At 40.0% G+C, this 203,568-nt stretch overlaps 1 protein-coding gene and 1 pseudogene across 1 annotated transcript; one reads left to right on the top strand and one right to left on the bottom strand.

The window, feature by feature from the left end:
* Positions 1 to 7,681: 7,681 nt before the first annotated feature.
* On the top strand, positions 7,682 to 10,116 carry LOC148098447 (uncharacterized; annotated as a pseudogene).
* A 5,469-nt stretch (positions 10,117 to 15,585) lies between these two features.
* man1a1 (mannosidase, alpha, class 1A, member 1) lies at positions 15,586 to 178,925 on the bottom strand. The gene is made up of 12 exons (XM_006805649.3): positions 178,200 to 178,925; positions 138,363 to 138,459; positions 113,948 to 114,063; positions 104,868 to 104,948; positions 57,187 to 57,281; positions 40,726 to 40,849; positions 40,302 to 40,395; positions 33,163 to 33,278; positions 29,714 to 29,933; positions 28,815 to 28,987; positions 28,439 to 28,554; positions 15,586 to 22,859 (listed from the first exon to the last, which is right to left on the bottom strand). The coding sequence occupies exons 1-12, from the start codon at positions 178,707 to 178,709 to the stop codon at positions 22,733 to 22,735; spliced, it is 1,869 nt and encodes a 622-aa protein (XP_006805712.2). The 5' UTR covers positions 178,710 to 178,925; the 3' UTR covers positions 15,586 to 22,732.
* Positions 178,926 to 203,568: the final 24,643 nt, after the last annotated feature.

The following is a 203,568-nucleotide window of genomic DNA, read 5'->3' as shown; positions in this document are numbered from 1 at the left end:
TTAGCTTAGCACAACAACAACAAAAAGGCCTCTCTCACCCAGGAAACACGCAGAGAGAGCGTCACCCTGTAACCATGGCAACTGTAACGCTGCCACCTGGAACAACAGAACGTAGCTGTCAAACAAAACCCAAACAGGCCTGACCCGCGACAATATGAAACAGGGAAGTACCACCGTGTAATCCATTCATTTCAACAAAGTAACTGTATTCTAAATACCACCTTTTTAAACGGTAACTGTAACGGAATACAGTTACTCATATTTTGTATTTTAAATACGTAACGGCGGTACATGTATTCCGTTACTCCCCAACACTGCCGGTAGGGCACAAGCATCGAAGGCGTTTGGAAAGGGAGGGGGGATCAGTGTGTACATATCAGTGTATGTGTGTGTCCAGAGTTCAGCTGAGACAGTGTCCTTCGCCCCGCCAGGCTAAGTAAACAGTCCTCCAGCCAACCCAGGTGGCCTTGCATGGAATGGGAAGGAACAGACTAAACACAGTCGTTATCAGGGTGTTTTTGTTCGGCTCCAGCCTCGAGACCGCCGCTGGCGCCAAGGGGTATCCGCATGAAGTGATGGTGCTTTTTACTTTAGTGCGAACAACTCATATGAATTTCAAAGCAGTTGTAACAGTCCAACACTGGTCTCTCAATCCGCGAGCTTCGCCATACTTGCGTTCTGTGATGTTGTCATTTCTTGTGCTCAAGGAGCCGATTTCTGAGAACTCACGGCAGTGTGCCTCCCCGAGATGTCATCCAATTTGCGCTCAGAGATGTTATTCCGAGCTAGCCCTTCTGAGATGTATCCAGTCTGCAGTCAGAGATCTTATTCTGAGTATTCACAGCAGCCGTAGCCTCTCCAAGATCTTACCCGTGGTGACTCAATGAGTCCATTTTGAGAAACTCACGCCTCTCCCATCATTCCAATTCCAGCGGGCAGCTTGTGGGGGTTTGAACAGCCGGTTCCGCTTTCTTAATTCTTCGATAAGTCAGGGCCAAGCCAGCTCCGATCAGCCAGAACCCTGTTACCATGGTTCTGAATAGGTAGATATCTTCAGCACTCAGGCTCACCCAAGCCCAGACTTCTCGTTGAGAAAGGGTTGTCAATTGCATTTAGGGACCAGTTGATCCAATCCATAATTCCTCTTTTAGGTTTTAGAGAACAGACTGTGAGAGAGTGTTCCAGGGAAAAGTAATACAAAACACGAGACAAGACAAGGACATGAGGAGCTAAGCAGGGAAGATAAGGGAGAGGAGAAAAAGTGCGACCGCCTTCGCTGAGAGCCAAGGATGAATGAAAGCATTCACCTTTACCTACTAAAACGCTGTCAAACCTAAAATGAGGATGTGGGCCCAGCTAGTGAATTGGGTTTAGGGGGCAGTCAGTTATTCACAGGGCCAGGTAGATTTTTACCTCAGTCAAAAACTGCACTTTGTAAAACTCAGGTCAGTTTTCCACAGATTGCATCAAGGTTCACTGTGATTTCATGAATATTAAAGTTAAAAAATTTCATTTTAATCCCAGTCAGAAAGGGTCAGTCTATATCCTTGGAAAATATTCACATCTGTTTAATGCATTTTATTGTAAAAACCTTTATTAACACACTTCACAAAGTAACATTAATGAGGGAAAAAACTAAGTGACTATAGATACAGCACACATGGAATGAAGAGCTCTTAGTCCGGCCTGCAAAGCTCCTAAAAGGAAAACAAAATAATTCCCAAATTATCAGTGAGATGCAGCTATATGGGAGCAATGTGAATGACTGTTTTTCATCATTCACTTATGCAATGGAGCTCATCAAAAATCTGTCACTGCTGATAAAGTATTTAAATTGATTTTTTTTTTAATGTTAGCAATATTTTTGTTTCAGTTCACTGATTCATTGTGTTCCATAAAACATGTAGTGGATGGTGTGAGGATGGCACATTATGTGGGGTGATCAGAGATAGATACATCTGCATGATTTAAAGAAATACATAGGCTATTTATCAATAACATTAGTTAAGCTAAGAAAGAATAATCTGCTAAGCAGTGGCGGTCCTAGCCTGTTTGGCACCCCGGGCGAACACTCTCTCTGCCATTATCCAATCGCACGTCTGCTTACCTGTATCTTTTGCTCGTTTCTCCTCCTCTACTTTTCTATTTTTTCTAAACTGCACCTGATGGCTTTGAACTTTTCTTGTCCATCTTCCATTGGTTTTAATTTTGCACTCCAGTATGAACACCCATTCCCCAACCCGAGGATCACCACAACATAACCTAATAGACCTACACCCTAGTTCACAGATTCACTTTGTCTAAGGTGTATTTCTGGGATTTCACACAACCCAGGATTCAAATCCTGAATACATAATTTACAAGATTATGAATGAAATGTGCTCTATTTGGAAGCAGCCAGCCCCCTCCCCTTTCGATGGGTTGTGTGTGAGACTTTAAATCATCAAACTGTATATTATAAATTTTAAATTGTTATTGATCCTTTACCACTAGTCCTAAAGTGTATATTTATTTTCTTACTCTTCTTATATTTATTGTTTGTTTACTTGCACTGCTGTAACTGGAGCCTCGTCGTCTCGTCTCTCTATATACTGGACTGTATGTAGCGGAGATGAGAATAAATTTTACTTGATTTGACTTCAGCAGCGAGCAGGCGCACCGAGGGCTCTCGCGCTCACTTTTCGTGTATAGAATTTCGATTTCGGTGCAAATTATAAGTCTGTATCATGATGTCTGGTGTTTTCGTGTTTGTTGTTTTGTTTTCATTTTGTTTTATTTTGCGAGTTGGTTATTAGATGCTGCTCCCCCGCCCTCTCCTCCCTGTGCCGGAAGCAGCAGGCGCACCTTGCAAACGGAGGGCGGCCTTACTCCCAGCAAATGGGCGATAGAAAACCGATCGGTGCCTATGCCATTCCCAATATGCGCTGGCTGATGTCGGGGCAGCATGAGTACGAGCAATTAATTTTTTTTTTTTGCCGATGCCCATGATGCCGCCCCCCACAACGATGCCACCCCGGACAACCGCCCGTGTCGCCCGTATCAAAAACCGCAAAGTAAATCCATTGGGTCTCCTTGTTGGTATTCAGACAACAATTCTGATGGCTAAAGAACCAAATGGGACAGGTAAAAAAAAAAAAAAAAAGTGAAGTTGACTAAAAGATCTCAGAAAGCAACATCGTGGACATCTAAAGACACAGCTAAGGAACACTGAACTCTATCAGTCTGGAAAGGGTTACAAAGGCATTTGAAGCACTTTGGGAATCGAACCACGATAAGGGCCTTAATCCAGAAAATGTGGAAAACCTGAAGGCCTCACATGTGTCATTTAATGTGCCCTGAAGCTCAAGTGCACCAGGACAATAATGCAAAACACAGCAGCAAGATCATCTCTGAATAGCTCAAAAAACAACATGGAGGTTTTGACCTGGTCAAAGTGCAGACTGGAATCAGATTGAGATGGTTTAGCATGACCTTAAAAACTCAGCCTAAGATATCAGGAAGGGGCATGTATAGGAATTTCTTTTACTTATGTATTAATCACATTATTTTATTGTATGATACCTTGGTGCCACTGGATTTTAACATGTCTCACACAGACAAATGGTGGGGGTCTAGTAAGGAAGTTGGGGGAAGTAGACAGCTCCACAGGAAGAATCTTTAGTCTCTTTGAGGACTCTGGTAGGTAGCAAGGGAGTGAACCTTAAGGTGTGAAACAGCTGTGTACTGCCTTTTGTTCCTGGAGAAGATATTTAACTGAGAGCCATGCTAGGCTCAGGGAAACTCTGCTGACTTTCTGTCCCGCGGTCATGCAGGGACTTCATCAAGCTTGGTTGTCTGTTCTTTGTGTGTTTTGATTAAAGAATGTTAGGTACCGCTTACCGCTCGTCTGCAGGCTTTATTTAAATGGAAAACTTCCACAACAGGCAGAAAAAAAGCTTTTTGCTAAAAAAAAAAAAAAAAAGCTTTAGAGCAGATGTTTTTTGCACTGCATTTTAAAATGAAAACATATTTTACAGTTAAAGACACACAGAGCAGAAAGTGTGTTACTGTTTTACATCCACAGACACACAAGAAAAGAAGCAGGCAACATGAGGTCAAGTTATGGCAATTTTATTTGTGTATTTCAGTACATGTATTTAGATTAGATTTAGATTCTATGACTCTGTGGTGGCATCTGTCATTTTTTACAGTGTGGTATGTTGGAGCAGCAGTTTATCGGCAGCTGAGAGGAAGAGGCTGGATAAACTCATCAGGAAGGCCAGCTCTGTTCTGGGATGCACCCTGGACCCAGTGCAGGTGGTGGGAGACAGAAGGACTCTGGCCAAAATAACATCTCTGATGGACCGAGTCTCCCACCCCATGCATGTAGATGTTGCTGAACTGCAGAGCTCCTTCAGTGACAGACTGCTGCATCCTCGATGCATGAAGGAGCGTTTCCGCAGGTCCTTCCTCCCTGCAGCTGTCAGACTGTACAATCAGAACTGCTCCCAACAAACATAGATGTTTACATCTGTGCTGTAACTGCAATAAGTTAATTAACCGATTCGCACTACAACCTGGTTTGCCTCTTACCTGTAATTATTTTTATTTAATTTAATAACTGTACAGTTCTCTCTGTTTATAGTAACCGTTGTCCTTAATGTAAATATGTAAGAAAATTGTGTATGTTTCTGTTCTGTGTCCTGTGTACTGTTTGTTTGTATATTTGTCTTTTTGGCTGCTTTTACAACCAAATTTCCCCTTGTGGGACAATTAAAGGATTATTCTATTCTATTCTATTCTATTCTATTCTATTCTATTCTAGAGTTTTTAAAAAACAAACAAACGTCCCAAGAAGAAGGATGGGGTGAAAGAAAGGTGGAGAGAGGGGGAAGGAGGAAGAAACTATTGATCTCCTCAAACTTGATGCTGCTGGGTCAGTTCTTTCTCAGCAGTCTGCTCCAGAATCCCCTCCTGTCCTTGGCTTTCTTTTCTTTTTCTTTTGCCTTCAGTTCTTTTAAGGTTTTGTTGAGCTGCTCCTCGGCATCTTTAAATTTTTCTTTCAGCTGCTGTTTGGCCAGTTTCACCTTCTGTTTGAGGAGCTCTTTAGCTTCCTTTTTGTGCTTTCGTATTTCTTTGCAGTCTTTCTTGGTCACCGCAGAGCCGGTCATTTCTTTCTTGGATACCTTCACCTCAATTTGCTCTTCTGCAAGTTCTTCTTGCACTTTCATCAGTTCCTTCTTCATGTTTTGAGTGTAACTCTTTGTATCTTCCATTTCTTTCTTTGCTTCCTGTATTTTAATTTTCTCTTCCTCCAACACTTTTTGAGCTTCCAACAATTCTTTCTTCATATTTTCAATCTCATTTTCTGCCTCATGTTTACGTTTTTTCTCCTCTTCAAGTTGTTGCTTTACATGCAGTAATTCCTTCCTTAGTATTTCAGCTTCAGCCATCACATTTGCAGCTTCTTGTGTTGCCAACTGCATTTTCCTTTTTTCCTCTTCAAAAGCTTCCTGCACCTCCTGTAATTCCTGTATCACATTTCCTGCCTCCTTCTTTGCAGTTTGATATTTATTTTTGGCTTCTTGTGCTGTGGTTCTCTTTCATAGCATTCGTTTCGTGTCTCACTATGGGAACGCCTCCTGCGTGACCTCATCAGAAGCTCAAATACCATTACGCCAGCCTTTACAGGCTGGCTAGGTGACGCCCATGTCAGAAGGGGCCAGTGCCTCCCTATATAATAGGCTGACATAGCGTCAGATGTCATTCAAAAACCTCTTCTCGCTTCTCGCAGAAGCCTGTAGACAACTGTGCTATTGGGTGCTAAAGCTAAACTGTCCACAGATTCGAGTGAACAACTCGGTCGCCGGGCGCTTTGTTCCCAGCTTTTCAGTTGTCCACTAGCATACAAGCAGTAGCAATACTGTTCTGTAGCTAGTGCGGGTGCCAAGTAGCAATACTTTCACCCAGGGAAGTAGCAATACTTTCACCCAGGCAAGTAGCAATACTTTGCTAATAAAGGTACCCCTAGCTTCACCATCAGGTAGCAATACCCTTTGACGCTAGCGGTTTTTACACATTAGGTAGCAATACCTGTAGAAAAGTAGCAACACTTTTCACCCCACGTTAGCGAGGAATAGCAATATTCTCCGCGCTCAGTGTCAGTCTCGCTAACGTGCGCAACCCTCTAGCTAACCATGGCTGAGATGCTCGATGATTTGGCCGCAACGCCAGGGCCGAGTTGGGCAGAGGCAGACCCTCAGCCCATTGCGACCGCTTTCCCGTCGCTGGAGGCACACGGAGATCGTGTGTTTTTCCCCGATGCTGGAGTCACCTGGGGAGGAGATGCTAACGAGGACAGAGATGAGTCTGCTGACTCGGAGCTCCTGCTGTCTGACGACGGCGAGGAGGAAGATTTCACCTCCTTGGCTAGCATCAGCTGGGCTGCAAAGCCCTCGACTACCGGCAAGGTTGAAAAACCGACACCGCCGTCTCCCCTGGATCTCGACATGCAGGACATGTGCAAGCGCGCAGCCGCTAGGCTCAACATCCCGTGGCCCGCCATACAAACAGAGGTTGTAAAGTCTCGTTTTGACGGTAAGAAATTGCCGAAGGTGAAAAATACGGGGAAGCTTGTGTTGCCTGTTTTCCCTGAGCTACTCGATGAGATAGCGGTGACGTGAAAAGCAAAACCTTACAGCGAGAAACACCCCATCGTGGGGAGCTCTCTGCTGGATTGTGAGGGGATGGAGTCTATCGGCCTCCGCCAGATGCCACAAGTGGAGCCGTTGGTGGCGAGCCATCTTCACCCGAAAACGTCTCTGTCCTCATCGGCTCCATCTCTCCCCTCCAAAACAGACCGCTTCCAGTCTAGCCTTACAGATAAGTGCTACAAGGCAGCGGCTCTGTCAGTAAGAGCCCACAACGCCTCTTCTATGCTAATGGCTTACCAAGCTGAGCTAGAAGAGAGCATGACAGCTAACCCAGATACCACAGTGTGGGAAGAAATCTGCGTTATAACTGACCACGTCCTCCGCCCCCACAAGGTAGCCATACAGGCTACTGGAAGAGCCATGGGCCTCATGGTTCTTCAGGAGCGAGCACGCTGGCTCGGGCTCACCAACCTGACGACCAAGGAAAAAGAGGACACCCCTGTAGGTGGCTGTAGCTCAGGTGGTAGAGCAGGTCATCTACTGATCGGAAGGTTGGTGGTTCGATCCCTGGCTTCCCCAGTCTGCATGCCAAATATCCTTGGGCAAGATACTAACCCCAAATTGCTCTCCGATGCATCCATCGGAGTATGAATGTGTGTGTGAATATTACTTAGAAAGCACTTAGAAAAATGTGCTTGTGCGAATGGGTGTGAATGGGTGAATGTACAAGTTGTGTACAGCGCTTTGAGTGCTCAGAAAGAGTAGAAAAGCGCTATATAAGAACCAGTCCATTTACCATTACCATTCCCTGTCGTCCCTCAAGGTCTCTTCGGTGCGGCTGTTACATCCATGCAGAAGAGATGTGAGGAGAAAAAGAGAGATGATGAGGCTCTGAAACTCTGCCTGCCGAGGAGGGCCCAGCACGCCACCCCAGCAGCACCGCGCCAGTCATTCACGCAGGCAGCGTCTCGCCCGGTCCCCGCTTTCAGGATTCCCAAAGTGCCTAAGACGCAGGCAGCCCCCTAGGCTGCCAGGGCCCGTAAGAATCCATGGACTCGGAAGCAGTCTCCCCAGGCCAGACCTCAAGCGGCCCCTCCTCCTCCCCCCGCTGCCGCGATCGTGAGGAGGAAGAAGCGGCCGGCCTGACAGCTTCTCCTCTAGGTGGGAGCGAACCCAGTTTCCCCCCTTCATGGGCCGCCCTGCCGCCTCCCAGCTCCGTTCTAGAGCGAGTTCAACACACAGAGTGCTTAATTCGGGCCGGCGTTCCTGTCACCGGACCCGCCAGAGGGAAAGAGAGCCAAAGTTCGCAGTGTTGTTTCACAGGCACTTCTCTCATGCATTCTGTATTAAAAAAGCCCCGACACGCGCATCCAGGCAGTTTGCCGAGGGTGCTGTCGAGGGTTGCAAAACGCATGAAAAACTCAAACATGCTGAAAAACAGAGCACCGTCTGCCATAACGCAGCCCGTGGAGACTCGCGTTTCCACGGCTGTGATGATGCAGATGTGCCCGTCACCTCGCTCGCCTGTGACAGAGGTGACGGGACACCGAAATGGCGTATGTTTAGCGCTGCGACCACAAGGGGGCGCCAAAACGCCATATTCGGTGGAGTGGCCAGTGAGCGCTCTGTCTCTCCACATGAAGAGCTGGGCCACCTGCACTCAGTCAGCATGGGTGCTGAGGACATTGGAAAAGGGCTACAGGCTGCAATTCAGTGTCGCTCCACCACATTTCAAAGAAATCGTTTACTCTCGTGCTCTGGGCGAGTCAGCCAGTTTTCTCCTGGAGGAAATTTCCACCTTGAGAGACAAAGGAGCTATAAGAGTTGTCCCTCCCGAGGAAATGCACAGCGGATTTTATTCAAGGTATTTCCTTGTGCCAAAGAAAGGGGGGAGGGGGATGAGAGCCATTCTGGATCTCCGTGCCCTGAACCGGCATTTGAGGACATACAAGTTCAGGATGTTGACACACGGTTTGTACGAGCGGGCGACTGGTTCACATCAATCGACCTGAGGGATGCTTATTTCCACATCCCCATATATCCCCCACACCGAAAGTATCTGAGATTTGCTTTCCAGGGGAGAGCATATGAGTTTGTAGTCCTGCCTTTTGGTCTCTCACTGAGCCCAAGGGTGTTTGTGAAATGCACCGAGGCAGCAGTTGCCCCGCTCAGGAAAAAGGGCATTCGGGTGGCCACATACATCGACGATTGGCTGGTGGCAGCCCCAACCCGCCAGGGAGCGACTTGTCACACAAATGCTCTCATACACCATCTGGAGAGTTTGGGTTTCCAGATAAACGTGGAAAAGAGCACATTGACGCCAACTCAATGCATTACTTTCATAGGGCTCAGCCTAGACTCCCTTCGGGTGAGGGCTTTTCTGTCCCCGGAGAGAACAGCGGCCATACAGTCATCCCTAGCACTGTTTCGCAGAGGCAACACAGTGACCCTCAAACAGTGCCAGAGGCTGCTCGGTCTGATGGCTTCTTCTCTAGTGGCGATAACACTGGGACGCCTGCACATGAGAGGCTTTCAGCGCTGGGTGGGCTCGCGGGGACTGGACCCTCACCGAGACGGCCACCGTCGCGTGAGAGTCTCTGCAGACTGTTCACTCGCTCTCTGCGAGTGGAAGAGGCCAGGTTTCTTGTCTCAGGGTGTTGCCTTGGGGGCAGTTTCAGCCAGGAAGGTGATTTCCACAGATGCCTCTCTTTCGGGCTGGGGGGCCACCCACGAGGGCAGAACAGTGAATGGGGAATGGGGCCCTCACATGCGCTCCATCCACATAAACTGTCTGGAACTGCTGGCGGTTCACCTGTCGCTAAAACACTTTCTCCCTTGGCTGAGAGGTCATCATGTTTTAGTGAGGTCGGACAATTCCACCGTTGTGGCCTACATCAACAGACAGGGGGGTCTGGGGTCCCCCAAGTTACACACACTGGCACACAGACTGATAGTCTGGAGCAGTGTCCACCTGCTGTCACTGAGAGCAGGTCACGTGCCGGGAATCTTGAACTTTGGAGCAGATCTTCTCTCCAGGGGCAACCCGCTGTGTGGGGACTGGAAGCTTCACCCAGAGGTGGTGAAGCAGATCTGGCTGCGATTCGGTCAGGCGACCGTGGACGTTTATGCATCCAGGGAGAATGCTCAGTGTCCCCTGTTTTACTCGCTGCACGATCAGAGAGCTCCACTCGGGGTGGATGCTCTAGCTCACGAGTGGCCGAGAACCCTCCTCTATGCTTTTCCCCCAGTGGCCCTCATCTCTCCAACTCTGGCCAGAGTGAGGGAGAGAAGTCACTATTTGATTCTGATAGCCCCGCACTGGCCAGGGAAGCACTGGCTGGCGGAGATTTTTCAGCAGCTGTGCGGCCCACCTTGGCCGTTACCACTACGCAGAGACCTCCTGTCTCAGGCACAGGGGCAAATATTCCACCCCCACCCAGAGAGGCTAGCTCTATGGGCTTGGCCCGTGAGTGGTTTAACCTGAACACGGTGGGGCTCCCTCATAGTGTTATCGACACTATTCAGTGTTCTAGAGCATCGTCTACTAGGACGCTATATGAGCACAAGTGGCATGTGTTTGAAAGCTGGTGCTTAGAATCACAGGCCATCCCTTTTCAGTGCTCTGTGGCTGTGATTCTGTCGTTTCTTCAGGCCCTGATTGATAAGGGTAAAGCCTTCTCCACCATCAAGGTGTATGTTGGCACATGTTCCCCTATAGAACTGCCGGCCTTTTTCCCACCGCCTTTCTCCTCAGAGGAGCAACAGCGGCTGCATACCTTGTGTCCAGTCCGTGCTCTGCGCATTTACATGGACCGAACCCAGAGTGTCAGACAAAGTGACCAGCTGTTCGTGTCCTGGGCTAAACCACATATGGGAAAGCCTGTGTCTAAACAGCGCCTCTCCCATTGGATAGTAGGAGCAATTGCCCTGGCCTATACTAGCAGGGGCCTTCAGCCCCCTGCTGGCTTACGTGCGCATTCCACTAGAGGTCTGGCAACCTCATGGGCTCTCTTTAGGGGAGTTTCTATTCAGGAGGTGTGTGCAGCTGCATGCTGGACCTCACCTCATACATTTGCTAGGTTTTACAGGTTAGATGTGACAGCGCCTAACCTAGCACATTCAGTCCTCAGTGCAGGTTCTTCCCGGGTGGGGGCCTCTCCCCTGTGAAGTGCTGTTGGGGACAGTTGTCTTCTTAACAGGCATGTCTGGCAATCCGGGAGTCAGTATTTCTCCCATAGTGAGACACGAAACGAATGCTATGAAAGAGAACTTAAGGTTATGTATATAACCCCGGTTCTCTGAGTAGCATGAGTGAGTGTCTCACCAGACCGCCCTCCTTGCTATGGAAGCGAGGAAGAGGTGGGCTTGTTTTGAATGACATCTGACGCTATGTCAGCCTATTATATAGGGAGGCACTGGCCCCTCCTGACATGGGCGTCACCTAGCCAGCCTGTAAAGGCTGGCGTAATGGTATTTGAGCTTCTGATGAGGTCACGCAGGAGGCGTTCCCATAGTGAGACACTCACTCATGCTACTCAGAGAACCGGGGTTATATACATAACCTTAAGTTTTCTCTTCCTCCAATGCTTTTTGAGCTTCCAACAGTTCTTTCTTCATGTTTTCGTTCTCATTTTCTGCCTGTTGTTTTCCCATTTTCTCTCCTTTAAGTTTTAGACCCACATGCAGTAATTCCTGCAATACTACTTCAGTTTCAAACTTTGAATTTTTAGCGTCTCCTCTTGATTTTTCTGTCTCTTCTTTTAATTTGACATTTTCAGCCTGTATCATTTGGAATTCTTCTTGCAGGTTAATCAGCTGTACTGTATTGTATGGTGAAGCACTTGCCGATCCTCTTCTCGTTCTCCCTTGATTGATTTTGGCCTTTTAAACAAAGGAACCAACGTATTGTAGAGGAGTGAAGTGAAGTTTTCGATGTTTTTTTGTCAACTGTCGTCTGTCCTGCACAGAGATGCTGCTGTAGATGTGTCTCTAGCTGCGTCTGGATACAATGAAAAATGCTGTAACTAAGTGCTTGTGTTGCACAGTTCTACTAAACATTCCATTTCATGCATGCTCCGCCCACATGGTCAGGAATGTCAGGTGCTGCATCACCAAATGCTGCTCCCGTTGCCTAGCAATAACAGCTGTTTACTTTTTGGGGTCTGGTTCATTATTTAATAAAGAAAACATGTCCAGGTATTGGGTGCTGAGGCTCAGTGCATATTCTAGCCTGCTGTGTGGGTGGGCAGCTAGAAATCACTGGTGGGCAACATGAGTGAGGAGAAAACTGGAGCAGCCAAGCAGGGACCTGCAGGTTGCTGGTTTGAGTCTCTGTTCAGATGCTGGTGTCTCCTCTCTCTGAGATGTCTGCAATCAGTCCCAGATAAAACAATACGGAAAATAAACAAACACGTGACTAAATAACAATTATGACTCTGATGTGTTTCATGTGTAGCAGGATGGCCTCTATACAGCAGTCGCTGCAAGCATCCACATCGGCACACTTACTTTTCTTTAAGCAGGCGTGCTGGGGTCCTCCTAAGGAAAGTTTGAAACTTCATTTCCTTCATGCTGGTGAACTTTTTACCAAATATTTTCATCAAAGCTTCTCCATCACTGACAGGGATTGTTTGGATCTTCACACTCATCTTCACGAACCCTAAAAAATGAGTCTCACTTTGCTCATATAATGCAGGAGTGCCTCCATATTCCTCAAAAGTCTATGCAAACATGTAACAGTATCCCATATTCATAGAAATATTATTGATATTATAACAAAAGCTGTCACCAACACAATTGTCCCAAGTGCTTTTTTTAAACAGGATTTTCAACTAGAGGATTTCCCTATAGCTTAATTTTTTTAAAAATATTTTGTACACAATAACAGAATAATTTCAGAAAAACACAAAATGACTGGTGTCAATATTATTTGCCCCACAAAAAAGGTCGAATATAAAAAAAAAAAAAAAAGCACTACAGCTCAGTTGTTCCCGCCCTCCTTTGTCCTCCTGTTTCTCCTCCCTCTCCCCTCCAACGAGGAGTTTGATGGCGTGTGAGACAAAGGAGTTTTTAAGCCTGTTGGTTCTTGTCTTTGGGAGAAGCAACCTGTCGCTGAACAGGCTCCTCTGATTATTTACCACCGTGTGCAGAGGATGCCCAGCATTGTCCATAATGTCCAGCAGTTTCTTTAATGTCCTTTTCTCTGCCACTGTCACCAAAGTGTCCAGCTTCATGCCGACCACAGAGCCAGCCTTCCTCATTCGTTTTTCCAGCCTGGATGAGTCCTTCTGTGCTTATATTACCTCACGTCATGCGTCTTCAGTCAGACAATGATTTGGATAGTCAAATGAGAGCCATCTTGCGTAAATGTACGTTGAGCACAATATTAATAGTGCAGCGCGTATCGTGAGTTACAAAGAAAGAAAGGCAGTGGAGATCTAAGCAATCTAAGCTTCCCCTTTGAACAGGGGAAGTTTAAGTCCATTTTGAAGAAGTGAGAGAAAAGCTCATTAAGTCAGTGTCACTACTTTTAATATCACTGTCATAGTGATCTTTTATTACATACGATTTGCATGTTTGTCCTCACTTGTGTGTGCTCGACATCAGTTGGTTTTGCATCTTTACTTGTTTGCATCATATCTGTTGTCACTTCCGATGCCCTCTTGCCCAGGACTCTGTTGGAAAATAGATTTTAATCTCAAGTAGCCTTTCACCTGATTAAATAAAGGATAACAACATAATAGCAAGATGGTCTTAAACATCTCACAGTCTGAACTCAAACACTCGGGCCTTTTCCTCCATGACACACATTAATAGCTAACACGAAAGAACCATTGTGCTAAGAACTACTTTTTTTTTTTTGTCCAGAAAGTGCAACATTACTGGCAAAAACACGCAGTCGTGGATGCTGAGCAGGCATAGGTACATACAGTACTCCCATTTATACACAGAGTGCTTAGGCTTGCAGTGAGGTAGGGTGAGCTTTAACACCCCCCATCATTGGGACTCTAAGCATCTACAAAATATCTTTCCTCCAAAGTCTCACCGTCATCCTACAGACAACTCCCTCGTAGCATACTTGAACATGTACCTCTTTCTTCTGTTAATTCCTTAAGGCTCCAAGGACCACTCATCCTGAAGAGATTAGATGAGTGATGGGTACAGCAGAGAAACATCACATTCCTCCTTGGAGCATTAACAACAGGTGTCACACTAATAGTGGAAGGCATCGTGCTGAGGTTTAGGCTTCAGTTTTCCTTGTGATTGTGTTCGGTCGCTCTCTCACACATTGTGATGAAAGTTTTGTTTCTTGTCCTTTTCACACTTGTTTGATTGCTTGTTGTCTGTGGCCTCGTCAGTTGCTCAATAGGTGGAATTCAAGGTTGGATACAGTTCAGTAATCAGCAGGTGAGATGGACTTCAGCACCTTTTTTTTAAAGTTTACTTTTATAAATCCACAAAAAGCTTCTTATACCCCGATTAAACACACACACACACACACACACACACACACACACACACAGGTCTAAACTCAACAATCTCACTGACCTCATAATTACATTAAGAAGAAGACACCCTAAAGCCTAAACTGAGCCCAGGCTTGTTAATATGACGCCCTTGGTTTTTCTAGTCTTAATGACCATTTACAAAAGGAACTTATTGGTGTAGGAAGCATGTTGTCTAACAAAGCATATTTTTGTAGTGCACATCAAGCTTCAAGACACTTATAGGCAGAACCTTTTTCTGTAAGAGGTTACCCTGATGAGTGTTGAGGCATAAGTCGAGTGTTGTGGGGGGTGGAAATGATACAGTGGCCCCTCTGCTGTGGTAGTGATGAGCAGTCTCATTCCTCTGTGAAAGCATGCAGAAAGAAGCAGCTACAGCAGCCCAAGTTGCATCTGTGTGGCCCAGTTTTGAGTGAACTGTTAGTATCCACCTGTCCTGCTGATTCAACTTTGCAACACCTCTCTGCATCTCTCCGCTTCACCAGCTACAGGCCGGGCTAAAGCACGACACTAAGCCTTTGTCATAAGTTTCCAGTTAGGAGCCACTAATGTGCTGTGAAAGCTTTTTAATGTTTGTCCAGCTGTGTAGTGTCTGGCCTCCAAGATGTATGTGCTTCGGTTTTATTCATTGAGTGAAATTCCAGCATTTTATTAGTCTAATAATTAGCAGATGTGTGTAACCACAGTAGATAGCAGTAACTTAAATTTCTTCCACCCAAGTCCAAAGCCCACGATCCTTCAGACAAACACCTAGTCAGCCAACCATATGTCTGCAACTCAAAGCATTTAGACATGTAGACACCTCAAATGGAGCATGAGGAAGAAAGTTGGTTTAAATGATTGGACGCGGGACGGTTGTTGGTGGTGTTGGGTTGATCTGAGTATTTCAGAAACTGCTGAACTGCTGCGACTTTCCCACACAACTATGTCTACAGTTTAGAGAAGTATGGTCTGAAAAAGGGGAAACAGAGTGGATGATAATGTTTTGTTGACATTAGAGAATGGCCAGACTGCTTCAAGATGAAGGCAACAAATAACCACTTGTTACACTCAAGGTACAGCGAGGAACATGAACGAATGCACAAAACCTTGAAGCAGATGGGCTACAATTTACACAGTTCACAGGCTCACGAAAATTGGACAGAAGCCTAAAAAAATGTTGCCTGTTCTAGTGAGATTCAATTTCTGCTGCAACTGATTGTAGGGCCATAATTTGATGTAAAAAGTTTGAAAGAGGGGATCCATCTACTTAAGTATCCCAATGAACGCATTAATACCATGCTCTTATTCTGAAAAGACAAGTTTAGAGCTCTAAATCTGAAAGTATTTTTGTGTTCGCAGCCCAGACACATTTTTAGCACAGGTTTTAAATTCATATCACAAATCCAATAAATTCCATAACAGGTCTGTTGATTAAAATAACACAGTACAAATCCAAAGAAACCACATATTAAAAGATTTTTTTATTCACAATAGAAGTGTAACAAATATAGTTTATTAAAAAGTCTGCTGCTCATTAATATCATCTTAATCCATAAGCTCAGGAGATTTTTATATAAATGTCGAGCAGCCAGTTTGCCGGAATGGAATATTTACATTTTTACTCAATAATTATAATATTAACACAATAAAACAGATTTCCCCACAAAATTAAAATATTGCATATAAATGCAAAGTAAACTATGTGCAATGGAAAGATTATCAGCAATATTTTGTACAGATACATTTCTGAGGTTCACACGTTTAAACCCTTTAAAGGAGATTTATGACCATTTTCAGGAATTCAGATTGAGTTCCAGTCATTTCTAGTGGTCGTGTACCACCACGAAAAACAAATGTCTGTGTGGTCTGTGTGAGACGTTTAAGGAAAGGTGGTGTATATTCAAAGAGGACTGACTGATTTTGGTTTGAACTCCTGAAACTGGTGTAATTCTCCTTTAATATTCACTAATAGAAAGGCATTGGAAAGCAACAGACCGTCAACACAATAATCATAAAATCACCAAAGACATTTCAGCTTAATCATGAAAACAACAAATAAAAAAAATATCAAGTCTGCATGTGAGAATGAACAAAAGCCTGATGTCACACAACGTGAAGCTAAAGCAAACATCAGAAACCAAATACATTCTCCAGATCTCCTTTTGCAGGTAGTGAAACGACCAGTTCAGTGTCAAATAAGAGACAGAGAAAAAATGTTAAAATGATAGAAATCCAGGTGGACACGAGCACAAGAGAAACTAAATTCTTTTGAAGAAAAAGCTGGGACTGAGCCCTTTAAGTCTAAACAGGTCAAATGTTTCTAAGAATACAAACCTTCAAAATAAAAGTCTGCACACAGGGCTTAAAAATCGACAACAACAACAACATTTATAATCATATGTATACTGCGTCCAACTAATGCCTGGAAAGCAAATTTCCCTGTTGGGAGATTACTCCTCAAAATGCTGCAAATGACTGCTGAAAATATCACGAAATCTCACCCATTCAAATCTCTATTAACGATCATATTTACCTGAGGCTTAAAAAAAAGAAAGAAAAGAAAGTACATCCCACACACCATTAAATGTTTTGATCTGTAACCGGACAGAAATCATCAGAAATTTTAAATAATTTAAATCACATCAGAGAGATATCAGTACCTTAATGCTGAGATGTAGCCTTAACTCTTTTCTCTCTTTTATCTAACTGCACACTGGACATTTTTGTGGGTTCAGGACTGTCACAGGGTATTCTTGACCTCAAGAAGATATTTACATGTTAGACTGTAACTTGACCATCTCAGGGAATGACGTGATAGAGAAAATACTCGGGCTGTTAGCTGCAGGTCTTAAATGCCAAGTACATAAAGTATCTAAAACCATCAGGATCAATGTGAACGACCAATGCCAGGTTCAGACTACACGACGTCAGCGAGAAGTTGAACTCGGGAACAAGAACTGGCGTTATGGACGAAAGAATGCCTCACCACGTCCTGACTGCAGAAAGTGTAAAAATAATAAATAAAAAATAACACCAAGACCTTAAAAGTGAGGCTAATCCTGCCTTCTTTCTAATGGCCATCAGGGGGCGACCTGTCTGGTTTCAAAAAGAAGTATTTGTGTCCACAGACCTCTTCTCACTATGTTTTTAGATACCACTGCTACACATCGTTAACTTTTATCTTCTTTCTCCCAAAGTCTGCATCACTAAAGAGCCTGGCTCTACCGGAGGTTTCTTCCTGTTAAAATGCAGTTTTTCCTTTCCACTGTCACCTAGTGCTTGCTCATAAGAGACTCTTTGATTGTTGGAGTTTTCGCTCTAATATTTTAGAGTCTTTTGATAGTATAAAGTGCCTTAAGGTGACTGTTGTTATCATTTAGTGTGACAACTAATACAGAGAAAACCCAGCACTTGGAAACAGTGGGAAGGAAAAACTCCCTTTTAACAGGAAGAAAACCCGGCTGAACCGGGCTCAGGGAAGGGCAGCCATCTGCCGTAACGGACTTGGGGTGAAACAAAACATCCTTGTGATTTCTTTGGTCACAATGTTGTAGTTCCTCATAGTTTGCACGGCAGATACTGACCTGTCTGCAAACACTTGCTAGCAAAAAAAAAAAAGTTACTCAACCCAAAAACTGAGAACATTTTCTTTCAAAATAAAAGTCGAGCTTGACAGTTGGAGCCATCATGTTTCAAAACTTCTACTACTTTGAAGGGAAATTACGGTCTATGTTTCTGGTTTGTGCTGCTCTTTTTCACTGTTTCACTAGAGCGCAGAAAGTAGTCTAAGAGTGTTTGCAGACACGCCAGTGTCTTCCATAAAAACTACAGGCAACCATGGCGATCAGTTTCACCTCATCACTGTCTACAATCTCCACCAACTACTCAGGGAATACAAAGCTTCTCGGTTTCTAGGTGGTAGCTGACAAATTTCTAGGCCTCCGTGCCTGTGGGTGAAGCCTGTCACAGCAGTCGGCAGAGATCAAAGTAATCGATTACAAATTAAACCCAGCCAGCTGATAACTGTCACTGTTCAGTATCTTAACATTTACTACCAGTAAAGTACACATTTCCTGTAGTTTGCATTTTTTTTTCATACAGCAACATAAAAAGGAATAAAAACAAAAACAAGAAATCAGAAGAAAATAATCACACGTTCCCTCATTAGAGGCTTTCTGTTTCAATTAAGTGACGTCTCTATTGTCAAACTTGTCGGATGAAGATTCGCGAGCCCGTCCCACTGAACCCAAAACATGGATGAAGCAGAATTTTGTTACTTTGATCAGCAGCCATCAGACAGCGATGTTTACATATTTTAACCGTGCTGTTATCAGCTCTCACTGGTTTCTGTGATTTCATACAAAGCTGCACAGTGTGCTAACACTCTACTGTACAATGAACACTTTATGTCTTTAACTCTTCTTATGTTTTTTTGTCACATCCAGAGAAAAACAAAAATGTCCCTACAGTGTAGAAATAAACCTCATGTGATAGATTTGGTCATTTCCCACATAAACAGCTACATTAAGCAGCTCTCCATCTGTTTTGCTCTCAAACCTTTTCCTGTCTGCACGCCTGGCTTCCACTTTCTGTGGCGTCACAAGATACCAGAAAGCCCCCCAAAAAACAAACCCCCGAAACAAAGCGACCCCCCAAATAACCCAAAAAACAAACATAACAAAGCACACAGAAGCGAACAAAGACAAAAATACAAACAAAATATTCTTCGCTTCACATTGGATGGTACATTCATGCGGCTCCCTACAGGTTTTCCCATCGACTCCCAGGTGTTTCCTTCGCCCCTTTTTTCTGTTGTTCTGTAAAGGTGCCAGCTCTTTAAAACCCAACAGACCAGCACACAGCTGTGAAGCTTTCTCTCTGCCAGTCTTTGTCTCTAATCCAATTAAAACCCCACAGCGCCACCTAGGGGTCGGCTCCCAATGTTTCCTACGTTCTCTAGCACAGAATAAATTAACACAATCAGCAGAATTACAATAATACACCATCACATGGGTAATAAATGCCACTCTAACTAAACCAAACGGTAAGCTCTGCCGTCTGTACAGTGACAGAAAGAACATGAAGAGATTGGTCACAGCTCAGAGAATAAGAAACGATATATCAGTGTTGGTAAAACGGGGGCTTCAGCATTTTGGGCTTTACTTTTCCAAACAAAATAAAAAAAATCTGGGAGTTTACCATCGTGCAAACACAGGACTGTGGTATGGTTTATCAAAGCTTCCTGTTTTGTGAATAGTGGCGATTTTGAGGTGGCAGGAAGTAAAAAATTCTGAATGCTTGGGGACTGAATCAGGAAAAATTGACTCTTCTAAAGGGAGAGAAGTAGTGCTGTAGTGCTATTCATCCATCTAGATTATTTTGTTGTTAGCCGACTGTTTTTGTAGATATTGGCTGTAGAGATTTCTGCCGTTTCTTGAATATTGAGTTTTTTATGTCTTGATGCATGCTCAATCATCCAAGTAAGTAAATCCCCAAAAGTTGATTCTGTTCATCTGGACGTAGCGTTTTCAGTGGGGGAAACGTTTCGTCACTCATCCAAGTGACTTCCTCAGTCTCAGCTAACTGTGGTTTCCCCAATCTTATGTACTGTTTATAACATTGGAGAAACCTGCAGTCAGCTGAGACTGAAGAAGCCACTTGGGTGAGTGACGAAACGTTTCCCCCACTGAAAACGCTACGTCCAGATGAACAGAATCAACTTTTGGGGATAAACCTTTTACGAATCCACAAAACTCTACAAACATTCTTCTGAGCGGTTTCATGTATTTCCTTTCCATCAATCTGTGCCCATTAAACGTGCTGGAAGAAGTGCACATAAACCCATGATGTTTTCCTCTTGACTGTATGTTCTACAAAACTGGAGGACTCGCACCAAAAAAATCTAGATGGATAAAACAACACTGCAGGTAAGGTGGAAGATGCAGAGCTGATGATGAAACAAGAAAAAAACAAAAACAGGAAGCACTGATTCTGAAACCCTTACAGACTGATTTACCTGCTCTGAGACACCTGGGGTAAATGTTCTTTAACCTGCTGAGAAAAATAACCTTCACCAGCGTCGCTCAGCCAGCACAAATAAATCAGCTCAGCAGTGATCCTGTTGTTGACTGAACTTTCTAAAGACTCACCATCTGTCAGTTTAAAGCTCATTTGGAGGATAAGCAGAACTGAATGTGCAGTTGTATGAGCTACGCCCTCGCTCCATCGAATATTCAATCTAAAGGCTCAAAGTACAACAGTGCATGTTTTCCCTTTCTTTGTTTGTTGAGCTGAAAATACTTTTACAGACATAGAAGTAGCTGTTGACTTATCAGACTGCGGTTATTCAGACTGTAATATGAAGCTCTTACCACTAGATGTCAGTATAGCCAAACAAATATGTGTTGACTGAGCCCTGCACAGGTCTCAAATGATTAGACAGCGATTCCCAACAGAGACGCAGACTCTGGAGATGGAAAAAGTAAAGCGCATAGGACTTATTTTCAATTTCAATTCTTAACTCAGGACTTTGGTGTTCTGATCTCCCTCTTAGCACAACAAAGCCCAAGTTCCTACCAACTCTTGAGCCATTTATCAAGCCCAACTTAGTCCAAACGTCAAATTAAAAAGCAGTTATCATCCTTTAATCCGTGTCTAGTTTTATTATAATCCTCATCAGAGCAATGGGAGCTCTTAGTTAAAGCTGCAATACTGCTTTGAAACTGCTTTTTGTGTTTGCGTGAGCTGCTTTCTCCCTCCTTCTCTACAGTGAAGGCACTAGATCGAAGACTAAACTGGATTAAATCTGGTTCCTGTGTGGCATCGGGAGAAGTCTTCACCGTGAAATTAAACTAAAATGACCAGGCGAGCGCGACTCTGAAGATACAAAAGCAGCAAACACGGTCACAAACTCTACGTATGAGTGGAGGATGAAAAAAAACAAAACAAAAAAACCCGTTAACGACAGCACGGTGAAGCTGTGTTGCAGTAGTATGGCTTCTTGTGTGTGTGTGAAGGTGGATAGTTATAGAAGAGTCGAGCGACGGCGTCTCCTCACAGAGGAGGGAAGATCCTACAGGCTGCCCTACGCGGACCTGGAGGACGGAAACAAGAAGAAGCAACACCGCGGTGAAGAAGAGGACGAGGGCTCGACTGATGCACAAGGATTACAGAGGACTGTAATAAATCAGTTTCCTCTTGTAGAGAGCCTGGAAGCTAAATTTTTAATGCATACACATGGTCAATTGTGAGGATATTAGCATTTTCAGAAGATTTCTGTTGAATGTCAGGACCTAATCAGTACCTAATTCTTTCTACAGCTTTCATCCGCACTCCAACTAATCTCCATGCTCCATTACAGCTGTGCAGACATCATCTTTGGAGTAAGACTGTGAAAAGTGGTTGAACGCTCCATCAGACTGAGGCAAATGTTCCTTTTTTTCTTTTGGTTCATGCTCTTTTCAGTGTTTAAAAGCCTGTAATCATAGGCTGTGAATTTTGTTCCTTTCCAAAAAGGAAGAAAGAAAAAAATTTTTCTTTTATTTTTCAGTAAATGGAGAAAAACTGTCGAACGAATTCTGATTCCGTTTTTAAAACCCCTGTGCCGGTCGAACCCCCAGAGCACATATGAGAAGGAGAAAGAGATCTAAAAGCGGGTCAAAGATGCAGATGAAAAGCAGAAGAAGAATACGGAGGAGGAGGAGGATGGCTTTGTGTAAACATCGTGGGGAGAAAGTGGAGTTACTGGCAGGTAATGAGCTGGTGCGGCTGGTCGTCATTTGTCACATCCAACTCAAGAGAATGGAAGGAGGAAGCAGAGTCGGTTAGGTTTATAAAAAGAGGCTCGGGTTGTGCTGCGTCTTTCCTTTTTTTCTATTTTCTTTTAAGAAAACCAGCGGTTCTCTGACGACACTATGAAACACTCAAGTCGGTGCAGGAAAGACCGGTTCCTAGTTTCTATTCAGATGTTGTTGTGGTAGAGCAGCAGGTAAAAGACGACACATGTGAAGGGAATTGAGCGTCCGTTCACGCGGCCAGCCAGCCTTGTGATCCTCAGTGGGGAGCTTTTCCTTGGTGTGGTGCCCAAACACTCGGGCTCCATGGTAGTTCATATCAGTGGTGAATGACTGTCAGCGTCCTCCTCCTCATCAAAAATGGCTACTAGCAACAATTACACTGATGAATAAAGTGATAGCTGGTCACACTGTCCCTCCAAATGAACAGAAAAGTGAAGGAAGTCAAACAGAGTTGTGAAATAAACAGCCTTTTTTTTTCTTTAGATCTTGATTCAAATTATTATGTCTACATTTTGATGAGCTATCATGTTATTCAGCAGTACATATGTTGCTTTGGGTCAGCCTTTGGACTCAACCAGAGAAGAAGAAAAAAAAATCAAGTGAAGGAAAACAAAACAAAAAAAAACCCTGGAGTCCCCACCGAGAACCCGGCTCCAGCACAAGTGGGTTCAGTTTTGAGCCCATCAACAATATCAGGTGAAGTCTGATCTGTAACCACTCAGGGCTCCAAGCGGCTCAACAGTTTCAGACAGCTGGAGGCTCAGTATACAGGATCGAGGTTCTCACACGTTTCTGGGCATCGGTGCAGGCAGGTCCGTTACTCCACTTCGTTGGGTCTGTCCGTTTTATCCTTCCTTATGACGGGCAGGGGGTGAGCCTCGGTATTGAAGACCCAGTGTTCGAATGGTAGGTGGTCATCCTCAGAGAAGAGGAGGTAGAGATACCTGTGAGAGAGAAGAAGGGGTCAGATCAAGTTGCCAAACTACGAAATGTTGCAGCAAACTTAGCATAAATGATCCAAAATAAAGTAATGTTTGTGACTGTGCTGTGGTTCCACCCAAATTCATTATTCATAAACTGTTTAAATGCGCTTCAATTCCCTCCTTCATTTCTTTATGAGAGTTGTGGAAATCAAAATAAAATAAAATAAAAACAGTTTACTCCTGAGCATTTCAGCTTTTGCAATATTTATTCGACGGTTTCGCCAAAGCCGTGATGAGACCGATGTGGAACTGAAAGCGAAGAATGGGTGCGACTCTATTTCAGACTGGTTTATGAAACTTGAAGTCATGCAATTTTTGTGCTTCGCTGTCATCAAACCGCCCTGTTATGAAACGGCCCTGAAATATTAGTATTATTATCCATCAAAGGAGTGATAAGCAAAGTGAAAGAGTTTCAGGACAGCTGGCGGTCCTGTGGCGTCTTATCAGATTTCATCATGTTGAGTGAAAAACAAACGATTTGTTTTCAACGGGTCGAAAATGAAAATTTAAACAATGGAGCTGAAGAAAAGGGACCAGCTTAAAAAGAAAGCGTGAGCTAAGGATGAAATAATGACTCAGTCGAGAAGCTGGTCGTCCACGAAGCCTTCAAACTCCAGGACGAGTCCCCATCCTCCTCTGCTTGCCTGCCAGCCAAACAAGCAGACAGCAGCGAGTGATTGAAGGCAGACAGGAGTGTGAAGTACGACGGCGTCCTTGGCAGCATCGGCAAGATGAATGCTGGAAGATGCCAGAGTCCCCGAGTCACATTAGGAGGATTAGACTTGTGGGTTCGCAGCTAAATGGGATTGATATTTTCTGTGTCTGCCGAGGTCTGTTTCAGTTGCCTGACCGATGGGGTAATTATTATGTTAGTGTCCAGGCTCGTGGTCAGTTACGCAGTTATTCTGCCTTCCAGTTGTCTGTGGGGGGCCTTTAATGTGAGAAAATGCTAATAACACATTAGCATTCGGAGACACTTTTTTCTTTTTTGTTCCACTTGCCTAGACAAATAGCCAGCTCTCCCTTTTATGTCGATGAAGAGGAAAAATAAATCTCTACAAACTGATCTGAGAATGAAGTCGGACACTTTGGCTGTGTTGGTTTCTGTGTCCGTGAGTGTTTTAATCAGGAGTAGAGGTGACGCTTGTTAAAATATACTGCCTATAAAATAAAAGCTGGATTGGATGGCACTTCGCCCCCATAAGGCTCTGTTAGGATAACCTTGAGTTCCTGTCAACAGCTGTCTGGTATGTGGGGAGGAAAAAAATGATAGAAGACGGAGAGGTGGAGGAGGAGGGGGAGATGGAGGAGTGGCTGATATAATTTCTAAGGCAGCAATGGAAACGGAGAGGATGATAAATCTGCATGAGGCTCGGGAGAAAGAGGCGAATAGAAACTTTGGTCTTTAATCAGTCCATCCATGAAGTCCACTGCTTCATGCATGCACACAGGTTTTGATTTTATGTTATTATATTTGTCTCACATGATCAAATACTAAACAGCTGTGGAAACCTGTAATGTATATTTTAAACTCTTTCTTGTCAATTAAGGATGTTATTTGAACAATAATCAGCAGATGAACACAGAAATGAAGACATTCATGCTAACTGTGAGAAACGCTGATATCAGATGTGGGAAATCAGTGTATTGATTTGGTATCTTGTGCCTTTAATAAATGCATTCCATTCAACAAATATTTGACTGTAAAATAAACAAAACAAAACAAAAAACATAACTCTAAACAGCTTTAATGCTCTTTAGAGAACAACCAAAGGGTCCTTCTCTCTGTACTCATTGAATCTTAAAGCCTTTGAAGAGTCATCATTACATTTCCACAAAACTTAAAAACAGTTCTAAGCAGCATTTAAAACACGTGACATAATAGGACAGATTCAGAATCTGTTTGTGGCAGGCGGGGGTTCATTTGCACACTCTTATATGTCGTGTGGGCATAGAAACTGTTGGCTCTTCCTCTGAAATCTGTGACTTAACCTCAAACTGTGGTCACCATGAGCTGATACTAGCAGAAAAGCTCAGACGATGAAGCTTTGGCCTCTCTCCCTCTATCGCTCATTCATTATGTTTTGTTGTAACAGTTGCTGGGAAGCTTTTGTTGCACTTAACCTAAGCTGTATTCATCATATCATCTTATTTTTTGTTTTCGTGAGCTGTTGGCGTGTAAGAGACGGGCAGTAAAGACGTGCCCTCAGACAGAGCAGTAAAAGAGGACCCAGCGTGATTGGTAATCAGTAGAAAAAACTCGCACAAAGGACCATTTTGGATGTTTAATGTTAAGATGAACAAGTGCTTTATGCAACAGTCACACTAAAAAAAGTGTTTGGATACGTGTGCTGTGTGAATTGGTTGCTTTGTAGACGGGGATCAGGGCTGAGACGGTGATAAAAGTGGGAATAAGACAGATTCAGTCTGCTATCAGTCTGTGACGAAGTTGGAAATTACATGCAGTCTGTTTGTGATCATCATATGTGTGTAAAACACAGCTGGTTGCCATAGCTACTTGCAATCGGTCGCCAACAGCAAAAACATTCAATGCAAACCACCGAATTTTCCTCATCACGAGGAGATTGTTGTCCTGTTTCTATTCTAGTGTGACCCTTGGCATAATTTGACACTCCTGTCAGATTGTCACTCGGCATCAGCAGAGACCTGAAGCCAAAGTATTGATATCTGATCACCAGTCGGATCAGCTCAAAAGCTGAACTGCACTAAGCTATTTTACAACCTGTGTGCGCTTTCTCAATGCTGCTGAGTCTCTGACAGCTGATTTTAAATTCGCCTTGAACATTTTTCTTTATTTGCTTCAGGCAACTTAAAAATATTCATGTAAAAATGGATAACTGGTCAGAAAACCGTGCCCTACAACCATGTTCGATTGACAGGAGCAATGAATGCAGAATTTTCAGCCTTGATTCCCCGGCTCTTTTAAGCGTTAATTTTAGCATAGTTCTACGCTGTGAATGGTTGATTGTGTTACATGCATAAAAAAATACATTAACTAGAAGCTGCAACTTTGAGCAAAATAGTATAAAAGTACCTGAAAAGAACATGTAATGAATAACTCTTGTGTAGCTGCTACTACTACTTACCTGACTCTGGCACTACTGACCAAATTTTTCATAATGACACTAACACTGAATGCTCTCCTTGTTCCTCCTTTGCGTAGTCAGACACACAAAGTAAACACAAACACACACAGCAGAGTGCATGACCACACGCTTCCACCCACGTTAAGCTGTAGCCGAGACTTTTCCTCGTGCTTTAAACAGACTTGTCTTCTTGAGCACAGCTGGAGAGGCGAGAGAAAGCCCTATTAGCCACCAGACATCATACTGCGTGGCTGACAACACGTTTAAAGAGCCATTTTTTGGCTGCACACTCAAACGCTCACACCCTCACGCACACATTAACACATTCAAACTGAGACGTGCACATAAGGGCAGTTAAGTAAAAATATCAGCCAAGTATTAAGAAAAAAGTGAGACGGCGTGCTGCCTGTGGTGTGTAAGGACATGTGGTGTTTTTCACAGTTTCTGCCTTTCTCTACTAGATTTCTGCTATTTCAGATCTAATGTATCAAGGCACCGTTTTTCAGTCGTGAAGAGGAAGTTTATTTATAATGCTGCAAAATATTATTTTATTCAGAACAAGTTCTGCACATTTGTATCCAATTCTTTTCATGTTATTATACGACCCCGAGGAGAAATCATCCTAGTTTAGCTTTGGACTGTTTCGGGAATGCAAAACAGATGTTGAAATGAAAAAAGATGAATATATTCTGGTTTACCAGTAACTCTAAAAGCCTCTTTGTCATCTACAGGATAGAAAGTCCCAGCTGCATTTGAGTTGTTTTTACTCCAGAAGAACAAAAACAGGAGGGCACAAATATGACATTCACACCGGGAATGTCAACTCTAACCAAGACAAGACACGGAATTGAGCCACATAACAGTAAACCATCCACATTAAGCCTTTGGCGTTGACCGCATCCCACTTTCTGTACTTCTGACAAAGAAAACTAACCAAAAGGAAGCTTTTTTGAGTCCTGAAATTACAAGCTACTAAATATTTAGGGCTAAATGAGAGATGACAGATGTCTTACAGCTTTTCTCTAGACACAATATTTCTTGTTTGTTTTGGCTTTTTAAAAAATGTAAATTCATCCCACGTAACCAGCTCTACTGTTTAACTCCAAATTCATCAATTTAGCTCCGCTTTGACAAATATTTCAGGCAGAATGAAAACTATGAATCCACCAACTATGCATGTGCATGAGGGAGTGGACTTCAACTGGACTTTAAAAAGAATAACAGAAATGAGACCTTGAGGCCGTTTATATCTTCAGCTGTCTGTCCACAACAGCGTATCAATGAGGCTTAAGCTTGTAGATGCTTCTGGTGTTACAGCAGTGCAGCAAGATCTTTGCCACTGGTAAGTCACTTTGGTTCTCCTTCATGTCATTTTTATGCCAAAAAATGCACTTTTTTTGATTAAACATAACCAGTCTATAAGAAATCATCTGGTTTAATTGTTATAGGAATGACAGTGCATTTTACTGAGTTGCACAGTCTGGGACAATAGAAGAAGAAAGCTCTTTTTTATAGCCTACTGCTGAAATAATTAAGGTTTGTACTGTGTTGCATTTTATTTTTAACCCTGTACTGCAGTCTTCCTTTGTACATATTTCTTAGTAATTCTTTGTAGTTATTTATTAATAAATAAGTAAAATCCTTACAGCTGATATCCCTCTACTTCATATTCATTAAATACAGAAGGCTAAATCTTTGGTTTATACTATAACTAGGTTAACTGTGATTCACAGCTTTTCTCTCTGCCTCTGACCTCTGAATTTCACTGTGAATTGGATTCTGGCCTATTCTGAAAACAGCACATTTATAACAATGCATGAGCTACAGTATGCACAGTCACATTTTGACTAAAATCTGTCAAAACATAAACAGTGAAACAAACATTAGGACAATTTGATACTAAATGTGTTTTAAGGACCTGTAGATACTCTGGTTACAACGTTGGGCTGTCCAGGTATAACAGCAACAGCTATGTAATCCCACTGTTCACAGTTTGAGTCCAACTTTTTTTTTTAACACTTCAAGTTGTCCCTCTTTCCCTCTGTCCCACATTCTTCCTCCTAAGAAATCCACATTAAACTATCTGCTAAAAGCAAAAAGACCTAAAGATTCTGCTTTTGAAGGTTTAAACACTTTTCCCTCTATTTCTGCCTCATTTGTGAACCTAATATTTTTTCCGTCTGGCAGTAGCTTGTAATTTTGGGCCTAAAATGTACTTTGCTTATTTTGTACAGCTACAGCTCCCTCAATTTCAGTAAGTGTGTGACACTCTTCCCTGCAGCTTAGTGTGACTGAATGACAACCTGTGTGTGTCTGTGTGAGGCTTGACATCTCTGTCAGTTCGGGGCTGCAGGGTCCCAGTCGCACCATAAAATGCAATGACAGCACAATCATAAGAGGACAGAAGTGAAGGGTGTTCAGTTTGTGTCTTACTTGAGCGTCTCGGCCAAGTAGAAGCTCTGCTGCACGTCGTCGTAGTTTGGAGATGAAGCGTAGACATCTCTGACGCCGCTGTAGCCTCCTTCAACTCTACAGTGCTGCTCCAAGGCCTGAATGAGAGACAGTGATGGAGACGGACAGCACGAAGGGAGAGGGAGACAAAGAAGGCCATCGGTGACTGGCGACATAAATCACTGAACCTTAGGGAGGATTATTTACTAAATCATGAGTGACCTTGTGTGAGGTTTTTTTGTTTTTACAGGCAATTTATGGATTTTTAAATAGAAAAACTTTACTTTTCCTTTCATAATTTTGTCTCCAGTTTTTCTCAAATTAACGCAATCTTCGTTTTCATAGATAGATATTTTACCTGTACAGCCTCCCAGCCCCACTCTCTGTATTTGGGGTCATGGGTAAACCTCCACATGTACATGTAGGTCTCAATGACCTCAGGACGGAGGATGAAATACTTCTCGTTCTGGCGGGTGGCGATGGCTTCAACGCCGCCATCGAAACGGAATGCCTCTGGTCCGAGTTTCAAAGCTGCAAAAGACAAGAACAAGACAAGAAAATGTTCAGAGATAAAGAACAGAACTGTGTTTTTCAGCATATTTATATATTTTGCATGTTTGCACATATATGGAAAACCACATGCTGTAAGGCTTACAGAATAGTGAACATGCCTGATTTTCTTCCCTTTCGCTTTGTTTTTATTATTTATCCATATATTTACATAAAGTAAACTAATATGTAAGTAAGTAAATAAGTAATATATGTAGATGCTGTGCAGAGCAACACCACTAACTTAGAGGTCAGTGGTCACTGAAAAGAATAATGCTATTCAACTGCTAGCGTTGAGGTTTCTCCAGAACTGCATTCAAATCATGATGACTCAGAACACGACCTAAGGATGCATTTAAATGAGGGAGATAAATACAATTATCTGAATTAAGAGGAAAAAGGGAAAAAAACTGCATCCTCGTAAAATATGGCATTGATTAAAAATGAGAATTTTAAATGAGTCTAAAAGCACTTTCTCCTTAGTAAGCACTAATTTGAGTGTCTTGATTAAAAAACATGAACAGTGCATGGACAGCATTCAAAAACCTGACATGAAAGATCATTTGGAGAGTAGCAACCGTTTAGATTGAGCCATATTCAGAAATCTACACGTTATGTCAACAGATTCACTTCTACAATGAAATGCATCTACGCTTAACAAACCAAATCAGAAGTGGGGCAAAAAGATGAAGTGGAGTGTCTGTTTACTTGTCCTGGCATAAGACTCGTGACAGGTGCGAGCGATCTCTGCTGCCTGCTCCATCTGGTGGCCCGTCTTGTCACCGGGCGCCCCATCAGCACCCAGAGCGATCATGCCGCCTGCAAAACAGGTCAGGTGACCCATCTTATGCTCCAGAAGCCCCCCCTTCCACTCCGCTATGTAGGTCAGCCCATTGGTGGACTTCCTCATCAGGTTGGTTTCTATTGCCTGAAAGAAAAGCAGATTACAAACGTGTTAGCTTTGGTTAAAATATATGACTGTTGTCACACCTTAAAGATGAGGAAGAGAACATTAACAATCAACACAGATGTGCCTAAACTGCAGGATCACCTAAGACTCTAGAAAGTGACCATGGTAATATGCTTAAATAATATCATGGGTTGAATTTATTCATTATTAATGGCTTATTTGACTGACAGGTGGATGCCAGTGCGGCAAATCGGAGTCTGCTTTAATTTGAATCACTGAACAACAAAAATCCACTTTGAGCTTTTAGATCAGAGGTGGGCAATTAATTTTCCCAAGAGGCCACATGAGAAACTGGGACTGTTGTGGAGGCCCGCATAAATTAGCTAACTTCAGGTATGCCCAATAACTATCTGATTTCTTTATACCGATTTATCTCTATAGACCGATAAGCTTCTAAAGGGATAAAATTCACACAGAGCATAAGAGAGTTCATCTTATTCGTGTCGCCCTCAACAACAGTCCCAGTCTCTCACGTGGCCCCTTGGGAAAATCAATTGTATTAGACTGAAACTGTTATAACAAGGCTACAATTGATACCGCCAGAGATCTGGGATGACCCCTGAGCACATGAGAAAACATATGCTTGAAGCTGTGCACAAACATTTCTTTCTAGTCATAATATGTCATTATAATTTCCTCCTTATACTCAGTCTCAGCAGATATCTGCAGATAAGAAAACATGTCAATCCCATTGGGAAATATAGAAATGCTTATGGCTGTGATTTACCTTCATCACCAAAGACTAGATTGCTAGATATGATTGAAAAACTATAACTAAATCATCTTAAGAGTTACTGATTTGTGTTGGTTCCAGTTGTTATCTCTAATGGATAAGTAGTGCTCCAAAATGAAAAACCTTGTATTTTTCTATTTACAGACCCTTTAAGGAGCACAAATTGTACAAAAAGTAAAAGTTATTCCTTTTTCTGTTTTGTTGTGACTTTGATAGACCTCCTGCTGCTTCTCTCCTCCCGAGCCTCTCCTTGACAAATAAAACAAGAATGCCTATAATCCTCAAAGATCAAGAGGGATTATGGGTAAACTATCCCAGCGTGTTTAAGTCTGTATTTTAGTCGCTGTGTAATATATTCGATCCCAGTGTGCCAGAGAAAGACAGACGGACAATCAGCTTTCTCCAGCTGAGACCCGTCGCTTGTCACCTCAACTTAAGTTGACAATTTGTTCTAACAGAGAAAAGCTGTCTCTGTGTGTCTGTCTGTGCGTGTGTGCCATCTATCCTTTGGGTTTACGAGTGCTGTTGTTACTGTAGATGTGTCTTTTGTTATTCAGCAGTAGTCCTGTCAGCTGTGTCATCCTTCCATCTGCTCAAACTCTGTATCAAGCTCCTGAAGATTATATTACTTGAGATAAAAATCACAAAACTCTCCACTTTAGACTAAAATTAAATCTGTGAAATAGCATATTTTAGCATAAAACTACAGAGGCAACACCCAACACTTGCAAAGCTTCAAAGCTAGACAGAAATAAATACAACAAAAAGGCCACTTTTCAATATCAAAAGATGGCCTCATGCTTGTTTTCCGCTATTACCCAACAACCATTTATTATGACTCAGAGGGTGCACGGAGGATGCAAAACCCCAGAGTAAATCCACACAGTTCACCATCTGTAAACAGACCCTTATGCTGTCAGTTCAGCAAGAACAGCCTCAAATTAGAGGTCACTGGCTGTATATGTAATACACTCACAGCCTTCCAGAGGTTACCTCGGGATTCCCCATATATTAGCAATAAAATACAAAGCAGTTACACAATACTGTCTGCATTACTCTCTAAGTACTAACACATGATAAAGACTGGAAAATAGAATCACGACTAATACTTTCTAAAATTTATTTAGTACTACACAGACTTATTTATACTTTTGGACACTACTAGAGCAGCTTCACTATTCAAAATAATCCTTATTTACTTATACTGGGCCCTGGTGCAGGCCCTCAGTTCATTCCATGCTTTAAACAAGCAGTTTAGCTCCTCCCCCTTTAAGACAACTGTCTTCTGATTGGCTGCCCTCACAAACAGATGTTTGTAACTGAGCGTATTGAACAGCATTACCTGTATACACCAACCTCATTATCCTAAGCTTTTGTATGAACATGCACTATTGTAACACAAAATCTTACAATTGTATAGTTAATTGTAAAAAAAAATGTTCAAATATCTTCATCAGCAGTTAAAACCCCAAATATTCAGAAAAAGGCAGCAAATCCCACTAAGTTAAAGGATGAACCTGGACAGTATTTTTGACATTTTGCCTGAAAAATGATTGAGTGATTATCAAAATCACTCGGTCCGGAAACCCACAGGCTTGTTTGCTGACTTGGCCTCTGGCCGCAATGGCAGTTTTTTTCCACAAATAAGCGATATCTGGGCCAAACCTTCCTATTACATCTGCTGCTCATTCTTTACAAATACAGAAGGTTGACGATGTGTCCCAGTTTATGTGAGACTGCACCTCGTTTTCATCCCCTCGTACCACATAATGAGACAATGTTCCACATTTTGATTGGCTCGAGTTTACAAAAGTTACCAAAGCAGGACAGACACTTTTAGAGCAACAACTGAACAACAAGGACGAAACTTTGAAAGGTAATTCTCAGAGGTTTTATTTAGAGGTTACAGATATTTATTTTGCCTTTGTTACTATTATTATAATAAAGAGACAAAAACACAGTTGATTTAACAGGTAACTCTTTTAACAGTTATTTGGATAGAAAAAAAAGGAATATGATTGTAAGGAGACTTGGAAATTTAGTTGGATAAACTATTGTATATTTGTTATTTATGTGACAAATATATGTATTTTAAAAAAAAAGATCACCTCTCAGCATTAGTGGTGTTACACACACAAACACACAGTTTGTGTCACGTTTGGTTTGCTGCGATGTGGTCACCTAAATCGCAAATACACAAAAAACGCCAAACTAGAACGTTTCTGGTGCAAAAATAAAACGTTCCTGCAGATATCTGTTTATAAAGAGATCCACTATCACTTGACTGATAGCTCATTTTACTACCTGCTGCAGTTCCAGTGAAGTCTGTGATTGAAACTCTGAATACTTCTTTTTGTTTTTCCCCCTCAATCACAAACAGTCAAAGTCGCCTCAGCTCATTTTGAAAAGTCATTGTGTGTCAAAGTGTCATTGTGTGTGTGTGAGTGTGTGCACCTGCAGGGCATCGTAGTACATCTTCTTGCCTTCCTCATCAGTCTTGTCAGACATCAGCCAGGCCTTGAGCAGGTACTCATAGAAACTGTCACCCAGGCCACCCACGGACACGTGATCTGCAACACACAGATAAAGAAAGGAGTGAAACTCACTTAGACACACAGAAACAAACAGGCCTCCCCATCTGTCTTCTGGGTTAGATCACACTGCCATCCAAAGATCATCCTCACATGACACAGTGTATGTGGCATACCGGTGATCCAAGATAAACAACAGCACTCTGGATGTGTGTGCGTGCTATTTTTTATTGGTGAGCCTTCACAGAGCTGAGCAAGCCGAGCAGCATTTTTGCATTCGTCCTGCTGATGGTCAGCAAAGCCTCATCCATATGCATGCATCATTAACAGAGTCTAAGGTTGTTTGTGGTGTGCAGAGATTAAATGTCAGCTGTGATAATGTTAAAGTGAGGCAAAAAGGAGGACGGAGCTGAACACAGTTTGTTTGAGCTGATAACGGTACCTGGCCTTCCTCAAGTTCAATAACAAAAACCAGGAACAGCAGCACCAGCCAATCAGGAGAGATGACACACGCTTCAAACAGACCATCAGCAGTCTGCCAAACGGCATTACAGCTGTGCAATTGAAATAAATTTGTGCAAACATTTTTTTAATATATTATAAACAGAGAAAGGATGGAAACTATGACTTAATCGTCACAAGTCACTGCCACAGCTGTTTGGATAAAATATAAACACTTCAAATCACAATATGTAAAAGAGAGAGCCTTTCTGGAGAGCTGCGGTGTGGAGATATTTTTTCAGACAGCGTTAAGCAGCAGAGATCCCCGAGTTATAATTTATTCAACAAATGCCTTCCCCATCACTGTTGCATAATTTCTGTCTAGATGAAAAAATCTAAGACGAGCATAAAAGCGACGATTTTCCTTCTTTTGTTTGAACTTCCAGTTTCTATTCTAATTGAGTATGTCATTATTTGCATAAAATACTTGGATAAAATCATAGTAGCTGGCTCTGGTTAAGAGTGTCAGCTAAATGCCAACCATTATAATCGTGGATGTGCTCTCAGTGGTTTTTCAGCCCATCACATAATAAAAGCAAGTAAACCACAGGTGCAGATTCAGATTTAGGATACTACAGATACTAACACCCCTTTAATAAAATAGTAGGTGGTAAAAAACAATACCAGACAGAACTCTAATAAAGGCTGAACGAATATCAGTGAAAAAAAGAAAGGAAAAAAAAAACAGTAATAAAAGTCGATTAAAGGATTTCTAATTTGTTTTGCTGTGGAAATCAAAAGACCTGTATCAGATTTTATGTGGAAAGGTGTTGCAAACATGGCACTATCATAATGTAAAATTGAATAATAGTTTATTTTAAATGTAAAATACTCAAAGAATTAAAAGTGGAAAAAAGAAAAGCCAGTTTTTAAAGTAATTTCAGTCTTCTTTCCCTTCTCTGTGTGCGCCTGCTACCTATCAACTCACACTCCACAGTCTAACTGCAATAAATTACAAAGCGCATGATCCTTCTTGTATTGTGTATGCAAAACAATGTTTCAAGCAAAGTCACTTTCTAATCCTTTATTACGCTAATTTGCCTAATCTTTGCAGTTCTTGGCAGGCAGCTGAAATGAAAACGCAGCAGGCTAAAGGGCAATTTTGGTGCCGCTCCCGATGTTGTGTTTAACTCCTGGGGCTCCACAGTTGTGACTAAATTTGGTCAAAATGCAGCATGATGACTAAGAATTTTCTAGATATGCAACATATCAGGAGAAACTGTTTGGCAGTAACCTGACAATTTTTTTGATTTGTTTGAAGCCATAGATATTTAAGATAAATGCTCAAAAAAGGGCACCTGATCAAAACTTTTCTCCAGTCTCATACTGGTTTAATCTGTCTCTGCTGACTGTTTGAGCTGCTGTGACGAAGCATGTGTTTGCACACAGTCCAATACTACATGCAATCCAATTATCCCTTTTCTTTTGGCTAAACAAACCTGGTAAAAATAATCTGGAAGGTAGTACAGTAAATTCAACTGTTGCCTTAAGATGCTTTATGCTGTAAGGTTAAGATCCTGCAATATTAGCCAGACAGTCCCCTATGATCACAAAGGTGACGTTTGGAAAAGATGACGTTTCAATAGGAAGAGACCTCCAGCAGAACCAGAGTCGTAGTGGCATGTAAACACATCGGGAGTGAAAAGGTTATTGAAGTGCATCATGGGAACCTCCCAGCAGTCTGAGCCTCTAGCACTATAACTAAAGGATTGTTCAGGCTTACCTAACCCAGCCCTAACTACAAACTTTATAAAAACAAGCAAAGTTTTAAGCCTAATCTTATAAAACCAGAAGGAATGTCTCCAGAAACTAAAGAAGGAGCTGGTTGCCTGAAAGCTGAAGGCTCCCATTCTACTTTTAGAAACTCTAGGAACAAGTCAGCCTGTAGCTTGACAGCAAAGTCCTCTGCTGGGATAACATGATGCTATGAGGTCTTTAAGGCATGATGGGGCCTGATGATTCATGCTGATACATGTGAGGACTTAACAAATTCAGGATTTAACAGAGAGCAAGTGAGAAGATTTGAATCTGGGAGAATAACAATCTCCCCTTGCAACTCCTGTTTGCCCTCCATGAGGTCATTTTTGTAATAAGGTGACTAAATGTTGTTTGGACATGTGTCTGTCTCTGTAGCTTCAAGAACCTGGCATCCACCTTCTCATTTAAATCGCTATAATACATTTATTAAGCCACTGGTTTCTGCTCTCTAGTGGTCAACCCCACTTAAACCAGCTTTAAGAACAGGCTGAAAAACTGATTTTGATATGCAGGCCCACTCTTTCCGCTTGTCAGTGTCACTTTAATTATATGTACCCAGCTGGCAGTTTCCTCCAACGTATGACAAGTGCTGTTAGAAAGGAGAGGCTTTTAGTGCTGGGTTCCTCTCTCAAACTATAAGTTACATCACCTCCACATTATACACCTTTCTTTATGTTCTTGTCCTTTCTCTTCTCTCTTTGTGATCAAGACTTCCATTATTTCCTCTTCGTCCAGCTCCACGTCTCTATCATTATTATCATTACTTGTTCAGTCGCACGGTGTGACGAGTCTGATAATGGCTTTAAAATTACACCCTGTTACCTGCGCCTTGTCAGAAGCACGAGCGTGCGGACCTGTGCGGCACCGGAGATGTTAAAGACGTGGCTTGGAGTGAGTATGAAAATACCTGACAGTGACACGGGTAAATAGTGGGTTTCAATGATTTAAAGAAAGTCAAGGTTCAAATGGAAAGTGTGATGACACAGTGAGGAGAAAGAAAGAGAACAGGAAGAGGATATTCCACTTTAGGCTCATCTGCAGAAACACTTCCTGTGCTGCTAGTGTAAAGGATTTTCTCTTTAGAGTGGGCCTCTCCATTTCGGCATGACCTTAGAAGTGTCCAAGTCATTCAAAGGCCTTGGAGATTAGTCTCTTAATCTGAGACCCAACTGACATCTTTCCTATCTGGACTTAGGAAAATGTGTCATGGAGTGGTGTCAGGGTTATCTAATAGACTAAGGGAGAGGCATGGCAAATTAGTTTAAAGATACCCCGCTCTGGAACAAACTTCGGGACTGGGGGACAATGCGTCAACATGTATTAATCCTCTATATCAAGATTACTGCATAGGTAATTCTGCATGACTTATTCCATCTTCCTGAGTGTCCCTGGCCTAACAAAAGCTCCACAACAGCTACAAGCAGTACAACTTAACACATTTTTATTAAGCTAATTTAAACTAATATTGGATCATTCTGTCAGCCTGTTTACCTACTGAAACAGCATATATCAACTTTGTTTAACGGACAAATATTAGCACTCTTTATCTTCAGTCACTGTTAACAGAGCTCCATAATATTTATACAGAACTTTCATTCGGTAAACTTTAATTAAATCTCATTTGCATAGCGATCATTTAAGATAAACACAACTGGGTAAGACATAAGTAGACAGATAAAACAAAAAACAAAGAAAGTGAAATAATCTGAATGAAAGTTATGAAAGTGATAATCGTTAGTGCAGATCCTTAAGATAACAAAAAGCCCAAGTTTCTCAATACTCCGAAGTTTAAAATAGTTACAAAGTAAAAGCGCTACCAGCAGCAGTTATTTTCATCACTGTTTATCGTGATGCTTCTTTTCCTGGGTTTGCTTTCGTTGCTTTCATGTGAATAATTCAAGCCAAACCTTCGTGTTTGTGACTTTGGCGTCAATGCACCGTAAAATCCACGTTGCTGATGAACTCAAGGTTTCAATTGTGAGTTTCAAGCCTCACTGAAACCAACACCATGTCCATTTAGTAAATTATGGTGCCCATTGGAACCAAAAATGACAATAAAGCAGAGCATGCTTCAAGTTAAGAGTCATATTAATAGTCTTCTGTATACCCAACCTAAGCACAAAACACTAATGAATGCAGTAATTAATAAGCAGATCTATAAGCCAACGTTTAAGAGGAAAGATTGTCAGTTCTGTCAAAAAGAGCCTCAATTAAACAGCAAAGTGCATGAAAGAAAGAGAGGGGGGCATGTTAAGTATACTCAGGCCCAGATCAGGAGGGGAGGGGACATTCGTGCTCTGGGACGGTTTAAAGAGAAGTTATCTAAAATTATGGTAAAGGTTCATTAATGCACAATAAATGGTGGTAAGTTCACAGAAAATTAGAAAAAATAATTGCCACCCTTTCAAAGTGTCAATCTGAGCTGAAGACAGAGTAATGACTACAATAAGATGGTATCTCTTGGTTTTAGTCAGTCCAAATTGCAGGTGTAGATCTCTTTTCTTTAAAAGATCGACACAAAGTACACTGCAGTAATCTAGACGAGCTGTAATTTGCATGCATTAGTGTGTCATTGTCATCGTGGATAAAAACGATCTAACCTTGCTGACATTCTTCAAGTGATAAATGCAAATTTTATTAATATTTCTGATACCAGACTCAAAGTCTTGCTAATTATTAACCCAAAGATTTCAACCCACGATTTTCATTTTAATTACACACTGATCCATTTCACCTTTATTCTTTGGAGGAAGTTATGACTCAGTCTTGCATTTGTGCCCGAGATAAATCTTAAAATGTGCAAACACAACAGGAACGCTTGATTAGCGTACTTTAGTATTACGCATAAAAATTATTGTCCAAAGCAAAGGCATAAACTAGCAAGAAAACGACAAGTTCAAGGGTCGAGCATTACAGCACACAGAGGAGATGTTTACTTTCTCGTTAATCAGTGAACAAACCCGAGAAGATTAACACATTTTTTATCCGCCACATGTTAAGGATGGCCCAGAGTACTCAAAGCAGCCTTCTAAACACTCATATCTCAAATAAGCTTTAATGGAAGAACTGGGGGCAGCTAAATCCCCAAATGAGAAAGAAAGAAAGAGTTCAACATGTGAAGGGTGTTGGCTGTGATTGGTGATGCTTAGCCAGCGGAAACCTGGGACTGAAACGTTACTGCCTTTTTATTGTATCAAGACAAACAAACGCAAACAGTTCATGCGAGTGGTAACTTTGATTTGGATGCAGTTATGCCATCTGTGAAACATCTGGCACACTCTGAAATCAGCTTCAGCTTTCTGACTGTAGCATCTGGTGAGTAGGCAGGAACTTTAAAGTGGACATAAAACATTACATATATCGAGGATATTTGAAACCATGGATGCCTACTCTCAAAAACTCTCACAGATCTAACACTGTTTGTGAAACAGGGTTTAAGAAGCATCTAATATTCAAGTTTAGAGCATGTTTAGCATCATCTTGTGCCTATAAAGAACGTGACAGGACTGTGGTGCTGCTAATGGACCTACAATAGTGTATGTTAGCTAATTAGTGACCAATAAGTCTAAAATACACTAAACCTATAAATCAGTCTAAGGCAGTCACTTTTGTACTAGCCCTGGCTGCAGCAATGAATTCTACATAAAAAAACAAAGGATATGCTTGTGCACTTTCACTCTCTTAAGTAGGTACTTCAAACAAACAAAATAAAAAGATCTAACGACGGCCAAAAATATGGAGTAAGAATCCTGGATGTGCACAAAACAGCTTCTCAATGATTCAATCACAAACAACCTGGATTCCCAAAGTTTGTTATCTTATGTTGACTTTATATAAAGCTCTCTCATAACTATATCCAAAAAATGCAGTTTATTGCACAGCTTCTGATATGTAAACTGCAAATAAACAGTGCACCATTTTGCCTCAGATCCTCGTACAGCACACCTCTCGGCTCAGTGAACCACAAGTCAGCACTGCCAGTTTGGTCAGTCAAACTGGCAGTGTTGACTTTTCCATCTTTTTAACCTGTGGCAACAACGATGTGTGGACTGTAATCAGTCGATAGTTTTAGTATAAACTTGGTGGCGATTTAAATAGAAGTTAAATAATTTAGAAATGTGCTACATGTGAGTATTCATCTTTTTGCATTGCTAACAAACCACAATAATTCAACAAACCCACAGTTTAACAAGTTCAAAATTGATCGAAAATAATCATATCTATTTTTTGCAGGTAATCTATAAGTTCTCAAATTTTAGGAAAATGCATTTAAAATTTGCATCATTTGTTGCATGTAGTGTCACATATGTTTTTAAAAGTACCCAATGTAGATGTCTACCACATCATTTTTGAACTTTTACCTGATTTTAGCCAGTGCCATTTAGACATTCATTAGATATCCAACCTAGTGAGAGTATTCAGCGATTAAAAGTTAATTGGTGAATAGCAGGAATTAGCTGGATTTTAAGCCTTTGTGAAAAGACAACTTTTCCCCTTTACTTTTCAAATGTAGACGTTAAATAGTCCTCTGAATGGCTGACTGGATTTATCCCAGAAAATAACGTCCACAGAAGTTTAATAGGTGCTTGAGCCCCCCCCCTCATAAATATTTATTATTTTTTCCCTGCTGTATAACTATATTTTATTGTGTGGATTATTTCTTTTTGTAAAGCATTTTGTAACACTGTTTTTGAAAAGTACTATACAAACGTTTAAAGCAGTATTAGGATACATGTAAGCAATACAAATAAAAAGGGAAGAAAGAACAAAATACAGGTTGTGAAACTGGGAATCAGGACTTACGTTGGCCCCACTGTCCACTGTTGGGATTCAGGTAGTTGGGGTACAGTCCTTGAGGTTTTTCCAGGCGATTGAGTACTTTACGGATGTTCATTACCTAATATTAAAAGAAAGAAAAAAGAACATAAATATTTCTTAAAATTCTCAAAAGTTGCAAAATATGCACATTATATTTTATTATACAAGGGACTAGCTAGTTAGCAGACTAATTTTACTAAATATCTATACACAACAATACTAAGATGTAATTGATATAAATTAATGTGAACTGTTTATCTCCGGTTTAGGATTTTTGTTTTTCTTTATGTAATAAAGAACTAATACTCTTACATACTCATCTTTATCTGGACTCTGGACTGGTATATTTCATTGCTTAGATATTTTTTTATTACAAAAAACATCTTTTGAAAGTCTCGGTGTCTGTTACCTTCTGAGCAAACTCTGGATTTCCTGAGAGTCTGCTGAGGTGCATAAACTCCAGATGCAGGGTGCCATACTCTGCCAGGATGCTGCTACCACCCGATGCCCATGGCCAGTTCCTACCGATACCACTGCACAAACACAGAAGCAGAAGGAGACAGAAATGTATGTTAAACACAAAAACAATAATAAGTGTGACATTTTTCGATTTTCACTGTATGGAATATTTTTTTTAGGACATGGCAGAAACACCTCACCTCAGAGGTGCCCTGGGAGGCTTCCTAGCCAGATGTCCAAACCACCTCAATTGGGTGTTTTTGATATGGAGGAGTAGCGCCTCTCCCAAATAACTAAGCTCCTCATACTCTAAGATAGAGCCCAGACACCCTACAGAAGAAGCTCATTTCCACCGCTTGCATTCATATCCACAGACTCATTCTTCTGGTCACTGCCCAGAGCTCATGGCCATAGGTGAGCGTAAGAACATAGACTGACAGCTTAGTTTTCATGCTTGGTTCTGCTGCACCCCACCAGACTGGTATAGCGTGCAAATCCCTGCTGATGCTGAACTAATCCATATGTCAATCTCCCGCTCCCTCACTCTTGAACAACTACAACGATTACATTTCCTGGCTGGCTTGGGAACGCCTTGGTATCCACTCCCAAAAGAGCTGGATGAGGTCACTAAGGAGTGGGAGGTATGGGCTTAGACTGCTGCCCCTGTGATCCGGACTCAGATAAGTGACAGAAAATGGATGGATGAATGACGAACAAATGCATGTCAAAAATAACGCAAATCAGAACAAATGAGTTACATAATAAAACTTTTAACTTGGGCACATACCCACAAACTTACAACACCCATTCCCATTACTAAACAAGCAGAAAGTCTTTAAAAAGCCATCTTAAAACTCTTACTTAGAAACCAAACGCCTTAAAAATCTGAAGACTGCTAAACAGTTCCTGAAAGTTTGATCTTATTTTTAAAAGTAATTACTATTCAACCGATTTTCCCTCTGAAGGCATTTACAAATAGATTCCTTAAATAGATAAAGAGCAGGGTATGTTAATGACACTAAAATTAAACCAAACTTTACACTCCGTTTGTTATATTTATGCACATGTCTGTTTTTCCCACAGTCTTCACCTGGCAGCACATCATTCTTTGAGTTTACCCGTCAGTCAAAAGGAAACTTGTTGGAGCCTGTTCTCTGCCAGGAAACAAAAAAAAGGTGCGTCTGCTCTCGGGCCATATGTGAGAGTTACCAACCTTGGCGTGCTTGACAAGGACAGAAGACCTTGCAACTGGGAGTGTGTGCATGTAAGTGTGTGTGCTGGATCATTACAGCCACTGACAGATCACTTTCAGACCAAGGACTGATGACTCTGGTGGCGGTGCCTGAAGTAACTACTCATGAATACATATGAACTATTCACTACACTGTCAAGCACACACCGGGATGTCGGCCCTACAGCAACTACATATGGACACATGTACTACACAAAAACACTCACACACTGAAGCCGAGGAGACATCGCACAAATGAGAAGAAGGGGGAGGAGAAGGAGTGTGGATTGGGAGATGTGCTGCACAAACACACACACACACATAGAGACAAACCCACACATCTCTTTAAAGAGGTGGATGAACATACTAATTATGCCCCCCTTCTTCAACTCATCATGTTGCATAAGCCATAATTTGTTTCCCATTACACCACAGATTTAATCAAGTCAACCAAACACAGGGACGACCACTGCCGCATCAGGCAGCGAACACTGGCAAGTCTGGCAAGTGTCAGAAAGCAGGAATGGTGAGAAAGCATCCCATCACTGCACACCCTGATTAATTTGGGGGTCAGCTCCCAGCAAAAATTTAATTGGCACTGTCACACGGCTGAGATTGTGCATAAACACACATACATATATTTTGGACTAAGTTTTTAAGCTACATTTTAGTCAAACACTATTCCTTCGTCTCCGCCGCCTCTCATTCAACCGTAGTTTTGATCTGTCTATCCATATTTTTTAGTCCCTTTATAAACCCTGTGATGAACAGTAAATCCTTTCCCTTGTGTGGGTGAGATTGATAGACAACGCACACCTTTCCAGCTCGCCCCTGTCCACCTCAATCCCCCTAAAGCCCCGCTGCAAGAAGCACCAAATCCATGTTAGGGAGTCTAAAACAAAAGAGAGCCAGACAAAACCTAAAACCCCCAACAGTGCCTCTCAACTTTCTTTGTTAAGAAGGGCTGCTTCTGCTTCAGGCTCTGGGTGTGCCCACATAAAAAGGGGCATTTCAGAAAGATCCCTGTGAGCGCCACCGTTCCCAATCAAATAAGTTATCAATTTATGATGTAAAAATAACCTGGTGATTGAGTGCTCAGAGTGGTAAAACCAACATTTTTGTTAAAGTTAATTATTTTATCGCTGAACTCTGTGCAGCTGTTTAGTTCTAAGGTGACAGCTGGAGATTAAAGCTCTGAAACTTCAAACTGGAAATGTTTTTGTCCCCTAATATAAAGAAGACATGGAAATCACTTCAATTTGTTACAGATCAAAGTGAAATTAATCTGATTGCTGATTTGATTAATCACACATTTCAGTACTTACGGCCTTTTTTTGTGCAGTAAGGTTAACAAATGTCATGAATATAACACTATGCTTAAATTACTAAATCAGTTCTGTGCTTGGATGAATAATCTCACTTCTTTCATTCTTAGCAAAGCATGCGATGCATGTTAGAAACAAAGCTTCAGAGCTAAAAAATAAAGCTAACATGTGGTCACTTGACGTTGACTCCAAGAAATCCTCAGACTCTCGTGTTAAAATGTCCAACTTTAGAGCACTAAAAAGCGTTTTTACTGCCAGTTTCAAAGAAACAGTTTTAGACTCTGTGTTCAGTTTTAAAAACAGCTACTGAAACAAATTTGCACCGGGTGAAATGATGGTGAAAAATCTGCTTCGTAGACGTTCACAACGATTCTTGTGGGCACCCAGAGCAATGTGATTGCTCTGGGTGCTCTTGGCTTGAAGAAAAGACAATAAAACTGTAGGACTGTTTTGGTAAGTTCTACAAATCTGTTCCTGTTGGTTTTTGTGAGCAAATCTTCGTGGGTTTCCAAAAACAATCCAGAAATTGTATTTGTGTGATTAAACACTGTAAGAGATCAGGTAGTCTTTACCTGGGGAATTCAAATAATTTGTAATAACTGTGAAGGTAATCTGTGCCATAATTAAAAAATGATCATAATTCCACTGAAAATTACCCTCCACATTTAGCCAGATACTAATAGTCTGGTGCAAATTAACATGAGGCTGTTTTGGATGACCTTTTCCCTTTTGCAAACTTTCTTTTTAAATGTTTGTCTCCTGGCTTTTTCTTGCACAAAAGAGGCTGCTCTGGTAATTACAAAAGAAAGTTTGGACAGCATTTTGTGCTGTTGTAGCCAAACAACATGGAGACGTATCAACAGCGAGATCCAGGTCACATCCATTAGAAGAGTGAAATCTTGAAGGGTGGTGAGATAGATGAGATGCTTCACAGTCTATTAATATTAATGCTAGCTCTGTAGCTAGGGACCAAAGATGTTGCCGTCAAGTAAAACACAGAGCTGCTTGTCCTATGTGAGCATAAACATGTGATTTATTTCCTAAAGCACATGCGTTCTCCTGGTGAGACTAATTTTGTGTGAATGGGGCTAAAGGCTGACTCTTTGCTGTTGGCTGCTTGCAGAAACAGTTCAGTGTGAACAAATGCGTGGATGAAATTATGTATTAATGCTCATAAACTCAATAATTTGGGGTCAGAGATCTGGCTCTGCTCCATTTTGGACTAAATTAACCTGTGGAGGAACACTTTGTTATCGCTATTCTGATGGAAACCAGTCCCCTCCTGTACTGGGACTGGAAACTGGCCTCCATCCATCCATTGGCATACAGAACAATGCATCTGTCTTAGACTATTTGAGTCTACTGTTGTATTTGACTACTGATGCAAATGTCCTAGTGGGTCAGTTTCCAGGGCCCTGTTGACAACAGCGTGTTCTACATCACATTTCTCACATGGCATGTAATAGGACTTATTAGCTCTAATCTTTGAAACACATTATTTAGTTTATGCAGTCTTTGCACTACAGAATACATAAAGTGAAATATTATAAAAACATTGTACAACTGGTCAAAGTTTTGCCTCAGCTGGCTTTCGTCCTAATTTGCAGAAAATTTTCACCCATGATGTCTAATCCAAAATTAATAACCGAGTTCTCCCTGTTGCCTGTTTTTCATTTTTTTGTGCTCTCAGTGGGCTTCATTTCCACAACAGCGAGGGGTACGAAGGTTCATATTAAACTCTGGATGAATATAAAGTCTCGGTTTATTGAATTCAGTTCTCGAACAGTCACAGCGGTGCTTCTCACTTCTCATCGACATGCTGGCTTTTGATAAAATGTTGTGCCGATGAGCCACGCTTTATACCAAACAGTAATATTAGAGTGCAGCACACTGCAAAAACGTTTGGTTATTCTCTTTAAAAACCAAGCTGTAAATGTTAATCAATTTGCTACTGTGACCTAGAACTAGAGGACTTTCAGAGATTATATGAGGCTTACGTCAGCGTATTAATGCCGGTATTGAACTTTCATTATAAGTTAAGAAGATGAGCCAACATGATCCACCTCTGATAGGAGTGATAGGATGCAGTTTGTTTGTTTAACAGGAACTCTTTTTAAAATTAATTTCCTTGCCTCACATTTCCCCTTTTATATTCATGAAGGGGCAGATATTATGCCATGCAGAATTTAATCCCGGTAATATCTCTCTGTTAAACAGAACAGATTATATCACACTACTTAGATTTGACTATTAATCATTCAGTCCAAACGGTAACTTATCACTGTTTCACTTTTGACTTAAGTTTCAAAAACCTATGATTCCAGGTCACTTGGGTAAAGTTTGACAAGGTCCTGCTTATTAAAACACTATGGATACATTTGAAAGCCTTCTTAGAAACAAAGTAATGCCATTCTTCCTAATTTTTGTACTCCTATGAAAAATTATGTACACTCCTACTGCTTCCATAGCAATTAAAAGGGTAAAAAGCAGTCAGGGGCTACTAATCAGACATACAGTGGTCCCTCGTTTATCGCGGGAGTTACGTTCCAAAAATAACCCGCGATAGGTGAAATCCGCGCAGTAGCTAGCTTTATTTTTTACAATTATTATAGATGTTTTAAGGCTATAAAACCCCTGACTACATGCTTTATACACTTTTCTCAGACACACATGAACATTTTCACACTTTTCTCTTTTGTTTAAACACTCTCAAAGTTCGATTTATCAAAGATTTAGGTAAATTTGACAAGCTGAACGCATTCTGTACAGGAAACATCGCATGAGATTGATTGACAATGGTCTACAGCCAATCAGGACGCAGAACACAATGCACAGTAAAAAACTAACAAACAAACAAAAAAAACAGCATGCAAAATTGCACACACAAAAAATCGTTATAGCAAGGGACCACTGTACTTGATTATCTGATTATCGGCAAATGTGAGCACATTTTTGCTGTTTGCTGGTCTGCAGCATTTGGGTGTGTGTTAACACAATGCAAATTCAACCCATGCAAAAAAAATCTTTTTTACAAAAAACCTACACAGACTCTACAGGCCTCAGTTAGCTCATGATGATACCATTAGAAAGGCAAAAAACAAGTACGGGTTGTTTGGAAAGACTGACAGGAGAAAGAGTCCGCTCTGAAAAGGTTTATGATGTTTGTGGTTCCAGTTCTGATTATATCCAGAAGTGAAAGAATGTCAATTAAATGTGGCCAGACTGTTGTTATTTTTCTCAGGTAAGAAAAAAAACTCCACTTTTGTCCACTTTCCAACTCAATCTAAAGTCTAAACTCAATCTAAAGCTAACCATAACCTCAAAGGTGCACTCTGCAGTTTTTCAACAAACAAATTCTTACCTTCAAAAATACACAATATGTGTCTTGAAAGTTTAGTTCTGGTTTTGACCATTTTGCTACCTTTGGTGCTAATCATGCTAACGTGCTTAGCCTCCCTACCCCGAAGACTCCAGAGCATTGTCGTGCATTACATTATATATGCTTCAAGAACACCAAGACCAACTTAGTTCACAACATTTAAGTTCACTATGGGGTAGGGCTGGGCCATATCATACCGTTCACGGTAATACCAGTATAATTTTGGGCAACGATAGAAAAATGAAATATCGCGATAGAATATGGGTAAAACGCGCATGCGCAGTGCCTTTGTTTTCATACGCACACGTCGGAAAAAGCATGGCGGCAAAAGCAAATCGTTGAATGAAAGAGATGAACCAGAATTGGTTTGTAAAAATGCTGCAACTTCAGTGGTGTAGAACTGATTTACCTTTCGTCCGTCAGACACACAACAAAGCACTATTTTTGGTAGAGCATGCTAGCGGGCCGTCGTTATTACCGTGTTTTTTGGAAAATACGGCACTTAAAATCAATCCTTTGATTTTTCTGAAACTCGACAGTGCCCCTTATAATCCCGTGTGCCTTATGTATGAATTCTGGTTGTGTTTACTGACCTCGAAACGATTTTATGTCGTACACGGCGCTCGAAAATCTGTCAAATGTTTTAGTACGACTTTGCTAAGCTATGAACCCGGACTGGTTGATCGATTGTCGGAGCATTATGGCTATTGTAGTCAGGAGCCTCGCGGAGTGATACGTACTGTGCTTCAACATAATATTACCATATTGTGTGTGTGTATAACCTCTTTTTAAGTTTTGTGGATATTATACATGGTTATGCTGAGGATTTGTCGGTCAATTTCCACTGGAGATGCCTTTTGGTTAAACTGTCAGCAAGGAATTTGCATTTGCACTGTTAAATTTTTATATAACTTCAATTCACATAAAACAGCTGCTTGTTTAAGTGAAAATACCATCCATCCATCCATCCATCTTCATCTGCTTTATCCGAGACCTCCCTCTCCCCAGCCACCTCCTCCAGCTTATCCGGGGGAACACCAAGGCGTTCCCAGGCCAGCCGAGAGACATAATCTCTCCAGCGTGTCCTGGGTCTGCCCCGGGGCCTCCTCCCGGTGGGACATGCCTGGAACACCTCACCTAGGAGGCGCCTAGGAGGCATCCTTGTCAGATGCCCGAACCACCTCAGCTGGCTCCTTTCAATGTGGAGAAGCAGCGGCTCTACTCTGAGCCCCTCCCGGATGGCTGAACTTCTCACCCTATCTGGGAGAGGCCAGCCACCCTTTGGAGGAAGCTCATTTCTGCCGCTTGTATCCGCGATCTCGTTCTTTCGGTCACTACCCACAGCTCGTGGCCATAGGTGAGGGTAGGGACGTAGATCGACCGGTAAATTGAGAGCTTCGCTTTTACACTCAGCTCCCTCTTCACCACGACGGACCGGTGCAGCGTCCGCATTACTACAGCTGCAGCCCCAATCCGTCTGTCGATCTCTAAGTGAAAATACATTGATGGGGTTTTTTTTTGCACTAATAAAGTTGTGGAGTTGTAAAGTATTTTGTCTAGTGTCAATTATATCATCAGCTATATCGTTATCGCAAATTTTCAAATGTATATCGTGATAAATATTTTTGGTCATATTGCCCTGCTCTACTATGGGGATAGCTAGGGGCTCAAGGGTTGCATGCAACAAATAAAGATCCAAAGCCTCAGCCCAGAAAACAAGTCATTACAAAACGATGCCACTGTGAATTAAAATAGTCTGCATTGGAGGACATGTTCCCATCCTCTTGGTGTCTTGTCCAATGTTCTTATCATTCAACCTCTAACGCCCACAGCTATTTCCTGGCCAGCTGCAAAACAACAAATCATAGCCTGCTAGTTTTCTAACCCTCCAGTGAATTCTGCAGAGCCAAAAAACAGAGGTTCTAATTCTGTGGTGCCAAGCTATAACCTGGAAAAACAGAAAAAGCAATACATCTCCATAAATTAGCATGTCACACCAGGCAGTGCCCTCTCGCGCTCCTCTAAAATTATGTCAGGAAGCACTCCAATTCATTTGTACTCTGTAGCTGGGTGAGGCCAGTACTTTGGCCCAGTTCTCTTTGTTGTTTTCTCTGGAAAGCCTTTCACTGTCCCCCATCTCATCTTTGCCACGACCTCTCTTACCTCTCCTTTTCCTCTCGATTTCCTTTGCTGTACATCTCTTCCTCTGCGTCTTAAAATCTATCGTACTTTCCCTACGGCTAAAGAGAAAATGTGAATTGCGATAGATTCACAGTTAGCAACTTAATTAGAGCCCTTAAATCATGGCTGCCTTCCACCGCCTCAGGTTACAACTGAGGAGAGCTACACTGAGAATGGATGTCTGGCTTTGTGTAGTTTGTTCTTTAAAGAAATCTCTGTACATCCCGAACGCTAGCCTTTTCTTTGCTTTAAAAACGTGCTTTAGGGCAGTGAGAGTGCATTGCTGCTACATATATCTGTGTGTATTAATAACTGAGGCCAAAACAGAGGTGTTGTCATTTGCTCATCCAGATACATACAACCTTAAAATTTGAGATGACAGCTGCAGGAATGAAACTACACTAAAAGAGCTCATTGCACTACACTTATTAATTTAGTCACATAGCAATGCCAATACTGAAACTTAAACTGTTCTTCTACCTGCTGCCTTTAGGGGTCACCACAGCTGCCTTCATCTCTCCCCGTCCCTGGCATTACCATCACCAACCATCTTGCTGTGAGGCGACAACTCCCTGCACTGCAGTGCCACCCTACAGCCTATTGCCATATGCTGAGATTTATCCAGCATTCTCATCGACACTGTTTGATATTAACTGAACACACTGCTGTTTGTATTGTCTCAAAACGATCAGTACTGATTGGCCTCTTTCTCATAGATCATTTCTAATTCACTCCAATTAGCCAGCTTTTTCTGCATTTAATGTTGCACTCAGTTAAAGTAGTGCTATTAAACTGCTATAATGTTAATTGTGAGGCACAGCAGGAACAGCTGTGTTGGTCTAAGTACATCTCTGTGCACACAGTGGGTGACATGACACAGAGAGATGGACACGGTGAGTTTATTTTCCTCTTTATAGCAGGGAGAGACCATGAGTCAGGGTGACTGCTGTTCACACGCGGCACAGAGCTAAGTAGCCGACCATAATCCGTAATTACTCGACGTAAATGGACGGGTATCAGCTGAACAGTTAAACCAGCAAGTTTCGACGTTTGCCTGGTTCTTTATTGTCTTTTTAAATCTTTATTTAATCTGCTTTTATATGTGGAAAACTGCTAACGGCAAGACTTGTACCTGCAGTTAGCCTTTGTGTAGTAAAAAGGGCAGAGCAGCCCAAAGTGCTTCAAATACACTGCATTTGAATCCAGTGAATATGTGACACAGCAGGGAATTTGGGCATGAGAGAATTTGTATTTTCTTACACTTATTTTTCTTGCTTCTTATTACCCTCAACCTCTTGATCTTGGTTGTTTACTGGTTTCTCTGCTGCTGCTATGCTGATGACATTCAGCACTTAGCACTCTTCCAGCACTCTTGTAGCTCTAAATTAAAATATGAGCTAGCTGCTTTAGATATTATTCATCAGTCTCTGCTAAGCAAAGAATTTCCAGACATGCTCTGGATTAACAAGTTAATTTTCCTATCGCATCGAGAAGAAAGGGCTCCATGACAGAGTGGCACTACAGGGTCACCCAGTGTGGCACCCTCACTAGGCTGCACTAATAGAGCCGTTCTCATATGTAGACCTATTAATCAAACTCCAAGACTCAAAGAGCTCAGGATTGATAGCTTCAGTCGCAGAGCCAAGAGCTGAAGGAGCAAATTTGCCTCAAGCTGACAGTTTTTTCTAAAATACTTTCCTCTCTGAGATAAGGAAATGGAACGAGGGTTAGTTTTAACTTTGCAACGTCATGAAGATGATGACATTGCTTTTAGGAGCAGTTCGCCTGGAAAGCAAACACTTCCCCACAAGTTGCTGCGTTTTGTAATGCAGAAGGCCATGGTGGGGGAGCCACTTCAGAGATGTATACAGCTCTTTGATTCAGTCTGAAAAAGGCAAAAAGATTCACATTTTCCCATAAATTCATCCCACGGTGTCAGACCTCACATATAAATACCTGTTCAGAGGTACCACTTAACATTTCAACATGATTTCTTTGCCACTTGTCATTTTAACCAAGTCTTTTGTTGGAATGGTGATGCAGATTCGAGCACTTTTTAAATGCCTTACTGCCAATCAGAGGTGTGCGTGTGTGTGGGAAGCAATCATCACCATGATGCCTGTAGACAGGAATGAGCAGCTAATTTCAGGGTGGAGCACAGATCCAGATACCTCAGCAAAACCCATACACACACACACTTGCGCACTGACACACATTTACACAATGCCTCATCCCATTAAGGCCAGTCAGTATGCAGTGCAGTGGGAGTGATTTGCAAGGGCTTTATCAGTCTGAATGTTAATAGAAGAGCTATGGGACTCACTGGCCAAAGCAGATAACGACTGGGAAACTAGTGTGTGTGTGTGCATGTGTGTGTTTGTGTGTGTGTGCCTGTGTGTAAAAAAGTTAGGGAAAGTGTCAGAGGAAAAGGGAAATTAGTTTAGTTGGTACAGCGCAGTTATATGTATATGCTAAAGCACAGCAACTAAATACTACACACTGTATTCTGCACTATACACAGAGACATGCACATGCAAACAAAAGTCATTGCATTAGGTTAAAGTATTTTGGCTTGCACACGTGCCAGTGTGAACACAGTACATTTCTATGTACTCTATATTTGGATTAAAACCCAATCGATGTAGTGGTTTTAAGACCGATGCAGATATCTGGGCCAGATTTAATAAGATATGCGACAGGGTCATCTGCAAAAAGTGTGTTTGTGAGTTCCTACCACTTACATCAATCTTGTAAATAAAATCCAGTTAAACATAATGATATTTTCTAGTTACTTATAGGAAAACTGCAGAGTGCCCTCTGGTGGACAAACTGTTTAAAGTCAATAAACGTAACACATTTGAAGGGCGTTTTTTTTCTCCTTACATTTAAACTTTTCACTTATGAGCCGATATTAATGGAGATACAAAGTGATTGACAAATAGCTAACACAAGCCAACAATGAGTTTTTTCCAATAAATTGGTTGGGCTCTAGCTGGGATATACGATAGCAAATGCTTTAAGGATATTAAAGTTAAGAAATAAATTTTTTTCAGCATTTATAACCAACTTAAGCACAGCAAAAATATTTTAAATGGGTTAATACCGAGAACGTTTTATAGCTCAATAACATGTAATATGAAGAACTTTTTCCCCAAACTATAAATCACGTTGCAACCATGTGCAGCACAAATAAAGTTATTCTTTTCCAAAACCCTTTCATCACTACCCACCTTATAATATCTCAATTCAGTAACTCAGTGTTAATTAAGGGGCACGCTGCAAAGGTAGACGATGAATCATGCTATTCTAAGAAATGAAAATATGAGTAATCTATTTCTTAAAGACTGTTATGTGCTTAGTGTATTCCCTTTCCCTTCGTCTCAAATATAAAAATAACATTAACTACAAAAAATTGAAATAAGCATGCAGAACAAATCAGAAGCACCAAAAAAGGAAAAAATAATCATGTCAAATGCAAAAACTAGTTTAGAGGAGCACTACCCCAGCCTTCTCAGTGATGCACCTCTTCACCTTCTTAAATATTTAAAGCTCATTTCAGGGACAATTGTGTCTCTGTCCATCTGGCTGCAGTCCTGCCCTAACACGCCCCAATCTGCAGCAGATCAACCGGAAAAAAAAATCATTTGGACCTAAGCAGCATTTTCCACTCGGTTAGCAGCAATCAATGGGTTTATGTACAAACTAAAGGTCACGGGGGGTCGGAGAGGAAGGCCGGGCCAGCCTTTGACTCTGTATGAGGAACTGTTGATTTATTGGATATTGCAAGCAAGCTGGTCCACCTTCAAGTGCCTTTTGAAGATAAATCAGCTGGACATCAAGACAAAATTTCTCACGTTGATGAATTATTCCTTTACATTCTCTGACGGCCTTCAAAACCTTCCATCGTCCTTTGTTCCTGGTGGCTTGTCATTCAAAGGATGAGACATGTGATCAGCTCTTATGACCTTTCATAAATTAGATTTTTCTGTAATGAATTTGCAACATCTCTATTTAAACTTTGGTCTATACACACCATAATGATCCACGACAAGCAAATACGCAGATTTTAGTTTCAGGTTTTAAATGTTAAAGTGAAAAAAGAAAAGCTTTTTTTTTTTTACTTTACTTACAGCTATGAAACTAATGGTACAGCTACTGAATGCATCATTGGTATTTCAACTGTTTCCCTCTAGGGTTTACTTTCAATTTGCAGTTCTGTCTGCCACTGGGTACAAATTCTCAAGGGGAAAAGGATAACACTTTTTCCCCAGTAGGTACTAGTATTGTTCCCTAGCTGAAATGGTAGACGGGGGAGTAACTATGGAAACTCTACATGCTGGCAAAAGAAGAAAAAAGTCCAGCATAAAAGGAAAGGTGACGCGAGGGTGTGACAGAAACCAAAAGCAAACAAAGAGTGGAAAGAAGAAAACAAATAAAGAGCTACTCAACAGTGTATTCAGATGTGTTCCTATTTTATGATTACCATGTTAACACGTACTGAACATACCCAACCAGACAGTGAGTGATTTCAACCTGATGTTCAGATTCTTTTGAGATTTAGTAAGATAAAAATTATCTCAAACATTTCATTTCCAAAATACTCCCAATAGAACCCAGTAAAACACCCTGATTCTTTAACACGTGCTGTGTTCAGGCCAAAGATTTTATCTTTAGAAATTAACTAAATGCAGCTCCGCAGGTTTATCTTAAGCCTTTATTAATTTGTCTGAACACACTCGTAATTCCCAAAGGAAACGCAGCAAAGACCTTTCCAAAGTGAGGACATCGCATTTATCTTGTTTTCTGAAATTAACACAGGGCCATTGAGCAAACAAGGTTCACTTGGTATAGAAGCAATAAGATGTTTTAAACTGTGGCCTTATTTCTTATGATCTCTCTTGGGCTCTGCAGATAGCTGCAGGGTAGAGCGATGAAAGGCTACCGACAGGGAATACAAAGAACAAGGCCATGGAGTGGAGTGGACTTGGAGTACACATCCTGAAACAGAAGGAGATACTGGGTCACTGTAGATAAGATGGATGGCCTGAACAAGGACAAAAATACAAAGGACTGGGATGTGAGAAAAACTTTAAAGAAAAAAAATGGAGGAGGATAAATAAATGGAGTGTAAAACAGAGAAGGGAGGACGGGGGGGGGGGGGGGGGGGGGAAGGGGAGATAAAGGGAGAGATGATTCATTAATTGGGCCTCGTTTGCAAGCGTGTTTTACAGATTTATTTTACCTCAATCTGGGTCAAGGTTGCATGGGCAGTATTCTAACTCAAAACCATCCTACTTCAAAAGCACGTTCAATTTTTCTTCTCAACTTCTCATTTCTAAAATCTTTTGATCTCTTCTTGCTTTGTTTCTCTCTGACCTGCACATAGTGAATTAAACATAATCTAACTTTGACTGAGTGCTGTTTATCCCACAGATCATTCAGAGCCGTCACTCTGAGTTTAGGATTTCTGCAACTGACCTCTACCTCTCTCTCTGTATAATGTCTACATGGTCTAATTTCCTCAATAGACTGTTTTAATGATGTTTTAACAACAAAAGAAATGAAACAGCTAAAATTTTCAAAGCACAGATGAGTTTTTATCACAAGAGAGACATATTGATAACACTTGTCTGATATGTATCAGTGGATATGGAAGTTTAGATTTATAGTTTTATAGATCTTCTGGGTCTTTACATAAGTCAGGATGGGATTAAAAGCTACCATAAACCCCATTGTCTGTTGGATTACATTATGCTTGCCACTGATGTCCATGGGCATGGTTCTGCTGATCTTTTATGATATATCAATACAGTAGCATAGGGATTCCCAAATAGTGCATATCTGCAACAGTAGGAAGGGGAGGAAACAGATATATTGAAATGATCTTGAAATCTTTTATAAAAAGATTATAAAGAATAACTTGCATTCTTGTACTCAGTTTATTTTAAGGATTCACAACCTCACAGATGGCCGCAATTATCAGTGTCTCTAGCTGATCCCACTGGAGGAGTTGAACAAATACCACTCTAATTCACATTACAGTTAACAAATACTATAGTCACACTTGGGAAAACAGGAGTTGCCAGGACCAGAACCACTTGCAGTCAGTTTCTGTCTTCAAGTCCCTTCAAGTGGAGTCCCTTACTGGAAAGAGAAGTGTTGCAGTCAGGTTGCCCTCATCATCTGAGAATAACTGCAGTCAGCCCAAGTCAGACTTGTTACAATACAAAAAAACAAGGACATACACCTATCAGCCGAAACCACGATAAATGTCAACTTGCGTCTGTGTGTCAGTGAAACAACACAACTGGCTGATAGGTTTTGCAGTTCAGATGGTGGTTGGATATTTGGGGCCAGAGTTCAGCCCACTACCATCGCTGTGCTTACCGAATTTGCTGTAACCCAAAGAATTTCTGTTCAGGGTTCACTGAGTACCATGGCCCTGTCCCTATATCTCTTGTACAATCATGGAATACAAAGAAACCTAACACCTTTTACAAAGTCTGGCTCTGTAAGGAGTTCTTCCTTTGGCTCATTCTTCTGTTAACCCTTAAGAGCCCAGACCTATTTCTACTTTCATGAAAATTACGGGGGTCTTATATCAAATGAATCATATATAACCAAGTCTCTAAGTGTAAAGGGGCAGTGACACCAGTGTCACTGTGGGTCCTTAAGGGTTAAGGTAAGAACCAAGGTGTCTGTTAGCAAGTATACAAAAACTAAAAGACAAAGTTTATGAAATCTGGTGGCGAGGAATTGGATAGGGAAAGGAAGAACCCATTGAATTTTCTGGCAAATCTGGATCATTTGAAAAATTTAAAACTTAATTAAAATTGTTCTTCTCAAAAAAGAATCCATTAGTGTTGCAAAGAAACCAACTTTCCAACATCTTTATAATGCTAATCTGTCAATTTCATAGACAAGAAAAGAATTAGCTTAAAAATAGCAGTTTAATAGCCTACACTCTCTGTTGCTCTGTATATTTGTTCCTGTAATTTGTTTCCAGAGTTATTTGAGTATGTGTGTGTGTGTAGGAATATGGGGTTGTGCTTGTGTGGTTCTAAGCTATCATAACTCAGTCATGCAGGTAAAGTCATCATCAACAGCAATCTGCTCAGGCCTCTGGGGATCATGTATGTGTGCAGAGCCACATACATGTGCACAGACATGAACACACACACTCACTCACTCACTCTCCCTGGGGTATTTCTCCCTTCAGGGAAGAGGACAAGGCGGGCAGAGTCCATTCACCCATACAGACAGAGAGAAAATTAATTTGTTACAGCGCGCTTATCGTCATGACAACCTGCCTTTTAATTAACGGGCTGACAAACAGCCTGGATGTCATGTCTCTCTTTGGGGAACGACTGATAGAAAGAAAATAGTGCTCTCCTCATCATGTGTGACTGACAGAAGGACTGTAGCAAAAAATAGTTGCAGACCTCTAATTGTTTTTATACAGAGATACTCATATTTTCATATTAAAGACCCCAAAATGTTATGTGCTTATTGGTTGGAATTTATTTTAATTGCTTTATAGTTCTAATTTTGGCATTGTGCACATTTTTTTTTATATATACATAAATAAAACTGTTCTTAGCACATTTCTTTTCTTGGACTCTGCTTGAGTAGCTTTGCATGACTGAGAGTCCAAAATAATCCCTACTTATTTTAACCCTCTAATTGCTCGGTTCATCCATCATCTGAAATGCAGCATTTTAGCTCCTCACCTTAAACAAAGGTTTGAACAGCAGGTTCAACCCACAGGTGAGACACCCGTGATTTTTATATGACCTTATTAATAAAGTCAAATTAAAGCAATTTCTTAAAGCAAACCAGTAATGACTGTTACTTGGAAATTAGATGAGTGAAAAAAATTAAAATTAAAATCAGTTTATATCTCTGCAAATGGAAAAATGTTAAAATAGCAGTATGAGGGTTGTTTTTCTTTTATATGGAGGTGGTTTTGGTGGAGCACAAAGAGGGTTTCAGCCAGAGGAAAGGAAACATCACCAGCACTGCCATGTAACCCCAACCTCTTTGGGTTTGTCTTTTCCAATGCAGTTTAGTTTCAAGGTTGAAGCCCTGAATGCAAAAAAAATCTAACTGTTTCCGTCTGACAAGTTTGCTCTGTCATGTAAGACTAAAGCATTTGAGCTCAGTGTGTGCGAGTGGAACAGAGAGGGGTAGACCATGGCGCTCCTTAAAGCATCAGGCCATCAAAACAGACCTGCTGCCTGAAAGTGGACTGCTGGGAGACAAAGAGCAAGTGTGTGTGCTGTCTGTTTGTTTTACCTCTTGAGGTTAAGCAGAGCCCAGGGGATGCCGGTGGGCGTTTTGAATGCAGGCAGCAGCTTCTCGCCCAACTCCACTGCCTTTCTGCGAAACACCTGAGAAAGAAAAAGAACAAAAATAAATAAGTCATTACAAGATGGTTCGAGCAGCTGATGTATGCCTCTACATTTCCTTGAATTTTCAGCAGAAAATATAATTCAACATTTGCAAATCTCCATCTCTGCTCAAAATCCAAGGCTTACACCTGTAGCTCAGTGCTTCCCCCATCCTTCCACTCTTTATCCCTTTATTCCAGGCTTTTCCTCTTTCCTGTCTGCTTCCTTTTATCCCTGTAATGTTTTTGCCAGTATCTTTCCTAGCCTGCTTTACTGTTGCTTGGAGCTATACTGATGTTTTCCATGTGTAATGTGAGGAAACTTTAGCCCATTTAGTTGTTTAAAACGTCGCTGACTCAACATAGATATCTTAAAAACAGTTTCTCACTACAAAAAACTGATTTATGGCTCTCCAGCTTACGTCTAATTCACCATTTTACCATTATATAGCCAGCAATGTTTCGTTTCCCCTCTATTTAATGTGTTCCTGCTGCTTTCACCAAACTGATTGCCCAAAGAAAGTAAGATTTGCAACTCTATCACAATCTGTGAGGCTACAAGGAGAAAACCGCCTGAAAAAAACAAATCAAATTTTGATGTCTTAAAGATTTTCCGCTCACTAGAGTTAACAAAACTTTAGCTTAAACGTGAAAGCAAAACACATCTTAAAAAAAAACAACCAAAAAAACAGCAGTGAGTCAGCTTTCCATCCAGAGAAAGCCAGACTCGCGGATCTTTGATCTTCTCTCATCCCTTCGGTATCTTTCAGGGTGAGACATCACAGCCTGTGCTGGTAAACACAAGCCTGTGGTGTGTATTTAAGTGTACTAACATCAATTTACACAGTTACGGACTGCTAGAGTTGAATTTTCAATGCATGTAACCTTCAGATCCATTTGGACCCACCACAGAGGCCCAGTGTGGCTTTAAATAGTGTCATGAATATTCAACCTGAAAACAAGAGCAAATACACCTGGAGCTCAGACCTGCAGGAAACTGGGAAATGATGCCCTATAAAAGTGGATTTGTGCACTTTTAACTCTTTCCATTTCCACAGGAATGAATAATGCTCATTCTTCTTAGATTAATATGGTAATATCTGGTGTTTTTCCTGGATGTCTACTACTCCTTGGTTGTTTGCAGTACTGTGTAACAGCCTAAAAGCGTGACGTAAGACTTGATTTGTTTTTTAACCTTTATAAAACTTGTGCTAATCACGTTCTTGGTTCCACTTTTTTTTCTTTTTTTTTAAGCACAGTTCAGGTGTTTTCTGCTGCAACACAACAGCAAATTTCCTCCTTGAGTGGTGATCTCTTATCAAGTGCATTTAAATTCCCAGTCTAATCTTTTGTGTTAGCAAATCTGACAAGACAGCTTTGTAGCAGTTCTAGCCGAGGGCTTTGGTTGTCTCCGAGGTGTCTGATTTTGTTGGCTGTAAAAGTGAAGTGTACTTCCATATTTGGCTCCTGGTGTGAGTGTACTAAAGCAGTAAAGATGAAATGGGATTTGGCCTAAGACGTAGTGGACAGTTTGACACTGCTACCAGGGTTTCAGTGGCTTGACTCAAACTGGTGCTGCTGCCCACTGACACGAATGAGAATGGCTTCATGTCTGTTAATGCAGCCCACATGGATTTGGACTTTTTTCTTATAACTTGACTCTAGGTGTAGAATTAAGTGACACCTGTCCCATAGATTCAAGTCAATCAGATCCTGCCACACCTCTCATGAAAAGCACCTCTGAATCCTCTTGTTTTTGTGCTGTTAGGAGAGTTTTTATTGAGACCACAAAATGTTAAAAATCAGAAAGCTTCAAAGGGTTATTGCTAAAAAAAAATAATATATATATATATATATATCTTTTGAACATTCATGACCAGTGCAAGACAGAAAATGTGAAATCTGGGATAGATCATCAGAATTTTATAGGACTTGACTTGCTTGGTTTCCCCACAGTAACATGGGATTTGAAGGTTAAGACTTTAGACTTGTTTGTGACTCGCACATGTGAGACTTATTCCCACTTCTGGGAGCTGCCTTAGTTCATAAGGGGAGAAAAAAAACAACAACACCAGAGATGTTTCTTGTTGAACTGCATAGCGCTATTTCTTTCAACCAGAGGCTGCTATGTAGCTCGCAGTCTTGCAACAAGGTAGAAAATATATGTAAAGTTTTGCCATTCAAAGCCAGTTCAAGCTTATTTTAATTTAATAGCACATGCAGATTTTCATGTTCACAGTATTAAGATGGAGTTGCTGTCTCCATCTTGATGTTTTTGAAACCAGATGTCACCAGCAGTGTACAGTTAGCCACACATATCTAAAGGAGATGAATTCGCCAGCTTTCCTCCAATATTTTGTGACTGACGCTGTGAAATAATTGGCTGATGATGATCACCCCAAATTGGTATTTAATCACCTCGAATAAAGGACCGACTAACTATCCAACTACTGATAATGAGCTCTGTTGTTATTATTCATGCATTATTCTACTATATGTGGAAATGTGCCTTTTTACACACACACTGAGTCAGAGACAGTGCAGTATCACACTGCGTCATGAGCTGGCAGCTCTGTACTCGAGGGATCAGCCACTCAGCGGGGTCTGAGAGACGGGGGCAGGAGGGAGAAAAAGATTTGCGAAGAAGAAAAGCTCAAGAGGCCACTCGTCAAAACAATGTGGCAACTCTATGACTTTCTCCTCAAAATTCAGAGGCAGGAAAGGTTACTGAGAGTTAAACTAGTGCGAGAGGTAACAGAAATGTGGCCAAAATTAACTGCCGGCATTCTGGGAATAAATGTCAGATATCTGCGTGTGAGACGGAGCAACATGTCGATGTGTTTGACACCGTCAAGATGAGCCATGTTTCTCCTATTACATTTTTGTCCGCCTGACATGCAGACAGAGACTGATGATAGGCTACACCTGAGTATTTCCAATATGTCAGACTTTATGAGGTCTACCAAATATTGACACATATTTCTTTATATTTCATATATTTTTAATTTGACTAAATTGAAGGAACTGAGTCTTTAGCCAGAGCTAAAAGAAATGTAACATGTTTTGCTAAGTGAAGATTAAATTAATCATTTTTATTTATACATTACCAGAAAAAACACAAAAGTTAATAGATTTTTTAAAATATAAAGTAACAGAGATTCGTAAAAAGACCAATTATTAGCGATGAAAAAAGCCAGGAGATATTTCTTACCAGGCTGAACAAACATGTTTACTCTTTATTACACGTGCACACCTAAATCTGAGTTATTACCTAACAGTGCATGCTAAATTCAGTAGACTTTGAGTCTCGAGTTTCAAATCTTGTTTTTGCCAAGATAATGGGTTGGTTTCAAATCACCAGTGTTGTACATTCCTAAAAATGAAGGAAATGCAGAGTAGTAGCTCGGTAAAAATAGAGAGGATGTATGAGATGAGGAAAACTGGCTTTTTAACACTTCGAGAACCTCTTGAGGCGTATCAACTTGAAAATCTACAGTTACCAACCCAATATCATAACAAAACGTATAATAGATGTAACGTGTAATCTGCAAAACATGAAATGGACACGCATGCAGAGGCTGCATTACCAGCAGGGGGAGATAAAATACTTAAAGCCACAAAGTTGGCAATGAGCAAAAAACATACAGAGTACATTCGTTCCAGGTTACTTAATGGATAGAAACCATTAAGCTAGGCGGCTAATGTGTATTTAAGTGTAAATGTGTTAATATCTGTTTAAACACTTTCCCGAAATTATTTTATGCTGGCTTGAAATTAAATATCTAAAATATCTCCCTCTACTGGAAGAAAAAAATATGGATAACTTAAATTATTTTTCTGCTCCTGTGACTTCCTCTCATGGATCGGAAAATCAGTTAAGAAAGTGGATGGATGGAGTTTGGATGGTGGAGGACTTAAAAATGATTTCAAGAACATGCAACTTGCCGAGAGGGATATTAATAAGAATTTGAGAAACAGCAAAGCAGCCAGATCTGAAAGTCGATGTTTTCTCTTTTAAAAAATGCCCTTAAAGATTACGGATTCTTGTGCAGGATTCATGGCATGAGCAAAAAATAATTTAACAGATGAAAACATTGATATATCCGCTCATACGGGTTCCTTCTGTATCCCAAGGAGACTTTCACAATGCAGTACTTTCAAGCCAAGATGTTTGATGGCACTGTGGACACCGAAATGCGTGTGTGTTTAGCTGGCTGCGCAGTGGGAGCCGAGTCGTGTCGTAACAAGGCATCAGATCGCAGTGATTAATGCCTTTAATAATGCTAGAAGCACACTGAGGGGAAGAATAAAAACACTCCCAGGGATGCGCCCAAGAATGAATTAAACACACTCCGCGTCCAAGGCCATCAAGCAAGCTGCCAACAAGCTTTAATAAGTACTACAGAAAGCGAAAAGCACACGCGAAACCTGTGGCTGATGTCAGTAGTAAAAGCTGACGTTGATAATCACATTTCACACCTCGATGCTTCTGACAGCAAAGGCTTCAGGAAAACACACCAGTGTGTTTGTTTGCATATGTTAACCCTAGAAAATGGATGAAACACATATCAGCATCCAATAACTCATGATGCATCTGCTTTAGAGATGTGAAAATAGACCAATCTGCACACCAAACAGCTCAAGTACCAGGATTTTTCTGTGCCCTTTACGGCGAGACAACCTGGTCATCTGAACAAGCACATAGCTGTGTTAAATACAGAATATTATGCTGTATCACTATATCAAACAGTTAAAAAAAAGAGTATTCATCTTTTCATATTTAATAAACAGTCAGTCATTACGATAGGTTTTCAAAAAGCGGTATTATTTTCACATTTGAAAATGGCTCCTGTCATGGCCACTCGAGGCCTGCTCGAAAAGCGAGTCAATCTCCATTAAACACAATGTTAAAAGGTCCAATTTTTTAATAACTCATCTGTTTAATTTGTATTAAGGTTTAAAGTGTGCATTAATTGAGTTGCTAGTTCAACTCACAGGCAGCTTATACCTGCTGTCTGCTAGGCTTCATCTCTGAATGGGGTTTAAAGAGGTCAACGCTCCATCAACACTTGCAATATAAAGTGTAATATATTTGACCACATGTTTCAGCCTGTGGCCTTCATCAGGGTCATCAACAACCAATCCCAAAACACGCTGGTCAAGTAATAAAGCTGCTTTTTATACTCCGAGTGTTGCTGGAGCTTTAGAGCCTCTTTAGAGCCTTGTTCTTCTCCATGAACCTTGGAAGTAGGTGAAGCTGTGTCAGAAACCTCTATTCTGAATGTGACACACTCCCATGGTTTTCATGCAATTAAACCATTAACAAAGGAGGTAGAAAGAAGGAAAATTTACTCTACTTTCCTCCCCTTAGATGTGTTAGGCTTTGGTCTTTAGTCTACGAATGAGTTATTCAAAGATCTCGTCAGAGTGAATACAAGGGAGTAGAAACGATGGTTAAACATTGATTTCTTGAGCTCAGTGTGAAAAGCTAGTGGTTGAAATCGTGACATTGTCCTATACTTAAACGCATGCTGAGACATTCACTGAACATCAGCCACTGAATCAGGTTTAACTAAATGAGGCAGGGAATGTGAGAGCATCAGACCCGTCAATACAGCTTTTACACAAAGAAGACTGATTTATTTCCACAGAGTAAAGACTGGCTATCACCACTGTCAACAAATGAGGAGGCCACCTGTCAATGAGGTGTAAAACACAGGCATTAACACTGATGTGCGTGTTTTGCTCTCTGGAACGATCGAGATTTAGATCTCAGGAACACTAAAGAAACAAAAACGAGAAAGATGACGTCACTGAGTCCTGCAGTGAAATACGAAACATTATTAAAAATAGCCTGTTAACATTACAGACAACAGCCTCAATTAATTTGGAGTTTACCAACCGATCTGCTAAGCAACATAAATAAAAAGGACAGGAACAATAAATGAGAACTACTAATTAGGCTGACTGCAAGCAAATGTTCAGCATATCCAAATTATTTAAACCAATTAAAGTGAAAGATGGCAAAAGTGCTTATTGTAAATCCACGCGTTTAAAAGTCTTTCCAAGATTACCTAAAGCTATCAACCATAAGTGAAGAATCAATGGCTGTGACAGCATGTCCAGAACATCAGTGTGTTGTGTTGAAGATTGTTGAAGATGATTACTTACATTTAAACAGTTAAGCAACTGGAACATCAAAGAAATATAAAATATAAAAATATATATAAAATACATATATTAGTTTTTGATTTGCTCTCAAGTTATTTCACAATGTTTATTTCTCTAAGGTAACAAACTTTATCCTTGGAAAACTTAATATTTATAGTATTTCTGGCATTTCTTTAGGCCAAATAATTAATAATTTAAGGAAGAAAAAATTGCTTCTTTATCAATAATTAAATAGTTATTTATTTTTTTGCAGCTCCGTATTGGATAAAGTTGAGCTCAAGAATGAAGTTTTAAGCTAAGTTCTTAAACCGTATGTTGCTGTAGCGTTTCAAAAATGAGGGAGTGATGGTAGATGATAGAACATGCAGAATTTAAGCAGACATCAGCCATGCTTGTGTAAAAGCTGCCTTAACTGTGTGGAAAAGATAATGGCCCTCCCGACAACCTTAAGCGTCACCTGGTTCAGTAATCTCTAAGTAGAGACTAACTAACATAGTGTTAGTGTGTTTTCCAGTTGTGAGTATAGCTGACAGGTGTGCGCACTCATATGAATGAGATAAATTCGATTTATTACTTTTTCGGTCAGAGTTAAAGTCATTTATAAGATTCAGGTTATGTTTAGAGTGAGGAGATCACAGTGGAAGGTGGAACCAAGAACCTTAAATTTTAAGTATGGGTGTTCAGCCAATCAAACCTCCGCCTCTTCTCTAACCACATATGTTTGCAGTGTGTGTGTTTTGCGTGTACGATTATGTGTTGCAGTCCGCGGGGAGTCGCTTGGACAGCTCCCTAACTAAGATGAATCACCCAGCCAAGTCTCTGGGTGACCAGCAGGCATTTTGGGACACGTGGCCCAGATTACAGCGGCGTCTGTGGGGACGGCGCGAGCCGACACCTCCCTCCCTCCCAGATCCTGACACGCTACTCTCTTCTCCTCCCCTCTGTCCTTCTTCACCACCTCTGTCTTTCTTCCTCATTTCACTGACAGTGCCCATCATTGCTAAACACCTGATGAAAATTGATTTATTCCTTTGTCTCCCCCCTTTTCCCCCCTTTCCCATCTTCAATTCAAATTTCTACTCATGCATATATAACACTCGCATTTTATCTCATTCTTTTTCTTTCATTTCCTGCCCTGTATCTGCTCTGTTATCTTGGCAATAAACAAAACTGAAAAGCATCCTCACCCAGATGTATTTACAGGCACATGACTAGTTCATGATTAATTTAAAGACTGTTTTTTGTTTTTATTCAGCCATCTGTCACTGATTATTAAGTAGCTTAAAACACAGGTTCCCCAAGCTGTGGATTTGGGGTTTGATGTGGTTCTTTTCTATTGTTGTTTCTTCCTGCCTTACTGTCTGTCTTTGTCTGTAAAAACAAACTCAATGCAGCAGGCCAACACAGTTTGACTGATTGGCGAGATCAATTTCCAGCACTGCATCGCACCCCGTGTCATGAATACGAGTTAATAGCATCAGAATGGAGCTATAAGAAACCACCTTTACAAACTTCTTTTTACACCGTCCAGTCCGACTTTAAACAAATGGTTTAAATGGTGATGATGTGGGATGTCTATAGAACTCGATTGGCATGTGGCGTTAACATGTGATCTGTACCTGGCAAAACATAAGTTTTTATTGTTATCAAGCACATGGTTTCACATCACTACAAGCAGACTCCATATCAACTTGGCAACCCACCACTGTGCCGGGACCTTTAGCTTTCTGTGAGGCCGCTGGTTTTAAACAGTCCACCCTCACCTCCCTGTATATCTCTTCAATTTTGCCTCCGAAATATAAAGATTTTCTCTTTCCAAACTGACAATTAAACACCCAATTTTTAATTCTTCCTGTACCACACAGCATTCCCTACCCTGTATGTGGGGCTGCACATCTAGCGAGGAGTTAAAAGGACACAGAAGTGTGATGTTTGTTCACTTCATGAATTAATTAATCCATACAGCGATGAGTGCAGACTGAATATGGAAAACATAAGCGAGTGTACGACTGAGTGTCAGCTGAAGGAGGCCCGTTTGGAGACTGCTGCCCTGACAGCTGTATTGGAGAGGCTTGCACACAAACCACTCTGAGGAGGTGACAGCTTTCGGTAGTTAAGAAGCCTGCTGTTGTGTGAATGGTTGCTCTTGTCCTCCTCGCTCTCTCTCTCTCTCTCTCTCTGTCTGTGTCCGTCTCACTCGCTCGCTCACTCTGGGTTTAATAACTTGCTTCGGGGAAGGAAAACGTAGGATGAATGAGGGAAGAAAAACAAAGACAGATTTGAGATGGGAGATGGAATTGTAATCGTTTAAGGAAAGCAAATGGGAAGGAGCGAAACTAAGAACTGAAAAAAATGCCAGTATTGATTTACATGTTGTCTGATATGCAAATAAAAGTAAAACCATACAAAGTTCAGCAAAAAGCCTGGACTATAACTTACTGAGGCATCTGTGTGGGTCAGAGCAGAGTCTGAACTCATAACCTTGAATTACAACAGGAGGAAGCAACGCTGGCAATGCAAATACCTGCAAGGTATAAAAACATTTCCGGGCAGGATGCCTCAGGGTGGAATATTAACCAGCGTAACTGATGGTTTTTACAGGGAACTCTCCTCCAAGTCTATCTAAATGATATTGAAATACTGAGAAAAAGGAACTTCAGCATTACAGTTCACTGATATATGCTGGCACCTTCCTGACCCCATGAATGCATTTGCTCTTACAGCATGTTTTCTTCCCCCCTCCAGGGTCACTTTGGTGTTAAAAGGTGGATCTGTCCAGACTACACCTCGGAAAAAAAAAAATCCTTTTACTGTCCAAAATAATTAAACTCTGACTCACCCTCAACTACTAAAGAGCCCTGCAGGTGAAGCAGTTTGAATGCTAATGAGACTGGATGGAGAAAATGGAGAGAGAGCAACTCCAGAGTTATTGTGCTGTTTCGGCAGGGGCCACCTGTCAGCCATGATAACACACAAAAGGGTATACAAACCTCTCGTTTAGAGGGTCGGCTGTTAGCGTAAAAAGGTGACGGAGAATGAAACATGTTGACAGAGAGATTGTTGATATGAGCTATAATGTGTGCAAGTTGTCCTTTGTGGTCTGTGTCCCAAATGTCACCAATTGACAGTGAACATTTCACTGTTATTGTGAGAATAAATAGTGTAATATGAAGGAACAACAACCAATAATGCAATAATCTACAAGTATTTAAAGCCTGCATTTAACTGGAAAAAGTGAAAAGATGAGAGAGTCGAGCGCTGCAAAGGTCTGAAAGGTCTTTTTGGAGCCCTTACACATTGCTTATGTAGGGTAAGGGCAAAAAGAATGAAAAAAAAGGTCAAATTTCTCATAATTAATGAGGTTGTAACACTGACGTATGTATGTATGTATGTATTCAGAAGAAAGAAGGAAAGAAGACTGCAGGAGAAAACTGTTCAGTCATTTCAGGAAAACTTTTCTCAACCAAAGATTGCAAGAATCTTGGGACATTATTTATGAGACATAATATAATTAAAAATTTACAGGATCAAGAGAAAGGGACAAGGCTCAAAGAGAAACTGTGCTCCATTGGGACCGGATACTGATGGCCCCTGCATTGTTTGCTTTAGCATGAACATTGAAACAAAGTTGTGTTAGATTTGTTTCGAATGAATACCATGTGTCACAACTCAGAAGAAAAAAAAAAAGAATAGAAGTTAAAAAAGGAAACAAAGCAATCGCTGAGGGGTTTGTCCTCAAGGTTTTCGAGGAACTTTTGTGCCCCTGCTGTGATATATAATGGAAATGGCAGTGAAGACAGAGTAAAACTGTCTCCAAGTTTAAACTTGTGTCTAGGCCAAGTTAAAAAGAGAAAACAAGAAATGCATGGCAAGCCTAAACAACATCAAAGCAGGCCGTGCGCCAGCTTTTGGCACCTGCCACCGTTCGTGATGGTGACAACAGTAAGCATACACTGATTGCAAGGCAATAAATTGCACTTAAAAGGACACGATGAGTTACGGATATCACAGCATCGGAACACTTCTAAGAACCACTGCCAGAAGCTCACTGCTGCATTTACAACAATTTAAAACTCCCATCTTCTTTGGGTCCAAGCTCATTTAAAATGGATCAATCAAAAATCAAAAATTTGGACACTTTATTAGACATAAGAAATTTGAAGACTTTTAACCATAGACTGACCTAAATATGTACATTAAATACAAATCAGTAGTAGACACAAAACAGAACTTTTGGCCTCTGAAACTTGAGATCTTGTTTTCAAACCACTCCTTTTAGATTGTCATCTACTGTGTGCAGTTTTGAATCCAGCAGAATAATGTATGGATGTTTTATTGACCGTACTCTGTACTAATGACTGGCTAAATCCAACAAGTGCGCTGACAGAGTCGAATGCAGCTCTAAGTTATAAAAAACAAAAGCAAAACAGATGCCGCTCACTGTTGGCTAATCTATTGGCCCTAATTCAATACAACTTGGGCCAGACGTCAAGCCTGGAGGTTCTGTATAGCAGCTGAGAGCAGACTGGTCTTCACTTAGTAATTAGCCTTCCGTGCTGGAGCTCCTTTAAAGGCTCCCATCTTCTTTCATCTCGCTATGTTCAGTATAATTAAAGCCACTACATGCTTCTTGAGTTTATTCTAAAAGCGTACTATGACAGAACATATAATGAATGTGGCCTTTTTGTGTTTCTCATGCGTCCGTTTTCCACGGTGTATGAATGCGGTGCACAAAGTTAGCACAATGCTCCACTCATTGTATCCACCCTGCAAGAAGGGCCTCCGCTGTCATGTCTCCACCACTGCTTTTAATTTTTACTACATTAAACAAATCGGGATCATAATGTCACGTCTCTGGTTGGCAGCAGTAACAGCGATGCCATTCATGAGAACTTTTAAAGGGCGCGCAGTTTTTGTTTATGCAAACCTATTTTTTTTTCTTCTGCTGTTATTTCAAACATTACTCATCTATTAGCGAATCTAGTGTAATTCATAGAAGTAAAACAAAAGTTTCAAATACACTCTGTTAACAGGTATTAAGGCAATAAAAAAAAAGAAGAAAAAACAAGGAAATGCTGAGCTCATGTCAGTCAAACAAAGATGACAGAAAACTTCTGGATCACCTCTGGCTTCACAGCTGGAAGCCTTTCTCGAGTCTGACACATGATAGGAGAAGCAGAATCTCTTTCTAAGACGGGTAAAAGCTTTGGCTTTATCTTCCATCTCAAAAGTAGCAATCCTCGCCTTGTGTATTAAAAAACCACACACACGCACATACACACATGTGCGTGCACAGGTGCAAAGAGGATCAACTGACGTTATTATTACCTCTGCTCTCTCGTGGCACAGTCGGTGCTGACTAGGCACACTTTTGACAGTCAGCTCTTTTGACGACGCTGGTATGGAAATGAAGACGATCGGGAGAAAGCGAATTTACATAGAAAATTGCCGTCTCTGTAGGAAAGTTACAGGGGAGGAGTGCACAATTTGATGGGCTGGAGGGATAAAAACTGCAATGTGAGCATCAAGCAGCAATTTTAAGTTAATGCTCTGCTGCAATGAGCGTTTACTTTTGTCATGCAAAAAGCCTTTTGTATCGATTTCCTGTATCACTATAGTATTTTTTTTTAAGGATAGATGTCTAAAACTAATCAATTCATTTTGAAACGGAAGAAAAAAGTCAGAGGACACTGCGTGTTTTTTGTCAGCAGAAGAGTTTTATATCACTCAGGGAGAGTAATGAAGTGTCTAGTCTGGTGGGAGGATGGGAATCAGTTCAGACAGGAGATCTCATATCCAGCTCGCGTCTGGATTCAGCTGAGACACACTGCGGTTCACACCTGATATTCTGATTTTAAATGCACAAGTGGCTACTTGTGATTGGATTTTTGCTTCCCAGCTCACATTTGATTTTACCTGTCGAAGGGGGAAAAAAACAACAACATTCAACTGCTGACAAACAGAAAACAGTTCTGAGCCCAGCAGCAGGGGAAGAGGGCTGTGTTGGAAATATGCATATTAAAACATGGCGGCTTCATCATGTTGTGGTTTGCATGACCAGTGAAAGATGTTTTTGTAGTCTACGATAGTAAGATTGACCCGGATTTTCATAAATAGAATTTTTAATTATCAAAGTTGTAGTCACCCACCCTCTCGAGGGCCTAGTTTGAGTCAGGAAAAATGCTGATTATCATCTTAATCAGAATTTTTTAAATAACCCAACACTCCCAGCTTCACGAAACATCTCCCATCTAATCTTTTTGCCCTTAACTTGTGATTAAGGTCCATTCACCAGCCTCAGCAGCCACTTTCTGAATAACCAGGAAGCATACGAACTCAAACGAGTTAATTCAAACAATGCTCAATAATTCAAATGGAAATATTCTCAAACATAAAACAAAAAGTAGAGATGAAAAAGACAGAGTCAGATTGAATAAGCGTTCAATGTAGTGAGGTATCATTTAAATGTCGCTGTGGAAAGTCTGTATTGTCAGAAAACAAGACTGAGCTAAAACACTGGAAGGCTTGCATGTGATAGAAAATGTCAAATATTCACACGCACACTTCCGCAAGGCCAAAAATCATAAACAAGCTGACTCACCCCAGGAAAAGCAAAACTAACTCATTTCACAGCTCAAACACCTGAAATTGGTCTTCCACATTCTGTTGTGCGATATTTGTCACACATATTTATTTAAGATCATTTCTGGAGGTGATATTTGGCTAAATAGGGAATAAAATGCAGGGGCAGAGCAGGAGCAACGTCATGCACAAAAGGCCTGACCACTGATGGGATTTACGCCCACATGGTAACCCAACCTCGTGGGCATCTGGGCGCCTCTAATATGAGAAAATGGAGCTTGTAAAGTGCTACGAACCACAAGAGAACCGATGACCTGGTTTGTTCAGCGTGGTGACAAATAAGCTACAGACCTGACTTTCAAAAGGTATAATAAATCGAAAGTATTAAAATGGATCACACGTGGGACTAAATGTCACAGAGTCTCTGGCAAATGTCAGTCAATGCAAACGTCTGTGGCGAGACCTTCTTGTTAAAGGTCTGCGATAAGAAAAATTAGGCTTTCAAGCAAAAAGACCTGCCCTAGTGGTTTGATTGATTAAAAAAAAGAAAAGATATTTCCATATTTTGAAACAACACCCCAAAAAAAGTTTAAAAAGTTTAATTCTCTTGTAAAATCACTCAGTTCTTGGTGTCTTTTTGCCTACCAAAAAAACACCCTAAACCAAAACAAAACATAGCAAGCTTATAGCGGTTTCTTGCAAGTGACAGACTGAAAGTCAACAGAGAACAGTTTGTGTTTAGACGACTGGTAAATTTAGACACAGACAACAAACATCAAAATCAATGCCTTACTCCAGGCTTTTTGTAAAGACACAACAGCTCCGAGGAATTTACTTTAAATCCGGCCAACAGGATTCTGTCTCCGCCTTTGATAACTGTCATTTTGACACAACCACAAAACTTCTTCTTTTTTTTTTAACTTTGATGCACCAACATCTTAGTCAAATGTAACAGCAACAGCCGAAACATAACATCTTCAATAAAAACCATCAGTGGAAATAATGTTTAATGGAGTGCAGCTAAATGAACAGTGAGTGGGAAACAAGGTACGAAACAAGGTGCGTCCTTGTCAGTTTTGTTGGCTAACACAAAAAAAGGGAGGGCGCACACTGTGGTTAAATGCATTAACAATGAGGTAAAAAAAACCCAAAAAAACAACAGAACAAATTTATTAAAAAGGCGCTAACTTGAAAAACAAAGCATTTAATGAGGCTAATGGATAATGACAATAAAACCGGAGGCATGTTGTGATCTGGACATTCAGTGTGCGGTGAGCACCAAAAGTCAAATATCCAAATGTTAGTTTTAGATTATTATATGACTCTAACTTGAGCTATAGCACTTTGACAGTGTGCAACTTTTGTTGTGTTGGAAAGAGGATTAATCCAGTAAGTTATGAGTGATGTAATGTCAGCAGGAACCCACAGACAGCGTGAAAGCACCTGAAACGCAAATCCTTAAACCTGTATTGTTTCTAATAGCCAGCAGGGGGGAAAACTTCTCTGCTGTCTAGAAGTCGACTGAAACTCAGAAAACACTTTACCGATGACTTTATAGGCCCAATCTGTGTGAATACATTAAGAAGCTCATAATATAATTAAGGATCATTATTAGAGTCAGAAAGGATAATTATCCAGAGTATGCTCAGTGGCAATCAATCACAAGTCTTTAGCCAATGAGTGTGCAGTGTCATTTGTTTCATATCATCGGTTTCAGATCCGTCCTTCGCATATAAAACGCTCAGCTCCTGGTTTCATAATGGGACATCACTAACCAGTGGGTAGAGTCACAGTGGTTACTTAAATCTTTTATACACCAACAAATCTGTGACAAGGGAAACATTTTTCAGCCAAGTTAGGACATTTTATTGAAGCTCTGGGCTTGCAGGCAAGCTTTTTTAGAATATAATGTTCTGAATGTATGTTTTATACTTAAATTAGCTGGTATTGGAGTGCATCCACCAGGGATGGACTTCCCGCTGGATGAATAAGCAGCCAAAAACATTATTATCTGTCATTTAAAAAATAAATAAATAACGAGCTCAGCGATTCAGAGGACAGTGAAAGACTACAAAGAAAGATCGGAACATTAAAGACAGGCAGTACAATCACTCTGAATTTGTGAACACTAATATCAGCTTGTGGTCTTTTTGGATGTTTTGAGTTGTTATTGGCGCACCCCATACAGCTAGTTTACTGCGGCTTTATCAGAGTTTTATTGATAAGAGTGCTGAAAACAAAAACAAAACAATTAGTGGAAAGATGTTTAAATTCTCTCTGGAGCTAAGAGGGATGCATGTCTGTTATCCAATACAAACAGTCCCCGGAAACACCACAAATTTAGAAATATTGATTAGGGTGGCTTTAACGTCAAGTCGGCACAGCTTGTTAGCATCCAAAGTAAGTGGGAGGCAATTTTTATATTAATAAACGCATCCTTAACAGTGAAACAAGCTGACAGAGGGGCAATCAATCAGGTACGTTTGGTTAAAATAACAAAGAAGCGTTGTTGCTGTTGTGAAAAATAAAAAAATAGAGAAGCTGTTAGGAGGAGAGGAAGGCAGACAGACAGGCTGAGCAGAGAACAAAGATCTTTTAGGCATTGTGTAGCACAAGTGTTAGACAAAGCTACCTGTCAAAGTGCTGTCTGCAAGAGGAAAAAAAGTCTTCAGATCTCCACAGTGAGACGGCACACACATACCGAGACACATACGCGCACTAACTTTTTTTCAAAGCCAGGTTAGACACGATAGAAAGACAGGCATACTGTATTAGCCCTTAAAAGCACCGGTATAACATCAAAAAGGCATCAGAGGGGACTTCAGCTGCTGCACATGCATAGATGTACAGATTTACACATACACGCAAAGAGGCCTGCTAACAAAGCCTGGGAGATAGCTGATGTAATTGGACTGTAAGTCCCACAGAGCAGCAAGTTGCCTGGTGAAGAGTTAAGAGCCACGCAGCTGGCACTGGGCATTAATATTGAGCACAGAGCCGCGGGGCAAGGCGCACTTTCGCCCACTGAAATTTGGGCTTTTTTTTTTTTTTTCCCCCTCGCTGCAAAGATGAGACAATATGGACACAGTCGTGTTTGCCTCAAGTGCTGACCTCAAGAGCTTTGTGCCTGGAGCAACATGAACTGTAGATTTCATGAAAGCAGTCCAACTTTCTACAAATAGCCTTAAACTATCTTTATTAATTCTGCTCAACAATTTCAACAAGCTATTTCTTGACTGTGTGACAATGGCTTACACTACGTACCTAATATTACCCAATATCCTTCTTTGAATATATTGAATCTTATCTCTGGTTAGTTTATGATTTTCTGTTAATTGGTTTCAGCCTCATTTCCAGTAGCAAATTATTATCATGCTTATTTGCTTAGTTACTTTGAAAAAGTAATTAATTATAATTACTAGTTATTTCTTCAAAAAAGTAACTGAGTTAGTAACTGAGTTACAAGATTCTAAAAGTAATTAACTACTTGAAAAGTAACTATTGCGTTACTTAAAAAAAATGTTTAACCCTCTGGGGTCCAGGGTATAATTGGCCATTTTTAACTACTTTTGATGTTTCCTCGACATTTCACCTTTAAAAACTATTTACTTTGCCTTGTTTGGTCTCATCCTTTTCAGCGCAACCCCACGTGTCTGAATTTACAGTTATGTTTTCATTTTGACATACTGTATTAACACAATTGATCTAAAATCAGACAAAAAAACATAAGTCCGAGTAGAAAAAGTTATATTTTTTACTGTAACAACCAAAAACATGTTTAATGAATCATATTTCATAACTTTAAATGCAAATATAAATGGTCAATTTTAAAATCATATGCACAAGTTTTGTAAACAACAAAGTTATTTGCACCCATTTACCTTTTACCCTTTTTTTTAATAACCATTTCAAACTATTTACATAACAATCGGGTGTTCTGCATTCAATAAGATGCCACACAAATTATTTGTGCCACTCCAAAAAATAATTTCTGTCCACTATAAAGGAGAACATCACAGCCTGATACCTGCAGGTCTGACAGCAGCAGGTGTATCACTCCTTTTTCTACCTGGAGACATCAGTCGCCTCAGTCGCCACAACACAAAAATATCCACAACACTACACACTAATTACACAAGTCGACACATTAACTACACACTCAAAACACGCTAAACGTCACAAATCTCTCACATCTCAAAACTTGCTCTCTCTCTTTTTTACGCTCTCTCTTTCACCATCACTCCTAAAACTTCCCCCTCTTCCTAAACAACCAAATGTCCTGTTGCCATATCATTTTTGATTGGTCGACATGGTGCATTTTTCCACCAACAAGAAAGGGCAGGGTTTTTTTGTTTGTTTGCGAGATCTCGCAAAAGTTTCATACATCTCCGAAAACGTCGGATCACTTTTGCAAATATGTGATGTCTTGTAAACCGAGCAGATATTTGACATTTACACAACTACATTCACACCTCAAAATATCTTAAAAGTGTATTTTGTGACCCAGAAAGAGTAATATTACAACTAAGTAGCTGCCGCCATTGTTGGAATTCAACTTTTGCGATATCTCGAGATCTCGTTGCGAGATCCCGAGTTTGTTTTGCGAGATCTCGCAAAAAGTTTTGTGAGATCCCGAGTTTGTTTTGCAAGATCTCGCAAAAGTCCGTCTTAATTTTTTTTTCTCCCATGTCCCCTGCGGGGCTCCGTAGGTATCTGTATGTATGTGACTCATTTTTAAACCAAACTTGCTCATATTAGCTGATAAGTCTGCTGTCCTTTATAAATATGATCATGTCTGGTTACAGAAAACCAACATTGGAAGAGCCAATGAACCAAAGTAGAGGCTTTAAAAATAGGCGATCAGAAACCGCTGGCTGACAGCCCTATGGTGACGTCCATCTTTTATATAGTTTTTAAACAACAACGAAACTCTTTGAGACAGAGGAATAAGATGGCAGACAATCAATATTTTATTAGCCAGGTCTTTGCTGGTTTCGGCTAAGAAAAACACAGAATATCACCATGCTCGTCCTTTACATGTATCTTGGGCTCGACCCAGAGATGCATCTTGACGGATGAGCCCGCAGGCCCGCGGCCTCGCCAGAGGAAACTCTTGGTCTTTTCACGCTGCTGAGCAGAGCAAAGGCCGGCTGCATTCTAATGCCACATTTAGGTACAGCATGCTCACTAGAGCTGTAATTAAATAAAAATGAGTACACTAAGCCGAAATGCTTGGTATTTCACAGTGTGTGCTGGGGAAAAGTGAAACTGCTTGGGTCAATAGCTTTTTAATCAGAGCATTTGCTGGAACTGTTTCGAAATGAGTGCAAAAGCCTTGAGGCTGGACCTGAAATATTGTGCTACAGTGAGCTGGTGCACGCTCTGGCAATACATGTTAGTTAATTACATTGGTTTAAAATGTTGTTGTGTCAACAGAAAGGTGGCCATTCAGCTTCAGAGCACTACAGGGGCCACCTTCTTTAATACAAACCTGTAAAGTTCACGGGTTTTCATAAAGTGCTTCTAACGAAAATGCTATATGTAATTAATTACCCAGAGGTGTGGTGGACAAAACAGAGATTACACAGATTTTGAAGGCTAAATTAAGCCAGCTGGCTCTAAACTCAACATTTCCCGATATATTCATGTATATTCAAAGGAAAGATAAAAGAGGGAGAAAAATTAGAGACAAAGCGGTGTTTAAAAAAAGACAGAAAAAAAGAATGAATGACAGGCGAACAAGGCAGCGATAAGAGTGGCGAGAGAAAGCTGAACAATAGGCATGCCAGAGTCAACTGCTAATCTGTGATTAGATAGCGCCTCGGTTTGATAATACTCAAATGTGAGAGCAAAGGGAGAGACTCTTTTTCTGCGTCCTCTGTCACTCAAAGATGTGTGTGTCTGAGTATATTAACAAGCCAAATAGCTTCCACGCTTTATCTTCCTTGCAGGGTAAGAGATAAGGTCCAATGAGAGCAGGTCTGGGAAGCTCCCTCCAGGCCAACTGACAGGAATAAGAAACCAGGCAGCAGACAGAAACTCTGGGGATATTTCAGGGTTTCTAACAATAACCTCCTGCAGATCTGCCAGTCAGTGACCTCAGGGACATATCAACATACTTTTACATGCACACATGTATAATTTTAATATTATTACACTAAGGATGCAGTGATATGTTAATTGAAAATCCTGCTTTTGAGCTATCAGCAAAAATGATAATATTTAATATTTACCGATGGCAATGGCAGACGTTCATCTGTTGTGTCACATCAGCCCCGCACTGTCTAAATTTTCAAAGTTCGTTTGTCTGACAGAAAAAAACGGGGATTAAATAACAACAACAAAAGCAAACAAAACGTATTGGCCAAGAACTTCACAATCAGCACATTCCAAAATGTTCTACAAATGCTAAAAGCAAGCATGATTATGTGGGAGTCTTTCATCAAAAACTAGATATCTAATCACCTCCTGGCACCTCCTGTATGAACGTTGTGATAAACGTATATACTCAGTAAAAACTGTTCTGGTTGTTTGTTGTTGGATTTGATCAAATTACTCAAATTCAAAGATGGCAGAAGACGATTAAGTATATCTGGTATCGTGGTCTGACTCGGACCGACTGCAATCACTTTCAGACAGATTGTTGAAGGTTTGCAAATAACTGCCGTCTAATTTATAAAACCAGACAAATTGGCAACATCGAGCGGGTCTGCACCAATGAGTGCAGCTGATTTAAGGCGTGTCATTTTGCAGTAGAGGAATGCAAAAGCAAGCAGCAATTTCACTCTTATTTTGCTTTAAAATCACCGCGCTCAAGCAACTATGTGTCCATTTGTGGAAGACGTTCGGATTTTCTCTAGGTTAAGGTAATTTTCTGCGACAGATTTGTGATTTTCACCAATTTTATCACAGCTAACGCCGTATTATCACAAACAAATTGCACGTAGATTTAAATGCTAACTTGATGCCCTTTGAACTCAAATTTATTGTAAACTGACTCTTATTTCCTTTTTAATCGCAGTCTTGACGTATCAAAGTCACTTTTGAAGGTGAGTGGTTGCAGATCTTTTCCCAATCTTTGAAGCAACACAGTCACAATAGTTTTGACTGTGCAGTGGTCCAAAACCACCGTTTTCTGTTGTGGAACTGTAGCATTGGCATTTAAACCGGTGTTGGATTATTAAAGAATGTGATTAGCGATTTCAAATAGCTCATAACTACACAAGATATATTTGCATGGACCATTTTTAATCCGTTTGTCAGATTCAGGTCAATTTTCACAGTTTTCCTTCTTTTAAATAAGTTGCCAGGAACTTCTCTGAATTTAATAATGAATAGTTTTTATCTCCTTAAAGAACTGGGTTCAGTTTGCCTTAAATAAAGGGCCAAGGAATAGTCAAGTATATACTGGTGTTTTTCTTCATGGGTCATTTGCACACTAACTGATGTAGTTTCAGAAATATTGAAGTAATCTACTCAATCCCCAAGCAAACGAAATCTCCTGCATATGATCTTCCCTTTCAAGGAAAGTGAAATGTTACGGTCCTGGGTAGATAATAAAAATTTAAACTTCCTGCTACCATGAGACAGGAAACAGGAGTCTTTTCTCCATTAGGTTTGAATCTTGCATCATCGTTTATATGCATCTCACCCTGTAAGCAGGAATCCTAATGCTAAGCTTATTCAATGTTTATCATCTTCACCCCAGACTGCAGCAGCATTAATGTTGAACAGTATTTTGTTCACTCCATTTTAATCCTTTAGAGCACAGATTTTATTTTTGAGCTGGAAAATAGTTTCTCCTTGCTTTTAAGCCTGGGACTCCCTGGTAATACTTTAAGTATAGACACATTTTTGCCCTCCTGTGCTTGCTCTATGGTTTTGTTTCTTTCATCATATTTTTGATTTTAGAGCTCTCACCTGTACAGCAGCAGTGCCTTTATTTATTACTGTTTTGATGTCTAAATAGGCTAACCCAAGACTCAAGAGATACATCTGAGGAAACTTAAAAGGAGAAAAAAATAGTGAGACAAGTTCAGGTGAATTTACAAACTTGTGCGTTAATCCATGTGCGAATATGCTCCTAAAACTCATTTTTGGCAGGAATGTCTTGCTATTTAATGCAGGTGGAAAGTTTAATCTCAGAAATGAGGCTGTGTGACAAATGTTTATTTAGGGCAGGCAGGGAGAGTAACTTACTCTTTAAACCTTGTGGAGAAAACCCATCAAAATATCTTAGTGTCCATTTTCCAACACAATTTGCCTCTGCAGTGTCAGCCTGCAGCCATGCAGCTGCTCTTCTCCAACCCAGCAGAATGTTTCTCTTATTCCTGTAATAAATATTGATTTTTAAAAATGTTTCCAGTGCTCACCGAGAAAGATTATAATAACTGTTTCAAGGTGCTACATAAATAAAGTTACTAAGAGTAAAATCCAAAAATAGAGTTATGAGGTAAGATTAAAGTGTACTTCCTTATTCTTTGTCGTATATGTTCTGCGACAGTAGTGCACATTCATATTAACCAGGGCCAAACACGGGCTTTAGACTGCTCTAAAAGATCTGCTTGACATTTTTTCTAACATTGGGTCTGTGTGATGTCAGTGGGATTGAATATTCACAACAAAATACTCCAGCAATGACATTTTTTAAAAGCAACCCCTGAAATTAGGGTTGTTTTGGCTCCCTTGACCAAAAAACCCCCAATGACAGTCTCCCATTAAGCTTTGGAGTGTTGAAGAAAACAGTTTATAACACTCCAAGTTTTGTTGAGAAAACTAATCTCCAAAAATTGATGCTACTTCTATGATTTCCAAGGTGTTAATTCAGTCACAAGAAGACAAAAACCCAATATTACACCATAGATAAAGTGCACTACAGTCAGATAACTTCGTTTGGCATAGTGATGCTAAACCCTCCAGACAGGTGCTCCTGTAGCAACCCATGTACTGAAGACTGAAGTCGTTACCAAGCTGCCTGTTCAAGCTGCCCCAGGCTACCACCCCCCCTTGCCATCTCCTTACTTTGCTTTCTATCCTATACTGGCATTATTTTAAAAATCCTAAAACAGACAAAATTTCCAAAAGCAAATCAGCTGTGTCATTTTGCCACTTTCTTATAAAATGTCTTCTTTTGGGTATGAAAAGTCACCAAATTTCCCAATGGGAAAATTTAGTTGTGCAATTTATTGAAAATGTCTAAAGCTTGTATAAACAGACATTCAGATTTTAGCATTTAAGTAAGAACCCACTCACTACATAAAGGAACTATAAAGTTGTAGGACTGTTTCCTGCTTTACCTCATGCACAAAAGCCCCACCTACCTACAGTCCAAACCTTTTGTTTGCGAGCAGCGTTCAATCAAAAGAAAGCCACTTGATAGAGGGCAGAAGCTGAGAGTTACCAACACCCAGTATAACACAAGAAAGCATCAAGTTCAACTGTGAATTATGTAAATCTACTCCAGCAGGGTCCAAGAATAAAAGCATGGACTTAGAAATTGAGAGTTAGCACAAAAAAGAACAAAACAGAGGTGCAAAAACTAGAGATGGACCGATCCGATATTACGTATCGGTATCGGTCCGATACTGACCCAAATTACTGGATCGGATATCGGTGAGAAATAAAAAAATGTAATCCGATCCATTAAATATCAAAAAAGCACCTCACAAAACTTGCTACACGGCGTAACTCGGCTCATAACCATAGCACGTTGCAGCAATATGCATCACGTGATAGAGAGGCTGTGTGTATTTGTAGCCTTGCTAGCAAACCAGCATTTCATCTCCGAGGAAGTTATCCCAGAGAGAAGTAAAGCAAGTGTGTAAGTTCATCTCTGAATGTCTGTAAAGCATTCCCATGTTAAGCTTAACAACAGATATTAGGAGCGACTGCCTCTCTCGCTCTCTCTCTCTCTCTCTCCTGCTGCTACTTCAATCGTGAAACTGCTTAATGATAATGCTAATGCTTAGCTGATCGGCTTTTCTGTCGCGAGTCCGTCTCTCTTCTTAGTTTTTGGCCCACTTCTCACCAGAAAGAGGAAACCAGCGGCTGAACAACAGCAGCACTATTAAGCTTGATAAGCTGTTGTTAGAATTTATTTAATATTACTTTGTACACCAGGATCGTTTTCTACGCAGCTGACGGCTGGTAACTATGCAGGGGCGGATCTAGCAAAGTTTAGCCAGGGGGGCCGATAGGGCATGAACAGGGAAAAGGGGGCACAAAGACATACTTTTCTTTCTTATTCTCATTTAAAATGTCTAGCTTTTAATAAATAATTATCTGACTCTTACACCCAAAGTTTTAATCTGATGTAAAATCTATAGAAGTCCATTACTGTATATAGTAACTGTTAAGTCTAATATACCCTAGTAAGCTATAGTACTTTTTCCTTTGGGAAGATACCATCTGTGCATCTGCAATTCTGTTGAAGAAAGATGTTGAATCTATTTAATTATTCTTGAAAAAATAAAAATATTATTTCTGTGCATTTTTCCCCCTGCATCAAATTAAATTTGATTACATCGATTAAGCATCATGAGGTGGAGGGTGGTTTGTTTGTTTTTTGCTGGGAGTTTGCAACCCTATTAGTTAGGTTGATTAATATTTCTGCTAAGTACTATTTAAAATACCAGACTAGGAAGGATTGAGTAGGTTTAAGTTTATTAGATTGATCAGTGTTGCTGAACTATGAAATATTTTGGGCGCAGTGTATTTTTTACATACAGGTATAACAGAATAGGTTTAGTGTTGTTATTTATTTAAACTTGAGTATGAACTTATACAAAATGCAGCAAGATATTAAAAAAACGTTTTATTGATTAAAAAACACACTATATCGGATTCATATAGGTATCGGCAGATATCCAAATTTATGATATCGGTATCGGTATCGGACATAAAAAAGTGGTATCGTGCCATCTCTAGCAAAAACATAATTAACCAAATAATAAAACTGAAAAATATAAGCAGCAAAATAAAAGCATGAAAATATAACAAAGACAAAAAATACAGGACAGAAAGGGAATAAAAAAAAATGACAGCATGATAACAGGTACCAGCACAGCCTGTGTGTTTGTTCCTCCTTGCAGCCTGTTAGGAGGCTGTAGAGCAGCGTGTTTGTACTGCACATGTAAGCAAATCCCCTCATTTGGTTGAGCTAAACACAGCTGCACATCTTACTTTTCTCTTCTCTCTCTCTCTCTCTCTCTATATATATATATATATATATATATTTATATGTGTGTGTGTGTGTGTGTGTGTAGGGATGCACCGATACCACTTTTTTGGAAACGAATACGAGTACGAGTACTTGCATTTCAGTACTCGCCGATACCGATACGGAGTACTTAATAAAAACACGATTTAAATTTGCAGGTAACAGCTTTAGTCCTATAATTTAACAAAAAACAAACAGACAAACAAACAAGGGACTAGTTTGGAATTAAGAACATTTATTTAAAATGAAAAGCATGTTGTATGCAACATATTACAGAATACATAATTATAAAAAAACTAAATTTAATTTTAAATTTGTTCGTCTGTTTCTCTGTTTAGAAGTCTCACTAGCACAGTCACAGCTGGGATAACATCAGAGGCTAGTGCGTCGTAGCTGCTCACTTTTTTAGTTAGTTACTCAAAGGGGGCGAGGATGGCAACAGTCGCCTCCATAAGAGCCCATTGGTGAGCGGTGAGATAGTCAGGGAGTTCGTGCTCGGACACATACACGCCCAGCACTCGCTTTTGCTCAATGAGGGACTGGAGCATGTAATACGTGCTGTTCTAGCGCGTATGTACGTCCTGCTGCAGTCTCTTTATTGGCTGGTTGAGCTGTCCCTGAATGTCCTCGAGGCGGGAGTAGGCTAAGGCGGAATGTTTAAAATGCCCAACTATTTTCCGTCCCACTGCTATAGTATCAGCAATGCTCCTCTGTGCTAATAAGCATGAGTAAATAAGCGTGGGTAAACTCTTTGTACTCGTTGTCGTGTTGGGATTTTAGGTGCTTGATTAAATTGCTTGTGTTAAATGCGCTACCTTTAGAGCCTCCTCTGGACAATTTCACTGAGCACAATTTGCAGTCCGCCTTTGTTTTCGCGTCTTCGTTCACTTTGAAATAGTTCCACACGGCTGATATGTCTCGCCTCGCTATCGGGGGACTTTTAACGTGTACGAGTACTTTAGAAAATGTGGTATCGAGGCCGATACCCGATACCGGTATCGGTGCATCCCTATATATATGTGTGTATTTTTATAAATGGTGGAGGTTCAAATATTACTTGGCATGAATGATTTACAGAGACCAATGTGTCCTCCTGCTCGCAGTGTGGGAAGGCACAGGACAAAAGGGGAGCGAGGGGAAAATAAAGCATAGTGTGGTGTAGCAATTACACAGTCTGTCAAAGCACTGCAGGAGGAAAGGCTTGGTTCCTCTTCTGACACACTCTTCAAGAGTGTGTAGTTGTTAGGGAGCTACAAAGTCACGCCTCACAACTGCCTGAATTACATGTGTGCCCTCAGACACACGGACACACACAATGTGCTGATAAAGGCTTTGGTAAGCAACAGGAAAGAGCGAAGACTCAGCCCATGGGTGACCTGTTGACCAAACCAATTTTCCCCTTGTCAAGTAGTCTACTGCTGTGAGAGGCTGCGTGTGTGTGTTTCTGAAGCCAAATGGAGTTAGGAGTGTGTACTAATAAAGTACTTAGGGAACTAAGCCACAGGCTGATTCAAGGTTGATATAAGGTCCCCTCCAACACACACACATGTTTGCATGTGTAACACAACATGGATTATCCTGTCGTAGTTTGTTGTCTGCTCAGCTTTCTAATCCTGTTACATCAGACTGTTAAATGAACTGCAGTCGTAGCCGTACCTGATTTTAAAGTCTGACGTCATTTCCCATTTCCGGGTCCAAATGCTCCTTAAGTTAAAAAAAAACCCTGAAGCGTCACTGAGAGTTCAAACCAGCCCAGATAAACAAATCTATCGGTGTGGCCGTTCACCTTGGTTTTAAAATTAAAATAAGAGAAAAAGAGGATTTACAAGGTTTAGTTGAATTAGTTAGCAGTTAGCATGTGAGGATGATATACCGTCTTCTAACTAATTAACTAATAAAGCATTTAGCACTGATATAACTTTGGACATGAAGATGGAAACCAACAGCATTTGGAGGGTTAGTGAAATTGGCCTAGTTATCTTTAAATTATCTATCCTATAAGTAAAAGGACATCAAAATAGACAAAACTTTAGCCAAGAAAACATGTAAGCAGATCCCATCCTGGACATGTGGCGAGTCATGATATTACGCTCCTGAGGGTTTGGATCACTTCCTGTGAAAACATTTTTTGTCCAAATTTAAATCTTAGTCAACCCTAGTTTGATTTTTTTAAGCGTGATCTGCAGTGCACTCAGTGACTTTTTAAAAAGCTTACAGATGTACACGACACATGCATTGTGCTATAAAACAGTAGCGACTGCCAGCACTACCCCCTCCACCTCCTAGTCGACGCACCTACGCTATCAATTTCCCATCAAAACCCCATGTTGCTTTGTTCTCAAGTTATGGCACTCACAAGATTTTCAGAAAACTTTGACCTTTGACCCTGAGATCATTCAAAATCACGCGAGATTTTTAGTAGCTGCACTTATGGTATCAATTTGAAAATCCTCGTCGACTTCCTCCTCGAGTTATCGCATTTACAAATCTTTCAAAAAACGTGACCTTGAGGTTGATGTCGCTGAGATTTGAACTTGTCCAAGATTTTTAGTACATGCAGCGACGGTATCAACTGGAAGGTTCGACATTGCCTCGTTCTCGAATTATTCATAAACTGTCCATGCTGCCTGCCCACCCAGCAGGGTGACAATACCTCATCAGCCTTTTACAGTTGGGGGGTAAAAATGAGAAGCTTTGGAAGATTTTTTTCCATTCAAAAACAAGAGAAACTCTGAGTCATGTTAGACAATAGAGAGACAAAAGCCTCATAGAGATGCTTGGTCCTGGAAACATTTTTTAAATAACGTCGTTACCTAACATGCAGACAGACATTAGCACTGAGATTGGATACGAGTTCAGACATCTAAATAAGAGCTTAACTACAATAGTGTTTAATGGACGTAAGGAATACACTTTGCAGGAGAGGAGGAAATGATTCCTGCAAAATGTGTCCTTTCATGTTAATCATCATACATACTTTTGTACATATATCCACATATCATTGTTCATATGTTTAGAATTGTTTCCACAAATGAATAAAAACAACTTCAGAGACCATTAAAGAATAAAAGCTATTAATACCAACCTATTTCTGAGAGAATATGCTTTATCTCATGAGCAATAACGAGATGATAATATGATACCGTTAACCTTGTCCCAGATTTGGATTCATTTGTGATTCATTAATATCACAAGCATAGGGTGCATTTCTTACATCCTTCACTCCAAATCTGTAATAAGAGATAAATAGATGCTGCCAACGTACACACACACTTATCCTCACCGCTTTCTGTTCCAAAGACACAAATCTGCCAATTACTGCTTTAATACAACAGAAAGCAAGCCTTCAGTGAACAGCCTGTAAAATATCCTGAGCATGCAAGAGAGCAATGGAAACAGGGGGAAAAAAGTTTCAAATAAACCAGGATTGGCGATTCAGTGCACACTAAAATAACCAAGGAATATACAAATATACCATTTTATTTATCCACGACAGATATTCTAAAATGTTGTCTTTTAATGACATGTGGATTTAACCTGACTCATCTTCATCAACTGCCGGCATTTACCATCAGCCTCTCAAATCTCGCTGCTCTACTCCGTAAGCCATGGGAAACATGGATACTCAACTCTGCTACCCTGTTCATAGCATTATGATGTAATGATTAGAAGTGGAAACTCACTAAAAAATCAAAACCTAAAATGTAAAATTTATACATAAATGCCTCCACGCAGCTTTCCTCTATAATTCCAGTACCGATTCCCATTAAATTAAAAAACATTGTCGCGATTAGATTTGAAATATCTTGACGGCACATGTCAACATAAGGCTGGAGACTGAAACCCCTGCAAAAATCATACATTTAATTTATGTTGGGCTTAGATTTACTGACAAAAAATATTATCTGCTTTGTCTTCAATTCATTTAAATATTGCTCCCTTATTGTCAGTGTATTTCATTTTACACTGCCTTATTTCACCCCTTTAAAGCATCTGCTTGTGTTACTTTTTCTTGCTGTTCGTGAACATTATTATGTTGCATAATTTTATCCGACTATCCTGTTAGCTTTTTATCCACTCCAATTTGTTACCACTTCACTGTGAAGCACTAACATCACCATGAACTGCATTAATTTTAGCCTCAACATACAATCTAAAAACCAGATCAGAGTGATGTGCTGAAAATCTGGCACCACTTAATTGCCAGTCCTTTTTACAGCCTTCTGCTGATCAATTGTCTTATGGTGGGATGATAATCAATTTCATCACTTTCATGCATACTGCTGATTCACTTAAGTTGTTGGAAGCGTCCCAACATGGTTCACCTTTAACACGTGTGATTTGACTTGTGTGGTTGCATTTTTAATTTAGCTCTTTTTTAACCTTCCCATTAAAGATCACATAAGAATACAGCTTTACAGTGAAACCCTAAATATTTATGTTTTTGCAGGACTTTGGTGCCTATTTTTTATAACTCATACATTATTCAACTTCAGTAGTGTTACAAACAGAATTAGCCGCAAACCCCTTTGCTCCTTTAATCATAGCCAATGAGTGTTTTTGATAACCATCAATTTGTGGTATTAATAGTGTTCCTGTTTCGCTCATGGAAAGTACAGCCATTGAGAGAGACGACAGAAACGCACAACACTACCTTTGTTTCTGTGTTAGCTGACCTACTGAAGGCTTTTAGGCTATGGTGTGATTAGTGTGTCCTGACAAGTGGAAAACTGGTGTGGGCCACCAGACAGGGATGATGACTAAAACTGATAACTGGGTAGGTAGAGCTGGGATCACTCAATTTATCAGCTGGTGGGTCAACGGGAAGCTGAATCGCAACAAATTTGCTCATCAAACAGGCAATTTAATGGTGTACACATTTTCTGCTTTCCTTGTATAACTGAGCATCTTTAAGTTGTTTATAGTAAAACTATTTTTTACTCAGTGTGCATTTTTGTATTACACACACAGCCTGAGAGGGGGTCTGTAATTTAATCATCTCACATATTAACCACATACCACTCCCACCCACCTTCTGTTTGAGAGAGGCAGCCAATAAGAAGAAGGTAGGCTTTATATGAGGATAATAGGGAGGATAAATAAGGTTATTTTGACCTGTAAGTGAAGGCTCAGTAGAGTCCAAAATAAAACGTGGACTGAGCTGTAGCACCCCAAACCAAGTATAACAGATTCTTCAGCATCTGTTTTATTTTACCTGCATTGTTAGACGTTTTACTCATGTCCAACAATGATCCTACATTTGCACCTTTTTCCCCACTTGCCCATTAAACGGATACTAACAGAGAGCAAAGTGACTGAAAACGATGTGTATACTACTGTTGACCTGCTCCCTTACAAGTACGCCACACTCCAGATAAATTGGCCATAAATTCAAAGGTAAGTGGTTCAAATTGATCTAAAAATAACATTGTTGCCGGTTACTACGGCAGTTATTTCCAAGTGTTGTAATGTGCACGTTCAATGATACAACCATAAAAACTCAATCTAAAACAAATTACCTGTAAACTTCCTATGATTACTGGTTAAATTGTCAACCTAACATTACATGATAAAAAATGGTTTGGTTGGTAAAACTACAGAGTTGAAAACATCTCAACTTACTTGTTGAATTAAAAAAAAAAACCCGCAGCGGTAAATGTTAGGTGGGTGTTTGACAGGTAAACCTTTAACACTCTGGCCTCATGATTCACAGGTTTGCAAATAACAACAATAATTAAAGAGATTAATGTGATTGAGAAAAAGAACAAGTCAACTAGGATTACTTGTGAAATGGACACAAGATAGTGTATCACGCTAGTTTGACACCTCTCCTTCCCTTTCTCTGTCCTCAATCCTTCTCTGTCCAACTGTAGCCCTGCTCTCTTTCCTCAGCGCAGATTAGACCGGTCTAAAAAGAGATTAAGATAGATATCCAGAAGAATATCCATTCTCTACGCTTGGTGAATAACCTTTACTCGGCTGTGTATGTGTGCGAATGTGTGTAGATATGTAAGGGGCTTTACTTGGGAGGAAAGCAGAGATGGCCAAAAGGGGAAAGGGATGAGGGGGGAGCTGTTTTTCTCTTTCCGTCCCCTCCAGCAAAGCCAATTTTCTCAGTGAGTGAAATGGATTTCCTGAGGACAGAAGATAGAAGCTGTCTGCCAGCTCCGCCCAACTCAATGCATTACCCTGTGTGTGCGTGTACGTGTGTGTTTGTGTGTGTTGTAGATGTATCACCTGTCAGTGGTCAATAGCGCTGTGTGCTGACCTGCACAGCGAGAGGTCAGAGATGGGATTACACCCTGGGTGGCTTTGTGTCAATGAGCTTGTCCCTGCCTGCTTCTGTGTGTATCAGAGTCAGGTAGTGATCATACGTCTACATCTTTCTTTATATACTGCACGTGTGCCCATCAAAATAACGAATTGGCTGTAAATGTCACAGACTGCCATCTTTTGGAGGGAGTTATTGGACAAAATATTCTCTCTTGTCATATCAGATGGTTTGAGAGATGATTTCAAAACCAATTCAACCACCTGAGAAGTACCTCTGATGGAGCAGAGCAGCACCGTGAGGCTAATTCTCTCTGGGATTGGACACACACAAGATCATTTTCAAAACTGAACAACAATTATCTTCTATTTATTGACATTCAAAGGGTGATCAGTGCGGTGTGTCAAACTAATGCACTACCTGTGGTCCCCCACTGTTTGTGTGGAGTCGGCTGGTTTTTGGCTACACAAAAAGGGGAGTTGTGGGAATTCAACCAGTGTTAATGTTATGGGGATGCACTTGAGTTCAGCAGGATGATGATAGGGGTTCTCATTGTTTTTAACAGTTACAACATACTACAAAAGAAGTTTTGTGTTTGTTGTGACCTCTGTCACCTGCAGAGCAACAGGTAAGCTAAAGGACCAACAGCAGGATGAATACAAACAACAGTGGCTGGTTGTTGTGTGCACGGCTACAACAAGCTCTGCAGAGCCCCTGCTGACACAGTCAGGACAAATTTTGGTTACGTCCATCAGCCAGTCTGCTCCATTTTACATTTTTCTTCACATGAGGAGTTTGAACTAAACGTTGCCTACAAAATAACCATCCTAGTTGTTGTAATGATATCTGGAGAGATTGCATTAGACTGGCAGAGCACTGGGAAAATGGCTTATGGGCTAAAATAATAAAAAAAAATTAAAGTTCAACTGGTTTAACCTGGCACTCTCTAAAAATCTATACAGTTTGTTAGGAATCTTTGGATATACTGAAACCTCTCAAGCTCATAAGCTGCAGTTCTTAATAAATACTCCAGCAGTTAGAGTTTTAATGGCTTGTGTAGCTGGTGAGCTTTTCAAATAGGTGTTACTGTATTAACAACAAAACCTATTCAGATTCACATAGTCCAGTCATATGATGTCTTACAACTTTAAAATGAACCCTCAATACCCAACACGGTCTGAACATTCAATAAACTGAATCAAGCTTCCTCAGTGCCTACAAATCTCTTTATATTTACATTTTTAAAAAATGAATAAATAAATAAAAAACGGACAAATGTAGATACAAAATGGGGTGCTTTTTTGCAGGGTTTCATGGATCCATTTAGACAAGAGCCCTACACATTCACATTCATAGCAATTACACAAGGTTTCACCATTTATTGGATGCTTTTAAGTCTAGGTACAGTGCCCTACTGTGCCATGCCTGCCAGTATTTTTAGAATTGCAGGTCCCAATGGAAATCAAACCTGAACCTTGACTGTTTAAGAGCCTTACTGAACACACAACAAAAATAAAACACTGATTGAATGAAATGTGAAATAAAATGATATTCAGCCAGCTTTCTATCTCTCTCTTCCTTCTGTTTTGTGGCAGCACAATGAAGTGAGATGAGGTAAATGGAAAGCTGTGGTAGTGGGTGTGTGTGTTTGTGTGTCACGCTCGATGGGAGTCTGATGGGAAGTCACAGTCTCAGGAGGCGGTCTATCAATGTGGATTGCTTTGGCTTTGTTACGTGTGTGTGTGTGTGTGTGTGTGTGCGTGCGTGCGCACATGTGCGCTCCTGTCTGTAGGTATCCACGTTGCTTCCAGTTCAATCCATAAATTGAGTTTTTCTCCGCCGTCTGTGTTCGATCACTGCATTTGGCTTCATCTTCTGTCTGATTCATTTTTAAAAATTTTTTTAATCAAAGGCTTTAAGTGGGTTAAACAATCCAATATGACCTTAAAGGGGACCTACTGTGATTTCCCATATTTACTGATATGTACTGTACATTCTATTACCAAGGACTGCTGGTTTTTTGTACATCTAAAGTCACTGTAACCCACACACACACATGATTGGGCTGGTTATGGGTCAGGTGGTAGAGCAGGTCATCTACCAATCAGAAGGCCAGTGGATTAATCCTTAGCTCCTCCTGTCCATGTGGCAAAGTATCCATGGGCAAGACTGCCCCTGATACACTAGACTCTGAACTTTAGATAAAATGACTTAGGTATAGATAAAAGCACCATAAACTTATCATATAAGCTGCTTGTTTCAAACAGAGGATGAAGACTGAGGCAGCACAAAGGCTCAGTATAAGACAAATAAGGATTATTTTGATCTGTGGATTGTACAAAGCTAATCTAATGGGTTCCAAGAATAAAAATATGGAGCTGGAAATCAGCAGACGTGTTATAGGTCAGAAAAATGCATGTGAATGCAGAGGTTTTTTGATTTCTGTACTTCCTGAATAACTAGATTAAAATAAAAAACAACAAACAAAAACAAAACAGCCTGTTATCTGCAGCTTCCCGTCTCATTCCTGGTCCCAAACAATCATCCTTCCTCTATTTTCTCACGCCAGCCAGCCACCTATCGTAACTATATTTGCTCTTCTTCTTCTTCGGATGTATTTTTCATTGTCTGAGCCTCTGGCTAACAGCGGGAGCACTTTTTTTTTTTATCTCCACACCTTCACATCGTCATCTCATTAGTTGTTTTTAACACAGGACCTCTGTTTGGACATGACTCTCTCTCCATCCAACAACCAGAAAAGTAGATTTGCCGTAGCCGAGCACATCCTCATTGGTACTAAATGAGGGAAATGACTGGACACATATCAGTTGATTACATTATATATTATAAGGGAACATTAGAATATAAAGAAATGCCAGAGGGAGTCTGCAGTTAAAGACCCAAGAAGGTGGAGTGTATGAGCAAACTCTGATAATATTTTGATTTTAATATGTCAATGAAAAACTTGTACTGCTTAGCCATGCACTAACCCCAGATTAAAAACACAACCCTAATTTTATTTGTTATTATTAACCCAGGGATGTCATTAAATGCTGGATTATGAGTCATGCTTCAACAATACAGCCTTGAATGAACATTTTAAGATTGCTGATGGCAGACATCTAGTTTAATTCTGCTTATGCAATAAACATTCAATTGCTTTGTTGCCCACCACGAGTCAGACTTTGGGATAAACTATCTGCTATTACAGGTCACATGAGTGTTCCAAGCCCAGGGCTAATAAGGGCTAGCACAGAGGTAAGCATAGTAATTACAGCTGTTTTTATTTGCTTCTGTTCTTTATTTGCTGGGCTAACATCTGTGAAGAAGCCACAAAAGTCTTTTTTTTCCTCTTTTTTTTTTATTTTTAAGGAAGCAGCTGTTCAAATGACCGCCTTGTCAGCCATATGTCCGAATAACATTAAAAAAAGTGCACAACGAGACTTCCTGCTGTTTCTCAACTTTAGCTTAGGGACTGCTGACTCCTCTTTGAGCCTCTTTCAGTGTGCCTCCTCGTTTCTCTGCCTTGATCTTGCCTAGTTTCTTTTTCTGTGTAATGCTGCATTCATGTCATATTAGAACGACTGACTGTCAGCTACTGGCTGGGAGAAATGTTATTATAAGCAAAACAGCACTTATAGGCTCTTGTACTTGTCATCATGAGGTGCAGTGTTTAAATGCAGGAAGTGAACATGCCTGTTCTCTGTTGAGGCAGTCCACATTTCTTCATATTGACTTAACATATTATTAAGGATAAACATTGTGTGTATTTCTATGTAGTCCTGCAATAATTATAAGATAAAGATTAATCCTGACTTGTGTAAACCTGGTTTCTACCTAAATAACAGAGATAGAAACGTGACAAACCAAACAAATTATGTTAAGCAATAACCTGGTAATAGTGATTTTGTAACTGATTTAACAGTCTGCATGAGAGTAATGCTAGTATTATTTAATGACTCTGAAATATGGGCAAGCATTAATGAAAGTTTCAAAGGAGCTTGATTTCAGCTCACTCACAGGCTATTTCAAGCAGCTTTAACTGTTTGATTGAATCACAAAGGCTGAGTATCAGAGTGAAAGACTGGAGATTAGAGTGTTGCAAAAATTTGTGAATATACTTGGGGAAAACTTATCTTAATGGAGACCTATAATTATGTTGAAGGAATTGGCAAAGGCGTTTTGTGCTATCCCAAGCCAGGCCGCCCAGCTTCTTGTGCCATCGGATCAATCAGTGACAATAAAACCTTTCAGGAAATGAATCAAGGCCTGGCAAGAGGAATCCAATGTTCAGCTAATTTCTGTTGTTCAATGCCATTGAGATCCATGAAACAATCAAGTGCTTTCAATAATACAGGGGGGAGGCCAGACAGCTAATGCTTCTCCAGACAAATGGCTAAGTTATAAGAAAGCAGCACTAAGTAGAACCCTGTCACAAATACCCACTCATATATCTCATAATTGAGATTAAGATCATCTGGGTGAGAAGCTTTTAAGCAGTTAGAAGTGTTTATTTTTGACAGGATGTTATCTAAAACTGTTCCTTTTCCCATGAGAACACAACAGCAGTGTCTAGTTGAGATGCTTTTACACAGCTGGAAATACTCAGTTAGGTTTAGGGCAGAGCGAGGCCCGAGTACAGACACAGGATGACAATGCACTCAATGCTTTGCAAGTGTGCCCAACGCACCGAAGAGCTCTGGTTTGAGACCGGAAGGAGACACAAATCCCTTTGGGGTCGACCATCCATTACCACAGTGTGCCGCCTGGTGTGTGAATAAGGAAGCAGCTGAAAGAAGCTTTATTCTCACATGGGTACGAGTAGCTTCCACACTATAACATCACTTGTGGCCGATTGACGTAACTTTTGTTATTAGACAGAGAGAGAGGCTCCATGTGGACATATGCAAAGACAATACCCTATAATGCACCAACTATGTATGCCCCTTTCTGTCAGACTGAAACAACTGAAACAGGAGAGACAATTCTTCTGTTTCTGTAGATGTCCAACCATGTATAATCCCTACTTTAAGGGATGTCCACACAGGAAGTGATAAGCGGCGACATGGAGACCAGAGACCTTTAGCAATATCGAATGAAAAGCCTGCTGGTGGAAGAGCAAAGGGGCTTCTCTTGACTTCTCTTAACTTCAGAGGCAAGCAGCTGAAGCAACCACCAATACCTGCACACTATGACCATGATGCTTCCCTTTTTTGATACCTTGAAATGATAATACAGCAACACTAAATCGTCTAGTCAACTACACATACCCCCTTTTTTAACCATTACTAAGGCCCTATTTCCTAACACAACCTATACTGTCAATGTCAGGATAGTTTGGTCCCATTCTGCACCATTACATTTGAATATCACGTGAGTGTGGATGCTCTGTCTTCTACAAGCAAAGCTGCAAAGACAACAGGATCATTTTTTACATTACTTTTAGATAAATATGATTATTTTTGGCATCTGTCTTTAAAAGAGGTACATGACACACCCGAGAGTCGAGTGTCTAGGCTTGTTATCACGTGACAGGATTTTTCAGTTTAATCTGTGTTGGTTTAAGGGATGAAGTAAGCAGCTGGGACACTCATCCCTGCAATCATCAGATTACTCTGTCAGACACAACTAAAGGAGATCGGGATTAGTTTTCATCATAATCAGGATTCATCACTTCAATTCATTCTAATCACTGTGGAATAAAGGTTTGAAGAGGATGAAAATCTCTTCTTACAATGAATAATGCAAAATTTAATTAGATTTTCACAGCGAGGACATGTCAATTCTTCCAGTGCTCTAATTTAAATTTTACACATTACAATTCAAAATTCCTCTCTTTGCTTTTATTTTGTGGATGAAGCTGGGACACAGCACCTGCTGCCTGAATTTCTATTTTGCATTATTTCAAACTTTTTCCATCACTGCTTTCAGTTTTGTTCCTCCATCCATCATCACCTCTTTCCACACTTCTTTCAGGTCTCCCACAGACAATATCTTCCTTCATGCACTGCTTCCTTCTTCCTATTCGCTTACTCTCTCAGCTTACCTGCTCACATTTCTTACTCAGTCTGTCCTTTCTTTGTCTTTCCCCCACTTTAAGCACTTAGCTTTGATTATGAAGATGACTGGAAGCTGTACACTTTGCACACCTTTCTATACTTTGTTTACTTTTTTTTCCCCCCCTTTCGTCAGTAGATGAAGTCACATCCTAACATCTGTATGCAGGCAGAGACGTTAAAAGCTTGCCAGTAGGGTGCAGTACCGGGTGTACTTTTCTGATCAGATTTTCATCAAAGAGTCAGTCTTTCTGAGTCAGAGCCAAAGACACAGAGTCCCTCTGCTCCACTAGCTGCTCCTTCTGGCCATCTTTAGCACTTTTTACCACTGGTTTCTGGTTTGTCACACTCGTCAAGACAACAATCTCACCTCTGTCCCAAAATTTGAGCTGTAAGCAGAATTGCAAAATGCATTTCAGTTCAGATTGTTTTCAAGAAGGATGGTGTCGAGACTGGTGAAGACTCCAAAATGGATAAAAGCTGTGGAATGCTCCTAAAACATGACACCTGACTTTAACTTACACTTCATTTATTTTCATCTTCTAAACTTTCAAAAACTGGTTTTCACATCCAAGCTCAATCACCAACGGGCCTTAGATTTAAACTTTTAATTGTTTTCAGCAGCTACAATGGGAAGCTAATTATTCCCATTTAAGGCTTTTTGATATAAAAGATATTTCAACATTTAAAGTGACCTTTCGAGTGTTCTTGGCTTTTCAGCCTTAACACCCAATAAATATCTCAACATGAAAACATCTTAGGATCTCCAGGTGTAGGCCTTTGCAAAGTTTTTTTTATTTTTTATTTCATGTTATTTAATTTTTTTGAGTATTGAGTTTATTTTATTTCATTTCATTTTATTCACGTTCTTCTTTTGTCATGAAGCCTTGAAAGGCAAAAAGAAGAAAAAAGGTTTTACAGCATGCTGGCCAATGCTGGACACTCCACATGAATGCAGCAAAACCCTGCCAATTATCAGACACCCTACAGCTCACCTGGTGGAATTTACATCACATGCGAAGAGGCAGTGCAGCCTGGGTTCAATTTTGCAGGCCATGTCCTGCTTGTCACCTCCCGGCGCTTTCTCCTTTACTTTCCTGTCATCTAGCTGTAACCATCTAATAAAGGCACTCTCAAAACCTTTCCTAAAAAATGAAAATACAGATTTCTGTACATGTGCAGGTGTACAGCAGCTGCTGCAGTATTTCAGTCACTAACAGGAGCAAAGTTCCTGCCAGAGCTCCACTTTGAAGAAGATTTACACATTATCCCTTGGAGAATCCGTTCCATGTATTTTCAATAGAGACGGGTCAATAATTCTGCTGCTTGGGAGGTGGAGGACAGGATATTCTTTATTGCAGTGGTGAGTTCTAATTAGCAAAGGTTAGCCAGCTATCTAAGATCACTCATTAGTTCCAGGGTCATTAGAACTTTTTTATTAACTTAAACTTCATTTCATGGCACAACAATACTCTTGAGATTAAAAATCTCATTTGCAAGAGTCCAGAGGTCATAAGATCAAGACTGAGAAGTTAAAAACTTCAAAAGCTCGATCCATTTAAAATTCTCACCAGTGTCAGTTTAGATGACCCAACAACTGACAATCTGAGTTGCTGTGGAGAAGGGATTTCTGCAACTGGTCAACAGGACTTGTTTGAAAATACTACCTATACTGTAAGAAGTTTAGTGGCTTGATCTGAACTGCATCTGAATTAAAAACTGGTAAAAATACTTGAAAGGCAGCAGAAGAAAAAACTGTTTTGTCACATAATGGTGTGACATTATGTAAAAAGTCTGAATATACACTCTAGTCTTCAAACAAGACCATTGTATTTTATTGGTACATGTATTAAAGCAACCACTAGGTTGTCAGTACCAGTGTTGGTCAAGGTACTTGAAAAAAGTAATCAGTAACTAATTACTGATTACTTCCCAAAAAAAGTAAGCCTGTTACTTTACTGATTACTTATTTTCAAAAGTAATTAGTTACTTAGTTACTTTTTAAAACATGATTTATCCGCTAAATAGGTAATAAAACAATAGATCTTTCAGCCCAATTCTACTTTTTCTGCATAATCCATCATATAAAATGTAATCAAATGAAAAGGTCTCTTTGTAAAACTTATTTTATTAGTTTTAATCTTTTAACTTTATGTATCAAGCAAACATTAAATTATATGCAACATACTCTGACTGTAAAAAATTTGTTTAACATTTAAACCTATTTTCTGCATATTTCAGCATATAAAATAAAATAGTTTTTTGTGTTTACAGTCACTCTTTCAAATAGATGCACGTAAAACACAGCAGAAAATAAATAAAATCAAAGACTCAGCAGTCCTGTTGCCCTATTTTCACCTGTATAGCAGGAGTGGGGCAGGCACGTTTAGGGGGGTTTTTTTGCTGTAAAAAGAAGTTTTCTTCCCACGCAGTGAACAGCGGACGCAAATGTTTTTGTCACTTTTTACGGAATCAAAGTCAAAGCAAGGTCAGTACTTCCACGCTTTAAACGCTGCACGCTCATACTCTCTCCGTACTCGTTATATTATCCATTGTTGATCTGCACACAGCTGTTGCCACGAACGTTGCACTCACTTACGTCATTGTCATGAGACACTCTCGCACAAAGAGCACGGTTTTAGTAATTCAGTGTGCTTACGGTAATCTAACATTAATCTAATTACCTATTTTGGAATTGTAATCCCTTACTTTACTCGTTACTCAAAAAAAGTAATCGGATTACATGTTACTGCCCATCTCTGGTCACTACACTCTATAGCATTTTTTTAATACTAATACATTAAAATACCAATAAAAGGCCTCACACAGAACTGCAGTGGTCAGAGCGAACACTTTGATGCATTTAAGGGAGGTTTTTTGTTTAATTGAAAAGATCATTTCTGAATATGCTGAGTGGGCTGTTGACAAGGTCTCCTATCTCTAATGAATTCATTTTCAATTCAGACGACAACACTAGAAAATGCAGACAAAGTCAAGAGGCGGAATGCTTTCTAAGGTCATGATCTTATCTACAGTATTATTTTCTGTATTCACCTGGCTGCCTCTCTCTTTAAAAAGTATCTCCTTTGGCTACTCTAAATTGGAAGTTACATAATGTCTATCAAGTGTTCAGTTGTTATAAAAATATCTCTCCACATAATGTACCTGGATGTGGGTAGTGGGAGTTTAAGCCTGTTGGTGAGAAAAACTGGACTCGTCTAGAAAACCTCGCTAGGTGAAAATGAAGAATTAAAGGTCTGTAATCCTACCAACTGTGAAAATGAAAAACACAAATTCTTCTGTCTTCTGCTTTAAACTTCACCTGTAAGACAATATAGATGTTTGTTTACTTTGGGATGGAATTTAACTTTAACTTGTTTGTAGCAGGGAGCACATCTTTTTTCTATTAGATTTGCACCTTTGCTAGTATTGTGTTTGACCCTCTTTGCCCTAAGAACTGCTTTATAGACTCAATAAGGTTTTGAAAACATTCCTCTGAGATTTAGGTCCATGTTGACAGGGCAGGTGCTCTATGCGATTTGACTGTGACAGTCATTTAAATACAGTGAACTCATTGTCATGCCAGAAACCAGTTTGACATGATCAATCGATGATGAATCAACCGATTCTGTTCATAATTTTTATGGACAGGATTTCTAGGCGCAGCCAAGTGGCGGAGGGCTTTCACTTCGGTGGCCTCAGAATCTCATCTCTGCTTTTTGCGGATGATGTGGTTCTGTTGGCTTCATCGGGTGATGGCCTCCAGCTCGCACTGGGAATGAGGACCTCAAAATCTGAGGCCATGGTTCTCAGCCGGAAAAGGGTGGAGTGCCCACTCCGGGTCGGGATGAGTTCCTGCCCCAAGTGGAGGAGTTCAAGTACCTCGGGGTCTTGTTTGCGAGTGATGGCAGAAGTGAGCCGGAGATCGACAGACGGATTGGTGCGGCGGCTGCAGTGATGCGGACGCTGCACCGGTCGGTCGTGGTGAACAGGGAGCTGAGTGTAAAAGCGAAGCTCTCAATTTACCGGTCGATCTACGTCCCTACCCTCACCTATGGCCACGAGCTGTGGGTACACAGCAAATTCAAAAGTGTTAAATGTTTTGGTGTTAGTAGTCTTAGAGTTAATTTTACTCTAAGTAGAGTCACATTCTTTTAATGTAACTCTGAGGTGTAAAATGATAGTAGTTAAAATTGAGTGTTAAAAATGAGTGTTTCTATGTCAAATCTGGAGGTGTTACAATGGAAACATTAACTCTTGACCGCTTAACTCTGAACTCCTAGAGGGGCTATGACACCAATAGAGTAAATTCACAGACTCCGCCCCCAGCACCATAGGCTCCAATCGAAGCTGAAGTGAAGCCGTTTCAGAACATTTTGCTCTACATATTTGAGTTGTTTGCCATGCTTGGTAAGTCATTTTTTCAAAGATTGTTTCAATTATTATTATTAGCTTTTACTTCTGTGGCTCTTTGGAGTTAGGCATTAGCCATGTTGCTCGCTGATAGCATAATATTCTGTTTTAGCTAGCTGAAAGGTATTGTTTGCGGGCAAATACCACAGCCTTGGAAAAAAGCTTGCATGTGAATTTTCAGTCAAACCTTTGGTCAAATACACCTAAAACAATGTCTAGAATGTGAAATGTTGGTATAATGGTGCTACTTGAAGCCTGAAAATGATCTCCCATAAAAAAACGAGCAAACAGCAGTAGCAGACGTCCTGACTGGGTTCTACATTAGCATTTAGATCCCTCCAGATTTTTGTGCACATGGTTTAGGTAAAAATGAAAAAGGTTGAGGTTTTACATTTAGTTCAGTATTACCTGTTGCCTGTGTCCTTGTCTTTTGGGAAACTACTTTACACAAGTAATGTCTCAAAAAGGATTCCTTTTTTTTTTTACTGTGCTGCAATTGATTTGTGCCATTAATTAGTGTCAACTAATTTTTATTCAATCTCCACATAGGAGCAGAAGTGCGTTGAAGTTCCACAAAGTGATGAATGAAGGACATGTATATTGTATTTTGTATTTATTGAAATAAGTGATGAGAATGCTGTTATTTGCATTTACCAGCTCACCTATGTCAGACCTTTTGATAAACAAAATTGAAAGTGAGAACATGTACATTGTTACATCTTTAGAAAATGTTTTGAAATTGTGGTGCACAGTTCAGAATAAATGTTTTTCAAAAACCATTGCGTCTTTTTAGTAAATGTTTATTTCCAAGAGAAATTTCTAGAAGTTCAGAACAGTAAAATTCCCACTTTTTAGAATTAATTAGAAGATAACTCTTACGTAGTTAAACTAAAATACTCTTTGAGAGTTAATATATAAACTCTTAACACCTAGTTAGCATTAGTAAGTGTTAAATTATCAACTCCAGACAGATTTGGTGTTTAACACTAAATCAGAGTTAACGTACCAACTCTCCAAAAAGAGTTAAATTAACACTCTCTGGTGTGGACCCATATAGACACTTTAATAGTGTTGAAATCAAATCTGACAGTGTTAATTTGGACAAGCTGGATTTGCTGTGTAATGAAAGTGAGAACATGTACACTGTTACATCTTTCAGAAAATGTTTTGAAATTGTGGTGCACAGTTCAGAATAAATGTTTTTCAAATACCATTGCGTCTTTTTAGTAAATGTTTATTTCCAAAAGAAATTTCTAGAAGTTCAGAACAGTAAAATTCCCGCTTTTTAGAATTAATTAGAAGATAACTCTTATGTAGTTAAACTAAAATACTATTTGAGAGTTAATATATAAACTCTTAACACCAAGTGTTAAATTATCAACTCCAGACAGATTTGGAGTTTAACACTAAATCAGAGTTAACGTACCAACTCTCCAAAAAGAGTTAAATTAACTCTCTCTGGTGTGGACCCATATAGACACTTTAATAGTGTTGAAATCAAATCTGACAGTGTTAATTTGGACATGCTGGATTTGCTGTGTAGTGACCGAAAGAACGAGATCGCGGATACAAGCGTCGGAAATGAGCTTCCTCCGAAGGGTGGCTGGCCTCTCCCTTAGAGATAGGGTGAGAGGTTCGGCCATCTGGGAGGGGCTCAGAGTACGTTCGGGCATCTGACAAGGATGCCTCCTAGGCACCTCCTGGGGTTGGTGTTCAGGGCAGACCCAGGACATGCTGGAGAGATTATATCTCTCGGCTGGCCTGGGAACGCCTTGGTGTTCCCCCGGATAAGCTGGAGGAGGTGGCTGGGAGGAGAGGGGGGTCTGGGCTTCTCTGCTTAGGCTGCTGCCCCCGCAACCCGGCCCCAGATAAAGCGGGTGAAGATGGATGGATGGATGGAATTGATGATCAAAAGATGAAATCAAGTCACATCAGATTTTTCCAATCGTCTATTGTCCAGTTTTAGTGAGTTTATGTGAACTGTAGCCTGAGTTTCTTGTTCTTAGCTAACAGAAGGGGCACCAGTTGTGGTCTTCTGCTTCTCGACTGCTTCTTCGAGTCGAGAGTGTCTTGTTTCTGACTGTTTCTGAACCCCGGAGATAGTTGTGCAGGAAAATCCCAGCAGATCAGCAGTTTCTGATATCCATGCTACATTCAAATTCACTCACGTGAACTTCCTTTCCATTTGAACTTCACCAAGTCATCTTAACCATGTTGCCATGACTAAATGAAGTTGCTGCTAGATGCCTGATTAGACATTTACATTTATGAGCAATTGAACATGTTTACTTAAAGCATAAGCCTGCAAAGCAGCTTTACCCAGCAGTTTTGCAACCATACACCGATGGTCATTTAGAGCATCACCACTACCCACATTCAGTCATCTTCACTATCACACGCTTTCAGTCCTCCGAGGCTACCTGTTGTCCATCTATCCATGAGAGAACCCTGACCTTCAGGTGAATGAATGGGACCTTGTGTAGCAGCAATGAAATAGAAGAGCATGGTGAACTGAGCGACACTCATAAAAGAAATGGATCTAAGAGTGATGGTGAGTGAGAAAGATGGGAGTCTGTTTTCAATTCACTGTCTCGCTCATGTTGAGAGGATAATCAGTTCAGATGATACCAAAAGCTTCTAATTTTCTCATTATTATGGCTGCCAATTAAGATTAATACTGGAAGCTTGCTATCAGCTTTCAAAACATTAAAAAAAAAAAAATTTTTTTTGGAGGGGGGGTTAGTTTCTTTTTTTAATGCCTTCAAACATTTTCTACCTCACACATTGATACTCTGATGGCTGAATCAGGGCAATGTTAGAGTTCAGTTACTGGCCAAAGCACATTTTACATGCAGACCAGAGCAGCTGGGGATCAAACCTCTGACCTTGTGCTCTACCTCTTGAACCACAGCCACACTGTAGCCAAATCCACCACAGACAAATAGCGTGTGGGGAAAAAATGTACTGATGGCCGCCAGCACTACCCCTGACCCTTCTAGTAGTTGCACCTATAATATATATTTGAAAATCAAAGCTTACTTCCTTCTTGAGTTAATAAAACTTGACCTCTGACCTTGACCTTGAGGCCAAGGTCACCAAGGTTCAACCTCATTTGAGATTTTTTATAGATACACTTATGGTATCCATTTGAAAATCCTTGTAGACATATTTATCAAGTTTTTGTGTCCACAAATTTTAGTGTCCACTCTGTCTACCCACCCACCCGGTGTGGTGCCGACAATACCCAATCACCTTTTTATGACTAAGGGATAATAAAAAAAAGAAAAGAAAAACAACAACAAAAAAAGAAAAAATGACTCTCATATGGTTATTAAAAAGCTTTACTATGGTGACACACACATAGGCTCACACTGTCATTAGTATTATACAGCCCACTTTGTTATCAGCTTTAGGACTCAAAGTAGGAAAGATTAAACCATTGTCTTCTTACAACGTAACCACTTCGCACTCTTTAAGTAGCGCTCGCTGTTCTTATTAGTTTTACTGTTTAGTTTTATGACATGATCCATACATCTAACGCTTGACAAGTAAGAAAAAATATTCCTCCAGATTTGCTGTGTGTGGTGAAGCATGGAAATGCTCACTGAACTTGGAAATGGGTTTTGCTCTCCAGTCTGACTTCTGCCCACACCGCCTCCCTCTGCTAATAAAGAAGCGCTTAGCCTCACAAGCCTCGTTCATTCACTGCCGAGATGAAGATGTAGATTAAGGTGTATACCTGCATGTAAAGAACTGATTACTGCTGAAGTGTCAGCGGTAATGAAGAAGCCACTTAAAGGAAAATCCCACTTGGTGACATCAGTCTAAAAAACAGAAATCAACTGTGAAGATCTTTGGGGTATGGGCTATGCTTATGCTGGTATCAGGTTTTTGGGGCTGTAATGATGTGCAGAATTATCTGTTCTTTAGTGGGGCTTCATCCTTCATTTAGAGACTGAACGCCATAAGCTGAAGAGACGAAGGAGATATGGCATCAAGAAAAAACTGAGTTTAAGACACCACTTCTGCATCGGCAGAGTAGCGCAATACCCTGCAGGTGTCATTTTCACAGCCTCTTGTCACTGAGCAGATTTATACACATGCACACAAGCACAACAGGTCTGGCACTATGAGTAAAGTGAGAAGCCCTGAGGAATCTCCCTTCTCGCTTGTTTTTCATGCATAAAACAAGGTTGCAGAAATAGTTTTTCAGCACTCAGACACTTCAGGACATATTCAGTCTCTGAGGGTGGAGGGAACACCACCGCTCAGTTCCCTTTCAAGCAGAACGCTGACCCCAAGTGTCCTGAACTTTCACTCTTTTATTACAGAAGAAAGTAAAAGTTGCTTCAGACCACATGACTGGGTGCATTTCAATGTAAACACCAGCACAGAGGAGGGAAATGAGCCTGCTGACATATGACAAAGGGATGGCTGTTTTAAATCTTATTTTTGTACAAGTGAGAAAAGTTTCCAGTCTGGCAACAAAAACAACTTGGTTAGATTTGGAAGAAGATCTCAGGGTTTGGGTTAAAACACACATTTTCAAGAAAAGTAACCTCACTGGCAGGATCTTTAACATCTTACAGAGCCCGTCTGGCAGAAAGCATCAAAGGCAAACTTGAACCAATTTTGTGCACAGCCAAAACTTCATCTAAAAGAGGCCACAGCAACTTTTTCCCCCAAAAAGACTGTGAGACAAACTTAAATAAAGTAAGTGAAAGACAAATTAACGACTAAATTAAAACATGGTTCAGGTGTCTGTGAAATATTACTTTAGAACATAAAGAAATCCAACTGAACTGAGATTTAAATCAGCCTACATTTTCCTTAGCTGCCATCTGGCTGATATCCACTCCTGCAAAGGTTGCTAATGAACCTCACTGCATAGGAACAGAGTTAAATAGCAGCTCTTTAAAGTCATTCACAGAATTGTGTCAGGCTGAATAACTGCATAATGCTGCCTCTTACACCTTTCAGGCCACTGTAAACATGAGTGAGATACTCTGCTGGCCAATTTCGGCTTATATTTTGCTCACGTGTTCCTGAAGCAAGCCTTTCCACTCAGCAGCCATCTCTGAAATACTTCCAGGTAGGGTTGGGCCATATCATACCATTCACGGTAATACCGGTATAATGTTGGGCAACGATAAGAAAATTAAATATTGCGATAGAATATGGGTAAAACGCGCATGCGCAGTGCCTTTGTTTTCATACACACATGGCAGAAAAAGCATGGCGGCGACGGAGAATGAGGAGAACTGGTTTGTAAAAATGCTGCAACTTCAGTGGTGTGGAACTGGTTTAGCTTTCGTCCGTCAGATATACAACAAAGCACTATTTTTGGTAGAGCATGCTAGTGGGCCGTCGTTATTACCGTGTTTTTTGGAAAATACGGCACACTTAAAATCACTTATAATGCCCCTTATAATCCCGTGTGCCTTATGTATGAATTCTGGTTGTGTTTACTGACCTCGAAACAATTTTATGTGGTACACACCGCTCGAAAATCTGTCAAATGTTTTAGTATGACTTTGCTAAGCTACGAAGCCGCACCGCTTGAACTGTCAGCAAGGAATTTGCATTTGCATTTGCATTTGCATTTGCACTGTAACTTTAATGCACAAAAAACAGCTGCTTGTTTAAGTGAAAATACACTGATGTTTTGTTTTTGTTTTTTTGCACTAATAAAGTTGTGGAGTTTAAAGTATTTTGTCTAGTGTCAATTATATCGTCAGTTATATCGTTATCGCAAATTTTCAAATGTATATCGTGATAAATATTTTTAATCATATCGCTCTGCTCTACTTCCAGGCAGTTATTTCGAAGCCGTTCGGTCACACTGACATAAAAACAGCAGTAAAATCTGGTTGGTTTTTATTAAAATTGCACTTCTACTACACTTGCACATAGTTTCACAACATTACAGCTTCATTAAGAGAAAGAAATTCAGAATGCAGACAGGATCTGTGCTTATCCAACCAGAACAGTGAACAAATGCTGCGCTAATTTGCACTGTGGATTTAATATGCAAAGAAAAAGTAAAACAAAGTATGTTTAATAAACTATAAAGGGGAGACAGTCATGGCTGCCACCACACAGCTGAAAGTAGTGTGAGGCTGTAATGTTCGCATGTGTCAGCATAACAACCAGATTGGTTGATATGTTTTCCCATTTTGTCTGTTGATGGCTCGCTGGAAGCAGATAGCCAACCATCATTAGCACTTCAGAATTCTCCCATAGATTTCTAATCATGATTTGCTGAATGCCACTGGTCTCTAGTAAAGTCCAGAAGGCTGTGGTACTGCAGAAGACTGACTGGTCACAAATTTTGGTGGTGTAAGCCACAAACCTAAAGTACCAGCACCAAAGTAAGGACATTAGGGGGTGACTCCAGAACTTAATTCAGGCCCTGGTCCCTGCCGTAATTCCTCTAAAGGTTCTTTGTCTATAAGCAAATTCCCTGCTCAACCCTTTAATAATACAACAGCTTTCAGAACTGTTAATAGTGAAAAGGCGCTACAGAAGACAAGATCCAAGAACAACAACACAGAAGTTAATCTTCCACCCATAGGAAGGCTGGAAGCAAATCAATCAAACTAGATGACGGAGCAATGGTACTCAAACGAAGAACTTATTCACCCTGCCATATGGGAGGCATCTAACTGCACCAGCTATTAAAGGGGATAATGCCAAAGATTTTGAGCACATGAAAACATTAATTCATTCAGTCTCCACTCTACCATCTGTTTCATCAATCAGACTACAGGCTGAGATTCCCCAAAGACACCCCGAAGTTTCATTCAGTGCAGAGGTGGCGGAAAAATAAATAAATAAATAAAAGCAAAGCGCAGGAAGGTTTATTTCTCTACTTACCTCTTTTCCAGACAAGTAGTAGGCGGACAGCAGACCTCCAACAAATCTGATGTTCACCTCAAACACCGACACTTCTGCATTCTGCGGCAAAGACAAAAGAAAATAAATATGAGACAAAATATAACTGCTAACTACTCATGAATACACATTTCTTCTCCCACAAACAGTGAGTTAAGAAAGCAGAAAACTCAAAACTTGACCTCAGGGAGGAGTAGACAGAGGTGGGCTTTTCACAGTCTAGACAGATATTTTCAGGCTGATGCTGTAAACAGCTAAATAAATTTGAATACCAGGTTTCTCCGTGCTGCTACGAATGACCTAGTAGCCAAATGAGTGTGTTAGAACTGAGCCAGGATGAATGAAAGAGAAAGTGGCTTATCCCACAAAGTGTTTGCATGAAAGCATCTGCTCAGGAGGCGTGCAAGTACGCCGCATGAGTAGGGTTGTGGAAATCTTGTGAGATCAGGTTCACTCGTGCAGGGAAGACAATCAGGAAACCTGCGCAGGACCACTTGGCAAGCACGATTGGCCAAGGACAAAAGAGGACTGTTACACCGGTTGACATATGTAATGATGCAATAACAAGGAGCATTTATACTGAAGCAAATCATGTGTGCTGCATGCTCCTTTCCATGCGTCACTCCTTGAATACACAACATTAGGTATGTGGCAGGTTTTATAAAGGCGTTAAGGCATGTTAACTATTCGAGGCAAGCTCAGAAAAGGGAAGAACTCGGTTTCTCCAGATTGGGGGTGGGGTGGGGTGACTCTGGTAAGTGATCTCTGACAGACCAAGAAGAAGGAAATTCCCTCACTAAAAGTTTCAGAAGTTTTGAATAACTAGGGTTAGCCATGCTTTGTGTATGGCTAAGGATGGTACATTAAAGAAGGGATCTACCGAATGTTTTTAGTTGAGAACCAGCACCAAATTTTCCAAACCATCTGAAACATATTGTTCCCGGGCAGCAATCCAGAAACCCTCACAGTATGTTTACAGCTTGGTACAAAAATGTCTTTGATCTCTGCAGGTAATTTCCCCATGACTGTTAAATGTCATCCAGTTGGGTAGTGGACACTCTGTCTGACAGGTGTGCTCAAATGTAGCCAACAGCCTGGAGTCACACCTCTCCTTTCTATTTTGGAGCATTTTAACAGGATTATCGGTCCAACATTACGGTCCCCTGTGGGCAGGCCATCCAAGATGTTGCTTTAGTGTTTAGTGAGCAAAACTGATATTAAAAAAAAGACACTTCCTGAAGTCTTTCAGGACCATTCTTTAGTTAGCTCTGACTGGCTGGATGTGGGAACAGAACGATCATCAATCTGCCCATAGATCAACTTTGATTTTAACGTTATGTGTTTGGGGAATCTGCCAACTGTACTCAAAAAAAACCAGACAGATATTTGAAAACTGCAGCTGAGAAAGCAATGACTAAGGAATGGTTAACTGAAAACTTTCCAACAATCACTGGAATGGACAAAAATTGTTCAGGAGGTCCAAGACAGAACAACTAATCTCTCTGACACTAAAAACGACCCTATTCAGAAGATACTGGGGAAAACAGAAATCACATCTAATGGTAAAGTCTAATAGTAATGGCGATATTTGTCTATTTTTATGACTATTATACTTTTTTCTGTTAAAGAACAATCAGCAAAACGCTGGAATTGAATAAGCATTAGAAATGTATCCATAGAGATGGATCATGAAGAGTTTTTTATATAAAATAAACAATGTTAGACAAAAATTTTAATTAAGTATTATTTGAATGTCATTGCTCTGATGAGTGATGAGTCTTAGTATTGTTAAATTCAAACAAATTAGCTATAAAACACAAGATAAATACTAGTCTAGTATGCAAGCATTACTTTTTTAAATGTATGACACACAGTTGTGTGACTTTTTAAAGAACTACCTGGTTAATAATATGTAATCCTTTGTTATAGTTTATGCAAAGGTAGACATCCCTTAAGGTATGTGTGAAAATTTGAGTTATTCTGACCATTGGTTCATCAGCATATTTTTAAGTTTGACAGGAAAAAACAAAGAATGCTGATAAAGCACTGCATACCTTGAAGGGCACACGTACGGCAGCCTGAAAAAGAGAAGTGACTTCCAAAGTTTTTAAAGAAATCTTTAGGTACCAAAAACCGCCTTAAAAGCCGGAGATAAAGTGTGCCGTCTTTAAAAACACAATACATCTATTTCTGGGCAGAATTAATGGAGGGAAAAATAACAAAAATTGTAAAGTTGTATAGCCATTTGTCTCAGTAGTCGAACAATGAAGCTTCATTTCTCTCTCACGTCCGTCCTTTATGAACAGATTCCCGAGGCGGATGAAGTTTTTGTGCTTGACTGACAGCTCTCATAAGTCACTGCTGTCGACTAGAGATAGGATAACAGACTCTGCAAGGGGGAGGGGGGAAAAAAACAAATTATGTGCCACACAAAATGTGTCCTGTCTTTTTTTCATCCCCAAGTCTTAGTGACTGATTGAGTGGGGAGATTGCAGCACTAATTCGTTCTAATTACAATTTAATTATTTGTTTTAACACTTAGGCAGCTGTAATCCAAAAGTACAATGAATACTTCTTCCTACGTTTTAATGTCTATTGGCAGCGGAGGTTTAATAAGCTAAAAGATGATGCTTTACATCAAAGTCAAAATTTTAAAAATACTTTAATTTAATTTTAAAGATGGAAACATCTTCAGCCAGCAGTCCTCCTGCAGTGTTTTGTGACTGTGTGAAGAAGCCAACACTGCTTTAAACTGCTGGACAATGACCCTCTGAGTCAGCAGCAGTGTGACGTTATCTCACTCCTGACAGAGCTGGCAGGCAGGTCAAGTCAAGTCTCCTGATGTTGCAACATTCGGTCCATTACACTCCGCACAGGAAACTGACTAAGCATGGGCTTTTCCAAGCAGAGAACTAATTAAGGACTGAAACAAGATGAGCCCAGGAGATAATGTTCCCAGCAACAACTCATCAGATCAAAGTGTATCCACAGATCTTGCGTGGCCAGTTGTAAAAAAAATAACTGTACCGGCCTATAACTCCCTTTATCTCATCACAAGAAATGTTGTTTCGGTGTTTTGTAATGAACAAACCGTCCCAAGAATGTAACAATTCCAACTCTATTCCTCTTTGCCTTTCAAAAGATTCAGGACTTCGCTATTTAAGTGAAAATAAACCGTAATAAATTACCAGTGGGGCTCTTAAAGTCTCAAAGACTCTAAGTGAGGTGTCACACTTTCTCAGGTGTTGTGGTACAAGCAAACTTTGGACACCATTCCAGTCGCTACATACACAGATTGTGTGATCCCACAGTCAAGAGTAAAATCTATTGGTTTACAAAGGAGGGAGGATCTCTAAACGATGATCTGACATATGGCTCTTCAGGAAGAATTTCATTAATCAATCCATCTTCTTAACAGCTTATCCTAGTTTAAAGAAAAAAAAGAGTATTCCAATCTTGCCAGATATTATTGCATGTGGTGCAAATTAGGGCTGCACGATTAATCGTTAGAAAATTGCGATCTCAATTCATACTTATGTGCGATCTCATTTCCAAATGACAACGATTTAAAAAAAAAAAAGAAAAAAAGACGACGACGACAATTGTACCGCATTTTGATCCGGGACGTAATCTGCATGAAAACAAGCACTCACTCTTCCTGCTCAACAAATGACAAGGGCGGAGCCTTATACCATGTGATACAGAAGCTGGCTGCTAAAGTTGGCAGGGAAAAAACAACGGAGAAAGTGACTGGAGAAAATCCGTCCTGGTCAACCACCCAAACATCAATAACGGGAACCTTATACAGCGCTTCCCCATACCCGTCGAACTCCCGCAGGCACAAAGAAATTACGGAGGCTATTACTTATCACCTGACCAAAGACATGGCTCCCATCAACACTGTGCAAAACGAGGGATTTAGGAAAATGATCAACACCCTAGACAAACGCTACACAGTGCCGTCCCGCAACTATTTTTCTATTGTTGCACTACCTGCCCTATACACGCAGTGTCGAGCAACGGTGGAGACAGAATTTTAAGCAGTACAACATTTTGCGGCAACAACAAAATGTGAGACATTTGTTGTTTTTATGTTTATTTATTGTTTTTATGTTCAGTCTCAACTGCTAAGTTGATGTGCAGTTAATAAGCGCAATAAATATTTATACTGGAAAAGAAAATTGTGAGAGAATCGTGATCTCTATTCTAAGCAAAAAAAATTGTGATTCTCATTTTATGCAAAATCGTGCAGCCCTAGTGCAAATATAGTCATAGAAAAAAAACGGATGACTGGAGTACTGGAGAATACTGACTTTGCCTAATATTAGAGAAATATTTATGCTCTATGTACTTCATGTCCTCTTTGTACACATTTCAATGGCAAACGCTCATTAGTAATGGCATCACTTTAATATTAATAAGTCTCAAACAACTGCTATTATTTTCTTTGTTTTAATCTCTTTCACGTCTTTGCCTTGTTCCTTTGCTTCAAAAATGAGCAACCCAAACGTAAAGTTGAACCTTTTCTTCTGACTGTTGATACTCGTTTTCCTGCTTTGTTTCACCCCAAATGCTTAATTGTTGCTAATAATATGTGATGCCGGTTAGTGTTTTTCTTCAGTGAAATCTGGGTTGGTTTTTTGTCAGACTTACATCAGCTAACTCAGCTGACATTTTAACCCCAGTGAGGGTGGTTTCAAAGCCGCCTACAGAAAACTTCCCATTAAAAAGCATTTTAGTGGAATATCAAAAGCAGCTTTACATCTCGACATTATGCTACTGCAGGAAATGATCACAAAACAATGGGCTTCCTGCTGTTACAATGCCGTTTGACTGACAGCGCGACTGCTGGCAAATACTGGAAATCAGTAAGGATTATGCACAAAGCAGTGGTACCAAAAATTCAGACGTGGAAACCTCAACGAGTAAAACATCCACAACACGCACAGTTTTGGAGACAGTAATGAGGATTAAAGCTGATCTGAAGGAATAACTGACAACACTACTTGAGCTTTTATATATCATGTTTGGTGGATGTATGTTTTGGTTTTCAGAATTAGACTTCATAAATCTGATATCAGAACCATGCTAAAAGAAAGACAAAGAAACTGCTTTGCTGTTTCCCCCTAATGAGGAGCTCTTAACGGGGATGTTATAATAAGGACGGCAAACATCAAAGGAAGGAGGGAAAATGCTTGTGTTTAACTCTTTAACATGTGCCCACACAATTAATCAGCAAAAGCAGAAATTACATACAGTAGATGAGATATCCACGTCAGACTTTGTGTAAGAAATCTGCACTAGATCTGTAACTTTTAAGTGTAATCTTTTATTAGAATTATAAGCCCTTCCACGAGTGGTCATAACAGCTGAGGAGTTCTAGTTGACAGGATTTATATCTGATGAATCAATATTCCCCAGGTGGCAATTACGATCCCGTGTTCTTGCTCGCAACGTTCTACAAACTAAAGTTTAACATGTTCCTTTGTGTAAATGTATGTAAATACTGAGCAACTCATGCAGAAAGTGCTCTAAAAGCACTTTAATATTATTCACTGTTTGCTTTAAATATTCACATACGCTCATTAGAAGTAAACTCCTGCACCATGAGCATACAATTACAAGTTGATGAATAATAAACCTGGAAAACTCAAGAGCAACATATCAAACATTATACCTGTACGTGGGCTCTCTCTCTGGGTTTTTATTGATACCATTATGGAACAGAATTCAGCGTCAATACACCAATTTCCTGGATGTTTCCAGATGTTCAGGAGAGTCAAAGTGGCATAATTTTCAACAATTTTGGTAACACATTTATTGTTGGTAACGCATTTATTGTATTGGGATCCATTATCAGCAGAGCTCTTTGGAACACCAGGTAATTGTTTCTAACCTTATAGACATCAGGAAATTACATTAGTCTATATATAATATCACTGAGGACACATTTCCTGCATTAAGTACTGGAATGTCAGGAAGTTTAGAGCTTAGTATCTTTATTAAATTGTGTCTTATCCTTAAAATGAGCACAAGCCTATGTCTTAGCAATGAGGAAATGCACTTTAAATAAAACTAAACTGTTATTGCTGTTAAAAAAAAATGTGCATGCCACAGGCTGCTTCCTGTACAAAAACGTGGTAACATCTTTGGTTTAACGTCTTGATGCATTCTCAATCATCCAGGAAAGCAAATCTCCAAAAGTTGATTCTGTTCATCTGGACGTAGCTTTTTGTGGGAGAAAGGTTTCGTCACTCATCTTCAGGAAGACTGAAGAAGTCATTTGGATGACGCTACGTCCAGAATCAACTTTTGGAGATCTTTGGTTTAAAATAAAGGGAAACTAATGCTTATGCACTGACTGTATATAAAAGACGGATATAGCCAGTTCCCCATCACCCCCTGGTGTCTAGGCTTAGCATCAGTGAATTTTTATTTACCCATTTAAATAGTATTAAGGCTTAAGTTCACAACACTATGGGCCTTAGCTTTGTGTAACACTTAAGTACTGAGCTAGTTACTATAGCTGTAGTCACTTCTCTGCTGCATTATATCCGCTCATTAAATTTAGTTTTGGGATCTCATTTGTGCTGTTGGTATTATGTGAATCATTTTTAGTACAACTTATTACAGGAGTATATTTAGGCCAATAACTCAACACTACATGCTCTCTTCCAAACGTGGTGTTTGTATATATACAGTCTAAGATACATTCACAAGCAGGGTTCATCTAACATCCAAGTTAAGAGAGCAATAAAGAGCCCTCACTGTGATATGTATTTATACACCTGCTCACCTTTTCATGTATCTATATAAAAGTTAGATTTCATACATCAGTCATCATAGGCTGGATCACATTCATTCAAACTTCCAAAGAAACCATGCCTTTCAAACTGGAAAGTAGCACCGTGTGACCTACAGGAAGTAATGACATGTTGTGCTATTTTTCATAAGCTCACAGTAAAACTTTACAGCCTCAGGAGTGCTGCGTGAAAGCATATGTCCTTGGTAAGGACCTTTCAACTTGAAGCATTTCTTTAAGTGTGCTATACTGAGTAGACATCCATACTTCTGTAATTCAGCGTGTTGTGGATTAAAAAAGCTTTTAAATTCCAAGTGATGACTCAGTGGAGACACATGGACAGAAAACAAACCAGGCCTCCAAATGCGATCTATCTTACTTTCAATTAAATGTCTGTATAGACAACACCTCCTCTTGTAAGACCATTTGAGACTGACAGTAAACATCCCACCTTCTCGAGAATTTATTTTCACTCCTCTGTGTTGGTCAGGAACAAATCTCAAAATGAGAACTGATTTGGCTCGAAGCTCAGCGCACAGGTGGCGATCTAAATTTGGGATTTCCGCCAGTAGTAGACTCTTTTTTTTTTCTTAAGTGGGACTGTTGTATTCAGGAAATCTGTGAGCAAACAGTTGTGATTTTCATTTGCTGTTGCAGGAAACTCCACGTCACATGACAAACTAAACAATGCTGAGTGTAAGCACCACTTGACCAAAGCTGCTAACTGCTTTTTGAGTTTTGTTTCATCTCTGCAGTTATTTAGATGCCAGACACTTGGAACACTTAGAAGATAATTTATGACATGGCATGAATAATCCAAATCAATCTTTTTTCAAGATCCAAATACATGAACCACCACAGTTATTGTGGATTATGCAAATTACACACACAAAGTACTCAAACTGGACCTTCTTGCAGTGCTAACCACCACACGATCATGCCACCAGATATAAACAGAGAGATGTGTACACCACATTTATTTTGTATAAGTGAAAGTGAACTAATACACATTTGGTTTTGTTTTTAAATTAAAGTAAGGAATTTATATATGAAAAGTTTCTGAGGGAGTTAGGAGTTAGCTATTTAAAAAAAAAAGTTGTTGAGATTTTGCTCTATTTTATCTTCAGATATTCAAGTGACATCGTCCAGTGCTTAGTAGCCAAGCCAGTGATTCTCAAATAGGGGAGGTGGAGCATGGATGATCTGGAGGGAAATATTTAGTGGAACCCAGTTTAATGTATGTCATTTTTATAGAGGAAAATATAAAAAAATGCTTGTACTGATGATTATTTGAATGAAATTTTACACCCCCCCCCCCCCCCCCCCACCCACACTTTTTTCCCCATTTTATTAGTTTATTTAAAAATGCATGGCCTAAGAACCATAAATTTATATGCATTTAAATTCTTAAAATTTAATAATGCGATACTTTATTAAACCTCTTGAATTAAAGCTGAAGTCTTCATTATAATCCACTATGGTGGTATAAAAAGGTCAAATTCATGAGCTATGACTCTTTTCTACCAGTCTTTAGGAAATCATTTTCAAATTAAATACCTACAAGCAGATTATCAGGAAATTAAAAGACATTTTAGAACCTTATTCTTCAACGACCCTTTTATTGACGAGGCATTTTCGCTACGAATGCATCAATTCGATATTTGGATCAGATATTGCTCTGATCCCGAAACAAATATTGTTGCCAGCAAGCCGATCTAGTCAGCTCAGTTCTATGTTAGTTTTTGTTCAGCATACCATACAGGAGAGCTAATACAGCAAAGGGGAAGCTAACTGTAAAGCAACACCACCTCAGAGGCGTTTCAGACCGGCTACGCCAACAGCTTTTTCATTTCATGTTTACATAACTTTTACTTAACAAGCTGTGGTCTAGTTGACACAACTGAAACTCACCTTACTCTGCTAATAATTTATCAGAGAGTTATATATGTTAGAAGGTAGAAGGATGCTGGTTCAACATAACACCTGTCGAGAACCTTTGATTACCCGCACAGTAATTCTGTGATGCAGTTAAATATTGTTTCACTTCAGCAGAATAGAAGAGACTCATGCACTACTAATACTGGATGCTTTTGTGGGCTACACAGTGGGACAGTGGGTAGTAGGGGTGAGCGATGTAGCCTCCAAATTATATCGTATATATCAAGAAAATCTAAATAATATTTAGATTATTTATATATAATATTCAATATTTTATTGTTGCTATATACCTGACCAGAACAAGATCACACACGCAACTTACCACGTTGAAGTCAAGGCTCTTTTCCACCCAGTCAGTAGCAGCATCAAACTCTTCAAACATCTCCATGATGTAGAGGGTATCCAAAGCATCCACTATTGTCGCTCCTTTTATACTTCCTAGAAGGAACACAGAACAAAAGGTTAAAAACAGATTACCCACTCACGCAGGCTTTTGTCTGTTACATATAGCACCCGGTTTAAAAAAAACAGAGGAATATCAGACAGCAAGCTGGTAACAAAAGTTCTCAAGCTGAACTTTTAAAATGAGCAAAAACTCCTGTGAAGTTCTTTCAAAATGTTAAAAGCTTGTTAGTCAGCAAACCATTTCTTTTATAGCAGGGATGACAACAGGTGTTGGCGCCACACTCACTAGAAAAGCGGTGAATAAACAGCAGAAGCTGGAAGTTATGTATGGAGGTTGAATAAATTAATTTTGCTCGACAGATGGTGAGAGGTAGCGATTATCGGCACTGATGAAACGGCAGGAGTATTGCTTATCTCCAGTGATTAGCCTCATAGCAGGAGGGAAGACACACAGAGAGACACAAACCATAATTTCAGCACCGTCATTATCCAAGCTCCCCCACCCAACAATCCCAACACCTCAATAAATCATCATGCATGCAGAGTAGCGCCTTGAGTAAAGCTTTTAGTTCCTGCATACTTGCTATAAACACCAGATAGGAGTTACAGTATCTGACCACTTAAAGGTGAGAAAGAAAAGGCAAAGGATGGGAGAGAAACAGGAGAAACAAAAACACCAGCGCATCAGCATCAGGAGGCTGACCTACAGAGAGAAGGGCAGGGAGTGAAGGTAGAAAGAAAAGCAGCGAGAGCGGAGAACATACTGAAATAATAATAAGGACAGTCCAAGTCATTAAAGCAAGTTTGAAAAAGATGCGGCTGCAGAGTGGCTCGAGTTAAGATGGAAACCAGAGAGGGCGGCTGGTTTGTTTTTTGTGTGGATCTGTTGGTTTATGTTCCTCTGTGAGTGGTGGGAAGATTCAAAAGCGGCTAAAAGCTTTCCATTAGACACATCGCTGAATCATCAGCCCGAGGCACAGAGACACTGTTGTCCATCACAACTACTGTGCTCACTCCCTAGAAATATCTATTATTTCTTTAGAGTCATCACAGTGAGAAACTATTTTGCACTGTTTCCAGTTGTAAAAAGGTTTATAATTACACATCTCAGATACATATGTGAATAACAATAAGCACATTCATTACCAGATAATACCAAAGCTCTTTGTCGTTAATACCCACATTTTGGTGTCAACTAAAGAGGTTTTGGAGATTCACTAGGACGTGACCAGAATAATATTTCAAAATTTTTTGTCTATATAATACCAAACAACCAATAAGGGGGAAAAAGGACAAAAAGTATTGGGCCTCTCCTCTGAATCTTTGAATTCAAGTGATTTAGGGTTGTCGAGTAATAGTCCACAGACTCTGGAATTAACATCAGCACAAAAACTGTGCACTGGGAGCTTCATGGCCTCTGCAGAAACCAATGCCATTAAAAGACTTAATTCAATTTTCAAAATATGAAATGTTAAGGGTAGAATTTACCAGTATTTTTTATTTTTTTCTATACAGTCTATAACTGTACAAAGTTGCACAATTGATGACATTAGCAAATGTGCATTAGTTACATGAATCATCTACAGATCCCGAGTTGGAAAATTAAATCAAAATCTGAGACACAACACACGCAACAAAAACGTAGAATAGCTCAATAAAATATAAAGGAGGTATTGATGAGACAAGACAGCTCAGTAAAGTAGAAATTACACAGTAAATGAAATTTTTAAAAGAATGAGTTAGAAAACTAAATAGAATAAAGTTTAAAACATGTTTTTAAAAAAATGGGAAAAAATGAAATAAAGGTGTTCTGTAAATGTTAAATGGACTGGTTTTTACATAGTGTTTCTCTACTCGAGCGCTCGAAACACTTTATACATCACGCCTCATTCACACATATTCATACAGGCACTTTTTCTTCGGGTAAGTGCTTTCCATTCTATCACACTCTGATGAATGCATCAGAGAGCAACTTGGGGTTCAGTATGCTACCCAAAGATACTCTGGCATACAGACAGGTGCATACAGGGATCAAACCATCAACCATCCAATTAGTAGATGACCTGCTCTGCCTGAGCTACAGCCTCCCCTGCGGCCACAATTTGCCAAAGTTTGATGATTTAAATTAACCAATATAAAACTAACTAATCTGAGATGAATAGCCTTTAAATTGACTGAAAGGAGCATTCAAGAAGCTTAACTATAACGTGAGGGTACTGGTTTTGTGACCAATTTGTCCTAAATGGCTGCATCTGCTAGATGTTTGTGGACCGATTCAAATAATGAGATATCAAACACTAAAGGAATACCCCCAGGCTTGAGTATCAATCACAGGATCTTAGGCTGCAGTTACACTGCAGACAGACGAGAGTAGGGTGATCAGATATCCACAAACTAAATGTAGGACACGTTACTACTGCGGAAAACTAGTCTGAGAATTTGTTCACAAGCACAGATCTCTGGTACCCCATACAGGCAAATTGCAGTAGGCATTAAGAATGTCTTCTCACACTCATGTATTCCTTTTTTCATCTTAATAACTGAGGTAATCGTCTCTAGGTTTCAGTAAGGGTGCACAGATAGGTTGGTACATCTCGTTTTTTAGATTTGCCACCTTTGTTTTTTTTTGAGTGAGAGAGAGAGAAATTCTCATATAATATAAGGACTCAAGTCACAATTCTCTGCAGTGGAAAATGGAAAGAAAAGGAAAAAAACAACAACTGTATTCACCAAGTTATAAGCTGTTTCGTCAGCTTTAATGTTGCAGTATTTCCTTTTCTCTATCAAGTTTTATTGTCGTCTTCTAGTAAAATGCATAGACTCACAATTTTTTTCCATTTGGGCGTTGCACGAGCAGCAAAAGACGGCGACATGTTAACCTCTGCTTGACCCATGATAACAGTTTTCCCTTCTTCCCTCACATCCATCGCATTAAAGCCAGACTTCCTGCAGTTGGAAACCAGATCCAATAAAAATGTGGGATGATGCTGTGCAGTCCCACATAAAGAGATTAAGACGAACAGTGGCAGAAAAATCGGCATTTAAGCATTAAAATGATCAGAAATGGGACAAAAATCCAACTTATAATGAGAGATTAACACTAAAGCAATACTGATGTCTTATGGTCATCTGTTTTTAATGTTTTTTCAAACTCTTACTCCAGTAATAAAGGAAGCATGTAACTGGAAGTGTCAGCAGATACAGTTACTGTTGTAGTCACTTGTCCTTCCTGTTTTTCATCCATCTCACATTTTCTGTTCACTGAAGCCTTCAGAGCAACAAAGAGAGGACGAGACACTTTCCTGCCGTCCATTGTCCTGTCGCTGTGCTTCCTCTCCCCTCACTGATCTTATATCTGCCTCTGTGTGTGTGTGTGTGTGTGTGTGTGTGTGTGTGTGTGTGTGTGTGTGTGTGTGTGTGTGTGAGATGTGAGAGATACAGATGGCAAAACAGTGCCCAGAATACTAATGCCACATACGAAAACACTGAAACGGAAAGTATTTGTGAGGAACGTAATGGTTTCTAGACTTTCTAGTGACTGCCAGTGGTTACCCTGTCCTGGGTGTACTCCACCCCATCACTCCCAAAAAGTCCTTTATTGTATATAAGGTCGATCATGCTCACGCTTGAAGTCCCCTCCAAAGGTTTCAAGTGTGAGCATGATCAACCTTATATAAAATAACAGACTGCTTTCTGAGCGCAGATAAACCCTGCAAATGCCAACATACATAGCTGGCAGGTTGATCAGTAATAAAAAATAGCAGCTAGCTACGACCTTGCGTTCCTGCTCATTGATTGATGCCTCATAAAATGAAGAACACTTGTCTTTTTGTCCTTTCCAGAGAATGCACCGATGTATTGGGGCTTTAAGATCTGTGATGTTAGTTTGACAGCTTGTGCAGGGTCACAATGCCAAGAATCTGCTAAAATCAGCTCCCCCTTCTCTCCCTTTCCTTTATTAGATCCAGAATTTGTGTCAATGTCCAGATGGGATTTCACACACACACACAGAAAAAAAAGCCGTGATGAGATCCGGCGGAGGTCTGTGAGGTTGAGAAAACAAAGTCTGATGATCTTGGAGGTGATGTGTGCGCTGCTGAGGATTTTGTTTCTGGTAGCGACTGTGCACATAGTAAGGAAGCAGATGGCTCAGCAGAGGGCAGAGTCTTTGATGCCTCTGTAAAACATGAGTGGTAGTGGAGGAGGAGGAGAACCACAGCGATGCTGCTATAAAGATGGAGCTGTATAGGGGGAGGGCAGGCCTTCTGATATTCGCTGTAGGCAGTGGGCTTGTCGCCATGGGGGAATTCTTACATTAGTCAAAATTTCTCTCCACGTATCCACAAATAGTTCTGGGCTCGTTGCTGTTATTGCCCACAGCAACAAGCTAAGTCTGCATGCAAGTTTGCAGATACACAGAAAAATGCTGCATACAAACATGTCAAGTATTTTATTGGTGAAGGCTCTTTTCAGCACCGTCTCTCGGTGTCTTTGTCTCCTTAACTTATCTTTTATATTTACTCTATTGCTTCTGTTTATTTTTGTGGTTATCACGTCTGCCTTCTGGCTTTAGCTTGAAACTGATATCTGCATGTCAAGGTGAAAAGGATAAAGATGGATTTATTTGACGAAAGTTATATGTTGAACTTTTTATCCCCTTTGGGATAAAAGGGACAGGAAGGGGAACAAGACTAAATGTATGCAGCACAACTCCACACATTATTCTACATGGATTTATTTGCATTTGCAAATGGACTGTCCACGCTTTGTTGAGAGATTCGAGTTAGGCGAGCGGTACTCTCTGGAACAGAAAAATTAAACCAACATTTCCAAAACCTGCGTTTTAAAGGTGTTTAGTCTAGCGTTTTACCACAGGAGTTCATGGGGATTGATTCTGTTTTGGAAAAAGCCATAATGGGATTTAGAATAACTGCAACACTGGCTTTATTTTCCACTTCCAGAAGGTTGCTGCTGTTTCTAAAGGCCAAAAGCTGCAGTTTTTCTAATGACCACTTGAGGCAGGCTCTAAAAGTAAGTCAATGTCCAAAAATTCTGACGTTAAAATGCCCAACGATGTGGGTGAAATAAACGTGTTAACAGCTCGGTACAGATATGATTTTGGTCTCTATAGCTAATGTATCCCTTCGTAGCAGTGTCAGGGGTAAATAATAAAACTGTACTGAAACATAAAATTTGTATTATTAAAGTTGTGCCTCCTTTGAGTGACAGAAGGATGTTGTCATTCAGCAAACGTCCTAGTGACGGCTAGGACGTTTGCTAGCCGTCACATCCGCTCATTAAAGTCTGACTGGGATTGACTGGTTGTTCATCAGTGACCACACCTCTGTTGACGGCTGACAGAAAATTATTTACAGAGAAGAAAGGAGCCAAAACCATTCTTTTCCCATACATTTCACTACAACTACAAGTCTTTGCAACATGAAAGTTGAGCCTTGCTGGCTGTTTAAAACAGTGCAGATTAACAACATTTCTGCAATGGCGAGAAAAGTTAATGCACCAAAATTGAGGCTTCAAAGCTGGTAGGTCCTTTTTTTTCAATATCTTCACTGTAATTTTCAAACTTCACCAACCAACAGTCCTGAGATTTATCTACCCATGAAGGTTGGCTCCAATAAATTGTTGTCATGTGAAAATCAGAATTTAAAGTTCCTGTTCACTTTTGCTGATGCTGCCAAATGCTACTAGAAGACTGCAAGAGGCTACAACCCCGCCCCTTCTTGAGATAACCTATAGAGCCCAGCAAGATTGAGAGAGAAATGGACGGAAAAATGAAAAATGAAAGAGCCAGTGTCCTGCAAAGACAAGAATGATTACCCTTCTGTACTAAGACAGAGAATAAGAATAAATGGGAGAGGGATGACAGAAAAATGGGAGTGTGAAGGTCCAAAAGTCATTAACCAACAGTATCCTTCTGTCCCTGTGAATCATCCATCCAGTTGCTCCTCTTCGAACACCCACTTGTCTTTTATTGAGGCATCCATCAATCCGTTCTCCTTCTTCAATGTGTTTAACTTCACGTTTTAAAGAGTTTCACCACCTTGTTTTATTTTTTCCTTTGTGTCCTCGTTCACCTCTTACCCCCCTCCTCCTTAATCTAACAGAAAAAAGCAAAAAATAGAATAATGGATGAAGTAAAAAAGAAAGCAGCACACTTTAAAGGCATCGTTATCCGTCACCTGTAAAGGCCGCACTAATCCTCCACTCACACAGACCCACACATGGAGGAGAAATTCAGTGTTAACAGCATAATAATTAACCAAGTTGAAAACTTTGAATGTGCTCTACCACTCAGTAACACCAACTGAATGCCTTCCCTTCCTACACTGTCGCACTGTGTGAGCGGATGTGAGTGCTGGACAGGAGAGTGATGCATTGTTTGCTTATTCAGAACAAAATAACCTTCACTTCACGCAATCAGGCAGCAAAGTCAGAGCTGTAATCTGTGATGTGGGTGTGTGCATGAGTGACTGAACTAGTTAGGGAGATTGACAAATGTGTGGTTGCTTTCTCACTGACGCACACACACACACACACACACACACACACAAATCTTGCTTATTCAGTTTGCGGTCAACATGAATCCATTTGCATCCATTTCCCAGCATTATAGAAAAATATTCTAATATCTTCACATATTTATAACCCATTACTTCACATGTTAGTACATTTGCATTTATACTGCATACACACGTTGCACACATGTTGCAATGCAGCTATTCCTATTTCTGTATACAGTATATTCCTAATTTGTATTTTTTCTATATCTGTGTGGGATAACATGAAAGTCCGAATGATAAAAAAACACAAGGTGAAAACCTTAAGATGTGCTAAAAGTGTTGGAAAGTATAGGCTTTCATTTCTAGTAATGGGTCATCCACGTGACAATGGCAACAAGTATAGATGTGCAAAAAAATCTGTTCATTCAAACGTAAAAGTATGGAAAGATGAACAACTTTGCAACAACTTCATTCACACAGGAAAATAGTTCAGATTTGATGAAAACAAAAGAAACATCGCTCTGTTGAGCAGATAACTATGAGGGAGCGTAATCCTAGCTGAGAAAAAAGGGCCAAAATGTCACATTTAGCTTTGCAACATCTGGGCCTGAAAAGTAGAGCAGCAATGCCAGAGTTTGTGGACTAGATAGTATGACTAGAGTAGTAATTTATTAGGCTATGAAAAGCTCTCCATGTTCAAACTCATCACTTGAACTAAAATATTATATTTTAAGTGAAAAAGATAATGCAACATCTACATACATGTTCGGCCTCTTGCTGGAGTATGTGTCATGTGGATTACACCATCAACACACTGAACACAAAGCGTGACCTCAACAGCCAGCTGTGGCCTCCAGCTCTGGGTCACACTAAACTCCTTGATGAAGCTTTCCCGTCTGCCTTTCACACTTATTCAGAGCTCATTGTTGTGCACAATCCAACCCCAGCGTGGAGCAGCAGATTATATCACAGTAGCCCTGTGAAGCAAATGTGCCCTCCCAAAATAAAGTCAGCTCTAGAACTACAGGTCACATAAAATTTGACTCAATCTGTGGTGCCTTTTGGCCTGAAGATTTTTACTCCACGGTGTCAACTTTCCCCTTGAATTGCACTGGAAAAACAAGGGCTTTGTCCTTCCACCGAGGACCTCAAAATCTGATGCACTGTTAAGGTAAACCTTGTGTGTTTTTTGAGCTTTAAATATCATTCAAATGTATAAAAAAAACACAAGTAAATAGGAAGGAAAAAGTCAGGGGCTTTTAAGAAGTGGCAAAAGGTACTGTAAAGGAAATGGTTGCATGTAAAATTGATTGATTAGTCCAGCGGTCCACAACCCCCGGGCCTCAGACCGGTACCGGTCCGTGAGTCGTTTGGTACTGGGCCGCGAGAGTTGAGGCTCAGGTGTGAAATGTATAGTTTTCAGGGTTTTTATCGGTTTTCAGAGTTATTTTGTTATCGTTTTTATCGTTTACTCGGTTTTCCTTGGTCTTTTCACGTGTGTTATGAATAAATTTTCTTTTTTTCGGTACCGGTACTAGTTTTATTTTGTTGTATTTATCCGTGACACCTTAAAGGCTGGTCCATGAAAATATTGTCGGGCATAAACCGGTCCGTGGCGCAAAAAAGGTTGGGGACCGCTGGATTAGTCAACTCAGTAGAATGACTCCAAAAAAGTAATTATTTTATCCCAGTTATCTTGTTTTTATGATTGGCAATTGCCACCTGATTAATTGATCATCACCACGTCACAATTTGCTGCATTTTTGATAATTTCGAGGAGGACAAAAGCCCAGCTTGAGCCCACACCTCCACAGCCTGGAATAATTACTTTTCCCTTCAGGTAAAATTAAGTTCACGGTGCATGTGGAGGGTTAATGAACACCCCGGAGCAGTTAGAAAGTAAGTGATTAATGCAATGACGCAATGCGAGCAGCCATAAATATATCTGCAACAACCCAGGTCAAATCTGGAACACAAACCTTCGCTGCATGTTACCTCCTTTGTGTTTAGAAATAAATCAGCGACTCAAAAACAATTAACTTATATGTTCAAAAGTAAATGAGAACTGCCAGGGAACAGCATGCTGCAAAGTTACTGATTATTAAAACGAGATAATCCCGATGAAATAATTGTGCCTCATTATGTTTTGCAATAATTATCTTCATTCCCTTTCTTTAGTTTTACACCTTCATTTAAGTCCCACCACCACCCCACCGAGGCATTTTTAATTCAGCTCATATTATTATTATATTTTTCATTTAGTTTGTTTTTAGTTCACTTCGCTTACTAAAATTCTGAGAAATCCACTTAAATAAAAAAGAAATTGTTTTGGGGGTTTTTAAGCAAAGTTTGGTGGTTTTCCGGGTGGAGACCGCCCTGTGATTGACTTGGGTCAAGTTGGCAGTTACATACAATCTGTCTCTGATAATACAGCATAACCTGTGATAGTGTGCTGCTGTGATCGAGCAGCCTTAGGTGCCAATTGCTTCACATGAGAAGCATCGGTTCTATATCATCATCCAAACCAGATTACCTACTTTTTAAAACTTTCATACATATAAACGAGCACCCAGCAGAAACACATCCAGTTCTATCAGTAGAGATAAATGAATATCGGAAATAACACCCTGACTCAGCAGCTTCGCCTCAAAAATAGCAGCCTCAGCCTTCTACAGACTGACAGCAGCCAAAGTGTCACAGACCTGAAGACTGCTTTCATATTATGAAAATTCAGTCTTTAAAAAAAATCCTTTTCTGAATTTTTCTCCTCAGCTCACTGCTTTTTTTCAGCAAAACAATGTTTCCAAGATACAACGTCCCATATCCTAATATTAATGTAATGCAAATTCCAGGGCTGATCCCTAATCCTGCAATTTGATCCTGATCTGAACACCCGCAGCCCTGCTGGTGATCCCATTTAGCCCCAACTAGCATGTCAACGTTGAGTCTACACCGAGTTTTCTGGGTGGTCGCAGAGGGGAGGTGAGGAAAAGTGATGGCTAAGCCTTTGGCTAATCGTGTTATCGTAGGCAAAAAGCATGTGTGTGCATGCACATGCACGCACACGCACACACACACACACACACACACACACACACACATCCCAAAGTACATTAACCTCTTGACTTCAGCTGCCAGATACTCGAGCGTCAACACATTTTGTCAAGGTTACAGTGAAAGGCATTTCCACCCTTCATTTGTGTGCGTGTGTGCGTGTGTGTGTTGAAAACTGCAATGCTGATACAGAAAGGAAGGATTTAAAGGAAAGCTGTGATAACACCAAGCACAGTAAATTTTGTTTGGCCGCTTCTTTAATTCAGGCCTGAGAACTTCCAGGTATCAGACAGATTTGAGGAAACGTGTGTGTGTTTGTGTGTGTTCGCTCACGTTGTGTTAGTTGTTCTAGGCCTTGCGGGCGTGCAAAGCCCAGGTGAGACGGCTTGCTGTTGAGCTGCTTGAGAGTGTGTGTCTTTGTGTGTGTGATTAATTAATGTGGAGGCAGGCTCCAGGTTCTATAACAAAGGCTCAGGAGATGAGTTCTTACAACACGGGGCTGCAAGGGGTGTCCATCGGCGTGATGGATACCCCGATTTCAGCTGCAGCGGTGCTCCCTTATCTGCGCCCCACCCACCTCTGTGCAGAGTGTGATCTACATCATTTCAGACAACACCAAATACAACTCCATCCCCCTCCTCCTCCCACACACACACACACCAACCCACCCACCCCAAAAACCTGAGGGAAGGCCACAGCAGAATTACTCCATCCATTTCAATTATCGAGATTGAATATCTGATTTAGACACACACACAGTGCTGTGTGGAAGCCGAAGCTGCAGCCCAGGACTCAATGTCAAACTATATAACCAACTAAATGACTTGTCTGGAAATAGAAACACACCAAAAACATAAGCTTTCATGACTTGACATTATTTTTAGCCTTGCTAGCAACACAGCAGGGCTGTAAGAGAGTATAGGGTGGGAGGAAAGAGAAACCAGAGGTTTCTGGCTGCAGTGCATACACACTTTATTCAACAGCGTGCAGAACAGCATCACATGCGATCATGGATGTTATGATGGAACATCTGATGTGTGAGTTTGCGTTCTACTGCCCTGCAGCTAATATATATGTAAAAATATATGATATATATATATATATTAAGTATGATTAAAGATTAAAGTCTGTCATGCAAACTAATGCAGTGATTCCTGAAGCCATTCCTGATTTGATTGTAAAATCCCAGAAAATAAAACAGTGCTGGCAAGATAACCTTTCAAAAGGTTTGTTAAAAGCTCTGACTTGAAATGCTGCTGTGCGGCATCACTCTGGCACTGTGGGGAGCCAGCTCTGTGGACCTGTGAGGGTTTTTGTCAGGGTATTATGAGCCCGGTGGCCCACCAGGCCTAAACACAAGGGATTTTATTTTGGTTTTCAATACAAACACTGTTTCTATTATCGATTTTACACATACAAAACAACCTATAAAGCTACAAAAAGTAATGATGAACCAGACAAATGTTAAAGCCTTATGCTGTTTTACTTGATCTATGTCCACTATATGCTAGTGTAGCAAGGTAAGTTCTTTGCCCTTTATGATGGAAATTAACCAGTTCTCGCACTGAATAGACTGTAATGTTTCAAGTATGAAAAAGTAAAGTACAAAGTCTCTCTCTCATTGCCAACACAGCTCAATTGCCCCATCTGGACCACACAATCACTGACACAGTGCTACATTAAGTAACTGCAGACTATCAGCACAGTTCAACGCCGAGTCTTTCAGCTCGCCTCACTTAACTGATGTACCCTGTAAACATTTGGTTTAAACTCCCAGCTCTTGAAAGTCTGGCCTCTTATTACATTTTAATCCCCGAAATATATCCGAGGTCTATTCTCACACAAGGCTGCTGCATTCAAGGCTGAAAGTCATTTCAGCACTGATATAATCATCCCTATTGTGGTGTAGCCTTCTGCTTAATACAGCATGGGTGGAATTATTTAGTCCATCCTAAAAAATATTTCTTCGCACCTGACCTTGCATCAGACAGTTTGTATATTGCAGGGTGTGATCTGAAAACAGAAGAAGTTCCTCTCCTTTTTATTTATGGTTAGAGATGAAGAGAAATGATCCCACAATGCTGAACTGCAGGTGTATTTCTTTCTTTTTTTTTCACCTTCTCCTCTGTGAACGCCATCAAATTTTAACCACAGAGCATGTGGTCTATAAAATCATCTATAAAATGTGGGAAAATACTAATAAGCATCATGAAATGTACAGAGCAGCCAAACAGATATTTAGATAATTTAATGTTTAATTAACTGTATTGCTCGGACTCATTTGTGTCATAAACAAAAGGCACATTGAAGTCAAGGGCAAAGTATATTTGTTGTTTTTTTTAAAAGCCAGTGGAAAAGCCAGCTGGAAGACATTTAATGATACAACAGACCGGGGCTAAACAGGCATCTGTGCTGGATTTAAACCAACAACCAAAATCAGTTTTTCTGGCAGAAAGCTTACTGCAGCCAAAGACTTGCTCAATCTCATATAACATTCACAGAAAAGAAACAGGAAATACTGCTCAGCAAATCAGCTGGAGCAGAAAACCAGCAGAGGCACATAAAATTGCTTTCAAGCTATAATAATCAAACCCAGGTGAGCAAAATGTGCTGGTATATAGAATTGTAGCGACTATAGGAAAACCTTAAAGATCTATTATAAAAGTTTCTTCCTTATTTGCGAGGGGTCGCCACAGCAGATGAATCAGCATATTTGATTTGGCACAGATCGCAAACCAGGGATCTTTTGCATGTCAGGTGGATGTGTTAACCACTAAAGGAGAGCTATTGTGCTTTTCTGTGGACTGTTTTTCTGTGGTATTACATACCTGAGGTTAATCATCCAAAACAACTACACAAGAGATGCGAAGAAGAGAGTAGAGGCAGGGTAGAGTGGGTGGAGTGTAGGGGGTCATTTGTGACAGAAGGATAGCGGCGAGATTCAAATAGGAAGTTTACAAGATGCTAGGGAGACCTGCTATGATGTATGGAGAATTGTGCAGAATTCAAGATGCTAAGATTTTTACTGCAAGTGATGGACAGGATTGCAAGTGAGTCCATCAGAGGAACAGTTTAGGTTGAACAGTTTTAGAGATAAGAGTCAGAGAGGCAAAGCTGAGTTTGTTTGGACAAGTGCAGAGATGAGGATATACTGAGGAAAGAAGATGGAGCGGCCAGGCAGGAGGAAAAGAGGACAGTCACAGAAGATTCATAGTGAAAGAGGACATGAAGAGGGCAGTGTTACAGAAGAGGATGCTGGGAACAGGGTGAGATTGAGACAGATGATTTGCTGTGGCGAGCCTTAAAGGGAGCAGCTCATTAAAAGCGTATGCCCATTAAATAGGGAAAATTGAGACTACAAGTACCATTGTTCTTTCTGTGATCACTGTGCTACTGAGTGCTAATAACGGCTGTTTATAATGCAACATAAACCTGGCATTTGGGATCAAATGAGTCGAGGAAGAGGCTTACGCCAAATGGGTATTTCTACTGTCACGTAACTGATACGAGGAGCTGAAGCATCACTCTACGAGAAGCATTTGAGCCATTGAGAGGTCTGGCGAGAAGTAGAGGGCCACGGGAGACAAGAAGGAAAAACAACACAAAGAAAAACAACCATCACAAAACCCTGGCAGCATCTGTGGCAAACCCTGCCATTCATCCAATGGGCTTTCAAAGCACTGCAGGCAGGGCCAAGCAGATAACCCCCACTGCAAAGCCCGTGTGTCTCACAAGGAGACACACAAGCCTTTTACTTCCTCACACTGCCTGTGGCAATGGATCCATCCAACTGTCCAGCAAATAACGAACCTGAAGAGGCTGTCAGAGGACAATGTGAATTAGCTAGCCCCGAGTAGAAAAGGGGAGCAGGCTGAGGATAGAGAGAAAGAAATTTGAACTGTACTGTGAGACATATAGCCCACTGTTGATTTAGATCTCCTTGTCTAACAGCATCTGCAAAAAGTCAGATCTTCAGGTGTTTTCAAAAACAGCCAAAAGCTTATACAAGACAGATGGCAGTGTAGCTCTTAGACACACACAAACACACGCACACGCACGCGCACGTACACATGACCAGATAACGCACTCAACTTAAAGATTTTCGCTTTTTTTACTCTCGCTCGCCAAGAACAGATGACCTTTAATGTGGCATAGTCAAAAGATGGGCGGGATGAAAACAACAACAACAAAAACAACAACACACACTCCCCGTTTGAGTTTTCTGTCGGTTGAACACATGAGAGCATTCCCGTCCTGGCCCTCGGCTGAAATGAGAGGCAAGCCACAGGGAAACAATTCGCTTTAGCTTGTTTGGCGGATGTGAAGCACAACCAGTGGCCTGTCAGCGCTGTCAATTAAAGAGAGGAAACCACACAGACACTCAGAGCAACACAAACATCATTACTGGAGCCACTGCTGTACGCTCCAAAAGAAACCAGAGGAGTCTGTGTGGGACTGGGGTTTTTTTCCCCCTTTTTTGAGTAGATATGGCCTAAAAAGTTGCTATCCACCCACCATATCTGTGCTCAGTATCACATTAAATGATCTTTACTATACAGAATAATAACATACCGTATATGACTATCAGACTCCAGCTCTCTGCTACCACTGAAGACACTGAGGTCATGTCCCGGTACAAGACTCACCTCAGGATAATTGGCTTATAATGGGGCTGAGATTAAATTAAATCCAATGATGTCTAACAGGAGTCAGGGTACAGCTGAAGGCTGGGGTCGATAAATCCAGATCCAAATGAGCTCTAGATGATCTGGAGAAACTTAATAAGGCGATAATTCAGTTTCCAGGGGACATTTTCCATATTCTAGTCATCAGAATTAGGATGGGGGGGGGAAAAGCTCTTAATGATGGAAGTTTAAAGGACAGCTACAAGATGTCTGTGTCTGTGTAATGCACAAAAATATCCTGGAATGCATAATCCTATAAATGGAACTGAGAGATTATGGAAAGCTAGTTGGGCATTTTCACCACCAGTGGCGTTCTTTTTAATAATGAATTGCATTTATATAGCGCTTTTCGGAGCCCTGAAAGCGCTGTACAATTCCACTATTCATTCACTCTCGCATTCATACACTGGTGAAGGCAAGCTACAGTTGTAGCCACAGCTGCCCTGGGGCAGACTGACAGAAGCGAGGCTGCCATATCGCGCCATCGGCCCCTCCGGCCATCACCAGTAGGCGGTAGGTGAAGTGTCTTGCCCAAGGACTGTCTGAGCCGGGGCTCGAACCGGCGACCTTCCGGTTACAGGACGAACTGCCAACTCTTTGAGCCACGATCGCCCTTTTTTCAGCCAGATATAATTAATAAAAGAAACACACAGACACACACACACACACGAGGTAAACTCATGAAAATAGGTGATGCTAAACAGAAACATCGATTTCTTTTTTCCAAAACGAAACATCGTGGGAATTATTGTGAAAGTTGATGAATAAAAGAAGTGCGCTTGCTGTGCCTTCTAGCGAACTCCAAAGTTACGACAGGGTGTGACCCTCCCTCTGGATTTGGAAATGTAGACGTGCCTGCCTGTACCTGTTCTTTGTCGGTGACTCTCAAACGCAATAAGCTGGTTATAAACAGCTGAGGTGAGTGCTACGAGCGGAAGAGTTGGAGTGGAAATGACAGGATGAGAGAGGGATGCCATCAATGCCTCGGGCTGTATTTAATTTTAGCAAACACGCTGAATCTACAGCATCTCATGGGACAGGAGCTGAAACGGTCTCGGCTATGTTTTAAGATATTTGCTCAAAAGCACCAGTGTTGTTCTTTTTCAAAACCATTTAAAAAAAACACGTGGAGAAGACGGATGAAGGCGAAGAGGGTGACTTGAAATTCCTGCCACGGAGCAGCACTACTGTTACCTACATTGAGACAGATGAGACGGCGCACATTTATGAAATTAATCACTCAGCTCTGAACAGTTGTATTGAAATGGCATCCAAAATGCCACTGTGAGACAGCCTCTACGCAGCTAAGCAAATCACATGTGAGCTGCACAATTTGTATTTATTGATCAGTGCTGAAAAGTGGGCAGCTGACATATTGCTTCTGACTGAAATTGCTGCACCATGATGAAAAGCCGCTGCTGCAGTCTAGACGCTGGATGAAAACATTAGAGAGTCAATGTTGTGAAATTCAGTAATCATTCTAATGGAAACCTGCATTTAAATGTGATAATAATAGACTTTTACTGAAAGTCATTTTTAATTTCAAACCAAAACTGAAGCAGTTCATTTGCAACAGTATATGAAATCAATCTGCGATGCTCCTCTACGCTGCCCTCTGTTCAAGAGGCCATTTTCGACCACACATTTCAAGTCACTTCATCAACATCTTGACCTTTTAAAAAATGTCTTAAATACTGGCTTCCCTTTAACACTATCTAAATTAAAAGACGCTTTGTGTGGAGAGAGCAACTGTATTACACAAATGGAAAGACATGGGCAGGGCTATTTAATTATATGCTATATGCTAATACAAGCTCAGAAGTGGCCCTGATCCGCCTCATTATTTCTGGCTCTTTCTTGTTAAAGTGTTCGGGTTAAGAAAGATTTAGTAATGTTGGTTGATAAATAATATCCAAATCACTGTTGGTAGTCTGCCAAAGTAGAGGGCTTAGAATATAAACACAGTAGTCTGCCAATATTTTAGGAGGATATGTGGCAACTGGTAAATTTCCCAGCCTGGGAAAGAATTCAGCTTATTCCCAGTTTATCCCGAGCACCTCCATGCATCATGTAATTCTTACAAACATTTTGTATACAGCTGCTGAAAGAACGGAGGAAGATTTGCTGCATATTGCAAATATTATGCGGTGCAAGTATAATAATAATACTTGATTACGTCAAAAATGATAATCATGGTTACTTTGTTAAATATTGAGATCATGAATGTTCATTGATGTTTTTAATGCACCGCCATGTAAGAAGAAACCTTTCACATATTCAAATCTGTCTAAATGTTTGCATGAAAACAAAACCGGCCCTCCATATTCACTCAAATTCAGCAATATTCAAGTCCTAGATGAAAAACAAAGTACATTTATAAGCAAACTGTACCAAAAACGCTGCCGTAATATGCTACATTCATACATTATGCTAATTAATCTTTAGAAATCAATGTGAATAAAACTTGCAGCAAAGTGGCTGACAGCAGTGAGATTCCTCTACGTCTCCTCTGTTGTCCTTTGCACACAGTGCAGGTATTACCACTTTGGAAAAGTAACTGCATGAAGAGATAACACAGCTTTTGCCAAAAGCTGGCTAAATGGAATGCGACTGCACCGGTGATTCCAGTGTGTCTTTGTGAGCTGAATGGATGTGCTAATGTGCTGTACAGGCTCGTTCTCGTGGACGTCCGAGCCGATGTTGGCCACTTCACGTTAGCAATTGTTGCATTGTTTTTCCTGGCCTTCGCTCATTAATTACACTCCAGTTTGTGCTGTCTTTTTCAGGTGTTTGAATGAGTTAGTTGAGATCTGTGCAGACAACTCTACAGTGCTCTTTGGCTATGATTTTATCTTGGTTAACACTCTTAAGGCTTTTCACCTTCTGCTATAGATAGATAGGTATAGATATAGACTCCCACACTGAGGAAATAGACTTTTTACAGCAGTGGAAGGGTCATAAAGACCCAGTGAATGAGATAATATAAAAAAAACAAACAATACAAAATCTATAAATAAAAACTCCTAAAAGTCCAAATCAATAAAATACAATACAAAAGTAATTTTTACAATGTGTAAATTGTACTATGTACACAAAAATGCACTAAAACCTTGTTACTGACATTCTTTATAGTGCATAAAGTGCAGTGGGAATTATAATATATACACATATTTTTAGCAGGTGTTTATCCTATGTCTGATTGCTCTGTCCTACACCATGGCTATAACAATCTGCTGCTGAAGGAGGTGCTCAGGGCCTCCCCACAGTCTCATGCAGGGATGAGAGGTGTTGTCCATAATGGACATTAGGTTGGCTAAACTTCATTCCCCCTTCCTCCTCTGCGGTCTAGTCTGGGGGACAGGCCAGGACAGAGCTGGCCCTCTTCAGTCTACAAGTTCTTTCCTGCCCTTCTCTGTGCTGCCACCTCCCAGCAGACCACTGCATAAAAGACTGCAGAAGCCATCGCAGTGTTATCAAAGGTCCCCAGAAGACCGAGAGGCCTGGTCTTTTGGGTTGGATGAGAGTTGACACGTCTTCACAAAACTCTGTGGACTGTTTTTCTGTGGTATTACATACCTGAGGTTAATCATCCAAAACAACTACACAAGAGAAAAGAAGTCCAGTTGCCTTCTTTTTTCAAGCTCTTGAGATTTTGTACACTACGATTTTTACGCGGACAAACAAAAGCACTGCAATATATCCCAAAAGTGCCACAACATCCAGCCAAACACATTCGATACAGTGGAAACAGCTGACAGCACAGCTGGCGTCTGAGACCAAGGAGTTTTGTTGCTTCAGGGAGTGACCACAGAGGAGACGCATCCAACTTTCCCCAAAGTAGAACCAACCCATCTGGAGGCTTCTTCCACTGAACAGCTTGACAGAAATAAAATGTGCGTTATCCAAGCCATCGCACTGTTCAAAAACACATATTTAGACCTACATGAGCCCAACTCACAAAAAAGGATCAGAATGTCAATTTATTGTATTTTTTTTTTTTTAACTCCTGAACAATGATCTATATTGTGCTTTGACAGCACCATACACAATATTATGGATGGCTAATAAAGATTTTGGAGGCAGAACAATATTACAATCATTTAAAGTTGCAGTCCTAACATTTATTAAAAATGGGACAATCGGAAAGGTTTAAACCACCGTTAGTTTCAAACCGGCTGTGACAATTTCTCAGCCAGAAAGTCGAACACCACCAAAATAAAACGGGCAGCTGGAAGTTTCATTTTTATCCCTCTGACAGTTGTCACGCTTACGCAACACTCTAAAGTACATTAACATTAAGTGGTATTAGGCAAAGAATAACCATGAGTAATTTATAATCCTTTAAATCCTGTCTCGAGGAAAACACGGAGTAGGTCTCGTAATACTTCTTGTGCTCTTATTGTTGATTTTGAGAGGACATTGTCATCATTCTAATTGACACCTCTCCTGGCTAGTTTGACTCAGCAATCCAAGTAAGCGTATATATCATGGAAGCAACCTTAGGTGTGTGACTTCATTGCATAATATTTCAGGTCAGGCTAATATCATCGTCCTACATCATGTTCTATAGGAGCTGGAAAAGGCAGTGACAAGGCCCTGGGGCCGAGCTGTCTTATTTACTGATGGAAGTGGGTCTACTGGAGCAACCAACTAAAACCTATTTACTTTTCTATCACGCAGACACAGGGACGGATAGAGAAAGAGAGAAACATGTAGAAAGACCAACTCTAAGAGGTGATCTGACAATTAATATTCACACAGCAGCTTCCTCCCTAGCCCTACGTTTACGTTTGATAAATTTCAGTAATGAAACTGTAGATGAAATTTACACAAAGCTGATTGAATTTCCTCATTAAACATAAGAAGGCAATCATTAAAAATTAGCTTGGAATCTTCCTGACTGTGTACTGAAAAAGACTTTGAGGGGTTTTTGAGGCAAAAACTCAAAGTGGCATAATCTAAAATTAAAAACACTGTCTTACGGGGCCGAGTCTACATTTGATATGCTACGATTTATATTTCCGGCCAAATATTGAAATAAGAGCCAATCTCTGGTTGTCTTTTTTGCTAACAGAACAGAAAAGAACAGAAAATTTTCTGAAGTTCTGCTTAGCAGGAGCAAGAAAACCTCACTTTCTTTGTTTTTTATACTCTGCATAAAACTGTGTGCAGGAAAAAAGCGAACTAACCACAGCTCCTGTAACTGTAATGCAACAGAACAAAACAGTTGTGGACAAGTGGTGCAGTAATATTCACAACTGTACCAGGTTTTTATCTCATTCAGAAATAGCACTCGTTGGCCAAAATATCATTCCTGAGGAAGTACAACTTATTTTATTTAAAACAAATAGGAAATTACAATTACAATTACAAAAAACCCCTCTCACTGTCTCACATTTTTAACAGTGGAATAATTCCTCAATATATTATGAAACCGGCTGACCTTCCAGAGGCAACCCAGCAGCCATTAAACTACCTCAGGCACTTATTCTAGGTTAAGTTGAATTTATTTCAATTGTCGTCAGGGTTTGAAAACTGCATGTATAGAATCCGTCGATGAAAACTTCTTCAAAAGTTTGCTGGGTGTCCCCCAAAATAAGGTTTTAAAAAGTTTTGTTTTTTAAATCCACCTTCACATGAAGTTAGACTTCTCCCTCCATCTCCGCTGCAAAATCCTCCCATAGATTCCAGGTCAGGAATCTTTGAGCGCCATGTCGTCTCCTTATGTAATCTCTCTGGTTAGTCTCAGCTCAGCAGAGTATATTAGCATCTTTTGCTCCTAGCTTTGATTTTTAAAGCCAATATTAAGGGAAAATAACCTCAAAATATATAGAGGAAAAGTAGTACTAAATGTACGCAATAGCTTGTCCTACTTATGTACCGGATCCACATAACATAGTCCGCTTTATATACCAACAACTGGAAATATTGCCCCAAAACAGATAGATCTGACGGGAGGGGATACAGGTTGATTGTTAAAGCTTTACACCACCCTAGGAACGAAGAGGGCAAACTGACAAACACCCACTAGATGTTAAATCTACACGTCACTGTTGTATTTACAGCTTTTACAGCTGCTTCTGAGTGAAAAAATAATTAATTTATATCAGTTTAAACAACACTTCAATTATTCAGTTTCCTTCCACTCAGCTGACAGACCCATTTAACATTCATTCTTTTCTTAATTACAGGGAGTTTACTTGAAATTATCAAGGGAATTAAAAATGAAAAGCCTTCACTGCACCGTGACATTAGAGGGCAACTTTTAAAGAAAAAAAATGCAAGAGTGCAGGAAAACTTCAAACCAGATCAAGCTAGAGAGTATCGTGGCGTCAACCTTATCAGCAGAAGAAGCCCAGCTACCTTTGTCACACGGGGCTGTCATCTTATCAAAAGCTCACAATACAGACCCACACTAAACCGTCATACACCACCTACATATGCACAGCTAAAGGACTCCAAACCAACACCCTGGGGTTATTAGGACAAACGAGAGAAATATCTTAAATTAAAAACACACACGTTCCCGTTTATTCAATCGGTCGCAATTAATTAAAGTTATCGTGGCGCATACAGACACAGCTCACACAAACACCTGCAGAAATGATGTATGCTTCACTTCCATTTAATAACATTAACATTAGTAAAGCTGTTACAGTTCAAATTTTAATTGTATGACTATCATGGCTAAAAGAATATACAGTATAGATAATGACCATTTTTATTGAAAGATTACAATGAAGAATTTTTTTTTTAAAGTGGTATCAATCAAGAGAAGAGAGCTGTGATGAACTTAGTAGTGAGGATGTAACTATAACTGTGTTGCCACTGGATTGTTTGCAATATTATCATATCCCTATTTTTAAATGTGTTATCACCAGTAGCAGTATCCGGTCATTAAGGGGTGACATGACGAATCCTACTTCCGGGCGTAAAGTAGTCTGCGTTTAATATGGCTTTTGTGTTGTTAACATGTTTAATGTTTTGTATTTTCTTCTATTTAATCTCAAAAAGCTCCTAAAACAGTCAGTGATCACTGTTGACCTCCCTCGGCTTTTATTACCGCTAATCATTTATTTAAGCTCAGTTTTTAAAACCTTAGGATGTAACTACAGCCCAGCCCATGCAGCAGTATATGAATGACTAACCTCGTATTGTGGATGGATTATCTCAGTTGTTCTCCTGGCTGAAGTTTGGTCCTTTTACAGCATCCTGCCATGCGATTACATTTGTTCCTGACCACTGAGAACACTCACGTTAACTTTTATCGAGTGGAAAAAAAGTTAGCTTGTTTATATTATGCTAACATAGCTGTGTCGCTAGCGGTCACGTAGCACATCATTATATACCAGCTAGCCAAACTTCAGTAACCCTACAAATGTCACTGCTGTTTAGTCTTCTGTCTTCATTTATGTTGGAAGTGATAGCAGAGCTGTACGTTTTAATTAGTTTCCAAAACCCTGCAGTAAGGACATGCTATATTGTATTTAGATGGAAGCTAGCGAGCTAACTTCCTGCTAACTTCTAACTCTGTTAAATGTCATAAATTCCGTTTTCATGGATGTTAAACTCAATTGTTACACCTGGTAGAGCAGAACGCTGATCATTTTATTAAAGATGAAAGACTTTAGACAGTTTTTCAACTCTCAGTAATGCCATAGTGATCGTTTGATATATGGACCTGCAGCAGAGTTTAGGCCCAGACACGGCTAGTGACCTCAGACTTAACGACCGGATACTGTCAGTATACTGTCTTTCTGAGTCCAGCTAAACGCAGCCAAGATCTGTGCAGCGATATGTTCGCAGCTCTTAGGTCTGATCAGGGCTTGTTATCAATCCCCAAATGTACACTAAGAAACTAAAGATTAGAGGGAATTTGCAATTTTAGGTATTCTCTGCCTTCCAGTCTACGACAGACTCGAGCAGAAAGCAGCTGAAGACTCATCTTTTTAAACTGGCACTGGGACATTCAGTTTCATTGTGGGGTTTTGTTTTGTTTTTTTCTGGGGTTGCATTTGATGTTAAGGACCTTGTGATCTGAATCTTAAAGGGGGCAATATATATACATTTACTATCACTGTACTACTTTGTGTTCATTTGGATTAGATTTTGATAGTCAAAGGTCAGGATTACATGTGACAATTTTGACAATATTTCTGGCAATAACTCAAAAATGTATATGGTAAATTTTGCACAAAAACTAATAGGATAAAATTGGCTCTGGGTCTTTTTTCTAAATACAAATGAAAAAAATAAGAGGCATTACAGAGTTCTGGTCTGAGGTGATTGTCTCTTTGTGTTTTATCTCTAATTGACTATGTGCACGTTAGCATATGCTACTTCCGGTGCGGAAACTCCTGTGGGGAGCTTTGTTTCCGGTGTCCTATTCGCGCCCTGTTTATGGTCCAAAACAAGTTAAGCAAATAAATAAATAAAGCGGCGATTTACATTTCTATAGATGTCTCGGGCATTTACCCAATATATCTGTAAATGATGTTCATCGACTTGTTGATATTTTTCCCCCACGCCTCAGGGGAAAAGAGAAAATGGATTTAAATGTTATATTTCTCAGCTGTCCCTCGTTTATCGCGGGTGTTATGTTCTAAAAATAACCAGCGATAGGTGAAATCAAGTAGCCAATTTTATTTTTTGACGGTGCAAAACGTTTCGTGGACATCGTGGACATACAGCACTGCACTTCAGAGTCACACTGCTAGCGATAGATGCAGCGATTCTGTACTGTACAGGAGAGACGGAGGAGATCGTCTGCAGCGATCAGGACGCAGGACGTAAAAAAGCATGCAAACTTGCACTGAAAAATCTGCGAAACAGCGAGGTGAAAGGTGAACCGCGTTGTAGCGAGGGACCGCTGTAATTTTGAAGGTAAGTCACAACATACCCTTCGTAAATACTAATGTATAGAAACCGTTACCAGCAATCATAAATTTTTTGTGTGGCTTTTTTTCACGGTTTGTTAACATGTAGGTGTGAACTTGACTAGCTGATATCGACATAACGGGGAAACATCTGGTTTGACTATTGTTCACCTGTAGTTTGAATGCTGAACATTTGCCTGTTTAAATCATAAGACCAGTCACTGTACAGAGATGTGCTTCTGAATGTGGACGATGTGTCTTCTGCTGCAGTTCTGCTTGTGTTTAGTGATGTAAACAACTGATCGATCTAAACTCTTTAAACGTCAAAATTGATCATTAGATTTTTATGACACAACAGTGGTGAGTGTTCCCACCTTCTGCTCTTTGTAACTTAACGCGATCGTTCCGTTTTCGAGTTGTGGACATCAATTTTGGAGTATATCTTCGCAGTAGCGATTGACCGCAAAGTAAAGCTACCGGAAATGTACAACCCCACATCCGGTCTCAAACCAGGAAGTTAGCATTTTCTCGTGCACAGGGTCAATACTGTAGGTCTGACAATATTTATTGTGAACCGGCACTATATAAATAAAACTGAACTGAGCAGACTCATAAGAGAAAGGTCAGAGACTGTCATGAAGCATTATTTTGGCCTTTATTTACCACTATCACTATGGAACAGAAAGGATCATATTTCACATTCAGTCTGCTATTGAATTCGTGACACTAATCTCTGGTGCCCATCTATTTAATTGCTTCAAAGTCTTCACTGCATGTATTATAAGTGTGGAGAGACATGGATGTAAACTGAAACTTGACAGATTTGAGAGGACCAAGAGGTGGTAATTCTAGCCTTAAAACTGAAAGGCTGACAGACAATTAAGACTTTCAGAGAAGAGTTACAAAAGTGTGAAACCGAGGAGAGGGAAAAACAAAACAAAAAAAAGAAGACAGAGAGAATAAAACACCCCACATCACCATACTCATTACGAGCACAGACACTGACAACTGGCAAGAAGCACAAACAGAATATAAATATATGATAAAGTTGACATTTAGAGGCATGTGTAGATGGATGAGTCTAACTGACGGCCAATTTGGCTGCTAATCTAAAGGCCAAGGCTGCTGGTGGCAGGGACAAGAGATCAATCGTGCGCACGCGCGTTTGGGCGTGCACACATACGTGGTCTTTCACTCACCAAATAGATTGCTGGAGTGGCCGTGCTTGGAGACGGGCCTGAGCTCATTGGAACCCCAGGCGTACCGCTTGTAGCTGTCCCACGCATGCTTCATCATCTGACAGGGGAGAGGAAGAGGAGGGGTAGGAGGGGGGGAGAGGGAGGAGGAGGAGATGAGAAACGAAGAGAGTTAAACGGGACAATAAACTGTGAGCCGTAACAACAGAATCAAATCATTTTAACCGAGTGATGAGGCTCGTTTTTCACTCTGTGAATCAGCCTGTACGTTTAACTAGGGCTGGGCGACATATTGCAATATATTTTGAAGCATGTGCGGTAACAATATATATCACGATATATTATTTTCTTCTGTATAACGTATTTTCCACACTATAAGGCACACTTATAATCCTTTAATTTTCTCAAAAATCGAGAGTGTGCCTTATGTATGAATTCTGGTTGTGCTTGCTGACCTCAAACCGATTTTGGCGTGCAGAAATCTGTTAAAAAATGTTTTGGTACAACTTTGGTAAGCCGCACCGCTTGATGGATTGTCAGAGCATTACGGCTGCCGTAGTGAGGAGCTTCGCGGAGTAATCTGGGTCCAAAACTCCGTCCACTTCAGGTCCCAAAGTCAAACGAACACTAAGAGTTAAAAACGGTCTAAATTCTTTCATCTTTAATTAAATCCTCAGCGTTGCTGCTTTATTGGGTGTAACAATTGAGTTTAACATCCATGCATCCATGAAAACAGAATTTATTAAATTTAATGGAGTTAGAAGTTAACAGGAAGTTAGCTCGCTAGTTTCCACCTAAACATGACATACCATGTTCTGACTGAGAGATTTTTGAAACTAATTCAAACGTACAGCTCTGCTACCACTTCCAACATAAATGAAGACAGAAAACTAAACAGCAGTGGCGTTTGCAGGGTTACTGAAGTTGCACTACCTGGTATATAATGTTGTGCTACGTGATTGCTAGCGACACAGCTATGTTAGCATAACATTAGCACAGTGAAGCTGGAGGATGAACGCCAACTTTTTTTCCACTCGACAAAAGTTAACGTGAGGGATTCTGGTGGTTAGAGACAAATGCAATCGCATAGCAGGATGCTATACACGGGCCAAACTTCAGTCAGGAGAACAACTGAGATTATTCATCCACAATACGAGGTTAGTTATTAATATACTGCAACAACATGGGAATAGAGCAGCTGCGAGAGAATTCAACATTAATGAATCAATGTTACGGAAGTGGAGGAAGCGCAGTTTTTGGCTTTCCCCATATTTCAAAAGTGCTTCATCTATTTGCTATGACTGTCGCCCGCCATAATTTGCAGATGATAATGGTTTTCGCCACTGTGATGCTTTCGACCAAAACAGGCGCAGCTTGATGACATCATCAACATGCGCTATCGCAATAGAGCGATATAGTCAAAATCTCTATCGTTGGCCAAATTGATATCGTTTCTATCATATATCATTTATATCGCCCACCCCTACGTTTAACTATGCGTTTCTAAACTGCCCTAAAAAGTATCCAGCACATGCATGAATAAATACAGAGCTGCAGCTGACATCAACTACCCCAGATTCAATCAATGGTTGTCGGAAAGATATTCCCACTGCTCAAGCTGACATAGCAAAATGTCTTGATTTAATCAGCCAACTTTCCAAGACCCAAAGTTCTTCCGATTAACGTCACTGAAGGTTGAGAAAAATAATGGATACTAGAAAAAAAACATCATAGTCAGAGTTGTTTTGGGCAATGCTGCAATGTGGACTGCCTACTAGTATTATTAACTGTGTATTTATTCAACTTAAAGTAAGGTGTCTTTTATTTATAGAGGATTTCCTTAAACTTTAAAAGTTAAGGGTTATGGTAGTGGGGACACGTGTAAGGATTTACTCCCTGATCAGGCGGTTTGGAGGTTTTTGGAGCCTCTGGTCCACTGTAGCTACACAGAGCTAAAGCCAGCAGTAAATTATTGCATAATGCAAACAGCACGAGAGGCCCTGAGCTATCTGGGGATAAAGGCAGCTGCAGGCAAACCTTAATGATCCTTCCACAGGTTCATCTAGGAAACCCTGAGAGGTTTACTTCCTCTCAGTCACATCTTGTTGACCAAAGGCTCTCTTCTAAAACAATTTTTGTATTTAGGGCAAGTCCTTCTATTTGGTACGGTCTCAAAGGTCTAGAGCTTCATGAAAGAATATAGTGAATCAGATTATCTGTTGTGGCGTCCCCTCAATCAAAATTTTAAAAGATATTCAGAGATTTGTTTTTGTCGGTCTCATCTGGACACATGACTGACAAATACATGACAAATACAGCAGGGAATAAACTTCATAGGGGGGTGACAATGTGTCTCGTTAGCACATGTTGTCATTCTTGCCCTTCAAACATACAATAAAAGTTTCTGCTCAGGAAGTCTGAGACTGCAGCGCAAGATTTCAAGAAACACCATTACCATAAAAGAACAACTTTCCTTCTGGGAAAATAATCAGGACCAGTGAGTAACATAGCATAACCATCGTGCCTGTTTAATCTCCCCGTCACTGTTAAGGGAAATAAATTCTGCATATGTGAGATTATCCACAGATGGAAAAGGTTTTGCTTCAGAAGTCTCTGGATATCTGAACCATGTATTGACTACAACCAGGGATATTTAAATCAGGGCTCTCGTCAGTGCTGTATCATCCACAGGTTTTATCATGTAGCTCCTTTCAGTAGTCTTACTGAAACCGACTCATTACTTATTTCAGCAGGTTGGTAAAGACTGCTTTAAAAAAAAGAAAACAGGGTGTACTGATTAGACCCTGGGCTTTTGACAACTTTGGCCATCATACACCAAGTCTGCTCCCTGTAGCTTTTTTTTAATGCTTACTCAACATTTACTTGGGAGTTGACAAGGTATCCAACTTTATAACAGATTTTTAGCATTTTCATCCCTTGTTCTCCGTCCAGCCTTTTGATATAATGTGTTTGGATTACAAAAGTCAACATATGCAAGCTATCGATAAACACGTGAACACAAAAGAGATCAGACAGAGCAACAGCTGAAATAAGAAGAGAGAACAAAGACTGATAGGCAAGACTGTAAAACAAACTTGACTTTGTATTATGTGAACTCAGTGAGGGAGGGAGGAACATTTCATTCAAATAAAATGAAGTAGAATTGTCTTTAATTTGATCTATGACAAACCTGAGGTTTTTTTTTTATGTTAATATATTGAATTTTCAGCAGTGAGCAGCTATTTTCATATTGCAGGCAGAAAACATTAAGCTAACTTGTCAGTGTTTGGGTATTCTGTCAAAGCTTGTGTTGAACACTTGAGGCTTTAACTTTGAGCACATCAACATCCAAACATCACTAAGTATGTTTGGTCAAGTTCTTTTACAAAACCTCGAGCCAAAGCTTCACGGGCTCCAGCTGTCAAGCTGCGTCTCTCATCAAAATGGGCTAATGATTTTCTCTGCAACCAACAGACTGAAATTATTCCCACTCTCCAACCAGTCAATGAAGATTTTCTTTGGTTAATTACAAGTAGGGCTGCCACAAACGATTATTTTGATAGTCGACTAGTCACCGATTATTTTTGCGATTAGTCGACTAATCAGATCATGCATCCATTGGACGTACAGCGTACAGCTTATTGCACCAGCATGCATCTGCTCTTATATAACTATCATTAGCTTACAGCTCTAAGTGTTTAAGGTATGTGCTAACTAAAAATAAAGACAAGATGATAGTTTATTAAATTTTAATGAAATTCAGAGATTCATTCAGGCAAACAAGAAAAGGTCCTAAAAAAGTGATGAAAAAAGCAGGGTATCTGGGGTACAGAGTATAAACAAACAAAAGATTTTTTCAGTACCTTTTTAAGACCAAAATACAGAAAAACAGAAAACTCCATGGTAGAACAATCCTAATTCTAGCCATGCTAAGTGTTTTAATCCCAGTGTCTTCCCTGTCTGCTTAAGTCCAGAAACAACAGCATAAAACTGTCTAGATGCTGTTGTTTGGTTTATAGGCATCTGTTTATCATGAGCACAAAGAATTGACACCTGACCTGATCTGAGAAAAGGAGCCGACCACTTTGAGTGACAATTTCTTTGTTTTCTTTTAAAACGTGTTAAACAAGAAGTGATTTCTCAGTATGTGAATTGACTTTTTTGTTCTTTTCTGCTTTTAATTATTTCTGGTATGTCTTACTATTTGAATTTTCTGTCTGTGAAGCTCTCTGTATCTTTGTTAAGAAAAGTAATCTATAAATAATGTTTCTAGGTAATACTGTACTTGTTCAAGTTATTTTTAGTCTTTGTAGTGTTGTTGTTATAGTTATTGGTTGCAGTTGTTCTAGAAATAGAATATTGCTGTTGATTTTCCAGATATTGCTGTACTGGTTCTAGGTATTGTTGTAGCTACTTTATTTATTTCCCTTTTTTTAATAAAAAAAAGAGGGACAATACATATTAATGAACATTTTAAGAAATGTAAATATGCCAGATTATAGCCTTAGGTAACTTCAGTTGTTGTAGTTGTTATTGATGTAGTTGTGTCGTTTAAAATTCTAATTGCTGTAGTTCTAGTTGCAATTATAACAGTAACAAACAAAATGTAACCCTAACTAAAAGCATCTATTTGTTTCCTCCCAAGTTAAGGAAAAAAAGTGCAGTTACTTCAGACTTTGCTCGAGTATGGAAAGAATTGTATCGTATGTAAAACTTTACATTTAGCTTCATACTCTTTCATGTATTTTAAAACTTGTCCATTACTTTACTTAAATTGTATTATCCTTTTTGATGCACCTTGCATTTCAAGAGCTTTTGAAGATCTGCAGGAATGCTGTCGACGTTCAGGGTGATTATATCTTTTTCTTTTCATTTGTAAATTTTTAATAATATTTTGTTTATTTGAACACATCAAGACAAACATATCAATCATGTGGAAAAGCAGCTTTTTACTTAATGTTATTCTCTCTTCCAGTTATGACTGCGGCTGACTGATTGCCTCATCTGTGCTAAATCCACACATCGCTCAATTCCCTGTGTGAAGGGACATCTTCCTCCGCTCAGTCCCATTATCTGCTGCTGAAACCACCTGATTCCCCAGCGGGAGTCATTGAGGTTCCATCTCATTTTAATCTGGCGCTGGCCGGGGCTTGATTGCCATGTGAACACTGCTTTCCAATTTAACACCCAAACACTTATTTCAGTCTCGGGTGTGGCTCCTCCTCCAGCTCTGCCTGCGTCCGTTCAACTAATCCAGGTTATGTAGCGCTGTCCCGGATCTTTTTAGAACCTAGTTGCAGATTAGACACACTAAAGCCCCGTTATCCTCCACCTTGAAACAGTAAGTCTGCCCACACACAAACACACACTCCTAAGTGACTGTTTTCTCATCACAGAGAGGTTGCTACTGCATCGTAACCAACAGCAAACATCATGCCCCCCTTCCACATGCACCACACTGCCATCTTTATACACCTAAATATAAGTGCAGTACAAACTTTGCATTCAGTCAAGCTGAAGCACAGCCTGCACCGTCTCTCCTGGGCAAATTTCTGTACAACACACCCTTCTTTCAATGCTCACATTCAAGCGCACATTCAAGCATACATGCATGTATGAGTGCACTCATTTGCATGCATGCTTGTGGTGAACAGATCTGAGTGAGAAAGCTACTTCTGTAGCTGCTGCTGACTCACTGACAGCTAGCTCACTCAAGGACACACACTCACTCAGAGTATCAACAATTAATTGTGATCACTTTTAACGGCGGACACAAATGACTGCAGCAGGCAGCAAACCAACAGGTCAACGAGGCACTCGGTCAGTGTGACTGGCTGCCAGGGAAAGTTAGCAAAGTCAGCTGGTAAAGCAGTCAAACGAGACAGCCAATTAGGAAGTCGGTCAGGCAGGACTTTAAGCAAGAATCCAGGAAAAGCGGTTTCCCCGCTGCTACAACACAACCACGCACATGAAAGAAGCCTAATGGTAGTTCTATGAAATAGTGAAACAAGAAGTTTCACTATATTACATCTTATATTTAAAAAACAAACAAACAACTAAAACAAGATCTGGAAACATTTCTGAAAAAACCTGCCTTCAGTTTGCTGGTTTCAGGCCAACAGGTTTCAGAATGAAACGAGCTGGCAACAAGGCTCCAAGAGATTTATGTTAAGAACCAATCAACTTTCTCAGTTATTAATCAATGTTTTGCTCCAAGGTGACACACTTTTTGACTAAAATATATCTTGTTCAGTAAAAAACTAAAACAACTAGCAGCAATTCAAATTCAAACAACTCCTAGCTATCATTTATTTATTTATAAAGTTATTTATTCCTCCTTTAAAAAAAACAAACAAAAGCTAAGAAATATATATATTTTTTAATAAAATAAAAGACCAAGAGTTTATTACAAGGTTAGAGACCCTTACTGTTACTGTTTGTCAGGCAAAAGCCTGGAAATATAGGAGGCAACATGCTAGGACTACAACTGTAGGAGAAAGGTATGAATGTTTCTGCTGAAGGAAGCGGTGTGTGGTGATTTAAAAGCATGATGATACCGACGGCAACAAGAGCTGTGCACTGCAGAAGAGGAATAAAACTCTGCTTTCATTCTTTTATTCGCATTGTTCAGATGACTGACAACGTTTCAGTTTGGGTCTTAGGCAGGTTACATCATGCAAGCAGAAGAGGCTTGTGCATGAATAGCCTCTGATTTAAAGCTTTTTCCACAGAACAACTGGTTATTAGAGAGTCCTGCATGGGAAAATATGCCATAGCATTGCTGGAATAGAGGTGGCCTAATTAGTGTTACACTCATCTCCTGTCTCATGTGCTCCATGTGCATCTCTCACTCAAGTATGCCACATTCACATAGTCTCTTATTTATCCATGGACTTTAAGCTGGTTCAAGAATAGTTAGCGTATTTCATGAAAACATTGATCTGTCAAATGTGTTGTTCTTTTAAGTAGACACACAAACACATGACAAATGGCACTTCATTCTGATATCCTCTCCCACGCACATCTAAAGGACGTGAGGTGATAGCCGTGCTCCATTTAACCCCCCTAAATAAAAGCTACTGAAGCTGCTAATTACTGCCCCTATATGCATGTCACATTAAAAGATCCACTCAAGCACACGTTTTACTCCACATGATCAGTATTGGCTCACTTAAAACCCTGGGATCCGTTCTAACTAACATTATTACCAAAGGCTCCTTTTGCTATTGTTTCAGTTTTAGTCCCTAGATAGCATGTACATAGCATAGCCCTGAAATTCTAATGGATTCCCTCTGAATTCATTGTGTAAAAGTAAAAGCAGCGTTTGAATGAAATTACCTAACAAATACCTTGGCTGTTTGTTTAGTAGAGACAGACCAGTTTATTACTTTGCATGTCTATTTGAAGCACCCGTGCAGCAGGAAAACCAAGCATGCTAATGTTAGCTGCTAACTTAGCACCTAATTCTCTAATCCAAATACTTTTAGCTTCATAAAACTAGGATGGCAGTAGACAAAATGCTAACTTTGATACTTCAAAATGCAAAAATCTTCATGGTGACTACAGCCATCTTACATATACACTTTCCAGTCACTCGGATACTGCCGACTCGTAACCGAAACCTTCCTTGATCTTGTTATTGAGATCAGAGTATGTTAATACACTTGATAGAGCCATCTTGGTCCTCTGTATGTCCAGGAAATCTACGCAAATCGTTTGGTCTCAGGTAGGGCACTCTTTATGAAGTAAAGGCTTGTCTACTTTGCATATAGCTTTAGTCCAATGCTGCTACCGTTGAAGCAGCTGAGATCTGCACTGACTGAAACTACATTAAAAGTCAAATTAGGATTATTGTCTGCTTGCATGCAAAAGTGTATGGAGTATGGAGCCCTCACCACAATAATGGAAACTTGTTGACTTCTGGTACTTGACCAGTTTTGTCTGTACTGTAAACATGTTATTACATAAAATATGTGCTATTTGTGTTCACAATGTGCTTTAAGCTATGATGTGTGTAAAAGTTTTATTAAGACTGTGTGCTCTCACCAGTTTTGTTTTGTTAACAGTGTTGACAAAAGGAAGAACCCTTTAACCAAAGATTTGCTGTAATAACATAAGGGGTGAATTCAAGTGGGACTGTTACTCAACCCTTGAAAACATAAGAAACTGCCAGTAAGTGAGAGATTTGGAACCATGATATCACCACAGTAAACGGTCACGATTATAAATTTGAGCCAATACTGTAAAATTACAGTCAATAACATGCAACCAGTGTTCTAAATCAGCGGTCCCCAACCTTTTTTGCGCCACGGACCGGTTTATGCCCGACAATATTTTCATGGACCGGCCTTTAAGGTGTCGCGGATAAATACAACAAAATAAAACTAGTACCTGTACCGAAAAAAAAGAAGATTTATTCATAACACACATGAAAAGACCCAGGAAAACCGAGTTAACGATAAAAACGATAACAAAATAACGCTGAAAACCGATAAAAACCCTGAAAACTATACATTTCACACCTGAGCCTCAACTCTCGCGGCCCGGTACCAAACGACTCACGGACCGGTACCGGTCCGAGGCCCGGGGGTTGGGGACCGCTGTTCTAAATCACCGGTTGGCTCACATCGTAGCTCTCACTACTAAAACATTCCTGTGTGTTGACTCTTATTGGATTAAATGTCCAGGATCCCTATGTGTTGACTCTAATTGGATTAACTGCCTGGGATTTTCGAGGTTGACCGGTGGATATGGTGGCTGAAGCTATTTCAGACACACAACAGCTCCATGCTAATTGGCTCTGTGTTTAAGGTGCAATGGTTTTCTAGGGCACTAACATCAAGTGCAGTCTAGCTGGAAGATCTGAAGTATACACACACCTGTTCTTGTTGAGCGCATGCAGATACACAAACGCAAAACATCAGACACGTGCACACGCGGACACACCAAAAATGAGCTTATTTTCTACAAAAAGAAAAAAAGGTTGTGTGGAAAGTGTTGACAATCACCACTGTCCCCCCCTGCTCCACCTCCCCTCTCCGTTTATTGATTTGCTTCAATATCCGAGCTGTGTTCACTGATATAATACAAGCACAAACCCACAGATCCGCACACAGAGCCAGAACCTTGCCTCCGTAAAACAGTTTCCTGTCAGCAGGACAACTAATGGAGGAAAATTAGTGTTACAGCATGCCAACACGCATCAGAATGGACTACAAACACAAAACACTCACAGCAACCATTCACCGAGTGACGAAAAAGGAGTGCAATTCGGTCCCGGTGTATTCTTCTCGAAGCTCAATTCAAACTTCGAACTTAATTTTAATGACCGACTCTGAAATTCTGACGAAAGGTCAGAAGACTTTATTTCTAAAAACTAACTCGTGAGTATTTAAGTTCGCAGGGGATTAACAGGATGAGTGTCCATTCTCCTTTCCGATAGATTCTGTCTTTGGTCATTTGGCTTTCAAAGAGGTTGGGATCTGATTTGTATACTCTGACGTCACTTCTCTCCTTCAGACAAGGAGAGAAATATAACTGGGATAAATGACAGAGAGTGCAATGCAAACAAACAGAGACACGTAAGCATAAGTAACAAAAGGTGACCTCTGGGTTTTGAGTAGGAATATAAAATAATTCCAGAGCGTTTAGCCTTCTAAGTCATAAAGGCCTATTCATCAACTTCTAAGGATTACACACAAAAACACTCTGAAAGTTTTCTACAACTAAGAAAAAGAGAAAAGGCAACTATCAAGCATCTTACATTCAGAATAACATTAATATGTGTGATTTGTTAACCCCAAATCCAAATCTAAGGTTCACAAAGTAAATTGAAACATAAACAGAGAGTCACAAACTCTTGGTAATAATAACAAAGGAGCGCAGCATGTTGGCAGGAAAACACTAAATAACATAATCAAAGAATAAGACACAGAAGTGCACAAAAAAACAGAGACACGAGAACCAGAGGAAGATGTGACAAAGGTGCGTCAATAATTAGGGAAAGAGATAATATAACATAATAATGGCTGGAAAGGGAACAAAGGTGGAAAGCGAAAGCACAAAGCCACACGAGCACGTAACCTTCAAAATAAAGAAAAGAGCAAACCAAGAAGGTAAACGGGACAGAAAGAACCCAGAAAAGGAAAATACTGAGGAACATGAAGGCAAAACCAGAAAGTAAGGCTACACCATAATGCAAAAGGCCATAAGAAAGACTGTGACAATGAGAGAAAACTAACATTTTTTAAAAGTGGGGATACTGTTTGGGTAAACGGACAAGAACAACCTCATCAGCCTTGCAAGGAAGGAGGTGCCAGGTGTCCAGATCTGGCTGCATACGTAGGTTTCTGGAGATTTTTGTGCTTTTTTTCTCTTTATTTGTTTTAAACATTTGACAAAAGACTAAAAGTTGCATTAATATTGATCTGGACCCATTCTCCTAAATATTACAGTACACAATGATAATAAATAAAATCCTCTAAGCACTCCAATGCCTCCACCTTTGGAAAGTCTGAAGAAGTGCACAAATTTTGGACTTTTAACTGTGTTTTCATTAGTTTTACAGCTTGTTTCTAATATACATCTTTCCCGTGGCCATAGTTTTTTGTTACAGTGGTTCCACAGTTTTAAAAACAAAAAAAGCAAAAAATGTTGTTTTATAATTACAGGATAGTGTGGGTACCAGAACTTCCTGTTATTCTTAGAGATGGACCGATCCGATATTACGTATCGGTATCGGTCTGATACTGACCCAAATTCCTGGATCGGATATCGGCGAGAAATAAAAAATGTAATCCGATCCATTAAATATCAAAAAAGCACCTCACAAAACTTGCTACACGGCGTAACTCGGCTCATAACCTTAGCACGTTGCAGCAGTGTGGTCACGTGATAGAGCAGCTGTGTGTATTTGGAGCCTCGCTACCAAACCAGCATTTCATCTCCGATGAAGTTTTCCCAGAGAGAAGTAAAGCAAGTGTGTAAGTTCATCTCTGAATGTTTGTAAAGCATTCCAGCGTTAAGCTTAACAACCGATATATGGAGCGACTGCCTCTTCTCTCTCTCTCCTGCTCCCACTTCAAACGTGAAACTGATCAATGATCAGCTGATCGGCATTTCTGTCGCGAGTCCGTCTCTCTTCTTTGTTTTTGGCCCACTTTGCACCAGAAAGAGGAAACCAGCGGCTGAACAACAGCAGCACTATTAAGCTTGATAAGCTGTTGTTAGAATTTATTTAATATTACTTTCTACACCAGGATCTTTTTCTACGTAGCTGACGTAACTGTGCAGGGGCGGATCTAACAAAGTTTAGCCAGGGGGGCCGATAGGGCATGAACAGGGAAAAGGGGGCACAAAGACATACTTTTCTTTCTTATTCTCATTTAAAATGTCGAGCTTTTAATAAATAATTATCTGACTCTTACACCCAAAGTTTTAATCTGATGTAAAATATATATATAAGTCCATTACTGTATATAGTAACTGTTAATTCTAATATACCCTAGTAAGCTATAGTACTTTTTCCTTTGGGAAGGTACCATCTGTGCAGTCTGCAATTTTGTTGAAGAAAGATGTTGAATCTATTTAATTATTCTTGAAAAATAATTTATTTCTGTGCATTTTCCTCCCTGCATCAAATTAAATTTGATTACATCGATTAAGCATCATGAGGTGGAGGGTGGAGGGTGGTTCCCTATTTTTTTTTTTTGCTGGGAGTTTGCAACCCTGTTAGTTTGGTTGCTTAATATTTCTGCTAAGTACTCTTTAAAATACCAGAATAGGGAGGATGGAGCAGGTTTAAGTTTATTAGATTGATCAGTTGCTGAACTATGAAATATTTTGGGCGCAGTGTATTTTTTACATACAGGTATAACAGAATAGCTTTAGTGTTGTTATTTATTTAAACTTGAGTATAAACTTATACAAAATGCAGCAAGATATTAAAAAAACGTTTTATTGATTAAAAGACACACTATATCGGATTCATATCGGTATCGGCAGATATCCAAATTTATGATATCGGTATCGGTATCGGACATAAAAAAGTGGTATCGTGCCATCTCTAGTTATTTTACACTTTTTTCCCATAGAGTCAATGCTGACAGACGTCTTTCATTCACTAGCAGCATTTCTTTATCATGTAAAAATATTGACACACGCTATTAAAACTGAACTTCTTTTTCTTATACCTCGGGGATTAAATGTGTAACTTTTGTACAATACCAGAAAGTGGAGTTTCACTGGCTCGGCTCACTCAACATCAAACTCAGATGTCTGTGGCCCACGTTGTAAACGAGTTTGAACCACCTGATACAAAATCAGTGTCCACACAGGAAGCAATGCGGCAACCAGAGCAGCGTTTAGCAGTGTCAGGTAACGTAACCTTCGGGTGGATTAAATAAATCTCAACCTTGAGGAAAGCAAATGAAGTGACTACCAATGGGACCTAGCTCCAACTACAGCTCACTACGCATGGTAAGCAAATCACTTTAAATATGGTCAGACTTCCAACTCTGGAGAATTCAACATATATTTCTTCACACTAACACTGTGAGATTTTATGCTTTACCTCACTGACTCCAGAAGATTTGAATTATTTCTTTTTAAAATCTGTATGTTTAGAAATTGTGATTAAAAAGATAACATTTTTCCACATTTCTTCCACTAGGAAGAATTTCACCTTCAGAACAATAAGGACAGCCCATCAAAGTGGGCATGAAGTTCTCAAAAATACATGTATAATGGAAAAATTGGATTTCCCACAGCAACTCAAAGCTTTTTCAGCTGCTTACTGAGCAGCATGCCAAAGAGCATTTCAATAAAGCACAAGCAAGTGTTGCTACAGGTGAGCGATGGGGTGCAGAAGTCCATGGAGGCCTTATTTAAAAGTCCCCGGTGTGTGTATTTTACTCCTATTTGTACACACACTTTGTGGCAAATCATTAACTGCTGTGCAAAGATATGGGGTTAATGACCCTCTTTGCTCTAGGGTCTCTTTAGTATTCTGTAACTGAGGGAATGTGTGTAAAACAGGTTTTGTGAAAGAGATGGGGGTGTGGGTGTGCGTCTGTGTGTGCGCGCTCCCACCGGGGCTGCTGTGGTGAAAGCGAAGCTGAAACCGAATCCTCCGACGGCATCTCTCTGCGGAGATGCTTGTGCCAACGCCCTGTAACAGGTGGCTTGTGCAAAGGAGAGCGACTGTGAATGTGAGATCAGAGAAAGCTAGGTGACCTGATGGTTGTCGGGTAGATAAGGACATGAGAAAACCCAACCGTATGTGGACACCACAAACATGAACACAAACAAATTCTCCCTTCGAATATATCCAGCACTGTGAGATGGATGTAAGTCTTTCTTTACACAGAAATTATTAAAGACCGTAACTAATATAACTGGCATAGATTCAGTTCAGTTTTATTTATATGGCCAAATTACACTCAAGGTGCTTTATATTGTAAGCTGAAGACCCTCAAATACAACAGCATGAGAAATACACAGAGAAAACATAATAACTGCCTTCATTGCATAGTGCATGCAGCATGCATAGTGCATCCTGAACTCTATTGGTACCTGCTCCAAGTATCTGAAGTTGTTGGGCTCTCACAAAAACTCATTTATGCTTCAAGAATTCATTTTGGTGTGACTTTAGCTTCAGGTAATGTTAAACTATAAGATATTTGTGAGTAAAATCATTTCAAATCACATGAATTCACTAGAATAAATCCTCTATACTTTGGGTGTGTGTGTGAAACTGCTACTATAAGCATTTTCAGATCAACATTTCCTGCCCAATTATGTTATTTATAAGCCAACAAATTGCAGGAAACATGAACAGGAGCCAGACACTGGTAGCAGTCGATCATAGCCGCAGAATACACAAACAGCCGGGGACGTGAGCTTACCCAGAAATCAGATACAATTTGCTTTTCTTTTTATTTCTGCGACAGCGGTTATGTTAAATATGTGACTTCCTGTTTACCTCTGGTAGAAACAGATAAGCAGGGCTTTTTCTGCTTGGTCCTCCTCGGTGTGCAGGGTGGTGCTTATAAGAACAAACCTTAGGTTTTCATTAAATGTCTTAAAATAAAAAAATATCTTTGCAGGTGAAGCCTTTGTGGAACATTTCTGACTGAAAAAGGCATGTAGAGTTGTAAGAGATGAGAAAGCAAAAGAAAAAACAGCAGTAATTCATTATAAATTTTAAACAGTATATTAAACAATAAGGCAAAAGCAGAGAAGCACGTCAAAGTTTGGTTAAATACTAGCATTTGCTTTTTCGCTTTTTTCACATCGGGCTGTGAGTGTTTACTGGAACTCTGTTTATTATCCAACCCCTGATTTATTTTGGGGATATAGAAAATTGCTTCTCATTTCCATCTCTGAGCCCAGACAGCCACTGCAGCTACCTGGTATTAAGCAGATGCATACTATGTCACAAATCAGTGTGGACCTTTAGAAATTACATTTTAAAAGTCTTTAAAATTTTATAGATTCAGCTGATCTCATGTTCTGGATCATCTGCTATCTAGCTATCATCTGCTAGTAGTGCCTTCAACTTGAACCCCCACAATGGGCACTGCATCTCCAACACTGAGTCAGAGCAACCTCAACCAACCCCATTTACCATTGTGTTTGCACCAATTTGAAATAAAGTTGATAGAAGTAAGAAAAGGACTTCCAGGGAGCAATCTCAAAACTCTGCTCTGCTTGAAGCTGACTGGACATGCACAAGGAGATGACCTTATCTTACATGGGAGATCAGACAAAAAGCTTTCAAGTTTTATGAAACTTTTTTGTGTTTTAAAATCCGACGTTGTATATTAGAGAGGATGTCGGAAGACTGTATGAACTATTGTGCCGTTGCACAGAAAGCCTGGTGAAGGAAATCATTATGTTCAAAACATGAAAAATGAGATACAAAAGTTTCAAGAGGCCAATAAAATGGGTCCACTGGGTGAAGACAAAAGATGGAGCTGTTAAAGCTCTGATCACAACCCTAAGACCATGCAAGCAGCACACCTAAATACAATACAATGCAGCCATTATCTGAGCTAATAGCAATACCCGTGTTAGGTGGTTCACACTGACTACCATTCAAACACCGCCATCCAGGCACAGCACAAAAGCAGTTGTGGGTGCCATTTGTGCAGCCAGTGTATTTTCAGTATTTCTTTATGCATGTATGACATGGAAATGAATGCAGGAACAAATAATTAGCATCGCAAATATAATGGCCAGTAACCCAGGTGCAGCAATTTCCTCACAGAGCTGCAGTTTAATGGGTGAAATAAAGGGGCAGATTTTTCGTGATAAAGCAACTAAAAAACAATCAAACCAAAGTAAAAGCCTGTGACACAAAATGCTTATCCAGACCCGAGCATGAAAGAAATAAAGGCTAAAGCAAGAAGATTTGGATTTACGTGTGAAGGCGTAAAAGCTGTGGACGAGTAGCAGTTAGACATTTGTTCCTCAAGGCCTGACGGATCATTCAAGTGTTTTTGTATAGTTTTCCTCTTTTACTATAAATCACATTTTCATTTAACTGATGACTATTTTCCAACATGATGCAGTGTTTTTGATTTTGTTTCAGCATGGATTAGTGCCTCCCAGGCAGTCATTTGTTCCCTCTATGGCATGGAAATCAATTTGTAAAACATCATTTCAGTCATGTAGTTGGTATACAGTAAGCATAATGTGTTCCGTTTTTTATTGTCATAAAAGTTATCCATCAACTCACAGAACCGCATTTACAAGGAAAACTATCTGGAACAGTAACACATGTTAATTTATGTAAGCTGATGAGAAATGAAGAGAAATCATTGTATACAAAGCAGAGGAACTCTTCCAAATGGTCATACAGTATGTACATTTGACATCACTGGTGACCTTCAGTAAGATACACAACACGTATAACTAATGATACTGCCACTTTACGGGTCTCTCCTAAGCTCCAGTTTCACAAGCAGACATGGGGAAACAGAGATCAGAGGAGAGAACAGTCGTAATGTAATGAACTAATCATTTGATTCAGGAGTGTTGACCCAGGGTGATATCTAAAACCTGCAGGACATTGGCCCTGAAGGCCTGGAGTTCCCCACCCCTGCTTTATATGGTTATTTCAAAACCATAGAATATAAGCCACACCCACCCAGGTTTCAACCTGTTATGAGGGGCAACCAATCAAAAGAAGACTAGCTTAAAGGCAGGGGAAAGGAAGGTACAGTGGCTTTTTTTCCCCACATAGGATAAATGAGAGAAGATGAATAGGAGAATTGACCAGATCCTAGTAAAAAATCAAATAAAACAAAGAGCTCAAGCTCATCTTTAGAGGTATAATAGTGGTAATCTATTAGCATCTCCATCAGCATGATTAGTCCCTGAGATTTTTGCCTTAACACTCACAATGATAAGCACAACTTTGATACAAAGATGATTTTTCATCAAGTTCAAAGTTTGAACTTGACGTTCCAAACTTTGAGAACTTGGATGCTTGATCAAAACAATTTAATTTTCACCACCACCGCAGGGCAAAGATGTCAGTTAGAAAATTGAGTTCTTGTAGTCAAAATCCAGAGCTGCCATAGAAAACTCCAACAGCCTGAACTATGATGACTTCGGCTCATATCACGTCGTGCACATGTTAGACTTGAGAATAAGCATGAATTGGCATTTTGAAAGAAGAAGCTGGCAGCTAAAAAACATAAATGTAACCATAAGTATGGCACGAGAGGATCTTCCCTCTTGTATTTGCTGTATCATAACTGAGCTTGAGATATAGGACGATAGCTGTAATTCTGACAGGTTTTTGTTGTCAGAGTTCTGGTTTGATAGCACTAACTCAGCATGAATGCATATGCAATTAGCCCCAAGGGCAAGAGAGCTGTGTCACTCAGATCAGTGCACTATTCCCAGGACAATTCCCCTGTGTGCTGACTTAGTTAAGCAGAAAACAATGCCTTGGAAGCCACAATTGCTTTTGTGCCAGTGGAAGTTATCAGAAAATACAGCCCACAAATCCCTGACATTGCTGCCGCTTTGAGACACAACTTCCCCACCTCACCATTTTTCCACCCCATTTCCTCACATGTCCTCATCGCTCAGAAACCCAGGAAGAAATCCCTCTCTTGGGCCCAGGGTCTTAAGGGATCATGGGGGGATTTCCTAAGCAGTTAAGTGTTTCGAACAATTATATACTGTATGGGTCAGTTTTGTACTGCTTTCTCACAGTCTGCTGGCAAATCCTGAGTTGAATACTTTATTCCCAACACAATCAGCAGCACCAGTTGAGGTTAAATGAAAGAGAAGCAGCCACAACATCGCTGAGTTTCATGTCAAACTCATGTTTTTGCAAGACATCTTTGTGATATTATTATATCAAAACAAAGTAAAACTAATGAATAACACAGTCTGCTTTATCACACACACAATCTGACACAGTATCTAGTAATCTCTGTTGAATGGATAGGGTTCAGAGGTTTTTCTCTGCATTTTAAAAAAAAGAACTTCTGAGCTAGAGACGAACAAATTATCCTGTCAAACCTTCCCTGGCTAAATAAAGCTGGACTTCTTTCAAGGAGTACTTCAGTTGCAATCCAGTAAAGTAATTTGCAGACAGCACATGTAATATTTGCTGTATCCTGTGTTTTCTTCTTGGTTCAGAATGAGCCCTTGGAGGGTGACCATGGATGTTGTCATTTCTGGCCATTATATACTGAAATCTTGTATTTCAGCCAATCCAGTTGAAAATGTATTTAAATACTAATAAATCATTTAGATTTTCACAAAAAAAAGTTTTTATTATATTGTGGGTGGATTTTTCTTTGGGGTATCCCAGGAATTCTTCTGTACAGGAAAAATCTCCAAGCTTGTACCACTCGTTGGCCTTATCAGGGTCATAAATGTGTTGCTTCCAAGAGCCTGATTGGTGCCTAACAGTGTTGATAATATGGTCAACAGACCGAGCCTACCTACAAAGCAACAATACACACTGATCAATACTAGCCGACGGCAGTCCGCAGAGGAAGGGAGAGGATGAAATTGAAGACAGGGAGAAAATCTATATGTGTGACTGACTGGTTAAAGACCTGACATTAAATAACTGTGGAAGTGGAAGCTCAATTATCACCAACAAAGATGTTACAATAAAAGATGAACATTAAAATAGTGGTGATGTGACTTTTTCCATTTTATCTGCAGAAAAACATGACAAACTGAGTATATGTATGCATACATAAGGGCCTTTATCTTTACTTAAAATAAGTTCAAGCATGTTCCTGTTGTTTCTGGTAATGTGATTAATAAAAAAATAATATTTTATGATCAAGTAAATCATGCCCAATTTGTGCACTGGATGATTTATTTAGATAAATGGATACATATCAAGTATCAAAATTGGCACATAAACTATGTCACGACTATATTTTGATTGAGCTCAACATCTGTTTGAAAATTGAGATTGAAAAATAGCCACGAGCAAAAAATGTTTTTGTTTAGATGCATGGATTTGTCTTTTTGAGTGAATTTAGTGTCAAATTTTCTGTCAAAGCTTTGCAATGTAACAACCATCTTCAAAAGTGTGAGATCATTCCGGACCTTCTTTAAACAATGTATAAACTTTTTTATTTTGAAACTGCTCCGCCAGATCTGTGGAGGTGAAGTAGAGGTAATACTTTTGATTAAGCCTAATCGCAATGGTGGACTCATTGCTCTTCTTACAGCTTTTCCAAATCACATCTACAGCTCCAAGAAAGTACTTCCTTCTATACACTGTCAAAACACAATGCTTTGTATTGTTTGATTATTTCAAATGCAACATTTGCTTTTCTTTGTTGCACATAGACCAAAAAAATGAAGTTTTTTTTTTATTTTGTGCATTTGGCTACTTTATAGTCAAGAACACTTAAATTAAATGAATCGCTGATTGAAACTGTTGTAAAATAACTTGGATATCTTGTAAAAATAAAGTGGCTAGTTGGATTTTGGGGGGGACAAACAAACAAATCTAGTCCTTGCATCCACTTTTGAAATTATTGTGACAGCTATTGGCTGCACTACAACTAGGGAAACTGGTTTAAAAATATTTATTACAATCCTTTGGTAGAAGGTCAAAATCCTTCACATGCAGGAGGAACCCTGATGTATTAGGTCAAGAAAAAGGTCACTGACAACACATAGGCTCAAAATACTGGAAAGGAATTTGAACTACGAGCCAAATGTTGTTTTACTTCCTGCCAACTTTTTCCTAAACAATAAAAAGAATATCTTCTGATTATTTTACTTATTTGAGCATTATCAAACAAACTTTGCAAAAGTTGTTATTTCACTGTGACTTTGGCACCATACTTCTGAGAAGTAAACGTTCTCTTTCAAAACTCTCAGTGCCGCAGTACGCTCTGTACAGCTGTATTGGCAGACATGCACACAATTATTGACTTGACCTTTTTCTTGGTTGTAGGAAGCAGTCCAACTGGGTTTGACCCAGAACATGACGAAAGGCAAACTAATGAAGACTTTGCGAAAAGCAAATTGATTTTTCTCTGCTGCCCTCTATTACGTCCACTGCCCACTTCAGTACAAGCAGGCGGGAGAGAAGGCAGGAGGCGGCCGAGTTTCAGCTCATCACTCATCTGCTTAACAGGTTGGCAGAGATGAGAAGTCAACGGCAGAGGACGCCAGAAAATGAAATGCACTTGTTCAAATGAGTTGGGCCAGCAGAACAGAGAATAACATTTGGAAACTGAATTGGCTGATTTGAGGGGAAAATCTGGAAACTGATCATTTTGGCCATTTGACAGAAACAAATTAAAAAGCTTTCTGTCTCCGCTGCCACATTATTATGGCTTTAACCTTTTTACTAAACATGCTTTCAAACACTTCTATAACATCAACAATGACACTGGACAATTAATCGGTTGGACTGGTAACTAGCGTTCAAGTGGAAACAAATGGGCCTGGTTTACTGCAACTCTTTAATTGATGCTTCCCACTTAACTTCATATAGACCACATTTACTCATCCAGTACAGGGTTGCAAACTATTGGCATGACCATCATTATGTACCCACTATCGTCTGGAGAGTTTAAAATCATTGTAGGAGCATTTCAGAATTGGGTTTAGTCTTCATATAAAAAGTTGGCCGAGTTCTCTATACCACTCCTGTGTCCGACGACTTCCTGCCACACTGTGCAGGATGATGCAGCCAGTCCCATTGTATTCCCAAGATGAGGCCTCAACCTAAGTGTTTTCCTAACCACCAGCTTGTTGGATCTGACTGAAAAATCAAGGGACTCCGCACACTTATACAGATCTGAGCTATCAATCCAAAGAACCCTTGCTTTAGCCTGCTTTTCGACTCCTACAGCAACAATAACATATAAATGAACATCATGTTGTATTTAGCTAGACTGGAAACTAACAATTGAAACCAAAAAGTCCTCAGTAAACTGAGGTCATAGGCAGATTTTCCATAGACTTCCATAGAATAGGTGAGGCTCATTGTCTTCAACCATCCACATAAATTAGGGAAATTTGCTGTCAAAGCAAAAACAGGAACAGAAAAACACGTACGGTTCTCTCGTTACATATTATTTTTCAGATGCTGTTCTTCTTTTTAGATTCATTATTTTCCCGCTATTGACAGTTAACTTGTGATATGCAACAATTAGACCGTGTTTCCACTAAAAAGACCAAATAACATTTCACACTACTCCAGTGTAATTACGCTTCCCATTAAAAAGAGGTTGCCATGGCATGTTGTAATCTTTTAGGCAAATGCATTACCTGAAATTACCTGGAAAGTCACAGCCATAATTACTGCACAGTTACAGCTATGGAAGATGCAGTGATTAAAAACCTGCTCATTGAAGTGCAGTTCAGGACTACTGAATATCACATTAAAGGATGGATGTGGTACATAGCATCCTAAAAAAGGTAGAGGAAAACAGGTTTTTATCTTTTTTTATTATTATTATTTGTGCAACCTTGTAGAGGATGAAGTTGTCAGCTGTTTAAACACTAAAGTAAAAGCTCTGGTGCCCTACCTGATACATTAAGAAGTTCAGACCAAACAAGAATGGGCCTTTTCAGTTTGTTGGTTAAAATGTCCTTATAAAGTTGCTGCACTCAAGACAGAAACAATTTATTAATTCCCACAAAAACAAAGCTTTTCTCTGAATATATTTTCATTGCAGACACACAGATAAACTCCAGGAGAAATTGTCCAGGAAAGGTCCCAATGGGAAACCCACAAATCCCTCTACCGCACTATCTGGGCATTAACCCAATACATCTTCTTTAGCCAGCTAAAACAGTTTAATAGTTACAAATGGAAGACTTTTAGAGCAGTGGTGGGACATGGCCAGCCCAAATCCTTTCTTCCTTTTCTGTGAAACAGATCGGTCCTAATCTTTCCTCTCCCAGAAAAGCAGAAGTGAGACTGGCGTACTTTCTACAAGTGGATTTCTGCCGGAGGATTTGATGTGAATGTAGTTTTTGGTGGATTATGTGACAAATTAAATCCAAATTCTGGTTGTTTCCATAGACTGCATATAAAATGAGGGTACAACCACTGCACAAGGACTGTAATTCACAAAATCAACATTGCTGCTGGCATTATTAAGACCTGAATCTACAGAATGAGCCCAGCAGGAAACTCAGCAGGAAAATGGTTACTGAGGTCCCAGAAAAGGCAGCCGACCAGTTGTGGCTGTAACCCCTGATACATCATCAGTGTGAAAGGTAAAAAAAAAAAACAAGTGAAAGCATCGAATAAAACACTGTATGAACGTGTGGTTGAGTGGGTATATGTGACTTGTAGTGTAAAACCACTGAGTGCTCAGGAAAAGTAAAACATCCACTATATGGACAAACCTCTTAATCACTGAAGTCAGGTGTTTTTTTTTTAGACCCATTGCCACAGGTGTATTAAATGAAGCAACTAGCCGTGTAGTCTGCCTTTTCAAACATCCATGAAAGAATGAGTCGTTCTAAAGCGTTTGAGTGCGGCACTGTAATAAGATGCAACCGTTATGACTAGTTTGTGATGTTTATTCCCTTCCTGCTATTACACAATCAACTCAGTGGCGTTATTCCAAGCTGAGAGCGTTTAGAAACCACAGCAGCTATAAATATGTAAAGCAAAAAATGACTTGAGCTGTCAAAATATCTTGCTCGGAACTCCTTTACATAAACAAAACACAACTATGTGCAAACTGCTCCTGGTAAAGCTGCCACAAGTCAAACTGTGCATGGTAATTTTAGAGCAGTTTCTGGTGGGGGTGGGGTCAATCTTCATCAGTCTACGGTGTTAAGGTATAGACATATGTTCACTGACATACACAGAGTTTAGAGGTTAGAGAAGAAACCAAAACAGGAAATAACAGTTGTTTTTCCAGAGTTTTCTGTTATATTACTCAAGGTTTCCCAGTGATAATCAGTCTTTTTCCTTAGTGGGGGAAATTAAATTAATTCAAGAACTCTCCAAGACCACTTCTACAAAGATACCTAAAGATTCAGAGAGTAAGCATCTGCTTGAATATAAACTACATTTGCTGTGGTACAAACACACAAGCGCAAGTCATCTCCAGTAGTTCTCGATGGGTCATAAATGCCCCGACTTTATTTATGTGACCATTAAAGTAAAGATACCATTCAGTGAGGGTAATGTGAGGGCGCCAGCTCCTGCTGCTGGAGAATTTAACCTGTGGGAGGACATAATACCACGGCCGCGGTATTGTGCATATTGACTCACCGGCTTGACTTACCGGCTCACTTAAAAGGCAAAACAAAGCCTTTATAGATGTTATTAGATATGCTTGAATTTTTTCATAACACTGTCTGCTATGAGAAAAATCTATAAAACAGGTAAATCCATAAAGAAGGAAAAAAAGATAATGAGTTGGAGAGAAAGGTGTGGAGTTTGGTAATGTTTAGTGCCACGGGGATACATTTATTGCTGTTTGGTAGATGTGTTTAAACACCGAGATTCACAGTCATAACTGTCGACATCAGGTGATGGGGGTTTTAGCTCATGGCTATGAAAACAGCTACTGAGATCATTGTGGCTACACGGATGTAGTTATTTGGTGATAATGAGTTTTTGCACTCAATAAATCTCTGATGTGATGTCTTCTGAATGCCTTATAAGTGAAACGTTTTGGCCAACTAGAAGGAGACCCCAAGGTAAAACCAAGACAAGGTCACTAGGGTCCCACCCTAAAGCCAGTAGAGAGTATGCCTTTTGGCAAAGGTATGCCTTTTGGCAAAGGAATGCCTCAGTATCCTCCCAGGTGAGCTGAAGGATGTAGCTGGGAAGGGGGTCTGGGTCTATGGCCCTTACAACCCATATCTAGAATTGCTGCAAAAGATGGACAGATGGACGGATGGCTGGATGGATGGTTGCTTCATGCCTTTGCTGACTCTTCTATTTAATTACCTCTAGTAAAATTGCAAAATGCCCACAAACATCTCTGTGTTCAAGCCGCATTAACTCCATTTATTTAAACTGTTTTCAAAACACACTGGATGCAACTTCTCAGCTATTACCATTATAACACAAAGACACTCGTCTTTCTCCTATGTGTTAGAGTGGCTGCAGGATGCTGGGCTGAATAATTTAGCTTGTGTATTTGGCTTGCCTCGCTCCATAGTAATTTGAACTGAGCACATTACAGCACAGAGCCAGTGCAAGTGTCTGACAGGAGGGGGAAAAAAGAATGCACGCTGAAGTTCAAACCACTGGGGGAAAAGCAGAGAGGGCATAAATAAAGAGAAGACAGGTAGGTAGAAGGCAAACGACTTAGTCTTACAGTACCCACCTTCACATTAGAGAACAAATTGGGGTTTAACCTCTAAGTTTATTCTACTGTTGAACACAAAACTGTGAGCATGTTGCACCTTGTTATATAAAAGCATGGCCACATATACAATGGTGTGAGGTGTCTGACCTGAGTTATTAAGATTCACAGCAATTAAAAATTTTTGCATGGACAACTTCTGCATCTTATGTTCAGGGAGAATGTTGTGGGTGGCCTAAAAGTTTAGGGTGATGGCATAAATGTGACAGAAGTGGTTGGGCATGTCATTTTTTTTTTAAGTACAGGAAAGCGGTACTGGGAAAGTTTCTAGAAAGAGAAAAGCATTGTTACTACCTGATAAACATTTCTACGAAAACAAGGACAAAACAAGTTTAATGACCAAAGTAACAGCCACACGGTCATTAAACTTGACATTCACTGTGATGCACAGACACTCTGGCACTGCGCACCCTCTTTGTGAGACATTTATATACAGGAGGCGTGGATTTTGATAAGCAGTATTTTGCTTCCTTCACAGCAGGTATTGAGTAGTCTTCTGAAATATCTTTGGATGTCATTAGTTTGTTAGTATTTCAGAATAACTGCATCTTGGCTTTACATCTGAAGATGCTGATCTCAGTATTCCAGTATTGAACATGAACTTCCAAGTCCACAAGGCAATCCTTTTAGTTGACTTTGTTATCATCAGCAACATAAATAAATAGATGGTATATATAGTTACATAATTTCACCAAAACATCAGTCTTTCACTGCCCTGTTGTTTAATTCTGGATGGATGGATGGATGGATTTGCTCCAACAACATTTTCCAATTCCTATGGGGTGATCCTTGGGCGTTCACAGGGAGAGATATAGTCTCTCCACCAAGTGGAGTCCAACCTAGCATTCCTTCCTATTTAGGTCAACCCAGAAAACCTTGAAAAGAAGGTATCCAGGAGGCATCCTGATCAAATGCCTGATGATGACTTGATGATCCTGGACAGCAAGCAGTATCAACCTATGGTACGTGGATGCACCAGTTTAGAAATTTCAGAAAAATATATATCAACTCTGTTTTTAATCTGTGTTTTATTACTTGACTGATACTGATGGATAACATGGTCCAACTTCCAAAACTATTTAATCAGTTAGACGTGTAAGTTATTATGCTGCTTGAGCTCTTAAAACTTATTTCAGCTGCTCTGTTTGGATTGAATGAAAGGACAAAGCATCCAGATTCAAACCAAAACCACAGCACAGCAGCAGCAACAATATCAGCAGTAGCAGTAAAAGTTTCCTTTGTAATAAGAGTTAGTAAAAAGCAGGACAAGGTCTTTTCTGTGGTCAACACAGCCACACACTTGTTGAATCACAATATACTACACAACCTTTTCCCTGCAAGAGCCCAAAAAACAAAATCCTTCCAATCTTTTCCTGTGAAAGGAGATCAGCAGGTCTTTAGCTGATATAATATGCAAGAAGTCAGGGGCTGCAGTTTTAAAATGCTAGCCTTCACACTGGGAAAAAAGGGCAAGCAGGAAGGAAGGGGAGATTGAAAAATAAATGGAGTATGTGATTGACAGCTTGTGATTCTGGGTATTAGTCTGAATTGGATTACAAGAAGAGAATCAGCCGGCCATAACCCCTGGAGTGCTTGAGACACATTAATATTGAATATCCAAGAGCATTCACCATCAGTGGGCTACAAAGCTTGGTCACAAAATACCGTATCTCCTACGGAGAACACAGCCTGAAGGGCTTCAAATCCAAACCAACTCAAGCATTTGAAAGCTGCCAGCCTGTTTGTGCCAGCCTCTCGTGGTTGCCAAGGATACGCAGACAAGTTGTTGACAGGAGATGAATTTGCACATTAGTGTTCTTGGACTTTGTCTACGTGATTGAGTAGCATATAAAGATGTGCTGACATCAAAGCTAACCAGTGAATGAAGAGGAAACTTGAGTGAGCTGCAACCTAACCTTATAGGAAACACGATCAGCTGACTGTGACCTCTTATCAAATGACATGTGATCATTATGGCCTGAACTTTGTCTCATTTTCCAGGTAATGTTACAATAAAGAGCAACTTCAATCCACCAAAACACCACCGCTGACTTGTTTTGACATGTTGTGTTCAGGGTTTATTTTTTACAAATAAAGAAATCTATATCAGACGACTGTTGTTCTGTGTTTATATTTATGCACTTTTTAAACAACCATAATGCTTACCAGAATTAACATCACTTATCTGCAGTATACAGAAATCCACCTACAGCTTGCCTTAATAACACAAGAAAATATATCATAGATGCATTATCAGAATACTAATACAAAGTTACTGTATGCTGAACTTCAAACAAAACAGTATTCGTCTGAGACAAAATCAGCCCTTCTAAACTGCCTCATGGGGATACTGGTCTTTTCAATCTTTTTAAATCAACGTTGTTTGTTGCAGCTGCCATGAAATGTAAAATATGAAAGTTGCATAAAGGGAAGAAACTTTTAACAAGATTAGCTCAGTTCTCGTCTATCATTGTGTGTCAGAACGCGAAAGGGCTCAGGGGGGAGCTCTTTAAGGGTAAAAATAATGTGACAAAGATGTAAACCACCCTGAGAAGAAAAGGGTTTTAAATGCCAGCTTTAAAATGTTGATTTATTGGTTGATTTTACTGTAAGGATAGTTAAAGTTACCCGCCACGCAGCCCATGCTCCATTTCCTCACACTTAAAAACAAAACAAACATTTTTATCATGCTAATTAACAGTCAGGGGATTATCCCACTGTTTGCTTTCAAAAATCCTTTGCAGCAGGCATGCAGACAATGAAAGCCGTGACAGAGAAATACTTCCCCGTGACTGTCATTAACTTTCCCCCTCAGATCTACATGAATGACAACGATGACCCATTTTGACTGCACTTAACAAAGGGGTACAGATCGCACCGCTGTAATCTACAAAAACAGTTAAATCAATTTGTTTTAAAGAATTAAAAAACAATAAACACAAAGTCAATATGACAAGTATTATCAATCGATGTGAATTTAATATAATTTTCAGTTTTAAAGTCAGATAGGAGCGACGAAGCACTGTTAAATTATTCTTCTAATGTAGGTGGTTCATAAAAATGTTTTATTATCATATAGTGATGATTAACAAGAAAAAAAACTGTTTCAACAAACCTATTCTCTTGACTTTCTGTCATTAGTATCCAATTCTTTTCACAAATACTCTAATCACGAGCTCCTCTCACATGGCTAATGCTATTAAAACAAAGTGATTAGACTAAAGATGAAAGTCATTACAACAGAGAACAATATTGGTTTAGTTGAGATCAGCAGACTCACAGTGTTGAATTTATGCATCTTGGCATAAATTTAAATATCTTCTTTTCTTAAACGACCTTAAATCACTTTTTCTGTTTCAATTCTCTCTTTTGGTTTGGTTTCAACAAAATGTGATTTTCCAATTTAGTTACTTAAGGGACTTAAAATGTAATCTGTAACTTATAATGAGCTCGGACTGTTAGATTGTTTATTTCTGACTGTTTATCTCACCTCCTGGTCTCATTAATCTCACTAAAAGTGTGGATGGTGATTAACATGTTTTACATGCATGTGTTCGCCCAAAGTCCCATGCAGCAGTACCACAAAGCATATATTACTGTATAAAGGAAAAAGGAGGCTAATAATATTGCACTCCCACTGCAGATAGCTAATGATCTAAAATAAAATCCACAGCATGCACTTCAGATCTGAAACCAGCCTGGGACCTGCATCTTTCCCATTCTTTCCCCATTTTCTTTTTTTTTTCAGCTTCTATCTACAAATAGTCCAATTTACACGACAAAAGCCTGCTTTCAAACAACAGTCAGGTTTGAAGAGACGGACTAATTATCCATATAATAGTCATCGAGTGAAATGAAATGCATTTTCATGACATACTGAATGCCCCAGTGCACTCTGAGCAGCCTAATTTCTCCTTTCAACATCACTGTTGTTGTAGCTCGCTAATTAATTGATAAGTTTTGATTTCTTTCTTTGTTCCAGGTTTACCTTGCAGTTAACACACTCCCTATAAATGTTTCACGTTACAAACCTTGTAGATCAGAGAACAAGAAGCCTTCTTATCAAAGTATAGTCAGATACACAAAAATAAAAAAATACAGCCCTGTCATATATTACTATGATTTCTGTTTGTAAAAAGAGAACATGAGTGGAAACAAAGACAATGACTGTAGGGAAAAAAGAACAGAATCCACGTGCAATGTTCTCAGATAAATCACAGTCACAGTGGTAGAGTCACTGAAATCTGTCAATAGGCAATTCCCCACAGCATGAAGATGAAGAAAACAATATACACACACACATACACACCAATGCCAAAAACCAGTTTCATTACCTACTGCCGGCCAAAGCCTGTGGTGTATCGACAGGACTTGGTAAGGAGAGGCAAAGCTCACCTTTAGGTAAAAATGTCAGCCGGTGTACACTGGAAGTCTGAGTGTGAGAGTACCAATTGAAACACCACAAGACTTCCTTTAGCCCAACCTGCAAATCCATTTCAGATCTTTTTATGTGGGACTACAAATACATGTGTTTTTTTAGACAGTTTTAAAAGCCCCTCAGTTTGTTTCTGCCTGTTGCTGATGGTTGGACTGCAAGCACTCTGGAAGCTTAAAAAATATCATGTAAGTGGAGGAGAGAGGGAGGAGAGAGGGCTGAAGGAGACAGAGGTGATCTGGATGATCCGGGGACGGCCCACGAAGGGTTACTGATGAATCGTTATTGACATTTCATTTAGCTAGCTTCTTAGCTCTTAGTTAGAGCGTAGACACCACTACGCTAAAGGCACTGTCGCATTAGCTGACTGACAATTTTACTTTTGTTGGATGAGTGAAGGGACATTTCAAACCTCCAGATTCACAATATGACTCATAACAAAACATCATTATCCTGTGCAACAAACTGTGTTCATTTAACATCACTTAATGCTTAAAAACATGCAGTATTAACAGTTTGAAGTGGCACTGCCTGACATCTTAACTCATAAAAACCTCTGAAATGAAGCCCAGTGTAAAATGCTTTTAACTTATTAATACCTTACCAAGATTTGTAAATCAAAATTAGTCCTGCAATAAGCAATAACCTAGACTTTATGCCAGTCTATACGCCATAATCTCTAGATCCACAGTCCAAACTGATTTAGAGTCGATGCTATGAAGCTAATAAATAACTGAGAAATTATCAGCTGCAATTCCAGTTAGTGTCTCACCCTGTGGATGAACTAATCCACCATCGTGGACTGCAGCTCAGCATCTATCCCACAGTGGAATGAAATCCACTTTTGGGGAAAACCATTGATTTCTATCAAAACAATGAACACGTTGGGGAACGGGAAGATTCGCAGGTCAATCAAGGGCATATAGAGTTATTTCATTTGCTCTTCAGATGATTATAGAAAAAAAAAAAGAAAACTAATAGAATGAGTTGTTAAAATATACAGACAAAATAAAGTGTATGTGTGAGAAAGCTGCAAAATATTAATATGCAAACTATTTTCAGCATTGGTAAATCTGTCCCCCAATTTTCACAGTGAACCGTTGACACTCGCTAGTGAAATGTCATGACTCTCTAAAGCTGAAAATAAAACACTGAAATTACTCGTTTTGAAATTACTTGTCTTGTCTGACCACTGTGTGTGTATATATATATATATATATATATATATATATATATATATATATATATATATATATATATATATATATATATATATATAGCCAGTAAAGGCCTTGATGTATACTGAGATGGATGCAGGCTATAGGCTTAATATACACCACACCCTCAGTGCATTTAGGTCTGTTGTGTGTGGGATGCAGGGCATCACCCTGTGATATGATCTGACTATACGAAGGCTACAAGACACACATAGACATAAATATGACACCCATACAGCAATAGGATGAGTACGTGTGTGCATGCATGTGTATGTGCGCATATGCAGAATTACCCCTATCATTCACCTTGAGTCATTAGAGAGACCTCACAGCCAGGAGACCTGGAACAAGTACATTCATCCTCATCCTCTCCCAGTACAAACTACTATATACCTTCCAGAAACCCAAACACTGCACCAATCAATCCTTACTGACTCTTTTAAGAGCCCTGTAGTAACGATCTATATTAATATATGGATTTAAAATATCCAAAGGCTTGTGGGCTATCCACTAGGACCGTATATCCACAGTGACTTTATTACACTAATACAGTATTCATTCCTTGGCCCTTCGTGCCACCCAGTGTCCTGGCCTCAGGGTAGAGGTGCAGTATAATCTGTCTTCACAAGGTAGACAGTACACATCCTGATACATACAACATTTTTAGTCATTAACAATTAGAATTTACAATCAAATCTTCACTGTGAAAGCTCTGTTCTATACAGATACATATTTTATGCTTGGATCGCTTAAGCAAGATAACAAGCTAATATCGTGCCTGAACGTGTGGTTTTTCTATTCTAATTCCGAGCTGCCTTCTTCTGTAGAAACAGAATAAACACTCAAAGTCAGAGACAACTACTAGGTGTCAAAAAGTGCAGTGTGCAACAATTAACATTAAATTAGGTCCAATGTAAACGCCACAAGCTGAAGCTAATATGTCACAAGTCTGCCGAAACTATGTGTTGTCATTCGAGGGTCATTCAGGGTGAAGAACAATCTTCAAAGTAAATACAAAATACACAATTTAAGAGTTTAATACAGAATTTACTTGCACTACTGACATACTTTGGACTTTTTATGTTTTAAAAACAGAAGAAGGAAAAAAACAGGCTTTTAAAAAAAAGTGCATTTCCATGAAGTACAACTACGAACTGAATAAATAAAATAAATAAAGGTAAACTGAACTAAACATACCGCAGCCTGGTGGGAAGTGAATTCAGACTTCTTTTTCCTTAATATCTACATTTCCAGAGAACAAAGTAGATGCAGGACAACAATCATTATCCTATCTTAATAATCAGTAGAAGCTAAAACAGAAATTCAAATGAAAATTCTATTAATTACACAGCTTTTTGAAGAAAAAGTAAACCAGATGTTAGTTTCCTTTCTACCGGGCATAGAGACAGTTTTGTGAAACTGGAAAACAGATGTGACATCTATCGATTTCATTTAAATACGAGTGCATGAACAGATGATTTAGACAGCCTTTAAATAAAACAACAGCACAATCAAAGGGCCTTTTATATGACAAATCTCCATTTGGAGATCAAATTATACAAATGTTAAAGCATTAAATTACTTTCCAAGTGAGCCAATTTGTTCAGATTAAAGCGTTACGTCAGGCAATTCCATTTCGATCGGGTTTTATTCAGATTATTGACATGAAAGATTCCAAGTAAACACAGCTATTGATGACTAATGTCTTTTCAAAATAATGGCACTGCTATTGAAGAGAGGCGCCACTGTCAGGATTGGCAAACACACAAGTCCTTTACTCTATATAAACACACACACTTATGCAGGAGGCTGCTGGGCTGTTTGTGGGCCTCAGCTATTATAGCCATTAGACAATTAAACAGAGCACCTGGAGAGGCTGGCAGTAACTCTATCTGACACACACAGACACACACACATAAAGGGTCAATACAGAAATAGGACTAAGAGGCTGCCAAGTTAGCCCGAAAAAAAGACTTGGAATTTTATTTCAAGCTCCAAAGCCTGGCAAAGCAGCTTTTACTTTTTTGTGAAACACATGCTTGCTTGCAAAGACGCACCCACACTCATGTGCACACGCACAGCACCAGACACAGTGTAAAGCACATAACTGTGTTGGGAGTGGGCAAAAACCACTGAACTGAATCCTTAACGCGGGAATTGTTAAAAGCGGAGAAGGTAGCAGAAAAGTGGATGAAGAGAACAGAGGAAAGTAAAGAAAATAAAGGGGAAGGAAATGACTGGCTTGTATAGATGTCAGAAGAGAAAGCAAAGACTAACGCGTCATCACTGCTCAGCAGTTGATGTGTGATAGCCAAAGACCTTTACAAACCAGCATTTATCTGTCGTTTTCTGAACAGCAGGATGTGGTCGCACAAGCCCCTCCATAGAGTTTCCACTGTGTAAAGTTTAAAGACGAGTCTGTGCTGACAGAGGTAACAGGACTGACAGGATGACGTGTCCTTTAAGATACATACTGCAGGCACACTGTCCTTATAGCTAGCCAAACACTCATTTACATTTCATCTGCATACTAAACAACAACAAGCTCCACCTCATCACACACAAACACTCACCAAGGAACAAGATGATGAGTCACTTAGGACAGCAGCAGTTGCTCAGAGCAGAAAAGGTGAGTGTATGCATAATAAATTGCAACAACTCTTTCACTGCACCGAAAACCTTCCTCAAAATATAGAGCTTCGGTGTGGAGTCTTTAAGGACGGGGACATCCCCAGCGTGAAAGGAAAAGTTTCAAGGTGTGTTTTAGGTTGTAATTCAAGTCTGGCTTCAAAATCAAACCATAAGCACAATTATGTCTGCACTTTATACTGCTGGTATATCTTTACGAAGGGGCACAGTAGATCAGAAATGTATTTGGTCACCGCACCAAGGCGATACAGACTTCACTTCACAACCTCACTTGAATTCTCCAGGAGAAACTGTATGAATTCTGCCTATATTTTAATAATATCCTATGACCCCCTACTCTGCCTTCAAATAGAGTTAACACTTCAAGTAATAGTTTTAACCTTTCTAAATAAGTTTTCTAGCAGAGACCTAACTAGGTCTAGTAGGGTGGCTGTAGCTCAGGTGGTAGAGCAGGTCATCTACTGATCGGAAGGTTGGTGGTTCGATCCCTGGCTTCCCCAGTCTGCATGCCAAATATCCTTGGGCAAGATACTAACCCCAAATTGCTCTCCGATGCATCCATCGGAGTATGAATGTGCGTGTGAATGCTTCTTAGAAAGCACTTAGAGAAATGCGCTTGTGCGAATGGGTGTGAATGGGTGAATGTACAAGTTGTGTACAGCGCTTTGAGTGCTCAGAAAGAGTAGAAAAGCGCTATATAAGAACCAGTCCATTTACCATTTACCATAACTCCTCATCTTCCTATACAAATTGAAATACTTCAGCTTACTTCAGCTGTCTGCTGATAACAGTGGCCCATTTTTCCAAAGTGAAAATGTGTGAACCTTCAGATATGGATTGTGAGGCATTATAACATGGGCAATGTGTTTGCCATTAGACAAGGTTTGCTGTATTAAAAACAGGGCATACATATAACCAGCAGCTGTCAAAGATTTTGCTTTTCAGTTGGAGAAAAGTCTTTTTAGAGAACAGTCTGAGTTCCAGCACTGATACCTTGCACATGGTTTTAAGAATAGGACGACATGTCCTTCAAAAAGTCATGTGATGTATTTGATCTGTGGCTAAATTTCTGCCTGTTACAGTTCAAATGTACTTTGACCTGCAGTGTTTAAGCTGTATTCACATGCTTTTCCAGTCCCTGCTTTTTTGACATTCTCACACAAACTCTAAACAGTGCTGGGAGAATCTAGTTGGAACAAAACCTGCAGTCACTTCTTCTCACAGGCATTACTAGAAAGATTCAGTTTTATTAAGCCTGTGGTCTCCAAACTTTCTGTGCCCAAGGCACAGCAAATAGCCTGCCAAAATGTACACAGAGCCTTTATGTGATCTGACACGTGTTCACTTCTTCTTTTGATTATATTTCAGACAGCCCCCTTGTAGAATTTGCACATAGCATGACAACTGCAATTTGTTTTTTGCAAGCGTGTCACCACTCCATTAGCATATACAGGACTTTGCTCGTCTCCAATACATTATTAAACATTTTCACACAGTCCAATAAACAGTCTGGCTGCCTCTGGTTCAGCCTGAGCTCTTTGTTGAAATAAGCCACGTTTCTTTCCAAAGGAATGTTTAGTGTTGATGAGTGACCTTATTAGCAGCAGCTAACCTCTCCTGTTAGGTGACATACTCGTCTGACTTGTTTGATTTGACACACATCACCTGAAGCCATATGAGAATGCTCAAAGACAATGGTCACACAATTTGGAACCATGAGTTTAAACACAGGAGGGCAGAAGGCACGTGACTGCCACTTCCTGTTTTTCGACAATTACCTGCTCCTATGGATATAATCAGGCATCATGTAGGCCTATTACAGGAGAGTTTGTAGGTGGAAACACTGTGTTTGTGTGCCTTATCAAACTGATACAGAAATTTGCATTCTTATGTGCAGCTTTGCCTAAACTAAGGCTGCGCTCACCTTTGCACAAAGAGCATTTTTCACTGGTAGAAAAAAAATGCTTGGACTGTTTGGGCTAAAAAAGCAGCTAAAAATGTCTTTTGAAAGATAAAATTTCCACAGTACAAGATGGAAATAAATGCAAACTGTTGCCTCATCCTCTGTCTTTTGAAACTTAAAGAGACGGAGATGGCGTTTTCCCTAATGTTTGTGTTTGCATAACATTGCACGGGGGAGGGCACAGTATGGTGCACAGAATGCTGCCTACCAACAAGAGCTGTGGACAATATGCAGCTCACTGCAGACTGGGAAATGGCCTCTTTAATCTGACACAGTCATAACAAAACAAAAAAAAGAAAGTGACTCTAAACAGTCTCTTTATAATTAATGTTATGACACGTTAACTATCATGTTATATAGGCGACTGCACTGCAGGAGGACCAGCTTTAGCTTGTCCACCATCACCGATCATTTTTTGGTTTTTGAGAAACAACAGATCCAACTACTTCTTTCAACCAAAGCAGTTAGGGAGCTGACAAGTTTAAGTGCTGGCAATAATGTTAAAAACACCGGTTTACACATTCACCTCGACAGCATTAGAATGTCTAATATATGTTGACATCAAATCAAATCGAACAGAATAAGAAAAATACCCTCAATCTTTCATTATACTTTCCACGTCCACTACGGCCCACTCAGGTATGAGTGACAAATTTCATCAGAAGGTGGGTGCCAGGTGCCTGCTTGTTTTTTGTGTACACACGGAGTTACGTGTGGAGAATTTGCATTGCAATCCACAAACTGCGCATGCACCCCAGGTGGTGGACTTCAAAGAAGTATAACGGGAATGGCTACTTGGCCATCAGGTCTCCAGCTGTCCATGTCCACAGCAACGCATAATGAAGGCTTCAAGCTGCATCTTACCTGTGGTTAGCCTACGTCAAAGGAAGTGCAGAGCACATGGGTCAGCAATAAGCCCATTAACTCAACCGCTAACAAGAGTTTATTCAATGCATTGCAAGGTTGTGTTAAAATACAAATGTAGAAAATACATTTCTCATTCTTCATAAAATCGCAAGGCATTCCAGGAGGGGACTTTCCTGCAAATGTTACTGAAATGTTATCCAATTAATCTTGGAGAAGAAATTGTTACTAACAGAAAAGTAGCTTGCTATGTCAACCTCATAAGCTTTGATTTTCCCATCCATTTATCAGTAAAGGTTTTCATCATTATCACACACACACACACACACACACACACACACACACACACACACACACACACACACACCCCTCGCTGCTCTCTCACCAAAGACCCGGTTAGAGCGAGTGAAAGCCCGGGGTCCTGACAGTGGGGAGGCGGGGTTCTCCAGAGAGCGTGATTTGAGTCAGACAAACAGATTGAGCTGATTGTAGGATTGTGGCAGTCACTCCCAACAAACTATTTATCCTTTCCAGAGCGACCCATGCTGTATGCGCTCTGCCCATCTCAAACTCAACATGCGTCCGCTGACACGACAGCTCAGTGCAGGGCTGATCCCTTGATAATCAATCAGATGGTGAAGTTTAGCTGGGAGATGGCAGATCTCAGATAATTTAAAAATCCACATAAAAAAAAAAAAAGCACAGGAGGTCACAAAAGATCATGGGGTGCATGTAAGAGTGTGTTTGGTCAGCAAATTTACTGGCTTTACAGAAAGGGCAGAAAGATAAAAGTGTGATCTGTAGAGGAGTTCAGCACAAACCTGGAGACCTGTGTGGTCCAACTGTACTACGTGAATGGCTAATATCAACTCAGAAATATCTAGAAGGGCGCTGATACAGCACATGCCCCACCGGGAACCACACATCCATCCATCATCTTGGGTTTATCCTTATCAAGTCGGTGATTCTCAAAACCAAACTGATGACTGCTTCCTTCATCTGTGCTTAAATTTCATACAAATCAGCTTCATATTTGTTATGTAAGCTTTAAGGATATTAATATCTCTGAAGCCACTACTACAGTGTAATAAAGGTGTGATAGGAGAAAAAAAAGCTTCTTTTTTTTTTCTTTTACTGGACTTGTTAACTGTCAGCTACTACTGGAGGTTTCAAATCAACAGTGGTGATCAAAGCGGCTTCTTTCAGCTGCTCCCTTTAGGGGTCGCCACAACGACCATCTCTTCCATCTCCCATCCCTTGCAATCTTCTACACCAACAGCCAGTTCTGCATGTCGTCATTCACTACATCCACAAACCTCCTCTGTTGTCTTCTTCCATGTTCAACATTTTTTCTCCAATATATTCCCAATTTCACATGCTCAAACCATCTCATCGGTACAAGTACACATCTAGTCACTACACTTCTTTTGAGTTCTTATGAGCCTTTATTATATATGCCCCATGCTTTTTTCCATGATGAGAAGCCATAAAGCAACTATTATGTAGTGTTGTTTTCTAGTTCAAAGGAAAGCTTCTCCCAGAAGATTCCAATATGTTTATTAGCCGCTTCATTAAAGTTGGGGTTGGTGAAGCCTCACACGTTTGCTTTTCTGGCTTTTTTAATTTTTGCAACACTATGAGTTACAGAAACTGAGATTAACATGCATATCTGGGTGAGATCTAAAGTGACCTCCCCTTAGCCTCAGTTTACTCATTTAACAATAAAACACACAGATGATTTTGTTTTGAAAGAAGATCACAGCTCAAAGTCTCTTACTGCCAAGCAAACAGGAGCTGATCTCATGAAGAAAAAGTTGCATTTTACTGCTTGAAGCACTACTGGATCTTTTTATAATTTACTACTGCAGGTTGTTACAGTTCATCTCCTGATGAAGGAAAAATATGCTCTGAATAGAGCACCTGACCTGAATCAAACTTATAACCATGCATGCAAGTCGACACAGCATCTGACATTTTCAAAAATGGAAGAAAAACACAAAGTATTGTGTACAGGACTTATTATTTTTTTGTTATTGAAAACAAAACAGTAATACAATGTGTTACAACTGTACTTTAGAAACATGAAGATCTGACCTCAAAACCCCACAGGGTTCAGAACCATTGTGTTTTCAATGGGACAGTCGTGTGCTGACTTCCCCCCAGGTTATTAAAGTCGCTTTGAAAATCACAGCTGAACTCTAAAGCATAAACATCCAGCTGGGATGTTGGAAATGGGATTTAGGACCTCACTAACAAAACACAAACATTAACACGGTGTTATTTTGCCTAACATCATGATAGTAAGTGCAGGAAGACCGTGAGTACGTGTAAATGCACAATTGGCATGGCTTAGTTTGTAAAGAGATTGGCTTCTTGTTGACATGGTTTATTTAATGCCACATTCATGTGGCTGATGGCACGACCGCAGGGTTTCTGACTTATTCAATGGCACTTGACACATCTTAAGCTTGGCTTGTCAACCATCTGCAGTACATCGTGTCTTTAATAACAGACAATAGAAAAAAGGCAAAAGGCTTTAGTACAGATACAGAGTGATGTATCAATAAAATCTCCTGTTTTAATATGAAACTATGCCATGTTAAATTGTTATGAAGCTTCCGTAAGCTACATCAATGTTAAATGACAAGATTTCATAAACAACTGGTCTCCATACAGTTACTTTAGTGAGTCTGTTTGTTCATTTTTTTTTGGCCACTGCCAAAAATGCATTTCACTCTTGAGTAAAGTAAATCCCTAAAATATATTCTCACACAACAACCCTGATCCTTTGGTTGGTGTTTTTGGTATCGAGGTAAAAACCCTATTATAATTCTCTCCTGAGAGTAAAAATATCATGAATGTCAGGGATCATTTAAGGAGTCAGACGAATCCACTGCTGTGATATTTGTATCTGCTAATATTGACCACGGGTCTACAGACATCCTGGAGGCCATGCAGGGAGGTCATATCCTGACCTTCTTCACAATGACTCACCGATATCTGATTTACAAGTGATTTTCAAATCAGCCCACATGATTCTGTGTCTATCAGCCACATGTTCTTAATCAGGACCCTTCTGTGCTCACTCACTCTGTCTGTCTATCAGTGCACCCCCGTGAAAAAGTAAATGGAAATCAAGCTTCCTCACAGAGTTGAACATCACCAGTCAGCTGCAAGATTTAAACCGGCAGGAGGAGTGAATAACAGTTATTTGGTTACAAGGCAATGCTCTGCAAGGAAATCTTCTCCTGGCTTTCGTGCAGATGTTAATTTGGCATATAACAGTCACCCAAAGAACATGCAGACACTAACTGCAGTGCTGCCTGCAGACTGCAGCAGCCTCCTCAACGACCACCTCGAGGAATAAAACAAAGAATGCGCAGATATAATTTAGCACAATTTAGGATTGGCTTAATAAGCTGGAGTCCCCAGACACCACATAACAACCCTAAAGGCCCCCTTTGTCCATGCCCCAATGTGTCAAAGGAATTTTGGAAGCACAAGGGGACAGGCACTATATTAGTTTGGTACCTTTAACCCCCTAAGGGCTGTGGTAACCCTCTTCCTACCTCTTTGCTCTCCAATGCTTTTGTTTTTATAGATTCTCCCAAGTCTTGGCACCAAAATCCATTTGCATTTTATCAAGAAAAAGTCCCTCTTTGGACTTTTCAAAACATGCGCTTAGTGTTGAGATCATCACCTGCAATGCACATTTTCAAAATGATACAAACACATACCACTATCACAGTGGTTTAGATCTGATTTAACGTTTTAGTGAGGATGTTTTAGTATCGGTCGGGGGCTGCGAGAATCATAATATCACAGATGAAACAGCAGGTTGGCTGCTTTCATAAGATGCTGCCTGAAACCACCTCTGTGACTTCAAGGCTGGGATTTCCCCTTATTTCGACACACACACACACACACTGTGCACTGGCATAACACAATAATAGCAGACATGCTACCTGTTGGTATTTTCACCCTGCTGCAGGCAACAAGGCTAACGTTGTTTCCATCTGCTGTGACAAAAAACATTCAATAACGAAAAACACAGATGCTGTGAGACTACCACTGTAAATAAACACAATTAAGCTTCTGTTGCAATAATTAATACTATTAATTAGAGAGACGCAAACGTTCGTTTTTTATTTAAAACAAATTATTTTAGGTTAGGAATGATGGAGCTCACTGAAAATCTAGGTCACATAAAGATCTATGAAAGGATGCAAAAGGTGTGTTTTACCCCCCTCTCCCAGCCACCATCCGAGAATATACCAACTAATACCAGTTGATTCTGCACCAGCCCCTGAGACTGGGAAACTTGAAAGACAGGTAGGTCAGCCCGGAGGGGGGCAGTGGATCTCGCAAGCATTCCTGATTTTCCCCCGGTGTAGTGGAAAGGCAAAACGGTATTACTAACTGCGTTCAAAAAGCGCCCTAATTAAACTGCCAAGTACACCGAAGAGCATACAGAGATCTCTTCACGTGTAAATATGATTAGATAAACATTAACATATATCCTGTGAATTTCGGATATAAGAACCACCTCACAGTTTGTTTCGACTAACTAAAACGATTAATTGTGTACCTGGTGTTCGCCAACTCCCACCGCTCTGCGAGAAGTAAATCAGCGGTTCGGGATAACAAGACTGTCGTGGCTAAAGTTAAATTTACATTTACATTCGTTCTTTTTTGCATTTTATGTGTGTGCCGAATTGCAGACAGGTTGTGAACAATCACTATAACATGTTGAGTCACGTTCTCCCATGACTCCAAACAGCCCCACGCCAAGGCACATTTAAAATATCGGATTTTAGAAGGAGCTCAGCTTGACAAGAATCCTCTCCAGTTCCTTACCTCCTTGATTTTAGCCCGTCTCTCCCTGGTTTCTGGGTCCTGGGGTTCTAGTCCCGTCGCCCCTGGCGGGCGGTGGTACTCTATGAAAGGTAAATTATTGCCATCCTTCCCACCTTTACCCATGCTCTCCTTTGTAACTTTCGCTTTATCAGCTAGAATGTCATTTTGTATCACGTCGGGAAGTTTTTGTAGAGTATCCTTAGCCTCTAACAGAGCCTTTTCGTGGTCCTTCTTGATTTTTGCCAGGAGCCTGTCGTCGTTTCCAGCCGAACCCGCGTCGCTGCTGTCCGGACCGGTGTGGGTGTTCGTTTCGACCGCGGAGGAATGAAAGAAAACTCCGCTGAGCAGCTTGGAGGAGTCCGGAAGGAAGAAAATTGCCCCGAAACACAGGGTTATAAAAGCGCTGAACACTAATAACAAAATAAATTTCTCTGTCAACCTGAAAGAAGTCGGGCTGGCAGACTTCCTATTCGGGGTCGCGGTAAAAGGCAGAAGAGTTGCAACTGGCATTTTCCCCTCTTCCTTTAACAACTCAAACAACACACAAAAAACGATTTCAAATGGGAGATTTAACTAGAGTCGGGCTCAGCTTCGGCTTATTCCGTTCAGAAATCCATCTCCGAGTGATACGAGCCGTGTCAGATGGAAAACAACAGCGATAAAATCTCCTGTGAAAAGTTCTGCCGTGAAGCTTGTGTCCATACCGGAGACTCGCTGCAGATAGAGCGAGTCCAACGGCTCACACAGGAAGCCACGGTAGATGGGCGTGACTGAAAGGCGCGATGACCTAATCACGTTCGTCCCTGTGAGTGGTGGGAGCTCGGATATGGGCGTGTCCCGATAACTGCGTGGTATAAAGCCGCTGACAGCCTTGGAAACCGTCATTTCTCACTAAGCGGGGAGATTGTTTGAGTGGAATGTTACACACGGGAATTTGAGCTTGTTACTTTCCTAAGCAATATACACAAAAGTAGGATTTATTAGACGAAATTCTCCACCATCTCTCCGAGATACAGACAAGTAGGTATGGTATTGAATGAGGAATTTTAAGAATTACCTGAAAGCATCATAAAATGCCTAAGCGCCTCTCTGCACCCACCTCACTACCAACAGCAATGCATAAATGCAACACAACAATGATTAGCTAATAACATCACATACAAAACAACAACGACAATAAAACACCAATACATTTGTACTTTTATTTCTTCAAACATGTTAACAGAGCACATTACTTGTAGTAATAGTTTATTATTGTTGTATTAACAGTTTTGCATTACAAAGTAAAGTTAAATACTACTTTTGCCACAAGCTAAATTCCTCACTGGCTCATTTGTAAGTCTAGTCCTCTCTAACAAATGAGAAAAGCATATCATGTGACTTTCTGTCTGAACTTCAGTCATGTGATCTGTTAATTTTCACAGGTTTGGGGGGATTGAGGGTGGGCAGAACAATAGTGGCTTTAGGCCAATTAAGACAGATGATGTGGAAAAACCTTATTGACTTTTATGTTGAAAATCTTAGAATCTCATGTTCTGCATGCCAAAGGAATATATAATCAAAGACAAACATTCATCTTCTCAAGAAAGACTGTCTGGTGTGAACCATGATAACAACCGTCACAGGGCCTTGGTGTTTCTGGTGTATGATAAGACAACAAATGAAGGAACTGCCTAAGAGTGAATGTCCTGCAAAGATCACACCAGGGGTACAATATGTGACGAAGGTGAAAGAGCTGAAAAGGAGGCCAGGAGAAACAGCAAAAAACAGGCAGATATGTCTGCAACCTGCTAAAATCTTTGTTCATGTGTCAACTTTAGGACACGTGAACACCATGGGTGTTAATGGAAAGGTACCTCGAAGGAAACAACTGGTCACTAAAAAAAATAAAACATGCCCCCGTGTCTTAAATGACCTTGATGCTCATCTAGAAAACATAATTCTTAGTAAAAATCCACAGTGCTTGCAGGGAAAAGGCACTACACACAAACACAAAGCTTCACAGAGGGAGCATCATGGTTTGGAGATAGTTTGTATTATTGAGGAAACAATGAATTCAAGAATACATCAAGTAATCTTTCAGGACGATGCATAGCTTCGGTCCATGACTTAAAACTTAATGGAAAGACTCAAAGCACAGAGGTAAATCAGAGCAGTGGAAAGTAGTGGAAAATGAAGTCAGAGCACTGACCTTGAGATGCTCTGCCATGACCTGAATAGGGCTATTCAACCAAGACCTTCCTCCAATTTTGATGCACTAAGGCTTTTGGAGGAAGTGGTGGTCTACATTTCCTTTTGATTGTTGTGCAAGGCTTATAAGCAGCTACAGGAAACATCAGATGGTGACTGACACTATTAAAGAAGGCTGCTAACAGGAAACACAATATAAGAACAATGAAGCCACTGTAGAAGTGCTATAAACGCCAGCTGCTCTTTATGGCCATTTGAGGCTGTTCCAAAAGGGTCAGTCCTCATAGATTCCGATTTTATTCCCATAATGTCAACATGTTTAAAATCTGGTGAAATAATTTTTTTTATTAGATTTATTTATTTATTTTACAAATCACTTTCTTAGATTGTCAAGGCTAACCATGAGCTGCTTGTTAAGACATGGCCACTTTTCGTTCCACGAAATGAAGATGGTTATCATTATAAAAGCTAAAACGGAGGCTTCAGAACACAGAGTTTACTAACAAGTGGGAAATATCACAGTGACTACATCCATCTTTTATATCCAGTCTATTGAGCTGACTTGTTTTTTCCAACATGCTGCGATAGATTATTCAGCGTTGTAACAAAGACATGAAAAGTACAACCTTTTACGTGTTAATCAGTCAGATTGTTTTGTCTGTTATCGTGACCTGTGTGAACCTTTTGCAATTACCAAGTCTTCTGAACTGATCACTCATAAAACGTGGTCTGATCTTTAGAGAGTTGCAGCTATAGAGAGAAAAATGCCAGACTTGTTTATGCAGAAGTGCGGCAAGTGACGCGCCTCATAATACACAGCTGACAGCCATTGAAAACCTCATATAATACATTTGTGCAGGGTACTGATTATTATTCATAGGCTTAACAAATTGGACAAAACCTCAGTCCCGCGATGCTCAAGAACATGCACACATGCATGATTGCACACATAGATTTTTACTGATAAGATCCATGATCTTTGTTAGTCCGTTTTTGAATGTGAGAGATAAATGGCAATCATTTCAATTGTCTCCACTGCATACTCGTAATGGCTTGAGGAACCAGACAGTTATAAAACACGCAATTTAACCTTAAATGGGACTGGAATTTACTACAGCTAAGAGCATGTTTTATGAAAGAGAGAACTGAAATAATCTATTTTGGATTTCTTCTCTGTTACTGATGTGTGTGTGTGCACCTGATTTCAAACTGAAAAGTTCATCTTACTTGCTGGCTGATAAAAGCTTACATTTCTATACATATCTGACAAATTACTGTCACGCCAATAGGAATCACAGAGCTTGAGAAGTGGAAACTGTCTGGATCGAAATCTTTGTTAGTATATACCATACTTCACCTGTGGAGAGATGGAGAGTCTAATCTGGGGATGACAGATGTTTGCTGCCATTTTGAAATTCCAATGCTGGGATGACAACTTGTCTAAATGATGACACACGTCCGTATGATTACTTTCTTTCTCCGAGATTCAAGCAGAAAATTAAATCTTAGATGAAATGCGCGGCATCTCAATATTGAACTAAGACTCTCTTGTGGAAACGGTTTTGACAACTGACAGTCTTTACTCCGTCACTGCGCGAAGGTTGCCGTTTAGCTTTTTCAGTCGCATTTGTATTTTTTTCAACCTGAGAAGCAGTAGATAATGTATGTATCAAAGAAACAACAGCTTCCCAGTGCTGCTGTGGTTTTCTAGGTGAGGAGGAACAAGTAATCCTTTGTTGTGAGGCTGGTTTAACTTGTAGAGAAGCGTTGGAGGATAAACCCACTTTTAAGGCTCACTCAAAGAAAAAGTCCCCTCTGTACACTCCTATGCAATTAGATCTTAAAGTTCCCTAAGAGTTATTTTAGAAATGAAGAGTTGTACTTGGTTTTTTGTACTCATTTTCCTTTAACCCCATGGGGAAAGCTGTTCACGTCGACCTTTACATGGCAATTACAAATAGGACAAGGGGCATTTTTTTGTAGTCTGCAATATTTTTCATTTCACATCATAAACTATTGTGACAGCATGTCAACACCGGAGGCAAGCACTCTACTAAATCTACTGATGTCAGCAGTCCCGCATAATAAAAATCAAAAATAATCAGCTGCAACCCCACTCGGAGAAAGTGAGAAATCTTTTGTATACATATTTTAAATTCATATGATATGTTAGATGCGTCTCAAAGGAGATAAACACATGAAGCCTTCAAACCAACAATGACTGCGTATCATTCTTACTGCGCCGCAATGAATTATCCTGTTTTCTAGACATCGGTTTTGAATTTTTATGCAGGAATGAGGCCTTTGCTCTTTTACCGTGATTGATGGGGGAATGAAATTTATTTATCTAAGTCTGCAGGGGTGGAACTGAACCCTCTGAATGTTATGTTGGATCACCTGCTTTAGTCGACAGCTATCATAGAAGATAATATACTCAACAAAATTAACAGAGAAATCTATGGTACAGTATATCACCAATAGCTCATCTTAGGATTGTTGTAGCAATCATGTTTCTTTCTTTTAATTTCAAAGTCAAGCAAAGAAATTCAGATTCCTCGAGTTGGATCTGGCCTGATGTTTTCAGGCCACTTTTTTTCCTAACTTAAATAACAAGGTTGAGTTTCTTTAGTCAGCGTTTTCCTGAATTTATATAAGCCAGAACTTGTTTTTGTTGTTAGGGTATAAAAAACAGCCGCTTCATGGTTATATACATGGGTGGATCCCTACAAATAAGTGCAAGTAAAAGAGTGGAGTAAAAATCGCTGAACTTGTGACTAAATTCAGACATTGAATTTAGTCAGTGTCCGTTCACCCTCTGTTCCTCCGCTCCTTATAATAAACATCCACCAGTCTTCACCTACCTGTGAGTCCTGCGTTTGGGTTCCTTCTTCCTTGCCTCCACACAACGCCTGACAGACATATTAATGCTGTGAAATTTTCACAGATGCACTATAGGTACAAAGCAACCATTATAATCAACATCACTGTCGTTCCAGTAGTGTTGCAGTGTCTGCTAGTATCCCAGCACACACTGCAACATCCTGTAACCAGCACATCCTTCTTGGTTCAAAGAGCAACAGACACATCTGAATTGTTATCTGTCCATCAGCTGGACCGACAAAGCGGGTGGTGTTCACACACCCAAACGTCTTTTCTTTGAAGGGGGAAGACAGGCCAGGTATCTACAAACATCAATCAAAATCAGATTACAACCCATTATTTTGTAACTTTTCTAGAGAGCTGAGCAGCACATGATCCAGGGAAGGATGGATGACTGAATGCACTGGGTTTGCCCCCACCCACTGAAACACGAGGAACACACTCCTGCAGTTGCAGAGGAGATGCAGAAAACAAAGGCTGGGCCAGTGCAAGAGGACAAAGTGGTAATAGAGTGGTAAATAGGGCTGCATAATTGTCTTCTGTTTCTCATTTTTAGACAATAACTTTAATCACTTTCCCACTCGGTGTGCACTCCAGTTCATCTCCCCACTATGGATTTCTCAAATATACGCTTTTTTTTTTTTTGTTTTTGCCTGTCCCGTTTGGATCTTTAGCCATCAGAATTGTTGTCTGAAGGGCAAGAAAGATGCCAAGTGGATTTACTTTACCAATTGGATCATCATGGCCTTGCCATATTGGTCCATCTGATTGACCTTAATTATAATTATGTATTTATTTGATTTGATTTTTGGTTGTTACAGACATGACTGGGGGATAGGACAGGGAGAAATAATGAAAGAAATAGAGGGAAAGAAAGAAAAATAGAGGGGAGAAGAGATGGTGAGAAAGGGGGGAAGAAAAAAACAGAAAAACAAACAAAACACCAGGATCACCTGTATGGAGATAAAAAAAAAACACAGAAGAGAAAACAAACAAAAAAGAGCAACATAATAAATACAACACCATCACAATAAACTAGCTAACAGTGGATAACAGTAGATACTAAATATTACATGTTATTGTGCAGCACGCAAGATCGACAGTAGTAGTTTGTGTCTGTGAACACCCGTGTGCACACCTGTGTGGATCAGCACGCTTGTATTCAAAAGGTTTCTCCATGTAACGATCTGCTATGTATGCTTTTCTGCTGATCACATACTTGGTTACACTGTGAAGTTTCTTCACACCCAAACAAGGGTAACTAAAACCACATTAAAATACACTGAAATACATTTTAGTTCGTCTATCCATGAATTTCCTTAATTGCTTCTCTTATCCAGTTGCTTAAAACCCGCAGTGCCCACTTTTCAGTTCACAGAACTAAAAGCAACAACTAGACGTTTAGAAAAAAATAACTGAAACAATATTTTGTGTTTGCAAAACGTGCCACAATAAAACTCAGGAAATATTCATTCATAAACATTGATTAGAACAGTAGTGTATTGGAATGTCGAAATGGTTGCGAGTCAACTGGTTTCACAGTGTGGAAGTCAGGAAGTGGATCCCAGTGCAGGAATCAGGAGACAGGACTTGAACTCAAAAAATGCTTTTAATGCTGAACTCACTTAATACATGGGATGAAGCAAAACATATGCTGAATGGGGAATTTATCCAACCCTGATTATAACAGAGGGCAAGAAAACGCACTACCATGTGGGAGGGCATGACAAAGGGCAGAGGGAAACTCAGACAATAAATAAACACCAGGTAATTAGGGAGATGGGAAACATTGGAGCATAGGGCACAGCTGCAACAAATCCGGGAAACTAGACACGGAAGGCGAAACTCGATACGAAGCACACAAAACACGAAACTATCAAAATAAAACGGAAACTAACACCGAAATACAGGCTCAAACATCCAAACCTGACACTACTAAATGGTATAACAAGACAGGACAAAGAGAGACCAGATAGACATGAGGACACAACTGGGGAAACAGAAAAGGATCACAAAAGGAGATAACCAAGACACATGGACTTAGCTGGAGCATTTCATAAAATGAATACGAACAGATATTACAAACAGAGGATAAAACAAATAGCATAAAGGAAAATAGCAACCTTACTAATATTACAAAATAGAGTCAAACTTAAACACCCTGGGTTCAAGACCTAGCGACCCTGCCAGCTGTTTTTTTTTTACTGCAGTGCCTGTTCTGAACTTCTGAAATCTTGCCCCTAATAAATACCCCTGAATATTGTTATAATGTTATAAACCTAATACTGACAGTGACAAAAACTAGAAGAATTTCTTTGAATGAAAAAAATAAAGATAAAAAAAGCTACAAACTAACTTAAAACTAATGCTATTAAAAAGCAAAACAAACTTATGTAAAATATGAAAATATACTCTAACTGTGGCTCTGAGGCAAAGTTTGGTACAATTGGTGGGGGATGAAAGCTGCTGTCCAAACTATGTTCCTTCGCTTGTTTTCTTAGTGCCTCCACACACCTCATGCCATTATATAAGTATGAATCATAGCAGTTGGCACAGAGATGCTGGTGTTTTCCGTGTGGCACTGAAAGTCTTTGTGAAATCTGAGGAAACTAAAGGGAACCTAAAGCCTTTAACAGTCTTTATTTCTGCAGCATGCAAAACCTGCGAAAACAAGTCGAAACGTTTATCTGTCTGTTTCAGTTATTCATTTAATCTGGATCTGTATCATCTGGATCACAGCATAAAGCGTTATAATTGAATCTTAGTCATCGTCAAATATTTGTTTAACTCTGGCTGAAGGTCACAGTTTGATCTCCAGTTTTATTTTATTTATTTTCCTGCATAACAGCACTGTGGCTCAGGGCTGTATCTCCTCGATGTGTGTTCATTATAATTGGCAAGGAAGCTTCAAATGACTTGGAGATTTTTTAAATAAACTAATATTACTAATATTGTTAGCTCAAAGTGCCCTGAGAATTCACTGTCAGCCAATTTGCTGATGTAAAATAGGCCATGCAGTCATCACCCAGCTGTTTGATGCCTCCTTCTCTCTTCCTTTCTCTCTTTCCACAGTCCAAATATAACCTCGCCCCAATCTGATTTAACCACTGTGGTCTCATCCCCGGGGCAAAATGGACTCATTTGCGTGAAGAGACAGGAAGGGAGAAACAGGAGAAAGCAGAGAAAAGGGAGGACAGAAGGTCCTGTGGAGAAGAAAAGGATGGCTTTAGAGGATGGAGGGTTATGTAGGGTGGTAGTGAATAGAAAGCGTGATGAAGAGAGGAGGGGAAGAAAAAGACACGATGTGCTCAGTGAACGAGGTCACTAATTGGGTTGAGACTTGTAGCTCCCCGGCAGTCCCTTCCCCTCGTTCCTGACAGAAGTCAAATTATTTTGAAAATTCTTTTATAAGAGCAAGAAGAATTATGTTAATTCACACGGTGACGAATACAAGAGACTGAATGACAGGGGAACATTACTGGAACGAAATAACAAGTGTCCCGAATTAAGACACTTAAGAAAGCTCAGGCCAGCGTATACAGTCTCTGATGTGTGTTTCTGGTAATCTTTCATTAGATATTTCAACTGTGACAAAGTTAAGTACCGAGTGATGCTGCCAACCCTGCGCTCAACTGTGATCAGATACTTCTTTTTATTAAAAAACAGCATGTGCAGTAACACTGATTTAGATTTTCTTTTTTCTTAGTGCAAACTAGAATGCTGATTCCAGCTGAATAATCACCACAAAATACTTTGAACTTTGTACGTATGTTTTTTAAAAAGGTACCGCGCATCTCACCCTATGGTAACTGGAATAAGCTCCAGCCCCCTTCTTAACCCTGATGAGGACAGGTGGAAGAGTAATACCTTTATTTTTCATGGCATCGATTAAGCAAGGCGCTGTAAACATTCATACATTCATTCATACATAGTTGATGCTGATTTCTGTCAGCTGCACATCGATGATGCGAATATCCTGGTCCAACGCATCGCAAAGGTGCTCTAATGGATTGGGATCTGGTGACTGTGGATGAAGTTGGGTACATAGTGGACACAGTCAACAACAATGCTCAGGTAGGCTGCGGTGTTTAAATGATGCTCAAATGATATTAAGGGGCCCAAAGTGAGCCAAGAAAACATTAACATCACCAGCCTGAACTGTTGATACAAGGTAGGATTGATCACATGCTTTCATGTGTATGCCGAATCGGACCCTACCCCATTTGAATGTCACAGCAAGAATCGAGACTCATCAGACCAGGCAGCCAAGTTTTGATCAATTTTTGTGAGGCTGTTCTTAGCTGACAGGAGTGGTGTCTGGTGTTGTCTTCTATTGCTTCAAGGTTGACTGGTTGTTCTTCTACATATGTTGTTTGTTATTTTTTAAGCGTATTATTTTTTGCCTTTATTTGATAGAGCAGTGAAGATTCTTTAGACAGGAAAGTGGGGAGAGAGAGTGGGGGAAGACATGCAGAATTGAAACAAGCTCATTGCAGTCTCGCATTCTCCTCTGAATTCTGATATCAACACGGCATTTTCTTCCCTCACTGCTGCTCACTGGATATTTTTTCCCTTTCAGACCATTCCCCGTAAACCCTAGAGATGGGAAAATTTTGGTAATTTGGGAAAATCCCAGTAGATCAGCAGTTTCTGATTTACACAGACCAGCCTGTCTAGAATCAACAACCACATCCAGCTAAATCACCCTTTCCCCCATTCTGATGTTTGCTTTGAACTTAGCAGTTCAAAGCAAACATTAAAATGTTCATCATGTGTACATGCCTAGATTGCATTAACAAGCAGTTGAACAGATGCACCTAACAAAGTGGGCAATGAGTAGTTATGCAGTTAGACAATTTCATTGTGTGTTGTACACTTTTTATTAGTAGTTCCACATGTGATAATGAAAATGTCAAACTAATGTCAAAGGAATCACATTTTCTCTTTCTAAGTGGATTAAGTGTCCATTGTTGGTTACTGCTGAGATGAGGTTTCTTTAACTTCTTGTTGTTCAAACATGTTCCCAGCTGTCTTCATATTTCATTTGGTGGTAGCAATTTATTGTATTGAATCTGAAGACTGTATCCAGAGGATGGACATAACTTCCAAGACTAAAAAATGAAGCTAATGTGAAGCACCTTAAACCTGCACTCATTTAATGGCCAGCAGGGGGGAAACTCTTATAGGTGCAAATAGATTGTGTAGAAGTCTATGGGAATTTGATATAACCCCAACCTTGGCTTTTTTAATACTCTTAGATGCTAGATTTAAGTCTTCTTCGATACAAGCAGATGTTCATTCTGTATATGCTGGTCATATTTTGCAAAAAAACAAACAAAAACAAAAAAACAAGCAATAAAGCAGGATAAGCTGTAGGATGGACTTACATTGTAATTAATATGTCATCAAAGTATAAGTGCAATGCATCCCTTTAGTTCTTAATTATCTAAGACATCATGAGCCAAGTCAACCTTGGCTTATGTCTGGTGTAAAAAAGCAAAACAAAAAAAGATCAAACACCCCCTCCCCTCCAAGAACTGCTTTTGTATATGGTATACATCTCATTAAAGCTCATTGGCTCATCATCTGGGGGTGGGTGGGGTGGGGGACTATAGCAAAACTGCAGAAAAGATGAAGTCCATAAAACCAAAATAATGAGCTGAAAAATGGGCCCTTTCAATAAAGTCGAAAAAAAAGATGCTCTTTGAATTCATGCACCTTCAAGGAGAGACTAAATATTATCAGTCAAGCCCAAAAAAACAACTGCATTAAGCTTCTTAAACCGACTCTTACTAAAGTCTATCATATATACAAATTAAAAGGAAAACCTTGATGTGCAATCTCTCCAGTGGAGGCATCTGTATGGACACAGTCAACAACAATGCTCAGGTAGGCTGCGGTGTTTAAATGATGCTCAAATGATATTAAGGGGCCCAAAGTGAGCCAAGAAAATATTCCCCATTCCATTACACCACCAGCCTGAACTGTTGATACAAGGTAGGATTGATCACATGCTTTCATGTGTATGCCGAATCGGACCCTACCCCATTCAAATGTCACAGCAAGAATTGAGACTCATCAGACCAGGCAGCCAATTTTTGATCAATTTTTGTGAGCCTGTTCTTACCTGACAGGAGTGGTGTCTGGTGTTGTCTTCTATTGCTTCAAGGTTGACTGGTTGTTCTTCTACATATGTTGTTTGTTTTTTAAGCGTATTATTTTTTGCCTTTATTTGATAGAGCAGTGAAGATTCTTTAGACAGGAAAGTGGGGAGAGAGAGTGGGGGAAGACATGCAGAATTGAAACAAGCTCATTGCAGTCTCGCATTCTCCTCTGAATTCTGATATCAACACGGCATTTTCTTCCCTCACTGCTGCTCACTGGATATTTTTTCCCTTTCAGACCATTCCCCGTAAACCCTAGAGATGGGAAAATTTTGGTAATTTGGGAAAATCCCAGTAGATCAGCAGTTTCTGATTTACACAGACCAGCCTGTCTAGAATCAACAACCACATCCAGCTAAATCACCCTTTCCCCCATTCTGATGTTTGCTTTGAACTTAGCAGTTCAAAGCAAACATCAAAATGTTCATCATGTGTACATGCCTAGATTGCATTAACAAGCAGTTGAACAGATGCACCTAAAAAAGTGGGCAATGAGTAGTTATGCAGTTAGACAATTTCATTGTGTGTTGTACACTTTTTATTAGTAGTTCCACATGTGATAATGAAAATGTCAAACTAATGTCAAAGGAATCACATTTTCTCTTTCTAAGTGGATTAAGTGTCCATTGTTGGTTACTGCTGAGATGAGGTTTCTTTAACTTCTTGTTGTTCAAACATGTTCCCAGCTGTCTTCATATTTCATTTGGTGGTAGCAATTTATTGTATTGAATCTGAAGACTGTATCCAGAGGATGGACATAACTTCCAAGACTAAAAAATGAAGCTAATGTGAAGCACCTTAAACCTGCACTCATTTAATGGCCAGCAGGGGGGCAACTCTTATAGGTGCAAATAGATTGTGTAGAAGTCTATGGGAATTTGATATAACCCCAACCTTGGCTTTTTTAATACTCTTAGATGCTAGATTTAAGTCTTCTTCGATACAAGCAGATGTTCATTCTGTATATGCTGGTCATATTTTGCAAAAAACAAACAAAAACAAAAAAACAAGCAATAAAGCAGGATAAGCTGTAGGATGGACTTACATTGTAATTAATATGTCATCAAAGTATAAGTGCAATGCATCCCTTTAGTTCTTAATTATCTAAGACATCATGAGCCAAGTCAACCTTGGCTTATGTCTGGTGTAAAAAAGCAAAACAAAAAAAGATCAAACAACCCCTCCCCTCCAAAAACTGCTTTTGTATATGGTATACATCTCATTAAAGCTCATTGGCTCATCATCTGGGGGTGGGTGGGGTGGGGGACTATAGCAAAACTGCAGAAAAGATGAAGTCCATAAAACCAAAATAATGAGCTGAAAAATGGGCCCTTTAAATAAAGTCGAAAAAAAAGATGCTCTTTGAATTCATGCACCTTCAAGGAGAGACTAAATATTATCAGTCAAGCCCAAAAAAACAACTCCATTAAGCTTCTTAAACCGACTCTTACTAAAGTCTATCATATATACAGATTAAAAGGAAAACCTTGATGTGCAATCTCTCCAGTGGAGGCATCTGTATGGACACAGTCAACAACAATGCTCAAGTAGGCTGCGGTGTTTAAATGATGCTCAAATGATATTAAGGGGCCCAAAGTGAGCCAAGAAAATATTCCCCATTCCATTACACCACCAGCCTGAACTGTTGATACAAGGTAGGATTGATCACATGCTTTCATGTGTATGCCGAATCGGACCCTACCCCATTCAAATGTCACAGCAAGAATTGAGACTCATCAGACCAGGCAGCCAAGTTTTGATCAATTTTTGTGAGGCTGTTCTTAGCTGACAGGAGTGGTGTCTGGTGTTGTCTTCTATTGCTTCAAGGTTGACTGGTTGTTCTTCTACATATGTTGTTTGTTTTTTAAGCGTATTATTTTTTGCCTTTATTTGATAGAGCAGTGAAGATTCTTTAGACAGGAAAGTGGGGAGAGAGAGTGGGGGAAGACATGCAGAATTGAAACAAGCTCATTGCAGTCTCGCATTCTCCTCTGAATTCTGATATCAACACGGCATTTTCTTCCCTCACTGCTGCTCACTGGATATTTTTTCCCTTTCAGACCATTCCCCGTAAACCCTAGAGATGGGAAAATTTTGGTAATTTGGGAAAATCCCAGTAGATCAGCAGTTTCTGATTTACACAGACCAGCCTGTCTAGAATCAACAACCACATCCAGCTAAATCACCCTTTCCCCCATTCTGATGTTTGCTTTGAACTTAGCAGTTCAAAGCAAACATTAAAATGTTCATCATGTGTACATGCCTAGATTGCATTAACAAGCAGTTGAACAGATGCACCTAACAAAGTGGGCAATGAGTAGTTATGCAGTTAGACAATTTCATTGTGTGTTGTACACTTTTTATTAGTAGTTCCACATGTGATAATGAAAATGTCAAACTAATGTCAAAGGAATCACATTTTCTCTTTCTAAGTGGATTAAGTGTCCATTGTTGGTTACTGCTGAGATGAGGTTTCTTTAACTTCTTGTTGTTCAAACATGTTCCCAGCTGTCTTCATATTTCATTTGGTGGTAGCAATTTATTGTATTGAATCTGAAGACTGTATCCAGAGGATGGACATAACTTCCAAGACTAAAAAATGAAGCTAATGTGAAGCACCTTAAACCTGCACTCATTTAATGGCCAGCGGGGGGGGGGGGGCAACTCTTATAGGTGCAAATAGATTGTGTAGAGGTCTATGGGAATTTGATATAACCCCAACCACAAAAACAAAAAAACAAGCAATAAAGCAGGATAAGCTGTAGGATGGACTTACATTGTAATTAATATGTCATCAAAGTATAAGTGCAATGCATCCCTTTAGTTCTTAATTATCTAAGACATCATGAGCCAAGTCAACCTTGGCTTATGTCTGGTGTAAAAAAGCAAAACAAAAAAAGATCAAACACCCCCTCCCCTCCAAAAACTGCTTTTGTATATGGTATACATCTCATTAAAGCTCATTGGCTCATCATCTGGGGGTGGGTGGGGTGGGGGACTATAGCAAAACTGCAGAAAAGATGAAGTCCATAAAACCAAAATAATGAGCTGAAAAATGGGCCCTTTCAATAAAGTCGAAAAAGAAGATGCTCTTTGAATTCATGCACCTTCAAGGAGAGACTAAATATTATCAGTCAAGATCAACAAGCCCAAAAAAATAACTGCATTAATCTTCTTAAACTGACTCTTACTAAAGTCTGTCATATATACAAATTAAAAGGAAAACCTTGACGTGCAATCTCTCCAGTGGAGGCATCTGTATGCTGTGCAGAGCACTCTGCTGGCATGTTTTGCGCCCATTTGCCCGCTTAAAGGAAAGGGTAACTGCAAATCAATACAAAGTTTAAATGATCGCTTTTACTCTGTAATGAAACACTCATGTCCTGATGGGAGGGGTCTCTTCCAGCATAACAATGTCATTCAGGGGTCACTAAATGATTTGATGAGTATGAAAATGACGCACCTTATGAGCCAAAGGCCTTTGCAATGAACCCATTTGTGCAGCTAAGCAGATTTTGGACGGGTCCATTAAAAAAGTGTTTTCTAGTGCCATCGAATACCAAATGAGGTCTGATCTTTTGGACAAATGTTCTTGCATTGCTCCAGAATTTTTAGAAACTTCAGGGACACAGACACTATACACTTTTATTAAATTTTTCTTTGGTCAGTTGTCTGTGTACATCTCTTTAGACAAACTGTGGGAACTACCCCATTAATCCTCGTGGAGCTGTCGAAAACCTCAACAAGAATCCCTTGTTGAGATCGTCCTCAGTTTATGTAGGATCCTCTTTGGCTTTTGAGCAGATGCTCATTTCATGTCTGATGGACATTTTCTAATATACAGCTCTGTTTCCCTAAATCATACTTGACATTTGTGAAAGTAAAAGAGATGCCAACACCTTGTAAACTTGACCTATGAATTCTTTCTGCGAGCACAGGTAAAAGCAGATTTAATCCATCATATGAGCCTTATAAACGCTCAAATAAATGTATGATTGGGCATGATGGAGGAGCTCTAGGTGATAGACAACAGTTTGAAAAAGTCAGGTGTGCTGTTAAGAGTGCACCCTTTGAACAGGTGACTCTCCAGGGAAGAGGTGAGAAAACTGCAGCTCTCCAAAACTGTTGACTGTGAACAGCAGGATGAAGTCGAGAGGTCCTTGACAATCCAACAAGATTGTTGTGGAACACGGAGTTCTGCCTGGGCTTTAGGAATCCTTCTCTCTATTTTTCTGTCATTGCTGAAATGTACTCTTTCCCAAATCTTGTCCTGGGGCTAGTTCTGAATCATTTAACATTTGTACGCTATGACAGCAGGCATGCAAGCAAGCACATCTGCAGCAATGGCAAAAACCTGCAAAGCAAAAACCTGAGATGTGAATTCAATTTTATTTAACAGGGAGGATAATCAATTTTTGCAGTGGTGCAAGTCAAAAAACATTTCATTTAAGCCTAGTCTGCTGGAATTTTGTGAAAAATAATATGAGAATGCCGTCAACTGAAACAGAATTTTTTCTTTTTGATAAGCTGTTGATTTGGGTCTTGTTTAGCAGAAGACAAAAGGAATAAAAGATTACAACAAAGACAAATATTCAAAACTACCAGAAAAAGTGAACATTTTCTATAATATAAAAGCAAAGAGAAGCACATTAGATCAAAAACAAGCTTTGTGTCCTTACTCATTACCACTACCTACTGATTTTTTGGATGTTCTATCCCTAATCCTACAAGGAATTTTTATGCTTTTTGTTTTTAATCAAGATAATGAAGAATGTTTTAAACTTTGAGTATAAAAGATGTGACCAACAAGCTCCAGGATTCAGCTCATATAAATGAAAAAAACACACTTTATTTAAATTTGGACGTCTCCCCTTCACGGTCTTCGAACATCTGCAGAGAGGAAGCATCAACTTCTGTTTGAAACGGATGGGTCTTGAGCTTTGATCCACCAGTTTTCATTTGAATGAGTGTGACCAGGAATATGTTTGTACTTGTTTTCCACACTCACAAAGTAGTGAACTGTGAATATGTTCCTTATTGTGAGTTTGTGTGAAGAATCTGAGGCATCAGCTCATCGAAAGAGCTTTTTTTTCCCACGCCAGCGCAATCTTCACTCATCTCTCTCCCATAATGCCACATTTGCAACTTCCAAGGTCATCCACAAAAAGAGAACTTTTTCTTGTTGCTCACTGGTGTGGGGCTTAGCACTGTCACCTCATAACAAGAATATCCTGAATCCACTGATCATCTGGGGCTTTTTCTGTGTGCAGTTTGCATGTTGTCCTGTGCCTGCGCTGGTTCTCTCAGGTACTCCCAGCTTCCTCCCACAGTCTAAAGACATGCATGGTATGTTAACTCATGATTCTAAATCAGCCATTAGTGTGAATGTAAGTGTGAATGGCTTTCCATCTCTATGTGTTAGCTCTGCAACAGACTGGCAGCCTGTCCAGGGTGTACCCCCCCCCATGACTGTGAATTTGATAAGGAGAAAAAAAATGGATGCTTCTGTGGGCAGCATGGGGGTGTGGTGGTTAGCACTGTCACCACACAGTAAGAAGATCATAGGTTTGAATCCACCATCTGGCCAGGGCCTGTCTGCATGGAGAAACCACAACCCTGAATTAGAAAAATGGAAGACGCTGGATGTATGTATGTATGTATGGATGGATGTATGTATGGAAGGCTGCTTCTGTTCTGTGATCAGTCTTGGGGATTTTTGATCACACCTTCTAGATGCAAAATGCTCATAAGCAGCATGTTTTAGGTCAATACTTATTAACAAAAAGTTAAACTCAGACTAGATTAAGATGGTAATGACGCCAATGGCCTGACAGGGAATGTATTTACTCTTTTAAAAGTGTAACATGTCTTACTGTAGAAGTCATTTCTGTTGTTTCAGTTGTTTCACCACTGCTCTGGATCCTAAGTCCTGCTGCTTTTGCTTTTATTTCTTCTTCTTTAAATTCTACAGGACACAGGCACTAGAACAGCCAGTTTTGAAATCTACTATCGCTGGCATGGATATCATCCATCAACCAAAGTGCTTAATGCTGCTGGAGAAGCCACACAATCTCAGCTTGCTGTTGGGACTAGGACTCAAGTCCTCTGTATCACTCGATGAGGGGAGGGGACATCGTAGGTGCTGTGAGAGAAGTGCAGCAAGTCCAATAATCTTACGGTTCAGTGAGCTTCAGCCATTACTGAATTTACTCTTTTCATTCATGTGCTGCCTGTCATTCAGCATTATTGCAAAGTAAGCATATGACACAGCACAACAGGAAAACACCATCTCTGAGGAGCACTATTTCTCTCCTTGAATGAAAATATAGTTAAACTGTTACACAACATCAAAATGAGGATTCAAATGGAATCAGGTAGGAAAAAAAATGCATCTTTCATGACCCTTAGTGTTTAAAAAGACACACGGGATAGATTTAAAGAAAAGGGAAACAATCTCAAAACTTTGAAAGTACAAGGAAAAAATGGAAAAATATTCAGATAAAGGAGGAATAAAATGGGATAGTAGGCAAAAAAAAGAGAGATGGTGCTAAGAATATACATAATTATAATGCCAAGAAAATGAGACAAAGACAGGAAGGAAAAAACTCTAGAGAGACGATGAAAAAAATAATAATCAGGAAACATAAAAATCCGACCAAACCCTACTTACAACCTGACACAATTAGATCACATACTTTAAGGCACAGTCTATTTCATGAATCATAATTTCCTGGAGTGATATTTGTTGCTTCACTAGTTATTTTCTTGAGCCTTGATTAGGAAGTCACTGAAAGATTTAAGTGGAATAAATCCTTCCAGTTCTGTGGGAAATCAAGTGTCAATCTCATCAGTTTAATCGAGCTTGACTCTGTGGGATGACAACTCTGTGCAGGCCAGAAATGAGCCCTCACAATGAAATGAAAGAACAAAAGAAAATGGCAGGAACCTTTTTTCCTTCAGAGCTCCGAAACCGTGATTGAACCAGCGTGACTTCCACCGCTTCACAGACAGAGTAGATTAGACAACTTTTCTTCAGCAGTCTGTGCAGCTAGCCACATGAGATAGATCTCAGCATGGGGAGCAGCTTCTCTATAAGCTCTCTTTCAGTGGATTTCCCATATGACTGACTTGCAAGTCTGAATGTGTGAGTGTATGTCAAAGCTATGACTGATCTGTATCCTTCTGACATTACGTTTAAAGTCTTCCTATAGGTGTGTGGCTGTCATGGTGAAGACTATATGCAGATTCTTCACCTGTAGCGTGTGCCTTTGACACAGTTGTGTGCTTTGCATGTGCCAGTATCTCTCTCTCTGTGTGTGTGTGTGTGTGTGTGTCTGTGGGTGGGTAAAACCAGCAGGAAGCCACAAGACTCTCCAACTCAGCACCTGCAGCATCTGCCACCTACCTGCTATGCTCACTGCTCGGCTGCCGGTAATTCATCATCACGGGCCTACGTTCTGCCATCATATCCAATTATTAGGCGATTAGCAGACACACACATTCACAGCTAACAATGCGGCCTCACTTCCCATTACCGCCCCACGCACCATGACTGTGAGACAGAGATTGTAAATGACAGCGAGGTAGTTCAAGGGAGGAACACTTTTTTTTATCCAAGCTTCTGCTGATCCCACAAAGAAATATCAGAAAAAGGATTAATGTTCAAATTTCTCGCTTTTCAGCAGCTTCCACGAATTGAGTAAAAGAAGAAAGCAACTCAAATTATTCTTCTAAGATTAATTCTTCAAACCAAAACATTGGTTCATGTCCCCTTTACCCTTTTCTAGGAAACTGCAGAAACAAGAAGATTATCAGATAATGAAAAAAGGTTTATTTTGGACAGTTTTCACTTGCGTCTGAACTTCAGCAGCAAATGCTACCTGTAGTGGTCGACGGCTCCTCAGTAAATGATTATGATGGTTAAGAGTAACTTTTGTGTTGTGGGCTGCTGTTTTATTGGTACATCACTGGTCCGCCTCACTGGAAAAATAACAGCTGTCAGGCAGAAGTGGTTGATATTTGAAGGGGGTTAAAGTCTAGTTGTGGGAGTAACATGCATGCAAAACCTCTTTAAAAAGAAAGCTGAGAAATGCATGCTTACAATAAAGTTTATAAAAAAAGGGTCTTGCGCAGCATCTTAGCTGTTCCTAGGACTGTGCTCTTCTGGACAGAGATCTTGGATGTTATTCCTGGGATCTGCTGGAGCCACTCACCTAGCTTGGAAGTTACCACTGGACTCTGAGCCCTTGGTACATCTCAAGCTTCTCATGTTCTTTTCTTACATCTAACAATTTTATCCAAGTTTTAACCTTTAAGGTGTTTATTTGAACTTGAATATTTGTATAGTTAAAGAAGGAAGTAGTTCTTCTTTGTGTCTTGTTTGGAGATTGTATTGACCCCAGGAAGAAAAGCCAAACAGAGCGTCTACTTTAACTCAAATCCTTTGTAAACAGATAGTCATGAAGCTGAGGGTTAAAACCAGGGGTCCCCAATCCCAGTCCACGAGGGCCGGTGTCCCTGCAGGTTTTAGATGTGTCCTTGATCCATCACAGCTGATTTAAATGGATAAATTGCCTTCTCAACATGTCTTGAAGTTCTTCAGAGGCCTGGTAATGAACTAATCATGTGATTCAGGTGTGTTGACCCAGGTTGAGATCTAAAACTTGCAGGGACACCGGCCCTCGTGGACTAGGATTGGGGAACCAAGTTCGGTGAAATAACAAGTTTATCTTTTTTTTTTTTAACTGCAAGCAAATATAGATAAGGTCTTAAATGTTATCTCAGAAGTCACTGACAATTTACTTATTTTATCTGTTAGATAAGATAATGAAATGTTGCCTTTGCCCATAAGCAAACAGTATATCAAAAAGACCGGGAGCAGAAACAAAAGTTATCCAGCTAGGAAAAGAATGAACTCTGTTGTGTAAATAAACCACAGACAGAGCAAGATGAAATAAAACGATATAAAAAGTAGACTGGAGTTATAGATGATTTATTGTTGATCATATAAAAAGTTACCACCACGTTAAAGATCACCTAACTACGTTGTTTTGTGAGAATTCAATTCAGTTTTATTTATATAATGCCAAATTGCAAATATGTGGCACTATATATGATGTTTCAGGGTCATTGCTTGCTGATTTTTCCTCCACTTTAATCTATAATCAGTAAAGTGTGGACAAGACAAATTTAAGACAGCCCAGCAGTGCAGATTTCTTTCCTTTGTGCTCTAAGACTTTTCTAACTAAACTCACATTAAATAAACTGGAAAGACCAACTCATCTGCAGCCCCGAGCACACTCATGTCCTGCTTCATGCTCAAGGACTTCTGCTGCATCAGCCAACTCTGTTCATGTCACAGTCCCACGAAATACTCCATTTAAATGGTTTGTTTTTGCTGCAGGCTGGCACAGATACATTTACCATGTCTCTGAGCGAGCCTACACATGATTCTGCAATTATGTTTATCTGGGCACATTCAAATTGAAAAGGTTCCCATCGGCACAGAGGCAGGGGGTCCAAGGCAGATCCCTGTAAGTGGGCTCACAGTGTAATGTATTTAAAATAAAGCATGAATTCATTACGTATTCCCTCCATGCCTATATCTGAATTCTTTATACTATATTAAACATACAAGTCTTATTTGTGCTGAAAGGAGGATAAATGAAGTTGTTTCATTAGTTTTTCATGTATTGTTAGTCTTAAGTTGACGTTAAATATGCTTTATTTTCAGTGCTTAAACCCTCTTAAACCAATTTTCTAGTATATTAACTGAAATGAACTAAAAGACAACTGTGCTATTGTGGTCATCCAGTATCCGTATCCCAGTGACAATAATTTCATTAACAGTAATAGTAATATAATGCACCAACTATGTATCAGGCCTTCAGGTGGAGTAAAACATTTAATAGGAAGTAAATGGGCTGGTGCTTATAAAGTGCTTTTCAATTCCAATTAACCACTCAAGGGGCTTTTTACTATAAACCTCATCCACCCAATCATACAGTGTTTTTTTATGCCTAAGCACCCTGTGTAACATTCACACTTCAGTGAATGCATCGGGCACAACTCAGGGTTCAGTGTCTCGCCCAAGGACACGCTGACATGCAGACTGGAGGCACCAGGGAGCAAACCACCAACCTTCCAGTAGATGCCCTGCTTTACATTCTGAGCCACAGCCATGTAGCTTAAATTAGACCAAATACACTAATGAACCCTAAAAATTAGCATTTTCTGAAAAGTTATGTTCATTTCTATGTCATGAAGTGCAAATAAATATATATGAACTAAATTACATTTATATGATTAAGAACGTAACTGTTTCCAGTTTTTATTGCAACTGATATGTCTCACATCCATATTCAAACCGCCTGCATTTGGACATATTTTACTGTAATTAGCAGGTTTGGCAAAACTATTTATATTTTTATCTGAGGGTCCAGTCATGCCATAGGAACCAAGTCTGTTACTGCCTTTTTAAATGCGTTGTAGCCCATCCACTCTGCCTCATAGACTAACTCATCCATCATCTTTTTGACAGCACTTACACTGATATGAGGCAAACCTTTTCACACTTGTCTGGTCAAGCAGCATTTAGTTAACTGCGCTGACTTCAGCGACGGCATCTTTGTGATATATTGTGATGATGATGACAGGTACATGACAGCAAACAAGATTATCCTCAGTCCAAAATTCATACATACTGATTATATGTATGGATTTGTATGGACATGTGCAATATATTCAACATCAGACATCCATCAATGACAATTTCATAACACTCGTGGCTAAACTAAAACCCAAAATACTTAAGATTTATTGCTTTAAGTTTTCCACTGCATTTCTGTGTCCATTTCACCAGCCTGTGCAGTTTATTTACATTTTTCTAGCTGTGAGAAACTCTTTAATTCTAATGCAAATTCCTGATTAAAATGACGATGCAGTATTCTAATTTATGGGTCAATGGTATGCTAAGAGTCTACTACTATGTTAGCAACTCAGTGGGGCTACTTAGGCCTCAAAGGTAGCTTTCTTATAGCATGCTAACACACAGTGACATTTATAATATGTTGTCTGTTCACATGCATGAGTACAAAGTACAGCTGGTGGTACCCTGTAGACAAGTGGCTGGAGAGTGTTGGGAAGAACTGGCTGAAACTCAGTGAGGTACTGCTGGTGCTAATGAGAGCTGAGATTATGCCAAAGCAAAGAAATTATGTTGGCTTTGTCCAGGCTTAGTAAGAGGTGGAAATCTGGGGTAGGCAACGAGCACAAATATGAGTGAAAGAACCAGACCAAAGGTTAGTAGAACCACAAAAAACAATACAAAAAAGTTAAACTTAGCTTAAGCATTAGTGCACCACTTTGGATGACTAAATTCTCTAGCATAGTTTCTGGGGTGTCATGAATTGGGTGAGTGGCTGGAAATTTCCCCCTGGTTCCTTTGTTTCTCTAGTCTCCGCCCCTGGGCAGGGCTTCCACCTCTCCAGCAGCTCCACGCACCTGGTGCTGGTTCAAGGCAATCAGGCTGAGAGATTTAGGCTACGTCCACACGTACCCGGGTATTTTTGAAAACGCAGATTTTTCTATGCGTTTGCACCTTTCGTCCACACATAAACTGCGTTTTCTGTCACTGAAAACTGAGATTTCTAAAAACGCCTGCCAGGGTGGATATTTTCGAAAACTCAGTTTTTGCATTTACGTGTGGACGAGAAAAACGGAGAAAACGGAGAAAACGGAGAAAACGCAGAAAACGCAGCGTCAAAGGTGTACGCCTTTTTTGACGTCACACTGTGTGCCACGTTATTGTTTCGGTGAAATGAATTTCGACCTCTAGCTATCGACCTATCACGCTCCAGTCGGTCCTCCAAGTCCCATTCCCATCTAGGTCCAGGACCTCGGCACCACGCCACAAGCCATAGTTACATGTCATTTCTTCTGGTGCCCAGTACTGTTAAGTCTAACCTGTGGTAGTTTAAAACATTTTGCCCATCTCTGCCTTGGGTTTCTGCGTTTGAGTCCAGTTCTGGTACTGGCTTTCGGGTCATTGTGACATAGAGTTTAAATACCTGATGAGCTGATGAACATGTTGATGACCTACAGGTACGTTTTATTCTCCTCTCTATTCTATAACTGGTTTTATGCATTTCTACCAGAAGGAAAATACAGCATGGTTAGCACTGATGCCTCACAGCAACTGGTCCTGGACCTGAGAACTAATTTCTACTGCTAACAGAAAAAAAAATGTTGTAGTTAATGTTGACACCCTCAAAGGACAGAATCTTAATCAAGGACGTTACTTCCTGGTTGAATCGAAACAAAACAAAACTGGATGGTATCAAAAAGCTGACACCAGCACGCCACCACGCTGCTGATCTATATATTGGAGGATCAAAAATTCAATGATGACATATGCAGCCTGGATTCTGTTTGTCTCATGGATAGTACCCCAACATCTGCTACATAAATTTATGTAATATCTGGTTCTTAAATAGTGTGAAGGTAAAGCTTGTCCTGCACCAGCTCAGCTGTGACTGAGGTTATCTGGAGACAGACAGGGCATCAACAAAATCAGTATAATTCATGTTTAGGAGACTTTCTGGACCACATTTTATGGTAAACCACTGTTAAGATATGGTTTGCTGGTTTGTCTAAAAACTGAACAAAAAATACTGGCAGCCGCTATTGCTACCCCTAAGCCTCCTGGTAGATGCGCCTAGGGTATGAATTTGGAAATCCTAGGTGCCATCTTTCTTGAGGTATCACGTTGAAAAGATTTTCCGAAAACTTGACCTGTGATCTCAAGATGTGAACTGATGTGAGATTTTTAGTAGATTAACCTATTGCACAAATGTGAAAATCCTAGGTGACTTTCTTCTTGTTTTATCACATTCAAGAATTTTACCTCTAAGCTTACCTTGAGTTCGAGGTCACCGATATTGAGATTGCATTGACAAAGCAGGGTTTCCACGCTGCCTCCTCCGAGGAGCGATGACAATACCCTGCCAGCATGTGGAAAAATGTTCCTCTGATGCTTGGAGAAACCACCACATTTCCAAAGAAGAATGTTATGATTCAGTCGAGGAAACAAACGGAAGACTCAAACCTAAGTTTATGCTTCAGATCACTAGAGATTGTTCCACTCTCAGGTTGCCTACGATCAATGGCTACGCAACTACAATCACTAACGTTTGCACTGCAAATCTGAGGCCTCCTTTGGTCATTTTTGCGATCACCAAAGGCTTAAAAGAGATTATGTCAATACATATAAATGAAGATTATCTATAGGTGAAACATGCGTTACAAAATTAGGACATTTTCATGCGCAATTGAATAATAAAAACTGGTCTGGCACAGTCATGTATCACAAAGCACCATAAAGATCTCCCACTGTTTCTCTCTCATTTTGTTTCTTTTCATTTCATAATGCATATTTTCACAAGCAATTCAGCAAATTGCTTCTAGTCCATTCCCTGAATTTAAATACAGATGTGAGTTTGGAAGCAACAGAAATGCATATTGAATATGGACAGTCAAAGATGGAAACAAAAGACATGCATCATCACACAGTCTGTTCTCAGATATGAAATTCATGTGAAATCCAGGTTAAATCAAGTGTAAAGGACCCTTTGGGAGGCTTTGTAGAAAGGCTGATGCAATCGCCTGACATGGTGTTCAAGGTCACATTGGATGATGATTTAAACGACTGGCTGTTGTAATCAGCCTGTTCTGAATAATCTACACATAACCTGTGTGTCACTGACAACAAATAGTGAACATAGTTATAAAGTGATTATCCCTGAAACATATTTGAAGATTATTGGCATAAATTAAGGTGATTAATTCAGTTAGATTTTTATCTGTGCACACCTATTACAAACCATCCATAAAGTATTTTTATTCTTTCTATGACTGACAGGGCTTATGGAGTGGTTGTTGATATGGTTTATAACTCGAATACAGTATGTGGACGCTGAAATCTATTGTTGTAGATTGTACATATTGCGTTACAGTTATTTCATTTGCAAAATGCAAAGTCAGCATCGGCTAAGCCAATAAGCGAGCTGTAAAAAAAGACTATAAATGCAAAGTCAGCGGTGCTGCTACAAACAGCAGGTGTGTGCATCTCTGTGTGT

The sequence above is a fragment of the Neolamprologus brichardi genome, chromosome 15 (assembly GCF_056152115.1).
Source record: "Neolamprologus brichardi isolate AB-2024 chromosome 15, ASM5615211v1, whole genome shotgun sequence".
NCBI lineage: Eukaryota > Metazoa > Chordata > Actinopteri > Cichliformes > Cichlidae > Neolamprologus > Neolamprologus brichardi.
This window is presented reverse-complemented; position numbering and strand designations above follow the sequence as displayed.

Excerpts from the sequence above, each read along its gene's own strand:
- man1a1 (XM_006805649.3), bottom strand. The coding sequence starts at position 178,709 with ATGCCAGTTGCAACTCTTCTGCCTTTTACCGCGACCCCGAATAGGAAG. Across the intron at positions 114,064-138,362 it reads CCACTCCAGCAATCTATTTG|GAAGTATAAAAGGAGCGACA; the intron begins GTGAGTGAAAGA and ends TGTTCCTTCTAG. Across the intron at positions 40,396-40,725 it reads ATCCAGAGTTTGCTCAGAAG|GTAATGAACATCCGTAAAGT; the intron begins GTAACAGACACC and ends TTTTAATATTAG.